This window comes from Adiantum capillus-veneris, chromosome 23 (assembly GCF_014529385.1).
Source record: "Adiantum capillus-veneris isolate H3 chromosome 23, ASM1452938v2, whole genome shotgun sequence".
Taxonomy (NCBI): domain Eukaryota; kingdom Viridiplantae; phylum Streptophyta; class Polypodiopsida; order Polypodiales; family Pteridaceae; genus Adiantum; species Adiantum capillus-veneris.
The window spans coordinates 23850176-24138533 of record NC_140953.1 but is presented as its reverse complement, the minus strand read 5'-3'; the positions used below and the strand labels follow the sequence as shown (position 1 = coordinate 24138533).

Below are 288358 nucleotides of genomic sequence, written 5' to 3'. Positions count from 1 at the left end.
CTTGGCATTGACACACACACTCTCACACTTGACCATGTGTGAAGGGAAAATACTCTATCTCCTCCCAAGCTTTAATGGAGAGCTCATCACCTACTCCAAGCTTGTGAGATAGAAGCCTACATCAACACTCTCTTGGCATGTGGATGCAAATCCAACCAAGAGCCAAGCTTCAACGCATGCTCATCTTCTCTACCAAGCTAATTACTAAGCTAAGCTATGCTAATATGAGTGATTATGTGAGGAGATGTACTTCTTTCTCGTAAGTTACTTCTTTTTCCTCTCAATCTACTCTCATACCCTGCTAGCTCTCACCATCTTCGAAGGTGTGTGAGGTCTTGGGTCTGAGAACGGGGATAATTCAAGTTGTGTTTGATTAAGTGTTTTGCTTGGTGTATGAAGCTTCCATCTTCATTGCACTAGCTAGTATTGAAGGAACACAAAGAATTGTATTGTACAATGTCTCTCTTGATGGGAGAAACCATAATACAAAGCCTTTTGGAGGGGGGACCGGCTCCATGCAAATCCGGTCCTCAACTGTTGTCAATAGCTTAATTGCTCTCTCTCTTTTGAAAGTATTGTCGATGCTATCTAACTAGGTGTTATGCTTTTTGTTGCTCTCTCCACCCAAGCACTCTTGTAATTCTCATTAGGAATCAACTCTAATGAAATGCTCACTATGTTCATGCTAATTTCCGCTACACATAAGATTTTAGGCCATTAAATGTTACAGAGAGAGAGAGAGAGAGAGAGAGAGAGAGAGAGAGAGAGAGAGAGAGAGAGAGAGAGAGAGAGCTCCGGCTGCTTTGAAATGTATCGGTAGTGATCAAGCAAACACGAATATATACGTAAGAAAGAGAGAGAAGGAGGGGAGGGGGTGCTTGTTGCACTAATACCTTCTTACAAATCTGTAATGACCAATCAGAGTGAAATTTGTATTTGTTCAACATAGCTTGAGTAAATTACACCGCAACACATAACAAGAAAGCCACCCCAATCACTGTCTTAAGGCCAGGGGAGTCCTCTCCACCCTGTCGTCCTCTTACAGCATGTGGGTTTTATGGCTAAATTGATAACAACACCCAGAGACAAGCTATCAAGAACTTAAATAAAACACCAAGCAGTTACACATCATTGTTGTCCATGACTTCACGTTGGAAGAGAGACAAAGTATTCATGCTTAGTCCAAATCCACCCTCCTTGATTCAACAAATGTTGGGCTTACACTAGTAGGAGAAATGATAGGCTTCCTACTCTCAATTAAATGATCACTCTCTCTTACAATGGCATAGAGCTCCCTTGCTAATAGCCCCTAATACAACACATAGATATGCATAAGCCAATGAGATTCCACTCAAGAGCTCCTTCTCAAGAGGTTCAGCTTGGCTTCTCAAGCTATGGCATAGTGCTCTTGCTTATGGATTCCCCCCTTTTGTGCTAGCTACACCCTCTTTTTATAGCAATTTTGAGTGCTAGGGTTACTCCTCTAACCATGGTTGCGTTAGATTTTGAGTAGTTTATCTAATTTCTTTTCCTTGGAATTATCAAGAAACTGATGGGGATAGATGAAGAAAAGAGAGAGGAGAGAAATGGGGGTGATATGACTTTTCATAGTGGGTTAGTGTTAGTAGATTAGTAGAGTTAGGATTTTTATTAATTTACAAATGGAATTGGATATTTACAATGGGAGTATCCATGTAGGATACAAATAAGGAAGAAAAACTCTTAAGAGGTAAGAAAAGATGGATTTCTTACAATGTTGATGCTCCAAGTGTCTTGAGTAGGGCTAATTTGATGCTTGTTGATGGTTCACTACCTTTGACAGTATGTTTTTTCTCCACTCTTGACCTTACTTGGGAGCCAAGGTAATTGAAGATGAGTAATCAATTACCATGATGTTGTCTTTCAAGAGAAGAGACTGAATTTTTTGGTGTTTTTGATAGATATGAGTAATTTGGAGGAGTAAAAATGAGACTAGGTGGTCAATTTTGGAATGGAAGTGTGTGTAGGAGGCATGGGTTCACCATGGTTTCTCTTATTCTCCAAGGTTGAGGAGAAGGTGAGTAGGGTGCAGAGAGAAGTGGTGAGAGAGGTGGGGATGATGAGTGGAGAAGTGTGTGTGTAAGAGGAAAATGATAAAGTGGAAGAGGGAGTGTGACTGCATGGCATCGGCAAACTGGGGTCCACCAATAAAATCATAGCTCACAGCTCGTAGATCAGAAAAATATGAAAAAGTTGAGGCAAAAGTTTAGCTCACGAGCTACAATTCTTATCTTTATCACCTTTTCAAATTCGAAGAGCAAGTGGCCTTTAAAAATTAATCAAAACTGACTGTCTTTTTCCACTGCACAAAGTCCTTGTGGGGTCCTTCTTTGGATGATTCTTTTGAATGCCTCCAAGAGTGAGCCCTCCATAATGCATGCATGCATGGCACATATCTTTGACCTTATTTTGTAGATCTATAATTTAAGATATTGTTGAGATCATGATATAAGTGAATAGTACAACTAAGGAAATCCAATATTGAGGGATCTAAAAAATATGTACATGTCAAAATATAAATGATATAGGTGAAAAAATATAAAGGGGTCAACTTTAAAAGTAAATCTCTCTCATTATGAGGCTACCATAAAAAGAAAAATATTTTGGTGTTCTAATTTATGAGAGTAAAAGAGAATAAATGTAGGAAGGAAAAAATCACAATAGTGAAAAAATATACACATAAATAAAACTAGTTTTTTTGGATTTTTGTGGAGTGGAGTTACACCAAAAATAAGAGAAGCTTGCATGAAAATATTTCTATATGAAATAAAGAGTATGCAAAATGATAAGAAAAATTATGGTAATGGTGAGTTAATATACATAGCATAAATAATGCACATCTAGGTAGAAATATTTAAATAAATACCAAAATAAATATGAAAAATCCTTATATTTAGGCGCTATATACAATGAAATATCTACACAAAGAAGGCCATAATATACTTATCTTTTTTATTATTTTTTTTAAATTTTTTGGCTCAACTAGCCTAGTGACTAGCTAATTGAGGGTTTTTAAGAAGATATGGGGAAAGTCCCCTAACTCACACGTGCCTGTGTACAATGAAATGGTAGGGATAGCCACAGTGTTTGGGTGATTTTGGTAGGGTGAGGTAGCTCACTATGGCAATTTAGATAGCCAAAAAATGGCTATCATTAGCCCTCCCCCAGGATGATGGTATATTCATGTACCATCATAAAGCATCTTTTCCAAAGAGAATACTTCAAAGTCCTTGACAAGATTTTCATTGTTTGGCCCCTTGGCATTTTGGTTTGAGTTACACTCATGCTTCATGGAACAATACTTACATGAGATAGCTACCTTTTGATAGGTCTCTAGTAGATCATTTGGTAGAAGGCGACTCAAATAGGGCTTCAAACGATACCAATTTACCATCCTGGAGTGCTCTTTCCCATTCAAGTCCGTAAGCTGATAGTACCTTGAGTTGAAAGCCTTCTTGACTATGTATAGCCCCTGCTCAAGTCGATTGTCATACCTTAGCACAAGATCTCCTTCATTGATGCCTTTGTCCTTCAGTTTCTTGTCAAGCTTCTTCTTCGCCTGTCAACTCAAGCTCAGCTAAGGTAAGAAGTCAATCCATCCATGTTTCTTGATCATATTGTGATGCTTTCCCTATATGTGGTTCGATACGCCCACAAGGCACCATCCAAGAAGTCATCCCACAACTTTTTCTTGTTTTTCACCATCTTTCTAATGATTCCTGCAATGACACCATTAGCCTTTTCTACCAAACCGTTTGATTAAGGATAGTAGGGTGTACTGTGGCGATGTAGAATGTGAAGTTCTTCATAGACTCTGTGAGTAGCCCTTACTAAACCCTGGACCATTATCGGAAACAATCTCCAAAGGTGTGCCAAATCTACAACAAATGTGAGTGTAGACGAATTTGCTCACTGTCCTCTCATTTACCTTTGCCACACTTTGTGCTTCCACCCACCTAGTCATATAGTCTACAACCATTAGAATGTAGGGTTTAACATTTTTTATCCTAGGTAGAGGTTCCATATCATCAATGCCCCACTTTTCAAAGGGTCTATTTGCAAGCATGATTTTCCTTGGACCATACACCAATCTTCTATTCCTATTTACTTGACAATTGTGACAACTTTTACACCAATGTTGTTCATCCACATGCAAACTTGGCAAAACATACCCCACAAGCAAAATCTTCTTCACAGTTACTCTTGGGAAAAATGACCACCACATGCCTCTTCATGCAAACCTTTTAAAATGGCTAGAATTTCCTCAATAGTTGGTACTCTTCTGCACACTTGATCCTTCCCTCTTTGATAGAGGGATCCTTCTAGGAAGAGATACGCACTTGCCTTCTTCATGAGTCTCCTCTTTTGAGCCTTTGTGAAGTCTTGTGGAAACTCACCCTCCAAAATGTAGCCAATAATGGGAGTCAATGACTCCAATCATTGGTACCTCGGCTGGTTGACCGTTGTTGCCATCATGACGACCTACACTTCTTTCTCAACACATGCAATTGCTTGTTGTGCAAGTAAATCAGCATCCTCATTTTGTTTCCTAGAAATATGATATAATTGCACCTCCTCAAATTGATTGAATACCCTACATATGGTATGAACTTTGGCCCTTAGTCTTTCATTTTTGCAGGCCCAAATGCCTAAAATCTGCTTCACAATGAGAAGTGCATCCCCCTTTACCATGAGATGTTCTATACCTTGGCTAATGCACATCTTTAAACCATGGAGTAGCGTGTCGTATTCTGCTTCATTGTTGCTAGTTGAGAATCTGGTAGATTGACCTTCTGTTTGGAATTACAAAAGGTTTTTGGTAGCAAGTAGGATCTAAACTTTCTCATTGCAAATATGAGAGAAAGCATCATGAGTTCTGCCTCTATGTAGACTCTCTCCAAGGCATTCATGACCCTACTAGCAAAGTAGATGGGTCGCATCCTGGTACTGTGGGGGTCTTGTTGTAATAAAATTGCACCAATTGTTTCCTTCCCCACAATAGAGCTAACAAAGAATGTGTACTCCCAACAAGGAGGCATGAGTGTTGGTAGCTCTAACAAAATGATTTTAATGTTACAAAAGTACTCTTCAAGCTCATCAGACCATGCAAATTCTACTTGTGTCAACTTTTGCAAAGGATGCATGAGTGTTGGTAGCTCTGACAAAATGATTTTAATGTTACAAAAGTACTCTTCAAGCTCATCAGACCATGCAAATTCTACTTGTGTCAACTTTTGCAAAGGATGAAGCAACTCCGAAGCTAAGTGAATGAAGTGTGACATATCTTGTTGTAATAAAATTGCACCAAGTGTTTCCTTCCCCACAATAGAGCTAACAAAGAATGTGTACTCCCAACAAGGAGGCATGAGTGTTGGTAGCTCTGACAAAATGATTTTAATGTTACAAAAGTACTCTTCAAGCTCATTAGACCATGCAAATTCTACTTGTGTCAACTTTTGCAAAGGATGAAGCAACTCCGAAGCTAAGTGAATGAAGCGTGACATATACTTCACCTTTTGAATGAATGAGATGACCCCTTTGAGATTCTTGGGTGATGGGAGCTCAATAAGATCCTTTGCCTTTGAAGGATCCACCTCAATGCCTTTATATGAAACCTTGTGAGACCGAGAAAGATCACTTCATCCTCACCTATGTGACATTTGTTGGGATTGAGCTGACCTCCCATGTCGTAAAGTTTTGTTTAGACCTTTTTCTACCTTTTGTAGATGCAATGAATTTGAGCTATAAATGCAAAAATCATCAATGAACACCCTAATTGACTTTCCAAAGAATGCTTGAAACACCATGTTCTTGAAATGTTGGAAAGTTGCAGGAGAATTTCTCAGGCCAAATGGCATGACTCTAAAAGCATAACAACCCCAAGGAGTGATGAAGGTTGTTTTTAACTGATCCTCCAATGCAATACCTATTTGAAAGTAACCTGAGTAGCCATCGCACACAGTGTACTTCTCGTGACCAGCTACCTCATTTAGTATCTCATCTTGAAAATGGGAGGGGAAAGTGATCTCTTTTTGTTGCCTGATTTAGTGGACGGTAATCCACACACACCCTCCACTTGCTGTTCTTCTTGGGAGTGACAACAACGGGAGAGACCCACTCTGAATTCTCCACTGGATAAATGAAACGTGCTGCTAGAAGCTTTCTTACCTCCTTGAGTAAAGCCTGCTCCTTGATGACTCCTAGCCTTCGTAGCTTTTGAGCCTTAGGTGTGGCCTCTGGCTTTAACTCAATCTTGTGTTGAACAACATCTACTCCACGCACGTCGGTGTAGTCCTTAGCAAAAAGCCTAGGAAACTTCCTTAGCACACATTTGAACTCCTCTCTTTCGTCCTTTGTAAGTGTTGTAGACAACATACCTTCTAACATTGCTTCATCTTGCACATTCTAGTTCTCTTGAGTACCTACCTCTTCCAAGCCTTGACAAGAGGTCTCTTGGTTGCTTGGCTTAAACCTTACCCCCATGACTTCGATGGACAACTACTCTTCGGTAATGCTGCCGCTACTTTCTTCTTCTGAAGTGCTATCGGTCCCTTCCTCCATCTCGCTTTGTGATGATTCTTCATGGAGCTCCTCTTGGTGTTGCTCCTTCATGTCAAAGAAAACCTTCTTATGAGTGTCATTCGTGCAAATTAGCTTTCCACTCTCCCAATCTTGCAAAGCTCGCATTTTCATTAGCCATGGTTTTCCTAGGATAAATGGGTAACCATTTTCTTTGGTTAACGTAACATAGAAATCCACTACCTTCTTAATGCCAAAGGCCTCCACAAAAACATTTTTACAAATGTCTATACACCTAGCTTTGCTATTGTTTGCCATCTTGACTTTAATTTCAGGTGTCTCATGGATGTGCATGCCTAGTCTTTGCATGAGTCCCTGTGTCATGATGCAAATTTGTGCGTCCCCATCCACTAGACCTTTCCTAACCAATATTCATTTGATGTAACAATCTAGCACCTGTGTAATATACTCATTCATTTCAACTTGTGAAATTTTTACAACAGGCACACTCTCTTTTACCTTTCTCCTAGTGCTAACTGCCTTTGTTATATCCCTCCTAACTTGTGAACATAATGCAAGAAACCGAGGCCATGAGATATTAGCACCCTTACCTCTCATGTCTTCCAACAAGTTGTATGGAGCCATAGCATGTCCAAAAGGGAAGTCTTGGAGGTTGATATGACGTGGAGTCCTCTTAGCTTCCTTGGTATCCTTCGCCTTCTTTTCTCATCCATGGTCACTTTGTGACGTAACTCCTTCTTTCTCCTTACCTTTTCCTCGGCCATGCTTAATGCCATTTCCTTCCATGCTAACCCCATTTGAATTCGTCACCTCTACCACATGCACATTTGGATCTGGCAAAGGTCGAACTCCTTCTACCCCCCGCTTGTGGAGGTGGTCTTGCTCCATTTGGCCTTTGTAGAAGACTTGATTGTTGACCCATTCCTTCACCTGCATTCATCACTGGGTAATTCAAGTTAGGTCTCCGTGGCTTCCCATGGGGCCAGGGCCAATATACATCCCAGTCCATACTCTCCGCAATTCCAATATTGTAAGACTCTCCTAGGTTGTGGCTCTCTCTCTTCTGACTTCTTTGCTTGTGCCTTTGGACCTACGGCTTGTGCAAGGTGAATTGACAGGCTGCTTAAAGATTCATTTAACTTCTCGATCACTTCAACTGTTAGCTCAGGAAGCTCCCTAGATGTCGATGCTTGTGACTTACCTTTGGATCTAAGACCTTCTATTGGAACCTCTCCCCTTAGGCACTTGAGTTTCCTATACTTCTTGGAAGCTCTAATTTCATCTGCATCATAGGTGGCAGGTGCATCCGCCTCCACCTTTACCTTAAGATCAGGAAAGAGTCCAGCTATGAACCTCTCCTTCTTTAGAAATTCTGCACCATCACCAGGGTTAGCAACATTTCATATCCATAGAGCCCAAAGACGTAGAAACTCTTGCTTGTACAAGTAGTAGTCATCTAAATCTTTTTGCTTATGAGAAACAATGTCTAGCCATAGTTTTTGAGTGTTTTGGGGATCAAAGAAGTATCTCTTGAAACGATTAAAAAATTCTGTGTAATTCTCCTTAAATTCCTCAGGCAAAGAGTCAAACCAAGTGCTAGCATCTTTCCTAAGGACCACCTCAAACATTCCTCCACGTTCTTGATCAGTTTCTATCCTCTTGATACGGCAAGACATCTTGAAATTTGCTAAAAATAATTCTGCATCCTCTCCAGGCTCTCCAAAGAAAAGAGGATATCCGGACATTTGGTGTTGGCTTTCCATTATTATGAAAGATTACAACACGAGTTACAACAAGGCATACAATAGAAATTTAGAACCACTTGCTTGCAAATGAAGAAGTAAAAAAGTATCACTCTAGGTTTTCTTCTTCAGCTATCCAAGCTTCAATGAGGTCTTGATTTGTTTGATCAAAACAAAAAGGTAGACTATTGATGAGCTCTAGGAAGGGTTGAAATTCTTCAAAGCTAAGGCGATAAACAGAAATCTCTAGAACTTCATTTTATAAATCCAAAAGAGCACTTGCTCTTTTGGATGAATTGCACTTGCTCTACAATTCCCAACGCAGAAGCGGTTTGTATAAAAACTAGACCTTCATGCTCGTCGAAGGCTGTGAGAAAGTAGCAATTGACTAGGAGCTCCTTTCCTTTGAGTTCCACACAGTTGGAGTGAGGCAACCTTCTCACAATTTCATAAAGAACATCCTCATCAAGTCCAATCAAGCTTGCAGGAGTTAAAGACTCCACTTGTGCTACAAAATTTCTGGACAAAAATTCCTTAGGATTATGGTTAAATCATTCGTAAGCATAAAGATATTTACAATGTCTCTATAAACAAAGTGTCATAGAAAGTAGAGAAGGATGAGAATTTATACAAATTTGCAATCTTCTCTATGATCTCTTTATTAAGACAAGTCCTAAATAGCTCCCTATATCCTTTGTTGAAAGTGAAAGGAAGACTATTAATAAGACGCAAATGAGGGAAAAATTCACCTAATGTGAGTCTATAAAGCATGAACTCTGGCTGCGAGTTTCTTGAAGAGTCTTCCTCAATGGTGAAATGTACTTGCCAAACACCAAATTTCACTCTATTTACCAATCTTAGGGCACACACTATTTGGATGAATGTGCGGTCTTTCTTAGTATCCCCAACAACAAGAGGAAAATGGAATCCACACGCAGGACCTTTCATCTTAACTTCACCACCCTCTTGTTATGAGGGAGATGCTTTACTACCTGCTCCTGCAACTCAATTGGTAATAGAGCTAGATCTCTAAGGATTGAACTTTCATTGTACACACATTCTCTGTTAGAACAAATGATCGTTTTTTATTTTTTGTAAAAACTTGGACAAAGAAAAAACCAACATACATACTATTTTGCAAGGCTGCACTTCATTTTAAAACAAAATGAACACATGTACATCAAAAGAAGTGTGGTAGTTGATGAGAGGTAGGATGACAGCTTGTGGAGATGCAAGAATTTCCCCTGTTCTTTCAGCCCCAAAAATAAACACCATACGTTGCTGAATATGTATCTTTCTACCGAGTGCAATATTTACCCTAATATATAGTGTGAAGTAAAAAGGGAAAATTTCTGGGGCATTATCTATGCTCTATACATAACCTAATGCTTAAAATAGAACAAAGATATATACATCTAAACTAAGATCGTACCTAATGAGATGCAAAATAAAAGGATTTACCAAAGCGTTTATTTTGGCTAACCTAAGAGAACCCAAAATTCTACGAATTACATGTTGAAATTGCAACTTAGTACTAACAATTATGTGTAGCCTTTTGCCTTGCAATGGGGATGAAGAGATCATACAAATTCTCGTGATTCATGCAAACTACTTGACTATTCTAAAGATTGATCCTACACAAAAACATACACAAGTTGATTCCTTAGTGGGGGCACCAATTTGAAGGCGGTCCGGGGTGGCGGGCAAGAAGAAGAGTGGCCTCTAAGCACCCTCCTAGGCTCCCGTGCGGCTCAATTGGGTTGGGGTTGGAAAAAAACAACAAACACACACACAAACCCGCAACATAACCCTACACAAATTTGGGGCACCACCTAGTTTTTGATGCGAACTAGGACGCATAGAGAGAGAGAGAGAGAGAGAGAGAGAGAGAGAGAGAGAGAGAGAGTTCAGGCTGCTTTGAAATGTATTGGTAGTGATCAAGCAAACACGAATATATACGTAAGAAAGAGAGAGAAGGAGGGGAGGGGTGCTTGTTGCACTAATACCTTCTTACAAATCTTTCATGACCAATCAAAGTGAGATTAGTATTTGTTCAACATAGCTTGAGTAAATTACACCGCAACACATCAAGAAAAGCCACCCCAATCACTGTCTTAAAACCAGGGGAGTCCTCTCCACTCTGTCGCCCTCTTACAGCATGTGGGTTTTATGGCTAAATTGATAACACCCAGAGAAAAGCTATCAAGAACTTAAATAATACACCAAGACACTTACACATCATTGTTGTCCATGACTTCACGTTGGAAGAGAGAGAAAGTATCCATAGTCCAATTTCACCCTCCTTGATTCAACAAATTTTGGGCTTACACTAGTAGGAGAAATGATAGGCTTCCTACTCTCAATTAGATGATCACTCTCTCTTACAATGGCATAGAGATCCCTTGCTAATCACCCCTAATACAACACATAGATATGCATAAGCCAACGAGATTCCACTCAAGAGCTCCTTTTAAAGAGGGTGAGATTGGCTGTTAAGGCAGTTACGCCGCTAGCGGAAGCTAAATAGCGAGAACTCAACCAACAATAGAATTTGTCAGACGAGGACGAAGCTTGACCCGCAGGCGCATGGAAACAACTAGGTGGGTGTCAAATCACCTACTCGACCTTCTAATGACAATCACTACTAAGGAAATCAAATCTAAGTTCTAAAATACGCAAGTGACTGAAATCCGTACTACGAACGAATGCTATACGAAACAGGATCTAGAATCATTGAATCGATCTCAAACTCAAGGGGAAGTCTATACACTAGGTAAGAACAACACCCTAAAGACTTGAACTGCAAAATCAACCTATAACCACTCCGTGCGGTAAACGCGTATGAAGACAGGCCGAAAAATACAGGTGACCGAAACTTGACCCCGATGGTACTAATGTGTAGCTCTAGTTGAATTTCTTCAACTTTTCTTCTCGAGAGTTGCATTTCCAGCTCATTGGATATGTTGTGAAGCCACCTATTTGGTTGAACTTGACTTTGGCTCCCCGTTCTCCATCTTTCTCCATTTGGCTGCCCGAAAGCGTCTTTTTCACCATCGGTAAGTGAATCAGCTTTCTTTTGGGTTTTGCTTGCAAACATAAGTCATCCATGTATATTTGAAGCTGCTTGTGAAGTTTCATTTCATTCGGTCGTCAATTTCAGCCGTTATGCCAAAATGACGCTTTGTGTGTCTGTAGCCGAATCGGTTGTTTTGATCCACTTTTGGTGGTCCAAACCTGGAGATACTCCATGGTTGCATTGCCCTCGATGTTGTTAAGCTTCCTGAGAAGTTTTGTGTCGTTTCGACAACTTTTTCCTGTTTGCCTCTTGCAGGCTCTGTTGACCTAGGGTTTTTCAAGTCGTTCTTTCTCGAGCTTTGAGTGTTAGAAACCCATCTTCTATGCTAGGGTAACCCACCTCTAAGTTCTTGCAAGGTTTGGTTAGGCGGTTGTGCCCCTACCTAGCGTTCCTCCCCATTCCCCGTCTGCTCTTGTTTCTTGGTTTTGGTCAGTTTTCGCGACAAAAGTTAACGATAAGCATCAAAAGCTTATGGCAACGAGTCTACCTCTCATGTCTGGTGTCCTCTGAGCTCTCGTAGCAATCGTAGAAGGCGGTAGAAGGTCGGATGCTCCTGTGTGCTCTTTGCTCTCTCCAAGAAGGTAATAGTGGAAATGAGCTTGAAAGTGATGTGAAAAATACTTAACTTCGGACTTCCCGGATCACTTGTTACCAAATTTGACATGTGCTCCTATCTCGTCGTGAAATGCACTTTAGGATTTGAAATTTCTCAATTTGGACTCCGTTTGACCTGTTTCTGAGAAATCTGTCCACTTTGCCAAAATTCTGTCATTTCGGGCTTTCCGCAACTTTTTCAGAAATGTACCCAATTTTTTACCATGGGTTGCCCTTGTCATTAGGACCATCACCGTCTATTCTTTTCTCTTTTCCGATCTCATTTCACTTGCTTTTTTTATTTTTCTTTTACTTTTATTAAGAACATCATAAAAAATAAAGGAAAATAGCAAATTGAAGCCAAAAAATTCCAAACATACACAACAACTAGCTGGTAACCCTGTGTATATGAATATACACTTATTTGTGATTTTTGGACTTGGATTACCACTTTTTAGCTCCAAAAACACTCTTATTTAGTGATATTTATACGTCTAGAGACCCAAATTCATCATTTGATCTCTTCTTGTTGCAAAACAAGGTATATAAGGGCATAAATATTATCAATATCCGCAATCAAACATAAAAATTGCAAAATCATGTAAGACACTGCCCTTGTAATATAATTTTTGTTTTTCTTTGTTTTCGACGCTTGTAGCTGCTTTGTAACTCCTGTATGCCTGTATACCTCCCCCCCTCCTAGTCTGAGTCCTCCCGGACGACTATGAAGTGTCTGTGGGCGAAGCATTGTAGTTGTTTTGGTCAAAAATTCCCAATGCAATTGCAGAGCGAGGATACAACAGTCTTTCCAATAAAGCTGCTCTTTGTTTGATTGAAGGATTGGTGGTCGGGTTTTGGGTTGGTGATACTTCGGTAGTAGAATCAGTCGATGGATTCATCTTTACCCTGTTGTTCTTTTGCACTATCCAAATCTGCTTCCGCTTCGCTTGTGCTTGCCACAAACTCTTTGCGACCCAAACCTGCTTTGTCCTTTGTGTTGATTTCCTCGCCTTGAAATACCTAGGAGTGTCCGTTGATTGTACTGAAGGGAGTTCCTGTTTACAAATCTTTGGGATCCAAATTTGCTTGCTATAGCTTTGTGCCGTCATGAACTTCTTTGGAATCCAGATCTGTTTCACTGTCCTTTGTTGTCTGGAATCACTCTGTTGTCTGGTATTGAAGACTCTGTTTTCCACCTTTGTGTTCTCTGGCACAACCTTTTTTGGTCTCCATACCAACTTTGACTCCGTTTTTTCCCAAGGTTGAGCTGTTATATTATTGCTTGTCTTCCTTATCCACTGTTGAGAATTCCTCGTCGAAGAGTAATCCGGTTGTAAAGAAACTTTTGGTTGCCATTGCTTCTTCTTTTTTTCTGGTTGTTGTTTACCTTTGTCTTTGGATTCGTCCTTTGGAGTTGGCTCTGCTCCTTTGGTGAACTTAACTGATTGACTTTCACCTTCGTATTTGAGAAGCACTGATTTAGAACTCCAGTCAATCATTGCATTGTATTGCTTCTGCCATGGTTGTCGTAGCAATAATGGATGTTGTGTAGCTTGGTCTTCAACCACGTAAAACATATGAGGATACACATAATGGTTAATCTGTATATGTAAAACTGTGCATCCGACAGTTTTGATTGAATTCTCAGAGTAACTCTTTAACTCTTGCTTGGCAGTTTGTAGTTTAGTGTCATTTGTCAATTGTCTATACAAACTGAGTGAAAGTAGGTTAGCTTGAGCTCCTGAATCCAATAGTGCTCTGGATTTGATTTGGTTGGTTCCTACTTTGCATTCAATGATGAATTCTTCTTTGTCATTATCCATTTCTGTTATACTGACTGCGTTTATTCGTATTGCTCCTTCATTGCACTGTTTCTGACGCAGTAGTCTTCTTTTCTCCATTCTTTCCTTCGCCTCGGCTTGCGCTTCCTCCTCAATCTTTTTCTTTTTCTGGACACGCAACTTTTCTTGATGTATTTTGAGAAGCATGTCTTGGGTTAGCGGAAAAAGATACTTTTTCACTCTGCATTCACTAATCCAATTGGGCATTTCTTCTCCGTCTAATGTAGCAAGCTTGACGGCTCCACTTGGTGATAGATCTTTAATCACCAGAGGTCCCATCCCTCGCTTTTTAAGCTTCTTAGCATGTTGTTTCAGAGTGTAAACTAGGACATAGTCCCCAACCTTAAACTCTTTAGTCCGCACATGCTTATCAAAAAATTCTTTTTGTCGCCTTTTTTGAGCGTAGATAGAAGCTACTGCTTTTAGGCGAAGCTCATCTAGCTTTTCCAGGTCATCTATTCTATCAGAAAGCTCGTGCCCTGTCCACTCTAGATCCTTAGCCACCCTTAAGGTTGAAATCAAGAATTCTATTGGTAAGATAGCATTTAGCCCAAAAACCATGTTATATGGGGTCGTTCCTATTGATGTTTTATATGCTACCCTATATGCCCATAATGTTGAATGCAACTTCTGGTCCCAGTCAGTTCTCGACTCAGATACAATCTTCGTGAGGACCGTGCATATGGTTTTGTTTGTTGCTTCAGCTTGTCCGTTTGCTTGTGGATGATATGGGGCTGATTTCCTATGGATTACCATGAATTCATCTAGAAGGATCTTTATCACTTCATTTATAAAATGTGTGCCTCGATCACTCACAATTTCTATTGGCAATCCATATCGTACAAAGACGTATTCATATAGAAATTGTGCCGTGGTCTTGGCATCTGCTTTTTGAGTTGCCTTTGCTTCGACCCACTTTGTTAGATAGTCTGTAGCCACAATGATGTATTGTGCATGAGTGTTATATGCAGGAGGTGAAATGGGTCCGACATAATCAATCCCCCATTTTGCAAAAGCTCTTGCCCCCATCATTGGTCTAAGCGGCATATCATCTCTTTTAAGTGGTACTTTGGTCCGCTGACAGTCATCGCACCGTTTAACGTATTCCTCAGCGTCCATATGTAATGTTGGCCACCATATTCCTGCGGCTAAGACAAGTTTTGCTGTCTTATCACCTGAGAAATGGCCTCCACCTACTCCTCCATGAGCTTGCTCCAGGATTATCACATACTCAGACTCTGATGCGCAAATCCTAAGCTGGTTGTCTTTACATCTCTTATAGAGTTGATCTCCTATTAAAGCGTAATCTCTAGCTTCTGTCTCTACAGATTTCTGACGAGCTTTTGACATTCCTTCTGGGAAAGTTCTATTTGTGAGATATTCAACAATATACTGACTCCATTCTGGAGCGATCGTTATCTGATATAATGTCGAATACTCTGCTGGCGGTTTTGATGAACATACAATACATACAGTGACATATTCATGTACGCTTTCTTTCATTCCTGGCCAATAGACTCCCAATTGTAACAAATTCCTATATGTGTTCCTTCTTGAACAATGAAATGCACATTCCTGAACATGTGCTTTGCGCAGATATATATTATATTCCTCAGGATTGATGCATAGTCGTAAAACATGATCATTTCCCAATTGATACAACCTTCCTGCAACCAATTGAAGATTCTTGGATTGCTGAATAGCAATATGTTTCTGGTTGTATTCTCTTCTATCGAACTCTCCTCCATAGGTTAATAGGTTAACGACATTTTGAGACCACTTCGGTATCATTTCTATGTTGAACAAGTACGCGTCTGGCATGTCGTCATCTACTCCTATAGGGTCTTCTCCATTCGTCAATCGCGAAAGATGATCAGCTCTAAGATGTGTTTTTCCTTTCTTTACTACTACCGTGAAGTCGAATTCCAGTAAGATAATGAACCATCTCACTATTCTCCCCGTATTGCATGGTTTATTCACTAGGTAGAGCAAGGCTTGGTGATCCGTAAAAAACACAAACTTGTTGGCTAGAAGATAATGCCGAAATTTCTTCACAGCATATATCATTCCTAATCCCTCTCACTCTGTTGTGGTGTAATTCTTCTCTGCATTGTTGAGCTGTCGACTGGCGTAACAGATAGGAAAATCCATGTTTCCTTCTTCTGGCTGAGCCAGAATGCATCCTATTGCATATGCCGAAGCATCTATATGCACATGGAATATCTTCTCCCAAAATGGTGAGTTCAAGACTGGAGCAGTATTGAGTGCCTCTTTCAATTTCTTGAATGATTCCTCACACTCATCTGTCCATTCAAAGTTCACTATTAGCCTGTAAAGTGGTTGGCCTATTATAACGTACATGTAAATGAATCGTCTATAATATCCGCAATGTCCCATGAAGCTCTGCACTTGTTTCGCATTGGTTGGTCTAGGCATATCCACTATAACCTTTATCTTCTCTAAATCCGTGGATATTCCGTTTTGTGAGACAATATGTCCCAGAATTTTGCCCTGTCGGACCATAAACACACATTTCTCAGGATTGAGACAAATGCGATATGTCCTACATTTCTCAAATACTTTTCTTAGGTGTTCTAGATGCTCATCTCTCAGAAGAGAATGTACACACAAGTCATCCATGTATATTTCTAGAAACAACCTTAAGTATTCTTTGAAAGCATGCATCATCAGCCTCTGGAAGGTTGCGGGAGCATTGGTTAGACCAAAAGGCATAACCCGATAAGCATAAATTCCCCATTCCGTTGCAAAAGCTGTTTTATGTTGATCTTCCAGTGCTATGGCTAGCTGGTTATATCCTGAAAAACCATCAAGAAAAGAGTATGCTGTTTTCCCTGATACACGCTCTAGAACATGATCAGTTATCGGCAAGGGATAATTGTCCCTGATTGTTGCAGCATTCACTTTCTTTAAGTTGACACACACTCGGAGTTTTCCGTTCTTCTTGGGTACTACCACAATTGGAGATACCCAATCGGTGTGTTCAATCTCGTATATGAATTCAGCTTCCATTAGCTTATCTATCTCTTCTTTGATTCGCTTAGCAAAAGTATCATTATATGTGTATGGTCTCTGTCTACTAGGCTTTGCGTCTTGTTTCAGTGGGATTGTGTGTTGGCATATCGATGGGTCAACTCCCTTTAAGTCCTTATAAGACCATGCAAACACATCCCTATACTCTCTGAGAAGACTCAAAAGTCTCTCTTCCTCGCCTGGAGACAAATCTGTGGCTATGTACACCGGTCTAGGTGGCTCACCTGGAGCTGCTAAATCAACTTTTTTTGCATCCTCCGGTCCGTCATAAGATTCGTTCTCCTTCCTCTCTCGAATAGGTGGGGTTAATACCATCTTCCTATCCTCTATTGTGAATTTCCTATAGTGAGAGGGAACATCCATGTTTTCCTTGATTTTGGCGTTTTTGTCCTCTCCACTCTCAATTTCTGTCGTTCAAACTTCTTTCAGAGTTTTCTTGAGCTCTCTGTACTTGTTTCTACGTTCTAGCTTGGACTCCGTGTGTTCTCTGTTGCGCTTGTTTTTTTCTGATTTTTCTGTTTCTGTTTTCGTTCCATTCCTTTGAACTTGATTTCTTGAGCCTTTTTTGTCTTTACGTAAGCTCTTTTGATCATTGCCTCTCATTCTTCCAGAAATCTTGTCCTTAACACAATCTTCCGCCTTTACTAGCATTAGGAATTGATTTTTTCCTCTTATTCTAGGCATCGGATTGGTTCTAACCCCCTTTGTTTTTCTCTTTGCTCTAGAGCGTTTCTGGCGTTGTTTAGTTTGGTTCGGAAAATCATAAATCGGACATCCGTTATAGTTTCTTCGTTTCCGCTTGAATTGTCCGTTGACTCGTTGTCTACTTCATTTCCCCACTCAGGATGATCGGGAATGTCGTGAAATACCTCCTCTTCATCTTCCTTTTCCAGTGTATCGTTCTTTTCAGTTTCTTTTTCGAGTACAGTTCTCAACATGAAATACGGAACCACGTCGTACCCATCCTTGTCACAAAATTTCATTGTGGGACCATCCGGAATTGCACAAACATCTAGGGTTGCTAGAATGTGTGTCCATTCTAATGGTTCAAGCGTGTCCTCTGGAAAGGGTTCTCCTATATAAGTTTTGTCTTCGATAGCCCTTTCTAAAACACAATCTTCTCGTTTCAGACTTCCACATTTCGAAGCTCCACACATCCATAACTCCTTGGGTTTACCTAACCAAGCTGGAAATTCGGATCCCGCCAAAGTAGCTGAATCAAACTCCTCTACCGGTGTTCGGTTCACATCTTTGTAGCTATGGTCTTTCAGGTTCACACGTGTAGTGGTTTCCATATTTCTTAGGTATATGTGATCGTAGCCCCAGTCTTGGACCATTTTCAACTGTCTCATGAATGGTCTACCCAATATGATATCATAGTTATTCTCCTTGCCAAAATCGACAATAGCAAAAGTATGTTCGTATTCAATGCCGCAAGAAGTCACTATGACTTTCTCTAATAACCCCATAGGTTTCTCCATGTGTCCATCTGCTAATTGGAGTTTCAACCTAGTCTTCCTTATTGCTGGTTTCCCCCATTTTTTCCAGATTTCTTTTGTAGCAATGGCTACTCCAGCTCCGCTGTCTAGTATTGCCATCGTCTTCACTCCTTGGAATTCAATTGGTAAGGTTGTATTCCCCTCTTCACCTTCGCAATACTCTCCGACCTTGTTTAAGGGTACATGCTTAGCGTTCTTTTGTGGTTTACTCAGCTCTTGTATACCCTCTTGCAGTCTCGATGTTGGGTCTTTTATCCCGAATTTCTCCAAGCATTTTCCTACAGTGGTCCACATATGTGGTCTTAGCCTCAAAAGCTCAGCTAGAGTGATAGTGCATGTTACTGTGTTGACAATATCTCTATCAATCCTTGCGAGTCCATGACTTTTTCTGATGAGATTCTTCGTGAGGGAAGTGCTCTAATCTCGGATTTTGCTTCATACTCTCCTAAGTATGAAGGTAAGGTATTCAGTGAGTGAGGTTTGCTCTCCATTGTTCTAACAGAGCCCCCATCTCCCCAGTAAGATTGCAGATCCAAGTCCACTTGAGATCCTGCCTCAAATTCCACTATGGGAGGGTTCCTGATGTCCTTTTCCCAATTTGTCTGATTAGCTTGGCAACTTAGCTCGTTTGCAAAGTTTGCCTCTCTCACTTGTTTCCAAAATTCATTGTAATCCTCATCTCTTTCGTAAGACCTCTGTATGACTGGATGAAAATTCTCTATCTCCTGATCGGTTGTGTTCAACACTATGCGGTCATCCTTGTGTGTATTTTCAGGCTTTTGTGCACTGGGAGTCTTTTCAGCTACTCGTGAAACGATAGTCTCATGCTGAATTGGGTTTTCCTTTCCACAATTCATTGTTTCTTTTGGTGGTTCTAATAAGGCTTGTGCAGTCTCGATCATTCTCTTGCACATTTCAAGTCTTTGCTTTTCCAATTCCGCGTTTGGGTATGTCATCCACCTGTGATCTTGTGTTTGGTTGTTCTTTAACCTAGCTTCGTAAGCTCTCATCAGTGCGTCCAATGGTTCGTGTACTTTGTCGACTAGCACTGATCCCCCTGAGCTTAAGCTCGTTGTTTCTTTGATACTCTTTTGTTTCGTTCTTTCCGGGCTCATCTCTCGTTTCCCGTTTTGACTCTCAATTTTTTCTAATCTATCTTTAGTTCGCTTTAGTTCCTCAGCTAGAATAGCGTCTTCACGTTCTTTTCTCAACTTCATGCGTGCTTTTCTAGCTTTCCATGTGTTTTTCTGACTCCGCGGTCCTGGACTAACCATTTCATTCGCTAACTTTCCATTCTCAGGTTCTCTAGTGGTTTTCTTAGCTTGAGCTCTAGTAACAACTTGCGTTGGTACCAGAGTTTCATTTTCAGACCCACTGCTGGTAGGAATAGTTTCTAGCATATTCAATGTCGTCTTTTGCACTTTGTTTGGATTCTTTGAACAATCCTCAATGAAGTGAGTAACCCCACACTCAGTGCAATAAGCGTTAATTCTAATGATTTCCGTATGTGGACAAACATTCATCAGATGGTCACCTCCACACTTGTAACAGGGTCCTAGTGCTGGTCTTGGTCCCATTTGATTCGTCCTTTGTGGATAGGATGGTCTTTGTCCTGTTAACCCTCCATGAGCTATGAACATCAATGTTCTTGCGTCCAAATTGTATCTCTCTTCATCAGAAGCACTTGTAATTGTTGGTATTCCAACATTCCCAATCATGCCCCATGGTTCTGGTTGTTTGGGTTCTTCTGGTGGGTAATACACAGTTGGAGACATGTGTGCACCAGATTCTTCATAATAGGCTTGAACAGGCACTAGGGCTTGTTCTTCCTGATTCTCTAAGGTTGGTGCATATCTAATGCCCACTGGTCTTGCTCCTGGTAAAGGTGGTTGTTGTCCCAATACCGGTTGCGGTCTTTCTATCCCCATAGGTCCTGGCACATTTCTCGTTGGGTATCGAGGTACTGGATGTACTTGAGGTGGTGCTAATTGAGCAGGAGGTGCATACTGACGCTCCCTTACATACCCCTTGTTGTAATAGCACTCCTCTGTTGGATGGTTTGTCCATTTTTGTTCAATAGCACACCATTTCAGTGTTTTTGGCAATGGTTTTTGGTATGGTGCCATCCTTTTTAGAGCATCTTCTATCATTTGCTCTACATTTGGCATGGTTGTTGTTTGAACATTCTTTTTAGTGGTAGTCTCGCTCGCTACGGAGGAGGAGCTACTGGATGCAAAATCTGTATCCGCTGACACCTCTCCATAAACCGTACAGTTATCCACTAAGTACAATGCCTCTCTCGTTACTTGCTCGAAACTTGTACAAGCTTTCAAGTGCAAGTCCTTCTTGAGAGTGTCATTTCTCATTCCCTCAATAAAGAGAACAGATAGTCTGTCATCTTGTGGTCGTTCACGTACTGGACATCTCTCAATGTATTGTTTGAAGCGAAGTGAAGCTTCCTTCACTTTTTCGTGTTCTCTCTGTTTAAAAGCATAAATTTGTGAGACCGTATTGTGCTTAATCCCTCGTTTTGAGAATTCCTCAGCAAACTCTCTTAGCAGATGGTCAATGTCATGGAATCCCCCTATGTTCAGTGGTTGAAACCATGTCAATGCCGTACCTTCTAGAGTAAGACCAAATCCCTCGTATTGTGTATGGAAATCTGTTATCTGCTCAGCTCTTAAGACTTGCTTAAAGAGTGACACATGTGCATACGGATCTCCCGAACCACCATACTTCTTTGGCATACACTTCGCTACTTGAGATGGTCTCATACGTCTATGGGCTGCTACCAATCTCATTGCTCCTGTGTCCCGGCTAAAGCTTTCTCTAGCATCATGGACTTCATGGGTTACCCTTGTCGGTTCCCCTGCCCTGAATCTACTACTAGGAGGTAAATGTGATGGTTCCGCTTCGAACCTTGGACCTGGAGTGGTATACGTGGGGATTGGAACTGCACTACCTCGATTCGTATCCATCGACTCTCTGGAATGTAATGATCCCATTGGTCCGGGCTTCGAGTACTGAGGTTGACTGAAAGAGTCAGCAGCCTGAGTTCTTTGTCCTCCTGTCGTCATTGGGTTTTGCCCTCCATTTGTTGGTGCTCGTCTTTGTGAGCTAGAAGTAACATAATCCTGATGTAGTGGTCCCCCAAAGTATGTATATCTTTCTAATTCTTTCTTGCCCATTGTTGAGTATTGCCTCCCATACTTGTCGTAAGCGGCAATTTTCACTTCCGATCCCTCTGTGTAGGTAAAGACATAAAGTATTTTTCGGTCTGTCAACTCTCCCGTGTAGGGTTCTTCACATCTATAATAGAGATCCTGCTCCCCATTATTATATTTGTATAGCCCCACATAGATGTTATCAGTGTTGATCCTTGTAGTTTCATTCTCTCTTCTTAACCTCGCATCAGGGAAGTTCATTATTGGTGCTTTCTCCTCAAGTTCTTCATCTACTTTGGCCTTGGTGCCCATCAATCCCCACTTGTCCACAATGTTAGGGTTTAGGACTACCAAGTACATGGTACCCTCTTCATCTAGATATCTATCTCCGCTATAGCTCACAGGCACTAAGTCCTTGAACTCACTAGGTCTCTCTTCTATCTTTACACAATAGCGGTCCATTCCATCTTTGTAGATCTTGGCACCTTGCTCATTGTCGTACTGGTATTTTATGAACAATAGCTTCATTGTGGCGGAAGGGTTTGATGATCCTGCTGCATATTTTTTCTGTTGCTCAGGTTCAGGTGTTCCAAGTGTTCGGTGAAAATCTCGTAAGATCTCTCCGAAGAAGTATCAGCGACACTTCCTTCAAAGATCGGCTCTAATGGTTGCACCCAACTTTGGTTTACACTTCCCTCGGTTGATATGACACTTGCTGGTTCCCCTTGTCTTAGTTGGTTATTCTGGAGATTCCTGCCCGATCTCAAATTCATCAATTCCCCTAAAGGACTTTAACTTTTCCGTCTCGGCAATTTGTTTTCCCCAAGTTTTTGTGGTCAGAATTGATCCAAACTGATTGATACTTGGTCAATTGTTTAATCTTGTCAGTTGGACAACTTCTGTTTCATCAAGTGAGAATTTTGTTGCAGTTATGCTGAAAAAGACATTATACGCGTATGATGTCTTTTTTCACAGATTTAGACTATTTTGGTTATGCTCACTCTCAGTAGCCCCCTTATGCTCTTTCCACTCACAAAATTCAGTTTGAACTCTGTTTGAGCAAGTTATGGCTAATTTAGGCTTTTCTTGGCAATTTTCCGCTTTTAACTTGTTTTTTGGGTCAATTGTGATCCAAATGGGATGAAACTTGAAATATAACCTCTAGACAGCTATTACAATGTATCTGTGTTGGCAAAGTATCAAAATATGTCCAAAATTAGGTCAAAGACATCATACGCGTATGATGTCTTTTTCATCAATTTGGGTCAAAACTTGATATTTATGCTTCCTACAGTGCTTGTAACAATCTTGTCAGGTCAGATATCAAAAATAAGCAGTGGATGTGCCAAAAGACATTATACGCGTATGATGTCTTTTGTCCCAGATTTTGACTATTTTTGGTTTTAAGCCTTCTCCAATGTTTATAATTGAGTTTCAAGTGTTTTTGTCAGGTTTAAATGTAAGAACAAGATCTGAATCCAAAATTTCCTCTTCTTTGCGTTTCTTGGACTCCGACTTGTCTTTTTGGGTTTCTGTGAGTGTTAATGCTCTTGTTTTAAGTTGAAATTAGGGTATAACCCCCCTTTTGAACACTCTGGTAAAGTCAAAATTTTTGTTTTGGTCTCTGTTTGGTCATTTAGACATCATACGCGTATGATGTCTAAAGTTGCAGATTTCCAGTTTTTTGGCACAGAATCCTTCCTAAAGCTTTCTCAAGTGCTCAGCAACTCCCAGATACACAGAAAATTTCTTTGACTTTTGTTTATTGCAAGTTTCAGTATTAACTCGACGGTTTAGTGATCTAACATGCAATCAACCATATCAAGCAAATACTCCAATGATTATTAGGCCTAGATCAAGATCAAATGAAGTCCTACCTAAGCTATTCCTAATCATAAAATGGGTTTGGTAATTGTGATTTTAAAGAGATCCACTGCCACTCACAGACTAGCAAATTCTTCTTCTATCAACAACTACTCAACACCAACAAAACAACAAACAAATCTAAGCTAATCTAAAAATACTGTCAACACGGAAGACCCAGGAATACCCCACTTCCTAGTATCTCTCGAGATCTTCGGAGTCCACCACTCCTAGATCTTTTCTAACTAAAGTATACAAAGTAGTTTATATGACTCACCTCGTAGGATTAGTCTAAGGTCACCTACTTAGGGCTCTCGTCCCCGGCAGCGGCGCCAAATGTTAAGGCGGTTACGCCGCTAGCGGAAGCTAAATAGCGAGAACTCAACCAACAATAGAATTTGTCAGACGAGGACGAAGCTTGACCCGCAGGCGCATGGAAACAACTAGGTGGGTGTCAAATCACCTACTTGACCTTCTAATGACAATCACTACTAAGGAAATCAAATCTAAGTTCTAAAATACGCAAGTGACTGAAATCCGTGTACTACGAACGAATGCTATACGAAACAGGATCTAGAATCATTGAATCGATCTCAAACTCAAGGGAAAGTCTATACACTAGGTAAGAACAACACCCTAAATACTTGAACTGCAAAATCAACCTATAACCACTCCGTGCGGTAAACGCGTATGAAGACAGGCCGAAAAATACAGGTGACCGAAACTTGACCCCGATGGTACTAATGTGTAGCTCTACTCGTAGTGGTTCTATAGATATGCGGCACGCTCTATTCCGACACACGAGTTGGAAGAAAACTCACACCGAAGCTCGTAGGAACTTACCACACATAGAAGCCGATAGCGCGCACTCTTGGTATCAGTGCGTAGCTCTCGCCGTTGCTAACACAATGGCGGTGTCGCTTCTCCAATGGCGGCTCCGTAGCTCGCGTAGCAAGTAGATAAGACTCTCTCTCACTCTCTCTCAGACACAGTCACGGCGCTCAAAAACTCACTTTGATTAATAATCTGAATCCCCTTAGGTTACAAAACTTTGGCTTATATACCTCAGCCTTGGAGGTGAGAACATCTCTAACTAATTACATCAGCAAGTGAAATTACTTCGGGATTACAAGCTGGAAACTCAATTGAGTTTCGTTACTTAATGAATGGCTCAATTCAAAATCAATGTCGGAAAGACATTTATTACAATCAATGGTTACAAAAATGATGAGTGTGAGCAAAAATGTGGGTGTGATCCTCTGCTGGCTCAACATTGGCTTCTCAAGCTATAGCATAATGCTCTTGCTTATGGCTTCCCCCCTTTTGTGCTAGCTACATCCTCCTTTTATAGCAACTTTGAGGGCTAGGGTTACTCCTCTAACCATGGTTGGGTTAGATTTTCAGCATTTTATCTAATTTCTTTTGCTTGGAATTATCAAGAAGTTGGTGGGGATAGATGAAGAAAAGAGAGAGGAGAGAAATGGGGGTGATAGGACTTTTCATAGTGGGTTAGTGTTAGTAGATTAGTAGAGTTAGTATTTTTATTAATTTACAAATGGAATTGGATATTTACAATGGGAGTATCCATGTAGGATACAAATAAGGAAGAAAAACTCTTAAGAGATAAGAAAAGATGGATTTCTTGCAATGTTGATGCTCCAAGCATTAGGAAAAATTTGAACTCATTTTTGGGCCTTTTAAGAGTGCCACATCATCAAAGTTGTATAAAAGAAAGCAACCCGGTAGACCCATCTAAATATTGCTTAGAACCCCATGATATGACCTATCATTGGAAAGTTCTTGAAAAATGGATTCTAAAGAGCCAAAGTCTGAAAAGTTTGGATGACTTCTATGAAAGTTATGCCATTTTTTTTCAATCAGCCAGGTTTTGTTATCGTTACGGTAATCTAAAATCACCTTTTTCTAGATCTACATGAAGGCAATGTCTGATACATGCATGCTATATATCAATAGATAGCATTTGAAGAGTAGATTCTAAATATCCAACCTCCGACAAATTTGGATCTTATTTGCAAAAAATTTACCAATCCCCACTTTTTGCAAGCTATGCCACATCAACAATTCTTACAAGGCCCATTTTTGACTCCAAACTTTTCCTAATGTGTCTTGAGTAGGGACAATTTGACGCTTGTTGACGGTCCACTACCTTTGACGGTACGTTTCTTCTCCACTCTTGACCTTCCTTGGGAGCCAAGGTAATTGAAGAAGAGTAATCAATCACCATGATGATGTCTTTCAAGAGAAGAGGCTGAATTTTTTGGTGTTTTTGATAGATATGGGTAATTTGGAGGAGCAAAAATGAGACTAAGTGGTAAATTTTGTAATGGAAGTGTGTGTAGGAGGCATGAGTTCACCATGGTTTCTATTATTCTTCAAGGTTGAGGAGAAGGTGAGTAGGGTGCAGAGAGGAGTGGTGAGAGATGTGGGGATGATGAGTGGAGAAGTGTGTGTGTAAGAGGAAAATGATAAAGTGGAAGAGGGAGTGTGGCTACATGGCATGGGCAAACTGAGTCCACCAATAAAACCATAGATCACAACTCGTAGCTCAAGAATTTATGAATAAACTTGAGGCAAAAGTTCAACTCACGAGCTACAATTCTTGTCTTTATCACCTTTTCAAATTCGGAGAGCAAGTGGCCTTTAAAAATTAAGCAAAACCGACTGTTTTTTTTCACTGCACAAAGTGCTTGTGGGGTCCTTCTTTGGATGATTCTTTTGAACGCCTCCAAGAGTGAGCCCTCCATAATGCATGCATGCATGTCACATATCTTTGACCTTATTTTGTAGATCTATAATTGAAGATATTGTTGAGCTCATGATATAAGTGAATAGTACAACTAAGGAAATCAAACTTTGAGGGTCTAAAGAATATGTATATGTCAAAATATAAATAATATAGGTGGAAGAATATAAAGGGGTCAAAAGTAATTCTCTCTCATTATGAGGCTACCATAAAAAGATGAATATTTTTGGTGTTCTAATTTATGAGAGTGAAAGAGAATAGATGTAGGAAGGAAGAAATCACAATAGTGAAAAAATATACATATAAATAAAACTAGTATTTTTGTATTTTTGTTGGAGTGGAGTTACACCAAAAATAAGAGAAGTTTGCATGAAAATATTTCTACGAAATAAAGCGTATGCAAAATGATAAGAAAAATTATGGTAATGGTGAGTCAATATACATAGCATAAATAATGCATACCTAGGTAGAAATATTTAAATAAATACCAGAAAAATTATGAAAAATCCTTATATTTAGACCCTATATACAATGAAATATCTACACACAAAGAAGGCCATAATATAATTCTCTTTTTTATTATTTTTTTAATTTTTTTTTGGCTCAACTAGCATAGTGACTAGCTAATTGAGGGTTTTTAAAAAGATATGGGGAAAGTCCCCTAACTCACACACGTCTATGTACAATGAAATGGTAGGGATAGCCATAATGTTTGGGTGATTTTGGTAGGGTGATGTAGCTCAGTATGGCAATTTGGATAGCCGAAAACGGCTATCAATAGTGCTTATGGAAAAGTGCTTTATAACGCCTTATTGGACACGGGTGCTAAGTATAATCTACTATCATATGGGGTGCGGTGTCAGTTGGAAAAGCCACCTCCATCTGAGAGTATTATCCAAGTCAAGGGTGTCAACAACAGAAAAACTACGGTTTCTAGAATCTGACACACTTCTATCAATTATGATAATGGGGTTGTAGCTCAAGACTTTTTGGTCATGCCTGCTGGAACTATGGAGGGTAATATAAACCTATGATGCACGTGGATGATAACCACCAAATGCACTATTGATTGGGGGACGGGGGGTGTCATAACGCAAAAACCAACTCTTAGCCCTACCACTCAAGCCATAGTCCCTGAGATATTGCCTCTTAATGAAATAAAACCCAAAACATTGCACGTTCAGGAGGTTGAACCATATGTCCCTATAGCCCAACTCTCTAAAGCTTCAACTATTGTAGTTGAAATAAAGCTTGAGACATACAAGACTCACTCTAATATAACAAAGAGAATATATAAGTGGGTCCCTAAAGCTTCTTTAGCGACCATAGCTAGTGCTAAAAGACATGAGCGTGGTAAGAGATGTCCCACTCGCCCCAAGAAATGTAAAGAAACGTTGTGTTGGATTCCCAAAAAACTATTGGAAGCCCAAGGCTACTATCAAGGAAATGATCAAATCTGGGTGCCAGAATGTAAATTATGCTCTTACTTGCCACCTGGCCCATGTGAGCCCAATCTAGTGGCTTCAAAAAAAATTGAAGATCGTGGAAAGGAAAAAATCACGTAATGCTACACACCCGCTCTAGAGCTAGTTTGGGTACTGAAGAAAGAACAATTTGTTCCACCTAGCTCAAGAACAAGGAAGTCAAATGAAGCTTCTTGCTCTTCATATAGTTCCTATATGGAAATAGAAGCTTCAACACAACCTCCACCTATGATTGTACATATCCATACAAACAAGGAAGAGTTTGCACCTCCCGTAGTAAGTTCACCACCTACAAAAACGTTGTAAATAAAATCATGGGAGAGTACCTTACCACCCTTGCAACTAGATGAAATGCATAGGGTGGTCAAAAACTATTGGTTAAAGACTTCACCCATAACAACTTGGAACAATTGGTTTCAAAAGGTAACGACATCATTCCAAAAGGTATGATCTACCCAAGGAAGGAGGGAGTGTTTGTTGACATCCATCATTCACTTGCCTCCCTCTCAACCTTCCTCCCTGACCTCTCAATCTCCAATCCTAGGGAATGTATATATAAAGCCTTATACTCACAAAAAAAAGATAAAAAAGTAAAACAACAAGAGCCACCAAACAATAATGTGGAAACTTACAAGTTCTATACATAACATAAAATTATAAAAACACATTATGCACAAGAACACAACCCTTGTAATATTTGCACTGTAACCATCATCTATCTATGTGTACAGATATGGCTAGTATGCTAGAGTCATCCACTCCTGCCTTGGGTGAGAGGTACCCTCGTTACTTTTCACAAGTGTTTCACATGGTCTTTTTGGTGCTTTCCTGTGATGATGAATGGGATTTGGTAGGTATGCTAGCATTGTGAGAGGAATTTTGAGGAGTTAGAATGGCTGATACGTCTCTTAACCACGACTAGTCCATACTTAGTAGAGAGTGTCTCTTCCATTGCACAAGCCTACCCTTTTGACCAAGATGACTATAGGCGTCTAGTGACCTTCTTAGTAAACATTGGTGCCTCTGATGATGAAGAAGATTTACATGATTACACGGATGACACATATGGTCTCACGAATGGTGACTTTGTTTTTCTCGACGACAAGGATAAGGGTTTAACTTTAGGGTTCCACACCAATCTTTACAATATCCTATTCCCTTGACTCTCTAGGGGGAGTGCAAATAATTAGTTTAGGGTTCCTTATGTTTTTTAATTGTGTTCATTAAGTGTTGGTACCTTTTCCCACTGATGTGCCTCTGGAAGGTGGATGTTTGGTGGTGACTACTGTGCAGTTTGTGACTACATAAGGATGCCTTCAAAGGGCAACGACAATGGATGTTTACATGTTACAATGGGTGTTATCCATTATATCAGGTGTACTACTTCCTTTTATCTATGCTTTCCACAGTTACATTTTTGCATCTTGTCATTTAAGTTTCTAACAATGCATAAAATTTATGAAGTTGTGACATTGCCAATTTAGATGCTATAATTTTTTCAAACTTCTAGTACCTTGTTCTTCTCTTTGAGTTTGGTCTACTAGTTGGATTTAAGTAGGTATCAGGACCTTATGCTAAACTAGGCCACTTAATTGCTGACTTTAATTCCTAAATAGTCTATTAATGGTAGTAACTTTAGTAATGGTTTAGGCTATGAGGATATGATTCTCTCTAGCTTATTCCACCTAAATGTGACTTGTGTTGTGGAAGTCCATGTGTCAAGCTGGTATTTGAGACCTTGAGTCTCACGACTAGTTTATGCTCAAGCTGGTATTTGAGACCTAGAGTCTCCTAGCTGCTGGTATTTGAGACCTCGAGTCCCCCAGCTACTTGTAGCAACTATGGAAACGCCAAAAAAGAAAAGAAAACAAAAAAAGAAAAAGAAGAGAAAAGAAAAAGAAAAAGAAAAAGAAAAAGAAAAAGCAAATAGCACAAACTTCCTTGTATTTTATGTTGATCACACTTAAGTGGTATAAGTGACATAAGTGGTATAAGTGACAAGATCACTAGTCTTTAGACTGCGACGAGCATTCCTGGTTAACTACTCTTTAGTCGACGTTTTTTAATTAAGTGGTATAAGTGACAAGATCACTAGTCTTTAGACCCCGACGAGCATTCCTGGTGAACTACTCTTTAGTCGACGTTTTTTAATTAACGTTAGACAATCTAGTACTTACTTTAGCCCTAACTCTTGTGTACTTCTCTTAGAGTCAACCTAATAGACCTTAACTCAATTGCATTTCATTCATGTACTACGCTTGTTCTAGTTGGCAATGTTACAATTCATGATTTTTTTTGCATTTCATAGAATATCATGTATGCATCTCACTTATTGCACGCCTGCACATGCTACCTTTGATCTTTCAAAATGTTTCTTTTCTTCTAACACATGTACTCCTATTGTGGATCCCAATGCTGCTCTGTTATATTCCAAGGGAGGAATCTACATTAGGAAGGGGGGCATGTTCACCACCGACGTCCACTTCTAGTAGTCATGGACCGGGCTTGTCGATCCAGTAGAAAAAGGGAAAGAGTGATCACCGATGAGAGGTGTACTCTAATTCGAACATTCAAGGGTTAGTTGGCTAAGCATGGGTGGCCAAGTGTGAATAAGCGAGCTCATATAAAAGTGACCTAAACCTAAAAATCACTCATTCTCTCATTTGTGCAATTGACGGGTGCTCTTACTCCATCTGCATCTTCTTCTTCTTCATCTCCTTGTGTGTGTGTGTATACGAGAGAGAGAGAGAGAGAGAGAGAGAGAGAGAGAGAGAGAGAGAGAGAGAGAGAGAGAGAGAGAGAGAGAGAGAGAGCATTGCGACGATGGCACGACGGCGACGAGGCGGTTGAGCGTGGCACGGTGGTAGCTCCTTCTTTTTCGCGACGAGGAATCCTCCACGAAGGCGAGCGTAGGGCGGTGAGTGACACACCCTTGCTCTATTGAGATTGCTAGATTAGTCTGGTTGTGTGCTTGCAGCCATTTGTGGCTCGCTCGCAGTGTATGGCAAGTCCCTTGCATTGACACGTGCGACAGACGCGCACAGACCTTATATATTGACGTTTCATGTGGAGAAGCAACTAAGCATGATAATCTCAGTCAAAGGAAGAGAAATTATCACTATGTATGGATTTCAAATGGGCACCAATGTACATTGAAATGGTTGAGAAAAAGTTATGGATGACAAAGCTTCAATATGCCGCACCATTGAAAACTAAATGGGAAGCTTTCAAGAAAGTTGTTTGTTCTTGTGCAGAAGAATGCTTTGCCATAAAGCATCTCCATGGTATCAACAAAGATAGATCGTGCAAAAGGTGGTTTGATAAAGAATGTCAAGATTCTCAAAAGTCCTTGATAAAGCTTGATGCAACTATGGAGAAAGACAACTATTAAAGTAATTTGCATACATATAAGGCACTGATTAGAAAGAAGAGAAGAAGATGGGAAGTAAAGCAACAACCATTTCAAGTCCAAGAAAAGGCACATACATGTGGAAGATTTTGGAGAAACTTGAGGGGCAAGTGGGTTGAGAATTTTGGTAATTTGAGTCTTGGGGATATGTACACACATTGTAGGAAATTATATGAGCAAGAAAATGCTGAAAAAATGCCATTTTATGGTTCACACTCATGTATGCCCTGTTTTTTTTACTATTGAGGATATATGTGGTGGGCTTGAAAAGTTGGCCACTCACAAAGCGGGAGATCTTCAAGGTATGAAGTCGGAGATTATCAAATGGACACAAGATTTTACCCATGAGTGGATTGTGATATGTTCAACCTTGCATTTCAACATGGTATGCCTTATGATTGGAGTACTAATTGGGTTAAGCCTTTGCATAAAGGAGGGGATGTAAAGAATGTAAACAACTATTTGTTGGGGTATAAAGCCCAATGTGGTCGCCCAGGTAAGTGGGCGGGCCGCCAGGTATGTACACATATTCTTTTGTTAAAACCTAATAAGAACTCACTATGCTCTACACATTACAGTAGAGCGAGTTCACCATATCGTCGTGCATTTCTTCTCGCACTCTCTCTCACGTCGCACTTCCGCTCGTACTCCTTCAACGGGTATCAGAGCTCAGATCGAGGCTCGAGGCAGCATTTGCAGGTAGCCAGAGTCACCTGCTCAGATTGGAGTGAGATTCGACAGGCGAAGATACGGCCCCAAATCTTGTGGGCAAGCCTGAAGGGCTTGGTGTTCTCAGAATTTCATTCTGAGGTCATCTCGACCACCGTTCGGCTTCGACAAAGGTCTGCGCAGACCATTTTTGACTACGTGGTCTCAGCGGGTGCAGATCCGACTCTGAAAATTTGGGGTTTTCGGCCTACGACTGCAGGTGCTAAGGATATTGACACTCCCAGAGTGTTGATTTGTGGCTGTCTACACATCGAAGGACAACTCACAGTTCTTGGAGGCGTGTCACATACGACACGGGCGCATCTACACACCGACTGTAGGCGACATCCACTAGTTCATGAGGTAGCTTGTGTTTGCTGCTTGATATTCCAGATTTCATCCTGACATTGCAGGTACTTCCACATGGGATGTATTGTCAGAGATGATGTATGTCTGTTGAGGGTTTGCTGGCTGTGAGTCACGCAGCAAAAAACCGCCGCAGCGGTTACATCATACAGTGGGAAATTTGTGGATGTATGACTTTGTGGGAAGTCTATGTACTGTCAGATTTATTGCAGCCTTTGTTGAGGGCCGAGTGAGGTTTTATTGAGCTGGGGGATTCTCGAATGTTGAGATCCTTTCGGTGATACAGGTCTTGGAGCGATCCCTCGAGCACCCTTAGATAGGCAGCTAGGATGTATTGACTGTGAGTTAGACAATTGGGATTGCATCTTTGCTTTACTGCCGTTGAGGCATTGTTGCAGTCTATGCTTATAGGACAGTGACAGGACAGTGAGAGACAGTACAGGTGCAGGACAGGTTTACCCGCAGCTTACAGTGTCAGTGAGACAGTGTTTTTTGAGCTGTTTTTTGGTCTGTTTTTTGAGTACACCAGAGCCATTTTACAAAGGAGACTCTGCCAAAATTTATGCAGAATCTGAAGCTTTCTTGGTTCATTTGACAGGTTGATATTGGTTCAGAGGTCAGTTTACAGGGGAAACTCTGCCGAATTTTTCCCAGGAAAGTAAACCACTGTGAAGCGTAGCTATGGCTGGATCACAGGACACTGCTCTTTACAATATCAAGAAGCTGGATGGAACCAATTTCCCATTGTGGAAGAAGCAGATTTGGCACGTGTTGGTACAAAAGAAGCAGATAAAACCTATAAAGCTCAAGGGGATAAAACCAGAAGATATGGACGAAGATGAATGGAGCGAAATGGATGAATTGGCACTTTCTACCATTATGCTGACTTTGGCAGAAAGCGTTTACTTCAATGTAGCAGACGAGATGTCGGCTTATCAAGCAAGGTTAAAGCTGAGTGATCTTTATGAGAAGCAGAGTGCAGCTTCACAGGTATACTGGCTTAAGAAGCTTGTTGACTTGAAGATGAAAGAAGGGACACCTATGTCCAATCATCTGAATGAATTCAACACAATCTAGAGTCAGTTGTCAGCTCAAGGTGTCAAGTTTGATGAACCTGTTAGAGCTATGTTCCTGTTGATCACATTGCCAAAAAGTTCGGACACTTTTCGCACAGCTTTGAGTAATTCTGCACCTCCAGATGGTTTGAACATAGCAGGTGTAGAAGGAAGTCTGCTTACTGAAGAAACCAATAGAAAGACAATGGAAAAAGGCAAAGGAACAGCCTTAGTTGTCAGGGGAAGGACCAAAGAAAAGTACAAAGGTGGAAACAGGAATCAATCTCGTAGCAAGTCCCGCAGTGCTAAAGGCAAGAGTGACATAGAATGCTACCATTGTGGCAAGAAGGGTCACATGAAAAGAGACTGCAGAGAATGGAAAGCAGAAAAAGACAAAGAGAAAGCTGAAGACCATGGTGAGAAGAACAAGTCCTCAGTGAAGATTCAAGAAATAAAAGTGACAAACACTATTGCAGAGGATGACAGTCTAGTGTCAGGAGACATCTACTTCTTGAAGAATACAATTGACTCAGCTCTTCTTACAGCATCTGATGGAAATGCACTGAGTGACTGGATTATAGACTCATGGGCATCACTTCATGTGTCTCCAAACAAGGAGTGGTTTACCTCTTATGTGACCACTAAAGATCATGTTCGGCTAGGCAATGGGCAGACATGTGAGATCTTAGGTGTTGGAGATGTTCAATTGAAGTTTCAGAATGGCTCTTCTTTCACGCTGAAGAATGTGAGACATGTTCCCGCAATTACAAAGAGCTTGATCAGCACAGGTTTACTTGATGATGCTGGCTACGTCACCACTTTTGGACAGAACATGTGGAAGATATCCAAGGGTTCTATGACAGTAGCACATGGAGTAAAGTCTGGAGGACTTTACATGATTTATGTATCAAATGTCTCTAAAAATGTAATCAATGTAACCGAGAAGCCGAACGTTTCTTTGTGGCATAGCCGGTTAGGACATATGTCCAAGAAGGGAATGGAAATCTTGTCTCATTCTGGTTATTTGCCTGGCTTTTCATTTAATGATTTTGAATTCTGTGAACATTGTCTGTATGGTAAGCAAACACAGCAACCACATAAGCATAGAAGCAGTAGAAGAGATACACAGTTGGCACTTGTTCATAGTGATTTGTGTGGACCTATGCCTAACCTATCTCTAGGGGGAGCTTCTTACTTTATGACATTTATAGATGATTACTCGAGGAAAGTATGGGTTTACTTTCTCAAGCACAAGGATGAAGCGTTTAGTGTTTTCAAAATGTTTGTGACACTTGTGGAGAATCAGAGTGGCAAGAAGCTTAAATGCTTACGCACTGACAATGGTGGAGAGTATGTTTCAAAGGCCTTTCAGGACTTTTGTGAGTCAAAAGGTATAAAACGTGAACTTACTGCTCCTTACAATCCTCCTCAAAATGGTGTTGCTGAGAGGATGAATAGGACCATGCAAGAGAAGGTCAGAAGTATGTTGTCTAATGCACAGCTGCCAAATGGGTTTTGGGCTGAAGCTGTATCAACAGCTGTTCATCTTGTAAATAGATCTCCTAGCAAGGTTTTGCAGAAGGATTCAGTGCCAGAGATGGTATGGTCAGGCAAAATGCCCTCATACAAGCATCTCAGAGTCTTTGGCTGTGAGGCATATACTCACGTTCCAAAGGAATTTAGGAACAAACTTCAGCCAAAGAGTAGAAAGTGCATCTTTCTAGGCTATGGTAATTTTGGTGAGATGGGGTACAGACTTTGGGATCCCGAATCCAGAAAGGTTGTCCGCACCAATGATGTTCACTTTAATGAATCCAAATATCATTCTAAACCAGAGAGGGTTGAGGAGATTAGAAGAGTTGTCTTCCAAGAAGATGGACCTGCACGTGCAAGACAAAATGTCAGGGCTCAAGAGGAGCAAGGACAGGATAGAGTGGAACCACAGGTTGTGGCTGAGCCTGAGCCTCCTATTGTGCGTAGATCTGGACGTATCACGCGGCCTCTTGATAGGTTTGTTCCATCTATGAACTATGTCATGTTGACTGATTGCAATGAGCCTTCATGTTACAAGGAAGCAGTGCAAATGAAGGACTCCGGGAATTGGAAATTGGCCATGCAGTCAGAGATGACAGCTCTGCATAAAAACAAGACATGGAAGCTAGTTAAATTACCACAGGGCAAAAAGGCTCTACCTTGTAAATGGGTTTATAGGTATAAGATCACCGCTCATGATAGTCAGCCAAAGTACAAAGCAAGGCTTGTTGCCAAGGGCTTTAAGCAAGAACAAGGCATTGACTTTGATGAAGTCTTCTCTCCGGTGGTCAAGATGACTACATTGAGATGCTTTCTTGCATTCGTTGCCATATTAGATTTGGTGTTGCACCAAATGGATGTCAAGACAGCGTTCTTGCATGGTGATTTAGATGTGGAAATTTACATGCAGCAGCCAGAAGGGTTTGTTGAGAAAGGAAAGGAAGATTGGGTATGCCAGTTGTTAAAGAGTCTTTATGGCTTAAAACAATCACCGAGGGCATGGTACCATAAATTCCACAAGTTTATGCTTTCTCAAGGCTACAAACGTAGTGAGTTCGATCACTGTCTATATACAAAGAAGGCTAAGGATGGTAGTTGGCTGATCCTTATTTTGTATGTGGATGACATGTTGATTGCTGGCAAGCACTTGGAAGAAATTTCAGCTTTGAAGTCAAAGATGGAAAAATCGTTTGACATGAAAGACATGGGTGAGGCAAGTCATATCCTTGGTGTGCGCATTGAGAGAGACAGATCAAAGAAGTTGATTTGGTTATCTCAAACAGAGTATATTGACAAGGTTTTGCAACGTTTCAATATGGAGAAGGGAAAGGCACTGAGTGTTCCATTGCCACCATATGTGAAACTTAGCAAACAAGATTGTCCCGTGTCTGAGAAGAAAAGGCTGAAATGGATAAGATTCCATATGCGTCTGCAGTGGGTAGTTTGATGTATGCAATGATTGCTACTCGCCCAGACATTGCATTTGCAGTGGGAGTAGTAAGTCGATACATGTCAAACCCAGGCAAAAAACATTGGGAGGCAGTGAAAGGAATATTGAGATACCTGAAAGCTACAAAGAGTATGCGTATATGCTATGGGAGTCAGGAGCTAAGTGTAAAGGGTTTTACAGACTCAGATTATGCAGGTGACTTAGACAACAGAAGGTCTACGTCAGGGTATGTTTTTACATTGGCTGGTGGACCAGTATCATGGCGTTCTAGATTACAAGATTGTGTTACTCAGTCTACTACAGAGGCTGAATATGTTGCAGCATCAGAGGCATGCAAAGAATCAATTTGGCTTAATCGACTAGTAACAGATTTGGGAATCAAAGAAGAGATGCCTGTGTTATATTGTGATAGTCAAAGTGCTATACAATTGGCTCGCAATCCAGTTTATCACTCAAAGACAAAGCATGTGGATGTGAAGTATCATTTCATCAGGGAAATGCTCGAGGATAAGCAACTTCAGCTTGTCAAAGTTCACACCACAGAAAATCCTGCTGATCTACTTACAAAAGGACTTCCCTCAGAGAGCTTTGCGCATTTTCGCAAGCAGTTAGGTGTAGGGTAGTACATCACTTCTCTACATCTCTTGTATATTAGCTTGTATAGTAGCTTCTCTCACACTTAAAGTACCACATTGGACTTTAAGTGGGAGGTTGTTGGGGTATAAAGCCCAATGTGGTCGCCCAGGTAAGTGGATGGGCCGCCAGGTATGTACACATATTCTTTTGTTAAAACCTAATAAGAACTCACTATGCTCTACACATTACAGTAGAGCGAGTTCACCATATCGTCGTGCTCTTCTTCTCGCACTCTCTCGCGCGTCGCTCTTCCGCTCGTACGCCTTCACTATTGGACTATAATGATTGGGTCTTTTATGGAAAAGTTGTCTAGGTGCATAATGGAGATGAAATTGAGTGATTGGGATGAAGAGAATGTCAAGCGTGCAAAAGGACAAGCGGGTTTTTGTCGATGCCATTGTACCATTGTTCATTTTGTCACTCTTCGTGTTCTCATGGAGGAAAGTTGGTTGAAAGGAAAGTGATTGTATTGTTGTTTTGTGGACTTTAAGAAAGCCTTTGATATGATTCCACGTAAAAATTTGTGGAGAAGGATGGAAGAACTCAAGTGCCAAGTGAGTTTATGCTTGCGATTTCTCGAATCTATGAGGGTGATTTTTCAATTGCGCATGGGAAGAGAAATTTCAGAAAATTTTGTAAGCACTATTGGGGTTAAACAAGGATGTTTGTTGTCACCAACTCTCGTTGGTCTATGCATTGATCAATTGGAACAAATGGTACTTGACTTTATGCAAGAAGAAGGCATTGAATTGTTCACTATTGGCAATGCGGTAATCATGTTTTTGTTGTATGCGGATGGTGTAGTGCTTCTAGCACACACTTTAGAAGATGCAAAAAAGCTTATGGTTGTCCTTGAGAACTTTTGCTTGCATAGTGAGATGATTGTGAATGAATCCAAAACAAAGGTTATGCTTATGAAAACAAACCATAAGGAGAAGCCATGCATTGTGTAAAACAAGGAGACACTTGAAGTTGTTGAGAGCTTTAAGTACCTTGGCCTTGAGGTTCCGTCCAATAACAAGTGGCATGAATGTGCTATGCGTCATTTGGAAGCAAAAAAGATAGCATATTATGCATTTGAGAACATGTGTAATGCGGGAAACATCAAGTGTTGGGTTCTCAAGAAGTATTCTTTTGATTCATTGGTGACACCGGTTCTTCTTTATGGAGTTGAAGTGTGGGGTGAGAGCATCTCAAAGTATACTTGGAAAGTGTTTGAGAACGTCCAAAAGCATTTGCTTACAAACTTTCTCCAAGTTAAGACACAAACACCATATACGCTCCTACTTCTTGAGTTGGGATCTCTTCCAATTAAGGTTATGGGCATGGAAAGGGTTGTGGAGTACAAGATGTGTCAAAACCCCTAAAATTGCATGGGAAGCAAGCAAAAAAGTTCAAAAGATGCATAAAAGCAAGATCTTGAGCACAAGATGTCAGCCATACGCACTATCGCAGCCTATCGGCTTAGCTCCCATTTCCTTCGATGCGAGACATGGCATTGGGGCAATAGAGAAGAGTCAAATCAACTGTGCACAATATGCTCACTGCAAGTTCAAGAGCCTGAGTACCACTACCAGAGTGCTCAACTTTTGGTCACATCCGAACTTGCTTCTCTCACATTTTCAGCCATGACTTAGACCTACACACGTTCCTTTCCCAGCCATAGTGCGGTCTCTCCATTGCAACTCTCATCACCACAATTTTGGAGCATCAAGAGTCACTCATCAACCATACACATACTACATCACATGTAACCATAGGTCCTATTTGACCTTCAAGGACGATAATAAAATCTATCTATCTATCTCTCTCTATTTCCCTACCTCACCATATCTATCCCTTTATCTCTCCAATTCTGTCTCTTGTCTCTCCACTTCTCATTGTATCCCTGCTTCTCTTAATTTCTCTCTCTCTCTCTCTCTCTCTCTCTCTCTCTATCTATCTATCTCCATCCCTCTTTTTCTCTCTACCTATCTCTTGATTTCTTTTTCTCGTCCTCCTCCTTCTCCTTCTCTCTCTCTCTCTCTCTCTCTACTTTTATATATACCCCCCCTCTTCTTTGTATTTCCGTCTCATTACCTTTTTGCTCTCATTTGTCAATTTCTCCCCCCCTCTCTCTATTTATATCACCATTTCACCAGTTTGTAATGGTTTGGTCCCATAGGTCATTTTTCCAGCTACCCCACACAGTTCCAGCTACCCTAGTAGTTCTTCTACTTTCATTTTATTTTTCTTCCAACACAAAATTTTTAGAGAATATATTAATTTAGGATTGTGCCCCTAGTATGACCCATGTGTTAGAACTTTCATGTAATTTGGAAATGAACATTTGAAAAGACAACGTTCAACCCTTTATGCAATGACTTAGGAAAAAAACTTTCACAATATACACTGATGTCCAAAAATATAGCATTACAAAGACCACTTCTTGGATTTAAATTGCAGAACTATATAACTGCAGCATTATGTTTCAAGTGCAAAACATACAATGGAAAACCTCCCCAAGATCTAAAATGCTATCACAATGTGATTTACATACTAAGTATGCACTGACATATTCCAAATTGTTGCAATACCAAATTATTTATAGCATCCTTGAAAAGTTTTCATGGCAAGATATTGTTGAAGGTCTCCATATACGCAATCAAGAATACACAATGTCCAAAATAATATTTATGTGTAGTACATAAAGATGCAAGCTTTCTACATCCTAAAGCGGAGCCTACTGAAGGGGATCGGGGAGCACCACAGACGAAGAGTGAGAGAGAGAAGGAGACACACGACACAATGTGGGTGGGGAGACTCAATGAGTGAGCAGCCCCCCATACACTTATGCTATGTATAAGGTATACAAGTCAGTGGGCGCCCAGACTCTGGGCGGCCGGGCAAGGCACATGCGCCTATACCCCAACAACCTCCCACTTAAAGGCGACTGTGCCTTTAAGCAAGGAAACCTAGTCTAAAGACTACAAAAGGTGAGAGAAAACCGCTCTCAACCGATGCCCACTGGCTGGCTGTGCATCCGGCTGTCCTGCTCCCGTGTAAGTCCATACACCACCAGACGTACCGTACACGTACTGCAAGTATGTACGCAATACCTGCATATCTCCCTCGTGCACTATGCCATCATCAGTCAACAAACGACTGACAACCCCAACTGCAAATGCTCCCACTGCAGCTGCGATATCCGGTCTCAATATCAAAATCTCATACGTGAGACCACCGAATGCCGATGCAATGCTAGCGGGCCCTGCTAGCTCTACAGAGCATGCATCAACATATATATCCCTGACAATAGGCATCTCTGATTGACAAGGCGTGTCAGCCACATGCATCTCCTGACTGTCCGCAAAAGACGCATCAACCTGTCGTGCAACCTCAGAGCAAACCAGCTGCTCTAGATGTCTGCTGGAAGACATATCCTGCACAACTATATCCCCATGCTCATTGTCGAGCATAGAAAGGAATGACTGCATAATCGCTGACATCTCAGTCTCCTCTGCAATCATCCACTGCAAACATGACCACTCAATCTGCTGTGACTCACTAGAGCTCTCATGCTCTAACTCCGTATGCATAGACTCTTGCACAACGTCCTCCTGTCGTGACTCACTAGAGCAAGACCGCTCTACTTGTCTATCCTGCATAGAAGTATCTCGCACAACTGACTCTCTGCTTTGCTCAGTCACTAGCAAAGCATGCATGTCTGACTCTGTCACCTCTCTGTGTGACTGCTCAAGTCGTGCCCCAACTGTGTGCACAACGAGCTCACTACTCTGCACTCCATGCAAAGCACCTTGCAACCCATGAGCAAAAGAGACTCGCCTGCTCTCTCGCTCTCTACCTGGCTGCACGATCACAGAAACAACACCGTCTCTCTCGTGATCCACATGCAATGGGTAACCTGTACCACTCCTGGCACCTCTCGCAATCACTAGCGAACCCAAATGCAACGCAAAAGATCGCTCAAGCAGAGATACCCGACATCCACTATACCGTAACTGTCTGACTGAGATCAAATCCCGTCTCAGATCTGGCACATAACGCACATGACGCAGGGCAAATCTCATACCAATGGGCAAGGACAAACATACGTCTCCTGCACCCTCAATGTCATACACAACACCATCAGCCATGTGCACACAACCAAGTCTCCCACTAGAAAACGTGCTAAACCACTCACGATGCGACGTGACATGGAAAGTAGCATTTGAATCTAGTAACCAATGTGAAGGGAGTGCACTATCCACATGTATAGCATCTCGTGCATAGCTCAAGGTAAAAGTGAAATCCCCGTCACTAGTATACTCTGACACTACATCTGCCTCAACTGTCAAAGCAACTGAGTCCATGGCATCACTACATACATCTCTGAGACTGCCATGTCTCCTACGATGTCGCATACGACAAAAACAACGCCGTCTAACGTGTCCAGAATGACCACAATACCAACATATCACCTGTCGGCATACTCGTGAATGTACATGTCTCACACGAGTCCTTGATGACTCAGATCTATCATACATATCATGTAATCTGCGCCAAAGTGCTCTCGAAGTAGCCTCATACATAACAAGAGCATATACAGATTCCACAAGGTGCAAAGAGAGCGTAGATAGTGCCATCTCCTCTAGCTCCTGCCACTGATCGTCAGACATGTTTGAAGGTCTACCTGCATCACCACTCAATGGTCGATGCAGCCCTCGCTGTGTCAATGCATCAAGCATACACTCTCTCCATGCCGCAAAGTCTGACCCATCAAACACGCGCATCTGTGAGAGGCCACAATCTGATCGATCACCTATCTCTGCCATGAGCACAATGTAGCAAACTAGAAAGCAAAACCACCTCACCAACAACACCTGGAAATTGTCTACAAATATGGCCAGAAACACAATGTAAAACCTGTGAGACACACTCCAAAATAGAGCTCCCGCAATGTCAATACAAGCCTCACATGCTCTAGTATCACACTGCAATCTGTGAGCTAATCACCAAGCCCACACTGTGCGGTATCGATGCATACACACGCACAAGAACTCCCACCTGTAGAGAAAACCGCACGCAAATGCTGAGTGCAACCAGCAATCTCTACCTAGATCGCATAAATGATACTCATAAAATTCCTGGGAAAATTTCGCCAGAGTTTCGACGCACAATGGCTATCAACACAAAATAACCATTGTCATGCAAGCTCAATACAATGAGCAATCAATGCGCATCAAACTAGACTCAACATACATGTATAAGCTCTGCGAAACTATGGCAAACAATGCTCGAGATCACAAGACTCTCCCACCTGAGAGCAAACCACTGTCTCAAGCAAAGAAAGATACACAACTCCTCACTCTTGCGAGAGTGGATACAAAAAACACAAAACTGTGTCCAAACTGACAAAACCTCTCAAAGTGAGAGTAAACACTCGATCACAAACTATGGCGAGAATCTGGGAAAAATCCAACAGAATTTCCCCTGAAAACTGAGCAAAAAACTCAAGTACAATCTCTACCATAAACCATAACACTACTCAATGCCAATGAGTAGAAATGCCAAAATGGCTCCACATTTTCACATACAATGGCAATCCGCACTCAACGTACATCAACGGAGTGACCGCACAAAAGCAAGCGCCAAAAGATTTGCAATCCGGAAACTTATTCAATGCGAAAACAATGCTCTCAAGAGAGCTCACCGACACTTGAAAGTGCTCGTCAAAATGCATGTATAATGGGCATCAACCATGCGCCATAACCATATGCAAACCATCCGCAAAGACCATGAATCCAAGCACAAAATCACTGCCAAAGTATCCTGTGAAAACCAATGAAAGAAGCTCCACCTGTGTGCTCCAAAAACCTGCGTCTCTCAAGAGACCGCTTCGGTGGTGTGTAAACGCCTCCGTACTTCGTTGCCCAAGTCTACCAAAAAACCCTCAAACCACAAGCTTAACACAAGCTGCAATTGCATCTTCAGCTCAGAATTTATGCACTCAACTTCAAGCATCTCCCGTGCTTCCAAAAGTGCATCAAACTCGCACACAATGCGACAACAGAAAATATGGAATTTCTGTATACAGTCAGTCTGAGCTGAATATCAACAAAACAGTGAGGCATTTGCAAAAAGTTTCTTCTGCAAAGTTGTAGACCAGGTCGAAACAGATGGGCATGGCGGACAGAATTCTCAGATCTGCATTCTACAAGGAGGAAAACGAATCTGAAAACAGTGCTGCTGCGCACATAGTTTTAGGGCAGCACCTTCACTTACACACAATCTTCCACACTCCTTTCTGAGCTTCCACAAGAGCATACATCACTCTCAACTGAGCTCACAAGCTCCCATTGCATTCTCACAAAGTCTTCTGATTTCTTAATCTCTGTACCGTCGAGAGCGAGTGAGCTATCGCCTCGAAGCTCTCAAAGCCGTCGTGCTCTCCGCGGTCGTCGTGACTGTGCACACATGCGCTCCCTCCGCACCTACGCTCTGATACCAATTGAAGGGGATCGGGGAGCACCACAGACGAAGAGTGAGAGAGAGAAGGAGACACACGACACAATGTGGGTGGGGAGACTCAATGAGTGAGTAGCCCCCTATACACTTATGCTATGTATAAGGTATACAAGTCAGTGGGCGCCCAGACTCTGGGCGGCCGGGCAAGGCACATGCGCCTATACCCCAACACCTACGGCATGCTCTACCACGGTATCGAACCACCCATGGTCCGCGATGTAAGACACATCAACCAATCACTGGGGGGATAGACCCTAGAACAGAAATACGTAGGGACCAACTACCATGGGTTAGACTTTGAGAAAACACAACATTCATTGGGAAGGTTCTTCCTAGCTCTGCAATGGTGATACGTGCTCTGCATCCCCATGGATAGAAACTTGGACGTAGTGTAGCAAGCTTGGATCATATGAGGCCTCAAAAAATCCCACCAATAAGAACTGTGAATAATTTTGTAATCTATATCCAATCAAAAATTTATTAGTATAAACAAAATAAAACTTGATTACTTTACTACATCAAGATTGTTACCTTACTACATCCAAAACCTGGAGAAGATGAATAACCTCCATGGATGTGATATGACCCCTCCATAGTAGTGGATCTAAAACATAGTTGGTGATTGTGAGTTTTAAATTCTTTAGAGAGAGAGAGAGAGAGAGAGAGAGAGAGAGAGAGAGAGAGAGAGAGAGAGAGAGAATCTTTTACCTTGGATGTGTCGAGGTCGCCTTCCTAGCATGTAGGTCAAGGAGATGTTAGGATCCATCTTCACTCATACAAAAAAGTAAATGAAGGTCAAAGATTGGTGAAATTTTTTTTGGGGGGGGGGGGGGGAGAGAGAGAGAGAGAGAGAGAGAGAGAGAGAGAGAGAGAGGGAGGGAGAGGGAGGGAGAGGGAGAGGGAGAGAGAGAGAGAGAGAGAGAGAGAGAGAGAGAGAGAGAGAGAGAGAGAGAGGGAGAGGGAGAGAGAGAGAGAGATCAAAAGACATATAAACGTAAAACACATAACACAATTATGGAGATCCCCTATCATATCACTATATAAGGCCTCAAAATATAATATCCAAAGAAGACACCATTGAAATTCATGAGCAAATAAAATGTAGGTTTACAAAGCTTATAAATGAGATGGGTGAAGTTATATATATCTATAAAGCTACTGCATAATTCAAATCTTGCAAGGGTGAATGGGTCGTTAGACACTGCATTTAATTTCATAATGAGGTCAATTCTTGCAACACTTCCTTGTAGACAATGTAAGAAGTGTATGTCCCTTGGTCTCCCCGTTTCGTAACACTTTTGGGGTGACCATCACCAACCACAACCTTGATGGCAGAAGAAGATCTCACGCAAGACATTGCCACATACAATTGACCATGGGTGAAAACAGGTGTTGTTGGGAGATACAATCCAAGCACTCCCAATGTTTGGCCTTGCACCTTGTTGATCGTCATCCCAAAAGCACATCTTAGGGGAAATTGTCCGACATTTCAACTCAAAAGGGAGGCCTTCTCTAGCTCCCATGAGAAAATCAATCCTTGGGATGAACACTGCATCTCCTACTTTGACCCTGTAATGATTTTTGCTTCAATCACTTTGCTATGGAATTGCTTACAAATCAAAGGGAGTGTTTCAAGGTCTCGATATATGCAATCAATAAGTGCTTGCAAACTATTTTGTGGTAGCATCATGCAGGCTGGCAAAGCTACATTATCATGTAGCTCCCCATCATAAACATTTCCATTGCCAATATCAAGTGTCCACTACACAAATTCTCTTTCTCTCACATTACGCACTGCTCTATTAGACGCAGAATTTTTGTACAACACCAAATGTATGAGTGGCACAAAGATGCATCAACAATGTCTGTCCTTCCTCCTCTACATACAACATGCAAGATCTATCTAAAATCACCACCAAGGAGGAAAACCTTTCCACCAAACAATATGTTATTATGCATGACATCTCTTAGTGTCTTACTAAGAGCCTCAAAAGCATGTCTACGAGTCATGGGAGCTTCATCCCATATGATCAATAAGCCATTCGCAATAGCTCAACAAGCTGGCTATTTACTTTAATATTGCATGTCGAGTCAGAAGTTATATCAATAGGGATCTTGAATCTAGAGTGTGCGGTCCTTGCATTGTCGAGAAGTTGTGTTGCAATACCAGATGATGCACATGCCAAAGCAATTTTTCTCTCTCCACGTATGTGAGAGAGCAAGGCATTATAAAGATAGGTCTTTCCTATTCCACCTGGCCCATCCAAGAAGATGGCACAGTCCCACTATTCATGCCAATGGCTTGTAAAACCTGATTGTAAGCTTCCCTTTGTCCAATAGTCAAAGATGATTCCATTCAAGCAGACAGGCCTTTTTGTTCCTCTACATTATACATTAACTCTTTAGCAAGCGCTCCATGATCACTCATTATTTGCAATGTGAGATCCACTTGGGCCATTCCAGAGTAATCTAAGAGCCTCTTTCCATATTGTTGAAGCATTGTCTCTAAGTTCAACAATGCTTGGTTTTGTTCCATGCTCGCACATTGGTTGTGCAAGTCCTCATATGATATACATGGTCCTTAGAAAGCTCCTTACAGAAGTGTTTCCATAATGCACCAGGACATATCAGCTCACAAAAAACCGAAATGACTACAAATAGTAGCCGTAATTGTTTTCCTGTTTGTTGAAATGAAGCTTCTTCTAAACAAAGAAATTATTCATCATCAACTTGCAATAATCCCCATGCATTGCATGCTTCTTTAAACGTAATATATACTTGTCCATTGAAGGTCCAAATATCCTCAAAAGACCTACATCCTTTGCGCACTTGTTGATTAACATGCGCAAATAATATAACTCTCCGGCAGTGGGAACTATATTGTACATTCTGCCAATCACGCCTCCTTTCTGTCTTGGAGTCCATGTTCTACTTGCTGACTTCCAAACCCACTTTGTTGGGAAGTCTATGTACAACAAATCATTAGCCTCTAGATATCTTTGATTTGCAACAAACCACTCAGTGAACATAATCTTTTTGTTGGCCTCTGTCTCCATCACACTCTATATAGTCGAATTTTGATGAGGTAAATGAACATGGAGGCACTGTCTCTCTTTCTCTCTCTCTCTCTCTCTCTCACACACACACACACACACACACACACACACACACACACACACACACACACACACACACACACACACACACACACACACACACACACACACACACACACACACACACACACACACACACACACACACACAAACCTAGTCACAGGTCATTTTGACCTTTTGAAGATGTTAATATATCATTTCATTTCATTTGATCTCTTTCTCTCTCTATCTCTCTCTCTCTCTCTCACACACACACACACACACACACACACACACACACACACACACACACACACACACACACACACACACACACACACACACACACACACACACACACACATACCCCAAACAGTTCACACACACATATAATCCCTCTCTCTCTCTCTCTCTCTCTCTCTCTCTCTCACACACACACACACACACACACACACACACACACACACACACACACACACACACACACACACACACACACACACACACACACACACACCCCAAACAGTTCCATCAGTTTGTAACGGTTTGGTTCCACAGGTCATTTTGACATTTTGAAGACCTTAATATATCATTTCATTTCATTACATATTTCTCTCTCTCTCTCTCTCTCTCTCACACACACACACACACACACACACACACACACACACACACACACACACACACACACACACACACACACACACACACACACACACACACACACACACACACACACACACACGTGACGGTCTGTTTATTATCTCACTCTATCAAAATTGTTATATAACCTTGGCTAGGCTTGCAACCATCTTTGCTATTTACAATTATGTTCGGACATCATACGTGACATCGGCCACTCTTAATAACTGACCACTTAAAAATTGTGGCTTGGTAGGCTGCTAGCCCACATGCTCTCTGTTAATGTTGACCACTTGTAATTGCTGGCAGTGCCTAATCTATACCACATTTATACCACACTCACACTCACACTCACACTCACACCCACACCCACACCCACACCCACACCCACACCCACACTTGCTTACTTAATATAGATACTATTATCCCTATTTGGCCCTTCTCCACTCATGAACAGTGTCTCACTCTACGAGCTGACAACGTGATCGATTTATATATCTACGCTATGCTTGTATATTGGACGTCCTTCGAGAATCCTTTGCTTGCGTATACATCCTGATGTTCCTCACCCTTCATACTTGCAATACACTTGCAAAGGTTATACGAGGTATGTAGATCAGAATACCGTCTCCTTCTGTCACAAACACCTACATACACACACTACATAATGGTTTCCTTTTTTGTATTGCCATTTTCTTTGCCATGCAGTGGCACATGATTCACCCTAATTGAGTATCCACATCCTCTCACAGACACATACGATACAATTTGACACATACGATACAATTTGTGTATCTCTCTCTCTCTCTCTCTCTCTCTCTCTCTCTCTCTCTCTCTCTCTCTATCGCAAGCGCACGCGCACACACATACACGCACTTAGTCACTTCATCTATCAATAACTCTCGGGGGATTCACTCTATATACGAAACGGGACGTCACCTTGGAGCGGACAACTTTGATAAAAACCCCTATATATACAACTCATATTAGGGAATATGACCCCCCTTTCTACGCTTATACAAAAATTCATGCAAAAAACTATTATACCCCTATCTTACATATAAAATTTAGGTCTTACATGATCTAAATGAGTAAAACTAGTCAAAGAGCGTGTAGCATAGTGACTGGCAACGTACTAAAGAACCACTTCTATTGATAGCTAGATGTACCCTCAATGTGTCTTAGTGTGACTTTGAAACTATGTGCCCGTTCAGCCTGCACTCTACCTGCTCGTCGAATTCCCCTCCAATTTTGACCCATCTAAATTACTCAAAAACCATGGTTGTAAAGTTTTGTTAGGTTCTCCGTGTAAATTTGCATCTATACAAACTCTTTATAGCTTTCATTCCTCAACAAATGAACTATATACAAAGCAGTGTTAGTTCTTGCATGTATCTTTGTAGCTATTGACTCACAAGTTCGAGGAAAGAATCTTTTGGGAAGACATTATTTAAAAACACAAAAACTTCCTCTCATGTTTTCCTTTTCTCACTTCTCCCCCCCCCCCAAATATGATACCCCCTTCCTTATTTTTAAGTTGGGGAGATAAATTACTGGGGGCCTATCTATCCCTAGCTTATACGCTTATGTAACTTGTAAAAAAAAACCCCCTCCCTTGCACTTACATGGTGCGGTAAGTTTTCCATGGTGAATCCCCCAGGATCCAACTACACTCACACATACCTTTTGGCAATGCATTTTACTATGGCTCCTTTAATAACTCTTGGTTTGGCACTGCATTGGGCTGTTGTTGCTCTAGCACCTCATCTGGAGGGTGTCTTTGACTATGCTTTGAATCACTATATCTGGCTAGTAAGAATGTCATCCAACTATATGCACTCGAGTTAAAACTTGAGTTGTTACATTTTGGGAGATTACCTGTTGCTTTACTATACAGTTAAATGGATCTATCCACCATAAATAATTTTTTAATTAAAAAAACCCCCGCACCCATTTTTGGGTACCTTATGGGAAAAACCCTAACATAACTCTTACCAAGGTTGCTTAAAACCTATTTTTTGGCCCCATACCTGGGCGAGTGTGGAGGATTCTGGTCTGATCCGATTACCTAAGAATTATCTCTCTATCACGGCGGGTCTCTTCCACTCATGGAGCATCACGATCTCGCTCTGATGACCTTGCTTGTTGGTGGGGACTTGGCAAGGTTTTTTTGCCTTCCTCTCTTGGAATGATTCCTAACAGTAAAACCTCCTACACTCATATAGAGAATAATCGGTGCTAGGCTGCTGTGGCACCTCCACAACTGAGTACTTTTGGTGATTTCCCCTACCTCTTCCACTATATAAGGTGAGGGATATTTTTTATCCTCCCTCACTTAGACTTGGTGTAGAATGTACGGGTAAGGTCAGTTTGATGCTTGGCTTCACAATAATATGTATCCACTGCTACTGTGATGATGGCTTCACTTCAAAGGTTTTATTCACCGCCATTAGTGTACACTGTACATTCTACCACACTGGCTTTTTACCTAAATTAGCTTTTGTTCTAAATTATCATCATGCTCACTGTGATTTGATCTATATATGTGCTTCAATAGCAGGTTTTCTTGGTTGGCTATGTATTGATAAGAGATCTGGTCTACAACTCATTTTTCTGGTCTTTTAATCCTGGTCTCTACATATGAACTTATTTACTGGACTCCTAATCCTGGTCTTTGGCTGTTTGCTGGTCTGGTCTTTTTGTTGGGACTTGATTCTTTCCTTATGACCTGGTTCTATCTGGTTTGGATCGCTGGTTAGGAAGATTACTTTTAGTTTGCTCAAACACCACCTTATTATGTATCCACTAGGTTTTGGACTTGTAAGACTGGGTATTTTTTAGTTTGGAGTTGAATTTAGCTAATCCTAGGTGATTTTGGCTTTATTCATTGTCATGCTAGCTTAACAAAACTTTCACTTCTAGTGTGCTGATTTTGTGATAATTTGTTGGCTCATATCACTTTTTAACTGGCTTCTTTGACCACTATATTCTTTTTTGACTTGGTATTTGGAATTGTTACCCTTCTAAATTTTGATCTAGCAATGATCTTTTGCTTTACCAAAAAAAATCTCTTTATGGTACTTAAATGGGTGCTGATATGTGAGAAGGCCTGTTGCACGATTAAAAAATTACTCATCTAACTCAAGTTCTTGCTGGCTGACCTAAACTTGGGTTTTTTCATACAATGTTTAAACTAAATAGATCCATAGGATGATATGGAGAAGTCGACTTCCTCTCACAGTAAATGGTTATTATAAAGAAGAGCTTTTATAACATATGAAGAAATTCTGGTAGGATTACTTTGTATAGGATAGTAGCTAGTCTAATAATTTTTAAGTTTGACATGGATAACAACTGATAGGTTCTTTGAAGCCTGCCATACGTAGGCAAGTCTAACATATCTGTTGTCTTGACTATATGGATGCAAGTGAGAATTCTATCTTGGCTTAGAAAGGTTTAGCATGCTGCAATCCGAATTTGATAACACTGGATGATTCAATTGGGATAGTTCTGACACCTCTGTATAAACTCATTTGGAATGATATCTCATTCTTATTATGCTGTACATTTATGAATCTAAGACTGAGTTGTTTCTGTACTAATCTTTGCCTGGACATCTTTAGCCAGTCGTGTTTTGAACGTCTTGTTCCTTGGTGTGTATTTATTAAATTTATAACAACAACAACAACAACAACAACAAAAACAACAACAACAACAACAACAACAACAACAACACACACACACACACACACACACACACACACACACACACACACACACACACACACACACACACACACACACACACACACACACACACACACAGACTGAGCAGATTTCTTGCATGAAGGGATTCTGGACAGATATGATCCGAAAGCCCATATGAGAATAGTTATACAACCATGATGGAATTTGGTGGGTCACCTTTCGAACATATTACAGGCATTGGTGGTTATTGAGATACCCACAACGCTACACAAGGAGAATGCAACCTTTGGATATACTTCAAAACTAGAGAATACCACACACAAGTAGGTGCATTGGAACCTACTCAATAAATTCTTGCTTTTTAATAATTTTTTATTAATGATGTGTTATTTCCTCGAGTTGATCAGGCTCCTTACAAATTGTATGCTGTAAACCTTTAAGCACGATTTATTAATAACTGAATCTTATGAAAACATGGTATGCATATAAACATCATGCCTCGAAACCTTGGAGGAGGGTTTGTATAACAGTAAATAGATGTTTAGACTTTTTTACTGGCACATATATGGGAATTTTTTGGGGCCTCGGCTCCTAATATGTGTAGATTCAATTGATTATTTTAAACTACTGGAATTGTAGTTATACACATGAAACAAGTTTTGGTGGTGTTTACATTTACTGGCAAATTTTTTGAAAATTGGCCTTGTGCACACTTACAAAAAACCGAGTTTGAGCATAATGGTTTCTTGAATCTTGTATACACTACATGAACATTGATCCTTAGTGAAAATTTGAAAAACTTGTTGATAGATTGGAATTACTATGCATAAGTGTTAGATCGAGCATTTTGACTTAAGGTTTAGCTTGATGATTTTTGACTAGAAAGTAGCACATTTACATGGTTTTACTTTAGAATCATGTAGCTTTGGATTGGGTACTTGAAGCCTTAAACCTCTTGTGAGGGTCTCAGCAGAGATAGCATAGATTGATATTTGAGAATTTGTCCATTTTACAAAGGAAATGCTGCCCAAATTTGTACTTTTTAGAGATTGGTGAAGTAGAAGATGGAATAATACATAACATAATTTTTGAACTTGTTTTCCTTTTTTGGCGCCGTTAACCTCCTGTGAGGATCTCAACAGAGATGGATTTTGATTGGAAATTTGAAATTCTATCCGCTACGAGGTTCGGCCTGATGACTTCAAGCTGACTAAGAAACTAACCAATATCATAAAGTTACGTTTGTATACATGGATCGAGACCCTGAACCTTAAAGAAAACTTTGAAATTTATTTTATTTAATGAGGTTTAAAAGCATTGCGTGAACCATACTTTTTGTGGTTGGCAGCACTTAGTTAATGGAATGCTGGTTTTTTTCTAACTCTTAATTGAATGACACCATTGTTGATGGGGCAAAGAAACATAAAATACTTTTTGGTGAATAAAAGCATAACTTTTCAAATCAGTGTTAGTGTTGTACTTTGAAAACACCCCAATGCGTTTAAAAAAAGGACCTTAATCCTCACGTGAGGGTCTTGGATGAGACAGTATTTGACTGGAATTTTGAAAACTGATTCTAATTACAAAGGAGATGCATTGTCGCAAATAAATGACTCATTTTTTAAACTTCATAATTGATTTAGGTTATGTTGTTAGTTTTTGTTGTAATTTTTTACACCAATGACAATGGGAGGGAGTCGTTGATACCTGTCTTCCCAAGTAATGCCAGTTTTGACAAGCCTGTGTTTCTTGGATGGTGACAGGTAAGAGATTCTTTCCTTGGGATTACAATGACAACTACAGCAATAACAAAAGATCATCCAGTATTCGACTATAGATAACCCTTGTATAGTATTCTTTGATAAAGACATGTAATACACTATATGTCAATATCAATGTCAATTGTAGTCTTAACTCTATCTACCTGTTATCTAATTAATGTATACATAATATTTGGTTTTTTACACCTTGACTGGTCTCTAGTCCCATTGTCTGGTTCAATAGTTTGTGAAATCAAACTATTGTTAGATTAATCATTCTTAAATACGCACCCTTGTTTCTAGCTAGCCTTTGGTTGTGTTAGAACTATACTAGGGGCCTATACCTGCTATAATTTTTTTTAATTGGCCCACCTAATCCAAAGGGATGGGTTGGAGCCATGGCTCCTAATCTGGTCAAGCACATAAAGTTCTATTACCTTAAACTGACAGATTCTCTTCGACTCTGACAAAGTATACGTAATCATAGGGCCATTTTAGGAATGTGAAATGTATATAATTTAGCCCTATTGGCACCACTTTTACCATATAATTTAGCCCTATTGACACTACTTTTACCAAAATGGTAACCTCTTTCCATATGATAAATACCTCTTTGGACACTTTATACTGATTGTTTCATTATGTTTGTCGCTAAACTGTTCATATTTGGTTGGGGGGTAGGGTTCCACATGGTGGGCCCTACCTCCCACCATGTCAAAATGTCAAAATGACCTGCAAAACCAAACCATTACAAACTGATGGAACTGTTTGGGGTATGAGAGAGAGAGAGAGAGAGAGAGAGAGAGAGAGAGAGAGAGAGAGAGAGTGCTGCAGGGTACTGGGGTCAGAGCCGCGCATGCAGGAGCTGGCACCTAACACAACAACAACAGAATACGTGTACATGTGTGGTAGACGAAGCCTGGAGTCGGAGCAACAACAGCTATCGAAGCAGCAGTGGTCGAAGCGTCGCAAGAGGCGGAGCTATGGCTGAGGAGGCTGGGTCCACTAAGAAGAGGAGGATGCGGCTGGTGCAGACTCTCTCTCTCTCTCTCTCTCACTCACTCACTCTCTCTCGCGCGTGCGTGTCAAACAGTAGGAGACTGTGGGTGGTGGAGAAACTCTCTCTCTCTCTCTCTCTCTCTCTCTCTCTCTCTCTTTACAGAAATGTTGATGTTGAAGCCCTTTCTCTAGCAAGCGACTGAGCCTACAAATAGCTCGCGCGAAATGAATGCCGGGTGGCTTTCTATTTTGAAGGCTAACCGTCACTTCAACCTCTCTCTTTTTGAAATGCGCTCAGCCGAAAGTAGTTGGATACAAGAGATAATGCCATGTGGGAAGGGGAGGGCCCAGAATCCCTCCCCCTTTTATTATAGTATAGATATAGACAATGGGGCTAGGGACCTCTAAGTCACAAGACGTCAAACTCTTAGAGTTTTGTTCATTGTATGGTAAGCCCCCCCCCCCCCCCAAAAAAAAAACTACCATTCAAATAAATTTATAAAAGATGGGTAATACATACCAGGCTAGAAACAAAGAAGCAAAGGACGCCTATAAAAGAGAGCTAAATAAAAAATTTTCCAGTCAGACTTGGGACGAAGAGAGAGAGAGAGAGAGAGAGAGAGAGAGAGTCTTTGATGGCCTCTACTTGCACACACGCACCCCCTCCCCCCCCCCCCCCCCCCCAAAAAAAAAATAAATAAATTTAAATGCCCATCTTGTGCATAATCAACCCTAAGGGATGAATAATCTTCCCATACTGCATGTAATACTCATTCATTGTTGCAATCCCATACAACTATGATAGACTCCTCCACACAAGGAGCAACCAATGGGCTATTGTGTACTCCTCACACAACAAGCAAGAAACCCCAAGGGGTGCACCTTGTAAGTATGTAGGTGTATCATGTATGCTTATCGCGACAAGAGGGCAAGTTATAACTCACATTTATGAGTTTTATACACTTACAAGAGAGGCATTTTTATTCAGTTTTCAAGAAAAGCTACGGGTTTTTGATGCACAAAATTTGTAGAGGGGTTATGATTGCATGTGAATTAAAGAATTTTTGTAAGCTGCACTCCACGAAAAAAAAAAAACTCATGAAATCGGACTCACATGCGATCAAACAGTTGCAGTTCAGTTGCTTCATTTCCATTAATGGATTATCACCTTGGTTCTAATTTCTCCCCTGCACAATACACTACTTGGATGGTGATGCATGGAAGGGTTGGGGTGAACAAGAAGGTCATATTGTAGCTTAAGCGACCCAAAATGCCCTTTTTAATTGATAGTAGAGGGTATCGCATCATAGGTGGGTTTCAGTAGTCTAAGGTCGGTTTATCATCAACATCCGGAGTCTATCATTCATAACGACTAGATAGTTTATGCATAATGCATTTGGATCAAATTTCATTTTTTTTTCCTTCTGTCCTACTTACAATTGTGAGTAGAGATGCTATATTAACTCAAGGAAAAAATGTACAATGAATCAAGCACATGTGCCTCGTCGGGGACAACATTTCTAAAAGGGGTATTTACATACAATTCATAAGCAAGCGACCTTGATTTAATCCTAATCCAATTAACTGCTTCTCCTAGAGGGCACCACTCGAGAAACTGTTAACCCTCACGCACATTCCTATCACCTAAGACGGATGTCGTATTATTTATTTGGTAGAGTCAGGTACCGGGCTTTTCGGTCCAATAGGAAAAGGGTAAGAGTGATCACCGATGAAAGGTGCACTCTAACGAAAACATTCAAGGGATTAGTTGGCTAAGCATGGGCGCCCAAGTGTGAATGGGGCGAGCTCATATAAAAGTCAACTAAACATAAAATTCACTCATTCTCTCATTTGTGCGATTGAAGAGTGCTCTTGCTCCATCTCCATCTTCTTCTTCTTCTTCTCCTTGTGTGTGTGTGTGTATGCGTGTGTGTGTGTGTGTGTGTGTGTGTGTGTGTGAGAGAGAGAGAGAGAGAGAGAGAGAGAGAGAGAGAGAGAGAGAGAGAGAGAGAGTGTATGCGATCGAGCATTGCGACGACGGCACGGCGGCGGCGAAGCGGTTGAGTGCGGCGCAACCACAGCTCCTTCTTCTTCGCGGCGAGGAATCCTCCACGACAGCAAGCGTAGAGCGGTGAGTGACACACCATCGCTATCTTTCAGCTAACTATTTTATGCTAGTTGTGTGCTTGGATCCATTTGTGGCTCGCACACAGTGTATCGGCAAGTTCCTTGCATTGACACGTGCGATAGATGTGCACATTTTTTGGCGCCGTTGCCGAGGAATGCCATATACTAAGCTTGAATGGCACTCTGTGCTTCTTTGTGGTGCAATTTCAATTGTAGGAAAGGTAGGGAAGGAAGGTGTGTGTGTTGAGAAGAAGAAGTTTGTTTTGATGCTGTGTATTTCTTTGTTAATGAGGTTTTGAAACGTACTGTGTTTTCTCCGTGATAAGGTGTTAGTATTAAGATTGTAGATCCATAATGTTAGTTCTGTGTAAAGTACAGTAAGTAGGAAGTAGATCTGTTAGAGCTAATGAAGTGTGTTAGTGTGTAACAATAGGTGTACTAGTTGTCAGTAGGTAGGTAGAGTGTGTGTGTGCTCGCGTGCACAACGCGGCTGTGGCGACCTTACCCAAAAAAATAAAAAATAAAAACAAAAATAAAAAAAATATTTTTTAAAAAACCTAATTTTAAAAAAAAGGTAGGATTGGGATCGGAAATATCTCCCAGACCCAAGCCCAGACCCAAGCCTAAGCTCACGCTCAGTCTCAGGTCTCAATCGCCCTTTAAAAATCGACTTTTTTGAGGACCAACAGAGCTTCGGGTAACCGAACCTTGTGCTGTAAAGAACACCACGACCTCTGAGTGATATGCTCATTTCGAGCTATCACACACTTTAATAAAAAAACCAAACATTAAAAAACATAAAAAATGAGTGAAAACGGACGCGTACAAAAGTAAGCGATTAACCTTCGAAGGTATTCGCCGATGCTTGTAGGGTGCCAAAAGCACATGCATCTGTGCTCTGGTCGTGTGCTAGAGGCCGAGCAACTATAGAGCGTTTCGAATTACGCGAGTTCTCAATATCCACCTACCTTAGGTTCCCGGCCCTCGGAGGGGACCCAAGGTAGTACAAACCAAGACCCAAACATAGCGGCTAGTGACTCTTCCTCTGACTACGACGTCATGGAGGTTTCCCAATGCCTAATCCCGATAGCTCAAGCCAAGACATGCATGCCATGGGACCATGGTCCGGACCGAGCGTGCTTAGCCGCTAGAAGGAAACCTTTAGTAGAGCCACTCGCTCCGAACATGGAGCTAATGATGTAAATGAGGGGGGTGGGGAAGTAAATTCGCCATTCATGACCAACGTAGACCCTATTCCCTTAGAGAATGTGCATGTGAATACTTCATTCGCTGCACCCCCTGACTCTTTAGAACTATTCCCCTCCGAGGTCATATTACTCGATTGTAGAAGCCTTGCCGAAGTGCAAGAGGTTGAGCGATATATCATTACGGCTAGAGAAAAGGAAATCGAGAGCTTACGCAAGGCAGGGCAACAAAGAGAGTTAAAAGAGAAAGCTTCTATGTCAATATCCTTGCTAGGAGAGCAATCGAGTGCTCTTGAATTAGCGACCACTAAGGGTCAACCCATAGAGAGCCACATTGCATCTAGTTCAAAGGACACCCTTAGCACCTCAATCTTAGATGGAGCATTATTAAATGAGAACTGGGAGTACGAATTACAAACGAAAACTTTAACCGACCTATACACAGGTCACACCTATCACTTGAGTTGGTTAGATGTCCTACAATCCACAACGGGTGCTACTAGTGTGGAGGATCAACAACAAAGAGTTTGTAAGGTCATCCATAGAGTCAATGAGCTAGAGAGACAGAATAAGGGGATCCACATGCCTTCAACGGGTCTCATGAGATTCTTGGATACAGGGAAGGCAAAACAACCAACCTTATCGCAAATGGAGACTCCATTGGTAAGTTTGATGGATCCTTCATATGTTGTTTCGCCAGGGGTCTCAATGCAATTTGATCCTACAAGTGATAGTTTTACTTTTCCAAGTCTATCTCATCTTTCTCTTGATGACACCATGGCTACCATGCCTACCCCAATGATGGGCATGCCAAGAAACATGCCATGGACCTCATTTGTTAGTAAAGCACTGCTACATGGTAGCTCAATGCCTGCAACAGTAACTACAAGTGTGTACCAATTGTATACACCCATGGGTCCTCGTAGTAGTCCCTACCCCTCCCATTGTTTCAACAACCTATGCTTCACAACCACAACACCCAAGTTCTTATTTGCATGGGACTATACCGGCTAGCATTAGCATGTCACATCTGATGTCTGCTATGCCTAGGGCCACACATATGAACTTTGGGTCACCACATGGCACAACATCATACCCAACGTGGAACCCAAGGGCTTCCTATGCACCAAGCCCACGGTGCCTTCTTACTTAGGTGACTTGGCAACATTTGCTCAAGCTATCGGTCGATCTATTGTTGAGAATATGCGAAATACGCCTGAATAGCCAAGCTCACACAAAAATTTAGTGGAGACGGGGATGTGAGAAAGCATATTGAAGTGTTTGAACAAATATGCGATTCTCTAGGAGAACACAATGACCTGCATAAGAGTAAAGCTTTAAGCCTAACCTTAAGTGGGAAGGCAGGGGATTGGTATAGAACCCTAAGGGAGGAAGAAAAAATGATTTACCCTACTCTTAGGAGACTGTTCTTGAAAGAATACATACGAGAGGGAGTCCTTTGGGGTGTAGCCTCTCAACTCCATAAAGCCAAACGAGAGGAAGGAGAGTCAGTGAGAGACTTTATTAGTCGCTTGAAGCATTTGAATTCTCGTTGTAATCCAAATGAGCGCTTCAATAATAATCAATTTCTTGATAGATTCATTAGGGGATTACAACATGAGGATATCTACAATGGCCTAGTAATTAGAGGTATCACCACTTGGGAAGCAGTCACCACCAATGCGATCCAATTGGAGGATAATATACTGATTCAAGGAGAAAGAGTGTCTGTTGAGCCTGAATCTATTAGGTCGCAAGAATCGGGGCATTAGCCAATGACCTTAAAGCCTATTGCTAAGGAGCCAAAGATATCTGAGATGACTTTAGCAGATCTCACCAAGGATATTCAAGAGAGTCTTAGAGACAATCGTGCTCCACAAAACAATCATATGTATCCAAGAAGGGAGCAACAATGGCGCTCAGTATGCTATGGACCGCATAGTACCAGTGAATGCATTACTTTTAGAATAAAATTCAATGGGAACTGCAATGCCTATGGGAGGTATTTTCCTCAAGCTAAGGATTGCATAGTATTTAAACGCGCAATTGCCAATAGACCAACCTTAGCATGGACAAACACACCTCGAGTGCCTCCATTGATGCCGGCCCGACCTTTTGAACAAACAACACAACACATGGTTCCTAGGGCCCAAAATGTTGTTCAAACAACACCCTTATCACCTCCAGTGCTAGGACCGCAACCACCACATCCGAGAATCACTTTTGTGAATCAAGTGGGTTGTGAGTCATCTATTGCTTATTTGGAAGGATGTGAGGAAGATATAGATCCTAATATTACCTATGGGATGGATGTGCTTGAAGAAAGTCCACAATACTACATGGAGGACTATTGGGGACAAGTCAAACCTATCTATCAAGTAGCTGATCTTGTGGCAAGAGGCCAAAATATCAATTACACTACTAAGAGACCACCTCTTCAATGCTATGAGTGTGGAGGTCCGCATTGTGTGGCCGAGTGTCCTATTAGGCTACAAAAGAATGCCACACTATTGCAAACCAATCAAGCGAGCACGTCTACAATGCCGATACTCATGTGTAATCGAGGTGGCATAGATCATTTGATTGCTCAATGTCCAATATAATCCAAATGCACCGAAGATCACGCCATTAAACTTGATTGAGGTTACCGAGGAGACATCACAAAGTACACCTATGGTACCGATAAACGTACTCACATGATCGATGCTCCAAAAACAAAATTATATTCTTGAGGAAAGAGACATGCCATCAATTGCCCAATCTTAGAAAAAGAAGAAAAAACGAAGGAAGAGATTGCAAAAAGCAGCCAAGTTAGATCCCAGTTCAAAGACCAACATAGGGATTGGTGACGACCCCGTATATATAAACGACATTAAAGAGGGTTATGATTCAGGTGAAACCATGGAGACAAAACGACCACTAAGATAGAAACCAACAAGGAAGATCTTCATGAGCCACAATGGCCAGAATCCAAGAAGAAGATAAGAACTTATCCAAACCCTACAGAGGAGATCAAGCGAGTCAAGCAATTAAGGAATTTGGTAGAAGATAACCAAAGGGATCTAGAACCAGCACCTAGGCAGATCCAAATTACAGACACCGTGTTCCCTATGCAACAACAACCTCACCAAGTCCATAGACCTGTAGCCATAGCTAGTGTCGTCGAAGAAGAAAGTGACTTAAAGTCATGGGAAAGTGGGCGTACTCACTTTTTGATGGAAAGAATGTTTACAGAGGGACTACTTGATCCTATCGAAGAAATGGAGATCCCATCTTCCCCACGTCAAGGGGCTAAAGCCCAAAAGGTTCCGTTAAACATTGCCAAATTGATGGATTTCATGTCTTCAGAAGTTAGAACCACCATCATGTCCAAACTATATAAAGACACTGAGCTAGTCTCAGCTCTTTGAGCCTTCCTCAATGGAGAACTAAAGTTTGGAGTACCACAATTTGCACAGATGGATGGAGCATGGGAGATGCCAATAGAGGAAGAACACTTAGATCCACAACCCAACCTAAAATCCACAACCCAACCTAAATGAGAACCTTGTTATAGAAATACCTGTTAACAAGTTGGGACAATACTTTGAGGGTGATGAATCCAATGCGACCATACCAATCACTACTAAGGGATTAATTGTGAAGGGAATCCTTGATGGTGGCGCTGTGGTTAGCATTGTGACTAAAAATTGGTGGAAACTATGGGAAGACCTCACCTTGCGACCACAACCATAGTAGTGAAGATGGCCAATGGGTCTATTGTTAAAACATATTAGGATGCTAGAAGATCTCGAGATCAAGGCCTTTGGACATAAAATAAGAATTACCTTCATTGTTATGGATTTCTCCAAACACACTATGGCATTAGAGATGATCTTAGGATGTCCTTTTATGAGGGAAGCAAAAATGGTGCATGACTGGTCTAAAAACCATGTCTACCTGTAGTTCCAAGATTCTGTCATTCGAGTAAACCTTGTAATTGGTCGAGCACATCCCCTAGGAAACAGGTTTATAATTGATCATAGATCTGACACCACAATTCACTCGGCCCCATTGCAGTATTGCTACACGTGTAAAGCAGACACTGATGCTGGGGAAGATTCTTCTTATATGGATATACTACCTGGGATGACTGAGTTAGACAATGTGGATTGGGTCCACCTAGCAGCAGCCATAGACACTTGGGGAAATAGGGGAACAACCTGGGTAACACCTGAGGGGGATGAAATGCCCGTACCCTTAAATATGCTACAAGCAATGCATATAGCTTCTGACAAGACTCATCCTAATATAACAAAGGAAACATACAAGTGGGTCCCTAAAGCTTCTTTAGCCACCATAGCTAGTGCTAAAAAACAGAAGCCTTGTAAGAAACGTCCCACTCGCCCCAAAAAATGTAAGGAAACGTGGTGGTGGATTCCTAAACGACTATTGGAAGCCCAAAGCTATTATCAAGGAAATGATCAAATCTGGGTGCCAAAACGTAGATTGTGTTCTTACCTGACACCCGACCCATGTGAGCCCAATCCTGTAGCTCCAAAATGAATTAACAATCGTGGAAAAGAAAAATCACAGAATGTTACACACCCGCTCCCGGGCTAGTTTGGGTACCGAAGAAAGAACAACTTGTTCCACCTAGCTCAGGAAGGGGAGAGTCCCATGAAGCTTCTAGCTCCTCATGTAATGCATCCATAGAGGTAAAAGCTTCTCCACAGCCTCCACCTACAATAGTGGACCTCCATGAAGCTACAAAGAAAACCAAACCTCCCAGTGTTCAAGAATCACCTGGTGAACCACTCCAAGTTCGATCCTGGGAGAGTACCTTACCACCCTTGCAACTCGACGAGGCACCTAAGGTAAGAAAAAACCATTGGAAAAAATCCTCACCTATTACCAACTGGAACAATTGGTTTCAAAGGGTGACGAACACATTTCAAACAGTATGATCTATCCAAGGAAGGGAGGAGTGTTTGTTGACAGTCATCATTCACTCACTCCCCTCTCAACCTTCCTCCCTGATCTCTCAATCTCCCAATCTTAGGGAATGTATATATAAAGCCTTATACTCACAAAAAACAAAAATAATAAAGAGCAAGAGCAATTAGCAAACGAGTATGCACAATAAAAGTCAAAACATTGACCCAAGACTACACATTCACATCCGGTACACTGAAACAGAAACCTATGTCATAAAACACCTTTGATCCTCATCACTCGAGTGATGGAGGGTAGGTAGGATTAGTACGATAGGAGTGTTTCTCTTTTAGACTTTAGTGATTAGCAAAGTTCTTTCTTCCCACTGATGTGCCTCCTAGAGGTATTCTTTGTGTTTTCTAGTGTGTACAGGAACGTGTTGTTGTTGTTAGGATTTCGACCTTCATGGAATCTTTCTCTCGTTCACACTTCAAATCAAGCATGACCATCAACACAAACAGGTGTTTCTTGTCCATTAGCATTGCCCCTTATCTTTTTGCATCCATGTTTGTCTGCTTTAATTGTGACTGGTACCATAATATTCAACGCATTTGTTTAGTATCAAACATTAAATTCAATGTAATTTTTTGTCGTAATCACTTGTCTAGGTTCAAAAATCAAGCAGTTCGACTAAGCTAGTTTGACCAAGCTAGGTGTTAGAGACCTTCTCTTAATACCATGGGAAATGCCTTCCTAATAATCTATGGCTACTTAGGTTCTTAATCCGATTTAGGCATTATTGTGTACAATGTACTAGGGCTTTTTCTAGTGGGCTTAGTCCCTATTGACCTTTAACTTAAGTATTATAAAGGGAGTTTACTAGTGTGATGAGCCTGGGGAGGGTAACAGTGTTATATGACCCTCCAAATTTACAAAATTAAGATGCTGAAAACCAATAAAAAAAAAAATCAAAGTGCCACAATGTAAAATCTTAAGCTGGAAGAGAAACCTCAGCTTGATTTGGTACTCGACTCACATGTATCGCCTATGGTACTAGAGCCCTAGAGGTTCCCAGTGTGGGCGCTTTTCCTTGAAAAGCAAAAAACCCAAGGCATACAAAATAAGCACGCACATCAAAATTGAATCACTATGAAAAGACTTTGGGGGGTCAAAGAAAAGTAAATAAGTTAGGCAATGATTTCATGAGAATTCCTTTTATCGTAGCTTAACTACAAGGTCTTCTAGGTATAGCATCTAGTCAGCCCTCGGACATGAAATACTTGGCTCATGATTAAACAACTTAATTGACGAGAGAAAATTAAAATTCTTGTCCATGGTATTAATAGTCGATCTTTAGTGCCTTTCAGCCATTAAATTAGCGACCCCAGACTTGTTCAAATTTTTATCTTTATAACTGTTTATGTATGTGATTATATTGCGATTTAATGTTTATTGCTGACAAATGGTTTAAAATTCTGTTACCAATCAAATTGTTTGCCTACAACTGCATATGCTTTTTAATTGTATTTGAGAATGCAATTACTGTGCCAATGCTATTTGATTTTGTAGTGACTGAAGAAGGCTAAGGACATTCATCTCAAATGCTCTTCCACCTCAATGAACGAGCTTCAACTCAATAGCTTCCGAGGATGGAATCTACATCAGGAAGGGGGTCATGTTAACCCTCACGCACATTCCTATCACCTAGACGGACGCCGTATTATTTATTTGGTAAAGTCAGGTACCGGGCTTGTCGGTCCAATAGGAAAAGGGTAAGAGTGATCGCCGATGAGAGGTGCACTCTAACGGAAACATTCAAGGGATTAGCTGGCTAAGCATGGGCGCCCAAGTGTGAATGGGGCGAGCTCATATAAAAGTCAACTAAACCTAAAATTCTCTCATTTGTGCAATTGAAGAGTGCTCTTGCTCCATCTCCATATTCTTCTTCTTCTTCTCCTTGTGTGTGTGTGTATGCGAGAGAGAGAGAGAGAGAGAGAGAGAGAGAGAGAGAGAGAGAGAGAGAGAGAGAGAGAGAGAGAGAGAGAGAGAGAGAGAGAGAGAGAGTAATCGAGCATTGCGATGACAACATGGTGGCGGCGAAGCGGTTGAGCGCGGCGCAGCGGCGGCTCCTTCTTCTTCGCGGCGAGGAATCCTCCACGACAGCAAGCGTAGAGTGGTGAGTGACACACCATCGCCATCTTTGAGCTTACTAGTTTATGCTAATTGCGTGCTTGGAGCCATTTGTGGCTCGCACACAGTGTATTGGCAAGTTCCTTGCATTGACACGTGCGACATACGAGCACAACAACATATGCAATGTGAGGTCCCTGCCCCTTTTTGAGAGGAGCGGAGTACCTTTGATAGGTCTCCAATCCTGAAAAAGAAAAACCAACAGACATTGCCTTAGCTACTACGTAGCCACGGACATGAACCGTTAGTGAAGGATTGGTCCTATCTCGCTATGGCGGAGCGTGACCACCATAACCCTATCTAAAAAATATCTATAATCAATTTTAACTAATTGTATAAATCTTAGAGTGACCAACCTGTGCGCTTTTTTCCCCATGTTTCAGAAGCACAGCCGCCAAGGTTTGTCTCTTTTAAGATTTATGACTTTAAAAAAAATTCTAGCGTTGGAAAGTTACCCGACTCATCAGGTCCACCCGTCCATAGAATGATACTGTCGGGGTATCATTCTCCCACTTTCCACACCACACTCACCCTTCTTTTGTTATCTAATTACTACCACACTGTTTAAACATACATGTTTCTTTACTTTATTTATGATACTGGTTCATTAAAACAGCCCTTCAAACAGTATTACAAACAATAGTCAAACAAGAAGTCGTCCAATTTTAAACCAACAACCCTTGGATTAGGTTCACTCAAGAATCTCTACTGGCGCTATTATGTCCGATCGGTATATACATTATTTATAAAAACCTTTGTTCTCATGAGTGTCCCATACCGCTCGACAAGTACTCGTTGTGCTAATCTGGACGTACTCCTGCCACAGCAACAACGATGCCACTCTGGGCGTCATCCTCACGCCACGGCAAAACAAAACTGCAGTATCCAGCTGGGCTAATCTGGGTGTACTCCCACCACAGCATCAGCGGTGCCATCCTGGGCGTCATCTCACGCCTCTGCAACTGCCACATAATACCAGCGCTAATAAGTAGAGAAACTTGAGAGAAACCATACCGAAGGTTTTGGAAAAACATTCTTTCCTATAGCAACGAGTTTAACCAGACATTCTTTCCTACTTGTCAAACATATGCCGAATTTCTTGGGGTTAAGCCCCTTGGTTTCGGTCCGTGTTTTCTTTTCATAAGGTAAATAATATATTCCTATGGTCTCGCATATGCAATGATGCATAACTTGAACTACAATACTAACCTGTACCATAGCTCCGATTGATCCGATTGGTGGAGACATAACATGTTCCGCAGGAGTTCCACCGTTACTTGTACCAGCTTCATGATCATTAGCGCCTTGGGTTCGAGCACGCTTTAGAGTCATTTTTTTGTACTACACTTATATTATACACTTAGAACTTTAAATTGGTCAATTTCCCTAGTAATCTCCTTGTTTCCAAAGAGCGTCTGTAATTTGAACCCTCGCCAACTCGGATTCACACTTAGTGTTGTTGTTCTACATCTAATTTCTATACATCAAATATTTGCTAATTGTAATTAATCAAAAATTAAGTGTGTAAACTGTGAGTGAAAGTTTAGGAATGCATTACTTTTATGCTTCACATTTCTAATCCAATTCTAACTTCAATTTCTATACTTCAACTAAATCAATTTTTAGTATTATTCAAAATTCTACTTAATTTGATTGACAATAAAATTGGTGAATGAGAATTTCATCATGTATAATAAGAATATGATGAGTTCTCTTATGTATTAACTTTCAATTAACTATACATAAATTAATAGTGAAGATGTACTAACTAGAGAGAGTAGGTATACTTAGAGAGATAAGAGTAAGAGAAAACATACACTCACATCTTTTCTAAAGTTAATTGAATCTTACTAATCTATTAGGGAAATTAGAGTAAGAGATAGCACACACACACATAGCTAATTGAATCTTACTAATTTATTAGAGAGATTAGAGTAAGAGATAGCACACACACACACACATATCCTTCTTAAAACTAATTGAATCTTACTAATCTAGTAGAGAGATTAGAGTAAGAGATAGCACACACACACACACATAGCTAATTGAATCTTACTAATCTATTAGAGAGATTAGAGTAAGAGATAGCACACACACACATATCCTTCTTAAAACTAATTGAATCTTACTAATCTAGTAGAGAGATTAGAGTAAGAGATAACACACACACACACACACACACACACACACATAGCTAATTGAATCTTACTAATATATTAGAGAGATTAGAGTAAGAGATAGTACACACACACACACATAGCTAATTGAATCTTACTAATCTATTAGAGAGATTAGAGTAAGAGATAGCACACATACATCATTCCTAAAGTTAATTGAATGCTTAATTAATACGCACCTTATTAGTCCACTAGAGTTTTTGCTCTCTTAGTGGTTTGTGGACGCCTTCTCTCTAAGAGAAGTGGCAGCACTTCGTGAGCGCTATAGAGGTAATCTCTATGTCTAAAGTGTGAGCATGGATGCTCTATTTATAGCAGAAAATAAAACCTCCAATTTTTTTTTCCCAATATATATATATATATATATATTAAAAAATATATATATATTTTTTTCCCAAAAAATCATACCCGCGTTTTTGGTACCCTTGTGGTACCCATCAACTTGACCACTTTGTCATTATCATCAAAAGATAAGGCCACACAGCCCCCCCTCATTAAGATTAGTCAAGACTAGCCTCTCCTTTTCATGTGACAGTGTGTCCCACTTTGTCCCCTCCTATGTGAGTCTAGGTGAGTCCATGTGCCTTCATTTGTCATCCCTGTGTATTCTTTTGTCTTTACAATTGTTTTATTTATTTCCTTAATGATAATTTATTTTACATTTTTAAGTTAAACTTTACAGTCTTATATTAACTTTACAATAGTAAAATAAAATTCTACAATCAATAAATAAGTCTTGCAATAAGTTAGTTAGTGATTCATATAGCTAAACATGTCAGAATTTTGTAGCGTAAATTTTAAATTCTAGGTTTTCTCAATCTACGATTCATAATTTGAACTCGAATATCTTAAATAATAAGTGATGGTTAAAAAAATTCAAATGCGTAATAGAACTTGTGTGAAATTTGAAAGTAGAGACCTTACATGCAACTTAGTGCTTTTTTTCATTCTTTGGCTTTGTGGAGCTGACCCTACCATATATAAGCCTAGTGTTTTTACGCACGATATCATTAACTTAAGCTACCACAAAGATTCTTGTAAAGACTCAAAGGTTCAAAGCTTTCCAAATTTTATAAGCCTAGTGCTTTCCAAATTAACTTAAGCTTTCCAATGCCAAGCTTTTCAATTGAGCTTTCACTTGCTGGTAGGCATTGGAAAATTGCACATAACTTCTGAGACTCTACTGATCAGTAGCCTTTTATTCAAATTCAAACTATGTTGCACCATCAGTTGGTCGACATCCTTCCAACAAAAGTTGTCATCGTCCCAAAAATGTGCTAGCCTTGATAACGCTTTGTTTCTCTATAGCAACATCCCTCCAAAAGATATTCACGGATCCTCCCCTAGCTTGGAGAGCCAAGGGGGACCAATGTAAGATGGAGCACTTGAAGTATCTAAAGGTCTGTCCCTATTCTAGTGATGATGCCACTTTGTTACACTTTCTTAGTGACTCCCCTGCACAATCCCCCAACTTCAAGAAAGTCCAGCTTGGAGCTAGAACTTTGTCATGCACTTTAGCCTCCTTCCAAGGGCCTCCCTCCTCACTATCTTGCACGGGCGGGTTCAAATGGGATCGAAGATGGAGGGTTATTTAGTGAATCTGGGCCGTTGGCGAGTACTGACCCAAATTTACAGGGTAGAAATTGTCGCTTTCGGACTATTTTGCAAAGCCGTACGCAGGTTAGCAGAGGCAGTGCGCAGGGGGCCAACCGAGGGGGCAGTGCGCACGTTAAACAGGGGGACATGCCTGCTATGTCATTCGATGGAATTTATGTGAAGAGCAGGGTCGTGAGGAGCGCAAACCAATTGTGTGAATCCAGAGGGTGCAAGTCCAGCTCGTCCGACAACCTTGTGTGAAGAGCAGGGTCGTGAGGAGTGGCAGTAGGTGCACCTGAGTGCGAGACATCCTCGAGGCACTCAATATCTTTTGGTCTCTGTACTCCTCAACCTCGCGAGCAAGTGCTCCTTGAGAAGGATAAAGAGCTAGGGGAGGGACGCATGAGACCGGCTGTCGTGTGCAAGATGGTGCACGACAAATGTAGTGCATTGAAATATTGAAGTGCTTATTGGCACCGCTGTATGAAGGTCAAGGAAGCAGCCAAAGTAGTACATAATGATCGTCAAGGCACAACCATCTCCATCTCCGCAGGATTGACGCAGACGGCTGCACCAATATCTTGAGTCAGCGTTTTATGATATAATGTAGTACATCTTGTCGAATGCAAGTGTTCAATGCTAAGTAGGTCTTGAGATTATGCTAAGTAGGCGTTTGGTTGAAGATGTGATGAGGGTGTTGTCTTATGCATGCATTTTTATGTGCGCATGTCAAAAGTATATCGCTCCCAACAATGGCTAAATCATCTGGTTGTGCAAAGAGGGGCAAAGGGAAGAGATGTTACCACAAGACAGTAGAGGCTTCGTCTAGTCATACATGTGATTTGCAGAAAGAGACACACATGCTCGATATTGAAGCTTCTCCAATGGTAAGCTTCTTACTAGAGGATACATGAATGTTTTGTGTGCGTGCGTCTCATAGGACTGTGTACACACACACACAAAGAGAGAGAGAGAGAGAGAGAGAGAGAGAGAGAGAGAGAGAGAAAGAGAGAGAGAGAGAGAGAGAGAGAGAGAGAGAGAGAGAGAGAGAGAGAGAGAGAGAGAGAGAGAGAGAGAGAGAGAGAGAGAGAGAGAGAGAGAGAGAGAGAGAGAGAGAAAGAGAGAGTGATCAATAATATAGGAACCACAATACAACATCGAGGTCTTGAGAGAGAGAGAGAGATGGGGCTCTTGTACGCTATTGTCGAGTTGTTGAAGATTGTCTGCAATGGGGTAAACCATGGGAGAAGCGTGCGGATATCATTCATCACATAAAAAGAGAGGCATGGTATCACTATTGACATTCCTCGTAGATTTGTTGGTCAACCTAAAAATAGCCAAAAGGGTCAATTAGGGTCGTAGTCTCATAGACAATCAAAGGCGCGCTTTGCAAGTCTTGACGCTTGCATTAAGCTTGCAAGAAGAAAGCATCAGGAGGATTTACATAAGGGTTCAAAGAAGAGGTGGATGTTTAGCTCTCTTAAGACTAAAATTCCTTATGAGGAATGACTGGAAAAATATATGGAGGAGCACATGGCGGTGTCGAAGAGTGGCATGCCAGAACGAATTTCCAAAATGCAAGACAAAATTGCTAAAGGATATAATGCCATGGTAAGATTTCTTTATTCATGCATGACAATTGTGTATATTGATGGGGTTATAAGAAAAATGTGCTTGCTAACTGTTTTCTTGAATTCTTTAGTTTAGAAGTTATAAAGGAGTTGAAGATGGACAACAAGTAATGGAGGAAGAGCAACATAATCATGATTGCTCTATGCGTCAAAATGACTTGAGTGAAGAGGAGAACAATAACGATGTCACTACTTTGGTAAGATGGAGAGTTCAAAATGCATTTTTTCTTGGTTTAGAGCTTTAAGTTTATTGTTTAATTCATCTTTTCTTTTTCTCTATGGTAGCCACATCTTAAGAATGAGGGGAGTTCCTCAAGAAAGGCAAAGAATCTTGCCAAATTATCAGTTCGCAAGAAACCAAGGGAAAACATGCGTAAGGTATTATCTCATCATGATTTCAAGCCCATCAATTAATGTGTTTGCACTTTCATATGCAATTTGTATGTTAAGAGAGCTCAATTTGTAGCTTGGTTGTCAAATGGGTTCGATAGATCACATTCATATAGATATCTCCTCTTCGATTGGAAGCACGAGTTTGGGTCATCCTTTGGTAGTAAAGAATACATGGTATGGCGTGTTTCAAGAAAGGTTTTTAAGTGTTGTTTTGTAATGATTACACACTCATAAGTAATATCATTGCATAGATCACACGAGAAAAAGTTAACCCTCTTATATGCACTTTGATATGGCCTCAAGGTTATGTATGACACGAAGCTCGCAAGTGATACAGCGACAAAAAAAGCTTCCTCTCGAACTCTAATTTTGTTTGTCTTGTAAGTCTTCTTTTTGTTCAATCATTCACTTAAATCGTGTACTTGCGTTCAACTTGGAAATTATAATGGAGACCATGGGTAATTATAGATGGCTTGAAAGCATTCTCAGAGAAGAAGCTTTAGATCAAACATGGGTTGTTGATAGTTTATCACACTCTTTTATGCAAACCAATCCTACTGAGAGAGCGATATGTAACTACTTTGGATGGTGGATCTTTCTTCATGAGTGTTTACTTTCTTTCCGATTATTGATGACTAGGAATTTGTTATTACATAGCTTTTGATGCAAATTAAATGCCCCTTTTTAATCCTTACTAATGGCTTTTGGTGGTTTTAGGGATCATTGGATGCTTACAGTACTTTACAATTGTTGGGCATGTCCGCTATCGTGCCTTCCAAATGATAAGAACACTATCCTTTTCTTTGATTCACTCTCTTTGCGGTCTATTAACCATTACATCTTACCTTTGTAGAGGTATGTGTTTCAACATTCCTTTGTACTTTGATAAGCGTGCTCTCCTCTTGAGGTAGTATGCTATTGTTTTGTAGAGTTTTAAAACAATTTTCTACTTATGCAACGCATTTGAAACTTAGAAAGGAGCTATGCAATCCTGAAAATTGCCACATGCAAATGATGGAGGTGCGCTTCTAGGGATTGTGATGGTTTCTTTTGTGTTTGTGTATGAATCTGCTTATGAATGTAGTTTAGATGCCAAGGAAATTGAACACAAAAGATTGTGGATTCTATGTTATGTTGGTCATAAAGCTCTTGATTGAAGAAGGTTATGGTCCCATAGCATCAAGAAATGCATGCTAACATCTCTATTATGTGTTATACATGCCTAACGGAGATCTTTGTTATGGTCATGAACTAATGACGTTAACATTTACAGCTCACCGCGTGAATTGGTTTACTCATGATGAGGTGGAGACATTGAAGGTGAACCTTGGTGCTTGGGCTAATGAAGGAGCTGTGGACAATGCAAATAAATGTCACTTGGTTTCTTGTGCACAACCTTCGGTGGTTACATGAAGTCCTTCCGATACAAGTTCTCTTCGTCATTTTGATATGCCTTCATAAGACAACAACATGTTTTTTTTGTAAACCTATGAATATGGCTTAAGTTTTTGGCAGCCTCTCTTTGATGTGGTGACATGGTTATGATAAATGTTTTGGATGACACATATTATTATATTGATCGAAGGTATACGTATGACGATCTTGTTGTCATTGTTTTAATGTTATGGTTATGGAAAAGTTTTGGATTATCTAGTCATGATTTTGGTGAGTACTTAGAGGATATGTAATGGTCATGGTTTTGAATGTTTGGTTATGTTTTCATGAGCACTTGATGGAAATGTTATGATTTTGGTTATGGTTATCGTGGGCACTTAATGGACTCATCATTTTGTTATGGTTAGGGTAATTTACTAATGATTTTGGTGAGTTCTCAGTGAATATGTAATGGTTATGGTTTTGAATGTCTGATTATGGTTTTCATGAGCACTTAATAGAAATGTTACGATTTTTTTTATGGTTAGGGTGACTTGCTATAATTTGGTGAGAACTTGCTGGATATGTAATGTTTATGGTTTTGAATGTTTGGTTATGACTTTCATGTGCACTTGATGGAAATGTTACGATTTTTGTTATGGTTAGGATGATTTGCTTGTGATTTTGATGAGTACTCATTGGATATGTAATGGTTATGATTTTGGATGTTTGGCTATGTCTTTCATGAGCACTTGATGAAAATGTTACGATTTTTGTTATGGTTAGGATGATTTGCTTATGATTTTGGTGAGTACTCGTTGGATATGTAATGGTTATGGTTTTGAATGTTTGGTTATGATTTTCATGAGCACTTAATGGAAATGTTACGATTTTTGTTATGGTTAGGGTGGTTTGCTTATGATTTGGTGAGAGCTCGTTGGATATGTAATGGTTATGGTTTTGCATGTTTGGTTATGACTTTCATGAGCACTTAATGGAAATGTTATGATTTTTTTTATGGTTAGGGTGAGCACTTAATGGACTCATATTTTGTTATGGTTAGAGTGCTTTGCTTATGATTTTTGTGAGTACTTCTTGGATATTCCATAGTCATGGCCTTTGATTTGTTGTGTGGCTATATGCTTCCGATTACGATGAAGGCTTTTTTGGCTCTCTTGTTATTTGTAAATTCAGGCTGCACATAAGTAGCTCTCTGGAACTTTGTAAATTCAAGGGCGAGAAGTAAATTCGGGCTGCACAAAAAATACTCTCTAGAATTTTGTAAATTCGGGTTGCACAAAAAATACTCTCTGGAATTTTGTAAATTCGGGTTGTTTTTTGTAAATTTGGGTTGCAACACTAAAAACCATGTGAAAAGGCAGTGTGCATCATATTCAACTTCACAAATCCATGTCATTTCAAACTGTCGCTTACAAAAGTTTCAATGGGATAGGTGGACTTTGTGTAAACATCATTAAAACTCTCGTTGAAGAGGCTTGGATAGAGTAAGAGCTACAATGAGGTGTGGCTAGGGTGAAAGTGCACTCACCATGAGTTGTTTTCGCATGCTCACAAGAAGAAATTGTGGCATAAAAGCTTCTCACACCATCACAAACTTGGACGGTCCGTCCAAGAAAACCTTCCACATCCTTTATTCCACTATGACAATTTTTCAAGGGGAGTAAAGCATTACAAGCATGACAACAAAAGGTGGATGCAGGATACACTAATGGAGTTTTTGTACAACAATGCGAACAAAATATCCGAGTATGCTCATCAAATTGGATACGTTGATGCTTTCTTCTAGGATTTCCGATGTGACGAGCGGGCTTTTTGGGTTGGGTGAGTAGACCTCCCATATCCACCTTTTGCCTTCCATGATCAAGACAGGTTAGGGTGACATGCTCTTGGACTTGGTAGATACTCCCTCTAGCTGTCAATTCTATTTCCTTTGGACTCACCAATGATCTCATGGAGTCTCTTGCAACCTTCACTTGGTGGAGTATAACTCTGCATCTTTCACAATTTTAATTGGAAGTTCTTGTTCTATCGATAGAAGTCTTTGAGATCCTATAGACTGCTCACTAAATCCTCTTTTTGGTTGCATTGATCAGGCTCATCATGATGAGGCCCATCCATCACCTCATGTGCCTTATCCTCAATTGGGAGAATAGCATTCAAGTGAGGGTAATGTTGTGTGATAATCAATCTTACGCCATAAAGATGTTTTCATTTAGAGGAACAATCAGGACAATCGCAATTGTTTTCTTGTAAACTGACATTATACCACTGGGTAGGTATACTTAAGCTTTGTATTTTGAATTGCATCAATAGTTCATTGACAAGTTGAAGGCTAAAGGGGTCAAGTGCATATTGTTGCAAAATTTTCTCACCCTCCCGTAGTTTGTTGGTGTGTTTTTGAGAGGAGCCTTGAACTCCAAATCGACTAGAGTCAGTTGCATACATAAATTACATAAACATGCAGCTATGAACATCAAGCACCTACTAAGCAAGGCAAAATACAAACCTATTTCTTGTTTTTGCATAAAGAACTTCAACAATGTCCCACCCATGCGGGCCCCACTCTTTGAATCACCAACCAATGCATGAATCAAGTCCACTACGGAGCGATTTATACGTGCCTCTAGTAGAGTGTATTTGATGTACTGCCATAAACTCTCTACCAAATTTATGGTATCAACATTTCCATGGGGGGATAGTCTTCCATACTTTGGCCAATGTGATTTCCATATACAAAATCTCCCACACCACCCATTGGTGTCATACCGCACCACATTGGGATATGCTGCGTATCAAATAAGTAGTTGTTGAAATCTACCATCCAAGTCAACCTCACTTGGGCATTGCATGAGATTTGACATTTCCATGTAGATTTTGCTTCTAATTTCTTTTGGAACCTAAATTGAGAACCAAGCCAAATGTAGATAACTTGAAACCATGATTAACATAAATCACAAGAACCATGATGCTTACCTGAGGAAGGAGGTTATCTACACATGCTTTCTTAGCATGGAACCAACATAGAATAATGTGACATGAAATTTGGAAATGCTCTCCTTCATTTTTTGTCTCCCAACAATGTGGATCTTCATTGACTACCTTAAGAAATGCATCTAATTCTTGTTGTGACTTGTTAATGACCAAAGCGGTGGGTCGGATGTCTCCCATTCTTGAAAGTACTATCCGTAGAATTACCTCCAAGGCAAGGACATCATGATGAGCCCATGCATCTTGGGTGCACAACATAAACCAAATAAGGATACCTTGTCCAAGTTGATTTGGTAGCATGGCTGCAAAAAGGGGAAGCCCATCTACATTTGTTTTGAAAGTGCTATCTATTGCCCATGAGTTGTTTCAAGAATAACGCTTGGCAATTTGTAACATCCAATCATCTTGAAAAATTAGGATGAATGGCTTATCCTTTGGATCTCTTGCTGTTGGATTGTAAGGTTGAAAATAAACAACTTACAAAAAAAACAATGACCAATGTTTGGAATATAGAACGTATAAGCATGAACTTGGGAGTAAAGGGTAACTTGTCACCTTATGTTGCTCTTGCAACACTCTAACCTCCGTATACATGGTTGCCCAATCATCATTGGGGATCCTTCCTAGAAACAAATTTCTTTTATAATAAGGATTCTACAAGAAATTACAAAGATGCAAATTTAGCATGACAAAGAATACCCTCCGTGCGTTTTTGGAATGATAGTAGTTGGACTTTCCTTGGGATCATGAAGAAGCAATAGATAGTGCAATCAAGCATGGAAGCCCGCTCCATTTGATACTTTTCTTTTGAAAGTGACATTTGTGCAACATGACAGGAACTACCAACGTCGAGTAAATCCTCTTTGCAACACTCTATGACAGTTGGATGGACAGGAAGGTGGTAGAGGTCACTCTAACTACCTAGTGTATGGCCATCATGAATGGGGTAAATATGTATTGCAACCTCGTCACCTTCATTGGGCAATTGAACTTGAATTTTCAATAAGAAACCGCACCTCTTCGATGTCCTTAGCCTTCTTATCTTTCCAACATGCTTTGTCTTTCCACCCCTATGAAATTCATATTCAATCGTAACACTTGAAAGGAGATGTCTCCTTGAGGATCGCACCATAACCAACCTTACTTTGTGCTCAATCATAAGATGCTCTAATTGCATGTCCAAATTAGCATGTATTGTATGTATTTCATATGATGGAGCCCTGTTGAGATCAAAGGTACCTTGAGTGGCCACATTGGTCTTACTTTGGTGGCCACATCCACATGATATGACATATTCTTTGATGAGGACAAGGGAATTCCACCTCGCTTGAGATCAATACTCCAAGTTGACCACAAGGTATTGATTGTGGATGTCAGATCTGTATGATGGGGTAAGTCTTCCGTACAATGTGCTTCTTTCACAATAATTTTCCAATTCTCAACACAAGGAATCCTAAGCGAAGGATCTAATTTGAGACAAATAAGAAGTTCTCTATTGCATCCTTCCTTCACACACAGTATGTATTTCATTCTTCGCCACTTTTTGAGGTCAAGCAACCCTCCAGGATCGCAAGATTTTAGTGTATCCAAGGATGGAGATATGTCCCTTTTCAAGGTTTTAATCATCAATGCATATGCATCTTTAGTGAACTTGAAATACCTTGAAGATATATGTGCAGCCATGTTGACCAATGTTTCACCCTCCAAATTGCAAAGGTTGTGGTCAAACTCCATGGGCCTAGCTTCATGCACCCCCGGCTTCATCTTCACTTGAGCTACTAGAATAGCTCTCCTCACCCTCAAAGTCATTGTTCTCTTCACTTTCAATGTACCAGTCTATTGTGTTGTGAGTGAGAGAGGTTGAAAGAGACAAGGAATAGGTGAAAGAAAAGAAAAAGAGGAAGAGAATCACATTGAAAATCAACAATATGCTCATAATCCGCTGACCCAAATTTACCAATTTTTCAGAATTTACAAATGTGACCCGAATCTACCAATATTGTCCTTTCAACCAATTGGTATATAACGTGTGGCATGATAGGCTTCTGATCATCATATTTTAAACAACACCTTTAAGAAGTTCTTGCACTTTTGCAGACACAGTTATCCCGCTCCAGTTCCAAAAGTTGATCTCGTGTCACTCACATTTATCGGTGCCGGCCCCCACCCAAATTTATGACTTTTCCCAAATTTACCAATTTTTCCAAATTTACAAAATGCCATCGCTCTCTGATCTACGGTCCTCATTTGTAGGTGTGACTCCCGACCCTCCTCCCCCATTGATCCCATTTGATCCCGCCCATGCAAGATAGTGAGGAGGAAGGGCCTCCTTGTGAGAAAAAATCTACTTTGTTAATTATTGCTCAAGCCATGACTACCCAATCCTACCTTTGGTTAGTTAAGGAGACTGCCAACTTAGCACTCCTTTCCAATATACAACCACTAGACTATGGAAGGGGAGGGGTGTGAATTCTCATCTTATCAATTTTGTTAGGACCTAGTTGAATCTTTGTTCTTCTAAGATCTCCACACCAAGTGGTGCATATCTAGTTTCAAAACTTAAAGGCAGGTTGGTCATTGATGTCCCTTCTCTTATATTGCTACTTAATAATTTTGCTTGAATGGTTAATGGAGTTAAGTGTTCGCATTCTCTAAATGTAAAGAGTAAAGTCCAATTCTTCTATATTTGCAAATCTACATTGTTATATGATAATAAGGGCATTCCACATGCCATGCTTATTTTTCCCTCATTCAAAGTAATGTTCACACACAACTCTACCATTCCAAAAAATAAAACAAGCAACGATATATAAGTGTCTGTGTGTGCATCAACGCACGCGCACAACTTGCACATGTTCGTGTATTTTAAGCATCATGCATGTCTTTCAATAATTTGAACATCCAATGTAGAGGAAAAAATTGCAAAGAAAAGACAAAACAAGCAAACAAATCAACAAATTTGCTGTCTTCATCAATGTCCCTCCTTAACTCCCAGTAAGGGCACGTTTAAGGCAATTTGAGGAGAACAAGACCTTCTAGAGCTTAAGCAATGAAATTCTCAACACAAGGAGATTTTTCTCTTCCTATGTAAAACTTCTAACTTAGAATTTTGTTCATTGTCTAGGTGCCTAGCGCCCCCCCCCCCCCCCCCCCCCCCCCCCCCCCCTCTCTCCTCTCTCCCCGTCTCTGCTGAATTTTTATTCCCCTTTGTTATATACTCAACCCCAAGATACGAGTAAACTCTTTCGTATTGCATGCCATACTCATTCTGTGCTATATGCAATAGACTCCACCAATTGAGGAGCACAAATAGGCCAATGAATACTACTTCTCACAATGAGCGATGAACTTGTGCAAGTCGCGTCATATGGGATTAGACATAAGCTCCTTCACTACCATTTATTGATTGTTATCTTTGTGCTTTCCTAGTTTATCTATCACTTGGACAATGCCCTACTTGGAAGATGTCACATGAAAGTAGGATTGGGGTGAGCAAGGGGGCCTTTACTATGGTATAAGATACTCTAAAACAACTCCTAATTAGTGGTGTCATTTTAACGATTGTAATTGCTAACTTTCTATGCCCATTTTCTACATAGTCAACTCCAAGAGAAAATTATAGTCTTACCCTACTGCATGCCATACCTATCTCTTGTTGCATACCAAATTCCTCCCTTGTTGCTATTGTAGAATTTTCCAATGAAAGAGCAACATATAGGCTATTGGATACACATCCTCTTCATGATCAATGACCTTGTCAAAGTATCCTCATATATGCGATCAAGGATTAGTTGTTTCATGGACGGTCACCTTAGTGTTTCCCGAAATCTATCTAGTAGGTCCGGCCAATTTTGTTTGAGTTGCTTCATTAGTCTATGCACATTTCTGTACTTGGAAGGTGTTGCATAGAGACTAGTTTCAAAACTCTAAGGAAAGTTTATCATTGACAGTTTGACTCTCTTATTCTTAACATTTACTAATACTGCCGGCTGCCTTCGGTGGCCCCTCTCTCTTTCTCTCTCCTTCTTTATCGCGTGTCCTCTCTCTCTTTCTCTTTCCCTCGTTTGGAACGTAACCTTCATCACGCAACTTACGCCACGTGTAAAAGAGACTCCCCTCCGCCATATTATGTTAAGTAGATGCCTAGATAGTTTATGCATACTTAAGTTTTCAAAGGCAGGTCGATCATCATTGATGTCACTAGTCAATTATCGATGTTTGTGTATTAAAATATTTAATGTAGAGAATTGTTCTCATTCAAGTAGGACTCAGAACCAAGATTTCTTTTTCAAATATGACAGTAGGCAAGCTCCACACGCCATGCTTTTTGCAAATGTTTTTTTTAAAAAGGTGCACCTGATTTGTGCAAAAAAGAGCAGACCTTCAAAATCAAAACAAAAAGTTGAAAAGGAATTCTTGGGTCCATAATAAAAAGGACCGTTCACTAAAAAGGAAGTTACTAGGCTCTTCAATGAAAGGATTCATTTTCAAACTAAACAATGTGAAGACTCACATCTGTATCTTAAATCAAAAAGTTGAAAAGGAAGTCCTGTGAAAGGACCATTTAAAATCTAAAATAAGTATTTAAAAACTATAAACTAATCTTTTTTAAAACAAAAAGAATTCCTATAAAGGGACCATTTTAAAACTAAAATAAGTACTTTGAAATTAAAAACTAACATAAATGTTTTTAAAACAAGGTAAAAAGTTACAAAGGCCTACAGAGACAAAGAGAGAGAAAGAGATAGCGAGCTACCTGGACTCCAACGAAGTGAGAGAGTGGGGGGTACTTCCATATGCACACATTAAAATTCAAAAACATTCAAATGTCACATGGAGAACATTCAACAATTCAATTCAATGATAAATGAATTGCATAAAAAATATTCGCTTTTTTTAATGTCTTTACGTATGAGTGTTATATTAATTGACCTCATGATAACATAAAACATATAAAATATTAGTGAGAGTTTAAGAATTGATCTAATTCTTGTATAAATATATAAATAAAACAAAATTACACAATACAATGATGGATGCTATCAAATGAAAGAAATCCATTATATCTTTAAGATAGAAATAAATGTTGAAAATATTTAAACCTAATCCTTAATAATAATACATGCACTAAAGTAACAAAGTGACATTCACAAATCCAAAAAAAAAGTTAAAAAAAATAATATTAGTTATGAAAAAATTTGAAAGCTAATCCCTAATAATAATACATGCACTAAAGTAATAAAGTGACATTTGCATATCAAAACCAAAAGTTGGTGAAAAGATTTTTTCATTTAAGGATAATTTATAATTTTTAAGTTAGAAATTGTTTATAAATAAAAAAAATTTACAAGAAAAAAAGTATGTTTTAAATAAAAAAATTGACAAGAAAGTCAGCAGGTAGCCAAAACTACTTTTTTAGAAACGCATTAATTAGTTTGGGGGGGGGGGGGGGGGGGGGGGGGAGGCGGGGGGGCGGGGGAAGAAAGGAAAAGGGAAGGGTGGGGAAAAAAAGGGAAAGGAGAAGGAGGGGGGTAGGGGTAGAGGGGGTTAGGTAGGGATCCTTAAATGAAGAGATCCATTTATAAACTAAACAAAGAATAAGAAAAAAGTCAAGTGAGCATTAAACAAAGAGACCAAAGTACAATGATGAAAAGAGATACTTACATTATAAAAGGGAAATATATCCTTTAGTTTATAAAACTTATAAACTAAACAAAGGTTTAAAAAAGTCAAGTGAACATTTGATAAAGGGACCAAATGACAATGATGGAAAGACCCATTTACATTATTATAAAAAAATATAATATTTATAAAACAAAGAAATTAATTGAGCATTAAAAGAAGGGACCAAGTTACAATGATGGGAAGACCCATATATATTATAAAACAAGCCCACCTAACATGTGTCGCCAATCCGTGATTTTTAATCAATGATCTAAAAAGTGCACCAATTCTTTACCCACTCTCCTATGGCCTTATGAAGGCCAACAAAAAGGTGAAAGGAAGTGATGAGGCTCTTAACGAAGAGACCCATTTATAGATTACTAGTGTGTGATCCGCGTGTTGCTGTGGCCAAGAAAGCACGGCTATTGGGTCACACACATACGCGCGCACACACACAAACACCCATATTTGCAGGTGCGTATAAGTATTTGTAGGAGATGACAGTTCTCTGGTTTAATATCTATTCGCACATGTGTTGGCGCACAACCTCTCAATTACCCTCTTTGTCTCCCTCCATCAATCTTTCTCTTCCTATGAAAAAATTCAAGCCCAGCTACCACTATTCTCTCTCTCTCTCTCTCTCTCTCCCCCCAACACTCATGCACCTACACACACACATGCATACTGGAGTTCAACCCCGCGATCACCCTCTCTATCTCTCTCAATCAATTTTTCTCTTTTGATGGGCAACTTCTCTCTCTCTCTCTGTCTCTCTCTCACACACACACACACTCTCTCTCTCTCTCTCTCTCTCTCTCTCACACACACACACACACACACACACACACACACACACACACACCCACACACACACACTCAAACTTTGGGAATTGCAATTGCAAGCATGCCATGCTAATTGTCTCTACAAAAAATGTATATGTAATACAATTCTGATAATTGATCCTTGTTGGTATCTTCTCTAGTAAGAATATGCTCACTTGCAGGGCTTTGATCTCTTTATGTGGAAGAAATTTTCAAGGTAAACATCCTTCAAGCAATCCATGCCTCTATATGAAAGAAATCTTTAGGAGTTCTATGGTTAGGATACTTCATATTTGTCTTTCCATAATCTTTCCCTTGCAAGGCTGGCATGTCTACATTGACACTCTTTTATCTTATGGAGTATTTGAAAGTTGAAGTAGCGAGATATAAAACATTTCTCATTGCAAAATTCTTAACTCCCTTTTTTCTTGAAATGGTATGTAGTTGCTTTTGGAAGGCTGCTACTTTGCCAAGGAATCTCTCTCTCTCTCTCTCTCTCTCTCTCTCTCTCTCTCTCTCTCTCTCTCTCGCGTGCACGTGCGCGTGCGCGTTGGTGTTCCATGCAAGGGTATAATTTTTTTTTGATAGGTGCACCTCTCCTCTTTGTGCATAGCTTTTGCTCAAGGTGGCGAGAGATTGATCTTGAATGTACTGAGCATCTAGCTTTTCATTGCCTCTCTTGCCCTTCCATTTTGGGTTTGTTGGAAACCTGTGATTACAAAAAAAAACAAAGTTTAATGTAGTTGCAAGTTTCAATACACACTGACAATTCTTCATATTTTAACCTAAAAATTGAAAGAGCTTTATTTGTGCCCTTATTTATTAAGTTACTTCACTTAAATACGAAAACCTCCCAGCCATGGCAGTGGGCTAGATGGGAGGTATTACTCACCCGGTAGACCAAGGAGGGCTCGGCATTCTTAACCCTGTATCCCATGCTGAGGCCCTTTGTGCCAAATTTTTGGTCTCATTGGCTAAACGGGACCAAGCTTGGGCTATCATGATCAAGGAAATACTTGATGTGGTAAAACTGGGATCAAAAGGAGGAAAGTGGAAGGGGGTTGTGATGCACGACAAACTTCTCACCGTGAAGTGGTCTTATCTTAGATCTGGTGGACTCTCAGGGGAACTGATGAGGAAGTGCAAAAGAGCAGCTGAGGATTTGGAATGGGGGGAAGCAACTAGATACTTTAAGAACTCCAGTTTGCACTGGTCCCCTTGGCTCTCTAAAATATTGGGGCCGCTGCGAAGCCCCTATTGGATAGAAATGGACAGGAATGTAAATAATAAGGCGCTCGTTCGTCTAGAGAAATTTTGGGATGGCAACAGTAAGTGCTGGAAAACTGCCGACTCTTTAGCCATCCAATTTCAACTGAATGGCTTTGAGATCTTACTAGTCTACAGGGTGATGAAAGATCTTGATAAGGTGGTGATGCCAATTTGTGAATCCAACTTTGGATGGGACGCTTGGAGATGGCCCGGGAGTAGCCTCTTTTGGAAACCACATTCTAAAGGCATTTACCATGTATTGATGCACGAGGCTAATTGGTGTAGCCCCCTCAACAAATTATGGAAGAGGCACTGGACGGAAAAACGATGGGAGGGAGTCATGGAGAACATTTGGAAGCCAAGGTGGCCTCAGTTTATGAAGATTTTTCTGTGGAAAGTGATGTGGGGTGCTCTGTCGAAGGGCGTAAAGATACAAGAAAGAGGAATCGGGTCCGATCATTGCCCAGGTGCAGAATAGCTAGTGAAGACCTAGCCCACCTTTTCATGGGATGCCACATGCAATCAATGGCATGGCTGGGAAAATATGCAAGTGGATTGAAAGGACATGGAAAATTAAGTTCTTCAAGACTGATTTGTTCTTTCGTAGTAACAGGTTGGGAACTCCTATTCTTCTTGTTTGCACTCAAGTAATCAGGTACTCCTTCTTTCACCATATTTGGCAAGCAAGGAACTTGCCGCATGTTTGAGGGGGATCTGGTTGTGGCAAGATTTTGTGAAATCATACAAGAGAGCAGAGTGACGATCCACATGATCGGAGGCAAACAAGCCTCAAAGGATTGGTCTAGAACAATACATGTCATGATGACATCTTGTAATAAGTAAAGCCTAGGAGTAGTTGTGATTTCTCTGTCAAGCAAAAAACTTGTAATCCTTTGACCCTCAAGGCTCGGTCTGAGCTTGAGGTTGGTGTATATTTCTGATGTTCTTAATACTATCCACTCACAATTGTGAGTTTTGCAAAAAAAAGTTACGTCAATTAAGAAAAACAGTATAAGTAGATGACGCATTTCTTATCGTAGAATTGACTCCCTTTTTTTGAAACAATATGTAATTGCTTATGGAGGGTTGTTAGGTTGGCTGTTGGAAAAACTCTCTCTCTCTCTCTCTCTCTCTCATGCAGGTGTCCCATGCGAGAGTGTAATAGATTTTTGATAAGTGCACTCTCCTCTTTATGCATAGCTTGCGCTTGAGGTGGCAAGAGAGTGACTGTGGATGTAATGAACATCCAAGTTTTTAGTGCCTCTCATGCCCTTCCATTTTGGGTCTATTGGAGACCTGTGTTCACAAAAAAGGGTTTAGTTTATTTTTAACCCGCTATGCTACATTACAAGCTTGCCTTGATGAAAATCGATAAAATATTGCAAGTTTTAGTGTGCATATCGACAATTCTTCAACTTTTAACCTAAAGACTAGAAGGGTTTTTTTTTGTGTCCTTATTTATTAAATTACTACAATTAGAAAAAATATTATAAGTAGATGAAGCATTTTTTATCATAGAATTGACTCCCTTTTTCTTGAAACAATATGTCATTGCTTTTGGTTGGTTATCACGTTGTTGGGGAAACACTCTCTCTCTCTCTCTCTCTCTCTCTCTCTCTCTCTCTCATGTTGGTGCCCCACGTGAGGATGTAACAAATTTTTGATAGGTGTACGCCTCCTTTTGTCACATATTGTCGTTGGGGTGGTGAGAGAGTGACAATGGATGTACTGAGATTCCAACTCTTCTATATCGATCATGCCCTTCCATTTTGGGGTATTTCAAGGCCATGTTCACAAAAATAAGAGGTTAACTGTATTTATAACTGGATATATTTAGAAAATTTGGGCTATATTCCAAGCTTGCCTTGAAGAAAACCGGAAAATTTGCAACTTTTAGTGTAAATACTGTTAATTCTTCAAATTTTGACCTAAAGATGCAAAGTAGAAATTTCTTCTACTCACACTCATAGGTTGTCCTCACTATTGTGTGTGGTTTTGAAAGGCTTGTGAAGGGTGCGTGCATGTGTGTGGAAGGGGAAGGAGAGGAGAGGAGGTTTGGGGGGAAACACCACACATCAACAATAGTGTGTGCTTGCTTTTGTTAGTATTTGTATGAAGAATAAATGAGTTAGTTGTAGGGTGTTAGTCATGCAGACAACCCTAAGCCTTCACCCAACAATTTCCCCCGTAAAGGCCAATGTAGTAATAAGCTAGTATGTACAATCGTGAAGGGTGACAACTTCACCCTTGGACAACTATGTTCACCCTACATGCATTAACTTAATATAGTGTGCAAAATTCTCCATAGTTAGGCTCTTTGTGACATCATCTATTGGTTTGCCATCAGTGTGGCCCTTGACAAACTCCAATCGCTTATCCATCAATGCATTCTGAATAAGATGATACCTCACCAATCAATGTGTTTTGGCTTGAAGTGAAACACGAGATTTCTTGCAAAAGCAATGGCACTATGATTATCACAATGCAAAATTGGAACCTATTGAATGTCTAAATCTTCCACTAAATGTGTCAACCATATAGCGTTGGACATCTGACGTTGTAATGTACCCAATCTCTATAGTGAAAGAAGACATACAAACTTGGATAGATGATCTCCAAAAAATGGTTCCTCCTGCAAATATGAAAATTTAACCAACAATAGAGGCATCACTCTTTCCATACCATAAACACTTGCTTGATGTACCCTTCAAGTACCTAAGGATATGTTTCACTATTATCCAATGCATACATAAGATATATGGCATAGCATAGAAGCGTTGAACCTTGCTTTTGATACCACTACCTTGAACCTTGCTTTAAGCCATAAAGTGGTTTCTAGATTTTACATAGAAGATCCTTCCTGCTAGGCTGCTAAAAACCTTTAGGTTGCTTCATGTAAACATCCTCTTCAAGATCCCCGTGAAGAAAGGCTATCTTCACATCCATCTGGACAAGCTCCATATACTCAATGGCTTTTAATCTAAGCTCTATGCATAGTGTAGTCATCTTGATCACGAATGAGAAGATTTTGTCAAAATTGACCCCCTTTGCCGCTTGAATCCCTAAGAAACCAAGCTAGCAGCTTGGGATCGCTAGAACTTCTTCTTGTAAACCCATTTTCGAGGTAAGGCGTGCTTACCTTCTGGAAATTTAATAAAGTCCCATGTCTCATTGTTGACAATTGAGTTATACTTTGATTGTATGGTCTGCTCCCACTTGACCTTGTCATCCATTTGCATAGCTTCTTTGTAACAAGATGGCTCACTGTAGTCTGTCAGCATGTCATAATCCAACCTTGGTGGCTGAAACCGCTCACGTGGATACAAAAATATACTAGACGTCTCCAAGTCTAACTATGCTCTCTGCCCCATTCATTGGAGTGTTGCTAGTGGAAGGCACATCATGAAACTTTTGAGTTTTCATAGATTATGAGGCAATGTTTTTGTATGTGGATTTTCTATACTCAACCGCTTTGATAGGTTTCTTGTGCATGTTTGGCTCGTTAAAGACAACATGTAAATTGCAAGTTATTTTGCAAAAATTTGGATGCTAGAGACACTATTGCATCTCTCCATCTACACCATAGCACCAAGAAAAATACACATGTGATTTTTGGGTCTAGCTTTTGCCAAAGATCATTGGACACATGTGCATATGTCTCGCATCCAAAGACTTACAAATGATTGTAGTGTTCCACAGTCATATATCCCACATCCAAAGACACGTAAATGATCATAATGTGGCTTCCTTCTGGACCACATTTCCTCTGGAATCTAGTAATTCAATGGTTTACTACGTAACCTGTCAGTGATATGTACCATTGTCAATACTGTTAATGATATCTACTAGGTGGACTATTAATGATGTGCACCATTGTTAATGATATGTACCATTGTTAGTATTGTCTCTGCACCTTGAGTCAAATTCACCATAAAAAACATGGGTATGAATTGCTCCTGAATTGTTCGATTCATCCTTTCTACATTTTGATTGGCTATGTAAGGAGCAGTAAGTTGCCTCTCAATACCTCTCTTTCTAAAGAAATTCTCAAACTCCCCAGAGATGTACTCTCCACCATTATTAGTCCTCAAGCTTTTGATCTTCTTTGCCAGATTAATTCTCTACAAATGCTAAGAATTTCTAGAAAGTAGAGAATATTTGATCCTTATGATGCAAAGGATAAACCCATACCTTCTTAGTGGAATCATTTATGAAAGTAACAAAATATCTAGCTCCCCTAGAGACTTGGTTGGCATAGGACCGCAAACGTCACTATGAACAAGTTCTAATGGCTATAAATGTGTTGTATCTAATGGAGATGAGATGTTTAGTTTTGTTTGCCACAGATGCAATGCTCACACATTAAAAATTTTGGAATAACTTAACACATGCAAGTAACCAAAACATGCTAAGGTTTTCATTTTCTTTTGGCTCATATGACCTAGCCAACTATGCCGTAACTCAAGAGACGATAGCTTGACTATGGATATACAATCCTCTTCTACACACAAGACAAAAATAAAGTGTTCCATGCTTCTAATCTCTAAGAATCACAAGATTTCCCTTTCTAATTAACCATATGAACCATTCCTTAAGGCGGTCGTGTAACCCAAGTCGTCAAGCTAACAAGAAAATATAAAACTCTTTGTTAACTTGGAAACATGTATTCTTGACTATGAATTCTATGCCATTGTGCAAAACTAGTTTGATATCTCCAACACCAGGCATCTCAAGCTCATAGGCATCACTTTGCCACGAGTATGTGTATACGTAGAGATACCATTCTCTATGAGTTGCCACATGAAAACTGGCTCTAGAATCTATGGTCCAATTTTGATCAAAGCTAACTTCTCGTGTAACAAGAGCATTTGGGCTAAGATCTCTATAAAGACTAGAACATCTGAGGAAGTTTGGACCTAAGGAACATCTCTTAGGAGACTCTAGAACATTGATCTCCTCAATATTAGCTTTTCCCTTTCCATCACTGTCAGACTTCTTCTTGTCAAGAATTTTTCTTGTCTCTTTGCAGTGCACAAAAGCCTTTCTTTGAATGCACTTTCTTGTGGCAATGATAGCACTTAAAATGCACTTCTTGTGGCAATGATATCACTCAACACTACACATTGAACCCTTAGATTTTCTACAAGAATTCCCATGATCCTAACTTTTGTCATGGTCTTGAGTACGACCTCTTTGACCTTTGCCACTAGCAATATATGCATCAATTTGCTTTGTAGGCTCCATAGACTTCTTGCATATCTCTTCAATGAGAAGATTGGAAACTATGACATCATAGGATAATTTTTCCTCAGGCATAGAGTTGTTAATGACTGTGCAAAATATGTCGCATGAAGAGATTAGAAAGCACAATGAGAAGATAGACCGCACTTTGTTTTCAAAGTTCAGTCCTTGTAATGCCAATATTTGATTGAAAAGTACATTGAGCGCATTCAAGTGCTCAAAAGCTGTGTCACCTTCTTTCATGCAAATCTCAAAGAGCTTCTTCATAAAGTAAAACTGGCTGCACTTTTGCTCTGATATGTATTGCTAGCTTGTCCCATAAGGCTTTAGTAGTAGCTTCACCCACTATAGTGAATTACACAGACTCTATGAGGAGTAGGCATATAATGGACCTAGTTTTGGTATCAAGCATTTTCCACTCTATAGACATGTAAGTATCTCTCTCTGGGCACTCAAAGAGTGGCTCTTATTGGACATTTTTTATTAACACATCTTGGATTTTCTTTCCAGTGAAGTAAAGGCTTGTGGCCGCCCGCCTGACTAACCCTCACAACTAACTTACTTACTCTTCATACAAATACTAACAACAAAGCAAACACACACTGTTCCTATTTTTTGTTGTTTTCCTCCAAGCCTCTTCTCCTCTACTTCCTGTTCCTAGACGCACACATGCACATGCACATGTCACGGCCTTCAACTGTTTAAACCCATCCAAGTCTCGTCTATTAAGTTTGGAGTGTTCCGAGCCAGATTTGTAGTTGATATCATCTTCGAAGTAAATATGGTATCGGAGGTCCAAATATATTTGAAATATGCTAAAGCTTCTAGATATGAGGGCTTGAGTTGTTGTTTTCCTATTCATTTTTTTGGACATATATACTAGTGAACTTGCATTTTTATGGAGACTAACACAATACTTGTGTGCAAGGATGCAAACTATGGGGATTTAAGGAGGTTGCCATGCAAGAACTGGGCTTGTGTGGAGGGCATCCACATTGGGAATAGATAACATTGCAAGGTGGGAGCAACATGTATTGGGTTGCATTATTTAAAGGCCCACATCTACCCGTACGTATTCTTTTACTATGATTGTTGGATGTAGAAGCTTGGGATGTAAATTCCATTATAGTGTGATGATAGAGAATGTTGCTCCCTTTGAAGTTATGGTGAATATGCACAATGATGTGTAAGAGGCTATCCAAGCAAGCAAGCATTGGGCTCTTAGCAACGTGTAGGAACGTTTGGCCATTATGGGCTTTAAGAACCTTCATCATGATCAATTTCCTCCAAGGTCACAACACAACGATGTCTTTGCCAAAGTATTTTAGCTAGAAAGTTTTACCTTCATTGATTCACTTTATCTTAATTGTTTGCATATCGGAAAGAGAATGGTAAATAACATGAAGGTCCAAGAGGATTGGGGTGTGCATGGACCCATGCTATTGCTGCTATAGCTCTATTGCTCTTATGTATATGAGCACATTCCCCCCCTTGTAAATGACATGCCAACCTTCGGGACATGAAAACTTTAATATGAAGTATCATTTTGCAATGATTGTCGTATATACAAAGTATCATTTTGGATGGAATGGTTATTGTATGTACATTTTTTTGGGTACCATTTATTATCATGCTTGCAAGACCTTAATATCATTGTGAGACTTCAATCGTTTGCATATGTAGTTGTGCACCACCTTCCTTATTATTTGGCTGCCCACCCAAAATTGGCCCTTGATGTTTGACAAATTTGACATCTATCCCTTTTTGGAAAAGGGGGCCCCACAATCTCAATTTACTTTCCACCTTCACTGCCTTTGAGTTCTTCTAGTGCTTGCCTGGGCTCAGCCAACCATGGCTCCGTCCATAGACTCTACTAGTGCCTCTCAACCCACACCCACCCCTCTATCATGATCCACCTTTTTCCTTGAGGATACTAAGTACAAGGGGGGAGGAGCTCTACACCTTTTCACTCGTCTCCCTCATCTTGTAGCATCAATTGACTTGAATATCAATGCATTCGCTAAAATTTTGGCATACATGGAGGAGCACAACATCAAGTATGTGTGGCTATTCCATTGGACATTGCGGCGTGGGTACCATGTGACCTTCTACGCTACGTTCACCAAGGAGATCGCCCATTTCATAGTGATCGAGGAACGTTTAGTATATGGTAGTAATGAGGGGTATTTTATTGATGAGCAGATTCCAGGGGTGGTAGAGCTAACAAAGCGCAAGCTGGGGGTTGAGTACCTCTTGTGTGTTTCCACCTTTTACTTTCTTGTCAGTGAAGAGTCCAATTTGGTGGAAGTGTGCTTGCCACACCTACAGATTGGTGCCATTGTAGAGGATAGCAAGGAGCCCTACTCTACAAAGGGATATGTGCTTATTCTTGAGTACAACAGTGTTAAGTATGGAGCTTGATTTACCCCTTGTAATCTTCATTAGTAAAAAGACATATATGTAAGGCCCCCGTTATGAGGAGAAGCCATCGTGCGTGAAGAAAATCACCTTCCAAAAAGCCAAAATTTCCACAGTCAGTCTCGAGCTTCGTTTGAAAACGGTCGGTCGGACGGCCGGTAGTCAATGACCGATGGCCGGTGAACAAAGTCAATGGCTGGGTGGCCAAAGTAATCTCAAGTACCCGAGATTACAAAAAGTAATCTCGAGTACTTGAGATTACTCTGTACCCAAGATTGCACCACACCTAGGGCTCGAACCCTTGATCTCACCTTTGAGACTCCCATGTCTTATCCATGTGCATCCGCTTGTTTTTCGTGATGGTATGGTGCCGAGATTACTCTTATGCCAACTGTGAGTCGTTGTTGCCAAAAGTAATCTAGAGTACCGGGTACCCAAGATTACAAAAAGTAATCTCAGTTACCCGAGCTTACTTTTAGCGTCACTAACAAGATCTACAATGCTTGATGATCTTGCTATAGATCCCACACCCCCATGCCTGTGTCACTTGTCCCGAGGTCCCCCTTCCTTTGTTGCAGATTCCTTGATGTCTTAGTTGTATTTGGCCTCTCTACATAGGATGTGACGTGTGGCTTTGGTACCCATAAGTGTCTTTGACCTTCAATGTCTATCCTTGCAAAGTGCAAATCTTTAAGCCACATTGGATCATTGTTTTGAGCATAAGTGCTTGAGACAAACACTTTTATCACTTGTTTTCACTTCGAAGATCCTAGGGAATGATATTTTGGTTGATAGCCTTTTAATTGCTAGGAAATATGACATAGCTATGTAGATAATAGAGTAGCTTACTAAATGGAGAGAGACAAATTTTCACACATGAGAGATTAGAGAGAGAGAGAGAGAGAGAGAGAGAGAGAGAGAGAGAGAGAGAGAGAGAGATTTAATTATCATCCTCGGAGGTCAAATATGACCTATGGGACCAAAGTTACATGTGATGAAGTATGTGTATGGCTGATGAGTGACTCTTGATGCTCCAAAATTGTGGCAATGAGAGTAATAATGGAGAGAGAGAGAGAGAGAGAGAGAGAGAGAGAGAGAGCACGATATATGTAGTTCATCTAATGTGGGCTACATCCACGGAAAAGGAACCACTCAATGGCTTTAGTACTTCAAACAAGAAGTAGGTTACAAAATTTTGGTGATGAGAGTCGCAATGGATGGAGAGAGAGAGAGCACGATATACGTGGTTCACCCAACGTGGGCTACATCCACATTGAAAGCAACCACTCAACGATTTTACTACTTCAAACAAGAAGTAGATTACAAAGGGATTATACCCTTAATAGAACTCCCACCTTGCTTCACTTTCACAACCTCACATCAACTTCACAATGCACCACAATGCATTTTGTGTGTAGAAGAGGCCTCCTTTTATAGGCCAAAAGGGCTACCTTCTCTCATGAGAGGCAGCCATGTGTAGCCGCCCTTGTGTAAACAAGGACTCTCCAATGCGCCCATGTGTGGCCGCCCTTGAGAAGACAAGTCCTCCTTTGAAATTGGCCACCAACCATTGAATTTAGCCACCGGCCACTGATCATTGACTTTCAACCACTGGCCATTGACTATTGACTTCCAATCAACCGATTGTTTTTCGACCACTTTTCGACCGCCATCCGACTATAATATTTTAACGAAAAAGGAATATTCCAGTGGGAGACTTTGACCATGAATTTTTAGTTTTTTGGTGAGTGATTTTTCTTCCTGCACGATGGCTTTTCCTCATAACGGGGACCTTACAAATGTGCATTTTTAATAAAAAAAATACAAGGGGTAAATCAAGTTCCATACTTAACAAAATTTACTATGTTGAGCCATTCTTGGAGCTTAGGAAAGACTCTTGTTCCACATTTTCCTTCTTAGATGTGGAGATGTCTTTAGGATAAGTGTTGGGAAAGCCTGGCTTGCCTATCCATGTGAAGATCTTGTGAGCCTCCCATCACCCATGATGGCAAATGAGGATAACCTCCATCAGATAGAAAGAGCAGCAAAGATGGATCTGCATATGCTTTTTGATACACCTTTCAAGTCTTGCCAACATAGTCCAATCTATTGGTCAAACCCTAACGAGGTCCGTCTGACTAGCTTTAGACAACTTAGTTTGCTACTAAACTCACTTTAGTAACACTTCAAAAGTCCAAATTATTACACAACATTCTCTCTCTTTTTATATGTGTCTCACACTCAAATTCTATGTCTTAACGATGTTTATGTTTTTAAAGTTATGAAGAGCATCAAGTACACACACTCTTGCCCAACGACACTAGAGATCATTTAAATATAAAATTGTATCAAATTTTCAAAAAAAATCTATTTTTCTTCCCAAATGATTATTTGCTATATGTATGCTTGATTTTGATGATCAAATTTAGAACTAAACATTGTTTTTACTTTGCTCATTGAAAGAAAAAAAAATTTGATTTTATGTTTACTATGGTTGCTGAAATATAACTTTGACTAACCAGAAAAGGCACTTCAAATCATCATCGACCTAGTGGTGCTTTTGTTGTCATTTGCAAAGTCATGTCTCTTCTTCGTGGTATTGTTCCAAGAACATTCAATAGTTGAAATCTCTCTCTCTCTCTCTCTCTCTCTCTCTCTCTCTCTCTGGGACGAGTCGCTAATTTTTTGATTAATACACACCCACTCTCACAATTATGCTCTTTTCAGCTCACAATTACTCTCAAAAATCCATTTCTCTCTTTATCCCTCTATTTCCTCCTTTCTCTACTCTTCCCTTTCTTTCTCTCTCTTAAATACACACAAAACCTATGTTTCTCTCTCTAAAAATCTCCTTTCTCTCTCTACTATTTGCTTACACATACACAACAATACTAATAAATGCTTAACTCTCTCTCTCTCTCTCTCTCTCACACACACACACACACACACACACACACACACAGTATTATGCTCCCACACACACTAAGATTGATTTTCTCTATATCTTGCTTAACGCTGGAAAGAGGAACACAACCAACACACAATCAAAAATGCCTCTCTATAGCCCAACGCTTCCACAACACCTCTATCCTCTAGAAATCGTCATCAAAACACCACAATTTTGCAACCAAACCACCATTTGCACACAACCCGATGCAGACACTTGTTGAAACACCACATACTAGCAAACTCACTTCGCACTGTTCAGTTCACCGCCTTCTACACACACGCCACTTCTCTCTCTCTCTCTCTCTCTCTCTTTGCACAACACACCATCGGGGGGGGGGGGGGGGGGCGGCACACCTACCAACACACACCTGAAAACACTCTTACAACATTAGACAAGAGACGAGGGATTGACAAAAAAACGATAATGATGGCTTCACTTTGTTCAAAAGAACATGTACAACCAGCTCAACTAGGCTCGATCGGCACGATCTCAATGAGCATTAAAAAATATGACCCGACAGCCCTCATTGGTGCCTCCTTTGTTGGAGCTCTCCTCCTTCTGTCCTCCTTACAGAAGCACCCAAAAGAGCCCCCTCCTTGGAGCTCACATTTTCCAAAAGAGGTTCCCCAAACTGCAAAAGTGTGGCCCTTTATGGGGGTGTGTGACATTCCACTTGTTATTTTTGTTGACTTCTAGTTTTTACTCTAGCTTGCATGTGGGACACTGCCCTTTTCTATTTTTGGATCACCTTGAGGCCCAAGTTATATGAGCACCCCTTCTAACGGTGTCATGGCACTGTGACAAGGCTCATGGGAGCCTTGTCCTCATATAAAAGAATTTGTGCCTTTTAGAGGCACGTCAAAATGCATGTCAACAATATTCCACATCATCACTCAATTAGGCCACCGGACAGTAGTGACGGCCATTGCCGTAGGCCATGGCATTGCCATGAAAACGCCGCCAGCGCCCGTCAAGGCTGTCGAAGCAGCGCTTGCACCAAAATCCATAGCTCATGGGAGCTCCAAACTCAACTCCTCCTTGCTTAACCAATGTAATGCCTCTCTCCAGTATATATACCATGCAGCCCTAGCCTCATATTTTGCATATGGGATAATGCTAGGTGCCACGTGGTAGCCTCATATCCCGTGGCCCTCCAAGTTTCACACAAAACCCCCAAGTACCATGAAAGAAATGCCTTAAAGTGCCCCTTTTGAACTGCCATACTTCTATGTCCACTTGCTAGATGCTCAAGCTGCAAAATCCAACCAAAATCCCCCCGTATTGACTTCGATCCACAAGCACCTTGCCACATTCCAACTTCACCTTGGCCTCCAACTGACGTGCTGAAGACCGTGAAAAATCATCAAGCACTGCTCCGCCGTCAACTGACACAGACTTCAACTCGCAATATTTTCATGATCCAAGGTCTGTCTAATGAGTTGTCAAATCATATCAAATCCGCACAGTGCATACTTTTCTCTAGAACCTGGTTGAAGCCAAAAAACCACCAGATGGCACATTCACCAATGCGGTCTAGCGGGCACATAAGTGGCCCCCGACAAACTTTCAACTGGCCATATCTCTCACATTCTAGCTTCGATTGATGATCCAAAAGGACCGGCATGATCCACAACTCAAGCACTCATGTTTATTCCTTCATCTCAACTCTGGCCACATGTCTCTGCGTGCCTTGTCCGTCAGGGATCTGCAAACCACTTTGACTTTCAAATCACCATAACTTGCAAACCATTGCTCCCTTTGAGGAGCCATGTAGATCACCTCGTATAGCATCTCAAGCACTACATTTCAAAGCATAATTTTGACATTTCTCACCTCTGGACCTATCAACCCAATTGGCCTTTTTTGGAGCCCTTTTGTCCTAAAACCCCACATGAAGCTCACATGCCTGCCTAGGTCTTTTGTACCTTCTTTAGCCCTTTGCCATGCACCTGTCAACATACAAATCCATTCTTGAGCCCTCAGATATGATCAACACACTTTGGCTGCACCATCATTGCCCAACCCCCTTGTTGAACATTTATGTTTAACCAAAAAATTGCTTTATTCACTTAGAAATTGCAAGACTAGAGAACATTGTGAGCAAACCCAAAAAACCATATATACAATGTCTTATTCCTGCTTCCTATTGCTAAATTTCAAGTGGGTTGCCTCACCCCCTACGTAGCTTGACCTCCTAGATCAAACAAGTGGCTTTGCTCTCTTCCATTCACTTGGAGCACCCTCTTGTAGTGTTGTACCCATGCAAATATCCAATGGTGCATATAACACAACACTCCCCCACTGCTCCAAAAACCCACCAACATCCAATCTACTTCAAAATTCACACAACACTCCCCCATTGCTTCAAAAACCCACCGACATCCAATCTACTTCAAACACAACACCAACGTGCTCACCATCTTGCTCAACTTGCATACTTGATCCTCCCTTCCTACCATGTGAAGTGAAGATCTCCTGCACCTGGCCGATGGCCCACTGCATAAGTGCATCCATAAGCGTACCCATTAATAGTGAAGCACATACCTCTCTCAAAAGCTTTGTCACAACCATAGCTTGCTCTTCCTATTCATGCACAACAAAACATGCATGTTCTTTAACCAAGGGTTCCTCTACCTACCCGACACCATCATACCCTCCAAACAAATAGAGCCATACGGCTTAACCAATACGTTTTGTAAGCCCACGTCCTCCACCTACTCTTCAAACACATCACTAATCCATATATCTTCATGCACGCACTTAGGCAGCTTCACTCTTGCTAGCTCAAGCCCATTAAAATCTGTTTGCTTGATGTAGGATGTGGAACCATCCTCCAAGCTACCCTTTGAGTATGCTCCTTGCTCGTATCCCAAAAACTTAAACTAGTATCATCATCTTCATCACCTGAGGAAGATTCTGTATCTACATCCTCTTTGCTTGCAGCTCCACAAAAGATGGACCACCACCTTGGCTTTGTGCACTTTCTTTGTATATCTTCAGACCTTAGGCATCCACAACTTTTCTACATTGTGCCAGTCTCTCACACAATAGCTCTATAAGAATAGGCCCTCTTACCTCCTCATGCTGCTCTTGATGCTTGGCATCTGCCACCTCCTGTGCACACAAGTTCTCTTCAACAAAAGGCTCATCCTCATCGACAAGCTCATCCACCAACCACATAGGCACACTACAAATAGGAAACCTCCAAGGAGCATAATTGATCACTGGTCTTATCTCAACAGGTTTTGCACTTCAAACAATCGACCCCACCTTTGATTCATCCCATGGGACACACTATCACTGCCACATGCACATAATCCACAAGCTTTAGCAAGACCAACTCCAGCTTTCACTTCACTTTTTTATTCTTTACTTTGGCCAAATAGACCATATCCTCATAACTATCTACACTGAACTCCACCTTTTCTCTAATTTTTGGATGCAAGCACTCAAGAAATGCTGACAACTTGAAGTACTGGTTGCCTTTAAACCTCGTAGCAACCTCCAATTGCTTCTAAAAGGCTTCAAATTACTCAAGAAAAACTGAAATCCTTGACTTACATCTTGGCATAGTGCCTGCAGCTTTTCACTAGCCTTCGTTGGAGAAATCGCCTTTCAAAATTGTCCAAGAAATTGAGTCTGTAGCTCCTGCCATGAGCTTCAATTGCCACTCTTCAGACCATCAAGCCTAGACTATTTATCTTCAGATGTTTCTAATGGTTTCTTTGCCTGAAAGTCTTTGTTTCTTAGTAGGTAGCTTAGATGAGTTTTCTTGGTCCATTCCTAGATTGTGCTTCTTGGATGCTAGGATGGACTTCTTTAACTGACTCTCCAGTCTTGTTAACTTTGGTATCTACTTAGTTTTCCCCTTTGGCTTTTGTGCCAATGCTAAAACTCGAGGATGATCTAACACACGCGGCCCAATAGAAAAATTTCTAGGTATACCATGCTTGAATATATGTTGGGTTTCAACCTTGGTGGCTATTTGAGCAGACACTCTCTTTTACAATACTATGCTAAAATTGATAGGTACTTTCTAAAGCTACTTTATGTTTCAAAGCTGATATTTGGACACCTTGACCTCCAAATTTCCTTTTTGTTCTCAGGAAATAGAAATCACTAAATGTCCTTGGTGATGGGAACAAGGCAAGCATAGACTCTATCTCTTGTGTAGTGGGTGCAAGTAAAAATGATTGTGAAGAGCTCTCTATGTGTGCACAATGAGATGAAATGGACTTAGGGTCACAAATGCATCACATGGCATAATTTTAGCCATGAATAACCCACTTATTTTGAGCGTTGGGGAAATAGTAACCGTGAATGATGCGTCACACATGCATTGGTTGGTCATGATCATCATCATAGGCTTGATTCCCAAAAATATTTTCTTATTAATGCTCCTCTAGTTACCGTTAGTCACTTCAAATACTGGCCCACTTGTCATTACAGATATTGGCCCACTATTTGGTTGAGTTTTCATATGATTTGGCTATTGAATCTCATGTTTGATAGATTTCAGATTATCTTTAATCAAAAACTTTATTCACCTTTGTTCATATCAAATCTTATCAAGAATAAATCCATTATTTGAGTTTCAAAATCTAATATATTTGATACTTTAGTAGGTTATGCAAGGGTTTTTGTGGTGCTGAATAATACAATTTTATCTTAGACCCATTATAAACACGAGATAACATGAATCCAAGTAAATCCTTTTGTCTAACTATCCCAATGGAGAACTTTAATTGACCTCATAAGATCCAGACCATGCAAATTTCAGGTTGGGTTTTTTGGGTCCTAACTTAGACCGCTATAGAAAAACTAGATCCCATTTCTAGAACTCGTGCACTTTTGACTTACTGTCATGCCATTATGTCCTTTATTGCTAGACCGCCTTCTATTCTAGACTTTCTCTTTATCTAATGTCATCCTAGATTTAGTAGATCATCTAGTCGATTTTTTAGTGTTGCAATCCATACCATATTCAGTTGCAAGTGAGACTAAGAACTGCAAACTCTAATGGAACTACAACTTTCGTTCCATACACCATTCTAAATGGTGTTATTATAATAGTGATCTTATGAGCTGTTTGATATGCCCATAGTGCAATCTGAAGCTTCTCATCCAATTTGTGGGGCTCTTTTTGGACAACTTTTGTCAAAATAGTCTTCAAGTTCTTATCACTACTCTCAACATGTCCATTGCATGTGGGATAATATAGTGTTGATTTTTTATGCTTCATGGAGAATAGTCTTAGTCATGATTTGAATCATTTAAAAAAGGAAAAGCATGCCCCTTAAGGATTCACTAGAAACAAAAAGAGAAAGTTAAACAAAGAAAACAAAGCCTCCCTAAAGATCTGCGCCCGGTGCAGATCCTTTAGGAAGGCTTGGTTTTTTTCTTAAACTCTTTCTTTCTAAAGTGAATGCAAAAAGTAAGAGGGTGGCACAAAGATTTGTTTACTTAAAAACTCTTCAAGATTCTTTCCTTGCCAAGTAGGAAATGAAAAGTGCATGATGAATTAAATGAAATCTAGTGGTGATGTAGAGGCATGCATGACGGGGAGAAAATGGAAAGGCAATACGTGTTGCGCATGCAGGTGGGGTCATAGGTCGGGTTGACACACGCAAAGTTGGGAACGAAGGAGTGTGGGTAAATTTTTTTTTAAACTAATGAAGGTCTTTGTTGAACACTGTGCACGTGTGTTGGACTGGTTTTAGCAATAGTTGACACAACACAAACTTCTTGCGTGTAGTCGACCTTCAATTTTGTCTTTTGGGATCTTGGTAGATTCCTCATAAAACCTAAATAAAACTCAACAAAAATATTGATATTGGTCACCAAATAGAAACAAATAGGTGATGGTCTCAATTCGCAACACCCTAAGATATGCATGAGAGTCGGCTAATAAGGTTGCCTCATGAGCAAAGAGTTGAAAAATACTAAGGTATGCTATAACCAAGCAAAGAGTTGAAAAATACTCAAAAATAGTGCAAAAGTAAGGGGGGGGGGGGGGGGGGGGGGGGGGGGGGGGGGGGGACGCCTGCAAGGTTGAGCGATGATGCATAGGAGGCCATGTCAACAATATTTTAGACTAGTGTTTGAAAAAAATTATTTTCAAAAAATTACAAAATTCCTTTAGCCAATGGAAAAGCTAAGACGTTTCTTTTACTTGCTAGCAAAAAAACACAAGAAAGACCAAGCTCAACTTACAAGAACTCTTGGCCATGTGTGTTTTCATAAAGTGACTCTCATTAACTCGCTCAATTTTATCATCACTCTCAAAAAAGTTCGCTTGGAGTTTGGGATTCCTCACTCTACCTCAAATCGGCTTGAGCTAGACTGACAAAGGCTAAGAAAACTTTGTGTAATACAAACACAAAGAAGTGGTACTTGATGGCACCCTATGAACTCAAGATGCTAACACAGGGAAGGGAGAAACTAGAGCAAGAGGCTATCCATAGAATCATTATAAAGGAAAACGTGGCCTTCAATGCTCCCTAGAACTAGATGGTGGTCAGACCCGTTGGACCACTAGCTTGAATTGTTCAAAAACTTGAGGTGAACAAAGTTCCAGATAAGAAAAAGCGCGGAAGGAAAAAATGAAGCCCTATATGTTTGAAAATTTGTATATGAAAAAATTCAAGAAAGAGGAGGAGGATGGAGATCGTGGGATCAATCCCTTGTCTACAAGTTAAGGCTTTTTGTAGTTACCACTAGTGGCGAGATGCTGTGTAAAGGTAGTAGTCTCATATTGTACGACTATATTGACCAATCAAAACCGAGTGCTGACACCTATAAATAGGGCCCGTTCATCTCATTTTGAGATCTCTTATCTACTAGTTCTTGACACTTGAGACATTACCTTTTTGACTCTTACACTTTGAGAGCCTAGGAGCATGTAATGCCAATCTTTGTATCATTTGTACTTTCCAATCAATCATTCGAGAGTGAATTGGAACCATGCTCTGAGTTGCTTTCATGTAGTGTTTTGTAATCTGATTAGTTTATTTCATTTTAGTCTAGTTGTTTATCTAAAGTCTAAGTTTGGCATCTAGTCATCTGAAGTTTGAGTTTTTAATCTAGTCATCTTAATACATTCAACTACTATAAACCTAACTTTAAAATAGTTTTCAAGCAATCCATCTCATTCCACAAACTATGAAAATGCTCAAATGGTTTGGGGCTTATTGGCCATCAATGAACCCCATTGTGAAGCACCTGAGAGCATAGATGATGACCTACCTGATCCTATCTATTCAATAGTGAAATGGTGTTGAAATGAAGTGAACAATTGATTCCTATTCTAGCTCAAGGAAATGAACTTATTGAGCACAACCTGAAGGTTTTTGAGAAAATAAGATGTCTCTTCCTTTTGGCAGGACACCTCTATAAATAAGGATCTAGCTAAATCTTATGCTTATGCATGTCAAGAAGTGTAAAGTACCATGAAGATGCATGATTCTGTGTCCATGTATTGAGTCATAGTAGAACCCGAGTGAAGCAAATACATTGTATATCACTTGAATAATCAAACATTCCTTGAGGGATTTGATAAAACACTATAGAGGTATATACGGACAGAAGTTGAAGACTTTAAGATCATCTTAAATCATCTCTACAAAAGAGGGAGAGATGGATATATCCAGATGTGCACTACAAAAGACGAGTATATATACATCCTAGAGATAGCACACACTAGACAAGCCAGAGGTCAATTCTCAATTAAAAAAATGGGCAAAGTAATCCTAGTTTCTAGGCTTTGCTTTGGTGTCATACACCACAAATGGATGTTGAAGCTTATGTAAAACTATGCAATGAATGTCAACAAACCAAAGTACTAATTAAGAATTAAAAAATAACTCTACAACCAATGATGGGAGCAGGAGATTTTTCCAAGTGGGGAATTGATTTTGTAGGACCCATATACCCACATGCATATCATACACATGTCCACATTATTGTACCAATAGATTATCTTGGCAAGTGGGTAGAAGCTGAGACCACACAAAAAATGATGCGAGAATGACCATGCAATTCTTCTATGGAAATGTATTTACCAAATATTTCTTGCCAATAGAACTAACCAGTGATCGAGAGACACATTTCTTAAATGTAGTGATTGAATATCTCTTGGATGAATTCCTAGTAATCCATAAAAAATTTGCACCATACCACTTGTTAAGTATGGAGCTCGATTTACCCCTTGCAATTTCTAGTAATAAAAATGCACATATGTAAGGCCTACGTTATGAGGGGAATCCATCGTGCGTGAAGAAAAATCACTCGCTGAAAAACCAAAATTTCCAAAGACATTCCGGAATATTCCTTTTTGTTGGAATATTATGGCTGGATAGCGGCCAAAAAGTGGTGAAAAAACTGTCGATCGATTGGCCGGTAGTCGATAGTCAATGGTCGATGGTTGGTGAGAGGAAGTCTTTGGCGGTGGTCGAATTCAATGGCCCGTGGCTGATTTCAAATCGGACTTGTCTTCTCAAGGGCGGCCACACATGGGCGCATAGGAGAGTCCAACTTGGACTTGTCTACACAAAGGCAGCTACACACGGCTACCTCTCATGAGAGAGGCAACCCTGCCTATAAAAGGAGACCTTTTCTACACACAGAAACAGATTGAAGAGGTGAAGCATTGCAAAGTTGATGCAACAAGGTGGATGTGAGGTGGTGAGAGTGAAGCAAGGCAAGAGCTCCAAAAGGGTATAATCCCTTTGTAACTTACTTTTTGTTTGCAGTACTAAAGACACTGAGTGGCTGCTTTCTCGTTACGTATTCCACATTGGGTGAACCACGTATGTCGTGTGTGCTCTCTCTTTCTCTCTACTCTATAATCTCTCATGTGTGAAATTATCTCTTTCCATTAAGTAAACTACTCAATTATCTACTTAGCTACGTCTTATTCTCTAACAATAGGTATAAGAGCAATGTTTGCTCGTAGCTAAAGTTTCTCAAGGAAAGGATTCCTTGAATTGAGTGGGAGTAATGATGGAGAAAGGGAAGCTCAAGATTGAGAAGTTCACCAACACTAGAAGATGTAGATTGAAGACTATCTCTACCAGAAGGACCTCTATTTGCCACTAGGCGGTCTTGCAAAGAAGCCCTCAACGATGGCAGATGAAGCATGGATTTTCCTTGACCGAAAGGCATTAGGAACAATCCGGATAATCTTGGTGTTAATGGTGGCCTTCAAAGTTTTGGAGATGAAGACCACAGAGGACTTGATGAGGTCACTTGACAGCCTCTACGAGATACCATCGGCATCCAATAAGGTATTTCTTATGAAGCGCTTGTTCAATGTAAAAATGACAAAGAATGGTTTAGTTGTAGGACAAGTAAATGACTTTAACAACAACATAAGTCAACTTTGATTGGTGAAAATCAATTTCGATAACAAAGTGCAATCTCTCCTTATACTATCGTCTCTACCGATTGGTTGGGACAGTCTTGTGATGGCTGTAAGTAATCCTTCTCTGGCACAAATACTCTTAAGTTTGATGATGTTGTGGGTGTTCTTCAAAGCGAGGAAATGCAAAGGAGAAGCACAAAAACAAGAGGAAGGTCTAAGGAGACGTCCAAAAACCAAAAGGGTCATGATTGCTCAAGGCGGAGCAAATCACGCATGAAGTCAACTCTGAATGTTGGAATTGCGGCAAGAAGGGCCACATCAAGAAGGATAGCTAGACTAAGAAGAAGAAGGAGTTGCAGTCTCAAGACAACAAGCCAACATCACAGGCCAATGTGGCAGGTAAGGTAGAGCAAGATGCTCTAATTCTCTCGTTGGACAATGTGTTTAATTCTTGGATAGTAGATTATGGGGCTTCATTCCATGAAACACCGCACAAGCAGCCTTTTCAAGATTACACCAAAGGTAATTTTGGGTATGTATACTTGGAAGATGATGAAGCTTGTGAAATTGTCGAAAAAGGTACAATTTGTGTCAAAACTGCTAATGGAAATGAATGGAAGCTTAAAGATGTTAGGCATGTTTCTTCTCTTCACAAAAATTTGATCTCTTCAGGAAAATTGAATGATGAAGGTCACACCATTGCATTTGGAAACAAACGGTGGAAGATCTCAAAGGGTTCTTTGGTGGTTTCCAAAGGAGAAAAGGTTGGTACACTTTACTTGTGTATTGTCAGCACACAATCTTCAACTTGTACAATAGCTATAGAATTTGACAGTGTGGTGTGGCACTACCGACTTGGGAATACGAGTGCCAAAGAAATGCAAATCCTTCAATCAAAGAAGCTTCTACCAGGTTTGATAGAAGTGGACTTAGATTTTTGGGAAGATTGTCTTTATGGTAAACAAAAAGAGGGTAAAATTCTTAAAAGCAGAAATAATAGGAAAAAAAAACTTAAATTGGTTCATTTTGATTTTTTGGGGTCCTGCAAGTACACCATCCCTTGGTGGCTCATTGTGATGTGATGAAGAATAAATCCGATGTGTTTTCCATATTTCAAAGGTGAAAAGCCTTTGTGGCAAATGAAACAGCTACCAAGGTTAAATGGCTCAGATCTGACAATGGAGGCAAATATTGTAGCCAAGATTTGGAAAGCTTTTGTGCTAGCAATGGAATTCAAAGGCAAAGGACAACCCCAAGGACATCTCAACAAAATGGCATTTCCAAAAGGATAAACAGAACAATCATGGAGTGACCATGAAGCATGCAGCTACATGCAGGTCTACCACTTGAGCTTTGTGCGAAACCAGTAAGTATGCTTGTGTACTTGATCAACCGGTCACTGTCAACGCCATTGGATGGGGGAGTTCCATATGGAGGCATGGACAGGTAAACTGATGAATTATTCATTTCTCAAAGTGTTTGGGTGCGAGGCTTAAATGCACATAGTTAGAAGCATAAGGTCAAATCTAGATGCAAAGTCCAAAAAGTGTTTCTTCATTGGCTATGGAGAAGGTGGCTTTGGTTATCGCCTATGGAATTCTGAAGATGGTAAAATCTTTAGAAGTAGGGGTGTAATTTTTAACGAACAAAATATATACAAAGATTAATTGGAAAGAAAACAAACAAAAGAAACAGGTGATGACCACATGGAGCTTGAGAACGATGAAGACTCAAGGACTGCAAACGGTGACAATGTGCAACAATGTAAACCAAATGAAGAGCATCAACCTATTCCGAAAAGATCTACAAGAGCAATTAGGCCTCCAAGAAGGTTCATTCCTTCCTTCAACCATCTCTTGATCTCAAATTTTGGAGAGCCGGAATCATACAAAGAAGCTATGCATCACGAATCCAAAGAAGAATGGATAAAGAGCAAGCAAGTGGATATGGACTCATTACATCGCAACCAAACATGGGAGTTGGTTGAGTTGCCTAAAGGTAAGTGGGCACTGCAAAACAAATGGGTGTAGAAGTTGAAGGAAGAAGAAGGTGGGAAGAAAAGGTACAGGTCTAGGCTTGTGGTAAAAGGGGTTTCTCAAAAGAAAGGTATTGACTTCAGTTAAATATTATTTTCTCATGTTGTAAAAATGAACTCAATTAAGCTTGTGTTAAGCCTTGTGGCTACTCATGATTTAAATCTTGAGCAAATGGATATAAATACGGCATTCCCTCACAGTGACTTAGAGGAGGAAATTTAGATGCTTCAACCAAAGGGGTATGAAGTAAAAGGTAAGGAGAAAATGGTTTGCATATTAAAGAAAAGCTTGTATGGTCTAAAGCTAGCATCAAGACAGTGGTACCTAAAGTTCAATCGATGGATGTTGGATCACTAATTAGAAAGATGCAATTCAGATCATTCAATCTACAAAAAGAATTTGGGACATGGAAAGTTTATCATCCTACTGTTGTATGTTGATGACATGCCGATTGCAAGTGCTAACATGCAAGACCTAAAAGAGGAGTTGTCTAAATATTTTGCAATAAAAAATTGAGGTGCTGCAAAGCGGGATCTTGGTATAAAGATATCAAGGAAAAGGACAAAGAAGACACTAAAGCTATCTCAAGAGGATTACATCAAGAAGGTACTAGAAAGGTTTGCAATGCAATATGAAAAATTGGTTTCTACACCTTTGAATGATCACTTTAAACTAACTAAGGATACGTGTCCAAAGACACAAGCGGAGATAGCATATATGTCTAAAGTTCCAGATGTTTCAATAGTAGGTTCTCTAATGTATGATGCTATGGTGTGAACAAGGCCATATATTGCACATGCAGTGGGAGTTGTGAATAGCTTCATGGACAACCTAGGTAAAGAGCACTGGGAAGCTGTGGAGTGGATACTTAGGTATCTAAAAGGGATAGCAACAAATGCTTTGTATTTTGGAGGCACTGACATTTTCTTGCAAGGGTATGCTGATGATGATATGGAAGGTGACAAAGATACTCGAAGGAGTACTACTGGCTATGTCTTCATAGTTGGATGCACAACAATCAGTTGGGCTTCAAATCTACAGAAAGCGTTCTCACTTTCTACCATGGAAGCAGAGTATGTAGCAATGACAGAGGCAAGGAAAGAAATTATGTGGCTTCACAGATTCTTAGAAGAGCTTGGATACAAGCAAGACAATTGTGTCTTGTACATTGATAGGCAAAGCTCTATCCATCTTGTAAACAATTCAATTTTTCATTCAAGAACAAAGCACATTGAGGTGAGATATCACTTCATACGCACACTTTTGGAAGAGTGACAACTAAAGCTAGGAATGGTGCATACAAATGAAAATCCTGCACAAAAGGTGATTAACAAGGAGAAGTTGAGCTTTTTCTCATCTTTAATCGGCATTCAAGGATAAAAAGCAAGGATGGAAAGAAATCACACGTTTGGTTTGGAGACCAGTCTCCAAGTGGGGGATTGTTAAGTATGTAGCCTAATTTACCCCTTGTAATTTCGAGAAAACGCACATATGTAAGGTCCCCGTTATGAGGAGAATCCATCGTGCGTGAAGAAAAATCACTCGTCAAAAAACCAAAATTTCGATGGTAAGTCCAAAATATTCCTTTTGGTCGGAATATTATGGTCGACCGACGATTAGAAAATCGAAAAACAATCGGTCGGTTGTCCGGTTCGTCGGTGGTCGGTAGTCAATGGCCGGTGATCAATGGGAGGAAGTCTTTGGTGGTGGCCGAATTTAATGGTTGGTGGCCGATTTCAATTCGGACTTATCTTCTCAAGGACAACCACACATGGATGCATTGTAGAGTCCAACTCGAACTTGTCTACACAAGGACGGCTGTCTCTCATGAGAGAGGGAAGCCTTTTTGGCCTATAAAAGGAGGCCTTTTTTATACACAAGAACGGATTGAAGGGTGGAGCATTGCAAAGTTGATGCAACAAGGTGGACGTGAGGTGTAGAGAGTGAATCAAGGTGGGAGCTCCAAAAGAGTATAATCCCTTTGTAACTTATTTCTTGTTTGAAATACTAAAGCCATTGACTAACTGCTTTCTCGTGGACGTAGCCCACATTGGGTGAACCACAATACTCATTTATCTACTTAGCTATGTCTTATTCCCTAACAATTGGTATCAGAGCAAGGTTTACTCATAGCTAAAGTTTCTCAAGGAAAGGATCCCTTGAATTGACTGGGAGTAATGGTGGAGGAAGGGAAGCTCAAGATTGAGAAGTTCAACGGCAAGAACTACCAACACTAGAAGATGTAGATTGAAGACTATCTCTACCAGAAAAACCTGTATTGCCACTAGGAGGTCTTGCAAAGAAGCCCGTAGTGAGCACGAAGCATGCGGGTAGATGCAGGCCTGCCGCTTGATCTTTGGACGGATTGCAGTAAGTACGTCTATGTACTTGATCAACCAGTCAACCTCAACGACATTGGATGGGGGAGTTCTAGAGGAGGCATGGAGAGGTAAACCAATGAATTATTCATTTCTCAAAGTGTTTGAGTGTGAGACTTTCATGCACATAGATAAAAGCCTAAGGTCAAAGCTAGATGCAAAGTCCAAAAAGTGTTTCTTCATTGGCTATGGAGAAGGTGACTTTGGGTATCACCTATGGAATCCTGAAGATGGTAAAATCTTTAGAAGTAGGGATGTAATTTTTAACAAACAAAATCTGTACAAAGATTACTTGGAAAGAAAACAAACAAAAGAAACAGGTGATGAGTACATGGAGCTTGAGGACATTGAAAACTCAAGGCCTGCAGACGGGGACAATGTGCAACAGCGTCAACCAAATGAGGAGCCTCAACCTATTCTCCAAAGATCTACAAGAGCAAGTAGACCTCCAAAAAGGTTCGTTCCTTTCTTCAACCATCTCTTTATCTCACATTTTGAAGAGCTGGAATCATACGAAGAGGCTATGCATCATGAATCCAAAGAAGAATGGATGAATAGAATGCAAGTGGAGATGGACTCATAACATCACAACCAAACATAGGAGTTGGTTGAGTTGCCTAAAGGTAATCGGGCACTGTAGAACAAATGGGTGTATAAGCTAAATGAAGACGAAGGTGGGAAGAAAAGGTACAAGTCCATGCTTGTGGAAAAAGAGTCTTCTCAAAGGAAAGGTATTGACTTCAATGAAATATTTTCTCTTGTTGTAAAAATGAACTTAATTAGGCTCGTCTTAAGCCTTGTGGCTGCTCATGATTTAAATCTTGAGCAAATGGATGTAAATACAACATTCCCTCACGGTGATTTAGAGGAGGAAATTTAGATGCTTCAACCAAAGGGGTATGAAGTAAAAGGTAAGGAGAAAACGGTTTGCACATTAAAGAAAGTATGGTCTAAAGCAAGCATCAAGACAATGGTACTTGAAGTTCGATCAATGGATGTTGGATCACGGATTCAAAAGATGCAATTCAGACAACTGCGTCTACACAGAGAATTTGGGAGATGGGAAGTTCATCATCCTAATGTTGTATGTTGATGATATGCGAATTGCAAGTGCTACATACAAGACATCAAAGACCTAAAAGAGGAGCTGTCTAAATATTTTTCAATGAAATATTTCGGTGCTCCAAAGTGGATACTTGGTATGAAGTTATTAACCGGGAAAGGACAAAGAAGACACTAAATCTATTTCAAGAGGATTACATCAAGAATGTACTAGAAAGGTTTGCAATGCAATATGCAAAATCAGTTTCTACACCTTTGGCTGGTCACTTTAAACTAACTCAAGATATGTGTCCAAAGACACAAGAGGAGATAGCCTATATGTTTAAAGTGTCATATGCTGCAACGGTAGGTTCTATAATGTATGCTATGGTATGAACAAGGCCAGATATTGCACATGCAGTGGGAATTGTGAGTAGGTTCATGGACAACCCATGTAAAGAGCACTGGCAAGCTGTGAAGTGAATACTTAGGTATCTAAAAGGGACAACAAAAAATGCTTTGTATTTTGAAGACACTGACATTTTCTTGCAAGGGTATGCTTATGCAGATATGGTAGGTGACAAATATACTCAAAGAAGCACTAATGGCTATGTTTTGATACTTGGAGGCACAACAATAAGCAGGGCTTCAAAGCTACAGAAAGTGGTCTGCCACGGAAGCAAAGTATGTAGCAATGACAGAGGCAAGCAAAGAAATTTTGTGGCTTCACAGATTCATGGAAGAGCTTGGATATAAGCAACAAAATTTTGTCTTGTGTAGTAATTTCCAAAGCGCTATACATCTTACATAGAATTCAACCTTTCATTCAAGGACAAAGCACATTGAGGTGAGATATCACTACATTCGCACACTTTTGGAAGAGGGACAGCTAAAGCTAGGAAAGGTGCATACAAGTGAAGATCTTGCAAACATGTTTACAAAGGTGGTCAACAAGGAGAAGTTGAGCTTTTGCTCATCTATAATTGTGATTCAAGGAAAAGAAGCCAGGATGGAAAGCAGTCACACGTTTGGTTTGGAGATCAGTCTCCAAGTGGGAGATTGTTAAGTACAAAGTCTTTGCTACCCCTTGTGATTCTAGTATTATGAATGCACATATGTAAGGTCCCCATTATGAGGAGAAGCCAAAAAAAAATTTCCACGGTCAGTTCAGAATATTCCTTTTTGCCGAAATATTATGGCCGACCACGACGATCGAAAAGTGGTTGAAAAACCGTCGATAAGTTAGCCAGTGGCTAGGTAGCCGGTGAATTATTCATTTCTCAAAGTGTTTGGATGCAAGACTTTCATGCACATAGATAGAAGCCTAAGGTCAAAGCTAGATACAAAGTCCAAAAATTATTTCTTCATTGGCTATGGAGAAGGTGACTGTGGTTATCACCTATGGAATCCTGAAGATGGCAAAATCTATAGAAGTAGAGATATAATTTTTAACGAACAAAATACGTACAAAGATTACTTGGAAAGAGAACAAATTAAAGAAACAAGTGATGAGTACATGGAGCTTGAGAACAGTGAAGACTCAAGGACTGCAAACGGTGACAATGTGCAACAACATCAACCAAATGAGGAGACTCAACCTATTCCTTGAAGATCTACAAGAGCAAGAAGACCTCTAGAAAGGTTCATTCCTTCCGTCAACCATCTCTTGATGTCAGATTTTGGAGAGCCGGAATCATACAAAGGAGCTATGCATCACGAATCCAAAGAAGAATGGATGAAGAGCATACAAGTGGAGATAGACTCATTACATTGAACCCAAACATGGGAGTTGGTTGAGTTGCCCGATGTTACGCAGGCACATTAGGAAAAATATGGACTCTCCTTGGGTCTTTTTGATTAGTAAAGGCTTAAAGGAGAACCAATGAGAGGGCTCTTGGGATATCGCCTAGAGGGGGAGGAATGTTAGGGGTGCAGACTAATTGTCTCCCTCTTCAATGCTTGGTTCTTAGAGAGTGGGGGGACGGAGGTTGGGGGGGGGGGGGGGGGGGGGGGGGGGGGGCGTTAAAAGGGAGAAATAGGTGTCATAAAAGAGGGACGGACCCCCCCAAAAGAAAAAATGCGAAGGCTTAAAAACCCTAAAAAAGTGTCAAAATTGACTCATTTGCCTCCAAAAGTGTTCCAAAACATATACTAACTTCAAAAATTCAAATTCCCCTCCCAAAATCCACTTTTGTCTCCCTCTATCACTACTTTTCTCTCCCACACTCTTCCTCTTCTCCCTCCTCCCGTTCTCTCTCTACAGTCAAGGCAGCCATAGCCAAAAGCTTTCCACCACTCTCTGCCTCTCTCCATAGCTCCCCTTTCTCTCACACTTCCATCAACCCTCTACAGTCCCACGCCCCATAGCCCACAGCTCACCACTATCCTCTCTACCTCTCACTCCTCCCCTCTTTCTCTATCTCTACTGTCAAAGCCACCATAGCCACCATAGGTAGCTCACCTCACCCTCCCCTCAGCTCCTCATTCTCTCTCCATAGTACCCACACACAATAGCCCACAGCCTTGCCCACTTCTCTCCCTCACTTTCCTCCCACCCATTCCCAATCCCTTCCTAAGCCCAACTTCCCAAGCATGTCCACTGCTAACACGCATAGAAGGCCCAAACCAGAGATACAGAAGATTGTGTTGCACAACACAAAAAAATCAGAGGGGGGATGGATCCCCACAGGTATTCAAGAAGGGTTCATGGGTCTACATGAAACCGTCCAGTGTTGGACCTCATCGCGTACGATGTCGAGACATACTGGAAGGCCATTGGAAGGGAAGACTATTGGCATTCAAAGAAACCAAGTCCGGAATGGTGGCCATCGTGCAACACGTGTATAGTGCAGCTAAGAACCACCTGCAGAGAGATTCAACTCAATTTGCACCTCATTGTAAGTCCTCATGGTTTAGCTATCCCATGCATATATCATGTTTAACGTGCATGCGATCATTTTGTTTGACTAAGGGCATTTGTAAAGATGTTTTGCCATCCAGCTTAGTTGAGGAGTACCCGCTTGAGTGCCTCTTAAGCACGTTCATGGTTGTGCATGCTCACATTGGGGAGCTTATGTTTCCTAATGTCTCGTCGAAAAAACTTACCGAGTAGCGAATATTCATGTACTCCCACAAGTACGTGGTACCGAACTCAAGCCAAGGCTATGGTAGGTTTGGAGCCGTGGAGACACCCTCATTGCAGAGTGCAGAATGGCCAACTCCAGACCATTGGGCCTTGATTTTTTTCAAGCGCAAGGTGCTACAAGATTTCCAAGGGTCCCTTAAGTTTGGTAAGGCAACCAGATCGGCGGGTCTTAGTTGGCATTGTCCCATCCATTTGTTTGTGCATGCATTCCGCTCTCTGTCGATTGTGAAAACACCAACAATGTTTGTTTGCAAAGAAGTTGACGTAGATGCAATGGACACCATTCTAGGTGTCAATTGGGGCTATGTTGACGGTTTGCATGATGGTGACCGTTACAAGTGCAATGTGTCCCCCACACAGCTTTGCCTTTGATATTTGAAGGCAAGGTGCACCTTGTATGCACGGTTTAACTACGAAAGGTGGATGCACAAACGTGGAAAATGGATACCCTTGCAGCTGACGGCGGCTGAAGAGGTTCAATCCTTTGAAATTCGTGTCCGCATGCCCAATAATGAGGTGGAGGTGGTTGCAGTGAACCCGCATTGGACTCTTGCCAATCTTCGGGAACATTTTGTCATAATAAGGCTCGACGATTTTTGGCAATGCAAGTTTCAAACTGGAACAACGCAAGGTCTGCTTTGTGCTTGATTAGCTACCTTTTCTTAATTTTTCTGGGTTTTTGTATTTTGATTGCCCATTTTTGGTTGTGTAGATTGGAAGGTGGATGAAGGCCACTATGCTTGTTTACAAAGATTGGGCTACAGACGAAGTCATCTTGTCTAAGTGAATTGGCTTGTAACTTTACTCTTTTATGTATTGGATATTTTATTAAAGATTTTGAAAATTTTTAGGGTGTTGTAATTGATTTTGTACTTGAGTTTTAAGGTGCTGTGTAATTTTATTTTTAAAACGCATATCTTTTATTTTTTTCAAGATGGAATATGTCTATAAAAGGGGGACCACCTCCTCATTTTACCATTTTCATCCCAGCATTGCAGAGAGACCTAGCATACCCAGTTATGCAAAGAGAAAGCATGGCTGTAACTAGTGCTTTAAATGGATTCCTTAGTGAGGCTGGGCATGCAGATCCCCCTGAGCTTCATGCATTTTTCACAACCCAACCCTATTTGGAAACCACCTTGACCCTCCACTCTCAATCTCTTGAGCACATCACTCCATACATTTCCACGTGCATGGGGAGATTCATTGTTGAGTTACCAAACCGACAAGGGAAAAGGGTCCCTGAGGGCCTTCTGCACCACATCTACAAAGGGGACAGGCCATTTCATCAATGGCTTGCACGCTTTGCCACCATAGCACAACTCGCCGGACAATATGTGCGGCTTGAAGATGATGATGTGCGAGCAATGCGTAAGGGGAAGATCAGAAATACATTTTTCTCTGTCCAGGCCATAATGATCTTCCTCCTTCACGAGTGCCCAGCAGGCCCTGACGTAGTGCTACCACACTTGCAGATCGGCGGGGTCCTGGCGGATGTGAAGGACCCCAAGCCCGCGCCCATTGACACATCCGCAGAGGAGAGGATGCTTGCCTTGACCTACCCTGTAGGGATTCAAGGCCTCTTGGAGGCCTCTCCATCTATCGGTTCGTCCTCGGGGCCGCCAAAAGGAACCAACACTCGGGATGCCATCCCTGAGGTAGAGATTACCCGTTTCTCCTCCATTGTGGTGGGTGGGGAGGAGTTTGTGTTTTTACATAATCTGGAGAAATCCTTTGAGCTTCGCATGGATGAGTGTTTCGCCATCCTCGATGCCCATGTAAAGTTTAAGGTTGATACCACCACCTCCCATGACGATGATCTCCTACTGCCCATGGGGAATACTGTGGCGGACACAGTGGCGATCGCACAAGCCGAGGTGGCAGCGGCCGAGCAAGCCAAGGTCCCCGAGGAGGAGTTTGTGGCCGTGCAAGCCATGTGTTTGGCTAAACGCACAAGAGTGGATTCACCATCACCTGCTACAACATCTGTTTTGCTTGATCCAAAGGGGAAGTCAAGTGTTGATCTTTACTTGCACCCGGATGCTGATGAGGAGGATCGTAGACAAGAGGTATAGATGCTCACTTAAATTTGATTGTTACGATTGATTTTGTTAATGTTATAACTAATTTTTTGCCATATTTCTCACAAATCCTATGTTTTGTAGGATGTTTTGGAGGTTGACGCTTGGGCGCAACGGTCAGGGGGGAGGAGGACGCCGTTCGGACCTCAAGCGGCACTTGCTCACTACCTCGGCACACTTCTGACTAGTGATGTGGTGTTTGTGCATGCCGACTACTCCCCCAATGGACGCTACAACATTTTTGCCCTCTGTTCACTCTCCAAGGCCTTGTGCTTAACAACCCTTGCCCAATCGGCCAACCTTGTAGTGCTTGTAAAGAAAGATTTTGCAATATCCACTTTCGGCGTCAACTTTCGCGGTCGCCTCATCACCCATGTCGGCAAAGCTGTAGGGTTTAATGACACCCAAGAAATTACAACCACTTTGCTTAACAGGGAGCCACCCCAAAAGGCTAAGCGCCAAAAAATTGTAATTCGAAAGATCTTAAAGCAAAATCCGGATATCATGTAAAGCGTTGATTTCCTTAATGAATCTACTTTTTGGTGTCTATGACTCTCTTTTACTTGCAAGATTTTGAATTTTTTATATGTTTGGCTTCCAATGTGTTTATGAGAAGCACCCATGCTTAGTGAATCATGCAGTTTTTGATGCATGCTGGGTTGGAAAGCATGTTGGCAAGCCAACTTGCATTAAATCATGGGGAAAGTTATTGATATGCCTACAAAAGGGCTTGGGAGGCCCCAAAATGGGCTGCCACAAGGGTGCGCATTTGGGTCTTCCATAAGCATATGGAAGGGGCAAATGCACGCCCTTGTGGCAGCCCATTTTGGAGCATCTCAAGCCCTTATAAAGGCTTATCAATACATTTTCCCATGAATTAAGAAAAAATGGCTAACCATTATTCCCTCCAACCATAGATCCTTTCATAACCAAGCTACTATACAAGCCCAGATAAATTTCAGTTGCAAAACCAAAACTAACTACATGTATGCTTCCAAAAATCTATCCTACATTGACTTAGTGGGGTATGCACTTCCTAATGCATCCAGGCTATTTGAAGCATTGAAGCAAGGGAAATATATTGAATGCAGGGAAAAACATCCTGGAAATCTTTGGAAAGGGCTTGGAATGCCCTAAGAATGGCTGCCACAAGGGCGCACATTTGGTCCCTTCATCTACCTGTGGAAGCACCAAATGTGCGCCCTTGTGGCAGCCATTTTGGGGGCATTCCAAGCCCTTTCCAGAAACTTTTACCATGCATTCAAGATATTTGGGTTGCATCAGTGCTTCACATAGCTTGGATGTATCAGGAACTGCATGCTTGACTTAGCCAAGGTGCTTAACGTAGGCAAGTTTTCCCAATGCCAAGCTTTAAGCTACATACATACAAAAGAAGGTAGACAAAACATGGACCACTGCTACATCGCATGGTACACAATTAAAGCAATACGATGCACAAAGAGTGAAGTATACAATCATAAGACGCTTATATTCAAATTCTTCCCAATCTTGGAAGTTTCGTAAATACAAAAAAGGTTTGATGACTAATTACAAGCTAATGCTCATGGCGCAAATGACGAGCAAGCTACACGCTTTCCGTGGATGGCACATAGGTTCGCTACACGCTTTCCGTGGATGGCACATAGGTTCGCATCCTCGAATATGCTAGTTAGATATTTCTCTGCTGCCTCTTGGACTACCTCTATGGCCACGGCGCCCATCCGAAACTTAGTGTTGTACATTTGCAAAACCTCCCTACAAAGCCTTGCAAAAGGGGCCCTCCGAATCAAGAGCTCGCTGCTCTTCTGATAGTAGCAAATCTCCGCAAATACACGGCTGCGCTTTCGCACCTTATGAGGGCGACGGGGAGGTGCATTTTTTGCACGAGTTGGGGCAGCTTGCTTCCTCTTCTTGTAGACAATGCTCTTTCTCTTTTTCGGCTGCACAGGCACCTCCAGCACCTCGTATGCCGATTCCACCCACTCTTCATCTGATTCGTGCTCTTCACTATTGAGCGGATGTAATGGTGTGGGTCCACTCCCTTTAGGGAGTGTCTTACCCCAGTAGAAATGTGAGCGGCATAAGTTTGTATTTTGATGCCAACCCATGGGGGATCGTCATCCGTTTGCGTCTCTTCGGAGCCTTCTGACCGCTATTTTTGGTTATTTCTTTCTTTGCCTTGGTCGCTCTCATCCGCCGTGTTGCCCTCAGAATGTTGGAGTCCGATGAATAGACAACAAGGCGATGCTTCCTTCTCTCTTTTCCTGCTGTAGAGGACTGACCATGTTGATTTGAAGCTCCAGCTTCTTCTATGTGGAGCTCACCTTGAACTTGTGAAGTTCCAGCTTCTTTTGCTGTAGCTGGGATTCGTTGGCCATCCGGGCCCTCTGAATATGCAATCCTTGCCGTTTGTTTTGTTCTTGCCATGGTAGCACTTAGTATGGAAAATGACAAAATGAACGCCTTCAACCTTTAAATAGGGGTTTTTGGGATTTGGGCTCTTTCACACTATGCGGCCAATTATGTGAAAAACTCAAATTAACCAATTGAATTTAACAAGTAAACCTCGATCATGCGGACGGCTGATGGGACACCCAAACGCTGCCATTTCGATACTTAGTTGCACGCCAAGCCTCATGGCCCAGGGCCGCTCGCGAGCATTTCCACTTCTCGGATGCTGCAGTACAGGAGGCCTTGCGTAACTGCTTTGCTAACATCGACTCTCTTTCCTTCCCAATAGTGCGAGTTCTCCCAAAGGTGTGCCTAAAAAACCAGTTAAACATCTCTGGGAGGTAGTTGGAGTGTGAACCACCACCACCATGCCGAGTATTCTTGAAGTAGACTCCTTTTGCTCGATAGTGGGACTTCTCCATGCCTTGTGTACTCCATATATCAAGCGAACCATAGCGGTCCATGTAGGATGCACCATGCGCATAGAGAATGTGTTAAAACAACCAAAAGGAGATAAGCCAATAGAAAAAATGCATTTTCAAACATTTCATATCTATTAAGTCCGTTAAAACAAACCATGTAGTGTGTAATCTTGCTTTCAGACCATCCTTCCTTAGCGGCCTTTGTGAACTCATAAAGCACCTTCTTGAACTCCTCTCACTGCTCAATGGTGATTCTTGAAAGATTCATCAATTGCACAACCTTTTGAAAGGATGACCATACTAGCTTTTGTTGGTTAGCAACCTCCACATTGGGATCTTTGTCCGTCATCCATGAACACAAATTTTTCCACAATTCTCCCAGCGCTTCTCACTTGCTAGATCGACACTTGTCTTGTGTACCTGCATTGCAGACTTTGACATCTTCTTGAAAAATCGACATGCCTTGGCTCCATTCATGGAAACCTTCTGTGCCACCTCATATGTCTTCTCCCTACAAGTCTCTGCTACAATGTTCACCCTTGATCGGTGACATCCAATCTCATTAAGGAGCGTCTCCACCCCCTGCAAGGAGTCTTTTGACCATTGAAGGGGCTTCATTGTGAAAGCATAATCAATGTGATGCTTTAGCATCCTATCAAATATTTGCATAAATGCATGCAATGTACAAAAGTGAACATTGTTGAGGGAGAAGGGAATTATGGGGTTCCACCCAGGATCTTTGCTATCCCTATTGGGCACCTCAAGCATATCACATGAAAGAACCGAAGTTTGCCACTCCCTAATTATATGACTTCGTCCTGACCTTCCACTTGAGTTGCTCGACTTGTCTTGTACTCTTTCACACAGAATGGGCAGGGAAGTAAAGAATTTACACCTTGTTTTCATCCAAGCATGCACTTTATGGTCTTTAGATCACCACCTAAATGCCATTCAACATCAAACTCCCCACGCCCTAGAAACATGAGCTTCTCACCGTTTATTTGAGCTTTAATGACCTCTGTGACCCATGTGATTCTACTAAAAATCCATGCAAGGACTTCATGTGTCTCTTTCGGAACTTCAATTGCACCAAGTCACCATATATCCTTCTCTGATTGCACACTAAAAGAGGGCTTTGTCGCTTCATTCGAACTGCAAGATTGCTTGGCATAAGCTAGGGCTTCAGTCATAAGCATGATGCTCATTCTCTCCAACTTTCTCCCTTTCACAATTACACACTCATCCAACTTCAGCACAAGCACAAGCTTGCCTTCAAGAACTGCCAACAATATAAAGCCTCAGAATGCATGTTATGACACATCCTAGTGTAGGCAACCCTAAACTAACCTGCATCACTCAAATTGTAGAGAACAGCCATGGACTGCTGCAATCGTATCAAGTCCACAAAGGTATTGTTCTATTTGGTGTAAACAAAGCCTTTGGTCCACAACACACTGTTAGAAACATCACCTCTTCCCTTCCCGCGGCCCTTTCTTCCTTGCGATTTTCTACGGAGTGGCTGAAGAGGCATCGTGTCCTCAATATACAAGTAGTCCCCTAATCGGTGAACAACATCTTCATTTGACACCTTCTTGGCAATCGCCACTTTGTGAGGAAGTGGGAATAGGTTTTCCGTGACTCCTTGACTCCTTAATACATCTTTTAACACTTGATGTATTGCTTGATAGCCCTTTGTACTAATCCCAACAACATCACAAATATCGTGAACATCTAGGTCAGTGACAATATTAGAAAAACTTTGAAGAAATCTCTTAGTGATTGCATCTTTCAAGTGTTTTGCCTCTGGAGCATCAAGCATCCCAATAAAGTCCTCTTTGCTGAAACAAGAACGAAGTAAAGATGCCCGAGCTAACGGATTCTCGCCGTCGCATGTTTCTTGGACGAAGTTCCTACTACCCAAAACAACAATGATGAGCGGTACTAGACTTAAACAACATGAGGGGTAGATCATCTTACCTCATAGCTGTCACCCTTTGTTTTCTTGCCCCGCCACGTGGTGCAAGAGTCTAAATTTCGGACAACTCCCGTTTCCTCACCCTACCTCCCATGGCAGTACTCTTCATGTGTGAGAGAGTATCCTCAAGCTTTTTAATTTCATTTTCCTTGGTTGCGATGGTGCTTTTTGCCTCCTCGAGCGCACTAGTAGCTATTTGCATCTGATCTTGAAGATTGTGGAAACTCCCATTCAGCAACTGCCAATGATGCAAGTAGATCTCGGACCGAGCAATCTCGTGTCTGTTGAGTCTCTTCCAGTAGCCCAACAAACCTTGCTCTCCATTTCCAACATATTGCAACAGTGATGGAAGGTTTGTAAAAGGCGAATGGACATTGAGAGAAGGATCCTTTGGGTACAAGCATCCCTCTGTCCAGAGATCCACATTCTTCTCCCCTTGAGCGCGGCGTTTGTTGGCTGAAGGTAATGTACCCAAGCATGTCTTCTTTGTCGGAACATACTCTTGAGGTAGGCGAGTGCAGGAAAAGACTTGGAGACCTACCGCGTGAAGAGCTTCCTGGGACATTGGTCACGTCATTAAGAGGCATTGTAGGATGGAGAGATGGAGCTTGAAGGATGGAGAGATGGAAAGGAGATAGGTGTGTAGGTGCAACAATAGGTGCAGGTGCAGGTGCAAAGGGGATGGGTGTAGGAGAGGAGCTTAGATTAGGAGGGAGGGTGGTCAATTTTGGGGGGAATTTCTTAAAAGTTTTGGAAAAAAGTCACTTTCAAATATATGTTGGGGCCACTTTTTAGGGGGAAATAGAGTTTATTTGAAAGTTTTTGAAAAAAGTCACTTTTTTTACCTCTTGACCCATGGATTTGATTAGGTGGCATGGGAGAGTTAAGAGGCCACTTACACGTTGGCCAAAAAGATAGAGAGAGAAGATAGCATTCTCCCCCCTCCCCCCCTACTTTTCAAATGGTTTACCCCTCCCCTTCCCTACTTTTCAAATGGTTATACCCCCCCCCCCCCCCCCCCCCCCCCCCCCCCCCCCTTCCCCCTACCTTTTTAGGGGTCAAAGGTGGAGGAGACCCTACCAAAACAACCCCATTCAAAGCCTTTGTCCCCCTTAATCTTGGCAGGCTTCCTTGAAATTAGGGATTCTTACAAGGCCCATGGAGAGTCCATATTTTTCCTAATGTAGCCAAAGCTCTATCCACCTTGCAAAGAATTCAGCCTTTCATTCAATGACAAAGAATATTGAGGTGAGATATCACTTCATACGCACACTTTTGGAAGAGGGACAACTAAATGAAAATCCTGCAGACAAACAAGTTTACAAAGGTGGTCAATAAGGAGAAGTTGAGCTTTGCTCATCCTCAATTGACATTGAAGGATAAGAATCCAGGATGGAAATCATTCACACGTTTGGTTTGGGGATTAGTCTCCATGTGGAAGATTGTTAAGTATAAGGCCTTTTTTACACCTTGTAATTTCTACTATTAAAAGCGCACAAATGTAAGGCCCCCGTTATGCGGAGAAGCCATCGTGCATGAAGAAAAATCACTCCCCAAAAAACAAAAATTTCCATGGTCAGTCTGGAATATTCCTTTTTGTTGGAATATTACGGCCGGCCGACAGAAAGTGGTCGAAAAACCGTCGATAAGTTGGCCAGTGGTGGCTGGGTAACCGGTGAATTATTCATTTCTCAAAGTGTTTGGATGTGAGACTTTCATGCACATAGATAGAATCCTAAGGTCAAAGCTAGATGCAAAGTCCAAAAAGTATTTCTTCATTGGCTATGGAGAAGGTGACTTTGGGTATCGCCTATGGAATCCTGAAGATGGTAAAATCTTTAGAATTAGGGATGTAATTTTTAACGAACAAAATATATACAAAGATTACTTAGAAAGAAAACAAATTAAAGAAACAGGTGATGAGTACATGGAGCTTGAGAATAGTGAAGACTCAAGGATTGCAAACGGTGACAATGTGCAACACCGTCAACCAAATGAGGAGACTCAACCTATTCCTTGAAGATCTACAAGAGCAAGTAGACCTCTTCCTTTCTCCAACCATCTCTTGATCTCAGATTCTAGAGAGCCAAAATAATGCGAAGGAGCTATGCATCATGAATCCAAAGAATAATGGATGAAGAGCATGCAAGTGGAGATAGACTCATTACATTGAACCCAAACATGGGAGTTGGTTGAGTTGCCTAATGGTAAGCGGGCACTGTAGAACAATTGGGTGTATAAGCTGAAGAAGGAGGAAGGTGACAAGAAAAGGTACAAGTCCGGGCTTGTGGTAAAATGGTTTTCTCAAAAGAAAGGTATTGACTTCAATGAAATATTTTCTCATATTGTAAAAATGAACTCAATTAGTCTTGTCTTAAGCCTTGTGGCTGCTCAAAATTTAAATCTTGAGCAAATGGATGTAAATAAGGCATTCCCTCACGGTGACTTAGAGGAGGAAATATACATGCTTCAACCAAAGGGGTATGAAGTAAAAGGTAAGGAGAAAATGTTTTGCAGATTAAGAAAAGCTTGTATGGTCTAAAGCAAGCATCAAGACAGTGGTACTTGAAGTTTGATTGATAGATGTTGGATCACAAAGTCAATGATGCAATTCAAATCACTACGTCTGCACGAAGAATTTGAGAGATGGGAAGTTCATCATCCTAATGTTGTATATTGATGACATGCTGATTAGAAGTGCTAATATACAAGATATCAAAGACCTAAAAGAGGAGCTGTCTAATCTTTTTCAATGAAATATTTAGGTGTTGCAAAGCGGATACTTGATATTAAGATATGAAGGGAAAAGACAAAGAAGACACTAAATCTATCTCAAGAGGATTACTTTAAGAAGGCACTAGAAAGGTTTGCAATGCAAGATACAAAATCGATTTCTACACCTTTGGCTGGCCTCTTTAAACTAACTAAGGATATATGTCCAAAGACATAAGAGGAGATATCCTATATGTCTAAAGTTCCATATGCTACAACGATAGGTTCTCTAATGTATGCTATGGTGTGGACAAAGCCAAATATTTCACATGCAGTCGGAGTTGTGAGTAGGTTCATGGACAATTTAGATAAAGAGCACTGGCAAGCTGTGAAGTGGAAACTTCGGTGTCTAAAAGGGACAACAACAAATTCTTTGTATTTTGGAGGCATTGGCATTTTCTTGCAAGGGTATGATGATGCAAATATGAGAGGTGACAAAGATACTCGAAGGAGCACTACTGGCTATGTCTTCAAAGTTGGAGGCACAACAATAAGTTGGGCTTCAAAGCTGCAGAAATTGGTCTCACTTTCTACCACGGAAGCAGAGAATGTAGCAATGAGAGAGGAAAGCAAAGAAATTATATGGCTTCACAGATTCTTAGAAGAGCTTGGATACAAGAAAGACAATTGTGTCTTGTACAGTGATAGCTAAATCGCTATCCATCTTGTGAAGAATTTAGCCTTTCATTCAAGGACAAAGCACATTGAGGTGAGATATCACTTCATACGCATACTTTTGGAATTGGTGATGCGAGAATTTCTCCTACTCTTTGGGCACCAAACATAAACAACATACATTATTGAAAATGGATCTTTCTACTAATTGCAATGCTTATTCTAATGTGTGGAGTGAAATGAAGGAAAAGACCTCTATTCCTGGGTCCTTATCCATGGTCTATGCATGACTTAATGCTTAAAACAAAACAAAAATATAGACGTCTAAACTAAGGTCGTACCTAATGAGAGGCAGAAGAAAAGGATTTATTGACGTGTTTATCTCAGTCAACCAAGGAAAGATGCATACAAGTGAAAATCTTGCAGGCATGTTTACAAAGGTGGTCAACAAGGAGAAGTTGAGCTTTTTCTCATCTTCAATTGGCATTCAAGTATAAGAATCCAGGATGGAAAGCAGCCCACACGTTTGGTTTGGAGGTCAGTTTCCAAGTGGGAGATTGTTAAGTATAAAGCCTTTTTTATCCCTTGTAATTTTTAGTATTAAAAACACACATATGTAAGGTCCCCTTTATGAGGAGAAGCCATCGTACATGAAGAATAATCACTCGCCAAAAAACCAAAATTTCCACGGCCAGTCCGAAATATTCCTTTTCGACGAAATATTATGGTCGGCCGACGACCAGAAAGTGGTCCAAAAACGGCTGGTAAGTTGGTTGGTGGTTGGTAGTTAATGGCCGATGGTTGGTGGGCGAAAGTCTTTGACAGTGGCCAAATTCAATTGCCGGTGGAAGCTTAAAGATGTTAGGCATGTTCCTTTAATCTTTTGGTTTTTTGAATCTTTAAGTTCACTGATCGAAGTTGACTTATGTTGGTGTTAGTCATGTAGGTTCTCTACAAGTGAACAATTTTCTGTCATCTTTAGATTGAACAAGTTTAAAGTTGTTATGCATGTTCCTTTTGAATAGTCATATTTTTCTGGTTCCTTGAATGAAAGGTAGAATTAAATGAATAGAATCTTAAAGATGTTAAGTATGTTTCTTCTCTTCTAAAAAAATTGATCTCTACAGGACAATTGGACGATGAAGGTCACAAGATTGCATTCGAAAACAAATGGTGGAATATCTCAAAGGGATCTTTGGTGGTTGTCAAAGGAAAAAAGGTTGGTACACTTTACTTGTGTATTGTTAGCACGCAATCTTCAACTTGTGCAATAGCTACAGAATGACAGTGCGGTGTGGCACTATCGGCTTGGGAATATGAGCGCCAAAGGAATGCAAATCCTTCAATCAAAGAAGCTTCTACCAGGTTTGAAAGAAGTGGACTTAAAGTTTTGTTAGGATTGTGTTTATGGTAAACAAAAGATGGTAAAATTCCTAAAAGCACGAAATGATAGAAAACTTGAATTGGTTCATTCTGATGTTTGGGGTCCTGCAAGTACACTATCCCTTGGTGGCTCATTGTACTATGTGATATTCATAGACGATTGAACTAGGAAAACATGGGTTTATGTGATGAAGAATAAATTTGATGTGTTTTCCATATTTCAAAGGTGGAAAGCCTTTGTGGAGAATGAAACATGTACCAAGGTTAAATGCCTCAAATATGATAATGGAGGCGAATATTGCAGCCAACCTTTTGAAATCTTTTGTGCTAGCAATGGCATTTGAAGGGAAAGGAAAACCCCAAGAACACCTCAACAAACTGGCATTTCTAAAAGGATGAACAGAATAATCATGGAGCGAGCACCAAGCATACAGGCACATGCAAGCCTACAGCTTGAGATTTGGGCGAAAGCAGTAAGTACATTTGTGTACTTGATCAACCGGTCACCCTCAATGACATTGGATGGAGGAGTTCCAAGGGGGCAACAACAGGTAAACCAATAAATTATTCATTTCTCAAAGTGTTCGGTTGGAGACTTTCATGCACATAGATATAAGCCTAAGGTCAAAGCTAGATGCAAAGTCCAAAAAGTATTTCTTCATTGGCTATGGAAAAGGTGACTTTGGGTATCACCTATGGAATCCTGAAGATGGTAAAATCTTTAGAAGTAGGGATGGAATTTTTAACGAACAAAATATGTACAAAGATTACCTTAAAAGAAAAAAAACAAAAGAAACAGGTGATGAGTACATGGAGCTTGAGGACAGTGAAGACTCAAAGATTGCAAACGGTGACAATGTGCAGCAATGTCAACCAAATGAGGAGACTCAACCTATTCTCCGAAGATCTACAAGAGCAAGTAGACCTCTAGAAGGTTCGTTCCTTTCTTCAACCATCTCTTTATCTCAGATTCTGGAGAGCCAGAATCATACAAAGGAGCCATGCATCACAAATCCAAAGAAAAATGGAGGAAGAGCATGCAGGTGGAGATGGACTCATTACATCACAACCAAACATGGGAGTTGGTTGAGTTGCCTAAAGGTAAGCAGGGACTGCTGCACAAATGGGTGTATAAGCTAAAGGATGAAGAAGGTGGGAAGAAAAGGTACAAGTCCAGGCTTGTGGGTAAAAGGATTTTCTCAAATGAAAGGTATTTACTTCAATGAAATATTTTCTCATGTTGTAAAAATGAACATAATTAGGCTTGTCTTAAGCTTTGTGGCTACTCATGATTTAAATATGGAGCAAATGGATGTAAATACGACATTCCCTCACGGTGACTTAGAGGAGGAAATTTAGATACTTCAACCAAAGCGGTATGAAATAAAAGGTAAGGAGAAAATGGTTTGCAGATTAAAGAAAATCTTGTATGGTCTAAAGCAAGCATCAAGAAAGTGGTACTTGAAGTTCGATCGGTGGATATTGGATCATGGATTCATATGATGCAATTCAAATCATCGCGTCAACACGAAGAATTTGTGAGATGGAAAGTTCATCATCCTAATGTTGTATATTGATGACATGCTCATTGCAAGTGCTAACATACAAGACATCAAAGACTTAAAACAGGAGTTTTCTAAATCTTTCTCAGTGAAAGATTTAGGTGCTACAAAGCGGATACGTGGTATGAAGATATCAAGGGAAAGGACAAAGAAGACAGTGAAGCTATCTCAAGAGGATTACATCAAGAAGGTACTAGAAATGTTTGCAATGCAAGATGCAAAATCACTTTCTACACCTTTGGATGGTCACTTTAAATTAACTAAGGATATGTGTCCAAAGACACAAGAGGAGATATCCTATATTTCCAAAGTTCCATATGTTGTAGTGGTAGGTTCTCTAATGTATACTATGGTGTGGACAAGGCCACATTGGGTGACCCATGTATATCGTGTGTGCTCTCTCTTTCTCTCTGCTCTATAATCTCTCGTATGTAAAAATTATCCCTCTTCATTAATTAAACTACTCAATTATCTACTTAGCTACGTCTTATTCCCTTACACGACCCTCAAGCGAATGGACAAGCTGAGAGCACCAATAAGATCTTATGCACAATACTTTCCAAGATCTTCAGCGATTCACGCATAGATTGGGATAAAAAATTACACTGCATCATATGGGCTTATTGAGTAGCTTTTTTAAGGTTTCCACTTTACAACCTAAAGAAAATATTTTTTTTTTAACGTAATTAAGATTAATGACTATAAAAATTGGTAAACCCTTATCTTAAAATTAGTCGCATATGGTATTTTTGAAATCTTACGCATAAGTTTATTTCAGTGAGAATATTTTTGAATCCAATTTCAAACAAAAACCAACCCAAAAATTACCTCTAGAAGGTGAAATGGTTAATATAAATGACTTATGATAGGAAATCCTAGTATATACTATTGTTGGGGTATGTTGGGCTATGGGGGTTACACCATTGTGGCATTCATGGTTTCACCATAGCCAATAGATAATTAGGAGTAGATTAGAGAGTGAGCTCAATAGACAATGTAGAATGAAAATAGTTTGCTTGCTTGATTGAAATTGGAGAGAAAGATACAAGCTTTGAGGTTTGGCCATATATAGGCTCAATGTAGAGAAGTGCAATCAATGGTTGAATGGATATGCACCACAAGTGGAAACGGCAAGGGTAGTGTGAGTTAACATAAGTGGCATGTGGCCATCAAGTGTATAGGGAATGAGTGGCATGTGTGAGGCTTTGTAGATTCCATAGGAATAATGTGACTATGCACTTTTATGGTGCATGCTTGGCTTTTAGGGAGTTTTCTCACCGTGCGCGTAAGCTAAAGCTTACCCCAACAAATGCCCCCCGTAAGCTGAAGCTTACAAAATACAACATGGATTCTGATCAAGAGTCTAACATGGGCTACATCGTGTAACTACATGGGGCTCATAAAGATGGAATCTAGTGTAGAAAATAGTGTAGGTCTTACCTCCAAACTTTATGGTTTGGGGAAATGTCTAAACACTTACAATTGTAGGTCATCATTTTCTTTTGGGAGCTTTGTTAGGGCCTCATCTTCAATTATTTAATTTCTTGCTTTGGAATCTGGAAGATTCTGATGAGGGTGCACATATGGGGTACACAAGGGATTCATGTTGAGTGCATATTCTTTATAGAAGAATGTTTTGTGTATGTGTATGATGATTTTAATGCTTTGATTATGGGATGGTCTTACCAAAATACTTTGGCAGTGTCTAAAACCCCTTACAATCTCAAGTATTAGGTATGGGATACGTAACATACATGGTGTTACTTCTTTGTTGGAGCTTGAGTTACATACGTATCCAAAACTTGCATGCTTGAATGAGTTTAGCTCATGCTTGGTTGCCTTGATTTCTTGACATGATTGAGTTGCAGTTGCTTTGCTCTGTATTTGTAGGCGAGGCTTTGTGAAGGTTTGACTGTGTGAAGATCCTCTTTGGAGATAAAAGCCTTTAGCTCTTGATGATTGGAACTGATGCTTGTAGGATCTTCAAAATTTTGTGTGAACGGAGCTTTAGTGCTCAAATAATGGCTATAGGGTGAGCATGGTTGTGGCAAGATGGCCTTCCTTAATAGAATCTCCAAGATGCCAAGAGTGAGCCCATGGGAACGAATGCTTAGCTGATAAATTCCAAAAATCTTGCTAAGTTTTATGCAATGTGCTTCAACAGACCTTTTCAAGCCTCAAAGCTTTCCTTAGATTTTTGCAGATCTCCAAGCTCTCCTTCCCCAAGAGCTTCAAAGATTCCTTGCAGCGGCTATTATCTTATGTGAGGGGAGGAGCATAGGGTTGAGAAATCTGTGGTTCTGATATTGGTTGAAAGGGTGTGGTGGTGTGTCCACGTATACTTGTGGCAAGGGGAAGAAGAAGAGAAGAGCATTGGCTAGAGGACAATCCCCTCAAGAAAGGACTCATGTGTGTGTTGCCTTTATTATATATGTACGAAGATTAAATAGTTAGTTTTAGAGTGCAAGTCATAGGTTGCTCGGGGAGGTCACCGAAGAAAAATGTAACCTATCACCTGAGTTCAACAGAAGGATATTTAAAGTTCTTGAAACTTTCAAAAATATATATACAGAAGGATACTATTTTTTCAATTAGCTTACAGATTTTAAAAGAAAATATTACATTATATTCCTAAAAAATTTCACAGATAAGGGGTTTTACAAACATGTTTTGAACGCATGTGATATGACAGTTTTACACATAGTGTACCCCCCGAGATAGGCAGGGACCACAAGCCTTTATCCTGTTGGGGGAAGTCTTAGCTTACACTCACGGGTGAGAACACTCCCTAAAAGTCGAGCATGCACCATAAAAGTGCATAGTCACCTTATTCGTATGGAATCTACAAAGCCTCACACATACTACACACTTGATGGCCACATGCTGCTTGTGTTATCTCATAGAACCCTTGCCATTTCCACTTGTGGTGCATATCCATTCAACCATTGATTTCACTTCTCTACATTGAGTCTATATATGGCCAATACTCAAAGCGTGTATCTCTCTCTCCACCAATTTCAATCAATCAAGCAAGCTATTTTCATTCTATATTGTCTACTGAGCTCACTCTCCAATCTACTCCTAATTATCTAAACCTTGAATGCCACAATGGTGTATCCCCCATAGCCCAACATGTGGTATCAAAGTATGGTGTGTGATTAGCACTTCCTAATCACCCTTATATGATCCTAGTAGGTTAGAATTAGCATTAGAATACATCTTTAGAGCTTAATCAAACTAAATGTCATTGGATATGTGCAAAGGCTAAAGACCTTTGGGCCACTACCAAGAAATTAGACGAGATTGAGCATTAGGAGCATCAATCCCCCGGCTAGATCACTCTTGCCGTTGTAGTTGTAATCAATTTCATTGCATTTTGCATTTACTTGCTTGATTGTGTGCATGTTGCGTCTCTCTAGAGCTGAAATTGATAGTTTGAATGCAACAATTAGAGTTTGAATTTTATGTGTGTGCGTAGATTTTGTCAAGAGCTCTCTATTGCACCTATGCATACTCTAATTGGAGCTCATATGCATATTCTATTGGATAATTAAATTTGAAGCTTTTGAAAAGCTTTCTTCTACTGCTATTCATTTGTTCATTTAGCTTTTGATATATTGTGTGTGTAGCTTAGAGGACAAAAGAAAAGGCCTAATATGTTTGTTTTTTGCTAGTGGGACCTCGCCCTTCAATAGCCGTTTGGGAGCAAGGCAGATTTTTCATCCACTGCTCACGCCTTCAAAGCTCGGGCCAACCACCAACCGGCTTAGTGCTCGTCATCAAGACTGACTAATCGTCATCGCTGGCATCATCTTCATCAGGAACCTACTCCTACCATGCGTTGCCACATCAGCTCGCACTCGACCCCCACATTTTGTCTCTGTTGCCTACTCAGAGGCCCGTAGCCTTGCTCACGTCATCTTGCTCAGCTCGTCGTCACCTGCTTGCCACCTGCCCGCGGCCCGTGCCCCTCACAACCATTGGCTATGCAACGAGCGGTTTTGGCTTTGACACCTAATGGAATTGCATTGCCTTATAAATAATGGAAATTTCATTTGAAAACAAAAAAAAAGCTTAGAGGCCTTGAAGCTAAGGTGCAGAAAGAAAGCGGCTTTGGAAGCTGAAAAAGGGGAAAAAAAGGGAACATTCGGAAATTTGAAAAGAGTAGAAGGTAGCGCTGGGCAATTGGATAGTTCTAGAAAATTGAATCCGGAGAATTTACGCTCTTAGGGGAGTAGCACTAGAAATTTTTGGCTTTGACAAGGGAAAATTGTAGATGCAAACACTTGTGGGCGGTTTTTTGGAATTGGGCAGCGTGGAAAGGAAAAATGGCAGTAGTGGACAAGGCCTTGAGGTAGCACATACAGTATCAAAGAGGTGTGATTATGCATGCACACGCACAAAGCAAGATAGCGCTCAATTTCAACACTTGCACATCGTATTTTTGGTAAGGAAGTGTGTAGGGGAAGCAAAATGAGGTTGAAGCCTTCTGGTGCATTGTGTGTGTGTGCATGCTACACACACACTCACCCTCCGATAGCACATCGCACATAGAGAGAGCGAGCATAGCTCTCCGGTGTCATCACATGTAGAGTGAGAGAGAATCCTCTCCAGTGCATATCCTATTGCCATTGACATATATACAGATAGAGAGAGAAATGAAATGTTATATTAACGTCTTCAAAAGGCCAAAATGACCTATGAGACCAATCTGTTACAAAATGGTGAATCTAATACCATGTCTGGGTACAAAAGAACTAGATACTACTACTAGAATACATCCTCATCTGCACTTTGGATATCGAGAGAGTATGGCTCAAATCCTCTGTTGTAGTCTCCGTCGATGTTGTGTAGCTCCTCTCCTCAATCATGGCCGTTTGGATCTTGGTAGCTCTTGTGCTTGGTCGATGAGAATGCCGGTAGTGATCGAATGAGTGTGGGCCGAGCTTTGCAATAATGATTGCTCCTCTGGCTGTCCCATATCTAGTGAAAAGAAATTTGTAATCTGTCTCTAGGACTGTCTCTCTCTATCTCTTCCCAGTAAAGTGTCTATATTTGTGTAATTCAAGTAGATATAGCCCAAAGCATCTCTAATCCTCATAACTCATGACCCTAGAGAAAGGACCGAAACCCTCTCTGAATAAGCAATGGAAACGGCCCTGTATCTCATAGTACATTGTGCAATGACATATGTAATGTAGCTCTGTCTCTGGCTCTAACTGGCATGAGCGGCATATCCTGTTGTCTGCTGGTATCCCTCTAAATCTACCAGTCTCGACTCTCAATCTCCAACTGATGTGAGGATATGCATATCTGACCAACGGCACACCGCAAACCATAAGACATATGTGTGTACATGTAGCTAGGTCGAATCACAAACCCATCTCCTGTGAGGTGGATAAGATGCTCTCTATAGAAAGCCATCTTCATGCCCAACTCTTGTGGTGGCTCTATCCATGCCCTCCTGGTATCCAGTTGGATCAGGTCCTGACGAATGAGTCTAGTAATCTCCACCCGTGTAAGAGACATCGAGGGTACCTGAAGAAAGTACTCGAAAGGGGACAGCCTGTTCATGGTAAAACCATGCATCTGAAACCATGATGTCATTTGTGCATACCAGCATGAAGTGTCCCCCTGAAGAGCTAACTGTCTGGAAGACTCAAGGGCCAGTCTAGCATATCTGCCTCTAGTAGTATCCCACAAGCTGTGCACAAAGGAGACTGGTCTGGTAAGCGCCTCAATCTCCATAGTAGGGGCAACTAGCTCTACTCGAATGATAGCGAGGGGTACGGAGGCCTTGGCTCCGATCAGTCGAGAGATCATAGACACCAAGGGCCTCTCCATACGTCTCCAACCATCCTGGCCTATAGAAGGTCCCCATGTCTGCACCCCATACAACATAGCTGAGGCTACTAAGGTATCATAGAGCCATAACTTTGTCTGAGGTTCCTGGAACTGAATCTGCGAACACGTCCTCTCCAAGCCTCCCAAAGCCACAAAAGCTCTAGTCAATCTAGTCTTTGTTGCTCTCCCCAAAGAAAACCTCGGCCCAGTGAAGACAACCCCAAGGTAAGTGTATGCATCTCTATACTCTACAATCTCTTGACCATATGTGAAAGTCGGTGATGATCTCCTGACCCATTGTGGTGTGGTGTTAAACACCATAACCTTGGTTTTACCAAGGTTTACAGACAATCCACTATCCTCTGCAAATTTGTGTAATCCATCCAACTGTCGCTGCATACCCTCTGGTGAGTCAGAGATCAACACAATATCATCAACATATAATAACAATGGGATCCACGTCCCTGCCCGGTGGGCACCTCTATTACCCTCTTTGTCAATGTAATCAGACACCTCATCAACATACATACCAAATAGATTAGGAGACAATGGGCAACCCTGTTTCACCCCAATGGTGGAGTGAACTTAGATATCCCCTCTGGAGTGCATACATGTCCCATCATTGATGTGTATAGAGCCATAATCCCCCAAATCAACACTATGGGCACCTCCATCTTCTGCATTCTGCGCATCAATTGAGCTCTCGGTACCATGTCAAATGCTTTGCGGAAATCCACAAAGCTACAATAAATCCGTCTCCCATGTAACTTGCCCTCCTCAATGATGGCTCTGAGTGTCAAAATATGATCAAGAGTGGAGAAACCCCTCCTGAAACCGGCCTGGCCCTTTGCTCGTACACCCTCACCCTCTGACCAATTACTCAACTGCTGCTCAAGAATGGATGCATACAACCGTGCCAATGTGTGCCCAACCATAATAGTGTGGTAATTCCCAGGCTATGTAGGATCACCTACTTTGAAGATAGGCACAATAGTAGACAACCTCCAAGTCCCAGGTAGCCCCTCACACACAGCACGATTGAACAACACTGCAAGAACCTCTACCAACATATCTCCAGCATGTGTAAAGTGCTCTGCTACTAGACCATCATGATCATATGCCTTGCTGGTCCTCATCCTGTCAATGGCTCTCTTTACCATCTCAGTGGTAAAGAAGGTGCTGGTAGGTGGGCATGGCTTTGTAGGATCTGGAAGGGGGTCCTATCCAGGAACTGTATATAACGATGAGGCATACTGGCCCCACACATTAGGAGAAGTAATCATTGGTGGGGGAGGGAAGTGCTCATGAAAGAATCGCCATGCCTCTCCTGAGTCTCTACTCAAGAACAACTGATACAAGTCTCGCTCCATCTGGGCCAAGTAAGCTCGTTTCTTTCGTCACACAAGACGTCGGGAAGCAATCCAAGAATGTCTGTAAGTGATGACTCCTAAAAGAAGATCCCTCTGAAGCTGGGCTCTCATCTCTTTGCACTCCTCATACCAACTATTCTGCGGCATGCTCCCTGAATATCACCTCCGACCCGGCTGAGTGTGTGGGTATGCCTCTGATGATGCACCATGTAGTGTCTTAGTTAGTAAAGTGGTGCACGCCTCCACTGAGAGGCCAGGACCAACTGTGCATAGACGGCTATAGATCTCCTCTGTATAAACTGAGTCAGTCTCTGGTGTAAACGTATAACGGGCATGTGACCTACCTCCTGATGTCTGGGCTGTACTATACTGAAATGAAATAGAAGATGTCAAAAGTGCATGATCCACTGCTACGCCTACTGGTTTGGCTCCCACTATGAAATCTTGAATACAAGGAATAAAGCTCGGCTCTGCCATAACATAGTCCACTGTATTGGCTCTGTGTCTATGTGGAAAGCATGTGAAACCGGCTGCTCCAGAAAATCGTTGTAAGCCATTAAGTATGGCTAACCCATGTGCAGTCGTCATCTCCGTGAGGTATCTCCGGGAGTAACATATGGCAATGTATAGAAATCAGCCTGTGTCAGCTCTCAGCCTCACCCAAATATATCTAGCATGATCATCTCTCCATACAATATGTAGTAGTGGCTCTAACTCCTCCCTAAATAGCACTGCTACTCCTCCTAAACCTCTACTCCCATGCTCAGATCTCGCAGCTGTCCTGTGGGCTGTCTCCCATCTGTATCCCACCACATGTAACATGAGCTGTCCTGGGACTTGATGCGTCTCTGAGAAGAAAACAATGTCCCTGTCTCTGAAACTGTCCTCAAAGGCATCAACGTCCAACCTCATAGATCCATTACAATACCAAGTAGCCATCTTCAGTGTGGTCCCATAGGTCTCACACCGTCATGTAGAGCGCCCCTCTACAATCACCACCCGACCATCTCTGTAAAAGGCCATCCTTGTCGCCGTAATCTCTAGCATTACCTCTCTCATATGCGCAAGCTATGAGAGAGTGAGATCATCACCGAGAAAAATACATGTCTTTTTGAGAGTAGGCCTCTTTCTCAAGAATTCCTTCTTCTCTTCCTAGGAGGGGAAGTGTAGTATGAGAGCTCTCCCTTTTGAAGATTCTCCTGGGCCATCACTCTTCTTGCCCACTCTCCATGCCTTTGTGTGTAAAGGCTTGTCCACCCCCATCATGGATATGAGGCTTGTGACCTCTTTTTCCACATTGATTATGTCCTTGAGGCTGGTTACCCTCACATGTAGAGCCCGCATCCTCCTCCTTTGTTCCTCTTCGAGGGTCATGTTAATAAGAGTGGGTGTACAAGGAGCTTCCATACCTTTCCCTTTCTTGGCAACCTCAATCCATTTTTCGGCCTCCTCTACTTTCTTTTGTGTTGCGGAGATGACCACAGCCCATGACTTCTTCTCCTCACCTTCCTTGATAACCCATATTTCTTCTCTCATGGTATTCAATTGTTCCATCATGGATGGCTGAAGTTCGCCTTCTTCGAGCTGCCCAATTTTTGCTTGTAGATTTCAAACGATGGAATCTTGGATGACCACTTTCTCCTCGAGCGAAGCGATCCTTCTACACATGAAATCTCTTTCTTCGGTCCATCTATGAAGAATAGTTCTCCTCTCCTTCCTCCACTCTTCAAGAGTCGTTTGTGCCTCTCTGACCAACTACAAGCTCCGTGGGATGAATATCACGCGCAAGTACCGTTTCCGGTGCAACTTATCTCAGAGCGTGAAGCATGATGGCAAGCGCCTCTTACTGCTCGCCCGAGTAGGAGGATTAAGACTTGCAGATAAAGTCTTACCGAGGGGGGAGTGCATGTCCCCTTCGCAATGACTTGGAGGGCGGGCAATCAATTGAGCAAATTCTGATGAACTGCCCGGCCTTGAGCCGAGCTCAAGTTGATCGTCTCAGCGGGTTGTCGTGTACCATTCGGGACCTTCAGGACCCGGCGGGTGTCACTCTAAGTGACAACGAAGTTACCATTATCCTCCTTGATGGGGAGGCTCGTGGATTTAGGTTGACTTTCGGGGTTAACCGGCGTCCGCATTCGAGGAAAGCGGCTGCAAGGCACCACCTTGTAGCAGCTTTCCTTGGTGAGGCAATTCCACAGTATCAAAGAGCATTAAACGCTAGGCTGTTAACCTAGCGGGCCCGATTGGATGAATCGGAGATAACTCAGATCCCTCTGACGTCTAGAAGGGGGGGAAGGACGAAATTCTCCTTAATAGAAAAAAGTTATGAAACTATGTGCTAGACTCGAATATGACTTTAAGATACTGATACATGGGTTGCCTTATCAATGGGCAAGAAGAGTGTTGGAGACTCTAATTGTCGCCTGATCAAGACTCCACCTACAAGCCGAGAGAGAGAGAGAGAGAGAGAGAGAGAGAGTTTAGTTTTTCTCTCCAATTGCATCACCCTCTTCTTTTTCTCTCGGATTTGACATCGATTCATCTTTGGCTTCCATCTCTTTTCTAACACCTCTCTTTGACGTTTTTGACGTACATTTGCTCTCCTACATCGACTAGAGAGCGAGGCAGTGAGAGAGTGGGAGAGCAATGGGAGACAAAGAGAGAGCAGACATAGACTCTTCTCTCTTAGCATTCTCTTGAGAGATGAGTTCCTGAGCAAGAGGCAAGGATTCATCACCGACACGATAGGTGGTGTTGACATGATTTATGGCACTTGTGGTTTGCTCATGGGATTTTGATCTTGGTTTTTTCCAAATTATCAACTTCTACAGACACAAGGATTACAATTTGCTAGATACATGTTTTGCACCAGGTCTTGGTTCCGATGAGAGTTTATGCATTGATCTATGCATAGTGGATCACATTTTACATGCTATGAGCTCTATTAAGAGTGATATCCCGATTATTTCTCTTCTTGACTCTCTTCAAGGCCGCTTCCATTTTTTGCTTAGTCTTCGTTTGCAGTATTTTCAATTCTTTGAGGAAGTTTCTCTTTTTCCTTGGACTTTTTGCCCTCTATCTGTGCTTTCTAGGAATTCGAAGGAAACATCATCAATGAGGCCCTTCGCATGTGCTTTCTAGGAATTTGAAGGGAACATCATCTTGAGGCCTTTCATAAGATTCTTCATTAGATATTGGCTCTTTGTCATCTTTAGCGGGGAGCATAAGAACTCAATCCTTGAGGCTTGGGTGATCTTCTTCATAGAAGTAGTGTCCAAACCTTTCACAACTTTTGCATGAGACTTGGTCTTTTGAATAAGTTCTAGCTATGTTGGGGCAAGTGGGAGTTGTGCTATCGTGCCTAGTGCCTGATTGGCTATTCTTGTGAGCATAGGGCTTGCATTCATGTATGATTTGAATTAGTCACTGCTTTTTAAGTTCCCTTTGAAGATTCCATCAAATAAGTAGCTATCGAAATCACATCAGACCATTCTGTTTTCTGAGAACCCCATCGCCATGATGACAATGATATGTCTAAGCGACTGTGTGTACGTAGGAGTCTTAGAGATCTGGAAATGTTGAGATATATGCCATAATGCCTGCCAACTCTATCTCTGGGAGCAACAGATCTTTGTATGTGAAATCTTACCCCTTCAGTCTGAGAAAATCTCTATCATTGTCACCTTTACTTATTTTTGACAACAGGGTATGGCTTCCTGCTGGGATGTAGGGTGCCTCGATGACAATGTCTGCTATAATCTTTACTAGCATCTTTGTCAATCATGGTGGATTCCCCATTGTACATTGTACATCGATCCGGTGATGGATTTGGACCCTGCTACCTATGCATGTTAATCGTGACCATTTACAAACATTAAATATATCATTTAAAGATTGTCACCTGCTTTGGGATTGTCGCTTTAACAAGGCCTTCCTGGACCGCATATCCGCTTGTACACGTCTCCAATTTCCATTGGCGGTTTTCCATAGTCGTTTTTGGCTCTTTGAAATTCTCTTGGATCCCCTTCAACGTTTTGCAGTCTTCTTCCCCTGGGTCAGGTTTTGGTCGCTATGGTCCTTATGGGGCCAACACAACTTTTGCGTATTCCATCAGCAAGGTATGGATCCTTTTCCTTTGTTCCATATTTTCACTTGGGCAATCCTTACATTTTGCACTTGATATTGGGGACATATCCTTGGATGTCTTGCAACTATTCTATGTGTGCTTTTAATGCCTTCCCTTTTCAGAACACTTCTGTGTTGTTCTTTGTATTTGATATTTCTGATGGGTTGGTTTCCCATTCGTAAATTAATCCAAGATTTACAAAAAAAAATAAAAATGTGTGTGCTGGTGCTATGCTGGTATTTCACAAGGGCTACATGCAAGAGTCCATATATAGGTAACACAGGATGTCACTACTGAGGATAACAATGCGTGTATGCATAAAGTAAAGTAGATCCCATCAAGTGAGGAAAACAGACTAAAATTCCTCTTCAATAACAAGTGATGCAGTATATGTTTTGGTATATTGTGAAGGTGCCTTCTAATCCCCGAAACATGCAACAAAGATTACATAAAACTTTCTTGAAGGCCAAAATAATCCATGAGATTAGGTCCAACAAGTATTATCTTAAGGGTAAGGTAGAAGTTAGATATCGAAGATGCATGAGAAAGCATGGCAAATGTAAACTACCAAAAGAATTATTAAAAGGTCAAAGAAAAAGATAGAACTCTCTCTCTTTCACTGACAATTTGATTAGGATTTGCCGCCACTAAACATTTCTATCATGTAGACACACATCTTTGGTTGAGAATTAACTCAAAAAGTTGACTCACAAATATGTATATAAACTACCACAAGACCTCACTGAAGATCAAAAAATAGGATAGAACTATCTATCGTGGATTATTTGATTAGAACAATATTCTCTCCAATTAGTAAGACATTAAGAACCATTTGATTCAATTACCAATGCACTGAAGAGAGAAAAAGTCAATCTAAAGGATGACAAAGGCCTTTCCAAGTTATGTCATCAACCCTGCACTCTCTCTGTCTCTTTATCCTTGACAGCCCATCAAAGACAAAAGAATCTGACATTGGAGGGTGATGCCTTTTCCATCCCAATTGCCACCCCAATTTGCTGGAGAGTGGGTTAGCAATGCAACGATCACCTAAGTACACATGATTTAGAAGGGACACCCTGTCGTAATTTTCTATTTTGGCGCATGCATGAATGTACATAGATGTGCTCTTGTAGTTCCGTCCTAGAAGGCCTCTTCAACACAATGATTTATCTCAAAGCGCTCTAGATCTACTTCTAATCAACAATAACTTCTCTACAACTCTCCAAACCATAGCACATGTGGGCTTTTTGTCCAAACATGCGCAAAAGACGGTTTCCAACGTCCGGTGCTACCGCAGCTTGGCGAACATCAAAAAGCAGAGCAGCACCAAAAAGTCCCCATTACATCAGTAAACATGTAGTGGGACACCTTTGTATCCTGCATCCACCTTGTGCCTTTCATATAGTTCTTGAAGAGCAGTAATAAAAAGAGCTTGTACTTCCAATACCTGAATAGCAGAAACAATGATTTCAATATCCAAGACCCACATGTCAACTAAAACATGCAAATATCAGACGCTACCTCTTCTAGTGTTGGCTGGGGATTTTTTTTTAGCTCAATAGGCTTCCCAATTGCAATATACAGCGGTCGAGGAAAAGGAATCGGGGATCTGAATTGAGAATTTTTAGAAAAATCCATACAGAGTACAGAACTACTAAAATGCTAAATTTCAACAGGAATGAGGAATACCCAAACATGCCCCAAAAGACTAGCGGGGCAAATCGTAGAGCTCGACACAGTTGATTGTAAACCATACCCTTGGGTTTCCACCACTTATATGTCTGAGTCTGCATCAGCAAACAAAGACCCTTTTTAAAGCCCCCTTTCAAAAGAGGATAATCCAAAAGAAGACACCCATTAAAAGATTTACCTGTCCAAAGATGAAGCAAGGAACTAACGGAGCACCCAACTCAATGGCTATACGTATGAAGCCGAGCCTTTGTTTCAAATATACAACCTTATCAAGATACACCAGACTAGAGTATCAAAGGACTGCAGCAATCTTATTAAAGGAATGATGATCACCAGTTTTTTTTCATAAATACACTTACCTCACGATCCTGTTCCATGTAACACATCTCTCTGACCCCTCCAGGGATCAGGATACAACTGTAGTTCCTGCTTAATGTATCTACTACAATCTTTCTTGAAGCAGGTGCTAGGCCCAACCATGACCACACATGCCTCAAAAGTGGAGTTAAAAACACCTGCCAAGTACGAGCATTTTCTTTAAATGTAAAATGCATCACAACTAATGATGCAAGCATGCATGTTTGCACATTTTCTAAAGCGCAAAATCACTGTTCTACCCATCAACATACATATTGCGGATGGACTTTCATATATATCCCCATCCATCCCCCCACCAATACTAGACAGATTGTCAAAGACAAGCACGAAAATCAACATTGCAACCCAAGTCCATAAATAAACTTCAGACATTTGTCCTTTGAGGCCAGTGCAGGTGCAAAGGCATTTGGCAATAGGATATTCCTTCATCGCCCCACAGACATAAAGATGTCTTTCATTGAATAGCTCAAGCATGGATGTTATATGGCACTGAGAGAGAGAGAAATGAAATGATATATTAACGTCTTCAAAAGGCCAAAATGACCTATGAGACCATCAGATACAAAGTGGTGAATCTAATACAATGTCTGAAGTACAAATACAAAAAGTACTGAATGTAAAAAATGAAAACTGAAAATGAAGTGTGAAATGTGAAATGTGAGAATGTAGAATAGGCCCTCAATGACAATCTGAGTGTCGTGCTAGAATGCCTCTGATCCTCTGCTAGAGTCTCTGTTGATGGAGTGTGCTCCCGTGTCTCGGTCGTGGTCGTCTCGATCTCCCGAGCTCAGTCGCCCTATCAATGAGGGTGCCTCTCGTATGAATGCGGGTACAACCCTGTGCTGGTGGTTGGTCTCCTGGCTCCCTCGATCCAAAGAAGTCTGTGATCTGTCTCTGTGACTGTCGTACTCCATGTCTCCTCAGCAGACTATCTCTATGTCGGTGTAGCTCAAGTAGATATAAGCCAAGGCATCTCTGATCCTGATACCTCATGACTCTATCTAGGGGTCCAAAACCCTCTCCCTGAATAAGCAATGGAAGCGCCCTCGTATCTCATAATACACAGTGCACTGGCATATGTAGTGTAGCTCTGTCTCTGGCTCTCTATCGCATAGTTGGCATATCCTAGACTCCGGTGGTATCCCTCTGAATCTACCTGTCTCAATCTCCAGCTAGTGTGAGGATGTGCGAATCTGACCAATAGCACATCGCAGACCATGAGACAAATGAGTGTCCATGTAGCTCGGATGAGTCACAAACCCATCTCCTGAAAGTTGGAGAAGATGCTCTTTGTAGAAAGCCATCTTCGTGCCCAACTCCTACATCGGCTCTACCCATGTCCTCCTGGTGTCCAATTGTATAAGATCCTGACGAATGAGTCTAGTGATCTCCGTCCGTGTGACTGGCAGGGAGGGTGCATCTAGGGAATAATGAAAAGGAGGCAATCTATCCATGATGAGACCATGCCTCTGAAACCATGAGGTCATCTGCGCATACCAACATGATGCGTCTCCCTGCATCGCTAACTGTCTAGAGGACTCAAGAGCCAATCTAGTATATCTGCCTCTATGTGTATCCCACAGACTGTGCATAAAGGACACTGATCTGGTAAGAGCCTCAATCTCTACAGGAGGGGCGGCTACTTGCGCTCGAATAATCGCATGTGGTACGGAGGTCTTGGCTCTAATCATCCGGGATATCCCAAATACCAAGGGTCTCTCCATGTTCCTCCAACTCTCATGATTCACAGATGGTCCCCAAACCTGGACCCCATAAAGCCCCCAAACCTGGACCCCATAAAGCATAGCTGAAGCAACCAAAGTATCAAAGGGCCATAGCTTTGTTCGTGGTTCTTGAAACTGAACCTGCGAACACATCCTCTCTAGCCCTCCCAATGCCACATAGGCTCTGGACAGTCTAGTCTCTGCTGCTCTCCTCAGAGTAAACCTCGGTCCCGTGAATACCACCCCCGGATATGCATATTCATCCGTGTACTCCACAGTGTCCTGACCATATACGAGTGTAGGTGCCGATCTCTTGACCCACTGTGGTGTGGTGTTAAACACCATAACCTTGGTTTTACCAAGGTTCACAGACAATCCACTATCCTCTGCAAAGTTGTGCAATGCATCCAATTGTCTCTGCATGCCCTCTGGCGACTCTGATATCAACACAATATCATCAGCATATAATAATAAAGGGATCCATGTCCCTGCTAGCTGAGCGCCTCTGTCACCCTCTCTGTCAATGTAGTCAGAGACCTCATCTACAGACATACCAAAAAGTGTAGGGGACAAAGGACACCCCTGTTTCACTCCAATAGTGGAATGAACAATGTCAGAAATCCCCTCAAGAGTGCGTACCTGGCCAGTCACTGAGCCGTATAAAGCCATGATCCCCCATATGATCTCTGTGGGTACTCCCAACTTCAGTAGCCTGTGCATCAATCTGGCCCTCGGCACTGTGTCAAATGCTTTGCGGAAGTCCACAAAGCAACAATACATCCGTCTCCCATGTGCCCGACCCTCCTCAATAATGGCTTTGAGTGTAAGAATATGGTCCAAAGTGGAGAAACCCCTCCTGAATCCAACCTGTCCTACTGCTCGTATGCCCTCATTTCCTGCCCATTTACTCAGTTGCTGTTCAAGAATGGATGCATACAACCGTGCCAATGTGTGCCCTATCATAATAGTACGGTAGTTCCCTGGCACCGTAGGGTTCCCTGCCTTGAAGAGAGGTACAATAGTAGATAATCTCCAGGACTCGGGTAGTCCCTCACACATGACACGATTAAACAACCGCGCAAGAACCTCTGACAGTAAATCTCTAGCATGTATCAAGTGCTCTGCCACCAAACCATCATGATCATATGCTCTCCTAGTCCCCATCCTGTCAATGGCGTTCTTCACCATCTCAGTGGTAAAGAAGGTACTAGTGGCTGGACATGGATCTAGAGGGTCTCGTAATGGTGGTTGCCCAGGTACTGTATATAATGATGCTGCATACTGACCCCAAATCTCGGGAGAAGTAATCACTCGAGGAGGTGAGTGCTCATGGAAGACACGCCAAGCCTCACCTGAATCCCGACTCAAAAAGAGCTGATACAAATCATGTTCCATCTGGGCTAAAAAGGCTCGCTTCTTCCTTCGCACTAAACGCCGAAGGGCAATCCGAGACTGTCTATATGTAATGACTCCAAGTATAAGCTCGCTCTGAATCTGAACTCTCATCTCTCTGCACTCCTCATCATACCAACTATTCTGAGGCATGTTCCCAGAACGTCTTCTCTGATCTGGTTAAGTGTGTGGGTATGCCTTTGCTGCTGCCCCATGCAAGATCTCCGTCAATAGAGTGGTGATCTCCTCCACGGTATATACAGGCTTGGCTGCCCACATCCGTCTGTAAATCTCCTCCACATAAACTGAGTCCCTCTCTGGTGTAAAAGTATACCGTGTGTGTGCAATCCTCCGTGGTGTCTGAGAGGCACTATACTGGAAAGAGACTGAAAAAGTCAGGAGAGCATGGTCCACTGCTACTCCAACAGGTCTAGGACCCACACTGAGATCCTGAATATTAGAGATGAAGCTCGGTGAAGTCATGACATAGTCCACTGTACTGGCCCCGTGTCTGTGGAAAGCATGTGAATCCCCAAGACAAAGGAAAATCTCTAGACCATTAAGTATGGCCAAACCATGCGTAGTCGTCATCTCCATGAGATATCTCCCATCCTCTGTGTGCTCTCTATCCTGTGAGTGTCTGTCAAGCCCCATCTCCGATATATCCATCTCTCTAAGCATCTCCTCCGAGGTATCATAAAATACCGTTTGGGAGTTGGCTGTCTTGGCATTAAAGTCTCCCAAGAGAATGATATCTCCATCTCTAGAGAACTCCCATATGTCATCATCAAGTATAGAGAAAGGGGATTGCCCTCTAGGTGAGGTATAGACTGATGTGCTAGGGGGAAAGTAACATATAGCAATGTATAAGAATCTGCCTGTCTCAGCTCTTAGTCTCACCCACATGTATCTCGCATGGTCATCTCTCCGGAAAATCTGTAATAGCGGTTGCAACTCCCTCCTTGAATAAGACTGCTACCCCTCCTGAACCTCGACTCCCATGCTGGGATCTAGTGTCTGGCCGACAAGCTGTCTCCCATAAATAACCAGTCACACTTGGCATCAACTGTCCAGATTTCTGATGTGTCTATGAGTAAAAGACAATGTCTCTATCTCTGAAGCTATCCTCAAAGGCACCCACATCCAGCCTATATGATCCATTACAATTCCATGCCGCCATCCGGAGTGTGGTCCCATATGTCTCGCACCGTCATGTTGTGCATCTTTCCAAAACCACTACTTTCCCTCCTCTATAAAAGGCAATTTTTCCCTTCTCCCTTGCTGCCTTGATCTCTGGCATCAACTCTTGCATATGTGCTATTTGTGCTAAAGTAAGGTCATCCTCCATAAATATTCCAGTTTTCTTAAGTGCTGGTCTCTTCTTCAGGAATTCCTTCCTTGTTTCCAAAGTCGGGAAATGCAAAATAAGTGCTCTCTCTTTGACGTTTCCCTTCTCATCCACTCCCTTCTTTCCTACTCTCCAAGCACCTGTGTGCATAGGTTCCGGGATGCCCATGCGTTGCAAGAGTTCCTTCACTTCGTCTTCTACATTTTCGGTGTCTTTGATACCAGTAATACGCACATGGAGGGCTCTAGTCCTCCTCTTCTGTTCCTCCTCAATGGTCATATTGATGATGGTAGAAGTCTGTGCGGCTTCTGGCATCCGGGCCTTCCCTTTCTTTGCACCTTCAATCCATTTTTCTGCTTCGTCAACTTTTTCCTGTGTTTTAAAAAGGCGCTCCGCCCATGAGGAAGCTTCTTTCGAGTTTTGTTCTTCCCCTTCGCGCAGAGTTTTCACCTGCTCCTTAATTTCTTCGAGCTCCTTTAACATCGAGGGCTTATTTCCCCCCTCCGTTTTGGGCATAATTTTGCAAGCTGCAAGTTCCCCTTTAAGCTCTTCAATCACTGCATCTTCAGTCAGTCTATCCATGCTGAAACCATGTCATTGAAACCATGATGTCATCTGCCCATACCAACATGTTGTATCCCCTTCTAGCGTTAGCTGTCGGGATGATTCGAGGGCTAGCCGAGCATATCTGTCTCTGGGGAGGTCCCATAAACTATGCATGAAGGATACTGATCTAGTAAGTGCCTCAACCACGAGGGGACAGGCAGCTAGCTTGGCTTGAATAATCTCATGTGGCACTAAGGCCTTCGCCCAAATCATCTAGGAGATCATAGAGACTAAAGGCCTCTCCATACATCTCCATCCATCAGTGCTACTACATCTGCCATGTGGTCCACTGAGGGTCCCCAAATCTGAACTCCGTAAAGCATAGCTGAAGCCACTAGAGTGTCAAAAAGCCAGAGCTTTCTTTGAGGTTCTTGAAACAAAACTTGCGAGCACATCCTCTCCAATCCTCCCAAGGGTACATAAGCTCTTGTCAGTCTAGTCTCTGCTGTTCTTCTCAATGCAAACTCTGGTCCACTAAAGACTACCCCAAGATAGGTGTATGCATCTATATACTCCACCGTCTCCAGGCCATATGTAAATGTGGGTACTGACCTCCTGACCCATTGTGGTGTGATGGCTAACGGACAATCCACTATCATGAGCAGATACGTAGAAAGCATCTAAGTGACGTTGCATCTCCTCAAGGGAGTCAGAAATCAACACAATATCATCGGCATATAACAATAGTGGGATCCATATTGCTAATCCCCAACATGTACACAGGTTGATTGGAAGAGATTTCTTGGAGAAATTTCGTTCATATCGAAGGGTAAGTAGCCCTATACATGCGAGAACTCAAGGGCTTGCTACAGATGCGGCCGGCACGCAAAGCCGAGCCCAAAACAGAGAATTACAGCTTGCTGTAATTTTCTGCAGGTTTAGGGTTTTGACCCTTTTTGATCCCAAAAAATCTCAAGAGCTTCAAGAAAACTAAAGAACTGTGAAGCAGTATTCTTTGTGAAGCAGGTGTTCCGGTGCATTTTAGAGGCGAAAACAGAGATTTAGCGTGCTGTATTTTCTCGCAAGGTTTGACAAAGTGCTCTAATGAGCGCGGGAAGTCACCTAGTGCATGAGGATTTTGTTTGTGAAGCCTTCTAATGTCGTTATGCTGCCGAAATTGGGCTAGAGTAGTCCATTTTCAGTCCAATAAAAGTGGGACAGCACATAGAAGTTTACAGGTTTTGTCCAAAGTTTTATTGCAATAAAGAAATACCGAAAGGAGTGCCAACCTTTGGCTAGAGTAGTCCATTTTCAGTCCAATAAAAGTGGGACAGCACATAGAAGTTTTACAGGTTTTGTCCAAAGTTTTATTGCAATAAAGAAATACCGAAAGGAGTTCCAACCTTTGGGGCCAACACGGTGTCATTGTCTACTCGAGAGCACTCTAGATGCCAAGTCATGACTTGTTTTGTTTTGTTTTGAAGTGTTGATTCCAATCACAGGTTAAATTATGAAGTTCTTCTGTGTCGTGAAGTACAGATAAAGTTAATCAACGTGAAGATCGGGTGAAAGCCAAAGTCTACAGCCCTTTAGTGAGGCTACTGGCAGTTACATGGTTCTGTCGCCGGGACAACGTCACTTTTTCCTCAAGAAGGCGAGCTATCTTGATCATGAATATCTTGCGCATCCTCCCCTGTGACACTCCAATCGCTAGTTGGCTCTGGCTCTGGCTCTGGCTCTGGTTGTAGCTTTGTCTCTGGCTCCGACTCTACCTTTGACTCGGCCTCTAGTGATCTCCCCCAACCTCGGCCGCGGCTATGGCCCTTGCCTCGACCCTTGGCCCTGACACTACCTCTATCCATACCTCTACCGATGGCATCGGTCCTTGTCCTAGTTTAACCAACGGATCAGGTAGAAACACAGTGATGACTGCAATCTACACACTTGGCAACACTTATAGTACTTCAAAAAAACTTGAGTAACTTGCAGTACCCTTTGGACCATGGCAATCAAGATTCCTCCTCGACTTCAATCGCTTGTTACCACCTTTCCAAGAACATTCCTTAGAATTTTTACTTTATTATAGTCCTAGATGCTCTCCTTGAGTTGGTCTTTTCTCTCTTTAATTTCCCTTTACCCTTGTTTTCCCTCCATCTTTATGGAAGGATACATTCTTGTTTATATCAAATTCCTCTCTTTAAGTTACCACCTACCCACATACATTGTAAAGAATTCTCTCTCCCAAAACAGTCTCTATCTCTCTTACATTTTGTATCCTGTTTGGGAAATGGAGACTCACTCCTGAACTCCCCTACTTAAACCCCCTCCCTTCCCTTTGTAAGGTGTACACCACTGATGAGCTTTAAAACCAAACGCGTTTGGTGTAAACCTTTGGCTTTATATCTTCCCTTCCCCCCCCCCCCCCCCCCCCCCCCCCAAAACAAACTCACACACGCCTATATTTTCACCCGTGTTTTATTTGGCAAGACACGCTCGCTAAGTTATATTTTTAAACAAAAAGTGCCTCAACCACGAGGGGACGGGCAGCTAGCTTGGCTTGAATATCTCATGTGGCACTAAGGACTTACCTCAAATCATCCACAAGATCATAGAGACTAAAGGCCTCTCCATACATCTCCATCCATCAGTGCTACTAGATCTGCCATGGTGGTCCACTGAGGGTCTCGAAATCTGAACTCCGTAAAGCATAGCTGAAGCCACTAGAGTGTCAAAAAGCCAGAGCTTTCTTTGAGGTTCTTGAAACTGAACTTGCGACCACATCCTCTCCAATCCTCCCAAGGCTGCATAAGCTCTTGTCAGTCTAGTCTCTGCTGCTCTCCTCAATGCAAACTCCGGTCCACTGAAGACTACCCCAAGATAGGTGTATGCATTTGTATACTCCACCGTCTCCTAGCCATATGTAAATGTGGGTACTGACCTCTTGACCCATTGTGGTGTGATGGCTAACGGACAATCCACTATCATGAGCAGATGAATAGAAAGCATCTAAGTGACGTTGCATCCCGACGTTGCATCCCCTCCAGGGAGTCAGAAATCAACACAATATCATCGGCATATAACAATAGTGGGATCCATATTGCTAATCCCCAGCAAGTACACATGTTGATTGGAAGAGATTTCTTGCGAGAACTCTCATTCAAATCAAAGGGTGAGTAGCCCTATATGGGAGACCTCGAGGGCTTGCTACAGATGCGGCCGGCACGCGAAATGGAGCCAAAAACAGAGAATTACAGCTTGCTGTAATTTTCTGCAGGTTTAGGGTTTTGACCCTTTTTGATCCCAAAAAGCCTCAGGATGTCAAGTGACACATCCCAACCCTATGTGTCCGTGGACAAGCTACACCATAACAAGGTTTCAGTCAAGTCCAGTCAAGTTAGATTATAAGTGATCTGGCACTTTTGTGAGTCTATTCGTAGACCGTGCATGCCCAGTCACTTAGAGTAGATGCATATCTTTTGGTTGCATAAGCATAAGCATAAGCATTTCCATCAGATTCCATCAGAGTCAGTTTGGGGATTTTTCAGATGACTTTATCCCATTTTTCCCTATTTTTGACATTTTTCACTTATTTATTAAGTGACTTTTGTTGGGTACTCAGTAGGGCAAATTGGGTAAGTTAATATATAAGCAAACCCAAGTTAGCACAAATTGGCAGATGAGCAAAGGCACAGCAGGCTTCCCCAAGCAACAGGTGCCCCACCCTCTCTCAGCAAGACTCCCCTTCCCTCAGCCATCAGCGTTTTCAGCCATCGCCAGAAGGACCTTCCTCTTGGAGTTTTCCAGATCATGCTATCGCCATCCCAACTCCACCTTGCCCTGGCGCTTTACCCCATTGGCAGCAGTACCATCAAAGATCACTAACACTATGACTTGCTGGCAGATCTGCAGCAATTTCAGCAAGTACTAACGCCAGAAAACCCTCATTAAACCAGTGTTTCCTCTTCAGCTTTCAGCCATCAAAAACGCAGCAGATCTGCAGTGTTTTGGCCTCCCCCATTCAGCGTTTTACAGCAGCAGTATCAGCGTTTTACAGCAGATCTTAAGCAAGGAAAAACGCAGCCCATATGCCCATTTAGATCAGCGTTTTTCATCCCCAAGTCACCCCCGACAAGGGCAGTGAAATTCAGCCACAAGTCAGCCCCGAAACAGTGCATTTTCAGCCCCAAAACAGTCCCTGTTTTCGGTCGAAGAAGATCACAGATTCAGCCATCGTCGTCGTCATCATTGTTGTCGCCATCGGCACAGTCCCATTGCATCAATCCATTGCATACGCATTGTTTACCTTGTGCAATCAAAGTAGACCACTCTCGCCGACGAGAGTGGGGCCTTCGGAGGAGGGTTTTACAACCTCTCGGTGTCGTATCTCTTCTCTCTCCTTCTCTCAGTCTCATTCACTTGCACGCACAATATCCACTCACTTTGTTCGTGATCACAGCACTCTATAAGACGGAAGGCTCTCTCCTTCCCTAAGAACTAAAAGGAACCTTGGGCAGTAAAGATCACTAATCTTGAGAAAAACAACATTCATTCCGCTGCACCTTACATTGGTATCGGAGCTTTGGAAGTGTTCTGCATTACTCAAGGAAAGAACCACAAGAATTTTTTTGCTTGTTGTGATCGCACGAACCCAAGTCTACTTGGGCGTGGCGATTCCTAATCGTGTTTTGTTGAAGAGTGACATGAATCCCAAGAAAGAAGGGCTTGTCCAGCCTCCCCTTGTGTCTCTTTTCACTCATTGAGAGCGGACCGTGCACTTAGCGGCCGGCCAATCGACGTGAGGTGGGAAAAAGCAACCTTGGTGTGAGCGCAAGGCCGACAAGGGGTGCGCTCGCAGAAAAGGGTAGAACTCGGGTGAAGAGAAGATCCTTCTCCAACGCGATTTGCAAGCGAAAGAAAACCTCAAGAACCTCAAGACTCTCAAGAACCAAGTTCCTCGTGAACTTAAGAACCAAAGATCCTAGTGCATGGTCGTCACCCGAAGCGGCATTCTCCCCACCAGGAGATTTTTCCAACCCTCCCCTTTCGCCATCTACGCCACGAGTTGTCCTCACTCCTATGGAGATGATGGTCAAGTTGATGTTGGACATGATGGCACAACAACAAGAAATGAATCGAGTTGCCTTGGCACAACTCGCAAGCAAAGCAGAAGAACAAGCAGCAAAGGACCGTGCACAAGAAGCCAAGGACCGCGAGCGCGATGAAAGAAACGACAAACTTGCTGCAAAACAAGAAGAAAATCGACTTGCTCAGGAACGTGAGCGCATTGCTCTTGCCGCAAAACAAGAAGAACAACGACTTGCCCTCGAACGCGAGCGCGCTGAACGCAAAGAACGCAAAGCAGAAAGGGACGCGGAGCGAGAAGCTCAAAGGGAGATTCGTCAACAAGAATTTACTTTCCAAGTCCTAGCCTCGAAGACCGAATCACCCAAAGATCGTGGGAGTTCGTCAAGTGGCGCAAGCCACCAGGCGGATTCACACAATCCAGTCAGAGAAGTTGACTTTCAGTAGGTATGACGGTAAGATGGATGCTACTTTTATTCATTCTTGGTTGCATCAATTTAATGCTTATTTTGCGACAACTAAGAAAACAGGCAACAACAAAGTTTTGACGGCAGCTATATACCTTGCCGGTGATGCCATAAATTGGTATCAGGCTTGGCAAGAGGCACAGCTAGCCGCGCACCTAGAGGCAGCCGACGATCTCACGCCCCTCTCTTTTAGTTGGGCTGATTTCCAAGACAAGCTCGAGGCGCGGTTTATGCCACCTCAGTACCTTGCACGACAGAAGGACGATTGGCGAGCTCTCAAGCAAAACGGTACGCCGGTTATGTCTTTCTCTAATCGGGTTTTGCAGCTCGGCACTCAATTACGCAAATCGGATAAGAAGCGCAAGGAGGCATTTCTTTACGGATTGGACGAGTATATCAAGTATGATGTCGAGGTACTCGATCCACCCGATCTCAACAAAGCGATACCATTGCTCTCGCCCACGAGATGAAACACAACAAAGGAAAGCCTAAGGAAAACAAGACTTCTCAAGGAACCCCGCAGAATTCTGAGAAAACACAGAATGGTAAGAACGGTAAGAATGGTAAGAATGGTAATTCTTCTAGCCCTTCTTCCTCTAATTCCTCGGAAAAGAACTCTAAGAATGAATCTAAGGGTAAAGCTAAAGCACCTGCAAAACCTAAGCTAACCCTTGATGAAAAAGCTTCTCAAGGAATTATAGGAGGATACATCACGTCTGAAGAACAAGTGATTTATGCTAAAGAATGTAGATGTTTTCAATGTCATGTCAAGGGTCACATTAAGAAGGCCTGTCCTAAGACAGTCCCACCTAAAGAACCAAAGGCACCCACAACTACCACAAACTTTGTCACAACACAACCTGCATCTTCTCATGACTCTGACACACACATTGATGAATCTCTCATGAAGTGTTATGGTCATGTAAAAGGACAGCGTTTTATCATATTGTTTGATCCAGGCAGTATGCATGATGTGATTAGTCTCCCTCTTGTTGAGAGAGCCCGCCTAGAGGTTAGTCAGAAATCTCCTATCGAGGTTTCTAGCTTCGCTCCTGGTATGGACTCTCTCATCACGAAGGAGTGCCTTGATGTGATGTTTACCGTTCAGCAAGCTTCTTTTCGTAGGAAATTTCTTGTTTCTCCTCTCTCAGGATATGATATGATTTTAGGCATGAAGTGGTTTCGTGAACTGAACCCTCTCGTTGATTGGGAGGCTCTCACTCTCACTTTGCATGCCAAAACAGATTTCCCCCTCATCATTCGTGCTGAGAAGGGCTTGCATTCTTTGCCTCTCATCTCGCATGTGTAGGTAAAGCGTGAATTACGACGAGGAGCACAAGCGGCAATCATCTATGCTGCCCCAGTTTCCCAGAGCATTCAAGCTCCACGTAAGTATTCGGAGTTGTTTACGAAATTTAAACATCTCTTTTTGCAGGATGATCTTCCACCGGAGCGGCCGGAGGACCATCGCATCGAGCTTATGGAGGGAACGCAGCCTGTCAGTAAGGCTCCCTACCGTTTGAACAAGTCACAGGATGAAGAGTTAGAGCGACAACTCACAGATTTGGTGGCTAGAGGATTCATACGTCCTAGTGTAAGTCCTTTTGCTGCCCCTAACTCGTTTGGATGAGTGTCAATTGTACATTGCAGCTAAGAAGTCTGAATTTTTTCTTACTGAAGTCACTTATTTGGGTTATACCATTTCTGCAGAAGACGTCAAGCTAAACCCCACGAAGGTGGAACAAGTTCGTAATTGGGATTTGCCCAAAACTACATATGATGTGCGTTCTTTTCTTGGGTTATGTCAGGCATATAGTTCGCACATAGAGAATTTTGCACGCATTGCTGCACATATGACTGATGTTTTGAAAGGGGTTACAGACTCGCCGTCAGCGCGTAGACTTGCCCGAGGCAGCCATTGAGGCTTTCGCAGCTCTCAAGGTTGCAGTGACAGAAGCACCGTGTCTTATCCTTGCCTCTTGGGATGACCCCTTTGAGCTATGGACGGATGCGAGCAATGTCGCCATAGGCGCTGTGCTCCAGCAGCAAAGTCGTCCTGTAGCTTTCCTTAGCCGGAAGCTCAATAGTGCGGAAAAGAATTATTCAGTTTATGATAAAGAACTTTTGTTTGTCATTCACTCTCTTAAGCATTGGAAGCATTTTTTGTATTATAGAGAGTTTACAGTGCGCACAGATCATCAAGCCCTCAAGTGGCTACAATCTATGCCTAGTGCACATTGGAGTGATCGCCAAGCGCGGTGGTCACAATTTTTTGAGCAATTTGGCGGTTTGATTGAGTATGTGCCTGGAAAAGCTAACCCTGTTGCAGATGCGTTGAGTCGCAAAGGACAGATTTTGGCTCTTGAGTCGAGAACCACTTTTTCTATACAGGGTGAGTCTTTTGACAGCATGAAGAACCAGTATGCAGATTCGGAGTTTGGTAAGTATTGGTTGCAGGCTCTTGCTTCCCAAGGGCCCAGTAACTATCTCATTCGTGATGGATTGTTATTTTTTCGTCAGCGTCTATGTGTGTTGCCCTCTCTCAGGCCAGCCATATTGCATGATGCACATGACTCTCTCACGGGTGGGCGGCACAGGGGTATGAACACCACATTGGAAAAGATTGAACGATTTTTCTATTGGCCTAAAATGCGAAAACATGTGTTTAGTTATGTCACACATTGCACTATCTGTCAAAAAGTAAAAGCTCCTCGGGGTAAGCAGCAAGGCCTCTTGCTTCCGTTGCCTATTCCCGAGGGACCTTTTCAGGATATCTCTATGGATTTTGTGACTAACTTACCACCAAGTCAGCATTCAAGGAACACTCAATGTTCAACTATTGTTGATTGTTTCAGCAAATTTTGCATGTTGATTCCTTGTAAGGCCGCAGTTACTGCACAAGATGTTGCATGATTGTTCATAAAGCATTGGTACCCCCTCTGTGGTTTGCCAAAGTCCATTGTTTCAGATAGGGATGTTAAGTTTACGTCCAACTTTTGGCGTGCACTTTTTGAAAATTTTGGCACAAAGTTAAATTTTTCATCCGCTTTTCATCCACAGTCAGATGGTCAAACGGAAATTTATAATTAGTTGGCTTTTGATGTGTTGAAGTCTTATGTTCATGATCAGCAGTCTCAATGGGAGCTCTATCTCCCATTGGTTCAGGCTATTCTCAATGATTCCTTCTCTTTTGCTATTGGTCGAACTCCGTATGAGGCAGCTTTTGGCCGCAGATTCCAGTCACACTGTTGACTCGATCGGTCAGTCAAATGCCTGATGCCAATGCTGAGAGTCAGTCATTGGATGAGATTTCTGAGAGTGTGAAACTTCAGTTAAGCAAGGCTCAGGAATCTTATTCTCGACAGGCTAACAAGCATCGTCAGGAGGTCTCGATCAAGGAAGGAGATTGGGTGTATCTACGGATTATGAAACAGCGTCTTAAGCAAGTTGGAAAGAAATGTCATAAGTTATCTTTTCGTATGTATGGTCCATTTCCAGTCATCAAAAAGATTAATGAGGTTTCAATGAAATTGAAGTTGCCTAACTCATGGTCAATGCACAACGTTTTCCATGTTTCCTGGTTGAAAGTGTTCCAGGAAACACCTCCAAAGGACGATTCGGAAGAAGAAGAACCGGAGATCATCGATGAAGCTGAAGTCATGGAGCCGGAGCAAGTCTTGTTGCATCGGTTTCGCCATGGTTCGAAGAAACAAGGACGACAGTATTTTTTGAAGTTCAAAGATCGAGGAACCCATGAAGCCGTGTGGGTTGACGAAGAATTCTTCAAGGATTATCCAGAGTTGTTGGCAGACTACAAGGAAGCCATGCAGCTCTGTACCAGTACCTCACTTTAAAAAGGAGGGGATGTCACGTGACACATCCCAACCCTATGTGTCCGTGGACAAGCTACACCATAACAGGGTTTCCGTCAAGTCCAGTCAAGTTAGATTAGAAGTGATCTGGCACTTTTGTGAGTCTATTCGTAGACTGTGCATGCCCAGTCACTTAGAGTAGATGCATATCCTTTGGTTGCATAAGCATAAGCATAAGCATTTCCATCAGATTCCATCAGAGTCAGTTTGGGGATTTTTCAGATGACTTTATCCCATTTTTCCCTATTTTTGACATTTTTCACTTATTTATTAAGTGACTTTTGTTGGGTACTCAGTAGGGCAAATTGGGTAAGTTAATATATAAGCAAACCCAAGTTAGCACAAATTGGCAGATAAGCAAAGGCACAGCATGCTTCCCCAGGCAACAGGTGCCCCACCCTCTCTCAGCAAGACTCCCCTTTCCTCAGCCATCAGCGTTTTCAGCCATCGCCAGAAGAACCTTCCTCTTCGCGTTTTCCAGATCTTGCTATCGCCATCCCAAGTCCACCTTGCCCTGGCGCTTTACCCCATTGGCAGCAGTATCATCAAAGATCACTAACGCTATGACTTGCTGGCAGATCTGCAGCAATTTCAGCAAGTACTAACGCCAGAAAACCCTCATTAAACCAGCGTTTCCTCTTCAGCTTTCAGCCATCAAAAACGCAGCAGATCTGCAGTGTTTTGGCCTCCCCCATTCAGCGTTTTACAGCAGATCTTAAGCAAGGAAAAATGCAGCCCATATGCCCATTTAGATCAGCGTTTTTCATCCCCAAGTCACCCCCGACAAGGGCAGTGAAATTCAGCCACAAGTCAGCCCCGAAACAGTCCATTTTCAGCCCCAAAACAGTCCCCGTTTTTGGTCGAAGAAGATCACAGATTCAGCCATTGTCGTTGTCATCATCATCGTCGCCATCGGCACAGTCCCATTGCATCAGTCCATTGCATACGCATTGTTTACCTTGTGCAATCAAAGTAGACCACTCTCGCCGACGAGAGTGGGACCTTCGGAGGACGGTTTTACAACCTCTTGGTGTCGTATCTCTTCTCTCTCCTTCTCTCAGTCTCATTCACTTGCACGCACAATATCCACTCACTTTGTTCGTGATCACAGCACTCTATAAGATAGAAGGCTCTCTCCTTCCCCAAGAACTAAAAGGAACCTTGAGCAGTAAAGATCATTAATCTTGAGAAAAACAACATTCATTCCATTGCACCTTACACAGGAGCTTCGGGAAAACTAGGGAACTGCGAAGTAGTATTCTTTGTGAAGCAGGTGTTCCGGTGCATTTTAGAGGTGAAAACAGAGATTTGACGTGCTGTATTTTCTCGCAAGGTTTGACAAAGTGCTATAATAAGCGCAGGAAGTCACCTAGTGCATGAGGATTTTGTTTGTGAAGCCTTCTAATGTCGTTATGCTGCCGAAATTGGGCTAGAGTAGGCCATTTTAAGTCCAATAAAAGTGGGACAGCATGTAGAAGTTTACAAGTTTTGTCTAAAGTTTTATTGCAATAAAGGAATACCGAAAGGAGTGCCAACCTTGGGGCCAACGCGGTGTCACTGTCTACTTGAGAGCACTCTAGATGCCAAGTCATGACTTGTTTTGTTTTGTTTTGAAGTGTTGAATTCTAGTCACAGGTTTAATTATGAAGTTCTTCTGTGTCGTAAAGTACAAATAAAGTTAATCAACGTGAAGATCGGGTGAAAGTCAAAGTCTACCGCCCTTTAGTGAGGCTACTGGCAGTTACATGGTTCCGTCGCCGGGACAACATCACTTTTTCCTCAAGAAGGCGAGCTATCTTGATCATGAATATCTTGCGCATCCTCCCCTGTGACAATCCAATCGCTAGTTGGCTCTGACTCTGGCTTTGGCTCTGGCTCTGGTTGTAGCTTTGTCTCTGGCTCCGACTCTACCTTTGACTCGGCCTCTAGTGATCTCCCCCAACCTCGGCTGCGGCTACGGCCCTTGCCTCGACCCTTGGCCCTGACACTACCTCCATCCATACCTCTACCAATAGCACCGGTCCTTGTCCTAGTTTAACCAACGGATCGGGTAGAAACACAGTGATAACTGCAATCTATACACTTGGCAACACTTTTAGTACTTCAAAAAAACTTAAGTAATTGTAAAAGAGGAGGAGAGAGAGAATCCACGTAAGAGACACAGAGTGTTGGAGTTCCACCCCCAGATAACACAGGCCCCAGAGACTGGGGCTCCTTTTGGTATTTCTTTATTGTTGCTTCAACAAGGTGAAATTTTTGGGGATCTTCCACGCGGTAGAATCTAGAGAGAGACCCCTATTTATATATTTAAAGGCCCTTGGCCCAAATCAAACGCTCTGCATGAAAAGCTGCAGGTCTAAAAGCATCCAAGTCCAACAAAAGCTAGCGTCCATAGGGCTGATCTGTACGCTGCTACCATGTGGGCATCAGTCCGCAAAACACAGGTTGTTTGTACAACCATCACGTTTTGTGGAGAGAGAGAGAGAGAGAGAGAGAGAGAGAGAGAGAGAGAGAGAGAGTGTTTGTTTTTAATAAACTGGGCCCCTCGGCCGGGTACTGTAAGTTGTTGGGGGTTAGGATCAATCCTAACCCATTTATTATTCGGGACCCTCAGTCGAAGTTCATAAGTTAAAGTTTCTTATGTTTCTTCTTCTTCTAGGCTTTAGGCCCCTCCATCAGAATCAGCAAAACTTAGTGCAATTAGTCCAAGATCCGGAGGTAGCTTAGATGCTCCTAGTGCCATAGAGATGATTACATATATAAGTACAATGCATGAAAGAGAAATCAGAAACTGAAAAGAGAAATTGGTCAAGGATTCTAGCTTTGACAAAGAGATTGGCATGGACCACTTTCCTAGGGAGAGAGAATTTGTGCGTAGCCAAGCGAGCACAATGATCAGATGTCTCTATGACCTCGATGCAAAAACCCTAACCCTAAAACCTGTCACATACAGCTTTCTTGAATTTCACTAGACATCTTCATGTTGTTCTTCCCTGCATGGTGCACATAGTAACAGGGAACGGGCGGAACAGACCCTAAATGTTCCGAAACGGCGTTCCGAACGGGTCTGGCTCTCGAAACGGAGTCGGGAACGGAACACCGTTCCGGAATGGCGACCCGGAACGGGGCGGAACGGCACCCGGAACGGCAGAACGGGAATCCGGAACGGTCAAACCAAAAAGTCAACTTTTTTCACTAGCTATTTGGGGGCATGTTTGGGGCTATTGGGGGCTATTTGGGGTCAGATTTGGGGCTATTTGGAGGGCTGATTTGGGGCTATTTGGAGGGCTGATTTGGGGCTGTTTGGAGGGCTGATTTGGGGCTGTTTGGACTCTGGAGGCTCGTCTCACCTCCTCCTCAAGCTCTCAACATCTCTACTGAGCTACTCTCCTTGCTAAAGCTTTAAGCTTGGACATGGAGCTCTGGCTTCTTTCTGTTCCTTTTTGGCGGAAAGCACAACACCCTCAAAGAACAAATGTGGCTTCTACCTCTCTTTCTCAAGCTCCATCCCTCCCTCTTGTGTCTCAAGCTCCATTCCTCTCTCTCTCTCTCTCTCTCTCTCTCTCTCTCTCTCTCTCTCTCTCTCGCAGAGCTCGTCCCACACTCATTCGACCACTACTGGCACTCTCATCGACCGAGCATTGGAGCTACAGAGATACAGACGACCGCGACTGAGGAGAGGAGCTACACAGCATCGACGGAGACTACAACAGAAGATTCGAGCCATACTCTCTCGACATCCAGAGTGCAGATGAGGATGGATCCTCACCATTTCTTCCATCTTTGTTTCACACACTGTTACATCCAGTTTACCGGGTACCTATTGTATCAGCTGCTACACCCACGTAGTTTTAGATTGTAGTAGTAGTAGTAGTATTTTGTTCCACTTCTAGTTCTTTTCTAGTTCTTTTGTACCCAGACATGGTATTAGATTCACTATTTTGTAACTGATTGGTCTCATAGGTTATTTTGGCCTTTTGAAGACGTTAATATAACATTTCATTTCATTTCATTTCTCTCTCGACAAACTCCATCCTTGTCTCAAGCTCCGTCATCGTACAACATGTGTAAATATGGCTCTAATTAGGATGGTCGAATTCAAAAGCTTAGCTTAAATATGAGCCTATAATATGAGCCTATAATACATATAATATATGTAGTTTCTTTGGTCTACTGTTCCGGCCCCGTTCCCGTTCCGGCCCCTCTCCTCCCTCCCGTTCCCGTCCCGTTCCGCACCCTACTGTTCCCGTTCCCCGTTCCCGTTCCGGGTAACTATGATGGTGCAGTCTTTATGAGCGAGTATCTGTTCTGGGATCAAAATCTCTTCAGTTTCTTCTACTTCTGGTTGAGCGTTGTCTGAAGTGTCATAATAACTAATATCTAATTCTCCTAAATGATTTTCTCATGTTAAACTGATCATTTAATATGGGGAAGTGCCAGGGGAGAAAAAGCTAGAATATTGGTTAAGCTGGCAGACCGGCCACATTAGTGATCCAAAGGAGAGAAAATAGGGATCCAAAGGAGGGGCCATCTGCAAAAAAGCAAGGTGCAACAATGGGCTTAAAAGACCCTAAGGTTCAGCCCATTAAAACTTCCAAAATGCTAAGGTTCCAAAATTCAAAGGTTGTGTCCAAAGGTCAAAAGCCTAGGAAAATTGGATGCTTTGTGTGTGGTCAAAAAGTCTTCATGCATCCCTACATAGGAGGGAGCGAGCCCTAGAGGTAGGAGATGGGAGAGAAAAACACACACACACACTCACAAGCTCCTTTACACAAAGGGAAAGAGGGACACATGTTAGCTCCTTAGCCCAGATGCCCACAAGGTGTACTCAAATCCTATTGGATGGCCATGGAGGTGGACCAATGAGAATTAGGCTAGAGTAAATCTAGTTTAATTAATTTCAAAACACTTAATAAAGGAACCAATAAGAATTAAGCTCTCTATTAATGGACATTCTCCCAAGGGGTCCAATGAGCATTCAGCAGCCCAATGGCTTGCCTGATTCCTATTGGCCAGGAGACAAAGGGGATTAATGAGAGTTTAGTTGCATTAATTAATTACCTAAAGCTCTCACAAAAGGGGAAAGGGGAACACATGTCAGAAGGCTATCACTTATGTTGCTTAAATTTCATTGGCTAAGCCTGGCATGGGCCAATAGGGTGTGAGCATGAGCAAATAGCAAGAGGGGTCGACCAAGAGAGTGAGGGGGCTGATTTTTCAAAGGCATACACACTCACACTAGTCCATGTGTGGAGTAAGAAGACTCTCTCTCCTTCTCAAGCTTTAATGGAAAGCGTATCACCTACTCCAAGCTTGTGAGAAGGGAGGCCTACACCAACAAGTCTTGGCTTTGTGACGCAAATCCAACCAAGAGCCAAGCTTCAATGCATGCTCATCTCCTCTACCATGCTAATTACTAAGCTAAGCTATGCTAATATGAGTATGTATATCTTTCTCGTAAGACTACTCCTCCTTCCTCTCAATCTACTCTCATACCCCGCTAGCTCTCACCATCTTCGAAGGTGTGTGAGGTCTTGTGTTTGAGACCGTGAGGGAATTGATGTAGTGTTTAATAAGTGTTTTGCTTGGTACTTGAAGTTTCCATCTTCATTGCACTAGCTAGTATCGAAGGAACACAAAGAATTGTATTGTAAAATGTCTCTCTTGATGGGAGAAACCATAATACAAAGCCTTTTGGAGGGGGGACCGGCTCCATGTAAATCTGGTCCTCAACTGTTGTCAATAGCTTAATTTCTCTCTCTTTTGAAGTATTGTTCATGCTATCTAACTAGGTGTTATACTTTTTGTTGCTCTCTCCACCCAAGCACTCTTGTTATTCTCATTAGGAATCTATTCTAATGAAATGCTCACTATGTTCATGCTATTTTCCGCTACACACAAGTTACTAGGCCATTAAATGTTACATTGGTATCCGAGCACAAGGTTTCTCTTTTCTTGCTCAAGAAGGGAGGTCCTCAAGCTAGCTATAAATGGTTGGTACTATTAATTGCATTTGAGTAAGTAGAATAGGGATTTTTTAGCCTTGCAGTGCGCCTGCCTTCGTGCAGATAACGGGGCATCACTGTCGAGAGCTATGGTCTTAATAGTCGTGTCCTACGGGGCTTGCCTACGGCTTAACCACAATGAGCAGGCTACTAATGATGCCCCGATGCTTGTTAACTATCTTGTTTCTAGGCTTCAACAAGCCCTGGGCAATCCATCCCTCCAAAGTGAAGTGCAACGGCAGCTTCGTGCTCATGGGATTCTCCAAGCTCCCCACCATGACGAGAGAGCACCTAGGAAGCCTCCTTGCGAGGCTTCCAAAAGAGACCTCTCTCCGATTCGGGAAGAAGAAGAGGATCCATACGAAGGGCTCAGAAATTTGCTTCTTGATGACGCATCTCCTTCTCAAAGGAGAACTCAAAAGCCCCCACCGAAAGAACGAGAAAGAACTGAGTCTCCTGCCACCTTGAAGGAGATGGCTCCACGAAGACGGTGGGCTATACCTCTCCATCACCTCCAAAATGGAGAAGACCATCGCACACTTCTCCACACCATAATTCAAAGACGGATGACAAAAAGCAAGAGAAGAAAAAGGTGAGAAAGAGGACACCCTCTTCTCCATCTTCTTCATCCTCTTCCTCTTATGAAAGTGATGGTGCAGATAAAGAAGATCAAGGCAAGAAAAAGGCGAGAAAGAGGTCACCCTCTTCCTCAAATTCTTCATCCTCTGAAGAATTCGATGGTGCAACTTTTAAACCATCAAAAAGAAGAGGCCATAGGAAATCCTATGCCGTGTGGAAGAGGTCGTCCAAGCTCAAGAAGTTCAAAGAGGGAGGGAAGAGCATCTCTTTCCTTACCTACGATGGCACCTTTGGTGCTACGGACAAAGTCTTTGCCTTTATCAAACAATTCAATGCGGCGTTTGGAGATGAGGGCTTCACGGAGTCCTCTTAGCTACGCCATGTAGCTATGCACTATCAAGTCCGCCAAGCAATGGTGGTCTAGCCTACGGGCCAACGGTGAAGCTCCACGAACATGGAAAGCTTTAAGAGCTTCCACTATGAAGCAGTTTTTGGCCACCGATGCCAAAGACAAAGTACTCACCAAATGACGAAGCATGAAGCTCTCTCCCTACGAATCCATTCACAAATATGTAGACAAGTTTTGGGACTTACAACTCAAAGCCACTGTCTTCAAAAAGTTGGATTTTGGAGAGCAAAAGCAACAACTTTGTGCGGGCTTAACTGAAGAAATGGCGGAGTATGTCAACTCCCAAAGGCCACGCACCATATCGGCGGTTATATACCATACTATGGTGGCGTCTAGAATCAATTTCCAAACAGGGGCTAAGAGAAATTCTAAGCCTACGGAAAACAAGGGTTCCAATGAGCCTAAGGGGAAGGACAATGTCCAAAAGTCTCCTAAGGGCAATTCCAACGAAGCTAAGGAGAAGGGAGTTTACAAAGGCAAAAACAAACTCTCTCCTGAAGATCTTGAGCGTTATCGCAAGGATAACCGCTGTTTCAAGTGTGGCGAGCAAAGGCATGCGTACCACGCTTGTCCCCAAAAGAACACCCGCCATGAACCTCCTAGAGCTACCTTGGTCGAAATACAAGACGAGGAAACTCACCACAAAGGATCTCCTCTATGCCATGCTTGGGGAAAGGTAAGAGATGTCATGTGACACATCCAACCCTATGTGTCCATGGACAAAGCTACAGCATGATCAGGGTTTAGTCAATCCAGTCAGTCTAGATTAGAAGTGATCTGGCACTTTTGTGAGTCTGTTCGCAGACCGTGCATGCCCAGTCACTTAGTATAGATGAATATCCTCTAGTTGCACACAGCATGATCATAAGAATTCGTGTCCATTCACTTTGTTTGTGATCATTGCACTCTCTCACTAAGAACGGCAGGCTCTACTTTCATAAGAACAAAAAGGAACCTTGAGTACAGTTCGGAGCACTCATCTTGAGCAAAGCGCAAACATTCATCCCGCTGCACCTAACATTGGTATCAGAGCTTTGGCAGTGTTCTGTATAACTCAAGGAAAGAATCACAAGAATTTTTTTTGCTTGTTATGGTCGCACGAACCCAAGTTCGCTTGGGCGTGTCGATTCCTAATTGTGTTTTTGAAGAGTGACAGGAATCCCAAGAAAGAAGGGTTTGTCCAGCCTCCCCTTGTGCCTCTTTTCACTCATTGAGAGCGGACCGTGCGCTTAGCAGCCGGCCAATCAACATGAGATGGAAAAAGCAATCTTGGTGTGAGCGCAATGAGCGCAAGGCCGCCAAGGGGTGCGCCGCAGAAAGGAGTAGAACTCGGGTGAAGAGAAGATCCTTCTCAAACGAGGTTTGCAAGCGAAAGAAAACCTCAAGAACCTAAAGAACTCAAGACCCGCAAGAACCCAAGTTCCTCAAGAACTCAAGAACTCAAGACCCGCAAGAACCTGAGTTCCTCATGAACTTAAGAACCCAAGACTTCAGTGGATGGTCATCACTCGAAGCGGAATGGATACTTCACTTGGAGGTGATGAGCATGAGAGAGGCGAAGAAGAATTTTCCCCACCAAGAGGTTTTTCCGACCCTCCCTCTTTCCCATCTACGTCAAGGATTGCACTAACTCCTATGGAGGAGTTGGACCAAGAAAGAGAAGCAAACAGAAAGGCCTACGAAGACGAAATGGCAGCCATAGATCATGATTACGAAGAAGAAGTGGCAGCCATAGAGCGTAAGTACGACTTGGCAGAAAAACAAAGTCAAGCCAAATTTGATCGCGAGAACAAAGCAAGACAAGTAGAATTTGATCGTGAGACCAAAGCAAGAATGCAAGAGATGTTGCAACTCTTTTCTCAAATGCAGGCACAAATACAAGAGATTCGGGAAAAGGTGACACTCTTAGTCTCTTCTTCTCCAAAGCATGACACACAGGATTTGCATGATTATGATAAGCATGATGAATTGAATGATAATGATGAGCATGATGACAAGCATGATGATGATTTAGATGACAATGACAAGTATGATGATTTGCATGATCAAGATGTTATTTCTCACAAGCATGATCATTTGCATGATCAAGATGTGATTTCTCACAAGCATGATGAGTTGCATGAAGAAGATGTGATTGTTCACAAGGATGATGTGTTAGTTGATGCTTTTTCTAGCGAAGCTAACCTCGTTGTAAATTCGATCAATCACGAAGAACCAATCTTGGCTTTCGAGTCGAGGTCCAAAGAACCCCCACAGGACGATTCGATCATTCAGGAAGAAGCGATCTTGGCTCTCGAGCCTAGGTCCAAGGAACCCTCACAGGAAGTATTATGTGTTCGCATGATTGATACGCACGTATTGTTCGAGTGTTTCATTCCTGATCGTATCCTGTATTTTAGTCAACGTCTTTATGTGATCCCTTTTCCTAGGCATGACATATTGTACGTTGAGCACGTTTCACTCATGGATGAGCACGGATGTATGCGGATTATTCATGAAAAGCTGAAAAGTATGCATTCAAGGAAGTCACATTCCATGTCTCTTCCTTGGCACGACACAGTTGTGAAAAGAGCACATGAAAGAATGAGCACGAAGCATGGGCATTTCCGTTGTGGATTGCCATAGTTGATTGATTTAGATCAGAAAGACAAGATGTGATCTCATTGTTTGCGTGTGTGTGGTGAACGGTTTGGCACTCCGTCTAATTGTTCATCTACATTGCATGCACAGTCTTTGATGAAGCCAAGATTTTTTCCACTCACTTTACATGGAATAGGTATGTTCATGGTTTTGTGTTGGAAGTGGTTTCACGAATTTTCAGCCATGGAGATTCTTGAGGAAGAAAGAAGCATGACTCTCGACAAAGTTGAAGCATCAAAGGAGCCACAGATGACTTCGTGTCGCTTTCAGCGCGGCCCAGAGAAGCAAGCGTTGCAGACCTTTATGAAGTTCGAGTACCGCACGACCCACACATCCAAGTGGGCCGGCGAAGAGTCCCTTCCATGATTCCGGATGCTACTGCCGATCTCCCTCGACGCCATACAGTTCGGTACCAGTACCTCACTTTGAAAAGGAGGGGATGTTACGTGACACATCCAACTTATGTGTCCGTGGACAAGCTACAGCATGATCAGGGTTCAATTAGTCCAGTTAGTCTAGATTAGAAGTGATCTAGCACTTTTGTGAGTCTGTTCGCAGACTGTGCATGCCCAATCACTTAGTGTAGATGCATATCCTCTGGTTGCACACAGCTTCATCATAAGAATTCCAATCATAATCCATCAGAATCCTTCAAGGGAATTTTCCAGTGCATTTAGCCTATTTTACCTATTTTTGACATTTTTCACTTATTATTTTTAAGCGACTTTTGTTGGAAAGTAGGTAAGGCAATTTTGCTAAGTTTGTATATAAGCAAACCTAGACTAGCACTAAATGGCAGAAGAGGCAACAGGAGCCAAGCTCAACAAGCAACTTCTCAACAAGAACTTGGTGGATTTCCTCGAAGCACAGAAGAACCATCCCCCTTCCACTAGCGCTTTTGGAAAGCATCACGACCTGGCGTTTTTGCATCAGCCTTGCCATCGCCAGAACTCTCATCCCCTAGCGTTTGAAGAAGACCATCGCCACAGATTTCCTCAGCCAACGTTTTTGCAAGGACCAGCATACCTAGCGTTTTTGTTCCCCTTCAGCCTAGCGTTTTGACAAAGTGCAACCTGGCGTTTTCATGAGGATTTGCGTTCAGAATTGCAGCAGTAGACATCGCCATTTTCAGCATTAGAAGACCTTCAAGTTCAGCCCTAGGAAGTAGCAGATTCAGCCCGGAAGGAAACTCAGTTTTCAGCCCCAAGCAACCGTAGATTTCAGCCCATAGCGGTTTTGGACAGTAGCAGAAAGATTGCAGATTTCAGCCCTTAGGTCGGTCTCGTCGTCCCCGTCGTCATCGCCGACATAGCGTAGACTTGCATCAATCACATACATTCAGTTTGTACCAGTTTGTGCAATCAATAGCAAACCACTCTCGCCGACGAGAGTAGGGCCTTCGGAGGAGGGTTTTACAACGTCTCTGGTGTCGTATCTCTCTTCTCTCTCTATCTCTCAGTTTCATTCACTTGCACACACAGTGTCCATTCACTTTGTTTGTGATCATTGCACTCTCTCACTAAGAACGGAAGGCTCTACCTTCCATAAGAACAAAAAGAAACCTTGAGCACAGTTCGGAGCACTCAGCAAAGCGCAAACATTCATTCCGTTGCACCTAACAAGAGAACATGATGCTTTTATTCTCTTTGATCCCGGTTCTACTCACAATTTCATATCCACAGAGTTGGCCACCAAGCTACGCATACAAGCTTACGAGATGGGAGACGTCCTACCCGCAGACGGTGCTTTCAAGGGGCAAGAAGCTTCAGTCACTCTCTTAATCGGGAAATTGAGGCTCCATGTCCAAAGCTATGTGGACAAAGAGGACTTCTTTATCTCTCCTCTCAAGCACAAGGATGTAATCCTAGGGGCACCATGGTTTGATCACATGGTTGCCAATGTTAAATTCCCTGAAAGGAGAATCTACTTTAGGTTCAGGGAAAAAGACATGTACATAGATGCCAAGCAAATGGGTAACACCATACCCCTTGTATATATGCAAGCTTTCAATAAGTCAATAAAGAGCTCTATTTCAGTGTACATGATTTTTGTTAAAGATTCTCAAAATGAACCTAATGTTTTAGCAAAAGAAAATATACACACTCACAAGGAATTAGAGTTATCCAATTTTCTCAAGGGGTTTTAAGATGTCTTTATTGACGACGTCCTTGTGAGCTACCTCCTAAACGAGGCAATGATGACCGTGCAATTGAACTTCTTCCAGGAAGTTCACCACCTAATAAACCTCCTTATAGAGTTTCTCAAGCTCAACAAGAGGAGATTATGTGGCAAGTGCGAAGGGCATGGTTAGGCCTAGCTCATCTCCATTTTGTTCTCCTGTGCTATTAGTGCAAAAGAAAGACGGCACATATCGATGTGTGTTGACTATAGAGCACTAAATAGGATCACTATCAAGAATAGGTTTCCCGTTCCACGGGTAGAAGACCTGTTTGATAAGCTACAAGGGTCCACCTACTTCAGTAGGATTGACCTAAAATCATCAAACAAGGATAGTTGATCAAGACATTGTAAAGACCGCATTTCGCACTACGTTTGGTCTTTACGAATATATTGTCATGCCTTTTGGCTTGACCAATGCACCAGCCACATTCAACCGCTTGATGGAGAAGCTATTCAAGCCTCACCGAACCTTTACTGGAGTGTTCTTTGATGATATCATCATCTACTCTAATTCATTAGACGAACACAAGCAACACCTCCAGGTAATATTTCAAGTTTTAAGAGAGAATAAACTTTAATCGAAAGAAAAGTGAATTTTTCTTATAAGAGATTCAATATTTAGGTCACATTATCTCTCAAGATGGCATCCAAATGGATCCATCAAAATTAGAGGTAATAAAAGGATGGCCTAAACCAAGGAATCTTCATGACCCAAGAAGCTTTATAGGTATGTGTGCATACTATAGACGCTTCATAGAAAAGTTCTCACAAATTGCAGGACCATTACATGACCCAACAAAGAAAAACGTTAGGTATACATGGTTTGCCAAGGAGAACAATGCTTTCGAAAAGCTTAAAGAAAAACTTATCTCTCAACCTGTGCTTACACTACCGGATCTCTCAAAGCCATTTGAGGTCCAATGTGATGCTTGTGGTGATTGCCTTGGAGTTGTTTTGCTCCAAGAAGGGCAATGCCATAGCCTATGAAAGTCGAAGGCTTGACTCTGTTGAGCAAGCTCTAGGCATATATGAAAAGAAACTCCTCGCAGTTCTACATGCCTCAGACTCATGGAAGCACTATTTATTGGGGACTCCTTTCATTCTACGAACGGATCACCAAAGTCTTAAGTACTTCATGACGCAGACCAAGCTCTCCGACAAACAAATGAGGTGGGCAAATTTCCTTTTGCAATTTCATTTTCATATTGCTCCCATTGCTGGCAAGCATAATCAAGTAGCCGATGCACTCCCAAGACGACCGAGAGTGAATGCAGTTTCCATAGCAACTCACAATGACCTATCTTCTATGATAGATGAGTATGCTATTGATCCTGATTTTAGAGATGTGGTTTCAGCCCTTACACTAGGGAAGAAAGAGGAACCATTTCCTTTACAAGATGGTTATCTTGTCTATGGCAATAGACTATGCGTTACTAACTCACTTCGTGAGAAAGTAATGTATGAATCTCATGCTCCTCCTTATGCAGAGCATAGAGGGATTCAATCTACCCTAAAAGGGATTGAAACATATTGTAAGGTGCAGCGGAATGAATGTTAAACTTCGCTCAAGATGAGTGCTCCGAACTGTGCTCAAGGTTCCTTTTTATTCTTATGGAAGGGAGAGTCTTCCGTCCTTAATGAGAGAGTGCAATGGATACGAACAAAGTGAATGGACACTGCGCGTGAAAGTGTATGAGACTGAGAGATAGAGAGAGAAGAGAATACGACACCAGAGACGTTGTAAAACCCTCCTGCGAAGGCCCCACTCTCTATGGCAAGAGCGGTCTACTTATGATTGCACAAATCTCTACAATGCTTGGACTTGCCGACGATGAGGACGATGACGAGTCGGGCTGAAAACTGAAATCGCTAAGGGCTGACATCTGCAAATCTTTATTTGATGAATTCTGACTCTATGTCGATGACGATGTCAATGGTGACGATGCAACGACGACACGCTGAAAACGCAGATTTTCCGGGCTGAATCTGTAAACCTTGCAGAATCTGACCGTGCGGCGAGGATCTACTGCGGGAAGGTGAGATCTGCGACGTTCGGGACTTGATTTGCGAGTGCTAAAGGCTGAAAACTGAAAACGCTGATGATTCTTGATGTACCGTTGTGGTGAATCTGCAAAACGCCGGGACTGATCTACAAACCAAAAACGTTAGGGCTGATTTGAAGTTTTCTTGCAAAAACGCTAGGGCTTTTGCTGGTTTTGCTGTTGCCGGATGTCTTGCAAATGCAAAACGCTAGGCTGAACTGTGGTTCTACTATCGCTAGGAATCTGCAAGTGCAAAAACGCTGGCTGATCTGGTGCAAAACGCTAGGCCTTCTTTTGAGAGAAAACGCTAGAGCTGTCGTGGGGGGTTGGTCATGCTGAGAAGTTGCCTGTTGAGCAAGGTGCTCCTGCTACCTCTTCTGCCAGAAAGTGCTAGCACTAGGTTTTTATTTATACAACTTAGTAAACTTGCCCTACCTACTTTCCAACAAAAGTCACTTAAAAATAATAAGTGAAAAATGTCAAAAATAGGGAAAATAGACCTATGCACTGTAAAAATGCTACTAATGAGATCTGACTGGAATCTAATGGTCATGTTGTGTGCAACCAGAGGATATGCATCTAATCTAAGTGTCTGGACATGCAAGGTATGCGAACAGACTCACAAAAGTGCCACATGACTTCCTATTCTAGACTGACTGAACCCGGGTTGTGCTGTAGCTTGTCCACGGGCACATAGGGTTGGATGTGTCACGTGACATCCCCTCCTTTTCAAAGTGAGGTACTGGTACCGAACTGTATGGCGTTGAGGAAGATCGCCAAAACAGGGTCAACCCGGGTCGTGCTGTAGCTTGTCCACGGGCACATAGGGTTGGATGTGTCACGTGACATCCCCTCCTTTTCAAAGTGAGGTACTGGTACCGAACTGTATGGCGTTGAGGGCGATCGCCAAAACAGGGTCTTGAATCCTGGGAAGGACTCTTCGTCGGCCCACTCTGATGCGTGGGTCGTGCGATACTTGAACTTCATAAAAGTCTGCAACGCTTGCTTCTATGGGCCGCGCCGAAAGCGACACAAAGTCTTTTGTGGCTCCTTCTGTCACGAGGACGTGGCAACTGCTAACCTTAGTTGTTGGTTTCTTTCCAATGATTTTGGTTTTATTTTTGAGACCCTCTTTTTGAAGTTGCAAATGGTCGGACATTGTATGGCCAATGTGAACGGTAGTTTCACCCGCAGATGGGAAGTGGGTCGGCACTGGAATTCGTATAGTAAGAGGATGTCTAGGCTCAGTACAAGGTCATGTAGGTCCCCCCGTCGCACTTAGCAAGTTGGTGGATACTAGGATGTGAACTCAATAAAGGCATAACGTCAAGGTGGAATCACCAACAGAAAGTATCCGACAGTTGGGCCACATTGCACTTTTGGATGCAGTCCCAATGAGGATAGATGGTCACATGACCAATGGGAGCCCAACGGAAGCATCTCCTAAAAATTAGGGAACTGCTATTTTGGGCCATGAAATGTATTCGTGTCATTATCTTCGAAATGACAAGGGGAACATTTTATTACTCTGCTGCAAAGTCAACTGATGCACCAGTTGAGAGATTTTAAAGCAAGAAGCCCAAAACGGGGAAATTGTATGTATGAGCGCCAAGTGGTACTTTTTGGCCAATTTATCAAGTTTGGGTGAACAAAACTCGTAACTGACTTTTTGGAATAGTTTTGGAGGCTGATAACTCTGATTTTCAGCCAATTCTCTTCATTTTTGAGCTTCCCATGACCTTACCTAGGACCAAGGAGCTCATTTTCATCATTGGAAGGCATTAGATGCATGTTTACAGGACTGCTTTGCTGCGTTTTCAGCGATACGCAGGTTTTGGCAGCCATGGAAATCTTCCCCTTTTTGCGTCTGTTTGTTCACAGATGCATTACAAGTCAAGCGCAGAAGAGGGAGCGCTCGATTTATGCTGGGGGGATGCTTCATTGAGAACGTGTCACAGGTTAAGAGCTATGGAGTGCTTTCTTTCCCTCTCATGTACAGTGTAGTGCTAGGAGTGATACCCTGCACGCTACACTCTGCATCTCTCCCCTGCATGGTGCAGGTATGTGATGCCCCACAAGAGGACTCTTCATTTTGATTGATGTACAGCTGTGTGATTTCATGCTTTTGTGTTGAGGCAAGAGCCTCCTTGAGCAGGAACAAGGGTAGCTAGCTACTACTCCAAAGCAGGCACCGGTGAGGGTCATAACCTCACTGTACAGGTGCGTTTTCAGCACTGTGTATGCGCTGTAAATTGACTGTTTTTCAGCCATATGGCCGCCAGAACCTTTGAGAATAGTGCCCCACTGGCAGAGGACAGTTAGGGGACTGTTTGGGGTTGAAAACAGGGCAAAAACCAGTAAATACAGCGTGCTGAATTTACTGTTTTTGGGCACGAATCAGAGGGTTTATGCAAGTGGAAAAGAGTTCCAGCAGGGGAACTGGTTTCGCGCAAGTTTTGGGGGCTGTTATGCTGCCGAAATTTGGCCAAAATAAGTGGTATCTAGCTTGATACAGATAAAGGATTCCCAGGACTCTTCTTTGTAATTTACCGTCCTAAAGAATAAAGAAATACCGAAAGGGGCGCCAATTTTGGGACCTAAAGGTTATCGGCATCTGCTCGGGGCATTCTAGCTTCTGAGCCGTGTATGTGCTTAAGTGTTAATTCCCGTCTTCACAGGTTACCTTTGCAAAGTGTTGTGTGTGTGTGTCTAAAGTAAAGAATTTTGGGTGAAAGCCAAAGCCTACCGCCCCACGGGCCGTTTTCATCTTCCATGCTTCAACTTCGTCTAAAGTCGTGCTTCTTCCTTCTTTAAGAATCTCCATGGCTGAAAATTCCTAAAACCACTTCCAACACAAAAACATGAACATACCTATTCCATGTAAAGTGACTGGAACAGCTCTTGTCTTCTCTAATGACTGTGCATTCAATGTAGATGAACATAGAGACGGAGTGCCAAACCGTTTATCAAACACATGCAAACAATGAGAACGAATCTTTTCTTTCTCATCTAAATCATTCAACTGTGGCAAATCACAATGGACATGCCCATGCTTGGTGCTCATACTTTCATGTGCTCTTTCTACAACTGTGTCGTGCCAAGGAAGAGACATGAAATGTGACTTCCTTGAATGCTTACTTTTCAACTTTTCATGAACAATCCGCATACATTCGTGCTCATTCATGAGTGTGTGGATGGCGATGATGCTAATGCAAAACGCTAGGCTTGCCTGGTCTCTGCTTCTGGCGATGATCTCCTTGATGAGAAAACGCTAGGGCTGATTCTTCTTGCTTGGAGGAAATCCATCAAGGGGTCTTGTTGGAGAAGTTGTCTACTGAGCTTGGCTCCTGTTGCCTCTTCTGCCAAATAGTGCTAGCTCTAGTTTGCTTATATACAAACTTAGCAAAATTACCCTACCTACTTTCCAACAAAAGTCACTTAAAAATAATAAGTGAAAAATGTCAAAAATAGGTAAAATAGGCTAAATGCACTGAAAAATTCCCCTGATGAAATCTGATGGGAATACTGATGATCATGCTGTGTGCAACCAGAGGATATGCATCTACACTAAGTGATTGGGCATGCACGGTCTACGAATAGACTCACAAAAGTGCCAGATCACTTCTAATCTAGACTTGACTGGACTGACTGAACCCTGATCATACTGTAGCTTGTCCACGGACACATAGAGTTGGATGTGTCATGTGACATCCCCTCCTTTTGAAAGTGAGGTACTGATACCGAACTGTATGGCATTGAGGGAGATCGCCAATACTCTCCGGAATCCTGGAAGGGACTCTCGCCGGCCCCCTCTAATGTGTGGGTCGTGCGGTACTTGAACTTCATAAAGGTCTGCAACGCTTGCTTCTTTGGGCCGCGCCGAAAGCAACACAAAGTCTTCTGTGGCTCCTTCGACGCTTCAACTTCGTCAAGATTCATGCTTCTTTCTTCTTCAAGAGTCTCCATGGCTGAAAATTCTTGAAACCACTTCCAACACAAAACTATGAACATACCTATTCCATGTAAAGTAACTGGAAAAAATCTTGTCTGCCTTAAAGACTGTGCATGCAATGTAGATGAACCAAAAGCCGGAGTGCCAAACCGTTCACCACACACACGCAAACAATGAGATCAAATCTTTCTCTTATGATCTAAAGCAACAAACTGTGGCAATTCACAACGGAAATGCGCATGCTTGGTGCTCATACTTTCATGTGCTCGTTCTACGAATGTGTCGTGCCAAGGAAGAGACATAGAATGTGACTTCCTTGAATGCATACTTTTCAGCTTTTCATGAAAAATCCGCATACATTCGTGCTCATCCATGAGTCAAACGTGCTCAACGTACAATATGTCATGCCTAGGAAAAGGGATCACATATAGACGCTGATTAAAATACAGGAAACGATCACGAATGAAACACTCGAACAATGCGTGCGTATCAATCATGAGAACACATAATACTTCCTATAAGGGTTCTTTGGTCCTAAGCTCGAGAGCCAAGATCGGTTCTTCTTGAATGATCAAATCGTCCTGTGGGGGTTCTTTGGACCTCGACTCGAAAGCCAAGATTGGTTCTTCGTGATTGATCGAATCTACAATGAGGTTAGCTTCGCTAGAAACAACATCCACTAACACATCATCCTTGTGAACAATCACATCATCTTCATGCAACTCATCATGCTTGTGAGAAATCACATCTTGATCATGCAAATCATCATGCTTGTCTTTATCATCCAAATCATCATGCTGATCATTGTCAATCAAATCATCATCATGCAAATCATTGTCATTCAAATCATCATGCTGCTCAAAATCATGCAAATCCTGTGGGTCATGCTTTGGAGAAGAAGAGACGGAGAGAGTCTCCGGTCCCCAAATCTCTTGCATCTATACCTGAACTTGAGAATAGAGTCACCAGAACTCTTTGTTTTGTCGGTCGCTCTGTTCTTGTACTCCTTTGTTCTCTGCTTGTCTTTCTGCGCGCTCACGATCCAATTTGACTTGTTGTTCTTTGGCTTCCAAGCGTGCTTGCTCGCGCTCACGCGCTATGGCTGCCATTCTTTCTTGGTGTTCGCGCTCCATTTCTGCTTTTCTTTCTCCTCTTCTTGCTTCGCGTTCTAAGTTCCTTTCCATAAACATCTGCTCTAAAGCCTCCATAGGAGTTAGTGCAATCCTTGATGTAGATGGGAAAGGGGGAGGGTCGGAAAAACCTCCAGGTGAGGAAAATTCTTCTTCGCCTCTCTCATGCTCATCACCTCTAAGCGAAGTATCCATTCCGCTTCGAGTGATGACCATTCTGAAGTCGTGGGTTCTTGTGGGTTCTTGTAGTCTTGGGTTCTTAAGTTCACGAGGAACTTGAGTTCTTGCGGGTCTTGAGGTTCTTCTTTAGCTTGCAATATGTGTTAGAGAAGGATCTTCTCTTCACCCGAGTTCTACTCCTTTCCATGGGCGCACCCCTTGGCGGCCTTGCACTCATACCAAGGTTGCTTTTTCCCAACTCACGTCGATTGGCCGGCCGCTAAGTGCACGGTCCGCTCTCAATGAGTAAAAAGAGGCACAAGGGGAGGCTGGACAAGCCCTTCTTTCTTGGGATTCCTGTCACTCTTCAAAAACACGATTAAGAATCGACACGCCCAAGCGAACTTGGGTACGTGCGACCACAAGAAGCAAAAAAAATTATGTGGTTTTTTCCTTGAGTGATACAGAACACTGCCAAAGCTCTGATACCAATGTTAGGTGCAGCGGAATGAATGTTTGCGCTTTGCTCAAGATGAGTGCTCCGAACTGTGCCGAGGGTTCCTTTTCGTTCTTATGGAAGGTAGAGCCTTCTGTTTTTAATGAGAGAATGCTATGATCACAAACAAAGTGAATGGACACTGTGGGTGCAAGTGTATGAGACTGAGAGATAGAGAGAGAAGAGAGATATGACACCAGAGATGTTGTAAAACCCTCCTCCAAAGGCCCCACTCTCATCGGCGAGAGTGGTCTACTTATGATTGCACAAACTAGTACAATGGTAATGCATGAAACTGATGCAAGTCTAGGCTATGTCGGTGATGACGACGGGGATGACGAGGCCGACACTAGGGCTGAAATCTGCAATATTTCTACTGCTGTCCAAAAACACTATGGGCTGAAATCTGCGACTAGTCCAAAACGCTGATTTGGGGGGCTGTTTCTGTGGGTCTTTGTCGCTAAAAATCTGTAGGTTTAGGGCTGAAAACTGAGGTTCTTAAAGGCTGAAAACTGATGGTCTTTCCGAGCTAAATCTGCTACCTTCTTAGGGCTGAATCTGCTACTCTTTAGGGCTGAACTTGCAGGTGCTTCAATGCTGAAAACACCCTGCTGAAACTGCCAAAAACGCTAGGTCTATGAAGCTTCTCAAAAACGCTAGCCATAGGGAAAAACGCCAGGCATGAGAGTTGCAGAAAAACGCTAGATCTGAGTGTGTGGATGGCGATGATGCTAATGCAAAACGCTAGGCTTGGCTGGTCTTTGCTTCTGGCGATGATCTCCTTGACGAGAAAACGCTAGGGCTGATTCTTCTTGCTTGGAGGAAATCCACCAAGGGGTCTTGTTGGAGAAGTTGCTTGCTGAGCTTTGGCTCCTGTTGCCTCTTTTGCCAAATAGTGCTAGCTCTAGTTTGCTTATATACAAACTTAGCAAAATTGCCCTACCTACTTTCCAACAAAAGTCACTCAAAAATAATAAGTGAAACATGTCAAAAATAGGTAAAATAGGCTAAATGCACTGGAAAATTCCCCTGATGGAATCTGGTGGATTCTTATGGGAATACTGATGATCATGCTGTGTGCAACCAGAGGATATGCATCTACACTAAGTGACTGGGCATGCACGGTCTACGAATAGACTCACAATAGTGCCATATCACTTCTAATCTAGACTGACTGAACCTTGATCATGCTGTAGCTTGTCCACGGACACATAGAGTTGGATGTGTCACGTGACAGATCCCATGCATCACGCTCCGATCTCGCAATAGAAGGTAGAGCAGTGGTTTCAACAGACTGCCAATCCCCAGATGTCTTGACATTATTGAAGTCCCTGCCATAATCCAAGAGTCCACAGTGTCACAAACTGTTGACGTGTCAAAGACTAAAGAATGGAGCCAACTTGCAGATGTGGGCCGAGGGGCCTAAACCCTAGAAGAAGCAGAAGCAGCAATAGATTTCTGAAAATTGAGTAGCTGTTGGATGACGTGGCAGATTTCTGAAAGTTGCACTGACATGATGACGTGGCAAGCTGTACAGAATTCCGCGTTTTGCGTTGGCTGATAACATGGTAGGTTGTACGGATTTCCGTAAATTACGCTGACAGCTTTTTGGCTTTGAAGGTTTTTTACTGTAAACTGCTTTTGGGGCCTATGGCCTTTAAATATGACGTTAGAGCTCATTCTCTAGCATGCTTCCTGGAGGAGGTGCAGAGTCTAGAGTACCGGCTTGTACTGTGCTGATGCAATAGAAAGAAATACCGAAAGGGGCGCCAAGGTTTGGGGCCAATACTCTCTGGGGTGGAATTCCGCCACTCCGTGTCGTATGCTCTCTCTCTCTCTCTCTCTCTCTCTCTCTCTCTCTCTCTCTCTCTCTCTCTCTCTCTCTCTCTCTCTCTCTCTCAGTTCAATTGTTATTGAAGTGCTAAAAGTCTGTTCAGTCTGTTCTTTTCTATTGGCACGTGGTGCCCGTCTTGTGACAGTGGTATCAGAGCATCAGGCGTGCGCTTTTCTGAAAGCATACCGGTCCTACAAAAGAGCACACAGAGTTATTGGAATTTTATTCGAGGTATCTTCGCCCTCTACCCGGACTTATTAGCCACTCTCACCCTTACTTCATCGCGCATCGGGCGCGCTCCGCTCTCGTCTTTACTGCTCATGTCTTACAGGGCATAAGCCATTAAGATGACTTGCAAGAGAAGGATCCAATATTTGTTTCGAGCTGTTGTTTTTCTCAAAGACAGTACCATGCAGATGTCTATAGCTACCAAGCCGCACACTTCCAAGGACTTAGCAAGCTTTCAAGAAAAAAAAAAACCTGAAGTTATATGGTTTCTGACATGGAAACCCTAGCAGATTAAAACTTGAAGTTTCTCGACATCTCCCAGTAGATGTCTCTTCACGAACAGATGACCTTGGAGGTCCAGTGCGATTGCTATCTTGGGACTACCATCGCCGCCGTAGAAACACTGTTTGTCCAAGAGCTGATGGACCATGTTGTGCTCGACTATGACCCTATGGAATGAACCTAACCCTAATTTTTTGGTGCAGGTTTCAGGATGGAAAGTAAATCGACTTTTCGAGCTCGACTGATGTCGAGATTGCTTTTTAAGCTTGAAATCTATTTGAGAACTTGTTTGGTGATCCTGTTTGGAATTTGTTTGAAATGGATGGTATCTGTTTTGAACATGTCTTGGTGCCGATTTGAATTGTTTGACTCTGGTTTTAATACTGGTTTCAATGATTGGTGATTTTACTCGCGGCTGGAGTAGTGAGAAATTATGTTTGAGAATTCTTGTTCATACTCATGGCCCGGACCCTTGTGGTTATTTGCGGAGGGAGTATTGAATGATTGAAAAGTGCTGTGTTTTTTACTCATGGTCCGGACCATTGTGGTTATTTACGAGGGGGGTATTGTTGTTGTGACTCCCGGCCCGGACCTGGATGGTTATGCGGGAGGAGTATTAAGAACTCTGAGTAGTGGTTACTCTCAGCATCTCCAAACGACGCAGGCTGCGGTCTGGGGGGCGTTTGGTTGTAAAAGGCCTCTATATCTCATGGCCCGGACCTTTTTAGGTTATTTGCGGGAGGAGTGATGAGGGAGTCGTTGAACAACTCATGGCCCGAACCTGGATGGTTATTTGTGGGGGGAGTGTTTATCGACGGCTATGTTTCTATGTCTTGTAACATGCATATGTGAGCATTTGTGTTGCATTGTGATGTGCCTACCACTGAATATTCCTAATTGGATGAGATTGCTTGGGTATGTAATTTTAGTGTATCAAGACACCCGTGGAAGATCAATACGGTCTGGGTGTGATGGCTAATTTTACTACGCCGGAATATCAAGAGTTCCGATCTGGACGAAAGGAGAAGCTAACTCCTTGATCAAAAGAGATGAAAGGAGAAGCTAATTGTAAGGTGCAACGGAATGAATGTTGAACTTTGCTCAAGATGAGTGCTCCAAACTGTGCTCAAAGTTCCTTTTTCTTATGGAAGGAAGAGCCTTCTCTTCTTTAATGAGAGAGTGCTATGGACATAAACAAAGTGAATGGACACTGTGCGTGAAGGTGCATGAGACTGAGAGATAGAGAGAGAAGAGAATACGACACCGGAAAGTTGTAAAACCCTCCTTCGAAGGCCCCACTCTCAATGGCAAGAGTGGTCTACTATTGATTGCACAAACTCGTACAAACTCTGATGCAAACTTGGGAACTATAATGCAATGTGTGGAGACGACGGTGACGACGGCGACAACTCGAATTGCTATCTGCTGTAGATGACTTGAAGGCTGAAATTCTGCCAACGGTTTGATCTTGTCTTGATACTGAAAATCGTTGTCCTTTGGTGCTGAAAATCTGCCTAAAAAACGCTGTCCTTGGCAGAGTTTTCTGCTACAAAGCGCTCGAGGCTATAGCATGGAAAAACGCTATACAGGCTGGCTGAAAAACGCTGGCAGCAGGTTCCAAAAACGCTAGGCTGCAGAATCTTTCAAGCGCTGATGGCTGAGGGTATTGGCGATGAAGATGGCTGATGAAAACGCCAAGCTGAGGGCTGATCACAACGCTGGCATGGAGGGGGGTCTATTCTTGCTGAGAGGGAGAGGAGACGCCTGCTACAAGGGGGCCTTGCCTGTGCACTTTCCTCTCCTTCTGCCAGATAGTGCTAGCCTTAGGTTGCTTATATATTATCTTAGCAAAATTGCCCTACCTAGTTCCCAACAAAAGTCACTTAATAAATAAGTGAAAAATGTCAAAAATAGGGAAGATAGGTTTAATGCACTGGAAAATTCCCCTGATGGATTCTGATGGGAATGTTGATGATCATGCTGTGTGCAACCGAGGGATATGCATCTAATCTAAGTGTCTGGACATGCACGGTCTGCGAACAGACTCACAAAAGGGCCAGATCACGTTCTATTCTAGACTGACTTGACTGAACTGAACCCTGGTCATGCTGTAGCTTGTCCACGGACACATAGGGTTGGATTTGTCACGTGACACTAACTCCTTGATCAAAAGAGCCGAAAGGAGAAGCTAACTCCTTAACAAAAAGAGCAAACTGATTGTCCCTCGGAATGACCCTCGGAATTTTTTTTGAGCTGGCTTGAGTTGTTTTGCAGATATGCTGTAATCGCGGACGATTACTCTCTTTCAAAAAGGGGAGATGTCACAAACTGTTGACGTGTCAAAGCCTAAAGAATGGAGCCAACTTGCAGATCTGGGCCGAGGGGCCCAAACCCTAGAAGAAGCAGAAGCAGCAACAGATTTCTGAAAATTGCGTAGCAACTAATGACGTGGCAGATTTCCGAAAATTGCCCTGGCATGATGACGTGGCAAGCTGTACGGAATTCTACGTTTTGCGTTGGCTGATGACGTGGCAGACTATAAGGATTTCCGTAAATTACGCTGGCAGCTTTTTGGCTTTGATTTTGGACCAGATGCTTTTGAGTTTGAAGGCTTTTTACTGTAAACTGCTTTTGGGGCCTAGGGCCTTTAAATATGACGTTAGGTCTCATTCTCTGGCATGCTTCCTGGAGAAGGTGCAGAGTCTCGAGTACCGGCTTGTACTGTGCTGATGCAATATAAAGAAATACCGAAAGGGGCGCCAAGGTTTGGGGCCAATACTCTCTGGGGTGGAATTCCGCCACTCCGTGTCGCGTGTCGTCTCTCTCTCTCTCTCAGTTCAATTGTTATTGAAGTGCTAAAAGTCTGTTCAGTCTGTTCTTTTTCTATTGGCACGTGGTGCCCGTCTTGTGACACACAGTAGGTAATGCATGCGCAATCTGGTCCCAAAACAAGGCTCTCAAGCGAGCATGAATCTGGGCATAAATGCATAGAATACCAAGTAATCTCTCACAATGAGATCCACATAGCCCGGCCTAGAACCAGAGTACCATGACCTTTAACAGAATCCCTCCATCGAGAACCCACAGAAATACATACACCACCACTTGTCTGATGATCCCCTATTGATGTCTCCCAATATGTAAATGAATTTCCAGGCAATAGCTTCCTGCATGCATGAAATCTCTGCTCAAATAATTTGTGCTCTTGCACCAGCAAAATATCCACATTACTGGATACATGAGTACATAGATCTCTTCTCATCAAATTCGGCCTGGGGCCATTAGTGCTAGAGTGATGCAACCCATCTACATTCCAAGACACGATATGCAAAACCATAATGACAAATATGCAAAGAGGTGAACCACAAAAGCGTACATAGCTCTAACAACGCTTTGGCCCCTTGACCAAGGGGGTTCAAACTACCAATGGTAATGCATCAACATCCGGTGGCAATGGCCGCATAAGTTGGCCTGGTAAAAACCATAGTGCCGCGGTACTCGCTCTCCTGGACTTCGCCCTCATGCATCTCAAGCGCATCCTAGGGATCCATCTCTCTCTCTCTCTCTCTCTCTCTCTCTCTCTCTCTCTCTCTCTCTCTCTCTCTCTCTCTCTCTCTCTCTCTCTCTCGCCATGCCTACCCGCCACCTTCCTCGCCAGCGCTGCCCCACCGCGCAGCCCCTGCACCCCCTGTAGCTGCCCACGTGCCACCCCTGCTGCCTACGCGCTGCTGCTGCTCTCACCTGCTGCTGTTGTTTCATCCCCTGCGCGCGCCACTGCTGCGGCTGCTGCTGCACTCGCTCTGGTTGACCTGCTGCGATTGCACAGTGCCAAGAGTGTAGCACCTACCGCTGCCTCACTGCACCAGGCCCGCTGTCTCACTGCTGCATGTAGCCACAGCCGCATGTTTCCCCACCTATGCAATCAGCGCACATTAATCAAAGGGTATCCAGAAGCGGTCGAATAGTGAGCTCATCGCCTCTTAAATCAATGCCGAAGGACACGCCCCCCAAGGATTCAAGGGACACGACGATCACATGTACTACACAGGACATTTGGGGACTGCTACTATCTATCCAAGAACAGGTACGACAACAGAATGAGGTTATTTCACGCCAAAATGAAGACATCAAGAACCTGATACTACGCAACCAAGAGTTGGATCATACCATTGCACTACAAGCTCTGAAGCTTCAACAACAAGAAGACACTGAAACCGGCCTGTTCAATCCAAAAAGGGCGGTAGACTTTACTTCAAACCTTGATTTAGCTTTCACCCATTATTAGTCGTCTATTATACCTGCGCTATAGTGACACAAGAGAGGGGAATGGGATACAGATGCTAGAATGCACCTATATGAGAAGACCGACACCAGATTGGCCCCTAACTTAGGCGCCCCTTTCGGTATTTCTTTATTCTTTAAAAGAGGGAATAAATGTTGTGGATCCCTACAAGCTGCCCCGCACAAACTTGGCTGAATTTCAACTGTTCCGGCCTGATTTCGGCAGCATAACTGTACTAGGACCCTTCACAGTCAGTATTCCCACGCATTGACTGACTTTCCCGACGCATACGGGCACTTTGCAAAACCTGGCGAGAATCTGCAAAGTGCCCGTATGCACGCTGAATTCTCTGTTTTCGGCCCTGAAAATGCGCCAGATCACCTGTACAGCAGTCCCCTTGCGTCCCCGAACCTCCAGGGGGTATTAGGGTCCGTTTAGGGCCAAAACCCTAAACCTGCAAAAATACACAGCAGGCTGTAATTCACGCATCCGTAGCAAGTCCTCGAGCTCCCGCACCTGTAGGGCTACTTGCCCTTTGAATCGGACGAGATTTCTGACGTGAAACCTCTCCGAATTCACCTGTACCTGCGGGGGGATTAGCCGCTAGCTAATCCAGTACCTGTGCAAGAGGCTCTTGCCTCGGCAATCGCGCATGAACCCACACAACTGTACATTGGTCAAATGAAGAGCCCACTAGAGGGGCATAACATACTGCCAAAGGGGAGAGAGAGGGCAGTGCGTAGCGTGCAGGGCATCACTCCTGGCACCGCACTGTGCATAAGAGGGAAAGCAAGCACTCCATAGCTCTTAACCTGTGACAAAAACTGAAAATGAGGCTCTCCCCCTCCTAAATTCAGCGCCACTTCTTGTTGCATGAGGCAAGTGCACCAGAAGGTGCCACTTGGCACATTTATAAGCATTTTCCCGTTTCGGGGTTGCCGTCTAAAAATATCCCAACCGGTTGCCCAGTTGACTTCACGGCAGAGTAAGAAAATGTTCCCTTTGTCATTCCGGAGGTAATGACGTCAACACATTTTCAGGTCCCAAAATAGCAGTTCCCTAAATTTTAGGAGATGCTGCCATTGTATCTTTCTAGGTCATCCGACCCTCTTTGTACACTGTGGCCACATCCAGAACTGAAATGTAGCCTCTGTAGCAATGGATTCCACTTTGGCTAGTCAATGACCCCACTTGGCTAACCATAGTCCTTGTCCAACCTTAGTGCTCTCTTGCCCTCAGGCCTGGACTCCCTCTGGACAGTTCCACACTAGCTATGCAATGCAGGGCAGTTAGATTTCCCGAGGGGTGTTTCCAAAAAGTGAAAGTAAATAGATAATAAGAAAGAAATCAACAAAAAGGATAGATAGTAGTCACACGCTGGTGACATACCCCCCTCTTGAAATCTCAAACGTCCTCGTTTGCATCTATGTCGTACATGCTTACTGTCAACACTGATGTATTCAACACCTGTCGACACATATACGACACATACATGCTCATTGTCAACCTTGGTGTATTCAACACCTCGTCGACTCATGTATTGCCTGCGTGTGAACCCTGTCCCAATGACATAGTGGTAGCTGCGCACTCTGCCATTGCTTTGAGTCACTAACTTTCCAATGACAAAATGGTAGCTGCACATTTTGCCACTGTCTTATAGTACACGTTGGATCCCGTAACACTTTCGAGAATACCCAAACCGACAGTTTAAGAATGCAGTTACACATGTACTCTTCAATAGAAGCAATCACTGTATCCTTGACAAACTGAGAAGAAATACTCACTTCTATAGCACTAACCAAACTTTTGGACATTCCATAAGAGCAATTGCCAAACTGACAATCTGTACAGCTCTAACATTCATGTAACAGGTATTTGATTTGAGCTCACTTTAAATACCATGTACATCATTTGTTTCAGAAGCCATTGTCACACTGACAATCCATGTAGCTTTGAAACTCAAGGGGTCAAGGTAGGTTGCAAATCTAAGGCTTCAAGGTAAAGTGATAACACAGTTGGTGACTCTGCAAGTTCACCTTCTTCCATCCACTTAGCATCCATTGGTGGATAGTTTCTGAACTTTACCAAGTAACGCCTAGCAACCTTGCCTTTCACTTTCCTTTCTTTGTGTGCCAAAATCTGTTTCGGGACCAAGATCTCGTCAAGTTCCTCGACTTCCGGCTGATCTTCAGCTGGCATATCTTCTGGCACATCACCCACATAGGGTCTGAGAAGACTCACATGAAACGCATTGTGAATCTTCCAACTGTCAGGCAATTTCAGCCTATATGCAACATCACTGATTATGTCGCATACTTGAAAAGGCCCATAGTAACGCATGCAGAGCTTTGGAAACAGTCTTTCCTTGCCCTTCATCTTCTTTAACCTTGCCTTTTCAAAGCGTAAAAGCACCCAATCACCAAGTGAATATACCACTTCACGACGGTGACGATCAGCTGCTTTCTTTTGCTTTGCCTGAGTCCTTTCTAAGGCCACTTTGACCTTCTTGTACATTTCATCCATGTCCTGAACATACTTATCTGCTTCAAATATCTTGTCCTTTGTATGCAGTATGGGAGGAACTTTCTTGCCACCTTCAACTATCTCAAAGGGTGCCTTGCCAGTTGATGAATGCACTGTATTATTGTATGCATACTCCACCAATGGCAAATACTGCTCCCACTTTCCTTTATGCTCTGACACATAGCACTTCAGCAGATCTAGAACAGTAGAATTTGCCTCTTCTGACTGCCCATCTTTTTGAGGATGAAACGACGAAGAGAATTTGAGCGTGGTGCCCATATTCTCAAACAAGCCTCTCCAGAACAAACTTGTCATGCGTGGATCACGGTCGCTAACAATCGACTGTGGCATGCCATGATACTTGAAAATATTGCTCATAAACAAGCGTGCCATCTGATCTGGCTTTATCTTCTTCCTGACAGGAATAAAATGAGCTTGTTTGCTGAATCTGCAAATAATGGTCCAAATACCATCGTTTCCTGTCTGCGTTCTCGGAAGATCAAAGATAAAATCCATAGCAATACTTTCCCATGGTTTATCTGGAATAGGTAGTGGTTGCAATAACCCTGGTGCCTTTTGCCTGTCAAACTTGACCTTTTGGCATATTAGGCATTCTCGCACAAAGGCATCCACATCCCTTCTCAATGTAGGCCAATAGAAGAATGTCTCAACCGCTTTAACTGTAGCATCGATACCACGATGCCCTGCATACGGTGGGACATGACTCTCTTCCATAACTTTGCGTCGCAATGGCTTTGTGACACACAATCTTCCATGCATCATCATGAACCCGTCTTTAAGAAGATAGTGTTCATGACGTTGTCCATCCATTAGCTGCTCGAAGACCCTTGCAAAATCTTCATCATTTGCATACTGTTCTCTCATATCATCAAGTTCATGATGATAAGGAATCGACACAGCTGAAATTTGTGGCTTCCTTGATAAGGCATCAGCCACAACATTCTTCTTGCCTTCCACATGCACAATCTGAAAATGGAACATGGACAAGATATTTGCCCATCGCATATGCTTCTCAGATAACTTTGTTTGTGTCAAGAAGTATCGCAAGGTCTGATGGTCCGTTTGGACAACAAAATCTGCACCTAGCAGGTAGTGTTTCCAACTTAAGAGCGCATGAATCACAGCCAGTAACTCTTTCTCATAGACCTGCATGGTCATCTCTGGCCCTTGCAAAATTCTTCTCTCATAGGCTACTACCCTGCCATCTTGCATTAGCACTACACCAATGCTACTACCGCAGGCGTCGCACTGGACCACAAATGACTTCCTAAGATCTGGCAACACAATGACTGGATCTGAAGTCATCTTTTCCTTTAAGAGATTAAAAGCTGAAATCTCTTTTTGTGTCCATCTAAAGGTGACTGTCTTCTTTTGAAGAGCATGTAAAGGTGAAGCAATCTCAGCGAAATTTCGGATAAACCTTCTGTAATAGGAGCATAGTCCCAAAAAGCTTCGGACATCATGCACCGTCTTCAAATTTGGCCATGACTTGATCGCTTCAACTTTTGTAGGATCCATTCTGACACCATCCTTTGAGACAATGTGTCCCAGAAAGTGAATCTCTTCCAGAAAAAACTCACTTTTCTTTGCATTGATGAGCAACCTATGACTGCGTAGCTCTTTGAACACAATGGCCAAGTGATGCCTATGCTCCTCTTCATTCTTTGAGTAGACTATCATGTCATCAAAGAATGTACCAACAAACTGCTGGTGTGGACGGAAAATTCTGTCCATCATCCTATTGAACGTAGCAGGAGCATTTGTGAGACCAAAGGGCATCACTAAAAATTCGTAAAGGCCAAACGTTGTTCTAAAAGCAGTCTTGTGCACATCCTCTGATCTAATGCGGATTTGATGGTACCCACTCTTTAGATCTATCCTGCTAAACATAGCTGCTCCTTCTAATTTGTCCATAATATCATCAATTCTAGGTATAGGGAACCTATTCTTGATGGTATTCTTGTTCAGTGCACGGTAGTCGATGCACATACGCCATGAGCAATCCTTTTTCTGCACCAACAACACTGGAGAACAGAATGGAGATGAACTGGGCTGAATCAGCCCCTTTTCTAACAGCTCCTGTACTTGGCCCATTATCTCTTTCTGCTGAGCCGCACTAACCCTGTACGGAGGCTTATTTGGTGGGCTACTGTCTGGCACCAAATCTATCGCATGGTCCTCGGGTCTCTCTGGCGGTAATTGAGACGGTAATGAGTCGGAAAAACAGTCACTATACTGTTGTAAAAACATTGACCTTTCTTTATCTAGCACAGATAAATTTGATTCATCACAATCTGACACTTCACGTGCAAAAACCAAGTACGCAGAAAGATGCTTTTTCATTACAGAAGTAATAGTAGAAGCTGATACAGTAGGAATAGACTCCCCTTTAAGCTTTACATCCAGAATGTGAGTCTTTCCCCTGCTCTGTACAGTGATCTTTTTGTTGTAGGCATCCATGATTCCCTGTACACGAAACAACCAAGGAATACCTAACAACACATCACATCCGTCCAGTGGCATGATGTAAAATTCTTCAGCATCTACATAGGACTGGATATGTAGACGCAACTTTCCAATGATGGGTGTCACAGCCTCTGTATGGCCAGGACATGCCAAACCTGCCTCTGCTGTATATCCCATCTCTTCAGGTCTGATTCCCAACTTTGAAGCCAATTCTGGGGAAATAAAGTTGGCTTTGGCACCTGGATCAAAGAAGATAAGCACTGTTTGATCCCTGACCTTTCCCCATGCTCTGCAAAGCTCACTTGCATCTGAATTTGGCTTGTGTCGCCCACCATATATGGCACTAGACCAGCCATGGGCTTCTTTCCTTTCCTGTCCTCCTTGTCTTCAGAATCAACTGGCCTTTTCTTTGTAGGACAGTTGTAAGCAATGTGGCCAGGCTGCTCACATATAAAGCATTTGTTCTCTGTCCTCAGGACCTTCTTTTGCTCTTCTGACTTGCGAGGAAAACGTCTTTTCCATTTCTTTGCTGGTCCTTTTTCTGATTCAGCCGTAGCTTTATCTTTCCCTGCGTTGGCTGACTCCTGAGTCCCTTTAGGAGCCTCATTGGGAACGTGCTTCTTGGCTGAATTTTTCTTGCCTGATCCTGCCTTGACGCCAGTGTTAAATTCACAATCTTCTCCCTTGAGCAAACCATTGCCAGTGTTTGCTACCTCGATGAGCTGCGTCAAAGTAGTGACTTTTGTCTTCGTGCAGTATTTTCTCAATCCTTTGGGTAGGCCACAAAGGTATTTTTCAATCTGTTCTGTCAATGGCACAAACCTATAGGAAGTTACTGGAAGTAGAGCTTTCCAAAACTTCCGATTGTAATCATCCAGATTTCTGCAAGTGGCAGCATTTAGCTAGTGCCATTCTGTCATGACATCTGCTTCAAAGTCATCAGATAACCATGCTGCTGCAAAAATCTGCTTGAAGTAAATCCATGTGGACGGAGCTTGCCCTTGAAGCAATAAAGTTGTCCACCATTGTCCCGCATTCCCTGTCAAGAAAGTGGCTGCCTTGTGGACCTTTGAAGCCTCTGTAAAGTTTCCCCCTGCATAGGCCTTGTCAAACTGCTGGAGGAATGAAAGAGCCTTCTTCCTGTCATCAAACCCTGTAAAGGTCGTGAAAGTCACACCTTTGCCACCTTCTTTGTACGGAGTTGGCCTCTCCAGCGGCGTTAAATTGTCATATGGAAGTGACTGAAACATGGGAACACTATTAGGGTTCATCTGTGTTCCTTGGCCGCTATTAACTTGACCTGGAAATGCCATATTTGGCTGCTGATTTGTAATTCCAGCCATACCAAAATTTGCCTGTGGCATCCCAAATTGGCCCTGAGTGCTCTGAAACCCTGGTTGCATACCTATGACACTGTACATGGGGTTAGGCATCATCGTTTGAGCACCTCAGAACACTGTTCCTGGCGTATAAAACTGATTTCCAGGTGCATGACCAGCCATGCTCTGGAATACAGATCCACCTCCAAAATAGCCAGGGTGTACTGAAGATGGTGGGAAGACCTGTTGCATAGCCTGTAGGTTGCTTCCCTGACCATTAGAACCAGCTATAGGCTGGTGAAAGGTGGCGGGCTGAACTGGTACAGCCTGAAAGACTGGCATCTCAGCCACCTGTTCTTGCACCTTAGGCATAGGTTGTGGAGACTGCATGTTCTCCGTTAAGTGTACAGGTGTTTCCATTGACTGTGCGGTATGAATCACCTGTGCTCGAGCCTTAACAGGCTTTTGAATATGATCCAGTGACCCAACTTGCTGAGACGGAACAGGAGGTTGCAGAAAGGCTAAAAACCTCGGGTTCTGCATTACTTGTGTGAACATAGCCACAGCAGTAGCCAACTGGGTCCTGAATATATCGTCATCTTTCTGTGGTGGTCTTGAAGACTCACCCACTTCATGTGTCTGTTGACCCTGTGAAGAGGAAACCTCTTCAGTCACATCATCTGGTCTGTCAGCCATAATTGCAATTCCCTGTGTCTGGTCTATGATTCCCTGTGTCTTCAAGCCCAAAACTGACCAAGGCTCACTTCTATGGGAAAAAGTGATTCAAATCCTGTCGATGGAACCATGAAACCGGCCTGTTCAATCCAAAAAGGGCGGTAGACTTTACTTCAAACCTTGATTTAGCTTTCACCCATTATTAGTCGTCTATTATACCTGCGCTATAGTGACACAAGAGAGGGGAATGGGATACAGATGCTAGAATGCACCTGTATGAGAAGACCGACACCAGATTGGCCCCTAACTTAGGCGCCCCTTTCGGTATTTCTTTATTCTTTAAAAGAGGGAATAAATGTTGTGGATCCCTACAAGCTGCCCCGCACAAACTTGGCTGAATTTCAACTGTTCCGGCCTGATTTCGGCAGCATAACTGTACTAGGACCCTTCACAGTCAGTATTCCCACGCATTGACTGACTTTCCCGACGCATACGGACACTTTGCAAAACCTGGCAAGAATCTGCAGCACGCTGAATTCTCTGTTTTCGGCCCTGAAAATGTGCCAGATCACCTGTACAGCGGTCCCCTTGCGTCCCCGAACCTCCTGGGGGTATTAGGGTCCGTTTAGGGCCAAAACCCTAAACCTGCAAAACTACACAGCAGGCTGTAATTCACGCATCCGTAGCAAGTCCTCGAGCTCCCGCACCTGTAGGGCTACTTGCCCTTTGAATCGGACGAGATTTCTGACGTGAAACCTCTCCGAATTCACCTGTACCTGCGGGGGGATTAGCCGCTAGCTAATCCAGTACCTGTGCAAGAGGCTCTTGCCTCGGCAATCGCGCATGAACCCACACAACTGTACATTGGTCAAATGAAGAGCCCACTAGAGGGGCATAACATACTGCCAAAGGGGAGAGAGAGGGCAGTGCGTAGCGTGCAGGGCATCACTCCTGGCACCGCACTGTGCATAAGAGGGAAAGCAAGCACTCCATAGCTCTTAACCTGTGACAAAAACTGAAAATGAGGCTCTCCCCCTCCTAAATTCAGCGCCACTTCTTGTTGCATGAGGCAAGTGCACCAGAAGGTGCCACTTGGCACATTTATAAGCATTTTCCCGTTTCGGGGTTGCCGTCTAAAAATATCCCAACCGGTTGCCCAGTTGACTTCACGGCAGAGTAAGAAAATGTTCCCTTTGTCATTCCGGAGGTAATGACGTCAACACATTTTCAGGTCCCAAAATAGCAGTTCCCTAAATTTTAGGAGATGCTGCCATTGTATCTTTCTAGGTCATCCGACCCTCTTTGTACACTGTGGCCACATCCAGAACTGAAATGTAGCCTCTGTAGCAAAGGATTCCACTTTGGCTAGTCAATGACCCCACTTGGCTAACCATAGTCCTTGTCCAACCTTAGTGCTCTCTTGCCCTCAGGCCTGGACTCCCTCTGGACAGTTCCACACTAGCTATGCAATGCAGGGCAGTTAGATTTCCCGAGGGGTGTTTCCAAAAAGTGAAAGTAAATAGATAATAAGAAAGAAATCAACAAAAAGGATAGATAGTAGTCACACGCTGGTGGCAGACACCCTGAAAACACTGCAAACTCAAGTGCTGGAACAAGGCAGTCACATAACACAGGTCACCAATAATGTAACCGATGCACCCGAGGGGTCTCCTCCATCTTGGGCACAGATAGTGAAACAAGAGAGGACAATGGGACACAAGACAGGAGAGATGTATACATATGAGAGTATGTATACGCATGAGGATTCTACCGAATACAAGGAAAGGGAGAAAAGATCCCAAAACATTGTGATACGAGGCATGCCAGAACATGAGGGGGAAACAGTCATGTCATTGAACGTAGACGTTACCACCCTGTTAGTAGAAAAGCTTGATATGCAAGATGCAGGGGTATATGGGGCACATAGAGTGGGTCAGAAGAAGATTGATGCTCATAGGGCAGTTGTATGCACAATGTTGGATGCTCGCAAAAGGGCCATAATTTTGGAAATTGCACGCTTCTACTTGAAAGGCACTAAGTACTATGTAAGTGAAGATAGAACACCGACACAACAGGCAGCAAGAAGGAAAGCATATGAGGAACGTCTCAAGGAGAAAAAACCAGCATCACCGCCTAAAAATGCATAGGGGCACGCGACCCATGGGATCATGACCATACAGGTTACAAGCTGGAATTGTAGAGGTTTCCCATGGCATAAGGGAGAAGGGCTGGTGGATATTCTACCACAAGCTGACATACTCTTCCTATTGGAAACATGGGAACAAAACACATGCAGGCTGCCGGACATTAGTGGATATATCAAGCACTCCGTATGGTGGAATGGTACCAAAATGCGAGGACAAGGAGGTGATGCACAAGAGGGAGCAGTTGTCCTTCTTGGGGATTTGAATGCCCGGATTGGAAACACACAGGTACAATTGACAGACCATTCAATGCACCCTGCGGATAAGAATGGGGAACTTATACTTGGTTCTATGTGGGATAGATGTTCAAGTGATAACATCATGAATGCACAAGGGTCAGCCATGATAAGTATGATGAACTCAATGCAGCTTGTAGCCATGAATGGTGCAGATAAGTTCGTACACTCTGGATCATACACTTGCTACACGGCAAATCATGGGAGGAGTACAAATGATTATGCCTTGGTGAGATACGATGCATTGGACTTGGTCCATAGTTTTGAAGTGGGTAGCAGGCTACCAACCTCCGACCATACCCCAATTCATATATGCCTACACATGCCCAATATGCCTATTGTCAACACAATGAATACACCAAATTGGTCATACAAAATGCAACTCACGAAGAAAGAGGACTATGCTAGTCTCTTAGATAGCTTACTGTTTGACTGGAACATGCCCTGTGACATTGAAGAGACGTGGAAGATCTTCCGACATGCAATGGAGGAAGCGGCAAAAATTACTATGGGCAAGTATCAAAATGGTAAACAGACTAGGAAGGGTTTACCTCATAATCCTTGGTTTGATGCAGAATGCAAGGAGGCCAAACGCAAGATGAGAGGCTTAGCACAACACTCAATTGAATGGGAATGGGCTGCTAGAGAATACAATACACTCAAGAGGAAAAAGAGACGCATGTATGAACTCTCAAAAGAACAACTAGACCTCAGCAGGTTCAAGAAAGAGCCAAAGAAGGCTTGGCGTAACATGAAGGGGAAGAAAGGGGATGTGATGGGAGATTTCAGCCTAAATGAAATGTATGCTTATGTACAAACTTTGTATGCCCCGTCGGGGACTCAAGAGGCGATATACACAGGGGCTCAGGCCGAACATCCAAAGCCCGTCACCTTCCAGGCAGTCATTAAAGGCCTCAAAAGCCTGGCGAATGGGAAAGCAGCTGACACATTACATCTTACCTCTGAAATGCTGAAATGGTCAGGTATTGAGGCTAAGAAATGGATACACCATATGATGAATCAAGCAATCAACCAATACTTACCCCAAGATTGGCAAGAAAACTGGGCGAAAGCGCTCTTTGAAGGAGGTGACCGCAATTTGCTCACTAACTATCACACCATCATGGTGAGCTCATGTATGGAAAAACTATTTGGAAGCATTATTGAGAAAGATCTTAGCACATGGGCTGAAAATAACGGGAAACGTGCCATTGGACAAGCAGGATTTAGAGCCCGCCACAGCACGATAGACCACCTTATCACACTCCAAGTCTTGATGGATGAAATCAAGCTAAAAGGCAAAACCCTGTATTGTTGTTTTGTGGACTTCACGAAAACGTTTGACACAGTACCCCGTCAAGGGCTATGGTCACGTATGGAAACTTTGGGAGTTCCTATGCATCTCAGGGAAGCAGTGGGACGCCTCTACCAAGAGGTCAGATGTAAACTCAAGACAAACACAGGTTTCTCACAAGAGTTCAGGAGCACTATGGGAGTTAAACAAGGATGCCCTTTGTCACCTACGCTTTTTGGACTATGCATAGATGAGCTTGATGATTTCATTAACAAGGCTATGGGAGAGGGGGGAGATCACCCTAGCATTGGTACTTTCACGCTTCTCCTCATATATGCCGACGATGTGGTTCTCTTTGCCTACAAGGCCCTCCTTCTACAGAAACTTTTGGATGCAGTACATGCATTTTGCAATGCATCGGGCTTGTCAGTCAATGTAGCCAAAACAAAGGTTATGTCAGTCCACACATGTAGAAATGAGAATCAGCCCATCATCACGTATGACGGGCAAGCACTCCAAGCGGTTGAGAGGTTCAAGTATTTGGGCATCTATGTACCTTCAAACCATGCATGGGGAAGTTGAGCGCAAAACAGAATTGATGCAGGACAAGCGAAATACTATGAATTTGAGAACATGTGCAAGCAAAGTGTCACAAGGCGATGGGAAATCAAGTCTCTGGCATTTGATGTATGCGTGGTCCAAACAATACTTTACGGTGTAGAGGTATGGGGGGGGGAGTATCCCCGCTAGCACTTGGAATGACATTGAAAAGATACATAAAAAATTCTTAGTAGACACATGGGGATCAAAACTACCACCCCATACTCAGTGATGCTTTTGGAGACAGGCAAGAGACCCTTGGAAATGCAAGCCTTACAGAGGGTACACAGATACCTCATGAAATTTTAGATAATGCCGGAGAGCCGTCTACCCCACATGGCATGGCAAGCCGGATGTAAACCGCAAAAGAATTACAAGAGTAAATTTCTCACATCCAGTCTCGTAGAAGACATACGGAAATGGTTCTCTAGATGGAATGTGGGAGACCATGTGGACATGCACATAGAGGAAGGCACTGAACATGAGCATGGGCTGAATTTTGACAGAAGCATACTTGAAGCCCTACACACTAGATGGAGTACAGCAGTACACAGGTCCAAATTTGAATACTACGGCAAACACATCAATACACGATATTGGGAGACCTACAAGACTGGGGACACCCAGATGCATATCAGGACACCTATGTCCCACCGGGCAAGACGGGCCATTACTTTGATGCGGACGAGATCACACATGCTCAAGATTGAAACGGGAGGGTGGCTAAATATTAAGGAAAATAGAAGGACATGCACACAATGCAATTTAAACAAAGTGGAAAGCGAGGCCCATGTCACCATCGAGTGCCCAGCATACGCACACATCTGTGCTGATTTCCCACTGCTATTGCAAGGAGATGTCACCTTTGAGGAGCTTCTCTCTCAGACACACCCCTCCCCAGTAGCCATCTACTTTGCCAAAGTATTGGATCATCACACAACACTAACACACAAGAAAGTTACTAGCCCACTACCCCCTCTACACACATGAGGGGAGCCTCTTGTAGATTTTTTTTGTGGTCCCATGGGTCATTTTGGCCCCCCGAGGACGTAAATACAACATCATCATCATCTCTCTCTCTCTCTCTCTCTCTCTCTCTCTCTCTCTCTCTCTCTCTCTCTCTCTCTCTCTCTCTCTCTCTCTCTCTCTCTCTCGTCATCCAGAGTGCAGATGAAGATGGATCTCTACTCCCCTCCCATATTGTCTTCACATTGTACTGCTTAGTTTAGGATCCCGCAGTATTTATATTTTGTTATCCTAGTTTAATTTATTTTGTTAATTTGACTTTGTATCAGATACACCGCATTGTAACTTTCTGGTCTCATAGGTCACTTTGGCCTTTTGAAGACGTTAATATAACATTTCATTTCTCTCTCTCTCTCTCTCTCTCTCTCTCTCTCTCTCTCTCTCTCTCTCTCTCTCTCTCTCTCTCTCTCGTGCCATTGTCTTTCCTAACTCCTGCTGCACACTCCAGCATTGTATCAAAACTCTAGGTGCTTCGTCGTGAGAATTAATATCACCAGCCGTCCTTTCAACCTCAATGTTCCCTCTCTATTGCTCCCTGCATGTGCCAGTATGCCAGCATTTTATTTTTTGCTAACGCTACCCTGTTCCGTCCTCAAAATATTGGTCCAACTGTTATACTTATGTTTTTAAAAATCTAGGACAGCGTTATAGGCTGCAGTGTTTTGTTTTCACTAGGCTGCAGGGTTTTGTTTTAGCTGCAGAGGCCTTGGGTAACGTATTGAAGTTGGAGCTTCCCTCTTCCGTGTCGGCTTTCCCATCCTTTGCATAGGTGCCTGGGTAAAAGCATAAATAGGTGGTACACAAGCCACCAGTTTTATTGACCTAGTAGCTAGATGCTTGCTACCACCTAGTGGCAAGCTTCTACCTATTGAAGTTGGTAGCTAGTGATACAAAGTGGTAGGTAGTAGTTTCAAAATAGAAACATTGGTTGGGAAACTTTAGTTTGAGCTAGTAAGTAAAAAAATTAGAGTTTTTATGGTATGTTAATACCTAACGATAAAAACTTGGTAATAGTCTGTCCCAGACACAGGATCTAAGTCCACTTATTCATGCTTCTACCCTCGTGCTCTCTACTTCCATATTTCCGGCTATTCTCCATGTGGCCTCCACATCTTTCTCATTAGATTCTCGTTCCTATTTCCAGATTTCAGCCGGTTTCGCCTTTTCCTGTCTGCTCCACCACCGTACAATGCATATCCTCAATGGATTGTTGCTACCACTTGGTTCAGCCCGTGCTACTAGCCCCTCGGATTGCTGCGTTTTTGTGTAAGATGCTATTAACATATTTTGGAGGCCAACTTGACTATGGGACAGATCATATACATCTTTGATTACATCTTTCTGGGAATCAATGCCTAAAAGGCATTAAAACGAAATGGAAACAAGAATGCTTCTTGAAAACCTCTTAGGACTCCTCCTTGTCCTTGAAGGTGATGATGCAATGCTCGGGTGACATGCGTTTCCGCGTGTCCTTGATCCATTAGTTTGTGCTCGACTCGATGGTGATTGGTTGGAGGATGTCGTTCAGCTTGGCAATCGCGTCTTCGAGGGTGCCTTCTTCAGTGCACCATGGTGATGGAAGCCCCCCGACTCTGACTTTGAGGCGGAGGCACTCTCGTAATTGGTGTTCCTGGAGGGCCGCTTGTATTCCCATGTTAATCTTCTTCGTGATGCCATGTGCGACTTCATGAACCTTCTCTTGAACCATTGCGACGGATTTGGTGAGGGAGGCTTCAACCTCCTGTGCTTTTGCAAGCAAGGTCTCTGCCCCTTCGCGTTCTCAAGCTTGTGTACTCGCAACTTGAGTGCCGCATTTTCCTCTATGAGTTCGTTGATCTGGGCCTCGAGGGCAGCGATTCTCCCTTCTTGTCGGACAGGGAGGTCCTTTCTTGGTGCGCTTGCCACAGCAAGGAAGCTCTTTGTGGACGAGTCATCGGTGTCACGTGGGTGGACATATTCACTGAAGTGCTTGTAGCCGGGGGTTGAGTGTTTCCAACAGGTATTTACCTATGGAGTGTTGCAATAGTGGCTATGTGTAACAAAAATATGCTGTGTTACAGAGCGAAGCGAAGTAATTGATGGCAGCGAAGTAACTCAATGGCGGCGGGCTGGGCCTGGCGAGGGGGGGAGGCAGGGGCTGAGACTAACCTCCCCAACCAAGCGCTGCCCTGCACCTGGCGGGGAGCATCAAGAAACAAGGGGGGAGGCGGGGAGGCGCGAACCCGAGAGAGAGAGAGAGAGAGAGAGAGAGAGAGAGAGAGAGAGAGAGAGAGAGAGAGAGAGAGAGAGAGATTTGTTCTATCCCTTCTCGCAGGCTCACCTTCAGTTCTGCTACTCTTCCTATCTATTTCCCTCCTTATTGTGTCTTATTTGTTTTTGGGTCTGGTATTGTTTTCAAATTTCTCGATTTTCCTTGTCACATGCACCTGGCTCAGTGTGCCATGTGGACATGCTACATCAACCTCTAGAGCTAATCCTGTACATAGCAGTACCATAGAACCTAGAGAGTTTAGTATCGGCAATTTTGTGAGCTTGTTCACAGGACCTGCATGCTGGGACAAGTCAAGTCCATTGTATTAGATTTTCCAGTTTTGGAGCCCTCTTGCATAAATGGCTTGTACACTTGTTTGACAAGTGTTGTTATACTTTAGTGGAAATCCCACAACACTAGCATGTAGATTAGAGTATACCTACTAGATGGTAACCGCATACTAGACAAGCATCCACTGACCCTACGGATATTGATGCCACTTTTCTCTATATAAACAGCCCCTACCCTTACCCATTCACTCATAATTTTGGGCTCCCCTTTCAGCTACCTTTCCTAGTGTTCTTGAATCTCTCGCCCCCTCCCAACCTGGCATTTTCTCCTTGGCTGATCTCCCTCGTGGTTTTTCAGCCTTGGCATTTCCCAAATTGCAGCCATACTGCAGCCCATTGGAAGCCCATCGCCCTCATTCCCCAAGCACTCCCTTGCATTGGTGATTGAGCCCTTCTACTGCCCCATACTCACCGCATCAGCAGAATCATTCCAGCCCTGCCAGATCTGCTGCGTTTTTGCGTCTGAGATCTGCATTTTGGCAAACAACATTCAGCCCTTGAATCCTCTCACATTATGTGTGCAAATCAGCTCCCGGTACAGCAATGAGCTGGAAGCTCCCACAAGCCATGTATGTAAGATACTGATGAGTAAGTGCCCCAACCACAACTGGTATAGAGCTCCCAATTCTGCTTGGACGATTTCTTGTGATGCTGCAGCATAACATCAGATCATCCTAAAGATCATAGTGACTACTCGTGTCACAAACTGGTGACGTGGCAGACCCCCAGACACACACACAAGTGGATTGCTGACCTGGCAGTACGGACAGATTGTACGGACACCCGCCTTATGTGCTGACTGGCTGACAGGGCAGATGTATGGAAACCCGGATTTTTCGCTGACATGCTGACGTGGCAAGCTCTACGGACAGGCCAGTAATTTGCGCTGATAGTTGTACGGAAATTTCGTGAGTTGTGCTGACTGCTTTTTGGGCAGTTTTTGAAGCCAGTAGCTTTTTGGAATTTTTTTTTTGAGTTTAACTGTTTTTGGGGCTTTGCTTTTGGGCATCCCTTGTAAGAATAAAAGAGCCCTAAGGGCCTCACTCTTCAGAGCATCTGGACGTAGAGTCTGAGAGCGGAGGACCCTTCGAGAGTTGTACTTTGCTCAAAGATTAATATAAAAGAAATACCGAAAGGGACGCCAATCTCTCTGGGGCCAATCTCTCTGGGCACGGAACTACGTCGGGCCGTGTCAACCAAATTGAACTGTGATTTTAAAGTTGTGAAGTATTTTAAGTGATTCTCTCTCGTGTCGCGACAGAATCTAGACTTGGGGTGCCCAAGTTTGTTACAGTGGTATCAGAGCATCAAGCGTGTGCTTTTCTCAAAGCATACCGGTCCTATCAAATTGTAGACAGGGCATTCTTGAAAATTCTTATTTGAGGTATCTTTGGCCCCTGACCTCGGAGTTATTAGCCACTCCCACCCTTCATACATCGCACATCGGGCACGCTCTCGTCTTCATCGCTCTGTCTTACAAGGCATAAAGCCATAAAGAATCCCACATTACTTATGGATTCCAACAAGAATCAGTCGACTTCTTTTGAATCTGCTAATGCGGGAGGAGATCACGAAGAAGATTCTCATGATCAAACACAGGAGAGTACGGCCCACCTCGGCCTACTCAGTACGAACTTGAAGAGATGGAACGTCGACAACAAGTTGACGAGGCAACAAAGCAGATGACTAAAATTGTGAAGGATCCGAAATTTGCAAATTTTTTGTCTCAGCAATCCATCGCAGAAGTGCACACCCAGTGGCAGAAAGCCACACAACCACCCATCAAACCGGCGATCAAAAAGCCTCCTCCTCCGAGAATGTTTACTGAAGAAGAACTCCATGATGCGGTCCAGGCCCAAATCAATCAGCTTCTGGACACAAAGAAGCCATCGGAAAAGCAAGTGAAGCAACGTAACAAGGGAACTAATTTCCAAGGTTACTTGAGTCAAAAATCCACTTTTGAAAACGCCAGAAAGCAAAAGAAGCGTGTACGCTTCGAAGGATTGTCCAGTTCGTCATTATCTTCTGATAGCTCGGACACCTCATCTTCTTCCGACTCGAGTGGTGAGGGCAGGAAGGGCAAGAAACGACGGAAAGATCACATGTTTTATGCAAAAAGAAAGCATTTTTACAGAGCCAATCAATATGATTTCCTTGACGACAAGGGCAAAAAGCCCAAAGAATTCAAAGAGGGAGGACAGGCAGTAAAGTTTGAGCACTTTTCAAGGTTTCGAGATGCTCCCAAGTCTTTAGCCTTTGTCCAACGGTTTGACATAGCATTTTCTGGACGCCGCTATATAGAGCACTCCAACATCAGACAGGTGGCATCCTTTTTGAAAGGCCATGTACGGACATGGTGGTCCACTCTGTTGTTAAGGAAATGAGCACCGACAAAGTAGTTGAAATTTAAGAAACTCTTCATTTCTTCATGGCTCACACAAAAATACAAACGAGATGTGATTACTGACTGGAGCCATGTTTGGACTGTCAAGACAAAATCTTTAGATTCTTACTGTGAAAGATTTTGGGAAATTTTTCTACCTGTTTCATCCTTTAAGAAGATCAGTTTTAAGGAGCAGATTAAACGATTTTGTTGTGGGCTTTCCAAAGAAATTCGAGACTATTGTCTCGAAAGAAAGTCTGAGTCTATACAACAGTTGATGGGACATGCGAAGCGGGGATTTGCTATACATTCGGATTAATTGACTTACCCATCAGACGAACCTTCAACAAGTCATAGCAAAAACAATCGACGAAGAGATAGATGACCTTCTCTTGTAGAAGACCAAAGAGATGAATATTTCAAAGCAAGAAAGTGTTTTGAATGTGGAGAACAAGGACCATATCGCTACACCGTGCCCCAAAAGGGCACAAGAATCAGGATGACTGGCAGATTGAAAGAACAGGACGAGGCGATACTCGTTCCAGAACAGATTTTTGAATTAGCACTATTTTGATTTATGAATTTATGAAACAAGACTTTTTGGAAGATGATTTTAAATTTTGAATAAAACTAATGTTTTATGAAAGAATCTGTTAATTCTGGAAAAAGAACAGAATTAAGAATGAGATGGAGCAGTGACAGCTCCTGAATGAATTTGATAACGAATCATGAATCACGACTGATTCAATGTAATGAATAACTGGACCACTCTGTTCAGTATGAACTTAGTGATAAATTGGGATCCTCGGAAATGATTCTTGCACACAACAGTGCTTGAGGTGACAGATTCTCGCACACGACAGTGCTTGAGGCGACAGGTTCTCGCACATGAGAGTGCTTGAGGTGAAAGATTTTTCGCACATGACAGTGCTTGAGGCGAATGACTACTTGCACACGACAGTGCTTCAGTCGAAAAATCTCTATAGACATGATCACAATATGGGATTAATTAACCTGACATCAATGAGGTCTGGAATGGATCTAGATATTCATTGTCTAAGATTTGGATTGAATGTTTCTGTGATTGATTGTCATTTGATAACCTGTGATGTCATGTGCAGTGATGTGACTGTTGTCTTTATACATGTGCTAGACTTGTTGTGTCTAGTGCGTCGGTACTAACAGTCAGTGTCTATTAACACAGTTTATGGCCTTTGTCTACTTTGCAGGCGTAGTCGAGGGCGATTACAATTCTTTCAAGAGAGGGGTATGTCACAAACTGGTGACGTGGCAGGCCTCCAAACACAAACACACACGTGGACTGCTGACGTGGAAATACAGACATAGTGTACGAACAAGACAGATGTACGGAAACCTGGATTTTTCGTTGACATGTTGACGTGGCAGGCTGTATGGACAAGCCCGTAATTTGCGCTGACAGCTGTACGGAAATTCCTTGAATTGCGCTGACTACTTTTTGGAACTTTTGTTTTTGAGCTTAACTGCTTTTGAGGCTTTGCTTTTGGACATTCCTTGTAAGAATACAAGAACCCTAAGGGCCTCACACTTCAAAGCATCAAGACGCAGAGTCTGAGAGCGAAGACCCTTCGGGAGTTGTACTTTGCTCAAAGGTTAATATAAAAGAAATGCCGAAAGGGGAGCCAGTCTTTGGGGCCAATCTCTCTGGGCACGGATCTACGCCGGGCCGTGTCGACCAAATTGAATTGTGATTTCAAAGTTGTGAAGTATTTTAAGCGATTCTCTCTCGTGTCGCAATAAAATCTAGACTTGGGGTGCCCAAGTTTGTTACACTGGTATTAGAGTAGTGATGTGACTGTCCTCTTTATACATGTGCTAGATTTGTTGTGGATCTAGTGCGTCGCTACTAACAGTCAGTGTCTATTAAGACAGTTTATGGCCTTTGTCTATTTGGCAGGCGTAATCGAGGGCGATTACAATTCTTTCAAGAGGGGGGTATGTAACACACTCGTGACGTGGCAGGCCCCTAGACACAAACACACAAGTGGACTGCTGACGTGGCAATACGGACAGATTGTACGGACGCCCGCCTTATGAAGGAGTACGAGCGGAAGTGCGACGCGAGAGAGAGTGCGAGAAGAAGAGCACGACGATATGGTGAACTCGCTCTACTGTAATGTGTAGAGCATAGTGAGTTCTTATTACGTTTTTACAAAAGAATATGTGTACATACCTGGCGGCCCGCCCACTTACCTGGGCGACCACATTGGGCTTTATACCCCAACAACCTCCCACTTAAAGTCCAATGTGGTACTTTAAGTGTGAGAGAAGCTACTATACAAGCTAATATACAAGAGATGTAGAGAAGTGATGTACTACCCTACACCTATCTGCTTGCGAAAATGCGCAAAGCTCTCTGAGGGAAGTCCTTTTGTAAGTAGATCAGCAGGATTTTCTGTGGTGTGAACTTTGACAAGCTGAAGTTGCTTATCCTCGAGCATTTCCCTGATGAAATGATACTTCACATCCACATGCTTTGTCTTTGAGTGATACACTGGATTGCGAGCCAATTGTATAGCACTTTGACTATCACAATATAACACAGGCGTCTCTTCTTTGATTCCCAAATCTGTTACTAGTCGATTAAGCCAAATTGATTCTTTGCATGCCTCTGATGCTGCAACATATTCAGCCTCTGTAGTAGACTAAGTAACACAATCTTGTAATCTAGAACGCCATGATACTGCTCCACCAGCCAATGTAAAGACATACCCTGACGTAGACCTTCGGTTGTCTAAGTCACCTGCATAATCTGAGTCTATAAAACCTTTTACACTTAGCTCCTGACTCCCATAGCATATACGCATACTCTTTGTAGCTTTCAGGTATCTCAATATTCCTTTCACTGCCTCCCAATGTTTCTTGCCTGGGTTTGACATGTATCGACTTACTACTCCCACTGCAAATGCAATGTCTGGGCGAGTAGCAATCATTGCATACATCAAACTACCCACTGCAGACGCATATGGAATCTTATCCATTTCAGCCTGTTCTTCCTCAGACACAGGACAATCTTGTTTGCTAAGTTTCACATATGGTGGCAATGGAACACTCAATGCCTTTCCCTTCTCCATATTGAAACGTTGCAAAACCTTGTCAATATACTCTGTTTGAGATAACCAAATCAACTTCTTTGATCTGTCTCTCTCAATGCGCATACCAAGTATATGACTTGCCTCACCCATGTCTTTCATGTCAAACGATTTTGCCATCTTTGACTTCAAAGCTGAAATTTCTTCCAAGTGCTTGCCAGCAATCAACATGTCATCCACATACAAAATAAGGATCAGCCAACTGCCATCCTTAGCCTTCTTTGTATATAGACAATGATCGAACTCACTACGTTTGTAGCCTTGAGAAAGCATAAACTTGTGGAATTTATGGTACCATGCCCTCGATGATTGTTTTAAGCCATAAAGACTCTTTAACAACTGGCATACCCAATCTTCCTTGCCTTTCTCAACAAACCCTTTTGGTTGCTGCATGTAAATTTCCACATCTAAATCACCATGCAAGAACGCTGTCTTGACATCCATTTGGTGCAACACCAAATCTAATATGGCAACCAATGCAAGAAAGCATCTCAATGTAGTCATCTTGACCACCGGAGAGAAGACTTCATCAAAGTCAATGCCTTGTTCTTGCTTAAAGCCCTTGGCAACAAGCCTTGCTTTGTACTTTGGCTGACTATCATGAGCGGTGATCTTATACCTGTAAACCCATTTACAGGGTAGAGCCTTTTTGCCCCGTGGTAATTTAACTAGCTTCCATGTCTGGTTTTTATGCAGAGCTGTCATCTCTGACTGCATGGCCAATTGCCAATTCCCCGAGTCCTTCATTTGCACTGCTTCCTTGTAACATGAAGGCTCATTGCAATCAATCAACATGACATAGTTCATAGATGGAACAAACCTATCAGGAGGTCGCGTGACACGTCCAGATCTACGCACAATAGGTGGCTCAGGCTCAGCCACAACCTGTGGTTCCACTCTATCCTGTCCTTGCTCCTCTTGAGCCCTGACATTTTGTCTTGCATGTGCAGGTCCATCTTCTTGGAAGACAACTCTTCTAATCTCCTCAACCCTCTCTGGTTTAGAATGATATTTGGATTCATTAAAGTGAACATCATTGCTGCGGACAACCTTTCTGGATTCGGGATCCCAAAGTCTGTACCCCATCTCACCAAAATGAAAGATGCACTTTCTAGTCTTTGGCTCAAGTTTGTTCCTAAATTCCTTTGGAACGTGAGTATATGCCTCACAGCCAAAGACTCTGAGATGCTTGTATGAGGGCATTTTGCCTGACCATACCATCTCTGGCACTGAATCCTTCTGCAAAACCTTGCTAGGAGATCTATTTACAAGATGAACAGCTGTTGATACAGCTTCAGCCTAAAACCCATTTGGCAGCTGTGCATTAGACAACATACTTCTGACCTTCTCTTGTATGGTCCTATTCATCCTCTCAGCAACACCATTTTGAGGAGGATTGTAAGGAGCAGTAAGTTCACGTTTTATACCTTTTGACTCACAAAAGTCCTGAAAGGCCTTTGAAACATACTCTCCACCATTGTCAGTGCGTAAGCATTTAAGCTTCTTGTCACTCTGATTCTCCACAAGTGTCACAAACGTTTTGAAAACACTAAACGCTTCATCCTTGTGCTTGAGAAAGTAAACCCATACTTTCCTCGAGTAATCATCTATAAATGTCATAAAGTAAGAAGCTCCCCCTAGAGATAGGTTAGGCATAGGTCCACACAAATCACTATGAACAAGTGCCAACTGTGTATCTCTTCTACTGCTTCTATGCTTATGTGGCTGCTGTGTTTGCTTACCATACAGACAATGTTCACAGAATTCAAAATCATTAAATGAAAAGCCAAGCAAATAACCAGAACGAGACAAGATTTCCATTCCCTTCTTGGACATATGTCCTAACCAGCTATGCCACAAAGAAACGTTCGGCTGCTCGGTTACATTGATTACATTTTTAGAGACATTTGATACATAAATCATGTAAAGTCCTCCAGACTTTACTCCATGTGCTACTGTCATAGAACCCTTGGATATCTTCCACATGTTCTGTCCAAAAGTGGTGACGTAGCCAGCATCATCAAGTAAACCTGTGCTGATCAAGCTCTTTGTAATTGCGGGAATATGTCTCACATTCTTCAACGTGAAAGAAGAGCCATTCTGAAACTTCAATTGAACATCTCCAACACCTAAGATCTCACATGTCTGCCCATTGCCTAGCCGAACATGATCTTTAGTGGTCACATAAGAGGTAAACCACTCCTGGTTTGGAAACAAATGAAGTGATGCCCCTGAGTCTATAATCCAGTCACTCAGTGCATTTCCATCAGATGTTGTAAGAAGAGCTGAGTCCATTGTATTCTTCAAGAAGTAGATGTCTCCTGACACTAGACTGTCATCCTCTACAACAGTGTTTGTCACATTTATTTCTTGAATCTTCACTGAGGACTTGTTCTTCTCACAATGGTCTTCAGCTTTCTCTTTGCCTTTTTCTGCTTTCCATTCTCTGCAATCTCTTTTCATGTGACCCTTCTTGCCACAATGGTAGCATTCTATGTCACTCTTGCCTTTAGCACTGCGGGACTTGCTACGAGACTGATTCCTCTTTCCACCTTTGTACTTTTCTTTGGTCCTTCCCCTGACAACTAAGGCTCTTCCTCTGCCTTTGTCCATTGTCTTTCTATTGGTTTCTTCAGTAAGCAGACTTCCTTCTACACCTGCTATGTTCAAACCATCTGGACGTGCAGAATTACTCAAAGCTGTGCGAAAAGTGTCCCAACTTTCCGGCAATGTGATCAACAGGAACATAGCTCTAACAGGTTCATCAAACTTGACACCTTGAGCTGACAACTGACTATAGATTGTGTTGAATTCATTCAGATGATTGGACATAGGTGTCCCTTCTTTCATCTTCAAGTCAACAAGCTTCTTAAGCCAGTATACCTGTGAAGCTGCACTCTGCTTCTCATAAAGATCACTCAGCTTTAACCATGCTTGATAAGCCGACATCTCGTCTGCTACATTGAAGTAAACGCTTTCTGCCAAAGTCAGCATAATGGTAGAAAGTGCCAATTCATCCATTTCGCTCCATTCATCTTCGTCCATATCTTTTGGTTTTATCCCTTTGAGCTTTATAGGTTTTATCTGCTTCTTTTGTACCAACACGTGCCAAATCTGCTTCTTCCACAATGGGAAATTGGTTCCATCCAGCTTCTTGATATTGTCAAGAGCAGTGTCCTGTGATCGAGCCATAGCTACGCTTCACAGTGGTTTACTTTTCTGGGAAAAATTCGGCAGAGTTTCCCCTGTAAACTAACCTCTGAACCAATATCAACCTGTCAAATGAACCAAGAAAGCTTCAGATTCTGCAGAAATTTTGGCAGAGTCTCCTTGGTAAAATGGCTCTGGTGTATTAAAAACAGACCAAAAAACAGCTCAAAAAAAACACTGTCTTTCTGACATTGTAAGCTGCGGGTAAACCTGTCCTGCACCTGTACTGTCTCTCACTGTCCTGTCACTGTCCTATAAGCATAGACTGCGACAATGCCTCAACGGCAGTAAAGCAAAGATGCAATCCCAACTGTCTAACTCACAGTCAATACATCCTAGCTGCCTATCTAAGGGTGCTCGAGAGATCGCTCCAAGACCTGTATCACCGAAAGGATCTCAACATTCGAGAATCCCCCAGCTCAATAAAACCTCACTCGACCCTCAACAAAGGCTGCAGTAAATCTGACAATACATAGACTTCCCACAAAGTCATACATCCACAAATTTCCCACTATATGCTGTAACCGCTGCGGCGGTTGTTTGCTGCGTGACTCACAGCCAGCAAACCCTCAACAGACATACATCATCTCTGACAATACATCCCATGTGGAAGTACCTGCAATGTCAGGATGAAATTTGGAATATCAAGCAGCAAACACAAGCTACCTGATGAACTAGTGGATGTCGCCTACAGTCTGTGTGTAGACGCATCCGTGTCGTATGTGACACACCTCCAAGAACTGTGAGCCGTCCTTCGATGTGTAGACAGCCACAAATCAACACTCTGGGAGTGTCGATATCCTCAGCACCTGCAATCGTAGGCCGAAAACCCCAAATTTGCAGAGTCGGATCTGCACCCGCTGAGACCACATAGTCGAAAATGGCCTGCGTAGACCTTTGTCGAAGTCGAACGGTGGCCGAGATGACCTCAGAATGAATTTCTGACAACACCAAGCCCTTTGGGCTTACCCACGAGATTTGGGGCCGTGTCTTTGCCTGTCGAATTTCACTCCAATCTGAGCTGATGACTCTAGCCCCCTGCAGTGCTGCCCCGAGCCTCGATCTGAGCTCTGATACCAGTTGAAGGAGTACGAGCGGAAGTGCGACGCGAGAGAGAGTGTGAGAAGAAGAGCACGACGATATGGTGAACTCGCTCTACTGTAATGTGTAGAGCATAGTGAGTTCTTATTAGGTTTTTACAAAAGAATATGTGTACATACCTGGCGGCCCGCCCACTTACCTGGGCGACCACATTGGGCTTTATACCCCAACACCTTATGCACTGACTGGCTGATGAGGCAGATGTACATTTTTCGTTGACATGCTGACGTGGCAGGCTGTACGGACCATAGTGCCATAAAAACCCGTTTCAGCCTTCTGAAACGATCGAAACGTTTCGACAAAACGTGCGATACGAGTTGATTTTTGTTTTCCCCCCCCTTTTGATTAGCTAACCTCAAACCACCAGTTCGGGGATTTTTTAACACAAAGGCCACCTCAAAAAATCGATAGATTTTTTGACCCTCACGCACATCGAATAATCTCTCTCTCTCTCTCTCTCTCTCTCTCTCTCTCTCTCTCTCTCTCTCTCTCTCTCTCTCTCTCTCGCTCTCTCTCTCTCTCTCTCTCTCTCTCTCTCTCTCTTTGTGAACCTTACACGTCAACATGGGCCCCTCGTCTTTACCTCCACGTTGTTGCAACTGGCTGCCGACTTACGTTGTTCACTCGTGACTCAAGTTTCACATCTAGATTTTGGTATTTCATGTCTTTACAGATGAATGTGTATGTATATTCAATGTATAATTATACGAACATACATATAAAACGAAACCTGTGTTTCACTTTCTTTGAGCTCCGAAACGAAACATTTCAAAAACCTCGAAACCCCGAAACACACGAAACCCCGAAACGTTCATGTCACACTAGTACGGGCAGGCCCATAATTTGCGTTGACAGCTGTACGAAAATCCCGTGAATTGCGCTGATTGCTTTTTGGGCAGTTTTTGGAGCCATTAGCTTTTTGAAACTTTTGTTTTTGAGTTTAACAGCTTTTGGGTCTTTGCTTTTGGGCATCCCTTGTAAGAATAAAAGAGCCCTAAGGACCTCACTCTTCAGAGCATCTGGACGCAGAGTCTGAGAGCGGAAAACCCTTCGGGAGTTAATCTTTGCTCAAAGATTAATATAAAAGAAATACCGTGTTAGGTGCAACAAAATGAATGTTTGAACTTTGCTTAAGATGAGTGCTCCGAACTGTGCTCAAGGTTCCTTTTGTTCTTATGGAAGGGAGAGCCTTCCGTTCTTAATGAGAGAATGCTATGATCACAAACAAAGTGAATGGACACTGTGCGTGAGAGTGTGTGAGACTGAGAGATAGACAGAAGAAAATACGACACCAGAGACGTTGTAAAACCCTCCTCCAAAGGCCCCACTCTCGTCGGCGAGAGTGGTCTACTATTGATTGCACAAACTGGTACAAAGTGAATGCATGTGACTGATGCAAGTCTAGGCTAGGTCGATGATGACGACGGGGATGACGAGACCGACGTTATGGCTGATATTTGCTACTTTTTATCTGCTATCAAAAAACATTGATAGGCTGAATTCTGCTGCGGCTGAAAACGCAAGAGATAACGCTGCCTTTGCTGGTCTCTATGGATGAAAATCTACGGGTCTTTAGGGCTGAAAACTGCAGGTCTTAGGGCTGAAAACTGATGGTCTTCATCTGCTGAAAATCGACATGGCTGTGGGTGATCCTGATATGCTGAAAACGCCAGCAAGGGGAGTGGTCTATGGCGATAGTTCCTTGGAGGAAAACGCTAGGGGTTGGGACTGTATGGCGATGAGGCTAGGATGAAAAACACTAGGGCTGAGTTTGCTTTGCGAGGATGCTTGATTAAAAACGCTAGGGGTCTGAGTCCTTGCTTGGAGGAGAAACCGCCACCAAGGGTTCTTGCTGAGAAGTTGCCTGTTGAGCACTGGTGCTCCTGCTGCCTCTTCTGCCAATTAGTGCTAGCCTAGGTTTGCTTATATACAAACTTAGCAAAATTGCCCTACCTACTTCCCAACAAAAGTTATTTAAAAATAATACGTGAAAAATGTCAAAATAGGGAAAATAGGCTAAATGCACTGGAAAATTCCCCTGAAGGATTCTGATGGATTCTGATGGGAATGCTTATGATCATGCTGTGTGCAACCAGAGGATATGCATCTACCCTAAGTGTCTGGTCATGCACGGTCTGCGAACAGACTCACAAAAGTGCCAGAACACTTCTAATCTAGACTAACTGGACTGACTGAACCCTTGTCGTGTTGTAGCTTGTCCATGGACACATAGGGTTGGATGTGTCATGTGACATACCGAAAGGGGCGCCAGTCTTTGGGACCAATCTTTGTGGGCACAGAACTACGCCGGGCCATGTCGACCAAATTTAACTGTCATTTTAAATTTGTGAAGTATTTAAAGTGATTCTCTCTCATGTCGAGACAGAATCTAGACTTGGGGTGCCCAAGTTTGTTACAACTGGTCTCTCCATTTCTCTCCCCAACTACACAAACTATGATGGTATCACAAGGACGTGGCAACTGTGAACTATGTAACGAAGACGTGGCAACTGCTAACTTTACTTGTTGGTTTCTTTCCAATGATTTTTATTTTATTTTTGAGACCCTCTTTTTGAAGTTGCAAATGGTCGAACATTGTATGGCCAATGTGAACGGTAGTTTCACCCGCAGACGGGAAGTTGGTCGGCACAGGAATTCGTATAGTAAGAGGATGTCTAGGCTTAGTTCAAGGTCATGTAGGTCCCCGCGTCGCACTTAGCAAGTTGGTGGATACTAGGAAGTGAACTCAATAAAGGCACAAAGTCAAGGTGGGATCACCAAAGGAAAGTATCCGACAATTGGGCCACATTGCACTTTTGGATGCGGTCCCAATGAGGATAGATGGTCAGATGACCAGTGGGAGTCCAACGGAAGCATCCCGTAAAATTTAGGGAGCTGCTATTTTGGGCCATGAAATGTGTTTGTGCCGTTACCTTCGAGATGACAAGGGGAACATTTTAGAACTCTGCCGCGAAGTCAACTGGGCAACCAGTCGGGAGATTTTTAGGCGGCAACCCCAAAACGGAAAAATGATTGTAATCGCACCAAGTGGCACAAAATGTTGCACTTTCCTCTTGCACAAAATTGGGCGCTGAATTTTGTAGATGGGAGGGCTCATTTGTGAAACCTGTCACACAGGTAAAGAGCTATGGAGTGCTTCCTTTCCACTCTATGTACAGTGTGGTGCTATGAGTGATGACCTGCACACTACGCACTGCTCTCTCTCTCTCCCCTACGTGCAGTTATGTGATGCCCCACACGAGGGCTCCTCATTTGACTGATGTACAACTGTGTGGCTTCTTGCTTTTGTGTCGAGGCAAGAGCCTCCTTGAGCAGGAACAGGAGTGGCTAATTGGTACTCCAAAGTAGGCACCGGTGAGGGTCATAACCTCACCAAACAGGTGCGTTTTCAGTGCTGGTTATGCGTTGTATATTGACCGTTTTTCAGCCATACAGACGCCAGATCCATTGGGAACAGTGCCCCATTGACAGAGGACAGTTCGGGGACTGTTTAAGGCTGAAAACAGGGCAAAAACCAGTAAATACAGCGAGCTGAATTTACTGTTTTTGGGCAGAAATCAGAGAGTTTATGCCGTGGGTTCCAACAGGGGAATAGGTTTCACACAAGTTTTGGGGCTGTTACGCTGCCGAAATTTGGCCAACACAGGTGGTATCTAGTTGGATACAAGTAAAGAATTCCCAGGACTCTACTTTGTAATTTACCCTCTCAAAGTATAAAGAAACACCGAAAGGGACACCAATTTTGGGGCCTACAGGTTGTCGGCGTCTATTCGGAGCATTCTAGCTTCCGAGCCGTGTGTGTGCTTAAGTGTTAATTCCCGTCGCAATTCTTGTCGCAGGTTCCCTTTGCAAAGTACTCTCTCTCTCTCTCTCTGTCTCTCTCTCTCAAGTAAAGTAAAGAATTTTGGGTGAAAGCCAAAGCCTACCGCCCTACGGGCCAGTTTCAGATGGTCTAGACTAGATATTTGTACCCCATACTATAATATGGATATCACCAATGTATCAAATAGTGGAATCTTAGTGCGGGGATCCTGAAACTATACCAATGAGCCCATCCCCTCCAGTTGTAGAAGTGTTACAGATCCTTTTGTCAAGTCTCGAGGCTGCTGCTTCTCTCATAGAGAAAGAGGATCTTGTGTGTGTGTGTGTGTGTGTGTGTGTGTGTGTGTGTGTGTGAGAGAGAGAGAGAGAGAGAGAAATGAAATGAAATGAAATGTCATATTGACGTCTTCAAAAGGCCAAAGTAACCTATGAGACCAGAAAGTTACAATGTGGTGGATCTGATATATAGTCTCAGAAACAAAATAAAAAATACTATGGAATCCTAAGCTGCTAGATGCGAACTAAGTAGCTAGCTCGGATTGTGTAGGATATGAGTTTGGGGGGGGGGGGGGGGGGGGAGGGGGGGAAGCAAATGGGAAGCTAATACAACACAATGTGGGTGTATCCTCAGAAAGAGTTAAATCACAGGAGATCTAGCATCGATCGCTAGCCAATCTCATCAATCTCCTCCATGGCCAGTAGTTTGATTGGGCGTCGTTCATGTCGGGCAAAAGTGATCCGAACCCTCTGATACAGCTTCCTTCGATGCTCTATAGTTCTCCGTAGTCTGCGGTGAACACCACTATGTCTGCTTTATTTGTATATACATAATGCCAAAGTAACTTTCACTTGTCGTGGTTGCACAGTCCACGCACATTATACGTAAAGCATCTAAGAGGAGAATCCATCTGTACACAATTTACAAGAGAAGCATGAGGCACTATTCTCAAGTGGTATTGCCCATGGGCACATCCGCTTCCATACTAACATTCAATAATGCAGACTCCATATGCGTTCCTTGGTGGGCATCCTGATGCAAAGGCAACGACCCAGATGTTGAACCAAGTAGAGCATCTTTATATGAGTGTACCACCGAGTCCCACGCTTCAACTAGCGACTTGCGATCATGAGATATAGATGTAGAAGGTCCACCACTTCTCGCATCCAAAGCAGGCACATAATTTTTTCAAAACAGGTGAAACACAAGGCTTAGCTGGCTTCTTTGGAGTTTGCCAACCATAAGTAGAATCTGACATTTAGGCTTTACCTTTGATATCCGCCTTTGCAGCAGGATGCACATTAGGCATGCTTTTATATTTATCTTTCCCTTGTTTGGCCTGCATGCTTCCATTAGCATCCCCCATCTTTGGTCTCACAAACAAAGAGGAGGGAGAGGCAACATGGTTTCCAGATGCAAGAACAGCAGAGGGTGGTAGTTTCAGCATAGATTCTTGGCATTCAGACAACATATGGCCAAATTTTCCACAACTAAAACATGCACCTGCAAATTTTTCCCATTTGAGTTTAAAAGGCCTTTTGCCTACCATTGGATCACCGGAGTCGACCGTTATTCTTGACGGCGTCGGCTTATTCGTACCCCACAACACACAAAATCTATTGGAATTAGTATCCAAATTTGGGGGGCATATCACTTTGCCCAACTAAGCAGCCAAGAGAGGTAAGAAACGCTTCCAAGTTCATTGAAATCCAACTATTTTCACCCAAACTAGACACCTATGTCAAATCAAGCTCTGATAGTCTTTAGTAAGCGCCCATGGCAATACATGTGTCATGTGCATATTGAAAAACAAGGACGACATTTCCAATAATTGCGAGCGAGCTTCCATGCTTGCCAGTAACACCTCATAAAAAACACGAGCACCAAAATACACTCCTCGGACAGCTTGTCTTTTCAACAGGAAATCAACCCATTGACCTACATCTTGTGCCGAGAGCATCTTGTCGGGGAAAAACAAAATGACCGCATTCAACGCATAATGTGCCACCGATCCAGAAGCTGTTGAACCGGAATAACCACTTCAGTAGCTGGTTGCGGACCGTCCCAAGCATTCCGAGCAACAGCAAAATACTGACACAAACATTCTTTGATGATATTTGCAGCATCCATCGAGGAAAGATCCACCTGCTTCCCACGCTTATATACAGCTTCTTCTGCCATATCCAATCAAGACTGCACTTTCTAGAACACACACCAGACTAGCACCCACTTTATATATTGTTTTTTTTATATATACTATCTAGGAAAGACTATGCTAAACACACCGACAAAAGAAACCTTGTACTGAGAGAATATACACAGATACACCAACAGCTGCTCACACCAGAACCTGACAGAAGGGTCGCGTGCAGGTGAAAATTGTCTTCAACCACCGGCGCGCTGAGAAGGGCCTGGGCAGTGTTGGAATTGCGCAGGGCAGAGTCGCGCGACAAACAAGTGGCAGAAGAATTACCACACCCAAAACAAACCGTCACCGCCTTACACACCAACACCCACACCCACATCCACACACACACACACACCCCGTGTTGACACTGTTGACATAGGGCAGCACAGAGAGAGAGAGAGAGAGAGAGAGAGAAATGAAATGAAATGTTATATTAACGTCTTCAAAAGGCCAGAGTGACCTATGAGACCAAACTGATACAAAAGTGGTGAATCTGTTACAATGTTTGAAAAAGTGTGAAAGTGTGAAAATAAATGCGAAAAACTAAATACAAAGTATTAGATAAACTTCTTAGGAGCATTCTGGGTGTCTGGCTAGAATGCTTCTAATCCTTTGTTGTAGTCTCCTCCGCTGAAGTGTGCTTCTGCATCTCGGTCGTGGTCGTCTCGATTTTCTAAGCTCAATCGCCATGTCAATGAGGGTGCCTTTGGTATGAATGTGGGTACTCCTTTGTGCTCGCTGTGCTGGCCTCTTGCTTCTCCTTCCATTCTTGCTTCTCTCGATCCGAAGAAATCTATGATCTGCCTCTGAGGCTGTAGTGCTCTTTGTCTTCTCATTAGATTATCCCTGTGGATGTAGTTCCAATAGGTACAGGCCTAAGCACCTTTGATCTTGGTATTGCATGACTCTATCTAGAGGTCCAAAGCCTTCTTTAAATAGGCAATGGAAACGCCCACATATCTCATAGTATACGGTGCAATGACATATGTAGTGTAATTCTGTCTCCGGCTCCATTCCGCATAACTTGCAAATTCTGCTCTCAGGTGGGATTCCCCTAAATCTGCCAAATTCAATTTCCAACTGGTGTGAGGATGTACGAATCTGACCAATAGCACATCTCAAACCATGAGACAGGTGGGTATCCATGTAGCTCGGGCGAATCACAGAACCATCTTCAGATAGCTGTAGAAAGTTTTCTTTGTAGTCGGCCATCTTCGTGCCCAATTCTTGTGTAGGGTCTATCCATGTCCTCTTAGTGTCCAACTGTATAAGATCCTGGCGGATGATTTTATTAATCTCCGTTCGTGTGATTGCCAGTGATGGAGCCTCAAGAGAGTATTGGAAGGGGGGTAATCTTTCCATACTGAACCCGTGTCTCTGAAACCACGAGGACAGTTGCGCATACCAGCATGATGTATCTCCTTTCATTGCTAATTGTCTAGAGGATTCGAGGGCCAATCTAGTATATCGGCAATTATTTGTATCCCATAAACCATGTATAAAGGACACTGATCTGGTAAGAGCTTCAATTTCTATCAGAGGGGAAGCTAGTTCCGCTCGAGTAATCGCGTGTGGTACGGAGGCCTTGGCTCTATCATTCGGGAAATCATAGATACCAAAGGTCTCTCCATTGACTTCCAATTATCCTGATCCACAGATGGTCCCCAAATCTGGACCCCATAAAGCATAGCCGAAGCCACCACAGTATGAAAGAGCCAAAGTTTTGTTCGCGGTTCCTGAAACTGCACTTGTGAACACATCCTCTCCAACCCTCCCAAGGCCACAGAGGCTCTGGACAATCTAGCATCCGCTGCTTTCTTAAGAGTAAACTTCGGTCCTGTAAATACCACACCAAGGTATGTGTATGCATCTGTGTACTCTACTGTATCCTGGCCATATGAAAATGTAGGTGTCAATCTCCTAACCCACTGCGGTGTGGTGTTAAACACCATAACTTTGGTTTTACCCAAATTTACCGACAGTCCGCTGTCCTCCGCGAATTTATGTAATGCATCTAACTGCCTCTGCATTCCATCTAGTGATTCTGCTATCAATACAATATCATCTGCATACAACAACAAAGGGATCCATGACCCGGCAAGTTGAGCACCTCTGTCACCCTCTCTATCAATGTAATCTGATACCTCATCTATATACATACCAAATAAAGTAGGGGACAATGGGCATCCCTGCTCTACTCCAACGGTGGAATGAACAATGTGGGAATCCCCTTCTGGAGTACGTACATACCCAATTACTGACCCATATAAGGCCATGATCCCCCAGATAATCTCTTTGGGGACCCCTAACTCTTGCATTCTGCGCATCAATCTGGCCCTTGGTACTGTATCAAAAGCTTTCCGAAAATCCACAAAGCAACAATACATCCTTCTCCCGCTTGCTCTTCCTTCCTCAATAATGGCTCTGAGCGTAAGAATATGATCTAAAGTGGAATAACCCCTCCTGAATCCAGCTTGTCCTGTTGCCCTTATGCCCTCATTCTCTGCCCATCTACTCAATTTTTGTTCCAGAATGGATGCATACAGTCGGGTCAATGTGTGACCCACCATAATGGTACGGTAGTTCCCGGGTATCATAGGATCCCCTGACTTGAAAATAGGTACGATAGTAGATAATTTCCAAGATTCAGGTAATCCTTCACACATGACCCGATTAAACAGACGAGCAAGGACTTTTGAAAGTAGATCCCTTGCATGGATCAGATGTTCTACTACTAAACCCTCATGATCATATGCTCTTCTTGTCTTCATCTTATCAATGGCTTTTTCCACCATTTCCGTAGTAAAGAAAGTACTAGTAGCAGGGCATGGCTCGAGCGGATCTGGTAATGGAGGCTGTCCAGATACCGTATATAATGATGTTACATATTGACCCCAAATCTCAGAAGAAGTAATTGTCGGAGGCGATGAGTGCTCGTGGAATAAATGCCAGGCCTCATGTGAGTCCTGACTCAAGAAGAGCTGATATAAATCCTTCTCCAGTTTGGCTAAAAATGCCCTTTTCTTGCGACGTACTATACGCCGAAGAGCAATCCGAGACTGCTTATGTGTGATAATCCCAAGTGTAAGCTTTTTCTGGACCTGGGTTCTCGTCTCTCTGCATTCCTCGTCGAACCAACTGTTTTGAGGCATGTTCCCAGATCCTCTCTTCTGATCAGGCTGAGTATGTGGGTATGCCTCTTGTGCTACTCCATGTAGTATCTCTGTTAGCTGAGAAGTAATCTCCTCTATAGTATATACTGGCTCGGCTGCCCACATCCTATTATAGATCTTTTCCACACAGACTGAATCAGTCTCTGGCGTGATAGTATATCTTGTGTGTGTCTTCTTCCTTTGTACTTGAGAGGCATTGTATTGGAAGGAGATTGATAAGGTCAAGAGAGCATGATCCACTGCAATCCCAACCGGTCTGGGTCCCACCTTAAAGTCCTCGATACTAGAAATAAAGCTTGGTGAAGTCATGACATAATCCACTGTACTGGCCCCATGCCTGTGCGGGAAGCATGTGAATCCCCCAGATAAAGGGAAATTCTCTAGACCATTGAGTATGGCCAAACCATGTGTAGTTGCCATTTCCATGAGATGTCTCCCATATTCAGTGTGTTCTTTATCCTGTGAGTTTCTAGTAAGCCCCTCCTATGATAAATCCACGTTCTCTGAGCATTTCCTCAGAAGTATCATAGAAGAGAGAGAGAGAGAGAGTGAGAGAGATGATGAAATGAAATGATATATTCACTTCGCCAAAATGACCTATGAGACCAAACCGTTACAATCTGGAGAGAGCGTGCAAGGGTTAGAGATCCTTGTGCCAAGTCTTGAGGCTGCTGCCTCTCACGAGGATCTTGAGTGCGTGTGTGTGTGTGTGTGTGTGTGTGTGTGTGTGTGTGTGTGTGTGTGTGTCACGAGGACGTGGCAGTTATTAACCATGTCACAGAGATGTGGCAACTGCTAACCTTGGTTGTTGGTTTCTTTCCAATGGGGTTTATTTTATTTGTTTTGAGACCCTCTTATTGAAGTAGCAAACGGTCGGACATTGTATGGCCAATGTGAACGGTAGATTCACCCGCAGACGGGAAGTGGTCGGCACTGGAATTCGTATGGTAAGAGGATGTCTAGGCTCAGAGCAAGATCATATAGGTCCCCCCGTCGCACTTAGCAAGTTGGTGGATACTAGGAAGTGAACTCAATTGAGGCGTAAAGTCAAGGTGGGACTACCAACAAAAAGTATCCGACAGTTGGGCCACATTGCACTTTTGGATGCGGTCCCAATGAGGATAGATGGTCAGAAGACCAGTGGGAGCCCAATGGAAGCATCTCCTAAAATTTAGGGAACTGCTATTTTGGGCCGTGAAATGTGTTCGCGTCATTACCTCCGCTATGACTAGGGGAACACTTTATAACTCTGCCGCGAAGTCAACTGACGCGTCGGTTGGGATATTTTTAAGCGGTGAACCCGAAACGGGAAAATGCTTGAAAATGCGCCAAGTGTCACATTTTGGTGAACTTTCCTCTTGCAGAAAAATGGGCGCTGATTTTTATGCTGGGAGAGGCCTCATTTGCAACCTGTCACAGGTTAAGAGCTATGGAGTGCTTTCTTTCCCTCTCATGTACAGTGTGGTGCTAGGAGTGATGCCCTGCACACTACACACTGCTCTCTCTCTCCCCTACGTGCAGTTATGTGATGCCCCACAAGAGGGCTACTCATTTGACTGATGTACAGTTGTGTGGGTTCATGCTTTTGTGCTGAGGCAAGAGCCTCCTTGAGCAGGAACAGGGGTAGCTAACTGCTGCTCCAAAGCAGGCACTGGTGAGGGTCATAACCTCACCGTGCAGGTGCAAAATCAGCGCTGTGTATGCGCTGTAAATTCACTGTTTTTCAGCCGTACGGACGCCAGGATCATTGGGAATCGTGCCCCACTGGCAAAGGACAGTTAGGGGACTGTTTGGGGCTGAAAACAGGGCAAAAACCAGTAAATACAGCGGGCTGAATTTATTGTTTTTGGACAGGAATCAGAGGGTATACGACAATGCAAGCGAGTTCCAGCAGGGGAATTGGTTTCGCGCAAGTTTTGGGGCTGTTATGCTGCCGAAATTTGGCCAAATCAAATGGTATCTAGGTGGATACACGTGAAGGATTCCCAGGACCTTACCTTGTAATTTACCCTCCTAAAGAATAAAGAAATACCGAAAGGGGCGCCAATTTTGGGGCCTACAGGTTGTCGGCGTCTGCTCGGAGCATTCTAGTTTCCGAGCCGTGTGTGTATTCAAGTGTTAACTCCCGTCGCAGGTTCTCTTTGCAAAGTGCTCTGTGTGTGTGTTTAAAGTAAAGAATTTCGGGTGAAAGCCAACGCCTACCGCCCTACGGGCCGGTTTCATGGTTTCATTGCCGGGATATCAATCACTTTTTCCTCAAAGAGTGAGCCTGGATTGTTCAGGGTAAAGACACACAGTGCAAGAACGCGGGGATTACACTATGGCCGACAAGGGGAAGGGAATTATGGAAGATGGTTCCTCTCCAAAGGACAGGCAGGAGATTCCTATGGTTTTTGAGATTGGCGAGAGCTCACGGCCACGTCAGTCTGTACCTCCTGTCAACGTGAATGTCCCTCCAGTAGTACAGGGCTTTATGAAAGGGCAACTTGAGGATGATGCGTTTAAGACTCAGTTAGTTGCCGCGGTGAATGTCTTTTCGCAGCTGGTGCAGAATCCGAGGTTTATGGAATTCTTGCAAGCGCCACCAGTGCAACATCAAAATAGGCAACCTACGCCGCGTACGGAGCTTGTTGAAGCTCAAGCCCAGGTACTTCATGAGGCGCAGGAGGAAAGGGAACACTCGCATGTTGCGGAGTCGGGGGCTCCAAAGCAGGTTCCTCCCGTGCTTGAACAGGTGGCTAGAACGCCTATTCCACAAGTTATGCCAGTTCAGTCCGCCACCTTTCAGAACCAGCATGCTGCCTTGAATGGACAGGGAGCTGGATACCAGGCTATGCACTCAGTTTTTCCACCACCCACGGTACATCCTGGGTATTTCGGGGATGGATCAGTGTTCCAAAGTATGGCTGGTTATGCGCCTGGAAGTCATCCGTACATGCCAGGAACAGTGTTCGGGGGTATGCAAGGCATCATGCCAAACCCCATGTATGGTACTATCGGCATGCAGCAAGGTTTCCACGGCAACCAGGGCCAGTTTGGGGTGCCACAGGGTCATTTTGGCATGGCTGGTTTTTCTGGACAGCAGCCAGATATCGCACCTCTGACGCAAAATGTGAATGGCCAACACGTGCCGATCATGCCTAGTACAGTGCCCATGTTGCAGACCATCCCGTATGACAACTTGGGGGCACTAGAGAAGCCGAAGGCTTACAAAGAAGGTGGTGCAGCGGTAAAGTTCAGTACCTTCAGTGGTTTCGAGGACAAGACCAAGGCACTTACTTTCCTCCAGCAGTTTGATACGGCTTATGCGGGAGGGAATTTTACAGAGGCCTCGAAGGTCAGGAAAGCTGCCACTTTCTTAAAGGACAATGCGCTTACATGGTGGACGACATTGTTAATGCAAGGACAGGCACCCGCCACTTGGGTTTACTTCAAGCAAATGTTTGCATCTGCTTGGCTATCAAATGAATTTGAAGCCGATGTCCTGACAGATTGGCACCAGCTTACTTCAGCTTCGTGCAAGAGCTTGCTGGAGTACAATAGGAGGTTTTGTAAAGCATTACTCTCAGTGACCTCCTACAGATTTGTGCCACTAATAGAGCAGATAGAGAAGTATTGTTGTGGGCTGCCTAAAGGGCTTCGTGATTACTGTACAAAGAACAGAGTGGCTACCCTTACTCAGCTTATGGAAGTTGCGAACACTGGTCTTGCCCTGTTGAAAGGAGAGGACAGTGGATTTCCGAGCAGTGATAAAGGAGGGCAGCAAAAGAAAAATTCAGCGAAGAAGCCCTTTGTGAAAACGGCTCCTGATGCGTCACAGGGGTCAGAACAGGCCACCAAAGACAAGGATTCAGCTGGGACTTCTGGAGCGCAGGCAAAGAAACAGAAAAGGAAGCCTTTTGTGCGCAAGTCGCTCGAGGAAAAGAAGGTCCTAATGGCTGAGAACAAATGCTTTATATGCGAGCAGCCTGGTCATATTTCTATCAATTGTCCACAAAGGAAAAGGCCAGCTGACTCAGAGGATAAAGAAGACCAGAAAGGCAAGAAGCCAAAACCCACGGCAGGTTTAGTGCCAAACATGGTGGGTGACAGGCCCAGCACAGATGCCAGTGAGTTATGCAGAGCATGGGGTAAAGTTAGGGATCAGACGGCACTCATCTTCTTTGATCCAGGTGCCAAAGCCAACTTTATCTCACCAGAGTTAGCTATGAAGCTCGGCATCAAAGCTGAAGAGATGGGGTACACAGCAGAGGCAGGGTTGGCATGTCCTGGCCACTCAGAGTGTGTTACTCCTATCATTGGAAAATTGCGTCTGCATATTCAGTCGTATGTGGACACTGAAGAGTTTTATATCATGCCGCTGGAAGGTTGTGACGCCTTGTTGGGGATTCCGTGGATGTTCCGAGTGCATGGAGTCTTGGATGCCTACAACAAAAAGATCACTGTACAGCATAGGGGCAAAACTCACATCTTGAATGTAAAGCTTAAAGGAGAGTCAGTCCCTATTGTATCTGCTTCTGCTATCACTTCTGTAATAAAGAATCATCTTTCTGTGTACTTGATTTTTGCACGTGATGTCTCAGATAGTGATCAGTCAAATTTATCTGTGTTAGATAAAGAAAGGTCAGCATTTTTGCAAAAGTTTAGTGACTGTTTTTCTGATTCATTACCGTCGCAATTGCCGCCAGAGAGACCTGAGGACCATCGGATAGATTTGGTGCCAGGGTGTAGCCCACCAAATAGACCTCCCTACAGGGTTAGTGCGGCGCAACAGAAAGAGATTATGGGCCAGGTTGAGGAGTTATTAGCGAAGGGGCTGATTCAGCCTAGTTCTTCACCTTTTTGCTCCCCAGTGCTCCTAGTGCAGAAGAAGGATGGCTCATGGCGCATGTGTATTGATTACCGTGCGTTGAATAAGAATACCATCAAGAATAGGTTTCCTATTCCTTGTATTGATGATATTCTCGATCGTTTAGAGGGTGCTGCAATTTTCAGCAGGATAGACCTGAAGAGTGGGTACCATCAGATTCGTATAAGCCCAGAGGATGTGCACAAGACTGCGTTTAGAACGACATTTGGTCTTTATGAGTTTCTAGTGATGCCGTTTGGGCTAACAAATACTCCTGCCACGTTCAACAGAATGATGGACCGGATTTTCCGCTCGCATCAACAGTTTGTTGGAACATTCTTCGATGACATGATTGTGTATTCGAAGAATGAAGAGGAGCATAGGCGTCACTTGACCATTGTGTTCGAAGAGCTGCGCAGTCACAGGTTACTTGTCAATCCTAAGAAAAGTGAATTCTTCCTCGAAGAGATCCACTTTCTGGGCCACATAGTCTCAAAGGATGGTGTTAGAATGGATCCCGCAAAGGTCGAAGCTATCAAGACATGGCCAGACTTGAAGACTGTGCACGATGTCAGAAGCTTCTTGGGATTGTGTTCCTACTATAGAAGGTTTATCAGAAATTTTGCAGAGATAGCATCGCCTCTTCACGCATTGCAAAAGAAAGAGGTCACTTTCAGATGGACCCAAAAAGAGATTTCAGCTTTTAGTCTCTTAAAGGAAAAGTTGACTTCAGATCCAGTTATTGTTTTGCCAGATCTCAGGAAGTCATTTGTGGTCCAGTGTGACCCATGTGGCAGTAGCATCGGAGCAGTGCTAATGCAAGATGGACTGGTAGTAGCCTATGAAAGCCGAATTTTGCAAGGGCCAGAGAGGACTATGCAAGTCTATGAGAAAGAGCTCTTGGCCGTGATTCATGCGCTTTCTAGCTGGAAGCACTACCTCTTAGGTGCTGATTTTGTTGTCCAAACAGATCATCAGACCTTGCGATACTTCTTGACACAGTCAAAGTTATCCGAAAAGCATATGAGATGGGCAAACATTCTTTCCATGTTCCACTTCCAGATTATGCATGTGGAAGGCAAGAAGAATGTTGTGGCTGATGCGTTATCAAGAAAGCCACAAATTTCAGCTGTGTCAATTCCTTATCATCATGAGTTAGATGACATGAAGGAACAGTATACTGCTGACGAAGATTTTGCAAGGATCTTTGAACAGTTACAAGAGGGGCAACATCACGAGCACTACCTCCTCAGAGATGGTTTTATGATGATGCATGGCAGACTTTGTGTCACTAGGCCACTGCGACATAAGGTCATGGAAGAGAGTCATGTCCCACCGTATGCAGGGCATCGTGGCATTGATGCAACAGTTAAAGCGGTAGAGACGTTCTTCTATTGGCCTACCTTGAGGAGAGATGTGGATGCCTTTGTGCGAGCATGCATAGTTTGCCAAAAGGTCAAGTTTGACAGGCAAAAGGCACCAGGGTTGTTACAACCACTGCCGATTCCGGATAAGCCATGGGAAAGCATTGCCATGGACTTTATCTTTGATCTTCCAAGGACGCCAACAGGGAATGATGGTATATGGACCATTATTTGCAGGTTCAGCAAGCAGGCCCATTTTATCCCTGTCAAGAAGAAGATAAAATCTGATCAGATGGCACGCTTGTTCATGTACAATGTGTTTAAGTACCATGGTATGCCACAATCGATTATCAGTGATCGTGATCCTCGCATGACCAGTTCGTTCTGGAGAGGATTGTTTGAGAACATGGGTACTACGCTCAAGTTCTCGTCTTCGTTTCATCCACAAACTGATGGACAGTCAGAAGAGGCCAATTCTACTGTCTTAGATCTGCTGAAATGCTATGTGTCAGATAATAAGGGCAAGTGGGAACAGTATTTGCCTATGCTTGAGTATGCGTACAATAATACGGTGCATTCGTCTACTGGCAAAGCACCTTTTGAAATTGTTGAAGGCGGCAAAAAGGTTCCTCCCATTTTGCATACAAAGGACAAGATCTTTGAGGCAGATCGATATGTTGAGAACATGGATGAGATGTATAAGAAGATTAAAGTTGCCTTAGAGAAGACTCAAGCAAAACAGAAAAAAGCTGCTGACCGTCACCGTCGTGAATTGCTACTATCACCTGGTGATTGGGTTCTCTTAAGGTTCGAAAAGGCAAGGTTAAAGAAGATGAAGGGCAAGGAACGGCTCTTTCCTAAGCTCAGCATGCGTTACTATGGGCCTTTTCAAGTGCTTGACAAGATCAGCGATGTGGCTTACAGGCTGAAATAACCTGATGCGTGGAAGATTCATAATGCGTTTCACGTAAGTCTTCTAAGACCCTTCGTGGGTGATGTGCCAGAAGATATGCCAGTTGAGGATCAGCCAGAAGTTGAGGAACTTGATGAGATCCTGGTACCTGAGCAAGTTTTGGCACATAAGGACAGAAAAGTTAAAGGACAAGTTGCAAGACGCTATTTGGTGAAGTTCAAGAACTATCCGCCTATGGATGCAAAGTGGATGGAAGAGCATGAACTGTCAGAGTCACCAAATGTATTGCAGCTTTACCTTGAGGCCTTTGGGTTACAGCCTACGTATGCCCCAACCCAATGTTTGCAAAGGAGGGGTAATGATAGAGCTAGCACATCAAATGTACATATGAATTCAGTGCCATAGATGGAAATGGCAAAAGTATGAAGGCCTCATTAAGTCATTTGTATCTATGTATGTTACGACCTTTCTTGCGGATACATGCGATGATAAAAGAGTGTTAATAGCACAAGATCATCAATGGCGTGTATTTATGGTATGCAATCGAGGACGTTTGCGATTTCAAGAGGGGGGTATGTCACGAGGACGTGGCAGTTATTAACCATGTCACAGAGATGTGGCAACTGCTAACCTTGGTTGTTGGTTTCTTTCCAATGGGGTTTATTTTATTTGTTTTGAGACCCTCTTATTGAAGTAGCAAACGGTCGGACATTGTATGGCCAATGTGAACGGTAGATTCACCCGTAGACGGGAAGTGGTCGGCACTGGAATTCGTATGGTAAGAGGATGTCTAGGCTCAGAGCAAGATCATATAGGTCCCCCCGTCGCACTTAGCAAGTTGGTGGATACTAGGAAGTGAACTCAATTGAGGCGTAAAGTCAAGGTGGGACTACCAACAAAAAGTATCCGACAGTTGGGCCACATTGCACTTTTGGATGCGGTCCCAATGAGGATAGATGGTCAGAAGACCAGTGGGAGCCCAATGGAAGCATCTCCTAAAATTTAGGGAACTGCTATTTTGGGCCGTGAAATGTGTTCGCGTCATTACCTCCGCTATGACTAGGGGAACACTTTATAACTCTGCCGCGAAGTCAACTGACGCGTCGGTTGGGATATTTTTAAGCGGTGAACCCGAAACGGGAAAATGCTTGAAAATGCGCCAAGTGTCACATTTTGGTGAACTTTCCTCTTGCAGAAAAATGGGCGCTGATTTTGATGCTGGGAGAGGCCTCATTTGCAACCTGTCACAGGTTAAGAGCTATGGAGTGCTTTCTTTCCCGCTCATGTACAGTGTGGTGCTAGGAGTGATGCCCTGCACACTACACACTGCTCTCTCTCTCCCCTACGTGCAGTTATGTGATGCCCCACAAGAGGGCTACTCATTTGACTGATGTACAGTTGTGTGGGTTCATGCTTTTGTGCTGAGGCAAGAGCCTCCTTGAGCAGGAACAGGGGTAGCTAACTGCTGCTCCAAAGCAGGCACTGGTGAGGGTCATAACCTCACCGTACAGGTGCAAAATCAGCGTTGTGTATGCGCTATAAATTCACTATTTTTCAGCCGTACGGACGCCAGGATCATTGGGAATCGTGCCCCACTGGCAAAGGACAGTTAGGGGACTGTTTGGGGCTGAAAACAGGGGAAAAACCAGTAAATACAGCGTGCTGAATTTACTGTTTTTGGACAGGAATCAGAGGGTATACGACAGTGCAAGCGAGTTCCAACAGGGGAATTGGTTTCGCGCAAGTTTTGGGGCTGTTATGCTGCCGAAATTTGGCCAAATCAAATGGTATCTAGGTGGATACACGTGAAGGATTCCCAGGACCTTACCTTGTAATTTACCCTCCTAAAGAATAAAGAAATACCGAAAGGGGCGCCAATTTTGGGGCCTACAGGTTGTCGGCGTCTGCTCGGAGCATTCTAGTTTCCGAGCCGTGTGTGTATTCAAGTGTTAACTCCCGTCGCAGGTTCTCTTTGCAAAGTGCTCTGTGTGTGTGTTTAAAGTAAAGAATTTCGGGTGAAGGCCAACGCCTACCGCCCTACGGGCCGGTTTCAGTGTGTGTGTGTGTGTGTGTGTGTGTGTGTGTGTGTGTGTGTGTGTGTGTGTGTGTGTGTGTGTGTGTGTGTGTGTGTGTGTGTGTGTGTGTGTGAGAGAGAGAGAGAGAGAGAGAGAGAGAGTACTGCACTGCTTGCAAACGCCTTAAGCCTTTGAATAGGCAGGAACCCAGTATGATTGCATAATCCAAGAATCCCAATTGGCAAAACAGAATGAGGCTCCACAGCAAAGACTGGTTCAGAAACAAACGATCAATTAAAAAGAGCTCAAGAATCATCCCATTTATCCACCACATTTCAGCCTACGGAAATTTTCAAGTTATCCATACACGATAGTGGTATTCTTGTCTAAAAAAGTGTGATATTGTATCCTTATCGGCCGTCTTAAAATGAATAGAATCTCTAAAAAATAAGGCATTTGGTTCATAGTGTACAGATAGTCAATCTCCATTTCATTGCTCATAAATCGGCCAGTACAAGCTTCCTAAAAGCAAAAATTAAACATAAATTCCCACCACAACAGCTGTGCAGTGGAAACTCAGGCAAGCACTATGGTGACAGTTTCCAAAGGCCAAGTCTCAAATCCACAATCTACACCTGCCTGAGCCATGCCATCTTCTGGCAGAAAACTCCACACGCATAAAATTGTTACCTTGAATCAGGACAGTATTCTTAATGGGAAAGGGTCATTGAAATCATCGTGTCAGCTGCATTTGTGCCTCAAATGCCATGAGCTAAAGACAAATGCAAGAAGGACCAGTAGCAAAGCTTCCTCCTAATAGACTGTAAAACTGGCTCAAACTACTGCAAATAAGAAAGATCAATGCCAACATGAAAATGCAAGTATTTGCAAGCCTGTCCTCTGGGCAACCATGAGAATTGTCCTGCACATCCCACTGACAGTCCTCATCATTACACAACCTGATTTTGTTGCCTTTACCATTAAGAACCTAATTTTAGGTTTAAACCACATCTTCAACCTTGGATTGCATTCAGATATCTAAAAATCTTGAGTTTATACTTGCCTAGAGAAAAAAAAACACAGGTGTGTTGAATTTGCTTTATGAATGTCAAACAAAAGAATGCACTGCATTTTTAATGCATCAGCAAAGCTTATAAAACAGGTTTCAAAGTGAAGCAAAGATACGAGGTTTCTGAAATGTCTTACGATATGCTCGGTTTGGATCCAGCGCATCTTTATCCTCCATAACCATAGTAAGAGGAAAATGACCTGGTCCATGCTTGCAGATGAACCTGTAAAGCAGAGGAATACAAGATCAGAGTCCAAGATGCTACAAGATTGATCTCATTGGAGGTAAGTGACCTAAATGCTCTTGCAAATGGTAGATTTCACAAAGAAGATCAACGCTTAAAACTTTCTTGAACCAATCTCTTGATAATTTAAAACAATGAATGGTTGGTAAACTCTCAAAAAAATCTCCATAAATAGACCTTTGACACAAGGGAAAGGAACAGCATTGACAGCATTCGTCCACTATCCCTGCCTGCCTTAGAGGTTCTATGTTGGGGATTGGAAGTGAAAGCGGAACGATCATGGAGAAACATGAAGATTAAGAGAACCGTCTTTGCAAAAAGATTCTTCTATTAATTTAAAACTTGCCCAATTGGCTATATTAACCCCTGCCCATGAGGGAATATGTACAAAGAGCCTGGATGCTATCATACTGTCCTCTGAGTGTGGAGGTGGAAAGCCCAAATGGTCACTGCAAGCAGCTCGGGCAGCCCCTAGAACCTCAGAAGCAAAGAGCTTTCCATATAAATCAGATACCAAGACTACTGAGCAGCTCCCATCAACAATCCCTCTCTGGACTCCATGTCGCTAGCAAAAAATCTGGAGGCAGTCGCGCCTGAACGCACATAGCTTGGCTGCCCGGATCCATCTCACAGCCAATTGCTGGTCTACATCTGGCTAATGGATGGATGGAGACTCAGGTGAAGAATCATAATCCCATGCCTAAGAGAAGCAAACCGTTGGGTCTCTCCACAGGGTGTCTACACCCGAGATAGACCTGTGAATGTCCATTATAAAAAAGCCAAACTCCAACCGCTATCGCTTACTAAGTGACCAGCCACTCGAACACGGTAAACTTATGAGGCTGATGGCCTGCCTAGAGTTGTGCCCAAAAATCAAAAGAGAGAGCCATCTGAAAGTCCCGATTGTCACCAATGCTCACTCATCGCTGTTGAAAGTAGGAAGCTATTGTCAAAACTTGGAGATATTGCACCCCCTTGACCATAGCCTGTGTCGTTTGGAGGTGCTGAGAGTAACCACTGCTCAGACTTCTCAATACTCCCCCCCGTAAATAACCATCCACGTTTGGGCCATGAGTAACAACAACAATACTCCCCCCGTAAATAACCAAAAGGGTCTGGTACATGAGTAAAAACAACACTTTTCAAACATTCAATACTCCCCCCGCAAATAACCACAAGGGTCCAGGCCATGAGTATAAGCAAGCAATTTCAAACATCATTTCTCACTAGTCCACCCAGGAGTAAAATCACCAATCATTGTAACCAATATTAAAACCAAAGTCAAACAATTCAAATCGGCACCAAGACAAGTTCAAAACAGAAACCATCCTTCCAAACAGGATCACCAAACAATTTCCCAAACAGATTCAAACTTGAAAAGAAATCTCGACATCAATCAAGCTCGAAAAGTTGACTGACTTTCATCTTGAAATGTCACCAGCATGTGACTACTATCTATCCTTTTTGTTGATTTATTTCTTATTATTTATTCATTTTCACTTTTTGGAAACACCCCTCTAGAAATCTAACTGCCCTACATTGCATAGCTAGTGTGGAACTGTTCAGACGGAGTCCACGCCTGAGGGCAAGAGAGCACTAAGGTTGGACAAGGACTATGGTTAGCCAAAGTGGGGTCATTGACTAGCCAAAGTGGAATCCTTTGCTAAAGAGGCTACATTTCAGTTCTTGGTGTGGCTGCAGTGTACAAAGAGGGTCAGAATGACCTAGAAAGATACAATGGCAGCATCTCCTAAAATTTAGGGAACTGCTATTTTGGACCTGAAAATGTGTTCGCGTCATTACCTCCGGAATGACAAGGGGAACATTTTATTACTCTGCCGTGAAGTCAACAGGGCAACCCGTCGGGAGATTTTTAGGCGGCAACCCCGAAACGGGAAATGGCTTGTAAATGTGCCAAGTGGCACATTTCTGTGCACTTTCCTCATGCATGAAGAAGTGGCGCTGATTTTAGAGAAGAGAGGGCTCATTTTCAGTTTCTGTCATCACAGGTTGAGAGCTATGGAGTGCTTCCTTTCCCTCTTATGTACAGTGCGGTGCCAGGAGTGATGCCCTGCACGCTACGCAATGCTCTCTCTCTCCCCTATGGCAGTATGTTATGCCCCTCTAGTGGGCTTTTCAATTGACCAATGTACAGTTGTGTGGGTTCATGCGCGATTGCCGAGACAAGAGCCTCTTGCACAGGTACTGGATTAGCTAGCGGCTAGTCCCCCGCAGGTACAGGTGATTCGGAGAGGTTTCACGTGCGAAATCTCGTCCGATTCAAAGAGCAAGTAGCCCTACAGGTGCGGGAGCTCGAGGACTTGCTACGAATGCGACCGGCACGCAAAACGGAGCCCGAAACAATGAATTACAGCCTGCTGTGTCTTTTTGCAGGTTTAGGGCTTTGGCCCTAAACGGACCCTAATACCCCCAGGAGGTTCGGGGACGCGAGGGGACCACTGTACAGGTGATCTGGCGCATTTTCGGGGCAGAAAACAGAGAATTCAGCGTGCTGCAGATTCTCGCAAGGTTTTGCAAAGTGTCCGTGTGCGTCGGGAAAGTCATCCAATGCGTGGGGATACTGCTTGTGAAGGGTCCTAGTGCAGTTATGCTGCCGAAATCGGGCCAGAACAGTTGAAATTCAGCCAAAATTGTGCGGGACAGCTTGTAGGGAACCACAGCTTTTATTCCATCTTTTAAAGAATAAAGAAATACCGAAAGGGGCGCCTGTTTAGGGGCCAATCTGGTGTCGATCATCTCATACAGGTGCAATCTAGCAACCTGTATCCCTTTCCCCTTTGTTGTGTCTTGAAAGTACAGGTAAAGTGGGCGGCAAATTAAATGGGTGAAAGCAAATAAGGTTTAAGTCTAAGGTCTACCGCCCTTTTTGGATTAAACAGGCCGGTTTCATGAAACCTGCAACAAAAATTAGGGTCAAGGTCCCTCCATAAGGTCGTAGCCGACCACCGCATGGTCCATCAACTCTTGAATAGATAGTGTTCCTCTGGTGGCGATGGTAGACCCAAGACATAACAATCACATTGGACCTCCCAGGTTATCAGCTCGAGAAGAGACAACTGTTGAGAGATGTCCAAAGACTGCAAGTTGTAATCTGCTAGGGTTTTCGTGGCAAGCATTTTAGGATACCCCACTTTGCCAGAATATGTACTTTTAAGGAAGATGCAAAAAAACATGTAACTTCGCGCAAGAATTTTCTTGAAAGCTTGCCAAGTCCTTGGAGTAGGTGCAAACGGATGTGAATGATGAACTTTGCTCAAGATGAGTGCTCCGAACTGTGCTCAAGGTTTCTTTTACTTACCGAAGGGAGAGCCTTCCGTTCCTTTAGTGAGAGAGTGCAAATGATCACAAACAAAGTGGCAAACACTGTGAATGAAGGTGCTGAGACTGAGAGATAGAGAGAGAAGAATACGACACCAAAATGTTGTCAAACCCTCCTCCGAAGGCCCCACTCTCTATGGCAAGAGCGGTCTACTATTGATTGCACAAATCTCTACAATGCAATGGACTTGCCGACTATGTCGACGACGATGAGGACGATGATTAGACGGGCTGAAATCTGAAAACGCTAATGGCTGAAATCTGCAAATCTTTTATCTGCTGAATTCTGACTCTATGTCGGTGACGACGATGCGACAACGACATGCTGAAAAAAATTGGTATGTGCACTGTAAAAATGCTCCTGATGGTAATCTGATGATCATGCTGTGTGCAACCAGAGGATATGCATCTACCCCAAGTGCGTGGGCATGCACGGTCTGCGAACAGACTCACAAAAGTGCCAGAACACTTCTCAAGCTAGGCTAATCGAACCCATGTCATGATGTAGCTTGTCCACGTACACATAGGGTTAGGTGTGCACGTGACACTCACTATAAGTAAGGAACCCTTGAGCACAGTTCGAAGCACTCATCTTGAGCAAAGTCAACATTCACTTTCGCTGCACCTTACATTGGTATCAGAGCTTTGGCAGTGTTCTGTATCACTTAAGGAAAGAACCACAAGAATTGTTTTTTCTTGTTGCGGTCGCACATAACCCAAGTCCACTTGGGTGTGTCGATGCCTAATCGTGTTTTGGAAGAGTGACAGGTAACCCAAGAAAGAAGGGCTTGTCCGGTCTCCCCTTTTCCTCTTTTCACTCATTGAGAGCGGACCGTGCACTTAGCGGCCGGCCAATCGACGTGAGGTGGGATAAAGCAACTTTGGTGCGAGCGCAAGGCCGCTAAGGGGTGCATCCGCAGGGAAGAGTCGAGCTCAGGTAAGAGAAAAGCCTTCTCAAACATCAATTGCAAGCTAAGAACTCGAGAACCTCAAGAACCCAAGAACGTCAAGAACCCAAGTTTCTCGTGAACTTAAGTAACCAAGATCTCAGTGTATGGTCATCCGAAGCGGAATGGATACTTTGCGTGAAGGTGATGAGCATGGAGGTGGTGAAGAAGAATTTTTCCCACCAAGTGGATTTTTTTCCGACCCTCCCTCTTCCCCATCTACGCCAAGGGTTGCACCAAATCCTATGGAGGCTTTGGTCAAGGTCGATGATGGACATGATACTACAACAAGAGGTGCAACGTGCCACCTTGAAGCGCGAGCGTGATCAAGCGCGCTTGGCGGCCGAAGAAAGAAAGGCAGTCTTGGATCGCGAGCGCGAAGAAAGAAGGGTACACTTGGATCGCGAGCGCGAAGAAAGAAAGGTAGCTTTGGAGCATGAGCGTGAGCAAGTGCGCTTGGCGGCCGAAGCAAGAACGGCAGCCTTGGAGCGTGAGCGTGAGCAAGCGCGTTTGGCGGCCGAAGAAAGAAGGGTAGCCTTGGAGCGTGAGCAAGTGCGCTTGGTGGCTGAAGAAAGAGGAGCAGACTTGGAATTAGAACGTGAGGTGCAGAGAGACCAACGCATGCAAGAGTTGGTCCTACAAGTACTCACCTCGAAGTTTGAGCCACTCAAGGACGTGGACGAATCATCTGGTAGCACAAGCGGATTCCAACAAACCCGTTACTGAGATGTTGATGTTCAGTAAGTATGACAGTAAGATGGATGCTACTATTATTCATTCTTGGTTGCATCAATTTAATGCTTACTCTGCGACAACTAAGAAAACAAGAAATAGCAAAGTTTAGGCGACAGCCATGTATCTTGTTGGTGATGCCATTAATTGGTATCACACACGGCAAGAGGCACAGTTGACCGCGCACCTAGAGGAAGCCGAAGAAGACGTGCCCCTTTCTTTCAATTGGGCCGACTTCCAAGACAAGCTCAAGGCGCGGTTTATGCCACCTCAGTACCTAGCACGGTTGAAAGACAATTGGCGCAATCTCAAGCAAAATGGTATGCTAGTTATGTCTTTCTCTAACCGTGTTTTGCAGCTCCGCATTCAATTACGCAAATTCGGATAATGAGCGCAAAGAGGCATTCCTTTATGGGTTGCACGAGTATATCAAGATTGCTCTCGCATAAGAGATGAAGCACAACAAAGGAAAGCCTAAGGAGAACAAGTCTTCTCATAGTACCTTTCAGACTCCTCAGAACCCACAACGGTAAGAATGGTAAGAACGGTAACTCTTCTAGCCAATCTTCCTCTACTCCTTTGGAAAAGAACTCTCAAAATAAATATAAGGGTAACGCTAAAACACCTGCTAAACCTAAGCTTACCTCGGAAACCTAAGCTAACCCCGGATGAAAAAGCCACACAAGGAATTATGGGAGGATACATAACGATAGAAGAACAAGTCATTTATGCTAAGGAAGGGTCGATGTTATCAATGTAAAGTCAAGGGTCACATTAAGAAGGCTTGTCCTAAGACAACACCACCTAAAGAACCCAAAGCACCGACAACTACCACAAGCATTTTAATGAACAATCTGAGTCTCCACATGTTTCTGACACACACATTGATGAGTCTCTCTTTAAATGTTATGGTCATGTGAAGGGTCAGCGTTTTGTCATATTGTTTGATTCAGACAGTATGCATGATGTGATTGGTGTCTCTCTTGTAGAGAGAGCCTTAGCGAGACAACTCCTCTCGAGGTGTCGAGCTTCGCTCCCGGAATGGACTCTCTCATTACGTAAGAGTGCCTTGATGTGTTTTTCACTGTTCAACAAGCTGCCTTCCATAGAAAATCTGTCGTGTCTCCTCTCTCTGGATGTGATATGATTTTGGGCATTAGATAGTTTCGTTAGCATAACCCTATCATTGATTGGGCGGACAATACTTTCACTCTAAATGCCAAAAGTGACTCTCCCATGATCATTCGTGGTGAGGAGAGTCTGCATTCTTTACCTCTCATTTCTCATGTGCATGCAAAGCGTGAATTACGCCGAGGAGCACAAGCGGCATTCATCTAAGCGTCTCCAGTTACCCAAAGCATTAAGGCTCCAGAAAGGTATTCAGCTTTGTTTACCAAGTATAAGCACCTCTTTTTGCAGGATGATCTTCCACCCCGTCTCCCTCCCGAGCGGCCAGAGGACCATCGCATCGAACTCACGGAGGGGGTACATCCAGTCAGTAAGACTCCCTACTGTTTAAACAAAACTTAGCAAAAAGAGTTAGAGCGGCAACTCACGGAGTTAGTGGCCAAAGGATTTATACGTCCTTGTTGCTCCTATCTTATTTGTCCGCAAGAAGGATGGTTCGTCTCGTTTGTGTATTGATTACAGACTTTGAACAAGATGACCGTCAAGAACAAGTTTACGATGCCTCGCATTGAGTATATCCTCAATAGACTCAATGGGGCAAAGGTTTTTAGTAAGATCGATCTCAAAAGTGAATACCATCAGGTAAGGGTATTCAAAAGAGACATCTATAAAACCGCTTTTCGCACAGAGCGAGGGCAATGGGAATATGTGGTCATGACTGTTGGATTGACAAGTGTCGTGGGTACATTTAATCGTCTCATGGTAGGCCGTTTTGGCGATATGGTTCAGTCTATTCTTTTTCATTGAGACGTGGTGCCCGTCCCCGTTACAATGTTATAAGAGCTTCAGGCGTCTGCTTTTCTGAAAGCATACCGGTCCTACCAAAGAGCAAACAGAGCAAGATGGCGCTTCCAAGCTTTACATGAAATTTTATTCAGAAATCTTCGTGTCTCGACCCCGGACTTATTAGCCACTCTCTCCCTTACTTCATCGCGCATCGGGCGCGCTCCCGTCTTCATCGCTCTGTCTTATAGGGCATAAGCCATAAAGATCACTTGCAAGAGAAGGATCAAGGATTTTTTTTCAAGCCATTGTTTTTCTCACAGACAATGCCATGGAGTGATGGATCTCTATAGCTACCAAGCCGCACAGACTCTATCACTCAAGGAAAGAACCACAAGAATTCTTTTTGCTTGTTGCGGTCGCACGTAACCCAAGTCCACTTGGGTATGTCGATTCCTAATCTTGTTTTTGAAGAGCGACAGGAAACCTAAGAAAGAAGGGCTTGTCCAACCTCCTCTTGTTTCTCTTTTCACTCATTGAGAGCGGACCGTGCACTTAGCTACCGGCCAATCGACGTGAGGTGGGAAAAAGCAACCTTGGTGTGAGCGCAAGGCTGCCAAGGGGTGCGTCTGTGGGAAAGAGAAGAGCTCGGGTAAGAGAAGATCCTTCTCTAACACACATTGCAAGCGAAAGAAGAACCTCAAGACCCTCAAGAACTCAAGAACCAAGAACCACAAGAACCCAAGTTCCTCGTGAACTTAAGAATCCAAGTTCCTCGTGAACTTAAGAAACCAAGACTTCAATGTATTGTCATTACCCGAAGCGGAATGGATACTTCGCATGGAGATGATGAGCATGGAAGTGGCGAAGAAGAATTTTCCCACCATGAGCTTTTTCCGACCTTCCGCCTTCCCCATCTACGCCAAGGATTGTGATGAGCGCGGAGCGGTGTGTGCAAGTGATAGAGCACGCGAAGAAGTGCAAGGCTTGTGCTGTGGAGAGGGGCGAAGTCTTGCAGAGTAGGGGGCGCTACAGATCAAAGGAGAGAGAGAGAGCGTCATACGATAGTTGAGGGGAATGACTTGGTGAGTAAAATGACTCACCTTCCCTTTATTAAAAGTAAAGGACCAATTTTAAAGTTAGTGGCCAAGTTCAATGTGAACTTGACCAAAAGTTAATAACCTTTAAAACTATACACAAAAGGGGGCCATTTGGGCCTTTAACCCAACAACCTCCCACTTAAAGGCATAAATGGCGCCTTTAAGCTATGTGACTCCCACCATCTGTATGCATAGCTGATGTTGTGCTTTGGATAAGCACTTAGTGAGAGCATCTGCTGGATTTTGTGATGTATGGACCTTAACCAATGTAATAAGGCCATCTCAAGCACTTCTCGAATGAAGTGATACCGCACATCAATATGCTTTGTGCGTGCATGAAACATGGCATTCTTTACCAGACATATGGCACTCTAGCTATCACAACCAAGCATAGGTGACTTGGCAGGCAAACCAAACTCAATGCATAGACGTGCTAACCAAATAGCTTCTTTAGAAGCCTCAGTGGCTAAAATATATTCAGCCTTTGTAGTAGACAATGCAACGATCTTTTGCAATCTAGAACACCATGAAACAGCACCTCCCGCAAGAGTAAACACATAGCCACTTGTGGATTTCTGTGTGTCCACATCACCAGCCATGTCAGAGTCACAAAATCCCTTCAACTCCAATGGTCCTTTACTGTAGAGACATTTGTTTTTAGTCCCTTACAAGTACCTCATAATGGACTTCACTGCATCCCAATGTAACCTGCCTGGATTAGCCATAAACCAGCTCACAACTCCCACTGCATAGGCTATGTCAGGTCTAGTAGCAACCATAGCATACATAAGTGAACCACAAGCTGAAGCGTAAGGCACAGTTTGCATGTCATTGGCTTCTTCCTTTGACTTGGGACAATCATCCTTGGAGATTTTGACATATGGCTGTAATGGCACGCCAAGAGGCTTTGCTTCAGCCATGTTAAATCTGTCCAGCACCTTTTCAATGTACTTTTCTTGCAACAAATACAATATGCGTTGGTTCCTTTGCCTTATACATGCACTCCAAGTATATGTTCAGCTGCCCCAAGGTCTTTCATTGAAAATGCAGATTTCAACTGCCCTTTAAGAGCATCAACAGTGCTTCTTTTCTTTGCAGCTATCAACATATCATCCACATAGAGCACAAGAATGATAGGGCTGTCATCCACATCACGTTTGGTATACAAAAAATGGTCTACATGGCTTCTTTTGTAACCATGTTTGAGCATGAAGCGGTCAAACTTCTTGTACCATTATCTAGATGATTGTTTTAGCCCATACAAGCTTCAATTGAGCATACATACCAAATGTTCCTTGCCTGGAATAACAAAACCCTCGGGTTGCTTCATGTAAAGCTCTTCTTCCACATCACCATGCAAGAAAGCGGTATGTACATCCATTTGGTCCATTTCCAAATCAAGAGCAGCCACTATGGCAAGCAGTACACGCAAAGTGGTCATCTTCACAACAGGAGAGAATACTTCTTGAAAGTCTATGCCCTTGGTTTGAACATATCCCTTTGCAACTAGCCTTGCCTTATACTTGGGTTTTGCATCAACTGTCTTGATTTTATACACCCATTTGTTAGAAATAGCCTTCCTTCCTTTGGGCAATTCCACCAAATCCCAAGTATGATTAGCATGCAAAGCTTTAATCTCTTCCTGCATAGCAAGCTCCCACTTGTCGCTGTGCTCACATGTCTTTGTCTCTTTATACGTAAGAGGCTCTCCCTCATCTGTCAACATAATGTAATGCAAAGAGGGATCATATCTACTCACGGGCCGTCTTGGACGAGTATACCGCCTCATCCAATGATCCACATTATCCGGCAGTGGGTTTACATCAGGTGGCATGATAAAATCATCAACAATGGGCTGATGTACATCATTTTCAACATTGTTTCGTGGATGCAAATGCCCTTTAGGAGCCTCAATTTGCTGCCCAACATCTTCTGGCTCAAACACCACTGGATCATCTACATTTTCAACTATATGTGGTGCATCCTGAGGATCAAAAATAGGCCTAACAGGTGGCTGGTCATGCTGAAATTTGACCCTTTTACGGTCATGCTTTGAGGCACAATTGTTTTGAAGAGGCAAGGGGCACAATTGTTTTGAAGCAGCCTTGCCTCATTAAAAACAACATCCCGACTGCGTATAACCCTTTTGAGCTGAGGTGACCAAATCCTATAACCCATTTGACCTTCTTCACCATATCCCATGAAAAGGCCTTTAATGGATTTGGCATTTAGTTTACTCCTCAACTCACATCTAACATGCACAAAAGCCTCGCAACCGAAAATGCGTAAGTGATCATATGAAGCAGGCTTGCCAGACCAAACCTCTTCAGGGATGTCACCTTTCATAGACATGTGAGGGGATCGATAGCATATATGGACTACAGTTTTCAAAGCTTCTTCCCAAAATCCATGAGAGATTAGCTGTGGACAGCATGCATTTTACCCTCTCACAAAGTGTCCTATTGAATCTCACTATTAGAAGAGGGGCTGTATGGCACAGTAAGCTCCCTCTTAATACCCAAATTTTCACAAAATTTGTTAAATTCAGCACTTGTGAACTACCCCCCATTGTCCGTACGCAAGCATTTTAGTTTTCTACATGTTTGGGTGGTCACAAATGCATGAAATTTCTTAAACGCAGCAAAGGCTTCATCCTTAGACTTAAGCAAATAAACCCAAATTTTCCTAGAATGATCATCAACAAAGGAGACAAAATAGCATGCACCTCCAATAGACTTAGTAGGCATGCTACATACATCAGAATGTACAAGATCAAGCACACAAGATTTACGAGAGACACCAAAGTAATAAGAACGCTTTACTTGCTTGCCATATTCACATTCATTACAAAAGTCAAGCTTTATGCCTTTAGCATCAAGCTTGGTCAAAGTACAAAGCTTAGAAAGGCCCTTTTGGCTCATATGGCCAAGCCTCTTGTGCCACAACTCCATGTGAGAGTTAATTTCAGCCAATGCAATAAACTTGTCCAACACGGCCTTTCCATACATGCAGTGAAGTGTCCCTTTCTTTGTGCCCTTTACAATCAGCCTTGAGCCTTTAGTCATTTTCCATGATCCTCTCTCAGACAAGATGCTGTAACCATGCATATCCATCTGACCAACAGAAAGCAGACTCTTCTTGATTCCCGGCACATATCTAACATCATGCAAGACAAGCTCATTTGTGCCATCTATGGAGAGATGCACAGTGCCAATACCCTCAATGGAACATGCATGATTGTTTTCAAGGTATACATGGCTATGCTTGCCTGCATCAAAAGTAGAGAAACACTCCTTGATAGGAGTCACATGAAATGAAGCACCGAAATCAACTATCCAAGTCTGGGATAATGCATCATTGACATTCAACAAAGGATCAATAAGATCACTCTTGGTGATCTGTATCTCCTCTGAATGAACAGTAAGAGAGGTATCAAGGTCATAAGCATCATCATCTGACAAAGTGGCACACAAGATGTCCTCTACATCTGACAGCTCCTCAATCACGACACTAGAAGCCACGTTGGCCTTCTCTTTGTCCTTTGAGCTATCCTGTGCATCTGTCTTGACTTCCTTCTTCTCTTTTCTTTTTGTCTCGGCCATTCTTTTTCCGTTCTAACTCGGCTTTATAGTACCTGCAATCGAGTTTCTTGTGACCTTTCTTGCCACACTGATAGCAAGTCACATCACCCCTGCCTTTGCTCGCATTTCCCCTTTCCTTACTCTTACTCGTACTCCTTTGTGCATAGACATTCTTCTTCTCTGTCCTGCCTCTAACCATGTTGGTAGAGCTGCCTCCCTCTCCACTTGCTTTTCTCCTGATTTCCTCATTCAAGATAGAACCCCTAACACCATCAAAGGTCAAATTGGGGTTATTGGACAATGAAAACACCAATGTTTCCCATGACTCAAGTAAGGTCATAAGCAAGAAGATAGCTTTCAGCTTATCATCAAAAGAAGGCAAGCCTGAATCCTGTAACTGCGACAAAGTACCTGCGAACAACGAGAAGTGCTCTGCAGCGCTCTTGGACTCATCTAGCTGCATGCCAACAAGTTTTCGTATCAAATGCACTTGGTAGACAGGCGTTGTATTCTCATACATTCCCTTTAACTTCTCCCACACATCAAAAGCACTTGTGAGACCTTTCACATCAATGACTGTCTCATCGGTCATGGCCATTTTAATGTATGTAACAGCCTTCCTGTTCACGCTAACCCATGCTTCATCTGTCATATTTTGTGGCTTTACCTGTTCAAGTGCCCCTTCATAATCCTTAAGAAATAGGATTCCCTGGATCCTATCTTTCCAAAGGTCGAAACCTATTCCATCGAACCTCCTAATCTCAAAGAGATTCTTCACATCCGAAGAAGATGAGGCCCTAGTTGCACGAATAAGAGGGCTAATACGCTGAATTTTTGGGCAAAATGCACAAAAACTGGAGTATAACCTCACAAAAGTGTACACTACAGCTCCAAATGGTCACAGGAGCAATTTGGGGCAAAATGGGTCGGTTTAGACACAAAAACAATTTCTGAAATTTATGCACAGAAAATTCCAGCGAGCGAATTTGTGCTCAAAAACAACAATTTTAGTTGTTTTTAGCTTCACAGAACATTCATAAGGCTAATGCACAGCCTTTAGAAGCATGTATGAGCAAAAGCCCCAATTTGTAGCATCAAATTGCACAAAATTGAGCCACAAATGGTCATACATAGCCAAAACTTGTCAAATATGCGTAGAGTGCATCAATTTGCACTTTCCCCAATGTAGGCGCATCATAAAACCACTTGCAAAAACCTGCGTAAATCTGAAATTTGCTGAAAACACCTACTTTGGGACCTGTTTTTCGGCAATTTCAGTGTTTTCGGGTAGCGGGGACCTAGCAAAGATGTTCCCACACCTTAATACATGATTTGCAAAACCCTTATTTTGCTGTCAGAACCTGCAATTTGCTGATTTTGACCTAATTTCAGCCTGTTTTAGGTCAATTTGACTTGCTGGGAGCCCTCTAGTGTCCGGGGACGAGTCCTTCGGCGATAAAATATAGCAAAATCTCGCGTGAAAGTTGACCTCCTTGGCTGAAAATCAGCGTTTGTAGGTTTGGGAGCAAACCTTTAAAACTATACACAAAAGGGGGCCATTTGGGCCTTTAACCCAACAGGATTGTACCAAATCCTATGGAGGCTTTGATCAAGACGATGATGGACAGGAAGAAGTTACAACAAGAAGCGCAACACGCCACCTTGGAGCGCGAGCGCAAAGAAAGAAAAGCAGAATGAAAGGCGGCATTCGATCGTGAACACAAAGAAAGAATGGCAGCCATAGCACGTGAACAAGAAGAAAGAATGGCAGTCATAGAACGTGAGCACAACGAAAGGAAAGCCGCATTGGTCCTACTATTTTCTAATGTGCAGACGCAGATCGCGAAGAATCAAGAGAAGGAGCCTCTCTCAGTCTTTTCTTCTCCCAAGCACGACATACATGAATTGCATGATAATGATAAGCATGATGATTTGCATGATCAAGATGTGATTATTCACGAGCATGATGATTCGCATGATCAAGATGTGATTATTCACAAGCATGATGAATTGCATGATAATGATGTGATTATTCACAAGCATGATGAATTGCAGGATAAAGATGTGATTGTTCACAAGGATGATAGTTTAGTTGATGCTTTTTCTAGTGAAGCCCCATTGCAGATTCGATCAATCACGACGAACCGATCTCGGCTCTCGTGTCGAGGTCCAAAGAACCTCCACAGCAAGTAGTCTTGTTCGAATGATTAGTCAACACGCATTGTTCGAGTGTTCCATTCGTGATGCTTTCCTGTATTTTCGTCACCGTCCTTATGTGATCCCTTCGTAGGTATGTCATATTGCACGATGAACACGATTCACTCATGAATGAACACGGATGTATACGGATGACTCATGAAAAGATGAAATGTTTGCACCCAAGGAATTCGCATTCCATGTCTCTTCCTTGGAATGACACAGTATCTCAACGAGCACAAGAAGGATTGAGCGTCAATAGGCATTTCCATTGTGATTTGCCACAGTTGATTGATTTAGATCAAAAAGTCAAGATTCGATCCCATTGTTTGTGAGTGTTTGATGAATGGTTTGGCAATCCGTCACTATATTCATCTACATTGCATGCACAGTCTTTAAAGAAGACTAGAATTTTTCCGGTCATTTTACATGGAATCGGTATGCTCATTTTTTTTGTTGAAAGTGGTTTCAGGAATTTTCATCCTCCGAGACTCTTGAAGAAGATAGGACTATAGACGAAGTTGAAGCATTGAAGGAGCCACAGACGACTTTGTCACTTTCGGCACGGCCCAAAGAAGCAAGCGTTGCCGACCTTTATGAAGTTCAAGTATCGCATGACCCACGCATCAGAGTGGGCCGACGAAGAGTCCTTCACAAGATTCCAAACGCTGTTGGCGATCTCCCTCGACGCCATACAATTCGGTACCAGTACCTCACTTTGAAAAGGAGGCGATGTCACGTGCACATCTAACCCTATGTGTACGTGGACAAGCTACTTCATGACATGGGTTCAATCAGCCTAGCTTAGAAGTGTTCTGACACTTCCGTGAGTCTGTTCGCAGACCAAGCATGCCAGACACTTAGAGTGGCAGAAGAGGCAGTAGGAACCTTGTGTTCAACAGTGCACCTTCTTGGCAAGACCCCCCCCCCCCCCCCCCCCCCCCACACGGCGGCAATCAACCAAGCATTTTCAGCCAATAGAACAAGCGTTTTTCTCAAGTGCAGATCAGCCCAGCGTTTTGCAACTTGCAGATCAACCTGGCGATAGCAGCACTCATCAAATCACCTAGCGTTTTTGCATCAAGAAGCAGATCAGCCCAACGTTTTTGCATTGCAAATTTACCTCAGCGTTTTGCAGATTCCTAGCGACAGATTCAGCCCTAGTAGTAGCGTTTTCAGTTTTCAATAGTCATCATCCGCAGAATTGCCCCCAAACCTCGCAGACCTCACCTTCCCGCAACAGATCCTCGCCGCACGGTCACATCAATAAGAGTTTGCAGATTCAGCCCGAAAAACGCAGATTTCGGCATCTACGTTTTCAGTGTGTCGTCGTCGCATCGTCATCATCGCTGTCGTCACCGACATTGTTAGATGCAACAAAATGATTGTTTGCGCTTTGCTCAAGATGAGTGCTCCGAACTGTGCTCAAGGTTCCTTTTAGTTCTTATGGAAGGGAGAGCCTTCCGTTCTTAATGGAAAGTGGTATGATCACAAACAAAGTGAATGGACACTGTGTGTGCAAGTGTATGAGATTGAGATATAGAGAGATAAGAGAGATACGACACCAGAAACGTTGTAAAACCCTCCTCCGAAGGCCCCACTCTCGTCGGCGAGAGTGGTCTACTTATTGATTGCACAAAGTGGTACAAAGCGGATGGAATGGACTGATGCAACTTGGGACTATACCGATGATGACGACGGTGATGACGACAATGACTTTAGGGCTGAGATCTGTGGTCTTCTCTCTGCTGAATTTCAAGCCTGTTTCGGTGGCTGAAATTGACTGTTTTGGCTGCGTTTTTATGGGCTGAAAATGGGGGTCTTTTGCAACCAACTAGGGCTGAATCTGCTGCTGTCCAATAGGCTTGAAAATGCTGACAATCTGATGCGGTAAGGCTGAAAACCAAAAACACTGATGGCTGTGGTAGAGTTAGTAAAAACGCTAGTCAATTCTGGGACTGTAGCGGTGATGCAAGCTCAAAACGCTAGGGCACTGTGGGAGATGCTGAGGATATGCAAAACGCCAGGGCTTAGTGGAAAACCCAAAACGCTAGGTCTAGGTATCTGTGGCGATGAGGGAAACACAAACGCTGGGAGTGCTGATGGGTTCTTGCTGAGAAGGTGCCTATTGAGCGGGAGCTCCTGTTGCCTCTTCTGCCAAAAAGTGCTAACTTGGGTTTGCTTATATATTAACTTACCAAAATTGCCCTACCTACTTTTGTGGAAAGTCACTTAAAAATAATTAGTGAAAAATACCAAAAATAGGAAAAATAGGCTAAATGCATTGGAAAATTTCCCTGACTGAATCTGATGGATTCTGAAGGGAATACTAATGATCATGCTGTGTGCAACCAGAGGATATGCATCTATGCTAAGTGACTGGGCATGCACGGTCTACGAATAGACTCACAAAAGTGCCAGATCACTTCTAAATCTAGACTGACTGAAGTGACTGAACCCTGATTATGTTGTAGCTTGTCCACGGACACATAGGGTTGGATGTGTCACGTGACATCCCCTCCTTTTCAAAATGAGGTACTCGTACCGAACTGTATGGCGTCGAGGGAGATCGCCGATAGCATCCGGAATCCTGGAAGGGACTCTTCGCCGGCCCACTCTGATGTGTGGGTCGTGGAGTACTTGAACTTCATAAAGGTCTGCAACGCTTGCTTCTTTGGGCCGCGCCGAGAGCGACTCAAAGTCTTCTGTGGCTCCTTCCTTGCTTCAACTTCGTCTAGAGACCTGCTTCTTTTGTCTTCAAGAATCTCCATGGCTGAAAATTCCTGAAACCATTTCCAACACAAAAACATGAACATACCCATTCCATGTAAAGTGAAGGGAAAAAATCTTGTCTTCCTCAAAAACTGTGCATGCAATGTAGATGAACAAATAGACGGAGTAACAACCCGTTCATCAAACACATGCAAACAATGAGATCGAATCTTTCTCTTTTGATCTAGAGCAATCAACTGTGGCAATTCACAATGGAAATGCCCATGCTTGGTGCTCATACTTTCATGTGCTCTTTCTACAACTGTGTCGTGCCAAGGAAGAGACATGGAATGTGACTTCCTTGAATGCATACTTTTCAGCTTTTCATGAAAAATCCGCATACATTCGTGCTCATCCATGAGAGAAACGTGTTCAACATACAATATGTCATGCCTAGGAAAAGGGATCATATAATGATGCTCACTAAAATACAGGAAACGATCACAAATGAAACATTCGAACAATGCGTGTGTATCAATCATGCGAACACATAATACTTCCTGTGAGGGTTCCTTGGACCTAGGCTCGAGAGCCAAGATTGGTTCTTCCTGAATGATCGAATCGTCCTGTGGGGATTCTTTGGACCTCGACTCGAAAGCCAAGATCGTTTCTTCGTGATTGATCGAATCTACAACGAAGTTAGCTTCGCTAGAAAAAGCATCCACTAACACATCATCCTTGTGAACAATCACATCATCTTCATACAACTCATCATGCTTGTGAGAAATCACATCTTGATCATGCAAATCATCATGCTTGTCATTGTCATTCAAATCATCATGCAAATCATTGTCAATCAAATCATCATCATGCTTCACACAATCATGCAAATCCTGTGTAGCATGTGTTGGAGAAGAAGAGACTGAGAGAGTCTATTTTTCCCGAATCTATTGCATCTGTGCCTGAGCTTGAGAAAAGAGTCGCAAGAACTCTTCCCTTCTTGCTTTGATCTCGCGATCAAATTCTACTTGTCTTGCTTTGCTCTTTGCTTGTCTTTCTGCTTCGTCTTCTGCATGTCTGCGTTCCATTTCTGCTTTTCTTTCTTTGCATTCACGATCCAATTTGGCTTGTCGTTCTTCGGCTTCCAAGCGTGCTTGCTCGCTCTCACGTGCTATGGCTGCCATTCTTTCTTGGCGTGTACACTCTATGGCTGCTATTCTTGCGGCATTTCTTGCTTCGTGTTGTAAATTCTGTTCCATAAACAATAGCTCCAACTTCTCCATTGGAGTTAGTGCAATCGGTGTCGTAGATGGGGAAGGGTCGGAAAAACCTCCAGGTGGGGAAAATTCTTCTTCGCCTCTTTCATGCTCATCACCTCCAAGCGAAGTATTCATTCCGCTTCGAGTGATGACCATTCTGCAATCGTGGGTTCTTGTGGGTTCTTGTGGTCTTGGGTTCTTAAGTTCGCGAGGAACTTGGGTTCTTGAGGTTTTCTTTCGCTTGCAAACCGTGTTTGAGAAGGATCTTTTCTTCACCCAAGTTCTACTCCTTTCTACGGGCGCACCCCTTGGCGGCCTTGCGCTCACACCAAGGTTGCTTTTTCCCACCTCACGTCGATTGGCCGGCCGCTAAGTGCACGGTCCGCTCTCAATGAGTGAAAAGAGACACAAGGGGAGGCTGGACAAGCCCTTCTTTCTTGGGATTCCTGTCACTCTTCAAAAAACACAATTAGGAATCGACACGCCCGAGCGAACTCGGATTCGTGCGACCTCAACAAGCAAAAAAAATTCTTGTGGTTCTTGTGGTTCTTTCCTTGAGTGATACAAAACACTACCAAAGCTCTGATACCAATGTTAGGTGCTGCGGAATGATTGTTTGCGCTTTGCTCAAGATGAGTGCTCCGAACTGTGCTCAAGGTTCCTTTTAGTTCTTACGGAAGGGAGAGCCTTCCGTTCTTAATGGAAAGTGTTATGATCACAAACAAAGTGAATGGACACTGTGCGTGCAAGTGTATGAGACTGAGAGATAAAGAGATAAGAGAGATACGACACCAGAGACGTTGTAAAACCCTCCTCCGAAGGCCCCACTCTCGTCAGCGAGAGTGGTCTACTTATTGATTGCACACAGTGGTACAATGCGGATGCAATGGATTGATGCAACTTGGGACTATGCCGATGACGACGACGACTCTAGGGCTGAAATCTGTGGTCTTCTATCTGCTGAATTTTGGGGTTGTTTCGGTGGCTGAAAATGACTCTTTTGGCTGCATTTTTATAGGCTGAAAATGGAGGTCTTTTGCAACCAACTAGGGCTGAATCTGCTGCTGTCCAATAGGCTTGAAAACGCTGACAATCTGATGCGGTAAGGCTGAAAACCAAAAACGTTGATGGCTGTGGTAGCATTAGTAAAAACGCTAGTCAATTCTGGGACTGTAGCGATGATGCAAGCTGAAAATGCTAGGGCATTGTGGGAGATGCTGAGAATATGCAAAACGCCAGGGCTTAGTGGAAAACCCAAAACGCTAGGGCTAGGTATCTGTGGCGATGAGGGAAACACAAACGCTGGGGATGCGGATGGGTTCTTGCTGAAAAGGTGCCTGTTGAGCGGGAGCTCCTGTTGCCTCTTCTGCCAGAAAGTGCTAACTTGGGTTTGCTTATATATTAACTTAGCAAAATTGCCCTACCTACTTTTGTTGGAAAGTCACTTAAAAATAATAAGTGAAAAATACCAAAAAGAGGGAAAATAGGCTGAATGCACTCGAAAATTCCCTTGACTGAATTTGATGGATTCTGAAGGGAATACTGATGATCATGTTGTATGCAACCAGAGGATATGCATCTATGCTAAGTGACTGGGCATGCACGGTCTACGAATAGACTCACAAAAGTGCCAGATTACTTCTAAATCTAGACTGACTGGACTGACTAAACCCTGATCATGTTGTAGCTTGTCCACGGACACATAGGGTTGGATGTGTCACATGACAGACAGAGTCAGAATTAACAGATAAAAGATTTGCAGATTTCAGCCATTAGCTTTTTCAGATTTCAGCTCGTCTAGTCATCATCCTCATCGTCGTCGACATCGTCGACAAGTCCATTGCATTGTAGATATTTGTGCAATCAATAGTAGACCGCTCTCGCCATAGAGAGTGGGGCCTTCGAAGGAGGGTTTGACAACATTCTGGTGTCGTATTCTTCTCTCTCTATCTTTCAGTCTCAGCACCCTCATTCACAGTGTTTGCCACTTTGTTTGTGATCATTTGCACTCTCTCACTAAAGGTACGGAAGGGAGAGGCTCTCCCTTCCGTAAGTAAAAGGAACCTTGAGCACAGTTCGGAGCACTCATCTTGAGCAAAGTTCATCATTCACATCCGCTACACCTTACAGAGAGAGTGCAATGATCACAACAAAGTGAAAGCTACTGTGAATGAAGGTGTTGAGAGAGAGAGAGAGAGAGAGAGAGAGAGAGAGAGAAGAATACGACACGAGACGGTTCTCAAACCCTCCTCCAAGGACCCCTCTCTCTATGGCGAGAGAAGTCTATGCTATTGATTGCACAATCTGGTATAATGGCCTAGATGCAATGGACTTGTCAACGACAATGATGACGATGACGAGAACGGGCTGAAATCTGAAATCTGCAAAACGTGTTGATCTCTGGCACTGTGTCGGGGCAAGGACGGCAATGGCGACGACGCGAAGACGATGAGCTGAAAATGCAGATGCTGAAATCTACGAGTAGCGGGCTGAAACTGAAAAAGCTGGCTGATCTGACAGTACGACGAGGGTCTGCTGCGGGTAGGTGAGATCTGCCAGGCTAGGGGCTAGATCTGCTGTGTCTAAGTGCTGGAAACTGAAAACGCTGATGTGCTTGGGCTGATCTGATGCCGGAATCTGCAAACGCTAGGCTAAGTGCTGCAAACTGAAAACGCCAGTTAATCTGTAGCAAAAACGACAGGCCGATCTGCAACCTGCTTCTATTGGTTGGAAACGCTAGGACCTCCTGTCGGTCTTGCTGAAAAGGTACACTGCAAGTTGCTGGAATTTCTTCTGCCTCTTCTGCCAGAAAGTGCTAGCACTAGGTTTCTTTTATAGTAGCTTAGCAAATTTGCCCTACTTACCTTTCCAACAAAGTCACTTATTAAATAATAAGTGAAAAATGAGTAAATAGGGGAAATGGGTTCTATGCACTGTAAAATGCTCATGATGGATACTGAAGGTCATGCTGATGATCGTGTTGTGTGCAACCAGAGGATATGCAACTACTCTAAGTGCCTGGACATGCACGGCCTGCGCACAGGCTCACGAAGGTGCCAGAACATTTCCTAAGCTGACCTGGACCCTAGACCTGAAATAGCTTGTCCACATGCACATAGGGTTAGATATGCATGTGACATCATAGTCCCGGACTTGACGATGACACCATCGTCGAGCGTCGTCGTCGTTGTCATCGTCACAGTCACCGTCGTCGTCGTCGTCGATCTCATCATCGTCGACATAGACCAACAGTGCCCGTCGTCGACATCACCGTCTTCGACACATCATTGTCTTTGACACACTACCATCGTCGAGACTTTATCGTCGTCGACAAAGACCCTTAGTACCTCGTCGTCGACTTTATCTTCTTCGACATAGACCTCGTTGTGGACCTCCCGTCCTCAACATAGAACACGCAGTACTCGTCGTCGACATCATCGTCTTCGACATAGTCCCCTTCAGTACCTCAGTACCCCTTCAGTACCTCAGTACCTAGCATCAGTAGCATTAGTACCCATTAGCATTAGCATCTCAGCATTTAGTCATTGTAGCAGCATTGTGCGAGAATAAAGAAAGTACTTGCTCTGGCAACAGAGTAAGGGGGCCCTCAAGGGTTGGGACCCGACATCCTTGTGTCGTCTCTTTTCTCTTTCGTCTCTCTCTTTCTTTCAGCTCAATTCAATTCAGTTCTTTCAAGTGAAGTAAAGTGTTCCTTGTGTTTGTGTGCGGAATCCTTATTCTCTTCTGCTGCACCTGACAGTGCCGGACCCTTGAGAGAGTTGGTTGGGACCCCATTGGGTGTCATTCTCTCTCTCTCTCTCTCTCTCTCTCTCTCTCTCTCTCTCTCTCTCTCTCTCTCTCTCTCTCTCTCTCTCTCTCTCTCTCTCTCTCTACTACTCTCTCTCAATCCCTCTCTTCGGGGAAAGTGAAAGGAACCATCAATCAAACTAAAAGGAATCACTAACGCAAGGAAAAGAAGTAAAGGATTTGTGGAAGTGTAAAACCTAGATCTTCACCATTTCAATTCCGTTACACCTGATACAAGAAGACGCTTTGTTTGGCGCAAGAGTGCGAAGCCAAAGACAAAAGCAAGAACTAACAAGAGGACAAAGACGAAGGCAAGATTGACAGAGATAACGGTGTTAAAGAATTGATAGAGGAGATCGCCATGGCGATCAAAGTGGCTACAATGCTAGATTTATAGTCAGTTGGTGGTTGCGGCAACGAGCTTCAGCCAGGAAGAAGCATGCAAGCGGCAGAGGGGCAAAATGAATCTCCCTACAAATACTTTGGACCCTTGTGTTGGAGTTCGAGCTATGGGTGTTTAAACCCGTAAGTCAGAGTTCAAGGCACATGCATCTCACAAGGAACCAATCAAACGTATTTAAAACACTATGGATGAGTGCACCAATTCATTGTTGTTGGCCGGATTATGGACAAGATGTGTTTCAAAATTCATTGTCTAAGAAAGTTTCGACGTGATGTGTTCACAATTCACAAACGGGGATTCTTGGACATAGTGTGGTCTACAGTTCAATTTTCTATGGGGCAAGAAATGCTCAAGATGGAATTCTTATAAGGTAAAAAGTCCGCAGTCATGGAACAACCGAGGTATATCTAGTAGACTGATCGGTTGCTGGTGTGAGTGTTCACAGACCATGCATGCCCAGTCACTTAGTGTAGATGCATATCCTCTGGTTGCACACAGCATGATCATAAGCATTCCCATCAGAATCCATCAGAATCCTTCAGGGGAATTTTCCAGTGCATTTAGCCTATTTTCCCTATTTTTGACATTTTTCACTTATTATTTTTAAGTGACTTTTGTTGGAAAGTAGGTAGGACAATTTTGCTACGTTTGTATATAAGCAAACTAGAGCTAGCACTTTCTGGTAGAAGGGGCAGCAAGAGCACCTTGCTCAACAGGCAACTTCTCAGCAAGACCAACCCCCACGACAACTCTGGCGTTTTCTCTCAATAGAAGGCCTAGCGTTTTTGCACCAGATCAGCCAGCATTTTTGCACTTGCAGATTCCCGGCGACAGTAGACAGTAGATCAGCCCTAGCGTTAGCAGATTCCCACAGCAACACAGCAGATTTCCTAGCGTTAGCAGATTTGCCCACAAGGTCAGTTTTCAGCCCTGGCGTTTTTGGTTTGCAAATCAACCTCAGCGTTTTTGCAGATCATCGCGACAGAATCAGCCATAGGACCAGTGTTTTCAGTTTTCAGCCTTTAGCACTAGCAGATCAAGTCCCGAACCTCGCAGATCTCACCTTCCCACAGCAGATCCTCGCCACACGGTCAGATCCCACAAAGTTTACAGATTCAGCCCGGAAAACGCAGATTTCAGCATCTGCGTTTTCAGCGCGTCGTCGTCGTACCGTCATCATCGATATCGTCACCGACATAGAGTCAGAATTCAGCAGATAGAAGATTTGCAGATTTCAGCCCTTAGAGTTTTCAGATTTCAGCCCGTCTCGTTGTCGTCCACATCGTCGGCAAGTCCAAGTACTGTAGAGATTTGTGTAATCATAAGTAGACCGCTCTCGCCATAGAGAGTGGGGCCTTCGGAGGAGGGTTTTACAACGTCTCTGGTGTCGTATTCTCTTCTCTCTCTATCTCTCAGTCTCATACACTTTCACGCACAGTGTCCATTCACTTTGTTTGTGATCATTGCACTCCCTCATTAAGAACGGAAGGCTCTTCCTTTCATAAGAACAAAAGGAACCTTGAGCACAGTTCGGAGCACTCATCTTGAGCGAAGTTCAAACATTCATTCCGCTGCACCTTACAGCTGTGGTGTCCATGGTACCTTCTTCGACTTGGTCTCACTATTTATGTTGACTATGAGTTGCAAAGAGGATGTTAAAGTTGTTGGGATGTCCATGGTAGCTTCTTCATCGACTTGGTCTCACTTAATCCACTATGAGCTGATTATGAGCTGCAGAGAAGATGTTAAAAGTTGTTGGGGTGTCCATGGTAGCTTCTTTATCGACTTGGTCTCACTTATCTCCACTATGAGCTGCAGAGAGGATATTAAAGTTGAAGCATCTCAAGTGAATAGCCCAATGTGATCCCAACATTTATTTTGGCTTTAAGTATTTGTTTTACTTATTTGTCAAAATCTAGATAGGGCAATTTACTAAGGTGAGTACATAAGCACCACCTTGCCCCCATTGTATTATCATCAATTCATTGCCAAGATTGGTTGGTTCAGCAGTATCTCTCTCTCTGTTTCTCTCTCGCGTGTATTCTCGCCATTGCTCTACGCTTTCGCATCGTCAACTTTGACATCTTGAACTCCTTGGTCTTCTTACTTTTTTCTCATTGTCTAAACTGTCAGAAGAGGACAAGGTCTCCTCCTCTAAACTACTAGATTGCTTTATGTGCTTTCTAGACTTTTTCTTGGATCTACTTTCGTGCTTTTTTTGCTTTTCGTGGTCATTTTCCGCTTCTTTCGCTTTTTCTCATCCTCACTAGAACTAGAGGAAGAGAAATTGTCAGAACTGACTGAAGATGAAAGAAAAATAGGGGTCATCCTCAAAACAAACACGCTTCTTGGCTCTCCTAGCCTCCTCAAAAGTCGATTTCCGGCCCAAATAATTGTGATAATCTGTTGTGCTTTGTGCTTTGCATCAACTGTCTGACCTTCTTGTCAAGACCTTTGTTAAACTCTTTTTGCAAATACAATTTTTTATTTTCTGCACTCGGCTTTGTTTTCTGCTTCATTGCCGACTGAGAGGTGTATGGAAGGCTTTATGTCATCTACAGGGCACCTTATCATGTGGTTGAGTCTTCAAATATTTCACATATTTCGGGTCTTTGAAGTACTTGATCAATTTTTATACACATGTCAACTAGCAATTGTCGTCGGTACTTTGTCTTGTCTAGATCCTCAACCGTTGGAATCTCTGTCGATTTCTTGCTAGAATAAGGGTTCTCTTCGTCTCCCCATAGATAAGTAGTCAAAGGGGTATCATCTCTATCAGCAGATTCATTGCTAGAACCCATGTGTGTTGCAAAAAAGATCGGATCCTCTGTAGAAGAAGAAACATTGAGCTTTGATACCACTAGTACAAGCTTGGACACTCCAAGCGAGAAATCAATAGCAACACATAAATAGAAATTGCAAATAACAGAACTTGAAGAGAGAGAGAGAGAGCGAGAGAGAGTCGACACAGAACAGTGGAGTTCCATTTCCAAATGCACTCGCCCCGCCCCTTCTGGTATTTCTTTATTGATTGCCGATCACAAAGTACAATCTCAAGGGTCCAACTCTCCGAGACTTTGCAGAGTGCCACCAAGGGTCCTTATAAACTTACAATGGATGCCCAAACGCAGAGCCACACACCAATCCCAAAAGCTTCAGACCCCAAAAGCAAGGCCAAAACTGGCGTTTACAATTCCTTGTTGTCCATTCTCTACTACGTCAACAATTTTCGCGTTTTGCGGGCCAGCTTGCCACGTCATTAGCAGTCTATGTTTTTCAGCATAGCCTACCAGGTCAATAGTTGGTGTCAATTTTTAAGTAGGATGTAGGCCCCTCGGCCAGTGTCAGAAGGTTAGGTTTTAATAAAAACCCAGCCCCTCTATCTTTAGTGTATGACACGTCACAAACTTGTGACAAACAAAGCCTAGTAGTTTACGAAGGATGGTGTAGCAAACGAGTCAAGAATTGTCCATCTTTGTTTTTCAAATTCTGGGCACGTGGGGAGATTCTTTGGTTTTGTCCAGATCAGCCAATTGTTGGCCTTAGTGATGGGCACCCTAATTTTTTGCCGCGACTATTTTATTTTTCCCACATTTTATGGGCTGTGGGCTTTGAGTTGTGGGTTGGTCATTTTGCTTGGTCCCCTATATAAGGGAGGGAGGTGCATCCGATGAGTCTTGTACTTCTCTTGTGTAGCAAAGTTGCCCCGATAGGGCTTGCCCACTCTCTCTCTCTCTCTCTCTCTCTCTCTCTCTCTCTCTCTCTCTCTCTCTCTCTCGCTCTCGTCACCACACCTTCCGTTGCACTTTGACAGATATGTCTTTGATCAATGCACAAGTTCGCTTTTTAGATAAAAGAAGCTTGTTCCCATGGTAGCGGATTGGGATGATGATTCTCAAAACCCAGCATTCGCAAGGGCCTTGGACTGAAACGAGCAAACGCAAATTAAAAGAATATGAAAGTTGCATGCTTCTAAGCAGGAGAAGAAGACATGCCCCAGATGTGGTGAGACCGGTCACATCAAGAAGGATTGTCCACAAAAGCCCGCTCCAAAGGACTCTCAGTCCCAAGATTTTAAAGAGACTTTCAAATGTTTGTTGATACCACATAAATAAGTGTTTGAGCACTCGATATCCTTGGCACAAAAATAGAATGTAAATAGAGGAGTGCCAAGAGGTCTCCACCACTTCAAGATTTCTAACCAAGGGATTCATTTCATGGTCACTCTTAATTAGGATGGGAGGAAAGTTACTTTCTTGTATCTGCCTAACCTTGGTCTTCAATTGCTTTCAGGGAAGGAGGCTAGCAAGTTGGCCTTCCTAATGGAGTTTCAAGGGGAAAACTTAATAGTATTAGCGATATCATTTTCCACAAGATGCAAGGAGCTTCGAATCTAATGGGTCTTCCCGTTGAAAGCCATCCACATATAACTTTCGTTGATACAGCAGCCTAATATATATGTGGGGGCCTCTCCAATCAAAGCATTGATAACTTTGCATCCTTACATCCTACCATCATAACATCCTTACATCGTTCTTCTCCAAGAGCAGTCTTTGTTTCTTACCAGCTTAGCCCTGCAAGAGCAGTATTATGCATGCCCAAACAGACAGTTTGCATCTCTAGCATCAAGCTGTCCTATCATGGAGCATGGAAACAAGAAAGAGAAAGATGCTTCCCATAAATTCAAATGTTACCTTGCAACACTTTCTGCAACAACACTCTTCTCGAAAAGAGGGATGACCATAAGCCCGAGTAATACCACAAATAACCTATGGTAGACAAACAAAGGGAGCAATGAGATCAAGCATAGAAACGTACTGGATAAACAAAGGATACATGCAGCTCACGTTAAGCTCCATCGTGAAGGCAGAACGAAAAGCATTAACAGCAACAGGATGGCAACCAGGTGAATGCTTGAAAGCCATAAGGACACAGCCAAAAGGCTCTTCAGTTTGCTCGTCTGCTGTGATCGGATTACAAAAAACTTGCTCTCCCCCTTTGTGTCGGTGGCCATCTCCTGTGAACAAGGAAACAAAGCCAGAGGGCCGCTTGATGGTTTTGTGTGTGTGTGTGTGTGTGTGTGTGTGTGTGTGTGTGAGAGAGAGAGAGAGAGAGAGAGGGAGAGAAGGCGGGGGAGGAAGTAGCTGGAAGTATGTATGTGCGTAGGTGTGTGCGTGAGAGATAACCCAACGCACAAGCACACACAAACTGGAGTGGGAATCGATACTGTGTGGACGAAAGGGACCTCTGAAGGTAGGAGAAGCAGGCGAACACACAGAAAGGCGAGGGAGAGAGAAAGAATCGCAGTTTTCCTCCTTGATTAGCTAGGTAATGAATCGTAGGTTGGCCGCCGATATACGTCGTCAAGGACCCATCTCTTCTTAAAAGCGAAGTACATTCCTCGATCATCCGACTCTGGAGTCTGCACACACACAGATTGCTTTTTGCCTTTTAACGGTTGAACCAAAAGTTGCGACCTGCTGTACACTTGTAGGCCCTGCCTCAGGCCTTGGAGAACACAGGCACACGGTCCCCTAAGGGGAATGGTTTTAGGGCCCAAAATTAGGGGACAGAGTGTCTATTGCCAGCTAAACTAGGGTGAACTAGCCTCATTGATAACTGACACGGGCACGACTCGCGGGATCAACGACAGGGGCAAGATCGGCCGTTGATCTCATGCCCAGTTAAATAAAAAAGTAGCGTCCCCTGCTGTGCATCCGCCCCCTTCGAACCCACGACCTCCCGCTCCGTAGCCCACAGCCTTAACCACCTGCCCTATCGCGAGTTGCTGATAGCATTGCAACTTTGCGCAATCAAAACCCTGCCCCCCCCCCCCCCCCCCCCCCCCCCCCCTTCCTTTGCGTCGATTTGACGGCCCAAATCGTGCGCCCGGCCGTCCACTTGCCCCTGCCTTGATCCCGCGAATTGGACCCCGTGTTATATATAAACGAGGGTGAACTAGGGAGCAAGCTGGGGTGGTGTACAATCGTCATGCCCACACACACACACATAACCCACAATAGGGTGGTGGTAAGCATTCACCAATCTAGAATGGACCACACTACCTAGGTGAAATCTTACGTGTAGGGCTAGTTTTCAAACAAGTTTTGAATACTTTAAACCTTTGGAAACACCCACTCACCCACTTTTTGTTACACTTCTTAGCTTGCTTAACATTGCTCTCATCAATACATAACATATCAAAATGTTTTCATAAGAAATCCTTAGCTAGATGTATGCTCTCATTGGTTAATCCTATCATAACTGGAGATTGGGATTGATAACCATTCATGAGAAAAAGTGGGCTACATTCGGTGGAAACATGCTTTGCACTATTGTACCCAAGATAGGTAGATGGTCTTGCCAATCTGTCTGCTTCTTACTAACATAGGCTTGTTATGTATCTTCTAATACCTAGTTTACTTGCTTAGTATGTCCATTTGCCCATTTGCACCTAGGACTACTTGGGCACTTTTTTCTCTCATTAAGAGGTTTTTGTCCCTCGTAGTTGGTATGTATGCCCATCACTCCAGGGCTATCTTATCTTGTATTCTCACACTTATTAATGCACTCTCGTTTTTGTGTGCCTTGAGCTTCTTCTCCATCTCCAAGTGTGTGTGTGCATTCTTGCAACCCTAAATCCAACAATTGGTATTAGAGCAGGTAGTGTGCCCCTGGGCATACTCCCCAACACTCCCTACTCACTTTCTCCGATTTGGGTCAGCTTTAGTGACTGTCAACACGTCGATAAATACTTTGGGGTTTTGATTCAACTCATTTTGGCTTCTGTTTCCACTACTCCAAGTATTGCACAAGCAATTTTGTCCTTTTTTGCAAAATTTATTTAATTGAAAATTTTAAAATAATAGGTCTTTGATAGTCTATTGTGGTTTGTGTTATATAGCATGAATAGTTTCTCTTCAGTTTCTACTTAGTTTGGCATTTTCTACATTAGGACATGTAATGGAATATGGCTATAACATTGGCTGTAACGGAAATTGAAATTATAATAGTGAGCATTTCCTTTAAGAGAATTCTTAAAGAGCATAAGAAGAGTAATTGATCAAAGGTAGAAAAATGAACATTACACCTAATTAGCTTAGCATGAACAATACTTGTAAAAGAGAGAGAGAGAGAGAGAGAGAGAGAGAGAGAGAGAGAGAGGATTAGAGAAATTAACAATAGTTGAGGACCAGATTTATGTGGAGCCGGTCCCCCCTCCAAAAGTCTATTGTATTATAGATTCCCCCATAAAGAGAGACTTGATACAATACAAGCTCGTGTTCCTTAAGACCTCGTTGGTGCAATGAAGATGGTAAACTTCATACACAAAAATTATGCCCTTAATTAACTTGCAAAAGCATTCACATATCTCCAGCCTCGATCCCAAGACCTCAAACACCTTCAAAGGTGGAGAGAGCTAGGAAGAGTGATCAGGCAAGGGAAGAGGAAGAAGAAGTAACATACGAGAAAGAAATAGACTCATCACTTGTTATTACTCTTGTAGCTTAGCATAGCATAGTAGCATAGTAATGGAGATGAAAAAGATGGCAAGCTTGCACTTTGGAGCATGGCTCTTGGTTGGATTTGCATTCCATAGCCAATAGTTGTTGGTGTAGGCTCTCAACTTCTCAAGCTTGGAGAAAGAGATGGACCTCTTGCTCGACACACCATGAGAATGCGGTGTGTGTGTGTGTGTGTGTGTGTGTGTGTGTGTGTGTGTGTGTGTGTGTGTGTGTGTGTGTGTGTGTGTGTGTGAGGGAGTATATCTTGCAAGCGCCCCCCCCTCCTTGCTTGGGTTGACCCCTCTTCCCAGCTCAAGCTTGAAGTTGATTAATGGACTAGTTTATCACATGCATTAGACTAGCCAATCTGTAATGGAAATGGCCTATTAACTTTGAGAGTAGCGAAAATTAGAGAAAGTACTTTTGTGAAATTACTTTGTGAGCATAGCGGCTGAACTTAATTGATGGCACCAACATAAACATAGCATTTAGTTAACTTGGAGTGAACAATACTTTTTCAAGAGAGAGAGTTTAGAGAACATGACAACAGTTGAGGATCGGATTTATGTGGAGCCGGTCCCCCCTTCAATAGGCATTTGTATTATAGTTTCTCCCATCAAGAGAGACTTGTTACAATACAATCTTTGTGTTCCTTGTGACCTAGGTGATGCAATGAAGATGGAAAGCTTCATGCATCACGAGCATAACATAAACTTTGTGGAAAGCATTAACTATCCAAGCCTCAATCCCAAGACCTCAAACACCTTCGAAGGTGGAGAGAGCTAGCAGGGAATGAGGGAAGGGAAGAGGAAGAAGAAACATTTCATAGGAGAAAGAATTATTTCCTCACTTATCATCCCTATTCTTGCTAGCATACATAATAGCATAGTAATGAAGATGGAGAAGATGGCAAGCTTAAGCATTGAAGCATGGCTCTTGGTTGGATTTGCATTTCATAGCCAAGAGTGATGGTGTAGGCTCTCAACCTCTCTACTTGCTTGGAGAAGAAGAGGGAACTCTTGCACTTTGCACAATACACAATGAGAGTGTGTGTGAGTGTGTGTGGGAGAGTATACCCCTTCAGCATGCCCCCTACTTGCTTTGGTCGACCCCCTCTTCTAGCACAAGCTTAAAGCTCATTGGACCTCTGCAAGACAACAGACCAATCACATGCAAGATGCATACCAAGCAAGCATGCTAGCCTTGGGACAAGTGTCCCCCTTTTCCCTTTGAGAGAGAGGACTTGATAAATGCAAAAAAAATAATTAAATCTGTAATGTAATTGGCCTATTTAACTTGAGAGTAGCGGAAATCAATGAGAGTACTTTTGAGAAATAACTTTGTGAGCATAACGGGTGAACATAATTGAAGATAGCACATAATCATAGCAATTAGTTAACTTGGCATGAACAATACTTTTGCAAGAGAGAGAATTTAGAGAACACGACAACAGTTGAGGAACGGATTTATGTGGAGCCGGTCCCCCCTCCAATAGGCATTTGTATTATGATTTCCCCCATTAAGAGAGACTTGTTACAATACAGTCTTTGTGTTTCTTGTGACCTAGGTGATGCAATGAAGATGGAAAGCTTCATGCATCACAAACATAACATAAACTTGAAGAAAGCTTTAGCTATCCCAAGCCTCAGTCCCAAGACCTCAAACACCTTCGAAGGTGGAGAGAGCTAGCAGGGAATGAGGGTAGGGAAGAGGAAGAAGAAACATTTCGTAGGAGAAAGAATTAGTTCCTCACTTATCATAACTCTTGTTGCTAGCATACATATAGCATAGTAATGAAGAAGAAGTAGATGGCAAGCTTAAGCATTGAAGCATGGCTCTTGGTTGGATTTGCACTCCATAGCTAAGAGTGTGGTGTAGGCTCTCAACCTCTACTTGCTTGGAGAGGGAGCTCTTGCACTTAATTGCATAGCACACAATGAGAGTGTTTGTGAGTGTGTGTGGGTGAGTATACCCCCTAAGCAACCCCCTAGCTTGCTTGGGTCGACCCCCCCTTATAGCTCATGCTTGAAGCTCATTGGACCCCTCCAGGCCTAGCCAATCATAAGCAGGAGGCATTACAAGCAGTAGGGGTAGCCTTGAGACAAGTGTCCCCCTTTCCCCTTTGAGAGAGAGGGCTAGATAAATGCTAAATCAATTAATTAAATCTCCTAAATTACTATTGGACCCCTTGGGTGGCCAACCAATAGGCTTCAGGCATCTCATGAAGGTAACATAGGTAGGGGCTTGACATGTGTCCCTGCTGCCTCTTCAAGCTTGGGCCTTCCTTGTGTGTGTGAGTGTGTGTTCTCTCTCTATCCCCTAGGAAAAGGGCTCGCCCCCCCTCTTGTAGGGATACTTTTGACTTTTGGTGCTCAAGCACCTTAGTCATCAAGCATGACAATGCACTTGAACTAGGGGTGTTCCCACAAGCATCTCAGGCAAGCATGTCAAAGCACCTCGAGCACCTTAATCAAGTAGCAAGTCAAGCACCTCAAGCATGTAGCAGGTCAAGCACCTTAATCAAGCACCTCAAGCATGACAAGCACCTCAAGCACGACAAGCACCTCAAGCACAACAAGCACCTCGAGCTTGGGCCGGGTTCTCACCTCAAGCTGAGCCCTAGCTTACCTAAGGTCAAAGGACTTTTACACACATTATTGGAAGTCTTCAATGAAGCTAACCCTAAGGTCTTATGCTCCATTGGTTAGCCTTGCTCTTTGATAGACCATCTCTCATTTGGGCCCCTTTACCATTGGCCCCGTGTTGAGATAGATCTATAAGCACATATCTATATCTTAACACTTGTTCCCGTTTATTCTCCCACATTAAGTGATCAATTTAATATGAGAAAATCATTTGGGTTGGTTAGATATTAGATTTTATGACATTACCTCTCTCTTGAAATCATAGTCGTCCTCGACTATGAGGTAGAAGAGATAAAGCCTTAGTCATTAGTCAATCTTACTTAGCGGGTAGAGGATCCCTTTTTACCCTACGTCATCTTTCCAAGATGGATGACTAATCCATTTGGTGCTTGGGAGACATAGCTGCCGCAAGCATGTTTGCTCTTTAGTCCATTTCATTCTCCCAAAGTAGAGTGACAAATTCTACTTGGTGTTTGAGAGACGTCGTCATCATAAACATGATTCTAAGCATGCATACTAGTTAAATTTGTGCACAATTAAAAAGAGGACTAGTCTTATAAGACAAAAAAATAAGTCATTTAAAAGAAATTTGTACATTTGCTTACTCTAATGTAGCATTGTAAGCATTGACAAGGTTCATACTATCCTTAAGTTGTACTCCTTGCATCCATCTAGCATCTTCAAAAGGATAATTTTTGAACTTAATAAGATACCGTCGGATAATCTTACCATGTCGTAGTACCTTGTCTTCATGCCGAAGGACAACTTCGGGTTGTAGCACCTCTTCTTGGTCTTCAACTTCAGGAGGGTCTTCAATGATTGGTTTAGTTGGTGGCTCTCCTTTGTAGGGCTTAAGTAGGCTTACATGAAAGGCATTGTGTATGAGCCAATGGTTGGGCAACTTGAGTTGATAAGCCGTCTCATTGATGGGCTTCAAGATTTGGAAAGGACCATAGTATCTTTTTGCTAGTTTAGCATAATACTTTTGATGGCCCGTAGGATTTTTGCCCGTCGCTTGCCTTAATCGAGCCTTAGGAAACTTGAGTAAGACCCAATCATTTTCTTTGAACATTAAGGCTCCTCTGTGCTTATCAGCAGCAGCTTTTTGCCTTTGTTGAGAGATGGACATAGCCTCCCTAATCTTTTGAAAAGATTCTTGTAAGTCACGGCTATACTCATCGGCGGCGAAGATCTTCCCATGTACTTTGAGTAGCAAGGGACTTTTAGGTCTTCCCTCAATGATCTCAAAAGGTGCTTTTCCCGTAGAAGTATGTACAGTATTATTGTAGGCATACTCTACAAGAGGTAAGTACTTTTCCCATTGTGAGCATTGATCTACTTCGGTAACATAAGTCTTGAGTAGATCGAGTATCGTAAGATTGGCTATCCCACTTTGGCCATCCGTTTGTGGGTGGTAGGCCGAAGAGAAATTCAATCTTGTTCCTAGATTTTCAAAGAGACCTTTCCAGAAATTACTGGTCATTCTAGGATCTCTATCTGACACGATGGATGTGGGTAATCCATGGTGCTTGAAAATCTGAGATATGAAGAGAGTTGCCATTTGATGTGCCTTATTAGTCTTTTTGACAGGAATAAAACGTGCTTGCTTACTAAACCTATCGACTATTGTCCATATTCCTGTATTCCCATGGATAGACTTGGGTAATCCAAAGATGAAACCCATGGATATACTCTCCCATGGTGAATTTGGAATAGGCAATGGCTGGAGTAATCCAGGTGGCTTCCCTCTATCATACTTGGTCTTTTGGCATACTACACATTTTGATACATACTCTTGTATGTCCACTTTCATGGTAGGCCAATAGAAGTACGTCTCTACTCCTCGGAGAGTAGGTTGAATACCTCTATGCCCCACATATGGAGGAGAATGGGATTCATACATAACTTTCTCACGAAGGGAATGAGTAACACATAGCCTATTGCCGTGGAGAAGATAACCATCCTACAAGGTGAATGGTTCCTCTTTCTTCCCCAAAGCAAGGGCTGACATTATGTCTCTAAAGTCAGGGTCAGTAGCATACTCATCTATCATAGAGGATAGATCATTGTGAGTAGCTATAGACACCGCATTAACTTTTGGTCATCGTGAAAGTGCATCAGCAACTTGATTGTGCTTACCAGCTATGTGAGCAATATGGAAATTAAATTGCGAAAGAAAAGTTGCCCACCTCATTTGTTTGTCGGAAAGCTTGGTTTGCGTCATGAAATACTTGAGACTTTGGTGGTCGGTTCGTAGGATAAATGGAGTCCTCAATAGGTAGTGCTTCCATGTGTCTAGGACATGTAGAACAGCTAAAATCTCTTTCTCATAAATGCCCAAGACTCGTTCATCAATATTGAGCCTTCGGCTCTCATATGCTATGGCATGCCCTTCTTGAAGCAAAACTGCTCCAAGGCAATCACCACAAGCATCACATTGGACCTCAAATGGCTTTGAGAGATCCGGAAGCACGAGGACTAGTTGGGAAGTAAGTTTCTCTTTGAGCTTTTCAAAAGCATTTTGCTCCTTAGCAGTCCATACAAACTTAACGTTCTTCTTAGTTAAGTCATGTAGTGGTCCTGCTACTTGAGAGAATTTTGCTATGAAGCGTCTATAGTATGCGCACATACCAACAAAGCTTCTTAGCTAATGTAGGTTTCTTGGGTTAGGCCATGCTTTTATTACCTCTAACTTTGATGGATCCATTTGGATACCATCTTTAGAGATAATATGACCTAGGTATTGAATCTCTTGAAGGAAGAATTCGCTTTTCTTTTGGTTGAGATAAAGCTTGTTCTCCCTCAATGCTTGAAAAATCACTTGGAGATGTTGCTTATGTTCCTCCAAAGACTTGAATTAGATGATGATATCATCAAAGAACACTCCAGTGAATTTACGATATGGTCTAAAAATTTTCTCCATCAAACGATTGAACGTAGCTGGTGCATTAGTCAAGCCAAAAGGCATGACTAGATATTCATAAAGACCAAACGTTGTGCGAAACGCGGTCTTTAAGATATCTTCATCCACTATCCTTATTTAATGATAGCCACTCTTAAGGTCAATCCTACTGAAGTAGGTAGAGCCTTGTAGCTTATCAAACAGATCTTCTACCCGAGGTACGGGAAATCTGTTTTTGATAGTGATATGGTTTAGTGCTCGATAGTCCACACACATACGGTATGTACCATCTTTCTTTTGCACTAAAAGGACTGGAGAACAAAAGGGAGAGGAACTAGGCCTCACCATCCCTTTGTCTACCAGTTCTTGTACTTGCCTCATGATCTCCTCTTGTTGAGCTTGTGAGACTCGATAAGGAGGCTTGTTAGGTGGTGAGCTTCCAGGAAGGAGCTCAATGCGATGGTCATCATCCCCTCGTTTTGGAGGTAAGTCCATAGGGATATCATCGATGATTAACACATCTTGGAATCCTTTTAGAAAATTAGACAATTCTAACTCTTCTTAATTCCCATTATTTACATTTGATGAAACATTAGTATCTTTTAGAGACTCTTTGACAAAAATCATGTACGCAGAAACTGAGCTCTTCATTGATTTATCAAAAGCAAGAGGATTTACAAGTGGAATAGTGCGACCACGCTCACTAGCATCTATATACATGTTCTTTCCCCTGTAGGTGAAGTAGATTTTCCTTTCAGGGAACTTCATGTTGGCAGCCATGCGATCAAACCATGGTGCCCCTAGGATAACATCCTCATGTTGGAGAGGAGAGATGAAGAAGTCTTCTTTGTCGACATAGCTTTGGACATGAAGCCTCAACTTCCCAATCAAGGGAGTAACGGAGGCTTGTTGTCCCTTGAAAGCTGCATCAGCCACTACTATATCTCCCATATCACAAGCTTGAATGCCCAACTTGGTGGCCAACTCTATTGATATGAAGTTGAGAGTAGAGCCAGGGTCAAACAAGATAAAGGCATCATGCTCTCTTACCTTTCCCCAAGCATAGGAAAGTGATGATCCTTTGTAATGAGCATCCTCTTTTGGAGCTTGGATGGTAGAATCCATAGGAGTCTCATTGCGAGCATTCTTCTTGGGGCAAGAACGATAGCCATGTCCTTGCTCCCCACACTTGAAACACTTATGGTCCTTGCGAAAAGCTTCAAGCTCTTCAGGAGAGAGTTTATTTTTACCTTTGTAAACTCCCTTCTCCTTGGACCGATTGTTGTTGTTGTTGGAATTGGCTTGGGAAGTATTTTGAACATTGGTTTTTCCCTTTGCATCATTTTTATCTTTGTTTTCCATGGGCTTGACATTACGTCTAGCCCCTTGATGGAAATTGATGCGTGAAGCAACCATGGTGTGATGGATTACTTCACTAATAGTACCAGGCCGTTGAGAGTTGATGTATTCGGCCATCTCTTCAAGTAATCCCTCAGAGAATTGCTGCCTTTGCTTGGCAAAGTCTATCTTTTGAAAGACAGTAGCCTTGAGATGTAAATCCCAAAACTTGTCTACATATTTGTGGATAGACTCATGGGAGAGGAGCTTCAAGCTGCGCCATTCGGTAAGCACTTTGTCCTTTGCATCGCTGCAAGGAATTGCTTCATGATGGAAACTCGTAGAGTTTTCCATGTCTTTGGGGCTTCAACATTTCCACGAAGGCTAGCCCACCATTGACGATATGATTTTTGGAAGTGCATAGCTACATGGCGTAGCTTGGAGGACTCTATGAAGCCCTCATCTCCAAAGGCCGCATCAAATTGCTGGATGAAGGCCAACACTTTGTCGGTAGCACCGAAGGTGCCATCATAGGTGAGAAAAGAGATACTCTTTCCTCCCTCCTTGAACTTCTTTAGCTTTTGTGACCTTCGCCATGCAGGAAATGATTTGCGATGTCCTCCCCTCTTGTATTCTCTAGGAGAATAGCCATAACTTTCATCGAAAGAGGAGGAAGATGAATAAGAAGGAGAAGAGGGTGACCTCTTCCTAGCCCTTTTCTTCCTTTGTTTCCTCTCTTGCCTTTCAGAGTGATGAGGAGAAGGACTATGTGTTGATCTTTTCCTCTTGGGAGGAGTAGGCGATCGTCTAGACCGCCGTCTTCGTGGAGCCACATCTTAAGAGGAACTTAAACTTTCCTTGCTTTCTTGCTCTTTGGATTCCTCCTCTCGAATGGGAGAGAGTCTTCTTTTGGGGGTCTCTTCAAGAGGCCTCCTAAGCTCTCTCTCCTCTTGGAGAGGAAGGGAAATTCCATAAGCACGAAGTTGTTGAGTAACTTTGGCTTGCAAAGCAGGGTTGCCCATAGCTTGCTGCAACCTAGTGACGAGATAATTCACAAACATGGGAACATCATCATTAGCACCTTCATGTGCAAAATCAAAGCTATCAATGTTCATTCTACTCTCTTGATTATTGTCAGCCATGTTAACAAAATTTATGTATGTACTTAGTATATGCTTTGGCAATTCAAAACTTTAGTTGCCACTCCGCTTAGCCTTTGAAAATCGGCTCTTAAGTATCTACACCCACGGCTCGAAGTGGTTAATTATAGAGAGTAGAGGAGTAGGTCTAACATAGCAGAGTTGCCAAGGGCTAGCTCCTTTCGGACTTCTTATGGCTCAATAATGGTAAAGCCGTAGGCAAGTCTAAAAAGACTCCATTATTAAGTCCAAAGCTCCCGAGGTGTGCACCATCCCCCACATAGTGGGCTCAACAAAACCAATAATAGATCCCAGTTCCACTTACCCTATTATAATTAACAACATCAACCATTTATATGCTAATTAAGGACCTCTCTTCTTAAGCAAGAAAAGAGAAACCAAATGCTCTGATACCAATGTAATGTAATTGGCCTATTTAACTTGAGAGTAGCGGAAATTAATGAGAGTACTTTTGAGAAATGACTTTGTGAGTATAACGGGTGAACATAATTGAAGATAGCAACATAATCATAGCAATTAGTTAACTTGGCATGAACAATACTTTTGCAAGAGAGAGAATTTAGAGAACACGACAACAGTTGAGGACCGGATTTATGTGGAGCCGGTCCCCCCTCCAATAGGCATTTGTATTATGATTTCCCCCATTAAGAGAGACTTGTTACAATACAGTCTTTGTGTTCCTTGTGACCTAGGTGATGCAATGAAGATGGAAAGCTTCATGCATCACAAACATAACATAAACTTGAAGAAAGCTTTAGCTATCCCAAGCCTCAGTCCCAAGACCTCAAACACCTTCGAAGGTGGAGAGAGCTAGCAGGGAATGAGGGTAGGGAAGAGGAAGAAGAAACATTTCGTAGGAGAAAGAATTAGTTCCTCACTTATCATAACTCTTGTTGCTAGCATACATAATAGCATAGTAATGAAGAAGAAGGAGATGACAAGCTTAAGCATTGAAGCATGGCTCTTGGTTGGATTTGCACTCCATAGCTAAGAGTGTTGGTGTAGGCTCTCAACCTCTACTTGCTTGGAGAGGGAGCTCTTGCACTTTGCATAGCACACAATGAGAGTGTTTGTGAGTGTGTGGGGGTGAGTATACCCCCTAAGAAACCCCCTAGCTTGCTTGGGTTGACCCCCCCTTGTAGCTCATGCTTGAAGCTCATTGGACCCCTCCAGGCCTAGCCAATCATAAGCAGGAGGCATTACAAGCAGTAGGGGTAGCCTTGAGACAAGTGTCCCCCTTTCCCCTTTGAGAGAGAGGGCTAGATAAATGCTAAATCAATTAATTAAATCTCCTAAATTACTATTGGACCCCTTGGGTGGCCAACCAATAGGCTTCAGGCATCTCATGAAGGTAACATAGGTAGGGGCCTGACATGTGTCCCTGCTGCCTCTTCAAGCTTGTGCCTTCCTTGTGTGTGTGAGTGTGTGTTCTCTCTCTATCCCCTAGGAAAAGGGATCGCCCTCCCTCTTGTAGGGATACATTTGACTTTTGGTGCTCAAGCACCTTAGTCATCAAGCATGACAATGCACTTGAACTAGGGGTGTTCCCACAAGCATCTCAGGCAAGCATGTCAAAGCACCTTGAGCACCTTAATCAAGTAGCAAGTCAAGCACCTCAAGCATGTAGCAGGTCAAGCACCTCAAGCACCTTAATCAAGAACCTCAAGCATGTAGCAGGTCAAGCACCTCAAGCACCTTAATCAAGAACCTCAAGCATGACAAGCACCTCAAGCACGACAAGCACCTCGAGCTTGGGCCGGGTTCCCGCCTCAAGTGCAGCCCTAGCTTACCTAAGGTCAAAGGATTTTTACACACATTATTGGAGGTCTTAAATGAAGCTAACCCTAAGGTCTTATGATCCATTGGTTAGCCTTGGTCTTTGATAGACCATCTCTCATTTGGGCCCCTTTACCATTGGCCCCGTGTTGAGATAGATCTATAAGCACATATCTATATCTTAACACTTGTTTCCGTTTATTCTCCCACATTAAGTGATCAATTTAATATGAGAAAATCATTTGGGTTGGTTAGATATTAGATTTTATGACAAAATCTACTTAATTATCATTGGACCCCTTGGGGGCCAACCAATAGGCTTTGGACACTCCTTGACGGTAACCTAGCTAGGGGCTTGATGTGTGTCCTACTTGCCTCTTGGAAAAGGGGTACCCTTTGGGAGAGAGAGTGGTCAAGCAACCACCCCCCTTGCTCGCCCCCTCCTTGTAGGGATAGGCTTTGACTTTTGTAACACCTCAAGCCCCTCAACCTTGGGCATAGTTCTCACCACAAGCACAGCCATTAAGCCCCTCAAGCTTGGGCTGGGTTCCCACCTCAAGTACAACCCTAGCATCTCAAGCATGACAAGCACCTCAAGCATCTCAATCATCAAGCACTTCAAGCATTTCAAGAATCTCAATCATTAAGCACGACAAGCACCTCAAGCTTGGGCCGGGTTCCCACCTCAAGCACAGCCCTAGCTTACCTAAGGTCAAAGGACTTTTAACACTAACTATTGGAGGTCTTTAATGAAGCTAACCCTAAGATTTTTTAAGTTCCATTGGTTAGCCTTGCTCTTTGACATACCATCTCTCAATGGGACCCCTTTACCATTGGCCCCGTATTGAGATAGATCTGTAAGCACATGTCTATATTCTAACCCTTGTTCCCATTTATTCTCCCTCATTGAATGATCAATTTAATATGAGAAAATCATTTGGGCTGGTTAGATGTTAGATTTTATGACATTACCTCTCTCTTGAAATCATAGTCGTCCTTGACTATGAGGTAGAAGAGATAAGTCTTAGTCATTAGTCAATCTTGCTTAGCGGGTAGAGGATCTCTTTTTAGCCTATGATATCTTTTCAAGATGGATGACTAATCCATTTGGTGCTTGGGAGACATAGCTGCCACAAGCATGTCTAATCTTTAGTCCATTTCATTTTGGCAAGTAGAGTGACAAATTCTACTTGGTGTTTGAGGGACGTCGTCATCACAAACATGATTCTAAGCATGCATATTATTAAAACTTTTGCACAATAAAAAGAGAAAACTAGTCTTATAAGACAAAAACATTGGTCATTCAAAAGAAATTTGTGCATTTCCTTACTCTAATGTAGCATTGTAAGCATTGACAAGGTTCATACTATCCTTAATCTATATTCCTTGCACCCATCTAGCATCTTCAAAATGATAATTTTTTAACTTACTAAGATACCGTCGGATAATCTTACCATGTCGTAGTACCTTGTCTTCATGCCGAAGGATAGCTTCGGGTTGTAACACCTCTTTTTGGTCTTCAACTTCGGGAGGGTCTTCAATAATTGGTTCACTTCGTGGCTCTCTTTTGTAGGGCTTAAGTAGGCTCACATGAAAAGCATTGTGTATGAGGCAATGGTTAGGCAACTTGAGTTGATAAGCCATTTTATGATGGGCTTCAAGATTTGGAAAGGACCATAGTATCTTTTTGCTAGCTTAGCATAATACTTTTGATGGCCCGTAGGATTTTTGCCCGTCGTTTGCCTCAATCTAGCCTAGGAAAACTTGAGTAAGACCCAATCATTTTTTTTGAAGGTTAAGGCCCTTCTGTGCTTGTCGGCAATAGCTTTTTGCCTTTGTTGAGAGATGGATATAGCCTCCTTAATCTTTTGGAAAAACTCTTGTAGGTCACGGCTATACTCATCACAACAGCGAAGATCTTTCTATGTACTTTGAGTAGCAAGGGGCTTTTAGGTCTTCCCTCAATTATTTCAAAAGTTGCTTTTTCCATAGAAGTATGTACAGTATTATTGTAGGCATACTCTACAAGAGGTAAGTAATTTTCCCATTGTGAGGGTTGATCTACCTTGGTAACATAAGTCTTTAGTAGATCAAGTATGTAAGATTGGCTATCTCACTTTGGCCATCCGTTTGTGGGTGATAGGCCAAAGAGAAATTCAATCTTGTCCTGAGATTTTCAAAGAGAACTTTGCAAAAATTACTGATCATTCTAGGATCTCTATTGGGCATGATGGATGTTGGCAATCCATGGTGTTTGAAAATCTGTGATATGAAGAGAGCTGCCATTTGGTGTGCCTTAATAGTCTTTTTGACAGGCATAAAGTGGGCTTGCTTGCTAAGCCTAACGAGTATTGTCCATATTCCCGTATTCCCATGGATAGACTTGGGTATACCAAAGATGAAATGTATATACTCTCCCATGGTGATTTTGGGAAAGGCAATGGCTGGAGTAGTCCAGGTTACTTCCCTCTATCATAATTGGTCTTTTGGCATACTAGACATTTTGAAACATACTCTTGTATGTCCACTTTGATGGTAGGCCAATAGAAGTACGTTTCTACTCCTTGGAGAGTAGGTTGAATGCCTCTATGCCCCGCATAGGGAGGATCATGGGATTTATACATGACTTTCTCACGAAGGAAGTGGGTAACACATAGCCTATTTCCGTGAGAAGATAACCATCCTACAATGTGAATGGTTCCTCTTGCTTCCCCAAATCAAGGGCTGACATTATGTCTCTATAGTTAGGGTCAGTAGCATACTCATCTATCATAGAAGATAGATCATTGTGAGTAGCTATAGACACCGTGTTAACTTTTGGTCATCGTGAAAGTGCATCGGCCACTTGATTGTGCTTACTAGCAACGTGAGCAATATGGAAATTAAATTGTGAAAGAAAATTACCCACCTCATTTTTTTGTCGGAAAGCTTGGTTTGCGTCATGAAGTACTTGAGACTTTGGTGGTCAGTTCGTAGAATAAATGGAGTCCCCAATAAATAGTGCTTCCATGTGTCTAGGACATGTAGAGCAGGTGAAAGCTCTTTCTCATAAATACCTAAGACACGCTCATCTGTATTGAGCCTTCGGCTCTCATATGCTATGGCATGCCCTTCTTGAAGCAAGACTGCTCCAAGGCAATCACCACAAGCATCGCATTGGACCTCAAATGGCTTTGAGAGATCCGAAAGCATGAGGACTGGTTGGGAGGTAAGCTTCTCTTTGAGCTTGTCAAAAGCATTTTGCTCCTTAGCAGTCGTTCTTCTTAGTTAAGTCATGTAGGGCTAGTCCTGCTATTTGAGAAAATTTTGCTATGAAGCATCTATAGTATGCACACATACCAATAAAGCTTCTTAGCTCATGTAGATTCCTTGGATTAGGCCATGCTTTTATTACCTCTAACTTTGATGGATCCATACGGATACCATCTTGAGAGATAATATGACCTAAGTATTAAATCTCTTGAAGGAAAAATTCGCTTTTCTTTTGGTTGAGAAAAAGATTGTTTTCCCTCAATGCTTGAAAAAATACTTGGAGATGTTGCTTATGTTTCTCCAAGGACTTGGAGTAGATGATGATATCATCAAATAACACTCCAATGAATTTGCGGTAGGGTCTAAATATTTTATTCATTAGACGATTGAACGTGGCCGGTGCATTAGTCAAGCCAAAGGCATGACTAGATATTCATAAAGACCAAACATTGTGCTAAACACGGTCTTTAGGATACCTTCATCCACTATCCTTATTTGATGATAGCCACTTTTAAGGTCAATCCTATTGAAGTAGGTAGAGCCTTGTAGCTTATCAAACAAATCTTCTACTCGAGGCAGCTGAAATTTATTTTTGATAGTGATATGGTTTAGTGTGATAGTCCACACACATACGGTATTTAATCCACACACATACGATATGTACCATCTTTCTTTTGCACTAAAAGGACTGGAGAACAAAAGGGAGAGAAGCTAGGCCTCACCATCCCATTGTCACGAATTCTTATACTTGCCTCACAATCTCCTCTTTTGAGCTTGAGAAACGCGATAAGGAGGCTTGTTAGGCGGTGAGCTTCCTGGAAGGAGCTCAATGCAATGGTCATTATCCCCTCGTTTGGGAGGTAAGTCCATAGGGATATCATCGATGAATACATCATGGAATCCTTTCAAAAAATTAGACAAGCCTAACTCTTCTTGATTCCCTTCATTTACATTTTATGAAACCTTAGGATCTTTTAGGGACTCTTTGACAAAAATCATGTACGCAAAAACTGAGTTCTTCATTGATTTATCAAAAGCTAGAGGATTTACAAGTGGTATAGTACGACCACACTCACTAGCATCTATATACATGTTCTTTCCCCTGTAGGTGAAGTAGATTCTCCTTTTAGGGAACTTCATGTTGGCAGTCATGCCATCAAACCATAGCGCCCCTAGGATAGCATCCTCATGTTGGAGATGAGAGATGAAAAAGTCTTCTTTGTCGACATATCTTTGGACATGAAGCCTCAACTTCCCAATCAAGGGAGTAACGGAGGCTTGCTGTCCCTTGAAAGATGTGTCAGCCATTACAATATCTCCCATCTCGAAAGCTTGAATTCCCAACTTGTGGCCAACTCCGTTGATATGAAGTTGTGAGTAGAGCCAGGGTCAAACAGGATGAAGGCATCATGCTCCCTTACCTTTAACCAAGCATAGGAGAGAGATGATCCTTTGTAATGAGCATCCTCTTTTGGAGCTTGGATGGTAGAATCCATAGGAGTCTCATTGCGAGCATTCTTCTTGGGGCAAGAACGATAGCCATGTCCTTGCTCCCCACACTTAAAACACTTATGGTCCTTGCAAAAAGCTTCAAGATCTTCGGGAGAGAGTTTGTTTTTGCCTTTGTAACCTCCCTTCCCTTGGACCAATTGTTGTTGTTTTTGTTGTTAGAAGTGCCTTGGGAAGAATTTTGGGCATTGGTTTTCCCCTTTGCATCATTTTTGTCTTTGTTTACCATGGGCTTGACATTCCGTGTAGCCCTTTGTTGGAAATTGATGCGTGAAGCAATCATGGTGTGATAGATTACTTCGGTAATAAAACCAGCCCGTTGAGAGTTGACGTATTCGGCCATCTCTTCAGGTAATCCTGCACATAATTGTTGCTTTTTCTTCACGAAGTCTATCTTCTGGAAGTTAGTAGCCTTGAGATGTAAATCCAAAAACTTGTCTACATATTTGTGGATAGACTCATGAGAGAGAAGCTTCAAACTGCGCCATTCGGTAAGCACTTTGTCCTTTGCATTGCTTGCAAGGAATTGCTTCATGATGGAAACTCGTAGAGTTTTCCATGCTTTGGGGCTAATTTGCCGTTTCCACGAAGACTAGCCCACCATTGATGAGCCGATTTTGGAAGTGCATAGCTACATGGAGTAGCTTGGAGGACTTTGTGAAGCCCTTGTCTCCAAAGGCCACATCAAATTGCTGGATGAAGGCCAATACTTTATCGGTGGCACCAAAGGTTCCATCATAGGTGAGAAAAGAGATACTCTCTCCTCCCTCTTTGAACTTCTTGAGTTTTTGTGACCTTCGCCATGCAGGGTATGTTTTACGATGTCCTCCTCTCTTGTATTCTCTAAGAGAATAGCCATAGATTTCGTCGGAAGATGTCATAAAAACTAATATCTAACCAACCCAAATGATTTTCTCATATTAAACTGATCACTTAATGTGGGAGAATAAACGGAAACAAGGGTTAATAATGTGTGTAAAAGTCCTTCGAAGGTGTTTGAGGTCTTGGGACTGAGGCTTGGGATAGTTAATGCTTTCTACAAAGTGCATGTTATGCTTATTGCAAGAAGGCTAATGGTTTATTGCAAGTAGATTGGTTACTTAATGCAAGTAGATTAATTGTATTGCAAGGTAGATTAATTGTGCTTTAGGTACAAGTTGATGCATAAAAATATACATCTTCATGCACTCAAATGATTTAGGGAACACAAAGACTAATGATGTTCACGAGTTCTTGATTTTTTTCAAGCTAAGATTGATTGTTGATATTATGCAAAAGCTTGGTGTATGAAGCTTCCATCTCCATACTGCCAAAGAGGTCTCAAGGAACACAAAGATTGTATTGTATCAAGTCTCTCTTAATGAGAGAATCTATAATACAAATGCCTTTTGGAGGGGGGACCGGCTCCACATAAATCCGATCCTCAACTGTTGTCATATTCTCTAAAATCTCTCCCTCTCCCTCTCTCTCTCTCTCTCTCTCTCTCTCTCTCTCTCTCTCTCTCTCTCTCTCTCTCTTGCAAAGGTATTGCTCATGCCTAGTTAATTAAGTGTTATGATTAAGTTGCTACTACCAATTAAGTTCACCCTCTATGCTCTCAAAGTTGCTCACTCTAATTCTCTTAATTCCGCTATTCTCTAAATTCATAGGCCATTTTCATTACAAAAGAAGAGAAAGGAGAAGAGGGCGACCTCTTTCTTGCCCTTTTCTTCCTTTGTTTCCTCTCTTCCCTTCGGAAGTGATGAGAGAAGGACTGTGGGTTGAATGTTTCCTCTTGGGAGGAGTTGGCAATCATCTAGACCGCCTTCTTCATGGAGCCACATCTTCAAAGGAACTTAGAGTTTCATTGCTTTCTTGCTCTTTGGATTCCTCCTCTCGTATGGGAGAGAATATTCTTTTGGGGCTCTCTTCAAGAGGCCTTCTAAGCTCTCTCTCCTCTTGGAGAGGAAGGGAAATCCCATAAGTGCAAATTTGTTGAGTAACTTCGGCTTGCAAAGCAGGGTTGCCCATAGCTTGCTGCAACCTAGTAATGGGATAATTGACAAACATGGGGGCATCATCATTAACACCTTCATGTGCAAAATCAAAGCTATTAATGTTCATTCTACTCTCTTGGTTATTGTCAGCTATGTTTAAAAAAAATGTGTACTTACTTAGTGAATGCTTTGGCAATTTAAAACCTTAATTGCCACTCCTCTTACCCTTTGAAAATTGGCACTTAAGTATCTACACCCACGGTTCGAAGTGGTTAATTATACAGAGTAGTGGAGTGGGTCTAATACTGCAGAATTACCGATGGCTAGCTCCTTTTGGACTTCTTATGGCTCAATAATGATAAAGCCGTAAGCAAGTCTAAAAAGACTCCATTATTAAGCCCAAAGCTCCCGAGCTGTGCACAATATCCCACATAGTGGACTCAACAAAACCGATAATAGATCCCAGTCCCACTTACCCTTATATAATTAACAAAATCAACCATTTATAAGCTACTTAAGGACCTCTCTTCTTAAGCAAGAAAAGAGAAACCAAATGCTCTAATACCAATGTAATGGAAATGGCCTAATAACTTTGAGAGTAGCGAAAATTAGAGAAAGTACTTTTGTGAACTTATTTTGTGAGCATAGCGGGTGAACTTAATTGATGGGAGCAACATAAACATAGCATTTAGTTTACTTGGCATGCACAATACTTTTGCAAGAGAGAGAGTTTAGAGAACATGAGAACAGTTGAGGACCGGATTTATGTGGAGTCAGTTCCCCCTCCAATAGGCATTTGTATTATAGTTTCTTCCATCAGGAGAGACTTGTTACAATACAATCTTTTTGTTCCTTGTGACCTAGGTAATGCAATGAAGATGGAAAGCTTCATGCATCATGAGCATAACATAAACTTTGTGAAAAGCATTAACTATCCCAAGACCTCAAACACGAAGGTGGATAGAGCTACCAGCAGGGAATGAGGGTAGGGCAGAGGAAGAAGAAACATTTTATAGGAGAAAGAATTAGTTCCTCACTTATGATCACTCTTCTTGCTAGCATACATAATAGCATAGTAATGAAGATGGAGAAGATAGCAAGCTTAAGCATTGAAGCATGGCTCTTGGTTGGATTTGTATTCCATAGCCAAGAGTGTTGGTGTAGGCTCTCAACCTCTCTGCTTGCTTGGAGAAGGAGAGGGAACTCTTGCACTTTGCACAATACACAATGAGAGTGCGTGTGAGTGTGTGTGGGAGAGTATACCCCTCAAGCATGCCCCCTACTTGCTTTGGTCGACCCCCTCTTCTAGCACAAGCTTAAAGCTCATTGGACCTCTGCAAGCCAACATACCAATCACATGTAGGATATATACCAAGCAAGCATGCTAGCCTTGGGACAAGTGTCCCCCTTTTCCCTTTGAGAGAGAGGATTGGTAAATGCAAAATTAATTAATTAAATCTAGTTAATTATCATTGGACCCCTTGAGAGGCCAACCAATAGGCTTTGGACACTTATTGAGGGTAACCTAGCTAGGGGCTTGACATGTGTCCTACTTGCCTCTTGGAAAAGGGGTGCCCTTTGGGAGAGAGAGTGGTCAAGCAACCCCCCCCCCCGCCCCCCCCCCCCTTGCATGGCTCACACACATGCGTGCACACACTAAGGTGAGCTCGGAAATTGGGCTTGAGCATGGAAAGAGAGCCACTAGAAGGAAATCAAAAGCTCTGCAGTCGGGCAGTAAAAAAAGAAAAGAAAAAGCAAAGCCTGACTTGAAGCATAACCAAGAATCCGAGCTAGTGCAGAACCGAGCAGCAAAAGGAGGGCTCAAAGGGGGAAAATTGACCTTAAGCCATTGATATTGGGACACTGAAAATCGACATAGCTGAGAGAGAATTGGCATTGTGTGTGTAGAAAAGGGAGTTGAGAGGCAAGGCCATGAGCTTGAAAGCAGGGCACCGGGCAGCAATGCCAAGCAAGGAAAGCCTTGGAGGTTTGAAGCTTCAACCAGTTGGAGATCTAAAGCAGGTCAAGCAAGGAAAGCCTTGGAGCTTCAGGTAGAATCGACGAGGCAAGGGAAAGCTTCGTCGTCTGTGGGAGCAGCAGGTTGCAACAAAACAAATGGCACAACGCTCGACACAATCAAGCATTGAACAGTGGAGTCAGGCAGCAGGTGAAAACGAGCGGCAGAGTTTGCAGTGCAGCTCGTCAGTTCCCGTCAGATTGTCAGCATTCGTAACTTTTGTAAAATCATTTTTTTTTTTAATTGACCTCACATACTCCAACTCTGCTCTCACACACCCCGAGGTTTGGGGGGGAGAGAGAGCGAGCTTTGGCGAGTAAGCCCGGGCATCACCCGACATTGGCCTGATTTTCTTGGTTCTCCTCGGCATCGGAGACTCTTGAACGGCGGTGGGAGGCGGCCTCGACATTAGTTTTTGGAATTGATTTAGCGGCTTGGCTTTGAGACACGCTTTATGACATCGACTCTCGGTGATTTTTCTCTACTGCTTCAAGCATCGACGATTAGCATCGCCTCAATACATCAATTTTTGACACTGATTTGCCGGCTCGGCATCGGCCTCAAGCATTGGCAATTGGCATTAGCATTGGTTTCGGCATCGATCAGGCGGCTGTTCAACTAGCGTACTTCCACCTGGCAGCAAAAGACAACAACGATGACACTTTTCTCAGCTTCCCGACCTCGACACAGCAGGAGGCCATAGAGCGAGAACGACATAGACTCTCCTCTAGCCCCCATTCGAGCCGGTTTGACTGCTTTGGAGAGCGTGCCATCCGAGGTTTTTGGAGCATTTCCATGGTTTGTATGTGAGCTAGGCTGTATGTGAAGACCAGAATCCGGATGGGCAAGATACTGAAGGTCAAAGTTGGCGACGATCGTCAGCCAAGAGGAATCTGGTGTTTTTTGTGGATTTTGCACTTGATTTATGGCTCGGGATGGTCAGGATGTGGTGAGGTTTGCAAGCATTGAAGTCAAGGACGGTGGTTCTCAATGGGCTTTTGTTGGAATTAGGGTTGCAAGAAAACACACACAGCTTGGAGAAGACAAAGAGAGCTCAAGGCACACAACAGAGAGTGTATTACTTAGTGTGCAATGGAAAGCTAAGTTAGTCCTAGAGTGATGGGCGTATATATAATGCACGGGGGAAAAAACCTCCTAGTGTGGGAAAAAATGCCCCGACGGTCCTAAGTGTGTTCACAAACATCACTACCACATGTATATGGTAACAAATTCCCCTGGAGTGATGCGGTGAACGAGAGCTCGCACATAGAGTAAAGGGAAATGCCATGCCTTGAGGACATGATCAGTCCACAAAGGGGAGTGAGCACAAAGTTTTGCAAAAAACTTTGAACTTCACACGAGACATTGCCTTTGTGAAAAGATCTGCAAGGTTGTATTTTGTTGGCACATAAGCAAAGCTAATTTCTCCTGCTGAGAGCCTCTCCCTGACATAGTGGTAATGCACCTGCTTTGTTTGAGCATGAAAAATTCCTCACAACTGCCAAAATGCGTTCTGAATGTTAGTGTAGATAGTGTTGGCAGTGTCCTATCCAACACCCAAATCAACCATAAGGGGTTTGAGCCGTACACACTCAACCGTAGCTGTGAAGACTGCCCTGTACTCAGCCTCACAACTGAAAGTGGCCAGAGTAGGTTGCTTCTTGCTCAACATGATATGCATGATGTGCTAAGCATGAAACAAAAACCACTTGTGGATACTCGTGTGTCAAAACAACCAGCCCAATCTGAGTCCGAAAAAGCATGCAAATTTGGCAACAATGATCCCCCCTTGGGATAAAACAAGCCAAGATGTAAAGTGCCACTCAAGTAGCAAAAAATCCTCTTGACAGCTTGCCAATGCTTAGACCCTGGGCTATGCATAAATCTGCTGACCTGTGAGACTGCAAATTGAATATCTGGCCTCGTGTTGCATACATAAATGAGGCATCCAACAACAATTTGGAAAAGAGTGACATCTGTAGGATCACCAGCATCATGAAGAAGCAATTTTAAACCTGTTTCCATGGGAGTGGAAATAGGTTTGCAATCAAGTCCAAACTTACATAGCAATGTCTCTATGTAACTTTTTTGACACAATGCAATACCACCATCACACTTCTTAAACTATATACCCAAGTAATGAATGCAACAGCCTCAAATCTTTCATCTTGAAAGTAGCATTCAAATCAGCCTTAAAACCATCAATATATCTCTCATTTGGTCCAGTGAAATCATCCACATAAAGAACCACAATGAGAAGTACATCACCCTCACGCTTTACATACAATGTGCTTTTTGTTGGACTGCTACAAAAGCCTCGTTTGACCAAATGAGTGTCAGCCTTCTCATACCAAGCACGAGGAGATTGGGGAGAGAGAGAGAGAGAGAGAGAGAGAGAGAGAGGAGCTCTCTTGGCTATGGTGTGCGCATCGGGCGTTGCGTTGGAAGTGCACTAACCTTCCTTGGCAGAGGTTTTGGTTGGAGGCGATGGTGGCGCACGATGCTGTCGGTTGTGATTGTTGCCATTGATGGTGCCCACAAGCGGCTAATGATGTGGCACATGCAGTTGGGGGTCATTCCCACACCCATGAGGGGCCCATATTTTTTGAAGAGCACCTTGGGGAGCAACGACGATGTCGTCGTTGACCCTAGGGGATGATCATGTACTGGTTTGAGAAGCAAGGAGTCGGTGGGGCCAAGAGGCACTTTACACACACACACACACACACACACACACACACACACACACACACACAGAGAGAGAGAGAGAGAGAGAGAGAGAGAGAGAGAGAGAGAGAGAGAGAGAGAGAGAGAGAGAGAGAGAGAGAGAGAGAGATGGAATTGGAAAGTTGGACAATGTGTTGAGCCTTGCAAAGGATGCTAGATGTGGTGTGCCCATGTGTATACAATGCAGGGAATTGCCAAAAAGGGCTCAAGTTGGGCTGCACAAGCCAGAAAACCAATTTTTTTTTCCCTTTTGTGCTTTGGCCACCCCCTATAAGAGGGAGTTTTTGCGAATTTGGAAAGGCTTTCTTGCCATTTTGGAGCGGAGGCCATTGTTTTGCCAAGATGAAGGGTTGTTGAGCCATGGAGTTCGTGAGATGAGCCATGAGGACTTCCAAGTTTTATGTTGAGCTCATCGAAGAGTGTGTTGGCTTGGAGCTTTTTCTAAATGGTCTTGTTGAATGAAAATAAGCCATCATTGCTGTATGTTTTGTGTCGGTTCCCCCTTCTCTTCTCTGCTTATGTGCATGCATTTCCGGGCGTGTGTCGGCAAGTGTGCCCCCCAGAGATCGGTTGTGCAAAGAGGGATAGAGAGAGGTTGTGTGTGAGTGGAAGTCTATAAATTAAGCAGTGCAGAATGATTAGGCCTGTTTTGGTGTGTGATATCGACTGCGTGCATATGGTTGTGTGAAAATGGTGGTTTGCTTGTGAGATTATGTGAGTTTGAAGGTGAACTCTAGTGGATTGGGGTGTTATGTATATCCTAAGCTGTAGAGAGGCATTGTGTTTGTGTTATGGGCGTGTTCACATTTCCCCTTTCCATCTTCTGGTGCCCCCATTGAGGAGCACATTGATGCTCCGGTTTGAAGATTGATGGTGGTGTTTGATGCTGACAAGCGGTTGGAAGATGGTTGAGAAATGTTTGTTGGTCGGATTTGAAGTTGGCAGAGATGGTGGAGCCAAATTTTGGCCCCATATTTACACGTGTTGAAAACCCTGAGGGCTGGGTAGCAGATTTTGAGTTATGGATGTTGTAGTTGCGGATGTAGAGTGATGAAGTTACAGGTGGTTCCACTAGTATTGCGCGGACAGGCAAAGATATGGTTTAATGGTTTGAAGAGTGCCGATCGAGGTTCATGGAAGGAGCTAGAAAGTCAATTTTTGAAGCGGTTTCAAAAGGTGGTTACTCCCGCGGAGGTTGGTGCAAAGCTGGAAGTGCTATGTCAAGACGTAAGTAAAAAGCTTTTAATTTTTCTTGAGCAGTTTCAAGCCTATTGGAGACATCTAGAGATTGCTATGGGTTTAAAAGCCGATCAATATTTGAAGTTGTCAACGTTTCTTGAGTTATTGCATTTAGAAATCAGAGAAAAGGTGGAATTCGGTATAGGAGGGCCTCTTTATTTGGCAGTTTAAGGGAATGCTTAAAGCTTAATCCAAGTTTGACCAAGCCTAAAAGAGAGGGCAAAAAGACCTATGCTGGGATTTTAAAAAGTGTCATTTCCATATTTTGTATTTGAAAAATAGTCTATTTAGTAACCCAAAAGAGAGGTGTGTAAATGAATTTTACTGCCAAAAAAGTAGATTTTTCACATTCTCTCACTGCATTCTCTCTCTAAAACATTAGCCAACTCTCTCTCTCTCTCTCTCTCTCTCTCTCTCTCTCTCTCCCCCCCCCCCTTTTCTCTCTTGTCACTTCTCCCTCCCAATCATTGAGGGGAGATTCTTTGCTACCTACTTCTGACAGAAAGTGCAAATCCTCCAAGGCTGTAGATCTACTCTCTCTTCCATTATTGTTTTTCTCTCTCCCACTCCCTTTCTCTATCTCCTCTCTCTCTCTCTCTCTCTCTCTCTCTCTCTCTCTCTCTCTCCCCAACAAAAAACGCAGCCGTTTTTTGACCTAGTAGACAACACTTCACTCTTTTGATCATAACTTCTTCATCCGAACTCCGATTTGGGTGATCTATAGCTTCAATCGAAGAGCACGAAGCCCTCTATGCATTGATGTAAAGACATAAATTTTAGAAGTTATGGAAGGTGTTTCTGTAACAGCATTTTCGAAGTGAACGTGTTCAAAAAAATTGACTCTCATCTCTTATTTTACATACAATGTCTTCCGGCACTCGCAAGGGTTCTTCTTCTTCAACAAGGTCCACAACCATTGTGGAAAATGATCCAAAATCTCCTAAGTGTGGAGATAGCAACACAACCACCCAACCAACGACATCGAAAACCATGATCATGGCATACTTGGTATCATTGCAAGAGAGCGTAAACAAACAAGGCAAAGACTTACGAGCACTTGCAATGGAGAATGGCACACTAAGGGTACTTGTGGTTGAGAATGAGAATCTCAAGAGGACACTTGAGATGCAAACAACACGTTTGATGCAACTTGAAGAGGAAGTGAAAGAATGTAAACGCTCTCTTGTGGACTTGAATGCTTTGAAGGAGCGGATGAGCAAAGTAGAGCATGCCCATATATTGAAAGAGGAGAAATTTAAAACCATGAGCCGGGATGTATGCGACATGAAAAATGTATGCACAAACAAGTCTTGGGCTAATGTATGTGGTAGCAATGTGGTTCCAAGAACATATTATTCGTGAAATTCCCGAAGAGAAGCTAGAGACACCTCCCTCTCTTACCATTGTTATCAAAGATTTCTTCAAAACTCACTTTGGCATATCCGGAGTTATGGTCTATGGAGCACATAGAGTGGGGAAGCAAGGAGCTCCTCGCTCGGGAGAACTGCCAATTGTATGCACCATGCCGGATGAGACCAAGCGAAAGATTATCATTGATAATAGTTGGATCTATTTGAGGGATAGAAAATGTTTTGTATGTGAGATCGCACTAGTAAGAAACAAAATATGCGTCGCAAGGCATATGAGAAAAAGAATAAGAAAAACAAGGAGATCTCTCATGAAAAAAATGTGACCAAGGAGGAGGCAAATCCATCGAGCAAATAGGGATGCGTGACCTATGAGACCGAGTTACAATTGAAAATATACTTTTGGAATTATATTGGATACCCATGGAATGCGGGGGTTGGCATTGATGAACTAATAAGCAAAGCCGATGTTGTACTTCTTGTTGAAACTTGGGAGCATGATACACAAAGAATTAACGGCTTGGAGAGTTACAATGTACATTCATTGATGTGGTCAAAGAATCTTAAGCAACGAAGAGGATAAGGAGGGGTAGCATGTATGGTTAAGAAAGGATTGGAAGATTTTGTATCAATTGTGAAAGATTACAAGTACAAACATTATGTATGGCTGAAAATTATGACACCAAAAAGATCACCCATTTTTGTAGCCGGTTGCTACATTCCTCATCATGATTCCCCTTTTTATGCTTGCATGGATAGAGATCATGTAGTTTTTGATTTAGAAGAGAACATTGTTTATTTCAAAGGTGAAGGTGATGTTATTGTATTTGGGGATATGAATGCTCGCACAAAAACATTGCAAAATGATACTCAATAATTTGATATGCCATACATTCAAGGGAGTTGGAGGAAGTTCACTTGTATGATCGTTCTTCAATGGATGAGAAAGAGCCGGATCACTATGGAAAGTTACTTTTACACATGTGTAATAGCATGGGTATGCTCATTGCCAATCGTGTATCTTTGTGGAGTGGAACCAATGGATTTACATGTAGGAGACATAATGTGGACAGTGTGATTGACTATATGCTACTCTCCGAATCCATCATGTATCGCATAAAGAGTTTTATGTTTGGCCAATGGACCCTGGAATCTGACCATCACACCTTATGTATTGACCTTTCATGTGAAGAAGCAACTAAGCATGATAATCTCAGCCAAAGAAAAGAGAAATTATCAGTATGTATGAAGTTCAAACGGGCATCAATGTACATTGAAATGGTTGAGAAAAAATTATGGATGAAGAAGCTTCAATATGATACACCATTGGAAACTAAATGGGAAGCTTTCAAGAAAGTTATTTCTTCTTGTGTCAAAGAATGCTTTGCTATAAAGCATCTCCATGGTATCAACAAAGATAGATCACGCAAAAGGTGGTTTGATAAAGAATGTCAAGATGCTCGAAAGTCCTTCATAAATCTTGATGCAACTATGGACAAAGACAACTATCAAAGTGATTTGCATACATACAAGACATTTTTTCAAAAGAAGAGAAGAAGATAGGAAGTAAAGCAACAACTTTTTCAAGTCCAAGAAAAGGCACATGCATGTGGAAGATTTTGGAGAAACTTGAGGGGCAAGCGGGTTGAGAATTTTGGTAGCTTGAGTCTTGTGGATATGTACACACATTGTGGGCAATTATATGAGCAAGCAAATGCTGAAAAATTTCCATTTTATTGTTCACTCCCATGTATGCCCTCTTTTTTTACTATTGAGGATGTATGCGGTGGGCTTGAAAAGTTGGCCACTCGCAAAGCGGGAGATCTTCAAGGTATCAAGCGGGAGATGATCAAATGGACGGGAGATTTTATCTATGAGTGGATATGTGATGTGTTCAACCTTGCACTTCAACATGGTATGCCTTATGATTGGAGTACTAATTGGGTTAAGCCTTTGCATAGAGGAGGAGATGTAAAGAATATAAACAACTACCGGACTATAATGATTGGGTCTCATATGGCAAAGTTTTTTGGGTGCATAATGGAGATGGAATTGAGTGATTGGGCTGAAGAGAATGACAAGCGTGCAAAGGGACAAGCGGGTTTTCATCAATGCCATAACTCCATTGATCATCTTGTCACTCTTCGTGTTCTCATGGAGGAAAGTCGGTTGAAAGGCAAGCGATTGTACTATTGTTTGTGGACTTTAAGAAAGCCTTTGATATGATTCCACATAACAATTTGTGGAGAATAATGGAAGAACTCCAAGTGCCAAGTGAGTTTATGCTTGCGGTTTCTCGAATCTATGAGAAGGTGATTTGTCAATTGCGCATGGGAAGAGAAATTTTAGAAATTTTTGTTAACACTATTGGGGTTAAACAAGGATGTCTGTTGTCACCAACTCTATTTGGTCTATGCATCGATCAATTGGAACAAATGGTACTTGACTTTATGCAAGAAGAAGACATTAAAGAGGTCACTATTTGCAATGCGGTAATCATGCTTTTGTTGTATGTGGATGATGTAGTGCTTCTAGCACACACTTTAGAAGATGCACAAAAGCTTATGGTTGTCCTTGAGAACTTTTGCTTGCATAGTGGGCTGATTGTGAATGAATCCAAAACAAAGGTTATGCTTGTGAAAACCAACCATAAGGAGAAGCCATGCATTGTGTACAACAATGAGACACTTAAAGTTGTTGAGAGCTTTAAGTACCTTGGCCTTTAGGTTCCATCCAATCACAAGTGGCATGAATGTGCTATGTGTTGTTTGGAAGCGGGAAAGAGAGCATATTATGCATTTGAGAACATGTATAATGCAGGAAACATCAAGTGTTGGGCTCTCAAGAAATGTCTTTTTGATGCATTGGTGACACCGGTTCTTCTTTATGGAGTTGAAGTGTGGGGCGGGAGCTATGTCCAAAAGCGTTTTCTTACAAGCTTTCTCCAAGTGAAGACACAAACACCATATATGCTCCTACTTCTTGAGTCGGGATGTCTTTCAATTGAGGTTATGGGTATGGAAAGAGTTGTGGAGTACATGATAAAGATGCGTCAAAACCCCTCACATCGACTTCCTAGAATTGCATGGGAAGCAAGCAAAAAAGTTCAAAAGACACATAAAAGCAAGATCTTGAGCACAGAATGTATGCAAGACATAAAGAAGTGGTTTGGGAGATGGGATGCATTAAACTTGCTACATGATGCTTCAATTGAGTCCCAAGTGAATGAAGCTTTTCTACAACGCCAATGTATTACGGTTTGGGAGAAATCCGGTGGGTCACGCTTCATACATCACACCACCCATATTGCCCCCAACTACAAAACCATGTTCTTCGCTAAAAGAGGAAACCGTATTCACACGTACATGCTTGAGCCTATCCCCTTGTCGACGATACGAACTATCGCAGCCATTCGACTTAGCTCCCATTTCCTTCGATGCGAGACAGAGCGTTGGGGCAATGGAGAAGATTTAAATCGAATGTGCACATTATTCTCACTGCAAGTTTGAGAGTCTGAGTACCACACACTACTAGAGTGCTCAGCTTTTGGTCACATCCAAACTTGCTTCTCTCACATTTTCAGCATGATGTAGACCTACACACTTTCCTCTCCCAGCCAAAGTGTGGGCTCTCCATTGCGACTCTCATCACCATAATTTTGGAGCATCGAGAGTCACTACTCAGCCATACACATACTACATGACATGTAACTTTGGTCCATAGGTCATATTTGACCTCCGAGGATGATAATAAAATCTATCTATCTCTCTCTCTCTCTCTCTCTCTCTCTCTCTCTCTCTCTCTCTCATGCTTCTCCCACTCCAACTCCAATGAGAGCAGTGGAAAACTCCATTACCTCTATGTGCAACATCATTTATCTCTCTACACTCATGATCAACAACTTGAATTAAAAGGACATTGAGCTGCACTCCCTCTCTTTCTTCCCTCTCAACATAATCCTTTTCTCCTATCTCTGAGTACTCTCCACTTCTTCCCTCCATAGACAGCTTCACGTGCTTGTAGCAATCACCATTACACATTCTCTCTCTAATTTGCTTGATTAGCTAACACAAATGTCATTCAATACCCTACCACTATAAGGCATTTCTAATAAGACAAAATGATATCAATGTACACTATTGTGCGACTTGGCATATCTAATCCCAATGTTGCATATCAACCACAAAACATTGGGTGCAAGTCAATCAACTTATGGGTTGATGACCATATTTACCTTGGTGATCCAATGACCAATGCATCACCACCCTTTCGTAACGTAATGACCTACTGCATTTTATTGGAGATGGGAGAGATGGATTGTTTGGCTATTGCTAGAGATTGTATTCAGCTTTCGTCAATGAAAGGCAAGCAAGAAAACACCTTTTTGTTGCCTATTCGTCATTACAAGAGAAGTACATAAAAGACATTCAACAAGTCAAAGAGGAAGCCAATGAGAAGATGAAGCAGCTGAACGATGAGATGGTGAAGCTTAATAAAAAAGTAGAGCTAAAAAAATGGAGCAAGAGCACCCGCTAGACTATTACATTCAGCTACAACACATTGCACATAATATGCACTAGCAAATCGATCATCTCACGCACATTCCATTGGGCTACCACGTTCGTAAGTGCAAGATATGTGATGTTTATGCTATCTTTAAGTGGTGGAGCTCAAAAGAAACGTATCCATCAAACTTGGTAAGGATACAAATGCAAGCTTCTAATTCCTACATTTTTTGCAGGTTGCAGTAATATTATTTCAATATGCAGGAACTTGGCTCAGATGATAATGGGAATTGATTCCGATGCTCAAACAACTGGACATACTCTACTGCAGCATATCATCAAGCCAAAGGAGTTGGTGGAGCTATTGGATGATCCATCCAATGCTGGCATTGCTAATGTTTTGTGCCAGAAGTATTTCAGAGAGCTAAAGAGCATTGTGTCACCTCACGAGACGATGGAGGTGTGTGACATCGCAGGAAAAAGTTTCAAGGCCTACGAAGCGTTGTACATAATTGTCACACTAGGTCACATGGCAAAAGGTTTGTTTAGGCGTTGCCAACATCTTACAATGTCAGTGTTGCAAAAAAGTACGCCAATAATGATGTTGCAAGCTTGTTGGGCGGATTTCAATATGTGGAGGATGCCATGTCATTAGAAGACAACAAATCCTTCCGTTACAACAAGTTCAACAATGTGTATGTTGACTTGTTGAAGCTCTAGGAATCAATGATTAGACTTTATGGGTTGACACAGGAAGAGTGTGATGGCAAAGTTATAACTGTAATGAAGCTTGATAAGAACCAGATTTTCAAAGGTCAATGGCTCAAACAGATAAGCATTACACTTATGAACAGGGCCTTGGTGGGCGACGATGTTGAGCTAAATGCCAACAAGAAGGGAAACACTTGTTTAGGTGTTCAATTAGAGAAGAATATTTGGTGGTTGGCAGCTTTTCATCTCCCTCATGAGACACATGAGTCCCTGAAATGGTATTTCAATCACACCCCAATTGTTGATGTCATTTGACAACAACAAGAAGGACAACAATTGCAGGTTTCAAGTCTGGGTACGTTTTCCAAGTTGAGCGGCATTTGGCAGGAGACTTGAAAACTCTCAAGTGTATGTTAGGGTGCAGGAAAGGTGCAATAACCCTCTTTCCATGCATTTATTGCTGCCACAATAAAGTCTCATTGGGAACTGAGGGCAAGGGTGCAAAGGCTAGCAAGTTAAAGGGGGGTAAGGGTAAGGGTTGCAAAGCTGTAGTCAACTCTGCAAAAGGTGTGTCCCCTACACAAACAGTGTGGGTAAAGCACTACAAAAATGGTTTCAAGGTATCCTGTACCCCCTAACCGAGACATGGAAGATTTAAATTGGGATCGTATTCTATCGATTCCACTGATAAATGTGCATGTGTGCACCCTTCATGCTCGTCTACAAATTCTTGACAAGTTTCGTATGTTAACCCAATGAGCCAATACCTTGTGAGTTTTGTACAAGTTATCTTAGGTGCATCGAAGATGGCTACACCCTTTTTGTGAGAGGAAATCTAGCTTTGACCACTTGAATGGGGTTCTTATGGTCTACCAATGCTCACCTTGGTGTCAAATCAACAAAATCACTCTTCTGGTAAGAGTTCTATCTTTGGTGCACCAAAGATAAACTATAACTATTTCAAGAATTTTTTGCCCAATGTGATTCTCCCGAGTTAGTACATGTAGTTTGAAGTCCCTCGACCAAGTTTCACAAAATTTGATCTTTTTGTACATGTAGTTTCAAGTCCCTCCACTGAGTTTCACAAGGTTTGATCTTTATGTAAGTGATTTACCACTCCTTTTTGTCCTCTCTTGAAGGTTTTCAATTGTTTTGGTGTTTCCAGCCCATGCACAGCTCCCAAGTTGTTCAAAATTGTTCAAAGGTTGTATATTATTCCAATGACTCTATGTCAATTGAAAATTTTGCAAAATTCATCCTTAGGTGGAAAATCTATCTTTGGCGCACCGAAGATAAAGTTTCCCAGAATTTTGACTTTTGAAAAATTTTGCTTCACAAATTGATTTCCGCAAATGTTATGTATGTACATGCATACATATCTACACACTCACATATGGATTACCTACACATAAGAGTATACAACTAAAGTAATACTATACACCTCTATCTACTCCCTCTCTTCTTCTCTCTCTAATCACACTAATCTCTCTTTCTTTCTCTAATCTCTTTTTTTCTCTCTAAACTCTCTTTCTATACCCTCTATCCCCCTTGTCCTATGTGTGTGTGTGTGTGTGTGTGTGTGTCCCACTTCTCTGTCTCTACCTAATCTTCCTCTTACTTCTCTGCCTATCTACTCTCTTTCTCTCTCTACACTCTCTCTTCATACCTTCTATCCCTCTTTTTCTCTCTCTAATCTCTCTTTGTCCCACTTTTCTACCTCTACCTAATCTTTCTCTACACGTCTCTCTATCTATCTACCAAATTTCTACACTCTCTCTCTCTATCTACCTAATCTCTACCCTCGCTCTACTCTCTTTCTACAACCTCTACCTCTACTCTCTCTAATAATCTCTCACTACACACACACTCTCTCTCTACACTCTCTTTCTATATACTCTTTCGCACTTTTCTCTCTCCAATCTAACCAACACTTTCTCTCTCTCTCTCTCTCTCTCTCTAATTAACACTTTTCTACCCTGTAAATTAACTCAAAATCCCACTTTTTTAACCCAATCTTTCTTTAAACTCTCTTTTTCCATTTTCTTTTTTTAATGTTCGATGCATTATAATGTTTACACTTCTTGTCTAATTTTTCTACTCAATTTTTTTTCTCAAACTCAACATTCATATTTTTCAAACAAATTTTCACTCTAACTTAGAACTAACTGAAAATCTTTCACGCACTATCATTCTAACATTAAACACTAATTGATCATTAATTAACATCAATATACACTAAGCCATCATTTTCTCCCTCTCTTTTCCTCTTCTCTCTCTTACACTAATCTACACTATTCACACACCAAGCAATCACATGCCACACACAAGGCTCTACAACAATCAAAGAACACAAGCAAGCAAGCAAACAAGCAACGATCATGCAAGAGGTAATAAATCTCTCCTTCTATTTTTTTTAGTGTGTGTGTGTGTGTGTGTGTGTGAGAGAGAGAGAGAGAGAGAGAGAGAGAGAGAGAGAGAGAGAGAGAGAGAGAGTTTAAATTAATAGGATAAGGGGGGCGAAAAGGGGGGGCGGGGTGTGAAAAAGCTTACCTCTTTGCTTCCTTTTGGTTGAGCCTCCTTGCAGTCTTGAGCTTCCTTGAGCTCCACGATTTTAGTTCTTCTCCAAAGATAGCTTCTGTATGTGTTAGCAACAAGCTAACACGGATACCACAGATACCATTTTTCGGAGTTCTCATTGTAAAACACTTATTATTTTTGATAAATCAGGAATATTGTAACTCTATTTTCTCGGATAAACTCTGTTATTAATGAGCCAGGGCTAGAAGCTTCCAGTTTGTATAAATCTGTCATTACGCATCTTTGGTAGAACTCCTACATTATTAGTTTTGACCACCAAAAACCTTGGCTAAGGTATAAAAGCCAATTTTTGTAAGTTAATTTCAAGTTTTGGATAATGAAATACACAACGTGAGCTAACGGCGCTCACTCCTCTCCTTCTCGCGCTTCCTACTCGCTCCCCGGTTATCACAATGCAGTCGCGTTTGTTGCATTGCAACTGCAGGTAAGAGCTCTACGCATTGATGTAAGCAGCTCACAATAATTTGTAGCTTTTGGCATCGACGATCCACGACCTAATTTCATTATAACTAAGAATTTACACTTTTAAATAAAAAACTAAGCATAGGCGGGGTATTGGGGCATCATTGCTAAGCATTTAGATGCATTCTTGGTAAAAAACGATTAGGTCAAAAATCCACTACTGTTAATAATCACGATTTTGGAACTTGACCTAAAGTGGGGTTTGAGACCATAAGCACGTGGGCTTAGGTTCTATAAACATGTCCTAGAAATTTCGTTACGTTTGGATGTCATTTGATGCTGTAACGGATGTGATTTGTTTGCCGATGAGCGATTGGCTTTTGGTGATTTCAGTCACTTGAGTATAGCTTGAGTTAGATGTAAGTTGTTAGTTGTTTTTCAAGAGATTGACAACCTCTTGTAGCCTCTATGCACTAGTCGAGTCAGCTTCATCCCATGGATTGACAATTTAATCGTGGTTCTCGCTAATACTGCAATAAGATAGGATGGTGAGGTTAGACATGCGTCCCACATTTGGCGCTGCTGCCGGGGATTGAAAAGACCTAAACTAGGAAAAAACACGAGGATCTTGTGAAGTTATCCTTTAACTTTCTCTAGGATCGCGTAGAGTTCAAAACTTTCTTTTAGAAACCACATAGCTTAAGATTGTCGTCTTTTGCTGTGTAGAGGTAGCTTGGAAGTAATCGTACTTGCTGAGTGTCTTCAGGATTGTAGGATTGTAGAAATAGATTAGGATTTTGAGGATGACTGGTAGACGAAACAAGTCTTAAGATAAAAACTCAAAAAACCATAAAAGACAAGAAAACGAGTGTTTGTGGACACTTTCCACAATCCAAGTGCATGAGAATCTAGGAGTAGGGTAAGTAGGATCCGCGGTGGATTTCAGAACATTGCTCTCTCTGGAAAGAATCAAGTGTGAGTTGTTATTGAAAGTTGCAGAATTTCAGGTCTACGGCTAGAAATAGCACGGAAAGACTCGAAACCACTCAATCCGACTGGAGAGTAAGCTTAACTTCGAGGTAAAAATTTCAAGAGTTGTTCAAAACTCAGATTACTTACTTTTTCTTGACATTTTAGGCCAATTTAAGTTTTGACTCGATTCATAGGCTTAAAATAGCTCATGTAAAGATTGCCTTTGAAAAAATTGCAAAGAAGTGTTCATTTCAAGCTTAAAGTTAATAATCGTGATTATTAAATTTCTGCTCTAAATTGACCAAGGTTCATACCATTGACTCATTGCATGTGTACAAACAACTTTTGTAAAGGCCCAAAGGATTTGGATCACCAAACTGGCAAAAAATTGGGTAAAAACTAAAGTTTGTACTGACTTTTTGAATCTTGAGTATAAATTGGAGAAAAATTTGTTCAAACTTGTTGAAAATTGTTTCATAGGCTTGTATTGATGTGATAAACATGTATACATGCTTAGTTGACCAAAAAGATGCAAAAAGTTGCAAGTTATAAATAATCACAATTATTTACTACTGCTCCATTTTTCAACTTTTTTGACCAAGTCAGCATACCACTAGTTTTACAATGTTGTAATAAGCCCACAAACCAAATTTGGTAAGATTTGGATCACTGGACTGGAAAATGTGACTAAATTTGCAAAGTTAGTCTACGGACAGAAAATTGACGACCAAAAATAGTCCAAACTTGATGAAACTTGGCTAGTGACCTTAACTTGAGGTGCTTAACAGATTTGTGTCAAAGTTGGGACAAAAAGTTGCAAAAATTTAGCTGGAGTAAATAATCGCGATTATTTACATCTGCTTCAAAACCTGAAAATTTTCTACATTTGAGTACCACATGGTCAAGCATATCAAGTAGACCTCACAAATCAATTTTGGTCAAATTTGGATCACAAAAGTGAGACTTAAGCCAGATTATTGAAATCAGAGTCTGCGGACACAGAACAGTTGATAAACTTGATCAGATTTGGTCCAAACTTGTTGAAACTTGTCCAGGGACTTTAACAAGTTGTATAATTACCAAACCAATCCAAAAAGTGCAAAAAATTAGCAAAAGTAAATAATCACGATTATTTTACTACTGCCACCCAGGGATATCAGTTTTGACTTTTGAACTTGTACAATGTTAGACCAACTTAATACAAAGCCACCGGGCAATTTTGGGTTCAATTGGACTCAATCTGGTACATGTTCACTCATTTTCCAGGTTGCAGATTAAACCTTTGATTTTTTGCTAAAGTCGAATCTGAAAGCCAGTTGACTCCCATAGCTCGAGTTGAAGTGATATACATAGACCAATCACGAGAGCTAGCAAAAACTCTATTGTATTTATAGAAGAATAGTTAACTTGATCAAATTTGTATAGGAATCAAGTTGCAAACGAGGAATCAGTGGCTTGACAGAAAGTTGCAATCGAATCAAGTGAAAATTGACGACATGTCAATCCAAAGGTCAGTACTCTAACCAGGGCTTCATAAGTCTATATGAACCTTAGATCTGGTCGTGTACTAAGAAATCAGGGCATACTCGGAGAAACATCCAGTAGAGTATCCACCGAAGAAAGCGTGAATCAAGGCAATTCCTTGCACACAATTCTTGAAGAAGTCTCAGACATTTTATCAGATTCAACATCTGAAATGTCTTCTTACTCGACTCACTCAGAAACCGGAAGGACAATGCGCTATAAGCATATACTCTCTTTTTATAAAACTAACCACCATGGAGCCCAGGTTTACTTGGACCCTAACGAGGAGTATGCTATTCGCATTGATGACCATGGTATTGAGTTCAAAGAAGAGATTAGGGCAAACAAACAAGGAAAAATGTACATGGACAGGAACGAAACTTAGTATGTACAAGTCAAAAACCTCTGATGTGGTAGAAAAATGGGGGGTTAGAAGTAAACACCATAATCCCAGATATGTCAACAAAAGAAGAACCATCAACTTTAGAATTCGAGGGATACGATCAAGTAGATTTGAAGCCTTTGAAACGACTTAGTACGGATAATCTTATGATCAAAGTCTCTTGTTGGGAAGATAGAAACATAAAAGATCTTCTGTGGACTACGCATGTCAAACCAGGACAACTAACGGCCATGAAGATGATCTATATCTTCAAGATCAAAGATAAAGAATTAGTAGACCTACCAACCTACCTGTTTAGGGAATGTTATAACGATAACTTTGTTATGATGACTCCTGAGGAGGTAGAACAAACCAAATACCAAGGGTATTCCATAAGGGATTGGATATTGGGGGATAAGGACCAGAAACAATTCCAAGAGATGAACACCGTGAGAGATCATCTGAGAGTAATGTTAAGAAACCAAAAACCACCTCATCACGTAGAAAACCGGGTGACACTAAGGCCAGTCCAGGGCTACATGAGTCACTATTTCCAACAGACTGGTTTGAAGGACTCGGAACAGGACCACCTGCCAGGAGACCGGGAGTTGAGACCAGCTGATTTTCAGAAATGGGTCAGAAAATAGAGTGGACCAGGGGATCCATACGACCACTTAGCAAGCTTTAAGCAAGTGCTAAGAGCAGAACGTTTATTCAATTTCCATACTCAATTCGAGGGGTTTGAGATGACATTAGAAGGAAAAGCATTGACATGGTTTCAAAACATTCCACCAAGGTTAATCATGGACTTGAACACATTAGCTCAAGGATTTGTAGCTGCTTGTTCCAAAACGGGGATCAAACATAATACGGTAGCTCAGATCTACAGCTTTAAACATAAACATGGTGAGTCTGTTAGGGATTGTGCAACTCGAATGAAACAATATATTGCCGGATGCCCAGGGCTAGAGATACCTACAGAAGAACTACTTGTATCTTTGTTTCTAGAGGGATTGCTAAACAAAGAACTTCATGCTATACTCTATAGTAAAAAGCATACAACCCTAGAAGAGTGTGTGTCAGATGCTATTGACTTAGGAGACAAATTGTGATATTTTTAACAAAGAAGATGTCCCTAAGGATAACCAAAGCGAGAAAATAGCATCCACTAAACCAGCACAAGTGGGAATGGCTGCTTCAGCACCACTTTCAGCCATAGAAGATATGCTCAAAAGGATGAACGACATGATGAACAACATGCAAAAAGCACCTATGAGGGGACCAGGACAAGGGATACCTCAACATGGACAACCAATTAGGCCACAAAAATGGTGTGCAATTGAGGGTAAATGGACCAACCATGAGACCCACGAGTGCTACTTCAGACCAAAGTATGATGAGAATGTTCAGTACGTGTCTATGAGGCCACAAGGACAGCCCATGTACAGATATTAGCATAATATGGCCCAAGCTCAAAGACCACCAATGGGTATGGAAAGACCTCAACCTGTGTTGGGTCAATAACCTCCGCACCTAGGACATAATGCAGTGTCTGTAAAGTACATGCACTCTGAAGGAGTCTTAGATGAACAAGCATTAGTGTCTGTTACACCCTATGCAGAGCCTAG

At 42.6% G+C, this 288358-nt stretch overlaps 3 protein-coding genes across 3 annotated transcripts; 2 read left to right on the top strand and 1 right to left on the bottom strand.

The window, feature by feature from the left end:
• Positions 1-110139: 110139 nt before the first annotated feature.
• LOC147427524 (uncharacterized) lies at positions 110140-113057 on the top strand. The gene is made up of 3 exons (XM_086496733.1): positions 110140-110218; positions 112045-112535; positions 112632-113057. The coding sequence occupies exons 1-3, from the start codon at positions 110140-110142 to the stop codon at positions 113055-113057; spliced, it is 996 nt and encodes a 331-aa protein (XP_086352859.1).
• Positions 113058-135827: 22770 nt separating this feature from the next.
• LOC147427522 (diacylglycerol O-acyltransferase 2D-like) lies at positions 135828-249373 on the bottom strand. Its single transcript, XM_086496595.1, has 9 exons — positions 249071-249373; positions 248918-248992; positions 222130-222215; positions 221088-221194; positions 137122-137277; positions 136941-137027; positions 136760-136857; positions 136592-136679; positions 135828-136517 (listed from the first exon to the last, which is right to left on the bottom strand). Exons 1-9 carry the CDS (start codon positions 249235-249237, stop codon positions 136416-136418), a joined length of 966 nt encoding a protein of 321 aa, XP_086352721.1. The 5' UTR covers positions 249238-249373; the 3' UTR covers positions 135828-136415.
• Positions 177249-186941, top strand: LOC147427523 (uncharacterized). Its single transcript, XM_086497751.1, has 2 exons — positions 177249-177725; positions 186373-186941. The coding sequence occupies exons 1-2, from the start codon at positions 177425-177427 to the stop codon at positions 186939-186941; spliced, it is 870 nt and encodes a 289-aa protein (XP_086353877.1). The 5' UTR covers positions 177249-177424.
• Positions 249374-288358: the final 38985 nt, after the last annotated feature.

Bases quoted from the DNA above. Each gene is read 5' to 3' on its own strand.
- LOC147427522 (XM_086496595.1), bottom strand. From the start codon at position 249,237: ATGGCCACCGACACAAAGGGGGAGAGCAAGTTTTTTGTAATCCGATCA. The intron at 248,993-249,070 runs GTGAGCTGCATG...TGTCTACCATAG, and splicing joins CCTTCACGATGGAGCTTAAC to GTTATTTGTGGTATTACTCG. The intron at 136,518-136,591 runs GTAGCGTCTGAT...TCTGCTATTCAG, and splicing joins CCCAGCCAACACTAGAAGAG to GTATTGGAAGTACAAGCTCT.
- LOC147427524 (XM_086496733.1), top strand. From the start codon at position 110,140: ATGGTGGCCATCGTGCAACACGTGTATAGTGCAGCTAAGAACCACCTG. The intron at 110,219-112,044 runs GTAAGTCCTCAT...TAGGGATTCAAG, and splicing joins AACTCAATTTGCACCTCATT to GCCTCTTGGAGGCCTCTCCA. The intron at 112,536-112,631 runs GTATAGATGCTC...TATGTTTTGTAG, and splicing joins AGGAGGATCGTAGACAAGAG to GATGTTTTGGAGGTTGACGC.
- LOC147427523 (XM_086497751.1), top strand. From the start codon at position 177,425: ATGCAATCAGCGCACATTAATCAAAGGGTATCCAGAAGCGGTCGAATA. The intron at 177,726-186,372 runs GCCTGTTCAATC...CGCTGGTGGCAG, and splicing joins ACAAGAAGACACTGAAACCG to ACACCCTGAAAACACTGCAA.